This window comes from Procambarus clarkii, chromosome 45 (assembly GCF_040958095.1).
Source record: "Procambarus clarkii isolate CNS0578487 chromosome 45, FALCON_Pclarkii_2.0, whole genome shotgun sequence".
NCBI lineage: Eukaryota > Metazoa > Arthropoda > Malacostraca > Decapoda > Cambaridae > Procambarus > Procambarus clarkii.
In genome coordinates this window covers 8,759,274-9,047,631 of record NC_091194.1, presented here as the reverse complement: position 1 = coordinate 9,047,631, position 288,358 = coordinate 8,759,274, and the positions used below count along the sequence as shown (strand labels likewise).

The following is a 288,358-nucleotide window of genomic DNA, read 5'->3' as shown; positions in this document are numbered from 1 at the left end:
TCCAGAACCTGACGTGTTTTTCAAGTCCAGAACCTGACCAGTTTGTCAAGTCTAAAATATGACCTGGTTATTAAGTCCAGAATTTAACCTGTTTGTCAAGTCCAGAGCCTGACCAGGTCGTCAAGCTCAGAATCTGACCAGGTCGTGAAGTCCAGAATCAGCCCTGGTCGGCAGGACCACACTGGCTGAACAGATACAGACGTCTACTGGATTCTATACCTCCAAAAATGTGACTTAGATTGCTCTGAATGGCTTGAGGGAAGATGGAAATGTTCGAATTTTGTTGATTACCAGGTCAGTGTTGCTAGCTTGACGGCACCGTCTCTAGTTGTCTCAAGCTGAATTTTCGAACCTGTGGCAAAAAGGCAACAGATACGTTAATAAATAGTTTTAGATGACTACGTTACATGTCTAGTCCACAGTACCAAATTTTAGACGTCAAAGTTTACTTTATTCAAATAAAGCTTTCATGGATTTTAATTGTGAGAAATCAAGCTCGTCGGAAGGGCTTATCTTAAAAAGTTTTCTTTTGTTGCCATAGTGCTTGTGTGTGTGTGTGTGTGTGTGTGTGTGTGTGTGTGTGTGTGTGTGTGTGTGTGTGTGTGTGTGTGTGTGTGTGTGTTCATGTTCGAAGATGACAGCAGCATGAAACTCTGATTACTAAAATTTTTGTTGCAAGATAAGATTATTTATCAGGTTTTATCGATCTTTAATTGATAAGGAGAGACTGACTCATAAGAAACGTACTTGTAATATCACATTTGATGAAAATAATGGATTTGTATAACGTAATAAATGAGGTCCTTGTACTGGTCACAACAGGACATGATGAGGTCCTTGTGATGAGGACAGGGCATGACATGAGGCCATGATGAGGCCACGGCTTGACAGGACTTGACAGGACATGATGAGGCCACGGCTTCTTGGGTGTGTGCTGGCTGGGATTTAGGAAATCTCTCTCTCTCTCTCTCTCTCTCTCTCTCTCTCTCTCTCTCTCTCTCTCTCTCTCTCTCTCTCTCTCTCTCTCTCTCTCTCTCTCTCTCTCTCTCTCTCTCTCTAACGTGGTTCTTGTATAACAAAAATGTTGATAAACAATGTGATAACATTGATAGCAATAATACTACAGCTGATTCCGATGAAAGATGGAGTTTGTTTCCTACATGGAACGATTATTATAATTTTAATTAGTATATCTTTGTTAATGAAGTTAATAATAAATAATGAGGAAGTACAATGGGATTGAACCTGCGTTTCTGGACTCCACTGACACATACACTATCGATTGAATCATGATGGGTTAAATTATCTTAACCAGGGGTCTTGTTAGCTACGTTGTGCACAATACAGATATCAATAATGCTAAGTATTAATATGATAACAGTTTTGAGACCTAGGGTGAAGACAATATCAATGACTATCATATTAAAAAAATCATTACCAGACTGTCGCATCGGTCAATATTTTGAAAGGTGACTGAGGTGTATTCTCGCTCGCTAGGCTATATTCCCCCATGCTGACTAGGCTGTACGTTCTCTCTATGGCTGGGATGTAATCTATTATGGCTTCAGAGACCAGGCTTTGTTAACTGTTTATAACCGCGATCAGTTTAACAGACGCCACAAATTGCACACTGTATCAACAGGAAGTGAGGGATCGAGGAGAGGGTTAAATTGTTTTATCTTGAAGCAAAGGCAATTGTGTTGGCAAGATGTCTTCAACAGGGGGAATGCACATTGTGTAATTTCTTTCCAGACGTCCGACTGCATTATCTTATCTACCAGTCTTATAATTGCATTACCTTATCTACTAGTCTTATAATTTACACATAGCCTTTCATATGTTTTATTTATGACATATTCCGCTAAATTAATTCAATGTGTAACATGCGCATACTGATATGATTTTTTTGATTGGAGGGATGGTTGAGCTTTAGCTCGTTAACTCCGACGTTTAGCCTTTTAATGAGCTGATGTACACGATTTCTAGCCTATTGGGCTCTATCATTAAATATGAAGCTGTGCCTCGAGTCTGCCTCTACCACTCCTTATATATGCTGGTTAGCATTGTAAATGTGTGGCCACGTTTGTGGTAGAAAATAATAAAAAAAAATAAAAAAAATAAAAAAAAACTCCTTAGTTTGTTCCACTTTTTTTTATTATTATTTTCTACCACAGACGTGGCCACACATTTACAATGCTAACCAGCATATATACATTTTCTGTAGTACTGTATAACCACATTTGAAAAAAGTGAAAAAATATGCTGTACTTAGTGGCTTCCAATATTGTGAGTCCCCCGCATATAGCGGTCATGTATAGATTCACGTATACAGCATACATAACTGCAGAAAGCAAGGAAGGGAAGATAAGATAAGTGTCCAGGAATTAAGAATAAAAACAAACAAAAAACATATTATCCGGAAATGCTTGCAAGAGAGTCTTGACTTTTTGGAGATGGTGGGGGGGGGGGGGAAGGGAGAGAGGATGTGGTCAGGAGAGGAGGGGGAGAAGGAATGGGAGCCTGGGAAGAGGGGAAAGGAGGAGGAGGAGAAGGAGGGAGTTGCGATTGTGGAGTAGAACGATTGTGGCAACCCGTTGATGAAGACGGATGGAATATTGCATCATATGTTGACTTGTGTCTGGATGTGTGTGTTGGGAAGGGAAAGAAACACACGCAGTCACAGCCCCCCCCCCCTCACACACACACACACACACACACACACACACGAGGCGGGACCAAAGAGCCAGAGCTCAACCCCCGCAAGCACAATTAGGTGAGTACACACACACACACACACACACACACACACACACACACACACACACACACACACACACACACACACACACACACACACACACGCACTAAACAGAACAGGAAATATTCAAGAGGAGAGTGAAAATGTAACCATTACCAAAAAAGGGGGGACTAATGAGCCAATCCATAATAAGAGAGGGAAAATATGATTCACTCTTCAACCTGTGAACTACTACATGTGATTGTAGCCAGGCATTCAGTGAGAAAATGTTTTGGAGCAATGCAATGTAATTGAACTTGCTTTCCAGGTTACCTAGACGCCAATGATTCCATGTGCATCCTTCAATCTGTTTGGTTTGTCAGGGACATGAACTGATCATCACTAAGATGCATCCTTCAACAATTATGTAAGTTCCAAGTACCAATCTTTTTCTGCTAGGTGTACATAGGCATCGGGTGTAGGGAAACGTACCCAAACCTCACTTCTGTTTCGTGAATCGAACCTAGGGCTGATCGGTTGTGAACCGACTGCACTGACTTTTGACCCCAGGGGTCGGAATTCAGCCAATATGGGGAAATTATAAAATATAGCGTTCAAGAGAATGCATGTTTTCTATGTTACAAAGTTGACACGTGGTGCATTCATCCTTAGAATTATGGAAAACTGCCAGATACGTCTCTATCTCGGATGTATCCTGGCTATTAAAACATCGCATGGCCTGGTTCTTGTTTCATTAGCTCTATACATAGATATCTCGTGATTTTCATCATCTTTTTAAGGCTATAGCTTTCAGGCCTTTGGAAATTTCTTAGGTCAGAAAAATTACAACCAGAGATTTGTTTCCGGTTTTTATCCCTACTAATATTACACATGATTTTCTACTACTTGTCTCCTACAGGCTGTATTTGCAAACATGTCAACAGTATTATTATTTTAGGCAACATCATGCTTTGGTATCCATAGAATTTAATCTCACATATATATATATATATATATATATATATATATATATATATATATATATATATATATATATATATATATATATATATATATATATATATATGTGACTGAAAACTCACACCCCAGATGTTCGCATATAGTCCTGGGGACCATTCAGGCTTGTTCGCATATATATATATATATATATATATATATATATATATATATATATATATATATATATATATATATATATATATATATATATATATATATATATATATATCCCTGCATATTAAAAACTATATTAATACACATAATTTTCAATGCTATACACTTGCTCATTTCAGCCATAATTATAAGTTGTTTTACGAATGATATATCTGATTTTAGGAACGTTTCGGGTTATGCGGATTTGGGAGGAGGTGGGCGAGGTGGCAGCAATGAGGAAGTGTGAGTGTGGTGGGTGGGTGAGGTGTGGGCGGTGGGGAAGTCTTAGTTATTTCGGAGCCCGGAGATTCTAACCTATTTGCCGTACAGCTAAACTGCCAGGCGAGAGCTGGCACATGTGTCGTAGCGGAGGCTTTCCCGAGGCATATATGGCTCTTATAGCATCATATATGTTACTTTGAGGCCAGCTTCCCCAAGGCATACATGGCTCTTTATAGCATTATATGATCGTATATGTTACTTTGGTGCTAGATTCACCAAGGCATACATATCGTTTATAGCATTATATAATCATTTAATGGCTCTTATATCATTATATATGTTACTTTGATGCCAGCTTCCCCAAGGTATATATATATATATATATATATATATATATATATATATATATATATATATATATATATATATATATATATATATATATATATATATATATATATCTTGAAGCATCACATATGTTATTTTTTTCCGTTACCGATTTTGAGTAACTGATTTTTTTTTATTTTTTTTTTTTTTGTATGACATTTAAGTAACTGAGCTTGATGTGTGTGTGTGTGTGTGTGTGTGTGTGTGTGTGTGTGTGTGTGTGTGTGTGTGTGTGTGTGTGTGTGTGTGTGTGTGTGTGTGTGTCTGCAGTATTCGGTCTTTGGTGCTTGATTAAAATAAATATATAAATGGGAACACTAACTTCAAATTTGTGAATTTTACCAGCCTAGCACAAGCCAAAACTAACAACATATTTACGGTTTTGACAGAAAACGAGCTTTGTCGAAACGATTTGACCATATAGTTATAATACCACAAAAGTAGCGCCTGCCTATGTGATAACTCCATCAGACCCAACCAAAACCAAACTCCCATAATTTGCGTTCTTTTATTACCCATGGCTGTTGTTAATACTGTTTCTCCAATTCGTTTTCTATTCACTTATCAGATATACTGATGCAATTACAGACTGATATGTTCGTGTAAGCAGTTAGGCGAGACGGGATCACAAGAGCAAGTCGTTCCCGGAAGATTTTGCAAGTGAATTGCATTTAAATAAATAAAGTTAAACGGTGAGAATTGAGCAGGGTTGAAGTGGGTAAGGAGAGGTGGGTTGGCAGAGGTGAGGGAGTTGAACAGGAAAGCGGTGGAAGGGAGATAAAGTGGAAAGATTGGAGGGGTTGAAGCTGAAAGGGAAGAGGGGAATTAGTTGAATTGTGCATGGGGGTTGAAATGGAAAGAGGGAAATATTTAAGTAGGGGGAAGGGGGGGGGTTGAAGTAGAGGGTAAAAAAGAGCTTGGTATGTGGAGACGGAAATAGGTTGAAGAGAAGAGTGAATAAAGGATGAAGCAAGGAGAGAAAATTAGAGTTGATGGAAGGAGGTAGTGGGAAATTCACCTGTGTAATACTCGTCTTTCGTAAGTCTATTTATCCAGAATACATTCGTCCTCCTTTTGAATATTTGCACCATTGATTTCAACATGGAATATGTTGTTAGCAGACTGTGTTTCAGCTCCTAAGCCCCATCCACAGGCTCGAACAACACCCCCCCCCCCTTCCTCACGCACTCTACACCACGCCCAATCCGCTCTCATCCCCACTACACCCCGCCCAAAGGGGGCCCCCTCACCTATCCCATCACCACTCCAACTAGCCTCACCCAAGACCCATCCCCCCCTCTCCACCTACTGAGACCGCCCACGCTTGCTCGTACCTTGTACCTTATTCTTCTTTGTATAATTCCTCCTTCCCTCTATCCCTCTGTCTCATCCCTCTCCTTCTATCCCTTCCTTCCCCTTCCCCTGTCTCATCCCTCTATCCTATCCCTCCCTCTCTGTCTCATCCCTTCGTCTCATCCTTCTCTCACTCTATGCCATCCCTCCCTCTCTCCCTCCTTATTCTCCCTCCCCCCTACGAGGGGGGCCTCGTAGCCTGGTGGATAGCGCCCAGGACTCGTAATTCTGTGGCGCGGGTTCGATTCCCGCACGAGGCAGAAACAAATGGGCAAAGTTTCTTTCACCCTGAATGCCCCTGTTACCTAGCAGTAAATAGGTACCTGGGAGTTAGTCAGCTGTCACGGGCTGCTTCCTGGGGGTGGAGGCCTGGTCGAGGACCGGGCCGCGGGGACACTAAAGCCCCGAAATCATCTCAAGATAACCTCAAGATAACCCTTTCCACTACCGCCCACAAGATAGGTATGGGGTGCATAATAAATGAACTAAACTAACTATTCGGCTGCCTCTCAGCTTCACCTCACTGGTTCCTAGCGCCTCAGTGGTATTACCTTTGTGGTCTGAAGATAGACATAAATACATCAAAATTATTAATGATGGTAACTGAGTCCATTTCATGTGAATTTTTGACCTCTTCTTGACCTCTGTATGCATATAGAGCCAAAGAATGCTCTTGTTCTATAGCTGCATATTTTGAATGCAGTGTAACACCTCTATTGGTTTAACAACACTGTGCATAGGATATATGTGTCTAAAATGTACCTATTTGGAATGTGTGTGAAATAGGCCAATTTGCTAGTCCACTCCTGAAATATACCTACTTGTAAATCACCTGTTTGAAAGGCATCTGTCTAGACTCTAGAACGTATCTCTCTCTCTCTCTCTCTGGAATACATCTGTACTTAATGAATCTGTAATGTATATGTATATGCATGAAATGCACCTGTCTATAATGCTTTTGTTGATAATGCGCATACCTGATATTTACAAGTAATTGGAATAAATATAATTCAAATGAATGTCTGAAATGCATTTGTGTGGAATGCATTTCCCAGGAGTACTCGTCTGAAATAGAGGCCTATCTGTCTGGAATGAATTTGAAATCTGAAAATCCACCGATGAGTCTGAAATTCACAGGTCTGAAACTTCTATTTCTGGAATGATGCAGATGTGCAACGAACCAATAATGAATGTTAGTCTGGAATGTTGGTAACCTGTCTCTTGACATTTACTGTGTTTAAGGTGGCGGAGGCGTGACCTTGTTGCCCACTGACTGAAGGATGCCAGTGGTGAACTGAGAGAGAGAGAGAGAGAGAGAGAGAGAGAGAGAGAGAGAGAGAGAGAGAGAGAGAGAGAGAGAGGGGGGGGGGGGGGGGGAATGATAACAGAGGAAACAATAATAATAAAGAGCCATATCAAAGTTTATCGGACCGCAGGAATAACAGAGTGTGGGAAGACGGCCGCAAACCTAGCAGACGTTGGAGCGGGAGGAGAGGGGGTGGGGACAAGAAGCAGAGGTTCACCATTCACACACACATTAACATCAATTACGTGATCACCCCCAATTAGTAAGTAGCTCGTCGGCCTCACCACACCCATTAAGGAACTGGGGGAAAATTGGATAATGCCTCGTAATGAGGCTACAAAACTGGGTAGAATGGCAAGATCGAGGGAGAGCCCATTAAACGACTCTTTTCGAATTTTAAGGTATTTGAATCTTATTATTAAGGTATTAAGGTATCCTTTCGAAATTTCGAAAAACAATAAATTAAATATGTTTACAAAACTCATAGACTCGTTGATTGTTAAAAGAAAACTCTGTGATTGTTTAGTTTGATATTTACAGCCTGTGCTTGCGAAGTATAAAAGGGGGTTTCTTTTTTTCTAGTGTTTCCTGTAGTGACGAAAACCTGTCATAAAAAAGGTCACAAAAGCTGTTAACTGTGGGCATAGTTGCGACTTGCTTTTATTTATGCATAGAGTAAATAATAATAATAAAAGGGAACAATAATAGTAATAATAACATAAATTTAATAATATACCGATATTAACATGCCTAATACCCGACACAATGAATTATTATTCATTAATTATTGTTATTATACAATATACCGAGAGATGTGTATACTCTGAGAGATTACTATTTATACTGCCCTATATTCAGGGAAAAAGTATATTTGCTGCTTAGTCTGTAAGCTCATGTGATAACCTTAATATCCCTCTGGTGGGTGATAGGTTTTAATTAAACCCATTACTGATCTCATGCCGTTTTTATCTTATGCTGTCTAGTTTAGTGTTGGGTTTAATACATATCAACATCTGGAGCGTAATCAAGACACCCACAAGTGCCTTGCTGTGACCAACCAGCAAGTATACTTAACTTCTGGGACAAAGTCCAAGACTAAAGTAAACTATATACACCGAGAAGCAGGGTACACCTCTCGGTGTATATATCGCCTTGTTTTGCTGTCTGTAGCAATGTGGGTTGTGCATCTTGTGCTCGTTATACAAACTGCTAATATTATATAAATTCTAAACCAACGTAATTAAAGGCACAAATATATATATATATATATATAAGACAAAATAGCGACGTCAAGTCTTGGATCTCAAGGGACTTAAGTGTCCGGCTTTCGTTATTATTATTATTATTATTATTATTTGGGTTATTAGCAGTTGTGGTAGTTTTAATAGTAGTAAAAATTGTCATTATTGATTTATTTATTAAATAAAAATCGTAGCATTGATTCATTACAATTCTGTTAAATCCCGACATGTTTTTTGTTTGAATTTTTCCTTTAAATATGAGAAGAAAGTTGTAAAAGCAGGTGAAGTGTAGAGTGGAGCGACGGGACCCCGTGAGTAGCCACACCGGACAAGCAAGTGTGGCAACATCCGGAAGGTGACATAATATCCGGACACGATAAACTACTCCCGGCCGTATTAGAACGGCATGCTCGATTTTACTGCAGAATAATGGCTCTTTGAGCGTTCCTTTTATCCATTGGTGATGATGTCAGCGATAGATAATATGTTGTGAGAATAATAATTAGGACTCGTGGTCTAAGATGTTACATAAATTCTAAGACATGTAGTGAGATGCAACTTTAATATATCCGGCTTAGTATCCTATATCCTGATTCTCTTCCCCCCCCCCCCCAAGAGTCAGAGGAGAAGAGGCAGGTCTGTGTGTTCTATTAAAGGTTATAAGGTGTATATATATATTCCCCCCCCCCTTATCGTTCATCACTACAGCTGCCTATATTATACCCCACACTCAGGGTCACTACAGCTGCCTCCCCCATACCTCACACTCAGGGTCACTACAGCTGCCTCCCCCATACCTCACACTCAGGGTCACTACAGCTGCCTCCCCCATACCTCACACTCAGGGTCACTACAGCTGCCTCCCCCATACCTCACACTCAGGGTCACTACAGCTGCCTCCCCCATACCCCACACTCAGGGTCACTACAGCTGCCTCCCCCATACCTCACACTCAGGGTCACTACAGCTGCCTCCCCCATACCTCACACTCAGGGTCACTACAGCTGCCTCCCCCATACCTCACACTCAGGTTCACTACAGCTGCCTCTCTCATACCCCACACTCAGGTTCACTACAGCTGCCTCCCCCATACTCCACACTTAGCTCCACTACAGCTGCCTCCCCCATACTCCACACTCAGGGTCACTACAGCTGCCTCCCCCATACCTCACACTCAGGTTCACTACAGCTGCCTCTCTCATACCCCACACTCAGGTTCACTACAGCTGCCTCCCCCATACTCCACACTTAGCTCCACTACAGCTGCCTCCCCCATACTCCACACTCAGGGTCACTACAGCTGCCTCCCCCATACCTCACACTCAGGTTCACTACAGCTGCCTCTCTCATACCCCACACTCAGGTTCACTACAGCTGCCTCCCCCATACTCCACACTTAGCTCCACTACAGCTGCCTCCCCCATACCCCACACTCAGGTTCACTACAGCTGCCTCTCTCATACCCCACACTCAGGTTCACTACAGCTGCCTCTCTCATACCCCACACTCAGGTTCACTACAGCTGCCTCCCCCACACCCCACACTTAGGTTCACTACAGCTGCCTCCCCCATACCCCACACTCAGGTTCACTACAGCTGCCTCCCCCACACCCCACACTTAGGTTCACTACAGCTCCCTCCCCCATACCCCACACTTAGGTTCACTACAGCTGCCTCCCCCACACCCCACACTCAGGTTCACTACAGCTGCCTCCCCCATACCCCACACTTAGGTTCACTACAGCTGCCTCCCCCATACCTCACACTCAGGTTCACTACAGCTGCCTCCCCCACACCCCACACTTAGGTTCATTACAACTGCCTTCCTTGAGAATTACCGTACTTGTCTCATATGAAGCATATACTTATGCTTCATCATTCATGTATGGAAAGTTATCTTCAAGTGGTGAAAATAACTTTCCGTTTTTGTAGTGAAAAACATGGGTTTGTACAATACAGTATACACCTTGTTAATGGCTAAACCGTGGCGCCACAAGGGGTTGTCGAGAGATACTGTAATTGTTGTGATATCTCGATACAGTATCGAGAGATACTGTAATTATGACGTTCTAATCAAGGTTTTATTCAAAATTCTGTAACTTTATAAACAATAGCCTAATGGCCTCTTAATTAATGGTTAATGTTACAATTTTTGTTTTTAATTGTAAGTGTAATGATGTAGGATTGAAGGCATGACTGGTATTGTGACATTCAAGTGAATATATCAAGTCCTGTTCTTGTTAGTAACTTCCTCGGGGTCATGTTTTCTTGAGGAGCAAGAGAAAGTGCCAAGCCATTACGACTACATAACACTTGGAAGGGGCGAGGTCGTACTAAGAAGGTTAGGTTAGGTCGGGGTTTTCTATTCAGCTTTTCAGGTAAACTCAAATATTCACAATAAATTAGTATATCATATATGTACTTATTCATAAACAAAATATTGACTATAAGCAAGAACGGGTTGGAGGATTTGGATCAGGATATATTATTTAAAATATTACGCTATGCACTAACATATATATATATATATATATATATATATATATATATATATATATATATATATATATATATATATATAAATATATATATGTTATAATTTATAAGTATAAAAATAATAATTTGGCCATGTTATTCAGTGCCATTGAGGCAGTACGATATTCATCGTAATAGAACATACATCAAATATTTATATTGCAAGTCCGCAGTATGTTGTAATTCTATTATAGTGAGAGGAAATGGGATGTTTGTAATTAGAGAAAATATGCGTAACGTCATTGCTTTCCCCTCTGCCACTAGGATGCTCCCAGCTGGTCCCGACATGTTGTATTGGAATTTGTTCAAATTGGTATGGTTTGGTGTTGGGTTTAAGGCCAATTATCCTCTGGAGGGTTATTAATGGTCACCAGAATAGCCACTGACCAACGTGCAGGTATAGTGTAGTTCTGAATATGGCGAAGGATTTAAGCGAACTCTCAGTATACGTAAACTAAAAAAGGTGTATAGAGGTTAAGTAAACTTAGAGGTGTGTGTGTCGTTACGGAAGATATAATTGGGCTAATAATGTTGTTACGTAAGTGCTCAGGAAAGCAAAGGTTAAATAAATGAAGTATTTCAGACGTACGAGAAGGCTAGGAGCCTAGCATCTGGGGCAGCATTACACAACCAGAGTAAGACTAGGAGCTAGAAATAGTAGCATTTAAAGCCTAGTGAGAGATTAGCGGCGCTTGTGGTTGAGGTATTTCAGACGTTGGGTACGTGTAATGTCTAGACCTGGGACTAGGAAGTGGGTGTTTCTGGGATATGAGCTTATCCTAGAGCTAGGAAGTGGGTGTTTCTGGGATATGAGCTTATCCTAGAGCTAGGAAGTGGGTGTTTCTGGGATATGAGCTTATCCTAGAGCTAGGAAGTGGGTGTTTCTGGGATATGAGCTTATCCTAGAGCTAGGAAGTGGGTGTTTCTGGGATATGAGCTTATCCTAGAGCTAGGAAGTGGGTGTTTTTGTGATAGGAAAAGGTTACCAATGGGAGGATAACAAGGACGCAGGCACAGAGCCTGGGAGGGGGTCAAAGGTCAGCCAATAATTACTATTGATGAAGACGACTCCACTGTAACCTCTTGTTGACCCTCCCTCTCTCCCTCCCTGGCACCATACCTCCCTCCCTTACACCCTTCTTCCCTCCCTCCCTCCTTACCTTACACCCTCCTTCCATACCTCACATCCTCCCTCCCTCCCTTAACGCGCCGCTCTCATAGGTATTTCAGTGGATGACGTCATATGAAGAATTGGCAACAGATATTTCTTGATGAGCTGTTATATGTGTTGACTTTATATAGACTTTATACTTTAGATTTTAGACTTTATATAGAGGGGGGACTTAAGGAAGGTGGGAGGGACGGAAGGTGGATGGATGGGAGTTTGAGAAAGAGTAGATATAGTAAGAAAATGAGTGAAGAGGGAAGGTGGATGTGAGAAAGAGTGGAAGTGGGTGGTAGGGAGACTTAGAGAGAGAGTGGGTGGAATAATAGGTGAGTTGGTGTTATATTAGGTGTGAGAGGATTTACGAGGGGAGACGAGGTAATAACTAATATTATATTTAATGTTTCCCATTGTCAGCGACCTCAAGCCCCATGAGGCTTATCGAGGTTCTCCTAGGATACAGGTAGCGAACCTATGGTATGCGTGCACAGAGTGGCATGTCAGCAGATTTTGTGGGCGCAATGGTACGCGGAATGAAGTGCCGCCCCTTGATTCTTTAAACCCAACCTCTCTCTCTCTCTCTCTCTCTCTCTCTCTCTCTCTCTCTCTCTCTCTCTCTCTCTCTCTCTCTCTCTCTCTCTCTCTCTCTCTCTCTCTCTCTCTCACACACACACACACACACAGGATCTCTCTCACTTTGCAGGATGACTGGTCTGGGGTACGGGACGGACGTTCGCTGGTCTGGGTCGGTCTTGTTGGTTCTCTTAAGAAGGGGTCGGGTCTAATGGTTACCTTACCCCCCCCCCCCTCCTGGCACCTAATCGGTTAAAGGTGGTTACTTGTGACCATATATTTCTTCACTTGAAAACGATGAACCCAGAGTCTGCCAGTGCAGGCTGTTTATCACGTGCCTCTGTATGACTAACCATCCTGTGTGATGGAGATTTTTAGCATCAGCATCGACTTTTTGACACGCTGTACTCCCCTTCATATAGTCTAGGATAGCTGCACAAATGCAGATGTACTTAATGTGATAATCAAAAAAAGTCAATTCAGGGGAAAGAGAGAGTGAAGGGAGCAGGGGTGGGGGGGAGAGGGGGATGTTGGGTAGAAAGGTGGACAGAGGGGAGATTGGGAGAGACAGGAGATAAGAAGAGGAGAGTGGTGAAAAGGGGGGAAAGGGAAGTGAGTTGGAGAAGGAAGGAGAGGGGGAGATGGGAGAGGGAAAGAGAGATGGGGGGAAGGCGCAGACTGCTAGCTTATTCACTAATAATATAAATAATTCAGTAATAATATAACCATTATTATTACTGCCAAATGAAGCAGCGAGCGATTTTTACACCAAATTACAGGGATTTGACAAAACACTTGATGGGATATGTTTGATAACATAAAAAAAGGTTTTGAAATTTTATTTAAATATTTTAGCGTGATGTCGACAACAGCATTTTTAAATATTTCCCCAGACCTAAAAAAAATACATATGGTAGATCTTGAAATTCATGAGACAACAGACATTAATAACCTTCAAATGCAATTTTCAAGCATAATACCTTGAGGTTACCTTTAGGTGATTTCGGGGCTTAGCGACCCCGCGGCCCGGTCGTCGACCAATTGATTCAACTGCTGATCAGTTTTCTTTAAAATGCACTAAATTCAGGTCACGGGTCAAACTGCAAAATTCATAAGTGTGCAGACAGTGTAACATTAGACAAACTGAATTTGGAAATGTTGCAGTAGATTGATTTTGATAATTTTAAGATGTAATTGATTGATATAAAAAGTAGCTCAATTTGCAGGCAATAATTTGTCGACTTAGCTAAACTAGAAAATATAGAAATAGATCGGTTAATGATATGATTATAAACAGAAAATTGTGGAAATGAGGTTTTTATACTCTGGAATTCCTGAAACTCTTGATTATCTGAAAAATCTGGTAATAGCATTATTAACAGTATTTTCATCGACATATTCATGCGAGTCATTGTTTTCAGTGATGAACTTTGTCAAGTTAGATTATAAGAGATGAAACTGGTGGTGGTGGCAGCAGACCTCACACACGCACCAACCAAACACAAGCCTCATATAATGTGTCACACAGTCGGAGTCACAGCGAAAGTTTCCCTCACTGTAAAATTACTTTGTTTCCATCTCCTTTATCTTTTGATGAGATGAACCTAAGTTTATAATTTCACGCTCACATTTTTTTTCCTTATAAGATAAAATACTATTTATAAATTATGTAATTTTCAATTTGTCCTTTAAAAATATTAATATCATTATATTTTTGTCTTTCTAAAAGACTTTCATATATTTTAATCTCTGTCTGTTATACTTTTGTTAACAGTAAAATAATAAATATACAAGTGAATAGTCAATAGGACTTCCTTTTACTTAAAAAAAAAAATCAACTTTTCTCAAAAGTTCACACTCTAGCCTACTATATGTTCCGCGTTGGTCGGCTATTCCTAAGACACAATTGAAATCATCAGCGGGACCAGAGAGACGTCAGCACTGTTAACGTTCACATCAGAGATGTAATCATGTCTTTAAACAATGCAATAAAATAACTTTGTGGAGCAAAAGATGTGTCAGGAAGTGCAGAAGAGACCCAGTGAAGAGCGGAGGCGCCATAGGCATGAACACTATCAGAGACCCAGGGCTCTAACCAAATATAAAACTGGGCAAGTCCTCTAAGGATTACGGGTTCACCATAGCCCGTGCTACATGGACATTTCGTTCTGAGTAGCTAAATCTAAAACAAAACATCTCTCAGGAAGTGCTGGACCAACCTTGATTATAATGAATATGGGGGGCCTGTGGGTCGCTTTAAGGAACAGCCTATTAGATCAACTTATTATAAGACAATCGAGGTACCAGGCCGGCCTCGGGGAGTAGAAGACAGAGATTAAGGGAGAGATAGAGAGGCAGTGAGAGAGGAGAGCTGTGAGAGGATACAAGAGAGTGAGGCTCTTGGTACGAATGATGAGGTCGGCCGGTAAACACACCTCGAGCTGTTGAAGAAAGTCGGTTAAGAGAGACAGCTTAGCTATGTCGGTTAAGTAGACCGGCTGAAATGCTTACAAATACAGATGGGTTTTGCTGAGGGAGGGGGGGGGGGAGGAATAATGAAGTAGGTCGGGTTATTACCTGAGGGGAACAGTCGGGGCTGACGATGTGCGGTCGGTGAGGGGAGAGGGGCATTATGTCGGGTTCGGAGGGAGACAGGTCGGGTTTGAGAGTGGCAGGTTGGGTTTCTGAAAGTCAGATTGGGTTGGGGGTATGGGATCAAATTGGGTTTTGAGGAAGTTAGCACTACTAAAGAGGGGGGGAGGAGGAGGAACTTTTCCCAGCGAACTATTTTTACGCGCTGGCTAAAATCAAGCGGCGCGAACTATACTTCCTGTCAAATTTCCTGGCAAGTGCCCCTAGGGCAGGAGGGGGCAGGTAGACGAGGGGGGGCTGGGGGGCAGGGCGCGTGGCACCAGTGCCCGTTTGGGGCAAAGTAAGGCGATCTTGGCGCGGTGTTGGCATGGTGCAAGCTAAGTTAGGAGCCCCAGGCAGGCTGGGCCTTTAGTCTCCTCCCGGCACTCCCAAGGCAGGCCCCGCGGTCCTAGGTACGCTCCTGCCCCGTCTCTTGAGTGTGTGTGTGTGTGTGCCCTTAGTGCTGCTGCGTCCGCTGCTGCTGCTCCTGCTGCTGCTCCTGCTGCCCCGTCTCTTGTGTGTGTGTGTACCTACAACCCTTAGTGCTGCTACTCGCTATAGTGGTGGTTTCTCTCCTTAGGTGCTGTTCCTCGCGTTCCTAGTGCTACTTCCTGTTACTTAGTACTGTCCCCCCGTTACTTAATGTTCCTCCCCGTTACTTAGTACTTCTCCTCGTTACCTAGTAATGCTTCCATTATTTAGTGCTTTCCGTTACCTGGTGGTGCTCCTGTTACTTAGTGAAGGTAACCGGCTGAGTGTCATCACACAATCACCGTCTCTACCTCGCCAGCAATTAGGATTTAATATCATTTTTAAGTGCTTCGGAAGCTACCAACAGTAGTTGGGCCTGACACCGCTGGCCCGCACGCCCGCCCGCACGCGCTTCCCTTCCCCCCAGGGAACTTGCACCTGCGAGGGGGGGGGAGGTCATGTCAGCTGACCTTCTTTAACACCATTCAGGAAGCGTCGTTGCCTGAAGGTCTTGTGCGTGTCGCGTCTAACAGCGGTGACCGTCCTCAAGTGTGACCCCACGACCTCCTATAGAGGTCAGGACTCCTACATTGACCTAGGTTCACAAGAGGAAGGGGGGGGGGTGAGATAAGGTCAATGGAGGGGGCGGAGAGAGAGGGGGGGGGAAGATACAGGGCGATGGATATAGACTTTTGGAGAGGACACACAGACAGTGTGTAGGTCCTGTAGTGTGAGTCAGTCTCCCGATGACACCCGATATTCCTTTAACCACCACCCCCCTCTGCCCCCAACAGGCCCCCCCCCCCACTAACCCCCCCCCCATCCACAAACCCCCACCCCATCCCACCTTCGGTGTGCAGTGTCCGGAGCATCACCTGCGCCACCTCCTCCTCCACCTCCTCTGTCAGAGATGAGCCGCTGAGACCTGACGGAGACAAATACAATATGTCAGATCTGAGTATTTATGGAGTGTGACCCGCCCGGTACACGGTGTGGACGCTACGAGCACCAGCCTCCACATTCTGGTGGTTTAGTGCAATTAAAGCACATTAGTATGGACGGTACCACAGATAAAATTGTGCTCTTGGGGCATTTAGGGTGAATTTGTGTTTTTTGTTTATGGATCATATACTCATCGTGTAGGCTGTGGTACAATGGTTACAGAGGAATAATGGCTCAGGAACTGAACCCCAATGTGATATTAGTTTAGATAAGCTAGTTATATCATAGATGAACTAGTTAGAGAGTTAACACATACAGTCACACAGTGGACTCGGGCACTACCAAGTTTGGGCACAGAACCAGTTGGAACGCTCTTCTCTTTGGCAGAATATAACTATTTTTTTTTTTGGGGGGGGGGAGGGGGACATCCTTCGGAATATTATTATATGACACATTTTGTCCATCCACGGAGAACATTTTCAAGATCTCCTGTATAGAAACCCTCGTCCATATATTGGAATAAGGTAAGAGTCCCAGAAAGAATGGAATCGTCCTGGAAATATTAAGAAAGTGTGCTGGAAAGAATGAGCCAAACGTCTTTGAAGCGAAAGGAAATAAAATGTCCTGGAACACACAACAGGCCTCCTGGAAAAAGAAAGCAAGTGTTTCCCCAAAAAAAACAGAAACCAAGCGCCCAGAAAGTGAAAGCATACGTCCTGGAAAAAAGAAACCAATCGTCCAGACACGGAATCACATCACTTTAATACCCCTTCTAGAACATGTAACCACAATCACAGCCACTCTCAATATTCACTACCCACAACCTCCACAATAACAACTCCACCCCTACAACACCCCCACACACAACCACATTCACGACACAACCCCCCAATCCCCCCCCCCACACACACACAACTACCACAATAACCACAACCACCAAAACCCTCCCCCACAACCATCTTCCCACAACCGGTACATATAACCAATACCACAACTGTTAAGAAGAGAGGATAAAGGAATTAAATCTAACAACCCCTAGAGGAAAGAAGAAAAAGAGGCTATGATCACAACATACAAGATATTGCGGGCCAATATACAAGATGGACAAGGCCAGTCTCCTTAAATTGAAAGTATGACAAGAGGACACAAGTCGAAGCCGGAAATCTGAAAAAATGTCAAAGGAATGTAAGGAAATTCACCCTCAACGGGTGGTCAACAAGTGGGATGCACTGAAGGAAGAAGTAGTGGAAGCCACCTCTATCTAAAACATTAAAGCCGGAACCAACGAAGAATTCCAACGTCAGAATATTTAAATTATAACACAGGAGGTACAATAAGGCCGGTATGCGAGGCTTCTACACCTCATTTTCCAAGCACAACCACAACTACCACACCACAACCACCACACCACAACCACCACTCTATATTATGACGAGTGACAACCAAATATGATGAGGATGAACAGGAGAACGCTTGATAAACCGTAATTGAGACAAAAACGAGTGATCAGAAGGGTAGTTAAAGATAGCCAGGGTGGGCGCTGGCTTGCGCACGCGCAGTGAGTGCTGAGGTGCGCAGGCGCAGTGGGCGTGCGGGCGTACAGACCGGGGTCCAAAATAGAGTCTAGGAAGGGTGAAGCCAGCTTGCTTCCTCTGTGTAGGCCAGCCAGGAATAAACTGGGTCTTGTGTTACACACCCACACTTATGCCCACGCCCACACTTATACCCCACGCCCACACTTATACCCCACGCCCACACTTATACCTCACGGCCACACTTATACCCACGCCTACACTTATAGCCTCGCGCATATTTATGCTTACATCCACTCCCACACAACTGCAAAAATTATGAGGATAAGTAAGACAGAGGAGGATAGTATGAGGCTACAAGATGACCTGGATAAACTAAATGAATGGTCCAATAAATGGCTACTAAAGCTCAACCCGAGTAAATGTAAGGTAATGAAATTAGGCAGTGGAAACAGGAGGCCAGACACAGGATATAGATTGGGAGTTGAAGTCCTTCATGTAACGGACAGAGAGAAGGATCTAGGAGTTGACATCACATCAAACCTGTTTCCTGAATCCCACATAAACAGAATAACATTTGCGGCGTATGCAAGGTTGGCTGACATCAGAACTTCCTTCAGGAAGATGTGTAAGGAATCATTCAGAATCTTGTATACCACATATGTAAGACCAATCCTGGAGTATGCGGCCCCAGCATGGATCCCGTAACTTGTCAAGCACAAGACGAGGCTGGAAAAAGTTCAGCGGTATGCCACTAGGCTAGTTCCAAAACTAAGAGGCATGAGTTACGAGGAAAGGCTGCGTGAAATGCACCTCACGTCGCTGGAAGACAGGAGAGCTCACGGAGACATGATCACTACCTACAAAATTCTCAGAGGAATTGACAAGGTAGATAAGAATAAACTGTTTAACACGGGTGGTACACGAACAAGGGGGTACAGGTGGAAACTGTGTACTCAAATGAGCCACAGGGACGTTAAAAAGAACCTTTTCAGTGTCAGAGTAGTTAACAGATGGAATGAAGTGATGTGGTGGAGGCTGACTCCATACACAGTTTCAAATGTAGATATGATAGAGCCCAGTAGGCTCAGGAACCTGTACACCAGTTGATTGACAGTTGAGAGGCGGGACCAAGGAGCCAGAGCTCAACCCCCGCAAGCACAACTAGTTGACTACACAAACACCAACGCCCAAAACTCAAGCAAAACTAAACTCCACATCAATCACAACGCTGTATTACGTCCTTATATTGTTCTAATTCAAAATATTCCGAATTGTGTTTTTTCCTTGTACAGCGTTGATTATTTAATAGCAAGACTAATTATCAAAGAAATGGATTTAGTTTCAAATAAATAACAAACATACAGAATGTGCTTCTTGTACTGTATATGAAATAAGTAAAATGAGATGGGACTGACATACAGGATTCAGTGAGTACATGTGTCAAAAGTCATATACATGAGGCGATTGTTCAGTTACCTGGTTTTATAAATTAATAACAAAATTCGCTTCAGGCTTTGACAATGGTGGCAGCGGTGGGGTTGTACCGTGCCGTCCTGACCAGGGCTTATATGGTTAACCTGGAGGCCATTAATGATGACTTTAATTGCTTGTATGACGCAAGAAAACTCAATAGTTAAGTTTATATTGCTGTGCTGGTCCAGACTCCTTTGTTCATGTAGACATTTTTGTTCTTGTTCACCTAACAATGAATAGATGGAAGCTTTTATTACAGTGTTGTGAGTTAACATAGTGATGCTTACCTTACCCTGAGGTGCTTCCGGGGCTTAGCGTCCCCGCGGCCCGGTCGTCGACCAGGCCTCCTGGTTGCTGGACTAATCACCCAGGCTGTTGGACGCGGCTGCTCGCAACCTTACAGTGACTATATGTATTGTGTGATGATTGTAGTGAGGCTGGCAAGGAGTCTAGGCTGGGTAGGGGGAAGGAGGGAGTTAGAATTCAACAAGACACAGATACACCGCCTACCCCTTCCCACAGTGATTAGGCTTCCCCCCCTCCTCCCCCTCCCCCACCCTCTCCTGCAGGCGTGCCTGTTCCCCAACACCTACAAGACCCAGATCCTTAGATCCTGCTGTTCGAAGGATCAGATACCCAAGGGGGGGATTACGAGTCATATCGTACACAACACTGTTCTCTGCTGGATTTTAAACCCTACCCAACCTTACGCAATCCAACTTATCCCAACCGAACCTAACACAGTTTAACACCGCTAATAAATACTGATCTAGCAATATGAGCGGTTTTAACACACAGAAAATAAGTTGTCGAATCGTCTTGTGTAGGATTTGACCAATTCCTCCAGAAAGAGACAAAGTAATAACGACAATTATAATCATTAATTAGATAACCGGGAAGACAGGGAGATGAGCATGTGGAGAGACAGAAGAGAGGCTATAATGCTGTAGATAGTTTGGCACTCTTTCTGGCCCTGTGTGTCACCCTATTCCCCCCTGCCCTCCCTACCCTCACCACCCTCACATCACCCCCAATTCCCCCCACCTCCGACCCTCATTTTATGAGGGTATTTCCGTGATGTGCCTCACCAGCGGGAACCTCACTTCCTCATCCTGAGCAGTTCCACCACAGTAAACAGCCTCATTACAAACAAAAGCACTACCTACCCCACACAAAGCATACTGCAAAAAAGAGGAAGATCAAGGCATGTACACAAACATCGTGTATGTTCATAAACAAACATGCAGAGACACACACATCAGGGAACACAAACATGCAGGCATCAAAACATTCATCTACACATATCCATATATGTTGATATACTGGTGAGGGACCTCACAAACACTCACCAGCCGCCCCGGCGCTGGAGAGCAAGCTTAGCTTACCTTCCAAACACACAAACACCACGCCAGCAAGATGTACACACACACACACACACACACACACAACGCTTGGTCTCACAGCTCGCACAATTCACGCCTGGTCTCATAACTCATATTACATGCTACTTGGACTGGTCGGTACAGTGACGGCTTTGTTGTCCTACAGGGTCGGCGTTCGATCCCCGATGGTCCAAGTGATTGGGCACCTCTCCTTCACTCCGTCCTCATACTCCTTGTCCCTCATACTCCTTGCCTCCTCATACTCCTCGTCCCTCATACTTCTTTCCAAGTGCTATTTAGTCATATTCCAGAGCTCAGTCTGCCTCATAACCCTTCCCTTTGAAGAGCAGTTCCTTACCTGTACAATACTTGATGCTGTTGCTATTTGTATTTACAAATGAAGCACAAATTATAACCCCGTGGTAATAATTCCCATTTTAAGAGGATATAAGTAGAGGAAATATTGCTCATGACTTCACCCTGTTTGTGTGACGGGGTGGAGGGAGTGTGGGGGTGACAGGGAAGGTGTGGGGGTGACAGGTAAGGTGTGGGGTGACAGGGAAGGTGTGGGGTGACAGGGAAGGTGTGGGGGTGACAGGTAAGGTGTGGGGGTGACAGGTAAGGTGTGGGGGTGACAGGTAAGGTGTGGGGGTGACAGGTAAGGTGGGGGGTGACAGGGAAGGTGTGTGGGGGTGACAGGTAAGGTGTGGGGGTGACAGGTAAGGTGTGGGGGTGACAGGTAAGGTGTGGGGGTGACAGGTAAGGTGTGGGGGTGACAGGTAAGGTGTGGGGGTGACAGGGAAGGAGTGAGGGGGTGATAAAAAGCGTAAGGTGTAGTGTTGGAGGCGGTGTGTGTGGGGGGGGAGGGGTGGGGGGGGAGTGCCAACTAGTGCCGTGCCCTGAATGCCTGGCTGGCACCCAGGCTATACAAGGCACTCCTAACCCTATCATCTGGCACGACTGCTCCATCCCTTTCCTCTTACTCTGGCTTTTCCACCCCCTTCCCCCTCCCCCCATCTCTCTCTCTCTCTCTCTCTCTCTCTCTCTCTCTCTCTCTCTCTCTCTCTCTCTCTCTCTCTCTCTCTCTCTCTCTCTCTCTCTCTCTTTCTCTCTCTCTCTTTCTCTCTCTCTCATCTTCCAGCTGCAAAATTACACACTTCTTTCGCATAAGACTAAAATGCAATTTGAACTGCTCGATATAGCAACGATCTCGCTTCTTGCAGGGCCGCGGTTCAATCCCCAATGGCCCAAGTGTTTGAGCACCGTTTCTTCACTCCTCATACCCTATCTCCGTCCCCTCATATCCTTCCTAACTACCCACAATAGCTCAGCATCCCCCCCCCCCCACCCCCCTTAATAATTACCCAACCTCGAACTCTCCCTCTGTGTGGAAACCGCAATTTTTTTTTTTTTAAATTTTGCCCCGAGGGGCGAGTTTATTGGCAAAAATCTACCCGTTTACATCAAATTCTGAACCTCTTCTTGCTGGCATTCACAATAATGATTAAAAAATTCCAGTGACCGACGCTACAAACGCCAGGTTGTTGAATCTTTTAGATTCAACTATTTAGAATAAAAATTCCAAAGTAGCACGGGCTATGGTGAGCCCGTAGTGGACTTAACTGGCACGGAACTCCAGGTGAACTGTCAATATTAATATATAGCGGCCACGTCAGGAGGAAATTCCGATCTCTTGCCCTCCTAGCAGTGTCCGCGCCCTCTGGCGCCTCAGATGCCAGCGTCTTTATCATTGCAGATTCCCGCGTCTGTCAGGCGGCGCTAGGTATAGCCAGGAGGCGCTAGGTATAGCCAGGTTGCGTAAGGTATAGCCAGGTGGCGCTAGGTATAGCCAGGTTGCGCTAGGTATAGCCAGGTTGCGCTAGGTATAGCCAGGTGGCGCTAGGTATAGCCAGGTTGCGCTAGGTATAGCCAGGTGGCGCTAGGTATAGCCAGGTGGCGCTAAGTATAGCCAGGTGGCGCTAGGTATAGCCAGGTGGCGCTAGGTATAGCCAGGTTGCGCTAGGTATAACCAGGTTGCGCTAGGTATAGCCAGGTTGCGCTAGATATCAGCAGGTTGCGCTAGGTATTACGCTAAGTGAAGGTCACGACCTGCTAACGACCCATGACCCACTTGAACCCATATACCGTTCCAACCCTGGGGTCCGAACCCCCTGAGAAGCGACCCCTGTGTGTGTGCGTGTATGTGGGAGCCAATAGCCCGTCCAACCACGATGCCAACGACGGTTAAAAATACACATAGTACCAGGTATCTCTCCCCCCTCTCCCACCAGACCCCCTTTGGCGCTGTTCTTCACCCCTTTGCTTCTCCTGGGAAGGATTACGTCATAGGGGGGAGGAGGGAGGGGTGGGGGGAAGCCTTGGAGGTTGTGGAGGGGGTTTGGAGGTGCTCAGTCGAGTACCACCTTCGACGCGGCTCACACCTCCTTGAGGGTGAGGGGGGACTAGTGTGTGTGTGGGGGGGGGGGAGCGTGAGGGGGAACTAGTGTGTTCTCTAGTGATTGCGTTACTAGGTGTGTGCGTTGACGCGCGTGCACACACGCCGATAATCACCTTGTTGAACCTTTGGGCAGATTTGTTGGTGAAACGTGACTTGTGTGTGATTTGTGGCAGCGTGGTTTGGTTCGGGTTTTTGAAACTTGGATCAGGTGTTCGAGACTCTGGTTTGAAAATTTTCGAACGAACACGTCTCTTTTTGTGTTCCTACACTGAACTTATGAACTTAACGACTGGACAACACTGCATTATCAAATAAAACCCCTGAAGTTAAAGTGGTTTTTATCGGGGTTTTTGTTTTGGTGTCTTTTTATCACTCAAGTGTTCAGTGACTCAGCTCCGCAGGGCGTGTTAGGTGAATATAGTTTTGAGTGAAGCGGTTGTAAGATCTCTCTCTCGTGTGTGTGTGTGTGTGTGTGTGTGTGTGTGTGTGTGTGTGTGTGTGTGTGTGTGTGTGTGTGTGTGTGTGTGTGTGTGTGTGTGTGTTCGTTCTACTAACGTGCCCCGGGTTTCACTTCCTGAATTCCCTCAAGTGCCTCGAGACCCCCAAGCTTCCCCTCAGGTGCCTCGAGACCCACCTGCTTCCCCTCAGGTGCCTCGAGACCCACCTGCTTCCCCTCAAGTGCCTCGAGACTCACCTGCTTCCCCTCAAGTGTCTCGAGACCCACCTGCTTCCCCTCAAGTGTCTCGAGACCCCACCTGCTTCCCCTCAAGTGCCTCGAGACTCACCTGCTTCCCCTCAAGTGTCTCGAGACCCACCTGCTTCCCCTCAAGTGCCTCGAGACTCACCTGCTTCCCCTCAAGTGTCTCGAGACCCCACCTGCTTCCCCTCAAGTGCCTCGAGACCCACCTGCTTCCCCTCAAGTGCCTCGAGACCCACCAGCTTCCCCTCAAGTGTCTCGAGACCCACCTGCTTCCCCTCAAGTGTCTCGAGACTAAACTCCTTACAGGGATGTGTCTAACTGTCCCAGGGGGTGGTAACTCCTTACAGGGATGTGTCTGACTGTCTCAGGGGTGGTAACTCCTTACAGGGATGTGTCTGACTGTCTCAGGGGGTGGTAACTCCTTACAGGGATGTGTCTGACTGTCCCAGGGGTGGTAACTCCTTACAGGGATGTGTCTGACTGTCCCAGGGGTGGTAACTCCTTACAGGGATGTGTCTGACTGTCTCAGGGGTGGTAACTCCTTACAGGGATGTGTCTGACTGTCTCAGGGGTGGTAACTCCTTACAGGGATGTGTCTGACTGTCTCAGGGGTGGTAACTCCTTACAGGGATGTGTCTGACTGTCCCAGGGGCGGTAACTCCTTACAGGGATGTGTCTGACTGTCCTAGGGGTGGTAACTCCTTACAGGGATGCGTCTGACTGTTTCAGAGGTGGTAACTCCTTACAGGGATGTGTCTGACTGTCCTAGGGGTGGTAACTCCTTATAGGGATGTGTCTGACTGTCCCAGGGGTGGTAACTCCTTACAGGGATGTGTCTGACTGTCCTAGGGGGTGGTAACTCCTTATAGGGATGTGTCTGACTGTCTCAGGGGTGGTAACTCCTTACAGGGATGTGTCTGACTGTCTCAGGGGCGGTAACTCCTTACAGGGATGTGTCTGACTGTCTCAGGGGGTGGTAACTCCTTACAGGGATGTGTCTGACTGTCTCAGGGGTGGTAACTCCTTTAAAGGATGTTCCCTGTTGCCCCAGATAATGCCTCCATAAAAAGTGTGCCTCCTGACGATCCCCAAAGGTGGTAAGACCTTAAAAGGGCACCCCCCCCCCACCCCCTGATAACCCCTGGAGACTGGAACACAAACATCTCATCTTTCTGACCTCATTTGCTCGCTCCTCCTCGAGCGTTTGGGAAAAATATATCTCGCGTCCCTTATTTGGCGGGATGACAACAAGCGCCACCTCGGACTACTCATAGGTTCGCCTCGCAAGAGAGTTGGTCTGGGTTCGAGTCCTAGCCTGAGAGTATTGACTGGGTCCTTAGTTGGTCGTCCAATCCTTAATTGGTCGTCTCCCTGTTTCCCCGGCTGTAATTGGAGTACCTGGTTGTTAACTGATTGGTGGGTGGTGTTGCTAGGAAAATTGGTTGGGTTAAGCTTCACATGAACTCTGGGAAGGGAAAGCTCCCAGCCTGCTGTTAGAAGCCAGAATTCATCTGCTCCTGTACCCACCTGTAAAAAACATTGTCTTATCCTAGCTGTTGGTATCGGCCATCAGCACTGTGGATCTTCCTAGCTGTTGGTGCCCGCTATCACTGTAGTGCTGACCTGGTGACAACGCTCACACCCTTGGGAAACACGGCCCAGCGAGGCTAGGTGTCCCCGTGGCGGTGCCCGATTGAACAATATACAGAACAAAAATGCATGGAAAAAAACACATAAGCGCTGTTGTTATCAACGAACACTCCAATTACTTGCACTAGACGGTAGAGTGCTCCTAGTCTCGCTTCTTGCAGGTCTGCGTTCAATCCCCGACCGTCTAAGTGGTTGTGCCGCATTCCTTCCTCCCGTCCTATCGTAAATCTATATCCTATCCAGATGCTTTATAGCCGTAATGGCTTAGCGCTTTCTTCATCCCCCATCATCTTCCCACCCCCCTTCACCTACCTCCATCTATCCCTACCCTCCACCTGTCCTTACATCCTCCAAGTCCCTCCTTCCCTACCGACCCCTTCCCTCTTATCCGGTTGCAGTTGAGAGCTGAAAGACTGTAGTGAGGAGGGGAAGTGTTACGTGTGTGTGTGCAGTGTATGTATTCTAGAGGGAGGAGGGGTGGGGGGTGTAGCGTGTGTGTGTGTAGAGTATGTGTTTGACAGAGACGGGGGTGGGGGGAGAGGGCGGGAGCACTCTTGTGCATATATACAGATGATAGAGGCAGTGAAAGAGCGGGTTGATCGTGTATGTTTGTATATGGTGGCGTAATGGTCATGTAACTATGATGTGGCATAAACAAGATTAGCAAGCAGAGTCCTCAGAGGTCTCTTACTGGTTTACTGTTAACCTCTGTTGACTGTTGTCCAATGACAGGTCGTAGACGCGTGTGGACTTGGAGGTGTGTACTCACCTATTTGTGCTTGCGGGGGTTGAGCTTTGGCTCTTTGGTCCCGCGTGTGTGCGTGTGTGTGCGTGTGCGTGTGCGTGTGTGTGTGTGTGTGTGTGTGTGTGTGCGTGTGCTCGTGTGTGTGCACCTGTATATGTACACTTACACCTACACTCCGTTAAAGTTACACCAATACCGTGTAAATTTGCACCCACGTTAATGTTAGGTTATATCTGATTATGCGTATACGATTAGGTATACGGCCATAATAAGCCTACTGAGAACCCATTAATGGGGGGGGGATGATAAACATGCTTCTATGGTGGTGTGTTCACTCACAAAATGGGTGACGCTGCCCAATAAATTCCCCCTATGGAGCAAAATGTAAAAAAAAAAATATATGAAATGTCAATAGGCTTTGGATCATTTAAAACACTGATGTTTCGTGAGTTGAAGAGTGTTGGAGGCAGTGTTGGTGAGAGCACTTACGTAAGTATTGTGGGCCATGACAGACGAGGGTGATTATGCCAGCGAGCACTCTACCTCTCATGCGACGCCCTCATGCCCTCAGGCACGCACGCCGGCAAGCGCCCCCCCCCCCCCCCCCCACACACACACACGCCCACACACACAAAGGCATGGCTCGGTAAGCACACGCAAATCAAAATGAATGGAAATCACTACCTCTTTACACCCATTCACACACGCTAAAACGGGGAAAGAAGAAACCCCAATACCACAGAAAATGGAAGAAAATAAACGGCCAAGCTAAAACTGCCTGTGAAGTACCGTAGTTTTTTAAAAGCAGTGAACCCACACTGTGACGTAATTCTCTCCCATTGGTCAGCTTCCAGCCAGATAGATTTTCCCGGGCCCACTCTCCTCTGTAAACAAACCAAGGGATGTGCGCAAGCGCGGACCTCTCCTATGACCACTTCATAAACCCCTTCTATGTGTTTATGTTAGGCTATTGTTCCTTTCTCGTGGAGTGTTCGCAGTAAAATGTTCCCCGGGAGACATTTTTAACTGTTATACAATGTAATACTATGTTTTGAGGTACGGCAATGGCAGGGAAGTAAGACCTAGGCTAGCCTGAGGGGGGGAAGAACAGTTGCGTGTAATTTTGAACATACAATCGGCATTGGTCGTGACCTCCTAACCCTCAGCACCTGTGACCTCCACACACACACACCTGTGTTTGTGCGCGCCCACACACACACTAGCAGAAAGTAGGTACCTGCGATTGGTTAGGAAGACGGGGTACAAGAGCTTAATAGCTCGACTCTGCAGACACTAATAGTAACTACAAATACACACACAATAAACTTGTGTAGGATCCCATACAGAATTTCGTGTTGTAGTAGCTGTCATTGTTGTCGAGGATGATCGTCTCGCCCCGGGGCCTGGTTGGGCTGCCGTTATGTACTTCCCTGCATGTACTTATAACAGTAGCTCTCTAGACCCGCCCTTCCAACCGCTGGTTGAAAGCCACTCTCATTTGTCGTCGTACTTCCCTTGGAAGTTAAATATTGAACTCGCATTACCGATCTCTGTCAATGCAACATTTGAACTTTCTTTTACTAGGGTGAGATGCATTGTTATGGCATATAACTTGGTCAAGGGATATCTATACACCCTTGAGGTGTGTCTCACCCTTGAGGTGTATCCCGCTGCTCCAAGTATACACTTGAGAGATTACTCTAGTCCTGGATTATGATCAGGGATTAATAAGTACATTAGCTGGCTGTTGATCAGTAAGATGTTATGTGGTGGCTTTAATAACTTCCTAGAAGTTTAGTAGGCCATAAGGTCAACACCGAGCTAAAAACTACTCTGAATTGACAGACATCGCTGTAGCAATTGTTTATAGTGTAAACAAATCAGGGCTTCTATTCCACTACGTTCCAAGACCTTTATACTTTGTTGGACAAAAATAATTAAACGTTGGTCACCGTTTCAACAATAGGTAGTTTAATTGTTATTGACTAATTTTCCCTGTTAGGTTAGGTTATATTAATTTGGTAAAATAAATTATTTATAAAAGGTCAGATATCGCGCCTATGAACCTAATAAATAATAATACTCGCACCCTGCCGCCTTCGTACAACCAATCATAACAACTGACCATATGTGACCTCATATGTAACGATGAGGCCTCATACTTGTTTTTTTGACTTCTGTTTAAGTAGTTGAACTGACATTTATCTCTGGAACTTAAACACACTAACTCTTGTGTTTCTTTTTTTCAGCGTTCTCAGTTCTTTTTGTTGGTTGGGAAACTCCTAAAAAGCCGCCAAAATGGACGCCATCAAGAAGAAGATGCAGGCGATGAAGCTGGAGAAGGATAACGCCATGGACCGGGCGGATACCTTGGAACAGCAGAACAAGGAGGCCAACATCAGGGCTGAGAAGGTAACATCCTCTCCTGCCTCATCCCTCCTCCTGACACCTGGGAACAGTCACCTCATGTCTCAACCCTCCTCCTGACACCTGGGAACAGTCACCTCCTTTCTCAACCCTCCTCCTGACACCTGGGAACAGTCACCTCCTTTCTCAATCCTCCTGACACCTGGGAACAGTCACCTCCTTTCTCAATCCTCCTCCTGACACCTGAGAACAATCACCTCCTTTCTCAATCCTCCTCCTGACACCTGGAAACATCCCTTCCTGTCTCATCCCTCCTCCTGACACCTGAGAACAGTCACCTCCTTTCTCGACCCTCCTCCTGACACCTGGGAACAGTCACCTCCTTTCTCAATCCTCCTCCTGACACCCGGGAACATCCCTTCCTGTCTCAACCCTCCTCCTGACACGCAGGAACATCCCCTTCTGGGATAGGTTTTTATAATTAGTAAATCAGTAGAGAAGGCTATTTAGATACACAAGTTGATTATGTTGACAGTTGGATAGGCTAGTATCAGGACTGGGGTCATAGTATCCTCTACAGGTTAAGGGAGAGTGCTTCCTTTAGCGATTCTGTCAGACCCAAGTATTTGTGACCTTATTAGTACGATAATTCTTAATCACCAGGAATATTATACTAATCATCCAAGGTCCAAGAAGAGAAAGATTAGTTAGCAAAAATTAAATTGTATTGTAAATGCCTAAATTTTAAATGTCAAACGATATTAAATTTACATATCTCAAATATAAATTACAGATGTAGCCTTAAATTACACAAAGTTAGATATAACTAAAATAAAACCAATAAGAAATTTTTGTTTAATATAACTAGAGTTTATAACTGATAATGCAATAAATTTAGACAAAAATAGGCGTACTGCATTTTTTTGTATTCACATGTCTTATAGACAACCCATCTTCCAAAAATTATTAAACTTGTAGCTACTGTTGATGGAATGTACAAAATATAGACAGTGTTCAGAAAAGCCGTGAACCTAACCTGCCTTAGACCTAAATGAGGAATCCCAGTCCTATTTACTATGTACATGTACAATATTAACCCAAGAAAAAGTTAAAATGGGTTGTTGTCTATTTTCTTGGACCGTCTACAAAATTAATTGAACAAAACTTGGATTTTTTTTTTGTGGAACTGTACATATTTTGTATTTCCATACAAAGTAACTGTAGGCTTATTATTTTTTGGGATGACAAGTGGGTTTTATCGTATTCTTAGGATATTTATGTCTACTGTAACCCGGTAGAGTTATAGTGTTAGAAATGCTTAAGAAACTGATACGAGACAAGAATATTTTCTTATGTCAAGTAGCAGGTAGAACTGTCTTGAAGTAAAATATAAACAGTAATTTAGTTTTGTTTAGCAAAAAATCACGTCATTTTATGTTAATGTATTGTTAATTAGTGATAACCTGGAAGTGTTTTGATAGTTCAAAATCCTTCCTTGTCTGTTAAGTTACTCTTAGAGTATATCAGCAATAGATTAAACTAGTGTTTTCAATAAATTATTATATTTTTGTCAATAAATTAGTCAACTGTTGTCAGTAGATTAGTCTACTGTTGTCAATACATTAGTCTAATGTAAATAAATTAGTTTACTATTGTCAATAGATATGTCTACTCTTTTATTTCCTTTCAGTTAGATATCTTGTCATTTGGGTGTCAATATTTTATTTACTGCTTACAAACTCATATAAATTTTAATCAATGTACATATTATACATGTATATGTTATCTTGAGATGATTTCGGGGCTTTAGTGTCCCCGCGGCCCAGTCCTCGACCAGGCCTCCAATCAAAAATATCAATATCAATACAAATTTTTTTTAAAGTATCGACACCCGAAGACACAGTCATGGCTCCCATTGGCAAGATTGCAACTAAGATTGATGAGCAGGAGAGGCCGGCCATACACTGGTCGCCTTTGCTGTACGCGTTAACCATGTTGCAGATATTGCCCATAAGCTCATAGTTCAGTCCAAGTCCCCATATCACTTGATAACGGCAGCGTCTGATGGATATATAGGTGTTCATACTAATATAATGTGCCTGGTGGATATATAATCCAAATGGATGTAATTCATAGACCTTATATATTAACGTGGAAGAAGCATAATGAGTAGTCATTTCCAATTTTGAATTAAATATACAGTAATTTATCAAAGAGAACGCCAAGCTACTTATGATATATGTAGATATATCATATAGCTTCATGTAAAATGCTGGTACATTATCTGCCGTGGACGCTGTCGGCTAGTGATGTGAGGACCTTGTCCTCTGCAGACCAGGTGAGAAATGTTAGTTTTATCCCTATGCCTTCCTCCCACCTTTGTCTTGTTTGTTCATTGCTATCACAAATAATTGCATTATCACAAACGTTATTTCGTAAAAATTATTACACTTATCAAGGATATAGACTTTAAAGATGAAAGGTGGGATAATTAACTTGTGTGTGTCCGTTAATGAGAATTTTCTTAACTAGTCTATAGCCTAGTCCCCATACTACATGTCAACATTGTGTTTAAACTTTTTCTCCTGTCTATCTAACAGTCCTTGTCATAGTAACTCACTTGGGTTATGCATGCTCTCGACAGATCTAAACATTTATTTATCCTGTTTCAAACGAAAATAACTCACTTATATTTGTTTTTGTTTCAAAGGAACTTCTACAAGCCTTTTTGATATCAACCTTTGCCTCCACGACTCCTAATTTTGACATGCTGCTTTCTCGAGTTGGCTAATTGTCTTTCCTACGAGTTAGCTAATACTGTATATTTGCTTTTCTACATTGATAATTAAGAAAGATGTATAGTATTTTATTTGTAAATATACAAGCTCGAGAAGAAAAGCATTTAAAATATTCCTAAACTATTCTGCCGTGGCGTTTAACCTCACCGCCAGTTGTCTCCCTCTGGATCGAGCCACGGGGCTGAGAGTGACGGTGGGCTTGGTCAGGGCTGTCTTCCTCAGGAGCTCTCAGGGACTCCGTTCAGCCCTGGTTGACCCTAGAGCTACCTACAACTTACCTATCCCCTCGCCTTGCCGGTAGCAATGGGCAGGTGTACCTACTAATGCACAAGTAGTTACACTACACCCTCGCTGCTCTCCTATGCCCTGTGCAAAGCCTAATTTCAAGGTTTCCTCACAATAACCTATATCCTCCCTACTTCCATGACCACCCTGCTTGTCTCCTAATACCGCTGTAGGCTGAGGACGAGGTGAATAAACTGCAGAAGAAGATGCAGCAGCTTGAGAATGACTTGGACCAAGTTCAAGAGTCTCTGCTTACCGCTAATAACCAACTGGAGGATAAGGACAAGGCCCTCTCTAACGTAAGTGCTTCCCCTGGGCACCCTCATATGCCCACTAACATTAACAGTTTCTCCTAGGCTGAGGACGAGGTGAACAAGCTGCAGAAGAAGCTGCAGCAGTTGGAGAACGATTTTGATCAGGTTCAGGAGGCGCTGCTCTTGGCTAATAACAACGCCGTCGAGAAGGACAAGGCCCTGTCCAATGTAAGTAGGTAGGCATGGGGCCACAGCCCATACACTCATTCCCTTGATGTTTCTCCTAGACCGAGGAGGAGATTCGTACCACGCACAAGAAGATGCAGCAGGTGGAGAATGAACTCGACCAGGTTCAGGAGCAGCTCTCTTTGGCTAATACTAAGCTTGAGGAGAAAGAAAAGGCTTTGCAGAATGTAAGTAGGGACGCTGTCCGCTGCTGCCGCCGCTGCTGGAATTCAACGCTTATTCACGCTCTTTTTTTTTCTTTTCTTTTCTTTTTTGTGTGCCAATTACGTAGGCCGAGGAGGAGGTTCACAACCTTCAGAAGAGGATGCAACAACTTGAGAACGACCTTGACCAGGTGCAGGAATCGCTACTGAAGGCTAACACCCAGCTCGAGGAGAAGGACAAGGCTCTATCTAACGTAAGTGGGGCGTGGCCATGGCTGGGGCCCGACCTCACCCCTCTCTCAGCTTGCCCGTCCACGAGCTACTAATGACAGCCACGCTAGGCTGTGCATGACCTCCACAAACAGCCCACTTAGCCTCCATCATGCACTCATGTGCCGAAAGAGGATTCTATCCTTCCCTAAAAGCCTTAGTGCCCAAAACCTATATAAATAAAGCACTTTCCGCACATGCGCGATGCGGTGCGCCTTCTTCCGTGACTGTCCTTTTCGAGGTGAACCACAGCCACATCGCTACCACCATTACCGGCGCGTGACCACCTCTCCTGGTACCATAAGAAGCACGAGACCCCAGGCCTTCTCATCTGTTAGGTTCTACTAACTATAACCCTTAACCTCAAGGACTACATTAGACCACCTTACTCGAGCATCAAACACCCAACAATCACTCGAAGGTTTTGAGTCAGTCTTTTTTTAACCTATTATGTATACATTTAGGCCTCAAGACATTTTGATCCCCCCTTATATCACCCATCTCAACAGCCTATCATGGCATCATTTTATCCCATGTACCACCGTATATATACTGCCTCAATTTTTGACTCGCAGCAGACAATGCCTCGGCGCCAGATCATTTTTATAGTAATTTTGTATTTTTTTCTACCCCAGAAAGCAATCATTTTTTTTGTCCCTCATCTGCCCGAAAGTTATTAGACCTGACCGTCCACACCACCGATTGTACTGAAGAATCGACTCGCTTCCCTTTTATGTCAGGGAAGTAGACTATCGCATGGAAACTTTCCTCCATACTTCATGATGAGGCTTCCCCTCGACCCTCTGTCACGTGGAGAATTGATTATATATATATATATATATATATATATATATATATATATATATATATATATATATATATATATATATATATATATATATATATATATATATAATATAATTATTTTTGTACAATTCTCTACATTTTTAGTTTGTTATAATACGTGACCCTTTATTACTTTAGTTCTTAACAAATTAGCACATTTTGAACACTTTAGTTCCTAGTAAATCTAGTTGGCCTGCATACATAGTTCATAGTAATTAAGCCTAGCTGGCCTGTGCACTTAGTTCCTAGCAAATCTAGTTGATCCCTTACAATAGTTTCAACACAAATTTCATTAGTAAACACGATTTAGCAGTTAGGTATCTCAAAGTCCTTTTCAACGTTAATTTTCTTTATTTAGTGTGTCCTATCCTTTTCGTTTTTTCCATTTAGCTTGTTTAATTTGTCTTCGTAGACTAGAGCATTACTAAAACGTAACGATGACGCGTCTTGGTATCGCTAGAAACTTATGAAATATTTGTATTTATCGCCAAGACGTTGAAATTTGGGTGGCAAACTCACTCCAACTAACTCCGCCGCCGCCGCCTGGGTTCTCCCTCCCGCGAACGTTACCAGCGATCATTCCAGTCTGCGAACACTTTATTGTAATTGGCTGCTTGTCGTCCATTGGATTCGCCGCCGCGTTCGCCACGACCCCACAACAGGTGAATGGTTTCCACTGTGGTTGTTTCATATAATATCAATATAATATCACCGCCTAATTCAAATAAACATGTCTACTGACGGAAGTGATTAAATAAATCTTATTCTAAACACATCATGTTAATTTTCATCATTTTTATCTAATCCGTTTACTGTTTTAGTTGCGAGTTCCATAATCACCTTACAGAGCCAGTATCACCGCGATCACTAATACCATCACCACCGTAGTCGCCCTCAACACCACCACCATCACCAGCATCACAAGACCACCAGCATCACCAGACCACCAGCATCACCAGACCACCAGCATCACCAGACCACCAGCATCACCAGACCACCAGCATTACCAGACCACCACCATCACCAGACCACCACCATCACCAGACCACCAGCATTACCAGACCACCAGCATCACCTGACCACCAACATCACCAGCATCACAAGACCACCAGCATCACCAGACCACCACCATCACCAGACCACCATCATCACCAGATCACCACCATCACCAGACCACCACCATCACCAGACCACCACCATCACCAGACCACCACCATCACCTAAACATTACCAGCATCATCACAACATTCCCAGATTACCACCAGCATTACTGATATCACCAGCAAAACACCATAACACCAACATCACCATAACTATCTCCAAGTTATGGTGACACTATTTTCCCCCTCTACATGTATATTCACAAAAGCTTTCTTTATCTTTCAGCCACTAATGGTGCATACAGCATAACAACTTATTTATGTGCATTATTTCTATGATTTTATTACCATTTCTCTTTATTTATATTTATTTTAGACTTATGCTTCATTAAACAATTGCATGGCAACTTCCCTAGGCCTTATACCTTATTAATTTGCCAACATAAATTTATTTATTTTTTCGCTTCGAGTTGATTAATCCAAATGACACAAGGGCATTAGCAACACCTAAGCTATGCAAATATCAAACAAATTCTTGCAGCAATGTACTACTGAAAGAATGTACCTCACTCTTAATTAACTGGTCAACAATCATTGAACCTCCCAGCCAGCACAATCAAGGAGCTGATAGCCTACCGATCTGGACCAGCGGACGAGGAAGGCGCCTACTGGGTGAGTGTTGCTTCTGTTTGAGTCTGTTGTGGTCCTGACTTGGCGTAGTTCACGATCTGGGTTAATTAATCTGGGCGGTGACATGCCTTGGTCACGTTCACGACCAGAGTTGATCTAGTTGAACAAGCCTTGTCACGGGTCACAACAGAATCTATTGTACTCTGGCTAAAAGTGGGTATGTAATAGAAAAAAATGGACAAAAATAGGTGAAAGCAACTAAAAAGCTACAGGGAAATAAATATATAATTTAGAGGAAGGATAAAATAGGGGAAATTATACTTACAACCTGAATGGAATGGTTTACTATGAAAAGAAAAATGCGTCGTAGATAAGGAAATATTTATTAACAGATGCTAAATCAATGAAGAATTAATTTACAAGGGGAATAGAATGAATTTCGATTCAGTTATTAGGTGAAGATGTTTTTTAATTTTGTTTAAAATATCGGAATAAGGTAAAATTATTTACATTTAAGGGGAGAGGGGAAGGATACGCGAAAAACATCATTTACAGGACCAGTAAAAGTAATATGAAAAAGACCCATTATAGAATATAGTTGTAGTACATTTTATAAAACATAATTTTCATCGCCGTACATGCTGTAAAAAACTACAGTATGAAGTAAGAAATATGACGACATTTCAATTCCTCTACAAACACGTACAAAATTCAGTTATAAAATAAACACCAAAATAGCAATAACTTCCCGTTGTTATAATTTAAAATAATGTTTCTGGTATTCAAAAGTATAATTTTGATCCATTTTTGGGGGTTATAGATTTATAAAATATTATCCGGTTCTAGCTAAAAATTGTCTCCAAGCTTTATCAAGGCAACCCTAACTGAGGACTCCTAGCATCAGGTATCGTGCTATTAGCAACGTAAGTGTTCTTAAAAGCTGTTTTGAAAACACTAAGAATTTCAAGATTTCGAAACAAATTTCGTTTTAAAGACGAGAGAGCGTCTAAGAATAGCATGGTAGGTATGAGAGCCACAGGCGTGGCTAGGAGCCATAAATGGAACACGGAGCAGGCTGGCACCAACCCCCTCAGTAGCCTCTCGACAAGCCTCCCGGCGCCACCTCATGCTTCCACATGGACTCCCGTTTATCCCTAGCCTGGCAAGCCAGCCTCGCCTCCTCCAACCATTAAAAAAAAAGTGATCTAGACGTGGCGAGTGTTAAAGAGATCAGAGACGAGAGTTTGAACTTGGCGCGGCTGGAGGAGGGTTGGCAGGCTGCCACCAGTTGGCGCTGGTGTCGCTCCCGAGTGTAAACAGTGGTGGAAACATGGACTCCAGTTCTCGTAGTGACAACCTTAGCTCGAACTGCTCTCATTCCTCCCCGTTAGACAGTGCTAATAACAATACGATGCAGAATGGGACTGCTAGCCCCTCAGGGCGACTCAGAGGATGCGGAAGATTTGGAAAGTGTCGATGTTGGTGGGGTGAACAGGACCTCAGTGAGTGGTGCGATCCCCGTCGGTAGTGTTGGTAATATTACTGTCACATCAGCTGACACGGACAACAATGCGAACTCGGGTGTTACCGTCCAGAATGACGCCGACGTGGACAAAGAACTCGAAGAACTTGCCAAACTCAGATGCCAAAGTGTAGCCACGGAGGTGGTAGCGGCGAGATACAAGCGCCGATGCTCAGACTACCCAGGGTTCGCCTTCGGGTCTTCCATTTTCAGCTCCAATACCATGATGAAGTTTAGCATTATCAAGAATGAACTGCACAACATCATGAATGTGCAGTTGAAAAGGGTTAGTATGGCACGCGTTCGTAGGGGCGTTACCTCGACACTAACCATAAGGTGCCACACTAACTATCATTTTGCTTTCGGAATATTTCCCGATGTGGTGTTGGGATTGTGGCACGCAGCATCCAAGGAGCTGATCTCAGGTCCCAGCCTTATCCCTGCTGGTGATGACGATGGTGGCGATTCTTATAAAAGGGTGTGAGGTTGGCATATGGCAATGCTGAAGCTTCGGTGGCCAGGATCCGTAGAGTTGCCTGCGTCGTCGCCGACCCCTCTACCTAACCCCCTTGACTCCGTGACTCACTAGTTATATATATTTCTGAATACGCATCCTGACAGCCACGAAGCTTCCACCGTCACCAACTCACGCACAACTATGCAAGCGTTCCAACTAAACCTACGTAGGATACATGTACATACAATTACATACCAAAGCAAAACTACACACGTGTGCACTCAAGCTCGTATGTATGTATGTATGTGTATGTATATATTTATATAAATATATATATATATATATAATATATATATATATATATATATATATATATATATATATATATATATATATATGTGCATGCATGCCAAAGAGTTGAAGCTCAACCTCCATTCACTCAGGAACGCACATGAACGCATTCGTATGTTAACATAAACACAGTGATCCCAAACTTTTTCTCTTACCACCAATTCTATGCCCCCCCCCCCCAACCCCATACCATCCACCCGCACAACCCCTTCCTCCATCAGCCCGTTCTCGCGAGCGTTCCCAACGTCAAGAAACTGCGGTACTAATGTGCCCTCACTTTAGTGCCTGTGTGTGTGTGGGGGACTAAAGTCTCCACACAGAAACCCACACCACCCCCCTCCCCCCAACACACCACCCCCTCCCCCCAACACACCACCCCCCTCCCCCCAACACACCACCCCCCTCCCCCCAACACACCACCCCCCTCCCCCCAACACACCACCCCCCTCCCCCCAACACACCACCCCCCTCCCCCCAACACACCACCCCCCTCCCCCCAACACACCACCCCCCTCCCCCCAACACACCACCCCCCTCCCCCCCAACACACCACCCCCCTCCCCCCCAACACACATCTCCCCTCCCCCCAACACACATCATCCCCCCACCTCCTCACCCCCACAAACACCCACCTCCCCACAAACACACTCTTCCCCACACACACTCTTCCCCCATAAACACTCTTCCCCCATAAACACTCTTCCCCCATACACACTCTTCCCCCATACACACTCTTCCCCCATACACACTCTTCCCCCATACACACTCTTCCCCCACACACACTCTTCCCCCATACACACTCTTCCCCCACACACACTCTTCCCCCACACACACTCTTCCTCCACACACACTCTTCCCCCACACACACTCTTCCCCCACACACACTCTTCCCCCACACACACTTCCCCCACACACACACTCTTCCCCACACACACACTCTTCCCCCACACACACACTCTTCCCCCACACACACACTCTTCCCCCACACACACACTCTTCCCCCACACACACTCTTCCCCCACACACACTCTTCCCCCACACACACTCTTCCCCCACACTCACTCTTCCCCCACACTCACTCTTCCCCCACACTCACTCTTCCCCCACACTCACTCTTCCCCCACACTCACTCTTCCCCCCCCACACACTCTTCCCCCCCACACACTCTTCCCCCCCACACACTCTTCCCCCCCACACACACTTCCCCCCCACACACACTTCCCCACCCCCACACACTTCCCCACCCCCACACACTTCCCCACCCCCACACACTTCCCCCCACATTCTCCCCCACTCACACTCTTCCCCCACTCACACTCTTCCCCCACACACACTCTTCCCCCACACACTTCCCCCCACACACTTCCCCTCACACATTTCCCCCCCACATTCTCCCCCCCACATTCCCCCCCCCCCCCACATTCTCCCCCCCCCCCACATTCTCCCCCCCACATTCTCCCACACACACTTCCCCCCACATTGTCCCCCACACACTTCCCCCACACACACTCTTCCCCCCACACACTTCCCCCCACACACTCTTCCCCCCACACACTCTTCCCCCCACACACTCTTCCCCCCACACACTCTTCCCCCACACACTCTTCCCCCTACACACTCTTTCCTCCACACACTCTTCCCTCCACACACACTTCCTCCCACATTCTCCCCCACACACACTCTTCCCCCCACACATTCTCCCCCACACACACTCTTTCCCCCACACATTCTCCCCCACACACATTCTCCCCCACACACACTCTTCCCCCCACACACTCTTCCCTCCACACACTCTTCCCCCACACACTTCCCCCCACATTGTCCCCCACACACTTCCCCCCACACACTCTTCCCCCCACATTCTCCCCCCACACACTCTTCCCCCCACACACTCTTCCCCCCACACTCTTCCCCCCACACTCTTCCCCCCCCACACTTCCCCCCCCCCCACACTTCCCCCCCCCCCACACTTCCCCCCACACTCTTCCCCCCCACACTCTTCCCCCCCACACTCTTCCCCCCCACACTCTTCCCCCCACACTCTTCCCCCCCACACTCTTCCCCCCCACACTCTTCCCCCCCACACTCTTCCCCCCCACACTCTTCCCCCCCCACACTCTTCCCCCCCACACTCTTCCCCCCCACACTCTTCCCCCCACACTCTTCCCCCCCCCATACTCTTCCCCCCCACACTCTTCCCCCCCACACACTCTTCCCCCACACACTCTTCCCCCCACACTCTTCCCCCACACACACACTTCCCCCACACACACTCTTTCCCCACACACACTCTTTCCCCACACACTTCCCCCCACACACTCTTCCCCCCCACATTCTCCCCCCCACATTCTCCCCCCACACACTCTTCCCCCCCCCACTTTTCCCCCCCCACACACACTCTTCCCTCACACACTTCCCCCCCCCCCCCACACACACTCTTCCCCCCCCACACACACTCTTCCCCCCCCCACACACACACTCTTCCCCCCCCCACACACACTCTTCCCCCCCCACACACACACTTCCCCCCACACACACACACTTCCCCCCACATTCTCCCCCACACACACTTCCCCCCACATTCTCCCCCACACACACTTCCCCCCACATTCTCCCCCACACACACTTCCCCCCACACACACTTCCCTCCATACACTCTTCCCTCCACACGCTCTTCCCTCTACGCACACTCACCCCCACACACTCCACACACACACACACTTCCCCTCCACACTCTCCCCCCCACACACACTCTTCCCCCACACACACACTCTCCCCCCACACACACTCTCCCCCCCCCACACACACTCTCCCCCCCCCACACACACTCTCCCCCCCCCACACACACTCTCCCCCCCCACACACTCTTCCCCCCCACACACACTCTTCCCCCCCACACACACTCTTCCCCCCCCCACACACACTCTTCCCCCCCACACACACACTCTTCCCCCCCACACACACTCTTCCCCCCCCACACACACTCTTCCCCCCCCCACACACACACTCTTCCCCCCCCACACACACTCTTCCCCCCCCCCACACACACTCTTCCCCCCCCCACACACACTCTCCCCCCCACACACACACACTTCCCCCCACACACACACACTTCCCCCCACACACACACACTTCCCCCCACACACACACATCTTCCCCCCACACACACATCTTCCCCCCACACACACACTTCCCCCCACACACACACTTCCCCCCACACACACTTCCCCCCACACACACACTTCCCCCCACACACACACTTCCCCCCACACACACACTTCCCCCCACACACACACTTCCCCCCACACACACTCTTTCCCCCCCCACACACACACACACTCTTTCCCCCCCCCACACACACACACTCTTTCCCCCCCCCACACACACACTCTTTCCCCCCACACACACTTCCCCCCCCCCACACACACTCTTCCCCCCCACACACACTCTTCCCCCCCACACACACTCTTCCCCCCCCACACACACTCTTCCCCCCCACACACACTCTTCCCCCCCACACACACTCTTCCCCCCCCACACACACTCTTCCCCCCCACACACACTCTTCCCCCCACACACACTCTTCCCCCCCACACACACTCTTCCCCCCCACACACACTCTTCCCCCCCACACACACTCTTCCCCCCCACACACACACTTCCCCCACACACACACTCTTCCCCCACACACACACTTCCCCCACACACACACTCTTCCCCCCACACACTCCCCCAACCACACACACATTCCCCCAACACTCTCACCCACATAAACACCCTCCACACGCTCTTCCCTCTACGCACACTCACCCCCACACACTCCACACACACACACACTTCCCCTCCACACTCTCCCCCCCCACACACACTCTTCCCCCACACACACACTCTCCCCCCCCACACACACTCTCCCCCCCCCACACACACTCTCCCCCCCCACACACACTCTCCCCTCCCCACACACACTCTCCCCCCCCCACACACACTCTCCCCCCCCCACACACACTCTTCCCCCCCCCACACACTCTTCCCCCCACACACACTCTTCCCCCCCACACACACTCTTCCCCCCCACACACACTCTTCCCCCCCACACACACTCTTCCCCCCCCACACACACTCTTCCCCCCCCCCCCACACACACACACTCTTCCCCCCCCCACACACACTCTTCCCCCCCCACACACACACTTCCCCCCACACACACACTTCCCCCCACACACACACTTCCCCCCACACAAAACTCCCCTTTACACAAACACCACCCCTCCCACTCCCCCCCCACACACCCCCAAAGACCCCACCAACCCCACAGACCCCACCAACCCCACAGACCCCAACACCCCCACACAAACCCTCCCCCCACCCACACAAACCCTCCCCCCACACAAACCCAACCCCCCCCCCCCCTGCATACATCCTCGCCACACATTAGGGGAGACATGATCACTACCTATAAAATTGTCAGAGGAATTGACAGGGAAGATAAAGTGTTTAGAACGGGTGGTACGCGAACAAGGGGACGCAGGTGAAAACTTTGTACCCAAATGAGCCACAGGGACCTTAGAAAGAACTTGTTCAGTGTCAGAGTAGTTAACAGGTGGAATACATTAGGCAGTTATGTGGTGGAGGCTGACTCCATACACCGTTTCAAATGTAGATAGGATAGACCCCAGTAGGCTTAGGAATCTGTACACCAGTTGATTGACAGTTGGAAGGCGGGACCAAAGAGCCAAAGCTCAACCCCCGCAAGCACAACTAGGGCAGTACACACAGCCCTCCCAACCACCGCCTTCTTCAAAACCAAACCACTTATTTCATACCATACTCAAGGTTCACTTAACATTAATAGTGCTCAAGGGCAGTCTGATATATCAAATTGTAATGGCTTGTATAAAGTTTATTATAAATGTATTTATACTTATAAATAAATCAAACTGATTATGTTATTAGAAATTACGTTAATATTTACTCCTGCTGTTGCAGTTTGCATTCAAAACCTTGTGATGACCTTATAGGGTCGAATGAGTTTAGATAATTTTTAGCAGATACACCAGGTTGTTTTAAGTACAGATTTAGGTGACTAAATGGTACGGTAGCACATTGGTCTACGTCCTCGACTCTTAGTCGAGGGGATCTGGCTTCCTCCTCCCCCCACCCCCACCCGGGCAAGGCAGAAACGGTTGGGCACGTTTCCTTTCACCTAATGCCTCTATTCACATGGTAATATAGGTAGTGATGAGTTCGGCAACTGTTGTGGGTTGCATCCTGGGAGGAAGGTCACAATGTTGGCCTCGATAAACCAGAGTATACTGGCCGCCTGTCCGGGGACAAAAAGAATTAATTCCTTAAAAAGATCATCACTAAACACGTCCAAAAGTATTATCCTAGGAAGCACTAGATCCGATCCTAGGTGGCCAGGTTGTGTGTAGTTAGCGGAAGGCAAGATAGAAGCAAATACAGGCTCATCGACAGTAAGATATGAGTCACCGCTTTGGCATCTGGACACACTCCCTGCTCGCCTGCCTCAGTCCTGGCAGCTTCTTACTCAAAGTTTGTGAGAGATGGCACACCATGGCGTGAAATGGTATAATATTTGGATATTTAGAAGCGTGTGGGCAAGGGAAGAGGGTGGTTTAGCAAGTGGGTGGTTGCCGGCGCGAGGGATGTCATCTTGGAGTGTGTGTGAAGATATTGTGTCAAGGTTCCCCCCCTCTCCACCCCCCTCGCTCCCCCACTACACCCGCCACAACCTGGGAACACAGCCGGGCTTATATGTCACATTTATACATAACCTCCATGCGGGAGTTGTATTTCTGTGTGTAATGGATGGTTAGGCTCGCGTCTTGACACCAAATGACGGGAATAATTAACTTCTCGAGATAAAATACTAGTTGGCATGTTCAAAGTACCTGCCGTCTTACGGCGCATGCGCAGTTGACACATCTCTCTCGAATACTACTTAACATTCGGTATTGTATAGTACTAGTTAATCCCTTTACTGTCTGCCGATTAAATGCTTTAAAGTTGTTAACTAACTTCGTGTGTAGGAGACAGTAAAGATAATGAGGATAGAGCAGCACCCGTACTATACTTCAACTGGGTATGGACGCCGGACCTGTGACGTCACTGACGTGTACGAAACCAAATTCCCCACTAAATAATTCAGAAAATATTGATACCCTCCTGCCAGCTCCTTGCCCCCCTCATGCCTCTGGCAATATATATTATTTTTTTACCTACATGGCAATTAATGAGGGAAAGTTGTTAAGCGTTTAGTAATTTGGTAATTAAGATTATTATAATATTGCCCGGGTTCTTGAGTCCTTTAGACACACCCTTATATGGTAGACGTCCCAGCCAAGACTTTCTCTAGAAGGATGTTGGTGAAGGATTTTTCACCTGATTCTTTATTAAGCAAATATAATTACTCATTGTAATTGTAGTTGTGAAAAGTTGTGACTGAATTTGTCCCTACCCGCCGGGAATGCCGTTCAGTTGCTAAGCTAAGTTTTAGCCAGGAATATATTAAAGCGAAGGCGTTTTACTTGCCCGATTTCTGAAACGTAAAAATTATGCTTTATTTATTTTATTCTTCACTTAATTATATTGATGCTATCAAGCAGATTTCTCCTTAATATATATATAAAAATCCCGGAAGTTACTCTTTCTTTTATATGGTAAGGTTTTTGTAATTGGCGCCTCCTATAGCCTTACGCCGGCTTTTTCATTATTCACCCACGTATTATGTTTATTAATACTCTCTCAAAAGGTGGGCCGGAAAATGAGTGATGGATATTTAGAGGTAGAGGGTGTGTGTTGGAGGTGAAGAAGACAGATGGCACGGCATAACATTGGTAGTAAAGGTCGCCAAAATGACACAGGTGGGCTCTATCTGACAGGCAGCGCGGAGGGATTCCAACTTTTACTCATCAGTTGAGGTCAAACATACCGTTGTATGGGATTTATTCCTCCCCCCACATGCACCATACATTCGCAACAGAGAAAGCCATATTACCCCAGTTTTGGGCTGTGAAAGAAGAAAGGGCTGGCGTTAAATTGGAAATAGAGGGAGGGTGTTGTTTACAAGGGTGTGGAGGGACTAGTTGGGTGGGCGGAGTTAGGAGGGGGTTGCGCGGCAGGTAGAGAGGAGGAGGAGTGTGTGTGGCGGCGAGGCAGTGTGATTGCCGAGTTAGGCCAAGTGACAGGCGTTTTGTGTGAGTTCTGTGAAGATGACAACCATTGGCAAAGGAGCAGATCTGATGGAGGTCCTTAAAAAGAAAATGCGCCAGGCCAAGGAAGATACCGAGCGCCTTAAAGATGAAAACGAGGAAATATCCCGAAAACTGCAAATTGAGGTTCAGAGGAGGGAAGCCGTGAGTGTCAAACCCTCCACACAACTCATTTTTATTTGTATTAATTGATGGAAACTGTTGGCGTCGGTTATTTTACCTTGCTCTGGAGGAGTTAGCGTCAGTGTTTTAATATTAGGACACACCAGTTGGTTGAGGAGAAGTTTGTGGTTGTAGAGGGTGTGTGAGAGAGCGTGGGTCGGCGAGGCCAGGAGGGAGTGGGTGTGTTCCACCGTTCAATATTACCACCACCACCACCACAGTCGCCGGATCACTTGTCTCCACCCGACCTCCCTCCCTCAATATTTGAACGACACAAATATATAACATGTTTGTCGAGGCCTAGAATTTTCAATGACCCGTGCTGCCTATTTTTCTAGCGGGTTATAATTTTAAGCATTACAAGGGAGAGGGGGGACGTATCCGGCTTGAATCTTTGTAAGGCTGGCTTGGATGTGAATTTTCACTGCAAACGTCAAAATCAGCTGATATATGGGTCCGGGAACCAATAATGGAGAAGTTTGTGAGAAGTTGGTATCGTGGGAGGAGGGGGAGGGGGGGGGGTGGTGGTTGCCAGGTGTGTAATGGCGTTTATTATTGATGCAGGTGTTCCTAGGCGCCCTAACGAGAATTTCTTTGTCCAGCACGTTATCTACAGCGATAACTGCAGTCTGACCCTTCCCCACCCTAGCGTGCTGAGGGCGAGGGAGGACTCGGTGTGTTCAGGGCGGGATGGCAGTGCCGCCACTGCCGTTTTGTCAGTGGCGGCAAAAGGCTCCCTAAATGGAGCAGTTTACCCCTATGGTATATATCCCATCGGTTACAGCCCCGCTCCTGTGCCAGCCAGGACCAGGACTTGCCTGACACGGGCTCGTCATAGCCTGTGATACTTGGCACTTTTTGTTCTGAGTAGCCGAATCTAAAACAACCCAATGGGTATGCCGTTGTTAACGCTTCGTAAACAGAAAACTGAAGCCCCACCTCGTGGAGGTAACGAGGACCCTCTCGGTAAGTGTTGGGCCCTCATACATGTATGGTGGGCCCCACACAGCCAGGCTCTATTACAGTACAAAGATGACTGGAATGATTGCTTACAGCAGTTGCTGACACTTCAATGATAACTAATTTTCGCAGTGTATGCCGGGTGTAATTAAAGGATTGAACCCATTACCATCTTTAGTTCGAGAATTGGTCATGGGTGTTGGTCACAAACGCTGTAACGTTGGACGAGTGCCAAGTAGCCGAGACGAGGGGTAATATGATGTGGCGTTTGATTAAGTTTGTAAACAGGATGGACTGGAGCTTGTCATCTAATGTTGGATTTTTACTTTACTAGTTATAATAGAGTATTGTTGGTACAGTATTACAATATTTATATTGTGATATTCAGTTGCGATAACCCAGAGAACAGGTGCAGTAGGCCTTATTAAATGTATGCACCCCTGTTATCACAAAACTTATGGAAAACACCCGTGCTGGCAATGAACACTAGTTGCTTAACTGTTACCCTCGGGGCATAAACCGGATGCATGTATATTCAGCTTAAGAATCCATGAGAGCAAAATGCGGTCAGTATATCAAAATTACTCTTACCGTTTCCCATCCCTCGTGTGCCCCCTTGGTGCAAGTCATGGACGACCGCGCGAGTTGACGGGGGAGTTGAGGCAGTCATTATTTGTATTGTAGGTCTTGTGTGAGGACCTCGCGCTGGGTGGTGGTGATGGCCGCGACTCCCGCGAGACAGGGGTCAGGTTGGCCACAGGCTGCTTGCTGCCCCCTGACGCCTACCACATTAATACATCATGTGTAGCTGGTATTACCTGGGTCGGCCCGTTATCACACGGGTTAAGCCGCTACACTCCATATCCTCCACATCCCCCAACCTGGCTTAATCCTCGACCCTTGATAAAGTGTTCAGTGCCTAGTTTATAGTTCTCTAGCAATGTACCAATGATCTCATAACTAATGAAACTATGCTTTAAAGCCATTTCATACAGAATGAAAAATGCGTTCATATGCCAGTTGCATGTAAATAATCACGTTTTATGAACCTTTTGCGTAAATTACCGTTTCTAAAGTTTCCATGTCTGGAAAAAAACAATAACGGTATCATGCAAAAGAAGTGAGCATGTTAGGCGAAGGAGGCGCCAAGCAGGTTAAGAACGCACCTGGCAACAACCAGGTGTCAAACCGTTGTGTAGCGAGGTCATGGTGGGGGGGATGTGGGGGTGGAGGCGAATTTAATAATAATTTATTCACAAGAAGGTACATTGGGTTGGTGAGATTACATGATTGGTATTTTTACATTCTTGCAGAGCCACTAACGTGCATAATTTGAGGCGCAGGATGGATGTTGAGTTAGATGTAGGGGTGACTGGTGTAGGGGATTTAGAATAGAATGGTGGTAGTGGAATTGGAGTTTGTGAGGTGACGACTTGCAGGCAGAAGTGGAAAAGCTGGAGGCAATGGCGGAGAAGAGGTGTAGTGGTGGCCGGGGATGCGAGGTTGGTGCAAGGAGGGAGTGCTGTGGGGATGTTGGTAAGAGGGAGGGGGGGGGGGTGGTGATGGTATGGGAGTGGTGCGGGCAAGGTTACCCTGGCGTTGGTACAGCACCTTCACCTCACCGCGGGCACCGCAGGCGACCTTGTCTTCGTCATTTTCCTTTGCTGAATCGCTGCCATATTTGCGGGTGTTCAGCAGTTTGTTAGCATATATTTCAGATCAGTACCTAAATGTCGAACTTGAGGAATTTATGCAGTCGTGGTTTCTAGTTTGCTAAGTAACACTCGATTCTAAGTGTTCGTGAAAGTAAGTTTATCATATGGGTGTTGTAGAGGGCAGTAAGGATGAGACAGGTGGTCAGGGGAAAGTAGCAAGCGTGTATGACAGGTGGTCAGGGGAAAGTAGCAAGCGTGTATGACAGGTGGTCAGGGGGGAAAGGAGGCAGGCGTATGACAGACGGTGAGGAAAAAAAGGGACAGGCGTATATGGCAGGTGGTGAGGGTGAAAGGGAGAGTGTAGTGGCGCTTCACTGGCCGTTTGCTGGTGTAAGGAGGGGGGGGGTGGAAGTGGGTGACAGGGGTTCTGGGACGATTGACGGGGAGGGCGGATCTCTGCCATTATTGACTTGCTAGGGTCTTCCGTCTTCCTTTTCCTACCTTGGTCTGATAAATACTAAAAAAGTAACTTTGGCTTATTATTGGCCGCTGCTGATCCATGGTTTTCATTGGTAGGAAACGAAGGACTATTAGTATCTTGGCAGTTATCTTGTTACAGACTCCTATTAAATCACGTCCTAGTTCCGTTGGTTAGGAAAGGTGGGTAAGGCATAAGGCAGTGGGTAGGATGGAGGAGGGTGAAGCAGGTGCGTGAGAGGGTGGATAAGAAGGAAAATGGGGCGTGTTGTGAGGAAGAAGAGTGGTGGTAGTTGGGTGTCGGCCTCGCCTTGCCTTGACGTCACAATGGCCCTGTTGTTCTCCCTCTTCTGTCTTCTTATGGCATATTATAAGATACCTTGTATGGTGTAGGACACGACTGGACCCCACCAGCGCCTCCTCCACCGGTGCCACTTCCGTCACCCCCTTTCCCCCACCAGTACTACCTCGTCTGTAGTAACATCTGACCTCGTTAACGTGCTGGTGAAACTGTTTTCCTAAGCATATTTGATCCTGGGTGTTAGATACCCAGACACGTAGCCTAGAGAACGAATCATCCTGTAAATAATATGTAAGCACGCTATCTTGCTTCAAAAGATATTTACGGTTTCTATAACATTGCCATAGAACTTCGTTAATGAAAACTAAATTATGTTACGTAGGACGCTGTAAAATGTTGATTAAATAGGAAAACACTTTTTTTATGGTTGTAACACCTGTTCACTCAAGCCACAACGGTAATGATTTTTGTCACCCAAACATAGCTTCGAAATCTAGATTATACATCATAAAATTGTTATGAGTAGGGTAAATAATGTACTGTACTGTAATTTTGTGGAAACTTATAAATTTACAAACGTTTATGAATAATGTATTTGAATTTATAATTGTCTAATATAAAACTCGAGGCAGTCACTCGTGAGGGTAGTGGAGTGCTGAACATGTACAAGTTTGATGTTGACACATGAATAGTAGAGGAGAGAGTGCAGGAGACAGTGGGCTGGAGGGAAAGGGGGGAGGGGTCAGAGGTCAACCATGTCAGGCACGAGGTCACGGCACCTCCACCGACTCCTGTCTTCCTCCTAGCGAGATGTGACCCCGTTTCCGTATAGCCCCGACCCCGTAGCCTCCTCATTTTCCTGCCGCAACAGTTAGGCTTCATGCTCATTGCTCTTGATTATTACCCATTATTTACTATCAATGCCACTACCGCAACCACCGTATCATTAATTTTGACGCCATTATTGCAATCATTGTTAGGGACTATAGTTTCTTGACTTCTGCGTCGCCTCTCGCATATGTCTCTTGAAGGTCAGAATTGCCCGATATGTATTTTGCTTATACAAATAAAAGATGCTAAGCATTTTGCCTAGCTCGTATATTTTGTGTAAATATAACTTTAAACAATCATTAACATTATGGCTTATGTTATTCAGTTTTATTTGTTATTTTAGATTGTGATTTTGGGAGTGGAGAATTAGTTTTCTAAATTTTAGTGAAGTATATCGAGCTATTAGTGTAGATTTTGATGCTATGGTGATGGACGCAAATTAGATATGCCTCTTAAACTTAAAATAATTATTGTGGCCGTCCTTGTAACCATTCTGAAAACTTAAATAATCTTTCATTGTGAAATCATTCTCATCGGTTCGTTCATTGTGCAACCATACCTAACAGTACGTTCATTGTTATGTGATCTATTGTACGCTCAACACTTTTTGTAGCATTGAATGGATCGCCCGTAGCGTGATAGGTTGTACTCTGCGTTCTGTGCCAGTGGGTGTTCGTGAATCTCAACCTAATACTATTTTTTTTTACTTCCAAATTACGCTGGGGGGATGAGGGGGGGGGGTGGTGGGGTCACATATTCGGGTGAATTAACCCCCGTAGTGTACTTTTTGCTGAAGGTTTAGATTACAGTGCTTCCCTGCCTTTCCTGTTATCACTCAGTGCCCTTTGTTGTCTTCCCTCACTCTATCTATCTCTGCATTTTTCACGTAGGTGTAGCAACGAGGAGAGCACGTGAGGGAGACGGGTAAGGAGGGGGGGGGGGGTATTTAACATCAGGTGTAGCGTGGGAAATTGTAACCCGTTCGTGGGAGACTTGCTACCACTGGCTGGTCGTCCTGAGTTTTTCTCCTACCCACCCCATTGCCCCCTTTTCTTCCCCATTGCCCCCTTTTCTTCCCCATTGCCCCTTCCCCATTGCCTCTTCCCTCATTTCCCCTTTTCTTCCCTCATTTCCCCTTTTCTTCCCTCATTTCCCCTTTTCTTCCCTAGTTTCCCTTTTTCTTCCCCTTTTCTTCCCCCATTTCCCCTCTTCTTCCCCCCCCATTTCCCCTCTTCTTCCCCCCCCCATTTCCCCTCTTCTTCCCCCCCCATTTCCCCTCTTCTTCCCCCCCCCATTTCCCCTCTTCTTCCCCCCCCCCCCATTTCCCCTCTTCTTCCCCCCCCCATTTCCCCTCTTCTTCCCCCCCATTTCCCCTCTTCTTCCCCCCATTTCCCCTCTTCTTCCCCCCATTTCCCCTCTTCTTCCCCCCCATTTCCCCTCTTCTTCCCCCCCATTTCCCCTCTTCCCCCCCCATTTCCCCTCTTCTTCCCCCCCCATTTCCCCTTTTCTTTCCCATTCCGAACACCCGTCGGAACCGCGCTTGTTTTGGTTGTGATGGTGTGTAAGGGAGATCGGTTGGGGCTTTTTCAGAAAAGATTTTACCTCGGCTTAATTAGTGGATTATTCTAATACAATGTTTAACTATCCTGTGTTCTTAATTCGGTATTTTGCCATAATGAATTTATCGTGAACAGTTTGGTAAAGCTTTTTCTACTTGAATGATGAAACAATGGTTGTACTTGTAACCTTTCTTACCACCTTCCATTATTTTACTAACACATTGTTTTCCAACACCTTGCGGAATTTGTTTACCTAGTTCATGGTCCGGGATCTGTAAACAGAAGGCCTCTGCTAGACCTGTTTACATATGACGGCTGTCCTCATCAACAAAAGCTAAATATACCTTAATCCAGCCGCCAAGGCCTCTATTCATGAATGAAGAATGGTTTACACACTACTCGCACCTGATGACGTGCGTACTCTTTTAGTGTAGTGGTTAACTGACGAGCTCTGCTCGAACCGCAACTTTGTAAATGCTTCACCCACGTACTGAAATATAAATAATCGCCAACAGAACTTAACTGTGTATAGAACTTTTAATATATAATTATACAAGTGTGAATCTATTTTTAACACACTACGATAAAACTGATGAATACCTCTGGATATTCATAAGATGAGGGACGGCACGTAGCTTTAACGAGCCTGGCCTGAGGACGGGTTGCTGTGTGAATATCAACTCCAAATGCTTCACGTACATACTACAGATACATTTAACTGCCAACATAATCTAGTCACCTAACTTACGCCTAAATATGCAAAATAACATAATACAGAATATAATAATTCGAGAATTCCCATTTTTGAATAAACATGTTAAAATTAATTAATGCGTCTTTGGGGTCGGCCGCTGGTTGATATGAACATACCACAGGAAGAGTTGTATAATCAGCAGTTATGTACGATGTATATTTGGCAACAGTTGCCCGTGTACTTGATATAAAATGTTGTGCGACTCTCAGGCTTGACTAGCAAAAGTTTTTGTGTAGCGAGTTTTTATGAGTGGTGTGTGTGTGTGTGTGTGTGTGTGTGTGTGTGTGTGTGTGTGTGTGTGTGTGTGTGTGTGTGTGTGTGTGTGTGTGTGTGTGTGTGTGTGTGTGTGTGAGGGTTATTGTGGTTTGAGTGTGGGGGGAGGGGGGGCAGTCTATTCAGCCAGTGTTAGATGATCTGTGTATAGTATTACAGTATGTCGTGCTTCATCCTCGGGCATTGACATTAACAAAAATAATAGGTCTGAAATACAGTAGTTACATAATTTGTCCGTATAAAAGTAAAGGTCATCATCAAATACACAAGATTATTTTGTTTTACAACTTTTACAACGGCCCACGTTTTAAGGTCTGATTTTCAATTGGTTTCTGAAAATGAGGTAATAAATCGGGGCGCAATAGTGTTCATATAATGAATAATTGTTATATGGTATTCCCCGTACATGATACTTCACACCCCGAGAACGCCCTTACTGAGCCCCTATTATCATATTTTTTATTTTTATCCACAATTCATTCCCTCTATCCCATGATCACTTGATTAATCACTACCTTTCTCTTTCTTGCTGCTTTGCTCCTCAAGGAAACTACATTCGCCCCTTGACTTAACTTTTTTACCTTGAAACTTCTACATGCACTCATGCCATGTAGAGGTATCATGAGCAACGAAACCCACACGCTCTACCTGCCTCGCGTACTAATTCAGATAGCCTACGTAATTAGCCAAGGTGGGCGATGTTTACACATGCTAATTAAGATTTTTCAATATACAGTACTGTATAATCAACTAAGATGGTTGAAAAATTCATTTGTTTCTTTTGGAGATGTTAACACTTAAGTTAGTGTTCGAATTTGTTAGTACATAGATTTGTGTAATTACCCAATTGCAATTGTTTAAATGTGTGTGTGTGTGTGTGTGTGTGTGTGTGTGTAATAGAAGTGAACATAACATTGCACACGGAATTTGACGAGCAAATCAAGTTTGGCGAGCTTCAACGACTTTGTTGCCAAGTAGGTGTATTAATCCGGTATTTAAGGCCAAGGCTGACCACTGATGGGATCATGGAAGCCTTTTTGCCCTCCACATTGGGCTCCTATGTTTGTAGGTATGTACTTCAGCCGCCGCCCTTCCCTTATATGCGAGCCCCGCCCTGCCATCCCCCATCCCTCGGTAGCAGAGTGGAGGGGACGAGAGAGCTCGTCACGTGATAGTGTTCCGCTTCCAGACGTGGCGGAAGTGCTGAACATTGCCCGCCCGTCGCGTCATGCTCGCACTCTGACGTCACCGAAATTGTCTCTAAAGGAGTAATGGCCACTCCAGACAGACAGACAGACAGGCACGGAGACGGAGAAGCCGGCGCCGCGTCGGACTCCCAACACGTGGGCAGGCAGACAGGCACGGCTAAGCAGATTAACAAGTAGCTAGATAATTATGCAATATATATAGTTTGTAGATGTATATTAGTGTGTATAGGAGGGTACCACCTCCGATTGTTTGTAGGGACCCTCAGCTTCGAAGTGAATATGTAGCACCCAGGGGAGCCACCCCACATGAGCTTGCACTTATTGTCTACCACCCCCTTATATATTGTCAATTGTTTTTTTTTTAATTAGATAAATTGTCACATAAAAGTCCGAAGAAGCAAATCTCCCTCCCCGTGGCCATTGATAAGCGCGCAGGCACGAGTGGCAGTGGTGCAGTACACCAATCCTGGGGGCTGCATGCAGCTGTTAAAAACTCCACACGACAGTCGTCAGTTTTCCATATAATATATATATAAATTGTATTACCATGATCTCTAGCATGTCGTAGTTACTGGCGAGAGCGTAGTGATTTTTGTGAAGTCAGTAGGCCTAAGGATGGTGGTTATCTATTTTCCTCTCAGATTTTCAAATATTTTTTACAGACCTAAGGTATTCTGTAACCTCTTTATTCTTGAATACAGATTTTGGGTGCATTTGTACACAGGCGAGCCTTGTGAACATGTGGGCGTGGGTAAATGTTCGTGTCTATTGGCCGTGTTTCCTGAAGTAGGCGTGGTAGCCACACACACATTTGCAGGTGTAGCCGAGAGTAGAGTGCGGATGTAGGCGTGTGGGAGGGAGGGAGGGAGGGAATGGGAAGAGTCATTAAGCTATAGTAACATCCCTCCCATTTATATATTCCCCCCCCCCCCCCTTCCCCTCCTCGCACAAACTGTGGTGTCATGCTAGGCTAGCGTTGTTCTCTTGGGAGTGGCGTCAACACCGACCAACATACTGTATATGTATAATGTTTATTTTATATATGAAGCGTGTTTTCATGAGCATTTTCGCATAAATGAATGATGGTTGTCCTCTCACTTTGTATTTTAATATATAATAGTTGTACGTAGTTAAGTGTAGTTAGTGGTCATTGTAGAGAGTGAAGGTATTTAGAAAAACTTCACAGTTCATATGCAAACAATTATTTGACGGCATACGTCATATTTAGGCTAATTATCTAAATATACCGTATGCGTTAAACACTTATTTTCTACATTGGTACATAATGAAATTGGAAGTCTTGCATTTCTAATGCAGTCTTAAAATCTCTTTTTAACAACTAATGTTATCCTCTCATAAAGTGGCTTGATGAACGCGGAACGGGTTTGGATTATTAACTTTAATTTAACGTTTCGTGGTATCCAATTAACCCGATTAAGGGTGGAGAGTTGTGGTGGCGGTGACACAGGGCTTGGCATGGATGAGTGGGAGGGCTACAAATTAGGTTGAGCTCTGACTGACGGCTTTGACACACTTTCACTGACATGCAAGCAACGGTAATTTGTGTATTTTGGGGGGGGGTGTGGAGGGGCTGGCTGCCTGTTGTCTTGGTATGGATTATCTATTTATGAATTCTTCGGTGTACCACTTTATATTTTATAGCGAGAACGAATAAAGTGGTGATGTGATTTTCCTGGAATAGAGGGGCATGAACTCTAGATAATGTAGCTAGTTTATCGTATTAGTAAAAGGAATTAATAAGGAACTTGGGTGATTAGTCAAAACTGTTGTAAAGGGGCTGGGTATGAATAATACAGCGATACAACCGTTTGATATTCTTGCGGGAACTGGGTATGTTTAGGAAAACTTTATATAATACAATTTTAAATGACTGTAAAGGCAGTAGTGAGTTTAGGTTGGAGGTGTATTGGGAGCGAATGTGTAGGCTACCGATAAGATAAGACGGATAAGATAAACTATCAGCCAAGCCTATGAGTCGTTCATGAGATTCGAAATGGAGTGTCGATGTCGTGCTCTTATTAGGTACACGGATGAAACATTGATATTCTGCAGGCAGGCACCTTTCATGATACACGAATGAAGCATGGAGATTTTGTTCACGCACATAACGTTCATCCGTGTCGTACTTTGTCGTTAGCTTTAATTTACGAGCACCATGATATCATCAGCTGCCACTTGCCTTGCTCATTTCTAAGGAAAAAGCTATAGTAATCTTAAATTTCCGTCGGTATTGCCCGGACATGTATATCGGTTGGATATTAAGATTATATCATAATAAGATTAACATTCTTTTCGCGGAGGGATGGGTAACAGTGTAGATCAGCATGGAGAGATTGTAGCCCCTCTAGTTGAGAGCATTAGTCACAATTTGCAGTTGTATTTTTCAAAACCACCATGCCTGCCATGTTTTGTTTTCCTTGTAGAGCGAGGGTGGGGGATGAGAATGAGTGGTTTCACAGAATGTTTTGCAATGTTTGTTTGCTGTCTAAAGCCCTGGTATCCAAGCTGAGAGATGAGTTCACTGTGGTTGGGAAAAAGAGTGCGCTGTTTAGATTCGCAGGCACCATCTGAGGAGGAGGAAAGGTCGCACAAACCAGGCCCTTGTGCCTCCAGGCTGGAGGGTTGACGGCATAGCGCGGTTGCAGATTCAGAGTCTTTTTGGTTGGCTGTGGGGGAGAGGGCGTAGTGAATGTCTCCGTGCACACACCACCCCACTTGTGCTCATATACACCACTCTTGCCCCAATATGCGCGCTGGTACAGCTTTCGCCACCACCTTGCCATGCTACTTGCATGGGGTTACTGTTATTAGACTACCTTGTGCATCTTGTCTGCACCTACCTGTTCAGGGCTGCTCTTGTTAGTCGTCTTATTATATACTCATATCGAATGCTAAACAAGTTTTCACTTAAATGCTATATACAACAATGTTTTGAAGGGAAGTGATTTGGTGAGGAATGTATTTTTTGCTCGGATTTTGTTTGGTAGAGTAGAGAAGGGGATGTGTGAAGAATTGGATAGTTTGTAAATACCATGATATCATCCCGGTATTAGTTAACGAAGTGAAAAGATGGTCAAGCATGTTGAAACTGTATTGGGTTCACAAGTGTTGACGTAAGGCCAGACTGGCAGCAGCACAGACTCGCCTCTGTGGTGCTGCTGCTCTCCTCACACTCAAGCTTGCTCTCTCTCCCCTCCTCCCTTGCTCTCTCTCCCCTCCTCCCTTGCTCTCTCTCCCCTCCTCCCTTGCTCTCTCTCCCCTCCTCCCTTGCTCTCTCTCCCCTCCTCCCTTGCTCTCTCTCCCCTCCTCCCTTGCTCTCTCTCCCCTCCCTCCATTGACTTCTGATAGGCGAGGTGATTTAACCATCTCTAAATTATGAATTTTACAGAACGTCGGAGGTTTCGTTCTGTAAAATTCTGTAAAACGGGATGAGTAAAGTTATATATCTTCTGAGATTCCTGACACTATCTTTAAGCGAACTATCTATTAAACAAAATTTCCTGGAAGAAGGTTTATATTTAAGTATGATGCATTGTAAAGATCGTATTTGTACGAAAGAGGGGGTTTATGATGATTCATATTACATATGAACGTTAAGATTAAACATACAGTAAAAGGAAGCCAAGGCTTTAATAATTTGTCGACATTCACTAATAATATGGTTACAATAAGGCTTGTAGTTTTTTGTGTGTAATAGACCACAGAAACACGGTTAAAAGCATGATGCTACCATGAACAATGAAATTACATTGATTGTAAACAAAGACAGTTATTGTTAGCGACTTGAATAACCCAATAACTGTTATGCGTTTAGTAGGTGACCCGGAAGCAGGTAGATTGAATAAAATTGTGGATTTTTATTCCACCTCTGCGAGAAGACGAGATATTTAACGCTTGGTACACAAGACCGTTATGGACCTAATCCACTTGTATGAAGGCTTTGAACTATTAGTAAAGTCAATATAACATCAGTTGATTAATATTAAATAACTTTTCAAGTCCCAAACATTCTAATGGAGATATCGAATAACAAGAAGGCGAACTTTGAAGTGATGCGTAGAGATCAACACTTAAATTGTAATTGGGACCAAACTGGTGAATTGGCACCATCTGGATAAAATAATTTTGATAAATTTGTAGTTTGCGATAGAATAGGACAATATTAAAGGTTCATAGTATAATTGCTTTTCTCAATTAAATAAGCCCTCCATATGGTAGCAGCCGCCCCTGCAACAAAAATGCAAACTTTCGAAATAGACAATATTGCAGGAAATGTACAACAAAAATAAGAGGCCAAGCTATATGTCAAACTGCAGGTAAGGGCAAATAGGAATAAATAGCTCTTGTAAAGTGCAAGTAGGCTAACCCGTGAACTAGGCTTGTGCAAACAATGTTAAGGGTTAGAGAGAATGCAGGGACAATATTGAAGTTGGTAAACGACAATTGGATATTACCCACATTAAATACAGGCATATAGAGGTCTCTCAGTATATTAGAAGAAACAATGAAAATTTTAAATGCTATAGGTAAGTTGCCTTGCAAAGTTAATACTTAATGTTAAAGAAATCGACTTTAATATCTGAAACTTGCGAATGTCACGCTAATATTCAAGAGAACACACAAAATGTTCATTAGTCATCCTGGTAAACATTGGTATTAAGAAAAAATATTATTAAACTTTGAGGGCCACAACTTCATGCGGGGAACTAACACAAGAATACTGAAGTAAAAATGCCCTACCTCGGGCCTACGAATCTTACTATAAATATTTAGTTACTTATAGAAAATTAATACTCGTTGCCCCACAGCTGTAATATACCTGAATTTCTCGATAAGCAATTGCCAAGCTGCAAGCCTGGCACTCACGTCTACAGCACCCTCCACAGACTTGTCCCTGTCGCAGAACATACCACTAATATACAGTATAGTTTTGAAGCGCTTTAGTCAAGTAGATTGTAAGTAAGGTGTCCAGCAGCTACACTTGACACCGGCGAAGGAACTTTAGTGTTCCGTCGACGTTTGTATTAAGAACAATCCTATACGAAGTAGCACTTGGAATATCACATTTAGTCCTAAGCTATTAGTTGGCTCGCGAAATGTGACATACCTGGGTCCAATGCTAAGATATGCTTAAAGCCTTGAAAGTTCCCATGCCTACCTACCTAGTTAGACTACTTGTAATAGTTGCAGTTTTGTACACGCCTAGGCTCTGCTCATGCGGCATAATTCGTAATACTATTGAAAATATACAGTATAATACATCACTAAAACGTACTAAATAAATAAACAAATTAGAAATACTCATTAAATTACAGTTTTCTAGTTACTGCGGCAGCGCTGGTGGAACCTGAAAGGAACGTGTATATAGTGGTTTATAAGGTGAAAAAATGTGGCATCAAATTATGTAAAAAAAAAAAAAAATCCATTCTTAGTTATGTTAGATAATGAATGTGCATAAAAATAACAAAATCTACAGTACTTACAACATGGTAATTATCGCTACTGTAAAAATTCCTAATGCAATTCATACAGTAAACAAAACTATATTGGTAGAATAAATTTTTTTGTTAAAAAGACTTTTATTATTGAAGATGCAGCATCGCCCCAGATTCAGATCTAAACTTAATCCCTTCCGTCATCATTAAAATGTCAATCTTTGGCAGAGGCTGTCACATAGGCCTATAACAGTACCTGCTTCGCAACCTTCAGACTGTGCCAACACTTCCAATGGTCACCTTAGCCTCAAACTTTGTAACACTGTATTTAGATCTAGTTGTTTATACCTTGCTTCCTTTTAAGGACAGTTTAACATGCAGCTTATTTATACAATTTAAAATACAATGCCCATTTTGATAATTTGAGTTTATAAAACAAGTTATACAGTCACTTTGTAAATACTATTTTGTGAGGGTAATGATTATCTTAATTGTAAATTTAATGCAAATGATGATTGTAATATACTAGATGAACACGGGTGTAAATGATAAGTGCTAGGTGTGTTTGTGGAGGGCTTGTTTGCGCGTCTTGTGTGTGTGAGGGACACCACAACTTCGGTTGAAGGGGAGGAGAGGGGAGGGGGGAGGCACTACCACTTACCTGTGAGTCATGTGGGTCCGTGGGGGAGGGGGGGGGGTGTAAATGGGACACGGGGACGGGTGGGACTCCTAATATGCCTTGTGCTTAGGTCATTGGCCAGGCATTAACAACAGTCGCACGAGACAGCTTGGAGCAGGAGTTTTTGTCCTTGTTAAGCAGTGGGAGTTTGACGTTGACTTGGAGAGGAGGGTGGGATGCGAGAGGGAAGAGATTGTTGTGGTTGGCTCATTCTTTCCCTAAGCTTCCCCCCTCCACTATGCTTTCCATACATAATCATTTCCTTTGTTTTGCCTGAACATGTGACAGGAAACTGGACCAATGTATCTGTGGTAGTTTTTCACTCGTTTCAGTCGTTGATAACTGGAGGATCACCTGGGAGCATGGCGCTAGCTCAGGTGTCACCAGGGGCTTGCCTGATGCCACACTGTCATGTGTCTGCTTCATCCCCCCCCCCCCACCCTTCTGATCTCCACTTCCTTCCTACATCCCCCTCCCCCCTCCACCACTACCTTCTACTTCCTCCCTCCTACCAACCAGTTCGTACGCCCTTAATTTCGTACCCTCGCATTCATCCAACTTCCCTTCATCCTACCCATCCAAAATCCTTCTCTCTCTTTTTGTTTTTATCCATCCAATCCTCTCTGCCTTTCTTTCCATCCATCCAACCTCCTCCCCTTTGGATAATTTTTGCATTCATTTGCATATTTAAGTGACATCATCACTGTTGAAGTTTATTACTGCTCTGCTCTTGAGATTGTTGTATAAATCTAACCAAAGGGAGACTAATGTACCACTCGACGTGTGCTGCAATAGTTTTCGCCTAGAAATTATGACTAAAGGGTGGTTATGATGACTTAAATGATTTAGATACAAAAAGCAGGGTGGACTGTTGCCTCGAATTAATAAATTCTTCTTAGTCTCCATAACTAAGTTTGGTGTCTGTATATACGATTCAGAGGAGAGGTTGGGCTACTGGGGTTGAGTCAGCTCAAGAGTTAGTGTTGTGGACCTTGCCGACCAAGCAATTGGCTGGATATACAACTTGGTGTGTGCACACGAACGTTGCTGGGCCGGCTAGCCACGCCCGCCCCTCTTTATCTTAAGCTAAGTTTTAACAATGCTATAATTTTGCGAGGGGTCGAGTGCAACTTGCGAGCGTCGTTCTGCACACGCGTTGGCTAGCTATTTAAATGTTTAGGCTACCTCCTCCCCGTTCCACCTCCACTCCACTTCCCTTGCCCTGTAGTTGTTAATATATGTAATATTGAATGGCGGGGAGGGGGGAGCTGTATAATTATTCTACTCGCCTATCAAGCCGTTTTTGTAGTCATCAATCTGCCGGTTTCTGGCTAGGATGTATTATTCCCCCCTTTCCATTCTTCCTGGTTCTCTCCTTACTTCGTCTTCTACAATGGTACTGTTTGCCGTTGACTGAATCTGTTGGTAAAGTTTGGAATGGTGGTTGGCGAGCTGTTGGTTATGATGGAATTTCCACACAAGCACGCTCACGCAAGGGTCGCCGCCCTTGAGGTTATCCAGAGCACAACACCGTTTTAATCCTCTCTCCCTGTCGAGTTGGTGGTGATAGACGCGAGTCGGGCCAGCGTCCGTCTGTCTCCACTTTTACAACATTCGATCTAAGAATGTTATTAGGCTCGCATCAACTCTGAACATTGCTACCCAGTTATTTCACGGGGAAATCTCGCACTAATATAATTAACTTTCCCAACCACAAAAAACTTCGTGAGAACAATATTAATTTCAGTGTCAGAAGAGCTGCAAGCATAGTGTGACACTTGAGAACATCGTTATCCACCAATTTTACTGGACGAGAAACTAACCAAAGATGAATTTGTTGAAAGTGACTTTGTTCTGTCTGGCAACACAGTTATCATCCATAGTTTTCGTAATTTCTTGACCAGGTAGCCACAAGATAGGTATTGTATTGAAATCAGAGCTGAAAGAAATATCCCTAATATGCCGAATGTGGACTATTTTCTAAACAAAAGGGTGTTAACAACAGTAGGCTGACTAGGGAGCGCTTGTAGCAGAATCTAGTGGTGGGCGGGAGGGATGTTTGTGGTGGATGGCTGGGGGGAGTGATGACCTCGCCCCCACACCGCTGCATGCCATCTGCCACACTACTTGCACAGCGACAGAAGCTGCCACAACTAAAGTCCTTCCAGCTATATATATGACTGGAGAGTTCACATAGAATTAAAGTTAGGTTGTAAATTTACTAATGAACAAAGGACATGTTTAAGAATATCGCCAGTATTATTCTAGTTAGAATTAGCCTAGTTCGTTAAGTGTCACTTCTGAATAGTATATAAATTTGATTTGTGCATTGGTGAATGTTAAAGTTGATATAAGTGGTTATTGCTCCTGGGGATGTCACAGGGGAGAAGGGCTGCTGAAGGCATAAAATCTAAATCTTCTCATTCGACCTAAACTGACAAACTTGCAGACGTATAGTGGGCGTGTGGTGGTGTCTTAACACCATCACTGAGCCCGAAGCCTGGCACTGAACAGCTTAGGACATGGAAATTCTTGTATCTATACCCTCTATAACATGAACCTGTTATCTTTCACTTCAATTCAGTCTTTTAAAACCGCCACCTGGCGGAGCACAAACTATTTAAAAAAATGGTTTGAATATGATAATTGTATTATCCAGTAACTGGTTCATGTAGACAGACCTCGCCCGTAACTGTAGCCCTAACTGTGGTCTTGTGGGGTTGGGTGGCGAGTGCAGGGGCAGGCTGGCTGACTGGCATGACCAGTTGGACTGACCTTACGTCTGGCCCTGTTGCTTCGCCAAGCACCGCAAGACACCTTTGTTCATTCTCCGCAACTAAAATTCTAGTCTTTTATTAGACTAGTTTTGTAGGTGATGTGGAGACGAACCATGCTTGTAATGGTAGTCTAGCTTAAATTTGTGGTTTTATTGGTTTAATTTTGCCTCCAGAGGGCAACCTTATTGGATAGCATCACTAAAGTATTGTGATGTGTTGGGAGGGAGAGGATGTTGATGTTATTCTTAGGACAGGTATGCTGGTGCGATATCAGGCCGCAACTGCATGACGTAAGCCTTAAGAAAACCTGAATGCTATCTGAGCAAAAGTTATAGTCCTATATGCAGGTAAAGTGCTGTTATATGGATCTGATTTGTGTAAAGTGTTGGGTTTACCAGCGTGGTGTGGAGCAGCCATCCTGTGATAGTTTATCCCACACATCCAGTTAGGGCACATCCGTCGAGGCGCGTTACCTCTCCTAACCGTTAATCCTACTCTGCTCCTGCCAGCTCCGCCACACTCCATAACATTCAACGCTTCATCTTTTAAAAGCGGTTATTATTATTTTTGCGTTCTCTTTGAAGCAGGAGTTTTCAGTTCAATGGAGAGGTGTGGGTGTGCTTGCGTCAGCGGAAGTACATAATCTGGTAATGGAATTTTGATAGGTGTAGTGAACATCCTGACTGAACCGTCCCGCCCATCGGGGTAAATGATAGTTGTAAATGGAGGTGGTGTGAGAGGGGGTTGTGTCGGGCATCGGGTGGCCCAGACTTGGGTACTGTACAATAACGTTGCTAAAGATATAAAGACTAAACCACGCCAGAAGTGTTTGCGAGCCCCCCCATTGAGGTACCTTCTTTGCATTTACCCTAACTACAATCTTCCGCTACAGTCCATTTCCACAACCCTATTCTACCGCCCCCTCGTCTCACAAAGTGTAGAAAAAAAGCAATAGCAAAGATAATATAGTACCCGGAGAAAATATACTTGGTAACTGATTGGGGGGGAAACTTGTCCGACAAACTTAGTCCTATGCCAGTATCCCAAAAATAAAATAATGCTGGATAAGACTTTTCCTACTAGTAAAATAATGGTTACCCACTCTTTCCCCACTCCCTCATTCCCCTTTCCCCACTCCCTCATTCCCCTTTCCCCACTCCCTCATTCCCCTTTCCCCACTCCCTCATTCCCCTTTCCCCACTCCCTCATTCCCCTTTCCCCACTCCCTCATTCCCCTTTCCCCACTCCCTCATTCCCCTTTCCCCACTCCCTCATTCCCCTTTCCCCACTCCCTCATTCCCCTTTCCCCACTCCCTCATTCACCTTTCCCCTCTCCCTCATTCCCCTCTCCCCTCATTGTTTATGCTCGGATGTGTACCTGTTACTGGAGGGAATCTGCTACATTCTTTGTAGTTGCACATAGCGTGTGCAGAAGGTTTTGATAAACTGTGTGGGGGCTGGAAGGACTTGTATTGGAAGCGTGTGTAGACGTAAGGAATGGTTGTAAGGGGCCTTGTACTGGAGAAATCAAGCTGGAAGGTTGTATAGTTTGTACCATACTCCTACAAAGGTGTAGTGTAGTGTAAAAGTGTAGTAAGTAATCTTTTTACGAAGGCACATTAGCTATAAACCATTTTTGTCCATGCGTATAGCCAGAGTACAAAAACAGAAGCTTCCAGTGGAACCCTGATAATCTGCCAGCCTCGCTTGTCCTTTTAAAACCTGGTCACTACTGTACTAATTTTAAATTAAATAACCTTTTGTCTCTGCCGTGTATAACCTGTGAGATTGGTACTTTATTATTTGTCTTTGATGGTGCAAGTGATTGCCCCTCCTCCTCTACTGCAGTCAAATTAGATAGGTTAATTAACGAAGTCGACACTTTTAGACCAGGGATGGCTTGCGGAATAAACAAAGACTGCTTGCTACCTTTTAAGATCAACCAATGGAGTCTTTTATGATTCACAGGCCTAAAGGCGTCTCCGGACCTGCCAATGAGAACTGTCCCTGGTCGTTCTAACACCAGTGGAATGCACCCAACCGCGTAATATTGTTTTTTGAACAGGTGTTTTAGTTGTGTAATGTTCTCTAAAAGCTGGTAAATATAGGATACGTATTCGTAGTGTAATTAAAAAGCATGTCCAGCTATAAGGATGTTGGGTTTAGATGACAGGTGGCAGTTAAATTTGGCCATTCCCCTTCAATTTATACTCTCCTGAATTTCCCTAGTAACTTGTACTCTCTCACTCGGCTGCTGTCTAGACATATTTCCAAATTCGGTTATCATGCTTAACATTACTTGCAGAGTTGATACAGTAAAATGCTCTTTATACTCGGGTCGTTAAAATATAAAAAAATTAGCCTAGCAGGAATTTTCATGTTAACACAGCAATGGTGATGGCAGGATATAGTATATGAAGATCCCATGTTAGCACAGCAGTGTTGAGAGGCGCGTGCGAGTAGCCAATGGTGGCAGGTGATATGACCAGAGACAATAGTGTTGTTGCAGTGTTCTTGTGTCCCTCAAATGTAATCGGTATATCGCTGTAACTTCTAGTGTCGTTGCCAAGCAATGAGTTAAACGGCTTGTTTGAAGTTCATTATTGGCCCTACTTATTAATTCCTTCTCTTTTTATTTGCAGTGGGTTCTTTTTATTTCCGTGTGGTCTACCAGTATATTTATGTATCTGCCATTAATTTTGCCAAGTTATTTATACATTTTAAGTTTTGTCATGAGTATTTACAATTAGTCTCGTGTGTGCTGCTAGAGTTAGCAGCAAAACTTCTAGCGATAATCACTTGCCAGACAAGGCCACTTTCCCCCCCCCCCTCTCAACTCCACCTCTTCCCCCTCCACGCATGTGAAAAAATAGTTTTCCTCTTGAAAGTGCAGGCTAAATACCTCGGTATTATCTAAACTAATTGGTGTAGATAAGTCTATCAAAATGATCTTGGGTATTTTGCTGCTTTCTCTATGTAACATTTATTTGCCTTATTTGGTTAAATGTGAAAGCTTTTTTGTATTGCTACTGTATATATATCATGCCTCTTTTGTTTTTTTAAGTTAATTAAATCGTGCCATCAGTAATATCACTCAAAACAGTTTAATTTGTCACTACTAATTAGTGTGCAAGGCCTTAAAAGGATAAATTTTCGTATTGGAGTGAATGGTCGCAAGCATTATCACAAAGGCACCATAGATGTGATTTTTGGTGAAAGTGTTTTCAGTGTGTTCAAGTTGACTATCTGTGCTGAAGTGTGTGTGTGTGTGTGTGTGTGTGTGTAAGAGAGTAAAGACGAGTAGAGGTGTTGAAGGCGGTACTCTGATTGTTCGCTATTTTCTTCTTGCAGGCTGAGGGTGAGGTGGCTGCTCTTAACCGCCGCATCCAGCTGCTGGAGGAAGACCTGGAGCGCTCTGAGGAGCGCCTCAACACTGCCACCACCAAATTGGCGGAGGCTTCACAGGCCGCCGACGAGTCAGAGCGGTCAGTATCTCCTGACGAACAGGACCAGCGCGCCCAGCACCTTCTCTCCCGCATCGCTGACATCGGGGCCGAAGTAGAGCGTCTCTTCGCCGCCCTGCAGGCCGAGCAGGCGGCGCAGGAGACGCTCTGACCCGCCCAGTCTGCCACCCGCCATGTCCCCGCCCACAATTCCTGCTGCTACCTTCCCTTTCCTTGGTCAGTGGGCGGCGTGTGGTGGAGGGGGCGTGGGTCGGCGGTGCTGGGGGAGAGGTGGGGCCAACTCATCCCCAGCCCATACTGCACACTTTACATAGGACAAAACCGCCTCATACCGTATTTGGCATAAGGACGAAAAAAAAAATACAAAATAAAATAGAAAAAAAAGGAATATATAGAGCAAGGGAGAGAATGAGAGCATTAGAAAAGCGAAAAGAGCAGAGTTCGAAGGCCAAAATTGGCGGGATGGTGTGGTAAGCTTGGTCGCGGTGTGTGTGCCAGGCTGCCCGGGACCTTGTGGTTGGTTATCTTGTCCCCCTACAGGGTTGACGAGGCCACGTCAGGTAAGTCTCCAACACACACTACACCCGGGCAACAACCAACCACCACTATCTCACACTCACTCATATGCTAGTAGGTATACATTTACTTATTGCTACCTATCATTAGTAATATTTTCTAGTTTGGTGCAGAGGTCTAGTTTCTAGTTGGGGCAGGTTTGGCAACTACTTACTCAACAGTGTGGGGTACTTAGTAGTTTTAAAGTAACTTGCCCTCATATAATTTCAAGTTTACATTGGATCTTAGAAGTATTTGTAAATTGTATTACTTAAGATGCACGTAATGGAGGTATGTTGGTATGTTGTGCAGGCATATACAATGACCACAGTTATTGAGGTCGCTTGAAAGTTTTATCGGTTACTTCCAAAATGTGTTCCCATCAGGTTTATGAGAAGTGTGTGTGTGTATAATATATACATGCAACATCACAAAAACACTTGATCCAAGTATGCGGAAAAACTACGTATGAAAAAGAAAATGCTAAACGCGTTTTCGGCTCAGTTCGCCTTCATCAGAGCAAAATAGAATTAAGAAAAAGTGGTAGGCAGACCTTATACCCACCAGGGCAAGTGACCTGACCACCAAGATAGGGGAAAGAAACTTACGGATAATCATATTATATATATGATTATCCGTAGGTTTCATTCCCCTATCTTGGTGGTCATCACAGTTAGTCTGCTGATGTTATGGTCAGGTGACCTGACCACCTTCTTGAGATCTTGAGGTAATCTTGAGATGATTTCGGGGATTTTTAGTGTCCCCGCGGTCCGGTCCTCGACCAGGCCTCCAGCCCCAGGAAGCAGCCCGTGACAGCTGACTAACATTCAGGTACCTATTTACTGCTAGGTAACAGGGGCATAGGGTGAAAGAAACTCTGCCCATTGTTTCTCGCCGGCGCCTGGGATCGAACCCAGGACCACAGGATCACAAGTCCAGCGTGCTGTCCGCTCGGCCGACCGGCTCCTAATAGTACACCTAGTACACCCATTGAACTCGCCTAGTTGTGCTTGCGGAGGTTGAGCTCTGGCTCTTTAGTCCTGCCTCTGAACCATCAATCAACATATGTACAGATTCCCTATCCTATTGGGCTCTATCGCATCTACACTTGAAACTGTGTATGGCGTCTGCCTCCTCCACATTGCTTTCTAATTCATTCAATTTATACACTAAACAAATTTTTTTATAATATCTTTATGGCTCGTTTCGGCACTCAATTTCCACCTGTGCCCTCTTGTGTCTTTGTCTACCCTATCAATTCCTTTGAGAATTTTGTACGTGGTGATCATATCCCTCCTAACTCTCCCATCTTCCAGCGACGTGAGGTTAAATTCATGCAGTCTTTCCTCATAGCTCATGCCCCTCAGTTCGGGCACTAGTCTGGTGGCAAACCTCCAAGCCATCTCCAATTTTGTTTTATGCTTCACGATATATGGCCCCCATACTAGAGCTGCATGCTGCAGGATTGGTCTGACATGTGGTATACAAGGTTCTAAATGATTCCTTGCACAAGTTTCTAAAGGCCGTTCTTATGATGACTAACATGGCAAATGCTGCTGATGTTATCATCTTGAGGACTTTTGGGGACAGGTCTGGCATACATATATATATGTCTGTGTGTCATATATACACATACATATATGTATATATAAATGTGTATATATAATTATATATGTGTATATAAATGTGTGTGTAATATTATATATATATATATATATATATATATATATATATATATATATATATATATATATATATATATATATATATATATATATATGTATATATGTATAATAATTATACATTATATTAATTTAAAATAATGTGCGTGTGTAATTTATTCATATACTGTGTATAATTTATACTATACATATGTGTGGTTTAATGCATGCAGTATACACACTTTGTATTCAATACACAGTACACTGCAAACTTATACTTCATACTGTGTGTCCAAGGTATTAGTCGTGTCTATTAAATCGGACGAATCTATGAAAACCCTACATAATTAAAAGTTTTTACCTAATGTTGATACAAAACATTTATAAATAAATGGGGAAAGGTTACCAATAGTTTCCCCGGGTCTCCCATCCATTCGTCTGTAAAACTATTTATCCATCCATCTACCTATTCCTCCATCATTCTCTGTCCAATCATTCTATCCCCCCTATACATCTGCCTCTTATAATTATAATTCTTGTTGTGTGTGGGGGTGATTGCCAGTGAAATTAGCTAGTGGTGTAACACTAAAAAAAAAGTTACCCCTTTCTCTGATAACGATCTATGACTTTAGAAACCTTTGAAGCTGTGGAAAAATCGTCTGCTTTTATGCAAGTTATTAACAGCAGGAAATGTTAATTTTTCCTAGATCAGTAAATAATGATGCATATTATAAGAAAAAAATGCGTTGAAAATATTTTGGCTGTATAACTTACGGGCATTGTCGGAAATCGGCATTGGGAGGGGGTCTGAATGTGACCCTGGCACTCTTTCTCGTTGAATTCTGGCGACCCCAACCAGCCTATGTTCATCCCATACCCCAGACCAGTCCCTCTGCTATTTTGGATGAAGCTAGCCCCCCCAATCGTGTGAACTCCATCTTTGAACAATCAAAACATTCTGTTGTCTGCCTCTGTCTTTCTCTCTCTTGTCTGTCTCTCTCTGTCTGTCAAATAATAAGTACAGTACTCCTTCCATACTGTCACGTTTTGTCCTTGGCCGTCCGTCCTCTTCTCACGTCGTTGTGTACAGATCCAGTTTTTATTTGTTCACACGAACCGCAATGTAGGACCAAATCTGTGAAATATCTGTATATCTTTCTCTGATTTCATTATATCGCCATCCTTTGATACGAGATGTCACAACAGAGGTGCGCTCTTGTGTATCATTCATTATTAAGGTTAGGGTTCTGAAAAGATACGAAATAATTTATCAATTTTTACATTTATAACGCATTAAACGCGACAAACATCAATTTTTTTTTTAAATTCTTCCGATTTCATACATTGCTAATTCTGGGCCACTCTGTATAACGTGAATAATATACACAGTGTCGTGCGGGCTCTGTGTATGTAATGTATAAAGCGTTTGTGCTGCTCTTACGCACTTTAATGTTTACATTTGTAACTTATAAAACTAAATGTATAGTACTAAATTTACACGTATATTATATATGGTATGCATTAATATTAATCAGATTTGTTTTGTTGTAGTAGGATAATCAGAACGTTTATCCTCTTACATCTTCTGCCACTCTGTTTAATGCCTCGCCTAAACCACCACCAACTTTTATCCCACGAAATCACCATTCGTACAGCACTTTATTCGTATCCTCCCATCATCAGAGCCCGCAAGTGCCTGGAAAACCGAGCGAACATGGAAGATGATCGTGTGGGCATCTTGGAGACCCAGCTAGCACAGGCAAAACATATTGCCGAGGAGGCAGATAAGAAATACGAAGAGGTACGACATTCTTAATGCCTGTGTTTAGTTAGGCCTAACGGGAGGATCTTCGGTCATCCCCTGCCAGACAAGGCACCCGAGTTAGCAGGAACGAGAGAGCAAGTATAAAATGCTAAAATGTAGTAAAAGAAACTGGGGGAAATTGCAACCTCTTTCCTTCTACTACGGTCACTGCTGCAGGTCTGGTCGGGGAGGAATTAAGTCTCGTCTTCAACTGTCTGATAGTTACTGGAGGAGAGTTGCAGCCATAGCAGCAGCAGCAGCAGCAGAAGCAGCAACACAACCACCCCCACTACTGCTGTCAGTGTAGTGGATGCTAACCTGGCGGCTTGTTCCTCCCTCACAGTATGCGCAAGGTGTTGGAGAACCGTTCCCTGTCCGACGAGGAGCGCATGGACGCCCTCGAGAACCAGCTCAAAGAGGCCCGCTTCTTGGCTGAGGAAGCAGACAGGAAATACGACGAGGTGATTGCCGCATGATGGCAGAACCGGTGTCTGTTTTGTGTACCCCCTCTTCACTGTCTCCTCTAACAGTCGCGTGACGTGTTGCGGGTATCGCCAGTAGTTATTACTAACTCAGTGTTGTCTGACCACCCCCTTCTCGTCTTGTTTCAGGAGCCCTGCCCCGTGCCACCTATAATGTGTATCCTCTTGTCTCTTTAACTCCATTATATGGTAGAATAATTTACCACCGCATAATTAGGCCTACTAACAGTCAGAACTACTTTCAATTATAATGACATGTGGCGTGCGTGATTTTTTATTCTTTGAGTGACGCATGATTAACCAGTGTTGATATTGCGGAAATTGATGTAACAGTAATTTTCAAGCTTTAAGTCTTTTCTGAACATTTACAAAAGTAACTGAAATCTTGCTCTCAAAACTAATCTTCATATTTTAAGTTTAAAATTTCCTTTGTACAGCTTTAAGTTCATCAGTATATGCAAAACATAAATCATATTTTCTACCATTTACAAATTTTTTGATGCCGACGACGTGTTTCATCGTGCGGAGATTTGAGCTGCCTAACTCTGGCTTCCGTTTCTTACCTTGCGGCGAGTTTTTCCCCCACTTTCCTCTTGACTGATGGCGCCTCCTGCCCACCTCCACAGGTTGCCCGTAAGCTGGCCATGGTTGAGGCCGACCTTGAGCGTGCCGAGGAGCGTGCAGAGACTGGTGAATCGTAAGTGTCAGGTTTATGGGCGGTACAGCACGGGACACTGTTTTTGTTGTTGTTTTTATCCCCCCTCTCCAGAGGCCACGAACCTCGCTCAACATTGTGTGCGCGCGTGTGTAGAACTCTAATTTTGCATGCAATATTTTGGGTGACATTCCTCAACGTTCCCATGTGCTTTAGCATCAGCATTAATCATTAAAGTACTCCGAATAAGCTTCACAATTGTGAATAGTTTTTCATTAATCATTCCTCCCTGTAAGGCCTTGACAAATCAAGCACTTTGACAGTCTGAGAAATGTGTACCTTAATTGTAGTGATTATCTAGCACCTACCTGGGCCTGGGGCCGCAGCTGCCAGCAGCCTAACACAGTTCATCTGGAGAGTTGTCAAGAGCCGCAACTAGGCGGCCGTTACCACCTGTCACTTGGTAGAGCGCGGCAGACGCCGGCCAGCAGATGCCAACGCCGGTATTAACAAATGTAGCCAAGCTTGGGTTAGTCTAGTAGTGTGTGTGAGAGGCATGTTGCTGGCTTAGGTCTGCTGCGCTCCCTTACTCACCACTCATTTTAGTCTTCTCTTCACAGGGACTGGGATCTCTTGTCGCATAGTTATTATGGTTTTATTTTTTTTTTGTATACCTCTTTACAAGCTTTACTATAATTTTACGTGGCTTGGTGTGTTTAAAATTCTAAACTTTTCTGTAAATTAAGGGATTTTTGCATGGAATATGTTTGGTTAGTCCACATTTTTGTATCACTTTGCACGGCCTCGTATGCTGACAGAGCTTGTGTTTACTGGGAGTATAATTAAACACTGGCGCTAGATAAGATTTTGGCTAGATAAGTGATGGAAGGATGACTTAAGAGTTTAATCTACTGCAAGTAACCAGTGGTGTTGAACACTCCCAGTGTACACAGGGCCGGCACCACCATGTAACTCTGGTTAGCGTGAAGCTCACTGCATGACACACAAGTAATAGTAGTGCTTTTGTTTGGTTATTGCCTTGTTGGTGCTGCGTGACCCCGGTTGACTCCTAGCTGGCCCGCAAGTGCGTCATGTTGGAGAACGACCTGGAGAGGGCCGAGGAAAGAGCAGAAGCTGCCGAGGGGTGAGTACTGGGGTGTCGTCGGCTTACTACTGGGTAGTAACCGTGACAACCCAAATAACACTAGAAACTGCAGAGGATGAATTACAATAACGTGGCTGAAGATATGATGGCCGAACTACACACCAGAACACGAAGAAACGACGTCGTTTCGGTCAGTCCTGGACCATTACATAAAACTTGATAATGGTCCAGGACGGACCGAAACGTCGTTCCTTCATCTTCTGGTGTGTTTGGTCACATACTAGAAACTGGTATGCATTAAGTTACTTTTTGATAGTCAATAAATAGCTGCGGCTTCGTATGGGCTAATAGGCCTTCTACAGTTTCCTTAATATTTGTTCTTTGAAACAATATTTTAAGATTTAATAATTAATGTATCATTTGTATTCAGTAATACCTTTGTTCAAATCTGAATATACTTACTAAATTATTGCACACGGTAAAGAAAGGAAGGTAGTCATTTTGTTATTTAAAGATTTCATATATACATATACCGTAGATGGTGTTGGCATTAGTCTAATTACCTTCCCTGTGACTTGCAGTAAGATCGTCGAGCTTGAGGAGGAACTGCGTGTCGTTGGCAACAACTTGAAGTCTCTTGAGGTGTCCGAAGAGAAGGTAAGACCAAGTTTCCAGTATCTAGCCATTTTGGGTAAACTTCTGGGACATTGTACATTACACACATTTCAAACTTATTTTAATAACTGTTAAAGTCCTCCACCAGTATACTGTATTCAAAGGCTCTTTAGGTCTTCTGCGGTAATATATTTGTTTTACAAGATTACAGGAGAAAATTGTTACCAAACACCATTCTTCACGCACTCTACAAAACATGATTTATATCGCAGTCCGGCATAATGTACATTCCATCCATTCTCGGCCTTTAGCCTTTCACATCATAATTATAATTCAGTATAAAATTGACTTGGAATTTACAAATATGAAGCAGTAATTTGATTAGTGAATGATGGCGACTGCTGATGTATGGACGTAAGCTGATGTAAGCTTGTATTCATTCTACTGAAGCCGGGGGGGGGGGATATTTTCTCAATTGGAGAGAATATGGTGGTGGGATGGGGAAGTGGAGAGGAATGCGTGGTCGGGTGGATGAGAGATTGGGAGGGGAAGAGGGGGGGGGGCGGTGTGGAAGAAAACAAGGGACCCCCGAGCGGGCAGATGATAACCTGACCTTCCCCAACAGGCCAACCAGCGTGAAGAGGCTTACAAGGAGCAGATCAAGACCCTTGCCAACAAGCTGAAGGCGGTAATGATGGCAGCCTCATTTTGGACGATATATATATTTTTATTTGTTTGATGACTTGGCTTTACAGAGTGTTGACAAGTATCCTGTTCCCTCAATTGCTGACGGTTGTCGTACTAATAATATACAGTATACAAGTGTATGTGTTTTAATTTACTAACAGTTTGTAGGATTTTTTATTTAAAATAAGTTTTTAAACAAAGTTGGTGTTGTCGTGTGAAACTAGTAATTAATCGGTAATAATCTAAAGTTTTGATTTGGACAAAATCTTGGTGCCTCACACTGCACGCAGTACATAGATACTGTTGTGTGCATGTTTTTGTTGTACCTCACATCTGTTGTGTGTAGCAGTGTCATGCTTTTAATATTTATTGGTACTAACCTGAACGTGTTTTTGTATGAATGCAACAGTCTGCGCAGAAAGAAGACAAGATGGAGTCACAGCTGAGAAGTTTGACACAAAGCTTAAGAGAGGTAATAATGTGATGACTTTGTATTGGTGGCTAGTATTGCCAGAGGGTGTTGGATCATCTGCTGTTTTTTCTTCTTTTGTGCTGTTGTTTGAATGTGGGCCTTTTTAGTCAGTGCATTGATAAATCTTTCGTTCCGGAGCTTCCTCGTGTATTCCACTGCAGTTAAGTAATATGGCTTGCATGTCGGTACAGCTAGCAGAGTACATACTGTAAGTGTAGGGATGTCAGCCTTGCAATGGTATCTTAGTTTTATATCTTCTTGTGCGTGCAATATGGTGCTGTGTCTGGGGAAACTCTAGGGGTTAGGCAGATATCCAGCGATGGCAGTGGCAGCATCTGCAAGAGGTACTTTGTATCATGGCTGGAGCTTGTCCCCTAAATGTTCTTTTAACTCTTCTTGTTACCGTTGTTGTTTTAGGCTGCACAGAGGGAGGATAACTTTGAGGAGCAGATCAAGGAGCTGAGTCACCGTATGAGAGAGGTATATGATCCCCCTCCTACTTTCCTGCATCAAATGTATAGGCTGCTTCTCCCACTAATTTTTCTTTGCCTTGATAAACAAGATCATTTGCCATCCACATATGCTTCATTAGTAACGCCACTGTACTTAGCATAAATTGTTTCCAACACAAATTAGTTTATTTGCTTTAGACTAAATATACATCAAAGCAAATTAAATTTCACAAATTCACAAGCTGATACTCAGTGCTTAATTCTTTCTGCCACTGCTTCTTCCTCACCCACTTCTCTTTCTTGCCTGTAGTGTCTGTAAGAGTATGAATGGAGAACGTTGGGATCATTATGGAAGGGGCTGTACACACTACTGAATTAATTTTGATCTTCACTATAATTCTTGCTGGTGAAGAAAGTCTTGGCTTTTGTCAACTATGACTACTGCACATTTTCTGCTTCTCTTTATTCTTTTGGTGGTGGGAAGATGCTGTAAATGGCGTGCTGGCCCATAGTGAGTATATATCCTTGGCATGGTGGTGGGGAGGGTCATCCACCCCACCTACTGTTATCTTGCAAACCAAGCGGTATGTCTGCACACATCGGTAAGTTGTCTCCTTCATTTGTATGAATGTAAATTTTGCATGTTATTTTCTTTGAGCTGCATGTTCATTACACTGAAATAGTCATTTTTATACTGAGGAAATTATTCATGAGCATATCTGTTAAATTCTGGCTGGTTGTCATGGTGTATTAACATGTGATGACCGAACACCCCCCAGGCCGAGGCTCGTGCTGAGTTCGCAGAGAGGTCTGTGCAGAAGCTCCAGAAGGAGGTCGACAGGCTTGAAGGTATGTGCTCACATATACTGACATGTAAACATGTGTACACTTCACACACGGCATGCACACCAATGTCCAGTGTGCCTGTTCACATGTTCTTGCCACACGAGTGTGCACACGTGTGCTCACTACAACACAGCACACACACATTGTATACATACTGTGCCCTCGTCTGTCACTCCTACACTCGTCCACTGTCACTTTTGTAATTGACCTGATTGGCTGTTACAATTGAGATTTTGACTCTAATGCATATTCATGTATAATCCCATAACCTCAAACTGTCCATTGTAATAATTAGTGATCTTGTCCTAAAAATTATATCCCAGTATGATTTTGTGAAAGTCCTGAGCATATCATGTTCTTAAGTCAGTTTACCCCTTGCACGGCTCAAGTTGTTTTTGTAACATGCCCGTCATGGCCCACATTAGTAATTATCCTTTACCTTCATATCGGCGTTCAAGTTCATAATCTATTAAGTTTTCAACTTTTAAATTATCAAAGCTCAAATATCGAAGAACTTTAATAACAAAATTCTACTTTAACACTCCTGTGGTACTTTTTAATGTTATCGAGTCAAAAGTTCTCTTTGGAATTATTTACGTTAAAAAATTAAACCAATTTGGTGAAAAAAAAATCAATCCTGGCAAAGCCCTACAATTCAACATACACAAAGAATCACCATTGACAACATCCATGATCGACTACGGCACTGCTATCATGCCTACACTCACAAAAAAAAGTATAGCGTATTATCGTATAGCGTATTATGTCTTTTTCAATCAAATTACCCAAATGGCACGTCTTTGAAAAGAGATTTCACATCTGTCATTGGCTTCTTTTTAGAATTGGTATTTCATCTATTGGCTGTTTAATTTTCTTGCGCATCATCGCCAATGCAATAATCCACGCAACTTCTGCAACAGAGGTTAAAGCTTATATTTTATTTTGCTTCTGTTATTTCAAATAGCAAGCAACTTTGGACTGTTGCCTGTCAATAGCAGTGTCAGTGGCCGGGCCGCCGTGCTAACATGTTGTTTACTTTTATTTTCCTTTCCCCTCATGGTTGCTGCACATTACAGTCCTTAAGTTACTAATATAAGTTACAGTCCTTGTAATCCCCTTTTTGTTCCTCTGTGTTTAATTGTAAGTTTATTTTTTCCTTGTTCATGGTCTTCAAAATGATTATTATTTTCCTCTTTAAATCTTGTAATATTACAATCTATTTTATTTATTTTGGAATGATGGATAATCTTATTGTTATCTTTCAAAAACCAATTTTGCATTGCTTAGTTTTATAAGCTATCTGCCCAAATTGAAGGAGAATCTTTGTGTTGAGGTGTTAGCTAGCCTTGCTGAAGCTTAGACTACTCTAGGTTAGATGAATTTAACTCCTGGCGCTGACCGTGCCTAGTAGTAGCCAGTGAACTGAGCCTTCCTGGAAGACAACGTCCAAACCACCCGACGGCTTGTTTACCCCTCCCAAGTCCACCTCATGGCTACAAGCAAGTCTTGGGGTGTCTCTTTACCCACTCATCACACCAGCCCATGCCTAACATGCATGTCCACCCACATGATAGTTGTAGATGGGTGGGTGAGCATGTGATGCAAGGGCACTGTGTGACTCCCAGGTGACTGAGCAGACCAGGTTGAACTCCGACAGCGGCAGGACGACCTAACAAAACCTGCCCCCTTTCTCCATTTTTTTTTCCTTGATTGCCTTTATCATTTTTTCTTGTGTGCAAGCACATTTTAGTCCTATGGTGGCCGGTGTATCGATAATACACCAGCCATAGTTGCATTAAATTGTAGTGCCGATAGCAACCTCACCTACCACACGCACCCACCCACCCACCTCCCAGCTGTCACCCTTTCAAGCACACTGACTCCTTCCATCCACCTGATAACAGCCACTGTCCTAGTCCTGCTTAGTTATTTTGTCTGATAAGTGTCACTGCACCTCAGATGTGTAGCCAACACCTACTTAAACAAAAGCCTGTAATATTATGGTGTTTGATCCTCTGTTATGTGCTCATCATATATCTACAAATTTTTGCTCAAACCAGTATCATAGTTCCTTGGCACATAACAATGGGTCTGTTGCATCTTTTAATGATCCATTTATTTAAAAAATAAATTCACTAAAAGACACTGCCTGGTGGATAGACAGAAGACAGTAGCATCCAGGACCTGCTTTAAGGTTAAGTTTGGCACGGGCTCTGAAAGTGTCTGAAGCCTTAAAGCTTGTATAGGAGGGCTGATACTATCTTGTGTAGACCAGCTGTTCCTCTGCATGCCCCCCCACAGGTATTTGTCCCCTCTTATGCTAGATATGGAACATGATCGAGCTCCTGCTTGCTCCTCAGCTCACACATGGACATGCAACGGATACCAAGAGAAGTCTGAACCATTACTCGGACTGTTCGATATATGGACCCAGTTCGACTTTGTAATACTTTCAGGTGGAATAAGTTACTGATATCCTTCTGAATACAGTTACACTCCGACTTCACTTCACATGACCATACCTAATACCAAGAAAAATCCAACCTACATGTTAAATTTCATCTTTAAACTTAATTTGTAAAGTCCTTGAATTTATTATAAAAAGTATGAATTGGTAGTTGTGGTTTTTCCTTGGTAAGTGGTATAAGAATGAGGGTGGTGAATCGTCGTGTTGCCTTACTTGTATCCTCATATCCTACCCATTTCCCAGCCCCTATCGTCACACACCCAACAACAGACGGGAGCCCCAAAAATGGGTTACCTTACTCCCATCTCTTCCCACTTTGATTGGACCTGACTTGACCTTTCTCGTGAGCATATTGACCCTACATCTGACCTAATTGCTTAATTCTGTGGTGGCAAGCTTCGGCTAACGTGAGTTAAATTCCTTTAAATAATAACAAAAGTAGTTAGATACCTTAGTATATTCAGTGTTCATTTTATTTATCATAAATCTTAATTGAAAGTGCTGTTCAAATTGATTTGATTGCTGGCAAACTACTTTGTGATTACTGTTGCCTATCAACTTTAGTACACATTAACCGAAGCTGTGCATTATTTTGCCCCACTTGAATCCACCACTGATGACCAGGCCTGAGTGAGACCAGGCATAGTGTCTGCAACACTAATTAGTTACAACTTTGTTAAGCATGGTGTTCTTTTTTGTGTGCTTTATGGTTTTATATTATATTTTTGTTTACTTTGTTATTTTTAGTTACTTAACTGTAGCCATTTGTAGTTTTTATTTTATAACTGCATGTGTGTGTGTTTTCTTTGTTTTGTTTGCAGACGATCTAGTTGCCGAGAAAGATAAGAGTAGGATGCTCCAGGCTGACATGGAGGCCACTCTACAGGACATCCAGAATATGTAAACATTACCAGAGGACCCGCTGGAGGAAGCAGAAAGTCACAGGTTGGCATTCGAACCGTCGCAAGTGCTCTCGCTCCCCAATCACTTTCTTTTCTCATGCTACAATTCTTTGAAAGTGAACGACTATCTTATCTCAACCTTGTAGTAAAGCTATATTCTCTTACTTTCCTCATTAAATGGGGCTTTAGGCACTGGGCTTGCTCTTTCGCTTTTTTTTCCTTCGGTAAGCTTAAAGTTGTAGTGCTTAAAAAAAATGTAAAAGATTTGGGTTTTTTCTTTAGCTCGGTTATGAAGTAAAATCTCTTGAGCAGCAAACTTTGTACAGTCTTCTCCATTAGCAGTTGCCTGTTGTGGCAGATTTTTTTTACCACCTAATTTGCATTATTTCATGACTTGTTTAGATTGGGGTCGTTGCATAATGCATTTGCAATTAAATTAGGGGGAATATAACTTGCGGGAGCGTAGGCTTCGACTGTGATAATCTTGCTTCCTCCGGTTCAGACTAGACGAGTTGTAGGATGGTCCTAACGTATACCGGCATTTAGAAATTATTCTGCCTTTGGGCACAGGTTTTAGCATGTTGTATAATGATGCACTCTATGAAATATCTTTGCATAATGGGGTCGTAAATGAAGTCGAGAACTTTCATAATATATCAAATGTCTTTCAGAGAGTGTTGAATTATAGTTTCACAGGTCAGTCAGTGTGATCACTAATAATCGATCTTTGCTAACATTTTACGTGTGCGATTCTCAACTGTTAGATGTGTGTGCTTAGTTCAACTGGCAAAAAGCCTGGTTGTTGAGAATCGCCGTGGCGCTTTACCATTAATACCATCCTCTTTTTTCCGTACTAACCAATATCTCTCCCACTCTTCTCCCTTTCAGACGAACTTGTCATTCAGAAGGAGAGGTACAAGTCCATTACCGACGAACTGGATCAGACGTTCACCGAAATGTCTGGCTATTGAGCTGTCCACCCTGATGAATCTACTAAACTACTACTACTAGTCCATAACAACTTCTCTGCTCTTACCCGCCACCGCAACCACCATGACCACTACCACCATGATCGTTGCTCTGCTACCTGTCATCTATTTGTTACCCCCCCCTACTACTGCTAGTCACTAGTCGGTGAGGGCGTGGTTGCCTTACTTGTGCTATTTCCCTAACTATATATATACTGTGTATATATGTATATAAATATATATATATAATGTATATATATATAGTCCACCCCCACACCTCCAATTCTACTTCTGCTGGAGGTCCTTAAGAAACCATGGTGCAGCCAGACCGACACCATGAATACCAATGTAGGTAAAGAAAACATGCCTTCTTCCTACTTGGGTGTTCTTGCTGCTGGCTCTGGCTAACTGCCTGCATCAGTAGAAGTGGCAGAAGCGGTGCAAAGTGGCTAAGCCTCACCACTGCCCAAGCCTCGCTGCCCCTTCAGTTCCATGGGGGCCTGGCTGCCTCCTGTAATAATACTGCCAACTACCGGTCTTCTCTTTTAATAACTTAATAGTAGCGCATTGTTGTAACAGCTCACCCCGATTTTGTAATGCTGTTCAAAAAGTAGGCTTTCACCTATGTGGATATAACATGTACAATTTTATACTTACAAATTCTTTTTATTTGATTCGATGCTCTTGTAAATAGGAGAAAGTGAGCAGGTGTTAATTATTATTGGGAGTGTGAACATGTGGGTGGAAGACGACCCACTAGCCAGCAACTAGCTACTACTAGGGCGCCGCTCACGGTCATGGATTCGATAGTAGTAGTTTGTGTTAACACGCGGCGGCGGCGCTCAACTTCCCTTGTCTCCTCAGTCGCCTTCAGCTTCTGGGAACTAACTCTTTCTTTTGGCCGTGTTAATTGACCTGTGTTTGTTAATCTCTACTTTGCAGACGAACTGGTTAACGAAAAGGAGAAGTACAAGTCCATTACCGACGAGCTGGACCAGACTTTCAGCGAACTGTCTGGCTACTAAACACTCTCTGCTCCAAACTGTTCTGCCATCTCTCTTCCTATGCCCTCAGCTGGCCTGTAACCTATTTTTTCATAAGCTTATGTAATTCAGTTATAAGAACTCTTTTTACTTTTCCTTCTTTTTATGTGTTGCATTTGACCTCCAATTAAGTCAGTATCATCACTAAATCATTCGATAACGTTGGTTAAGTCTGCCATTGAGGTAATTTAAATGTTATTAAACTTAAATTTATTCAGGAACCTTGATTTTGAAGATAATTCAAAAAGCTAGGTTTCATGTACACTTATGGCTTAATAACATACAGAAATAAATATTTATTATCAAATGGATTTGTTTTGTTGTTTACGCTCTAATCCCGATACGACCATGAGTAACGACCACTCAGAGCGAGTGGCCCTAAGATGATCCTAGGACCACTGCCGCCACAACCAGCCAGTGGAATACCTGTAAAATCTCTCACCCATCTGTTACAGATGAACTTGTTAATGAGAAAGAAAAATATAAGAACATTGCGGATGAGATGGACCAGGCGTTCTCAGAATTGTCAGGATTCTAAGTGTGGCAAACTGGTGGGCGCCAACACGGTGCTTGGACGGGCGTACGTGTCCGCGGTCGTGTGGGCGGGGTGGTGCACTCCGTCCCCGCCCGCGGCACGCTCACGCCTCTGCGGACTGACTTGACTGACGGCCGAGACGCGCCCCACATCACCACCACTACCAACACTGCCTGGCCCGCCACGCTATCGTCCTGCCGTGTATAAGGCCGAGCCCCCCAGAGGAACAGAGCCTCAATATTGCCCACGCCACACCTTAGGGGATACTGGGTTGTACTGAAGCTCTGACCCCTCCCCCTCCCCTCCCCCCCAAACAAGCTTCAATGATGCCCACAACCAGTGTGGTAGTGAGCGTAATCGAAGCTTGGTTAATGGGTTCAGCCCACGTGTCTCTTGCTCTACCGTATGTAAGGGTGCAAAGGTTCACCTTCTTTACTCGAATTGCAATCAGTCTTTATGCATCATGCATTTATTCTATATGGATTATCAATAATATATGTTAATAATATTATTCAACTTTTAAATCTGGATCTTATACTTACAGAATGATTGTACACTGTTTGTTTAACGTGTAATAAATTTTGTAAACAAAACATTGTTTTTGTTACTTTTTTCCCATATTTTGAAGGACAATTTTTTTTAGTACTAATTTTTTTAGTATGGCAATCAACACTATAATCTAAAGTTTGTTTTTCTTCAATTAGACTAATTTATTAGTAAATATTTTACCTAGTATAAGTAATTTTTTTATGCATTTTGGATTTATTAAATTATTTAAAGTAAATTAGATGTTTAATAACATTGTTAAAAAGCCCCTCTTGTAGCGGATTGTACACCATACAAGAATGTGTAAAACTCCTCAAAATTTTGTAGGAACTATTTGACAAATTTATAATAAATTTTACATGCTTTACAATAAATCTAAAGTTGAATTTTCTGTAACATATGCTTATGTAGATAGAGCCCTAACATTTAAAAAAAATATATATGTACATAACAAACTACAATAGCCTTGAATGTTTTGATCAGACTAATAAAATAATGGAATCGTAGATTAGCAGTCACAATGATGAAATTGCAAAGCAAATAATTTATCAAATGCTATCAGTTCGGTTTAATAGCAGGGTTAGCTAAACAAATTACATTTATTTCACCCGACTGCTTAACAATGATTGAAACGAATTTACACCTTACTATACTGTACAGTAATACTGGTAGCCAGTAAAGTGTTTTGTAGATAAATAATGCACCTTGCATAGACTTTATGTAGATGAAAGTAATTTTACACAAAAAATTATTTGCACTATTAATTTAAAAGTTTGACTCCTTTATCATATGACTTAAAACTTTTTCTAATCAATTTATCATTTTTTTTTTATTGAAGCCAATTGCCTTCTTCAATCGACGATGGGTTCTGTCTATTCTAGTATGCCCTCGAATCCCTTCCATGTGCTCTAGTCATACTGGCTTGGCGGCTTTCTCATAATTTCCTTGTTCGACTTCAATTAACAGGGTCATAAGAATTGAGGCAAGAATATTAGAGGGATAGCATCTCAAAATTGCTGAATTACTAAAAATAGTAGAGGACTGAAGACTTAGAGGTAAAATAATTATCAGAAGGAAGCACAGCCAGTATGACTAATACTTGTAAAAGATATGTTGATGGAGCTGGAATGTGAAGGAACTGCTCAACCACTTTGAACATTGGAGATTGAAACCCGCCCCTGCAAGAGGCAAAGGTGTTGCTATTCGAAATTAGCCGGATGATTGTACTGATGTGCGAGAGAAGGCTTAGAAGTGAATATCAGCAAAAATAAACTAGAGAACTAGAATCAATTGCAGCACTAGGTATAGCCCTAGAAAATAGAATATCTCAAGGAACCATTAGCTATATATAAAAATGGATCGATATAAAAATATCAGTCAGGTTGATATATTACTAGAACGTCGATGTAAAAGCATCTGAGGGTAAAACAAATCCACGAGGGTTCGAACCTACGTCCGAGAGGATCCCAGACGCTGCCTTAATCGACTTGATGTGTTCATTTGATGCATCACGCTATTATGATTTATGTGTGATCTGAGGGTAGACCTACCACTAGCATGATTTTTTTTTGGCCCAAGATCTGTCCAAGTAGACACTGTAACTGCTATAAGCACCAGCCTCCCATAAGACGCTATCCATAGTACTCATCGATGCTAACTTGCATATGAATAGACAACAATAAGCTCAAAAGTATAGTCTTCACTTTTTATGACAGCTTGTAATAGGCTTCAGAGGGGGAAATGGTTGTTAGGCTAAGGGTTGTAGGCAAGTATTGCCCACAAAGATAGGTATGGGTTCAACAAACTTTTCAATATCGCTAAAATGGGTAAAAAATTAAAAAGTAACCGTTACATACTATAAGTGTGATCAGCCTCAAGTGGTTGGGTGTGTGCGCCTAGGTTCATTCCAATTATTGTTTGTCAAAATTACTTTAATTGGATGTTTGTCTAGGACTTGTCCTAAGCTTGTCCAGGACGTTCCTTCAACTCGATCTGGATCCACGTGCTCCACGCCCGTCCAAGACCTATGACCTATCGAGTCCCATTCTGATTCCGTCCATGACAGGTCTAGAGTCCGTCAAGGGCCAATTAATCCGTCCCGTACAATATTGAGTCTGTCCCAAGACAGGTTTTGACCACCAGCCCGGAGCCCACCCAAGGCAGGTTTTGAACCCCTGTCTCCTGTACATACCACACCAACCTATAACAATTCATCTATATTGCTATCATTCAACACAACCGTTACCACGTCCCAGAGAGAAGCGCTGCATCTTGTACCCAGGAGTTAGGCAACTGTAGTGGGACGCATTATGATGAAGGTCAGTAGACAGATGACTTTAGGGGAATGTCGATGAGCTTAACAGGCTTAATGTGCCACTCGGTGAAGTCAAGTAATTAGCAAAAAAAAGGCAAGTCGGGGGAGACTTTGTAGCATCATCAAATTTGCAGGATATTCATAAAAGCGCTAAATATCACTAGGGACGCCAATACGAGAACACAAGCGCATAAGGTGAGCGAAATCAAAGGTATCTGATCCACCAAGGATTCTATCGAGAGACAAGTGACTGAGGGACGGTCGGGAAGCAAGACACGTGTATGTCCTGTAAATCAGGATCTTCAACAAGGATATGCACGACCGCAAGAGGGAGAAAAAGGAGCAGGACGGCGCTCCATTAAGTGCCTGCGAGTTAATAGGTAGTTTATCTTGAGGTTATATTGAGATGATTTCGGGGCTTTAGTGTCCCCGCGGCCCGGTCCTTGACCAGGCCTCCACCCCCAGGAAGCAGCCCGTGACAGCTCACTAACACCCAGGTACCTATTTTACTGCTAGGTAACAGGGGCATAGGGTGAAAGAAACTCTGCCCATTGTTTCTAGCCGGCGCCCGGGATCGATCCCGGGACCACAGAATCACAAGCCCAGTGTGCTGTCCGCTTGGCCGACCGGCCGTATATAGCCTATACATAACCTCGCCAAAACAGTTACCCACCGCTGGAGTAGGAGGAAGACCAAGGGGACAGGCTTTCTTAGGAGCACGCAGTTAACCAGTAAACAAGGAAGTCAGACCATCCGGTATTTAGCCTGACAACGGGATGTAGTCAAATCGTATCAAAGACCCTTCAACAAAGCTCGGTTTTTATTCGTTAAAACTCCATATATCATTGGAAGGTTGGTGTAGGTTAGGCTCGAGTTTAACAGTTGGCGAACCGTCTGGTGTCCGTGACGACACTAGCCTTGTTCTAGTTTTAACCTCCATAAAACAGGGTGGTTTAGCCTAACCTCAGAGCGTGAGAACCTGGGCTACCAGCCTAACCTTCCGGAACCCAATAATCATTGCTCATAATGCGTTAATATTGTGTTCATAAGTTCCCCAAACCTCTGCAATTTTTACGTCTGGGTTGACTGTGTAAAAATATAAGATTCGTAGGTATACGCTCACCTCAGGTGCTTCGGGACGACACTCACCTCAGGTGCTCCGGGACGACACTCACCTCAGGTGCTCCGGGACGACGCTCACCTCAGGTGCTCCGGGACGACACTCACCTCAGGTGCTCCGGGACGACACTTACCTCAGGTGCTCCGGGACGACACTCACCTCAGGTGCTCCGGGACGACACTCACCTCAGGTGCTCCGGGACGACACTCACCTCAGGTGCTCCGGGACGACACTCACCTCAGGTGCTCCGGGACGACACTCACCTCAGGTGCTCCGGGACGACACTCACCTCAGGTGCTCCGGGACGACGCTCACCTCAGGTGCTCCGGGACGACAGCTCACCTCAGGTGCTCCGGGACGACACTCACCTCAGGTGCTACGGGACGACACTCACCTCAGGTGCTCCGGGACGACACTCACCTCAGGTGCTCCGGGACGACACTGCGCCTGGCGGTCACCCCTGCGCATGCGCTCTCACTTTACATATAACATTATATTTCCATCAAATTGAGGAACAAAGGCATGTTTTAGACTGACAAAAATACAATGGTTTAATTTAACGTAATCATCAAAAGGCAGTAAGTCAGGAAGGCTATTTATTCACGGCACTTCCAGTAGAAATTGTCATAAAATTATATATTTATAAAATGGGCGAGGAACTTTTTACTTTTTTTTTAAATTATACTAGTAATTATGAAGCAATTTAAACAATTATTAGTAGAGTGTACGATCTACATTTAATTCAAATAGCAATGTTAAATGATTTATTGGCGATATTCAAAAGCATTTTGATATCGTTACATCGACCAACCAAATTATTTTAAGAAATTAACAAAATATATGTATACTTATGACAGGTTCATTTTTGTAAATTACTGAAACAAAAAAAAATCTACTTTACCAGTGATTTGATTAAACTATATAAGAGGGACGCATACATCCGTTCATATACTACAATACTGATTTTGTATAACTATTTCGTAGGTTTATAATTATTTAGAATGTTCAGTCAGTTTCGAAGCCTACTTCCATCACTTTTCTTATGATTATAACAGCATGTCTATCTAAACGTTGGAGGCGGGGCGCTTGGGGTTGGGGGTGGGGGGGGGGGGTAGAGAAAGTTTGTTTAAATAATACTCACGGTTCCGCAATTGTAAGCCAAAGATACATTTAAATGGACTTTGGGACAGACCCCAAGTCCAGTATTAACTGCTGTATCTGCCATATCAATATAGTCGATGCCAATTTGATTAGGCACTCAGTAATGCTTCTTTAATCAAAAGAAGGCACTAATAAGCTGGTTAGACTATTTATCACCATGTGTGTCATGGGACATTTCAAAAGGTACTAAATATCACACACCACCTCAAGGAGCCTGAATTATTCCACCTATACCAGGAGCGTTTCCCTTCTTTAACCTATTCATCTCTGGTCTTCTACCATCAACTCTGCTTATTTTAAAACAATGATTTTGCAACCATAAAATATTTAATCCCCTGATTGGTAACAATGTACACCTGTCAATATAGTCTTACTTACATACTTCACCATTTACTTCCTCCCAAACTACTCAGCCTCTACCTTTTTTCATCCCTAAGCATTTTATTACAATCTTTTTACAATTATTCTATGCAGAGAATAGGTAAGGTAGGTATCAGGGTAAAATGCTAAGCCATTACTGAGAGATGTCAAAGATAATTATGAAGATACAATTACAAACTGCTATGGCTATATAAATAGCACTTGGAAGATTTATGGATTCAGGATAGGATGATGGAAAGGAATGGTTTTCAACCACTTGGATGGTCAGGGAGTTAAACGCTGACCTGCAAGAAACGAGACAGTCACTCTACAATATCTGAAACAAATAACTACATCCACAGTTGGAACAAGTTAAGTGAGAATGGGGAAGAGCCCAAAACTGCCAGTACTGTAGTTTTACAGCATTATACGAGTGCTGGGAAGGGACACCACGTGCGTAACTCGCATCCTGTAACTACACTTAGGTAATTATACTTAGTAATTACACACATGAAAGTCAAGATGACGATTCAGTCCATCTTGGCCCCTTATCAAGTCATGACTTGATAAGGGTCCAGTATGGACCAAAATATTGTTACTTTCACTTCACTTACTGTGTGGGTTAGGTTATTTAATTATTATACTCCATCAGTCTTCTCAGTCTCGTATTACTTGGCACTTCTTTCTGCAACACTATTGCTTTTACATCACTTTTCTTCCCAATCTCTAAATAAAATACCACCACAAGCCTCCATCACAGGCATATTCTAATAAAATGTTTCAGTGTATTGAACATAAGAAAAAGTGTCAAAAATTTGAATTTTTTCATATCCCTAAAATTAATTAAACTGAAAATTAACTGCATTAAAGATTGAAACATGTTTAAGTACTGTACATGAAAATACATTATCTATAAATGAATTAATAAAGTACTGTATCTAAAAACACTATTAGATTATGGATTATCAGGAAGCATCCACTTTCAGGACCAAATTTGTCATTCATTATTTATTGACTAAAACTCGAGCAAATGTATATATAATTACAAAATGTGTACACATTCTCATGAATTCGTTAGCCCATTTCTATAGCCAAGAGTGCATCATTTTATAAATCCAAGTGGTATGGTAAAAGAAAACAGGTTTCCCAAGCAATATCAAAAGCTCAATGAATCTCAAAACTTTCCTCCATGGTTCTCAACTCAGAAGAGTTAAAAACTTATTTACACTCAGCAAGGAAGTAATTATTGAAAGACCAAATCTGGAAGGCTATTAACTCCTTGTGATACAGAACAGTAAAGGTATCCTAGATAATATTCAAGATACTAACACAAGAGAAAAAGGAAATGCCAGTAATGTCATAAGCATCAGATTAACCAAATATTTTATCAAAAGCAGTGAAGAAATGGAAGCATATATTACTAGATTGTTAGTTTTTAAGATGCTGTACAAACTTACTCCACAATTAAGTTGCGGATGAAGAGGAACTTACAAAGAAGATATTTTGCTGCCTTTACTTCAGCCAGGTAATATTTTAACAAGCTACACAGTAGCAGAAGCCTCATCAAAAGAAGGCACCAAGCCAGGAAGACTATGGAGCACTGTCTATGTCATGGGATATTCACACGGTCATGAATATCGAGAAACCTTATCAAGCATTAACTGTTGTGTGCTAAATTCCAAGCACAAATTAAAACCAAGGAATTTCTATTCATTTTTTATTTTGTTTTCCAAGATTCACGTTCCATAAAAAACAATAGAAAATTTCTTATAAAATAAAATTTATCTTATCACTGTGAAATGCATGCCTTAGAAAAACAAAGATTTCCTTGGTAACATCACATGTACACAAGTGATTTCATGTACCTATTCATATCATCATCTTCATGTTACATGAACAGGTATATGAAATACTTAAAAGACAGGCATAATCCCAGATGCCTAAAGCAAACTTTTTAACATCTAGAAACTAAATATAATATCTGGTACACATAGAGGCAAACTGACTATCATGTATTGTAACACTTGAGAAATACAAACGATAACAAAACGCTGGTATGACATGAAAACGTTACATAATAATCTCTTTCAAAGATACCAAGTACAAACATTAAATAAAATAAAGAAATTATATTCTGGTAATTCTTTCATTAACCCTTAAACCAGCCAGGCTTAACTGTCCATTCTCTCATAAGCACAGAAAAGTTCAATTTTGTGTTATTATACTGTACTGTTAATTAACATTCAGGAAGCACAAATATATTTTTGTTAGTGAATGTCTCATGGTTTAGCGGTGAAGCTGTAAAGTTGGCCATTTTTTAGTAGCTGCAGGCTAGGGGCCGATAGCTGTGTTTATGGGCAACGAGTGATGGGGGCGAGGTGTAATTTGACAATTTCTCATTCCATTTTATTTTCCTATTTCTCCCTTTATTTATTCACATTTCCACAGTCAAATGAGACATTGGGGTGTCACTAGTGTTTTTAATATTGAATATAATGTGAAACATGCATCTGTAAAGATTATATTATATAATATATAAATATATGACAGTGACAGACCACAGAGGAAGAATTGAAACAGGAATTTCATATATATATATGTGTGTGTGTGTGTATATGTATATGTGTGTGTGTGCCAAGTAGATATAATGGCATCATGCATATTATTAGCTGGCATACTTGTGCTGGCTCTTGCTTGCCCAATACTTATACTCACCATACCAGATCAGAACCAGACCTAGATTTTGTAGTACTAAATATGTTGCAAATGGCAACACAGGAGACTGAGTTTGCAGGATGCCACACATTCATGTCAAAGATTGTCACCCCCACACAATTTTTCAATCTGGCTTTCCTTACTGAAGCAGAAGATTATTTCATCTGATATATTATTATTCAAGGTTCCATGAATGATTAAAATTCCACAATCATTGAGCATTGATCACTGTCCTAGATATATACACACACAGTATATAAGCCAGATGTCAAATAACATGCGACTTCACAAATGCAAGAAACACCACAAAACATAAATAAGAAATGAGTAAACCCCTTTCTTCCCTCTAGGGAATGTCTTAAGAGACCAAATATATGGACAAGACACAGCTAAGCAGAGGACAGACCAATAAGCAAATAGTTGGCAACTTGCCTGAAGACATGACCTTGAGAAGAAATGCATATAAGAAAAAATAAATAAAACAAAAACAAAAGACTAAAATAACTGTGGTGGAGAAAAATGTATTTAATTTTGCTCAAATACTCTTGAAAATTGTTACAGATCAGCCAATACCTTGAGAGCAACTGAGTGGCTTAAGGGTTACATATACAACCTACCATACATATGACTACAATTAAAAAGTTTTGCATTTCAGAATGAAATTATGAAAATTAAAATATACAATCATGGCTGGGAAAGATTCTTCAACATCCATGTGTGTAAATAACAAGCTTCCAGTTTAGCTAGGGTTCCTGCCCCTTACATACCACTCACAAACCAATTCTTTAGATAAACCTAACACTAGTAGTCTTGTCACCTTTCAAGATGCATATACAGTACAATACTTACAACCTGCATGACTTGCTCACTAAATCTAATATTTATATATACAGCATATATGTACACAACACTTGAAATGGGCACGACCTCTAAAACCACCAATAATAAGTTTTTGGCAGTTCTACTGGGAGTTTGAACATTTTCTCAAGTCTAAAATTACAGGCAGAGGCATAGGAAACAAACTTTATTGTTAAATAACTCTCATAATTCTGAATGTGGTTACGAAAGTTTTCACCACATGTGCACTACTGAGAATTATGCATGTGACACTAAATTTTTACTGTAAAATTTCAGGAGGGATTTATTGTAATTTTGTGTTTTCTCAACCGCCAATGTTTTTAATATCAAAGGAAAAAAGAAACATTCCAAATCCACGATATTTGGGTACAACAGTTCTTTAAGGAAACAAAACAATACAAAATATTCTCCTTTGTCAACTGCCAAGTCTGTAAAGAAGAGGAATACACTTTAAATTTTGTATGATTGATAATTTTGTCATAACTGGTTTATTACTTGAGCTTACTTTCAGTATATATATATATATATATATAGCACTAATCAACTTATACACAAAACATATACAATAATAATGGAATATATACAAATAAGGACCATTTTAAAATTAAGCCAAAATCTTTAAGATTAGGCTGCAAATAGCTACCAATCCTCATTAAAAAATGCATAAAGAGATTAGTGCTGATATATTGTTGGCAGTCCCCTTCCTCTCCCTCCAGTCTTGAGGATCCACACACTTCACAAGCACCAACCCTGACCAAAACTTTAAAACATCTGATATGAGATCTTGGTGCAGCTGCAATGGCACCAATTGATCCAGTAGTTAACAGTAGTTAATACTAGCAGGTCCCCAAGTGATTTTCCACGCCACACTATTACATAGCTTTACGGTGATACTCTGGTGGGGCCACACCATAGTCTTGGATACTGTAGTATGTCTCCATATTCTTTACTGTAAATCTGAAAATGGAAATGTCACAATGAAAACAAATTATCAACTTTAAACTGAATTCATTTTGAGCAGGCAATTACCACTCGGAATGCAGTTACTGTCATATATTGATTCGGAGGGTAATCGTCACAGGTTGATTTAAATTATTATTGTCTAGATTTTACACGTATGATGCTGAAATGGATATAATAAATTCTATATGGATGTAATGGAATTTAGCTTTATACGCGAACAAATCCTGCTATCATTTTGTGGTTACCTTATTAAGTGAATCCGGTTATTGTCACTGTATAAAATTCCGTCATAATGTGTATACTAATGATATCGAAAATGTTTTCTCAATTCTATATGGTTGTTATGAAGTATCCTAGGTCAACCAATCATTGAACTTGATAATAAAGGAACCACAGAAGGCCTATTGGCCCATATGAGGCAGCTCATATTTATATCGATATAAATAAGAGCTGCCTCGTATAGGCACAAAACAAAGCAAGTCCTATTAATATACTGTATATTGATCTAAATAGAAACTACCTCATATGGTCTAAAATGCTTATTTTAGGTATACCAGTATGTACTGTATATCCTTCTAAAAATGAGTTGGCTTGAATGGGCCTATATTGATGCAGCTCGTATATACTGTAGATTTATATAAGAGCATCTTCATATGGGCATATTTATATGCATTTATATCACTCCAATTATACATACGAATCGATTGTCTAGGCCTCCAAGGCCAATACAGTACAGTATATTGAGAATATGTGGCTCAGGGCCGCATGTTTCTCGACTTCTGAATTTTTTTTCACTTCGTCTCTTAGACACCTCTAGGTACCCTAAGTCGTTCTCTGGAATTCATGTCTCATGATGCCATGAGGCAGGCACAATGGGCCCCCACATGATACATCCCTGTGTGTGTACTCGCCTAGATTTGCTTGTGTGTGGGGGGGGGGGTTAAGCTTTGGCTCTTTGGTCCTGCTTCTCAACTGTCAATCAACCAGCGTACAGATTCCTGAGCCTATCTGGCTCTATCATATCTACATTTGAAACTGTGTACAGTACTGAACCTGCCTCCACATCACTTCCTAATGAATTCCATTTGTTAACTACTGTGACACTGAAAAAAATTCTTTTCTAATGTCTGTGTGTGTGTGTATGTATACTGTGAATGAATTATATATATATATTTATAGTTTTTGTGAATTGTACACCCATAGATCAAGTTATTCAATATTCATACCGACAGATGCTTCCACAGATACCATCATGCAACGGTTTCACAGCTCGTCCCATCCAATAAAAATGTACACTTTTTTTTTTTTTACATTTTGCATACCAATAAATCAAACTTTTGGAACTTTCTGCAAAGTTCCCCCCCCCCTAAAAAAATATCTTTTTATGCATAGGTGGATAATGATCCATACAGTATTTCAATAGCCATTCATTGAGGGTTAAGAAAAGTGCTTTATGGTTATGCCTAGAAGAAAGAGAGGCTTTATGAGGTCAACACAAGACAATCAAATGATAAAGGTAAACTTAAAACCTTAACAAATTCTTTATATTTGGGTGAAAACAAAACAATCCTGACAATTTATTAATAGATTAATAAAAACATACAACATACTGTACAGTACCTTAAGAAGTCCTGTAAGTGGAAATTTAGAAGAGCAACACTCTTCTCATCCAGCTGCGTATAGGCTAACATTTGTCCCAATCGCACTGTACAGGAATACAACACTTCAACTTTAAAATAAACAATAGTAAAACATGAAATACATCTGTAAAATACACAAGCACTCTTATTATGAACCAAATAAGACATAATAATGAATCTGATATGAAAATAAACGTCTAAACATTTGTACTGTATTGCCCGCGAACAGCTTATGATGGTTCTTCTGTTACAACCTGGCCCGAGTCTAGCCTGATCAATGAGGTTGGTTGTCCTCAAAGCTCACAGGGGCCACAGAGCCATTACAGCCAGGCTGATCTAGTACACAGGCAGCTTTATGCAGAATCCCAGTCCACACTCCTAATCTACACCTCACCACATGTAGTGGGGGACTCACAAAATAAACTATAACTACACCATGCAGGAGAAAACGTTTAGGAGTAATATGATTGGAATAAAATTATCTCCCACATTACCCACTAGGAGGTGACATGAGATGCTGAGTTCAATTCTATCGCATTCCTCCGAAAGACTCTCATAGATACATCATGCTACTGTAATTTAATTTTACACCATACACTTTTAAGCTACTGGCTGTAGCATAAACAGCCTACTGAGATGGAGAGTCATAGTGGGTAGTCACCCATTCATACTTCACAAGACCTTGGATGAAACCAACTCTACCCAACAGGGCAACTGAAGGAAACATTACTGATATTTCTTAATGTCAACTCCATCTGGAATTCTAAATTCAGACTCCACATACAGTTTAGCATCACACTGACATGTCATTAATAACAGTGGACTAATTGATGGAAATACGGCCTCAGCCCCCCAAAACTAGGTACAGGTATCCATTACAGCTGACATAAAAAAGCAAGGAGGCATAGGTGTGAAGCTAGCCTACTAGTTAACTGAGAAGAGCCCTTACCTAACATGTTCTCAACTGCATAGGGAAAATCAGCAACTCTCTTGGACGCCTCTTCATGTGCACAGTCCAACTAATCCAACTAAACAACTGAGGGGGCAAACAACTGGAAACAGTGAACCATCTACCAAAGGCCTACTGAACCAAGCAGCACCAAAGAAGATCAAGAGCTAACTTTGTATACTCTCAAACCAGAAAAGCCACCACTGGTCACCAACTAGTTGAGATACAGGTCAAAAAGAAACAAAAGATGCATAATGATCCTTAACTGCTTTTAGCCATGAGTTCAAGTCCTGGGTAGGGATGGTTGACTGGACACCAATCCTTAACTGTTTGCCCCTGTTCACCCAGCAGTAATTGTGACCTGGTTATAAACCGATTGGCAGGTCATGTTCCAGAAAACTGAAAAGGGTAAGTCTTGACATGATAGATGGGAAGGAAGAGTTCTAAACATGATAACAGGAGACTTATGTTTAAAAACTGCTTACTTTTTTTGTGTATAGAGATTATGCTTTATTTATCCTAAGATTTCAAGGGTTAACTCCTGCCTTACTGCATATCCTGCATTAATGATGAATCCATTTGATGTAAACTATACATAAAACATACATGGTTTCTTACCAAATAATCTAATGAGATGAATAAAACCATAAATATCACTGGCTTGTTTGTCCTTGTGTTGCTGTAAGATCTCCGCATACTGTGGTCTTTCAAATTTGTAGAGCAGCTGTGTGCCGAGCATCACATTAAAATATTCTCTCAAGCCAGCAACCACCTCTTGAACTGCACTCTCTCTAAGGGAAAACAAATCCAATTACAGTAAGACTATTCAGTCTCATGCCTATTTAGCACCTAACTTCAATCAATCAATTAGCTGTACAGACTACAAGAAAGAGAGAGAACTACATAGTCCTTTCTTGCTCATTACAGCAATGGGGTTGTAAGAGGACTATTAGTACAGTTTGATTTTTTTCTGATCCATTATCCTAAATCAGCACACAGACAAGTACATCTGGTGAGATTTTGTGTAAAACTTTAGATTATGGTTAAAATAGAAAATGGCATTATATGTAGAAATGAATATATATTGAATTATTATAGCCAGCTGCTTTCTAAACCATTATCCATAATCAGCACATAAAAGGTACATCTGGTAAAATTGACAAAATTAATATTGATAAAAAATCACATCACTAACGAAGTAATTTACTTACCAGGAATTCTTAATAGTAAATATTGTTCTTTATTTTATACAAAACCTAACCAATACACATGTACACGAATTAAGAATAACGGATCAAAAATACAATTCTAATAATTCCCCTCATAAACCCATTGCTGTAATTGGTGTCAGTTTCCTATTTCTGGGAAGAAACTTGCTAGGCTAATTGAGGTCTTCCTAGACCAACAGCTAACCCCAAGGATGCCACCCACTAACGTTGCCAAATGTGCAGGTATTTACTTGCTGTCAGATGAACAGAGGCACCAGGAGAAAAGAAACACACAGGTGTCTCATCCTGCCTGGGAATTAAATCACAAGTTTGCCAGTTGAGAGTCAACTGCACTACACATCTTATGTGTCTATAAAATGCCAAGTGGTCTTGCGATTGCAGTAGTTGGCTCACACCTCTCAAGTCACAGGCTCGATTCCCAAGCAGGATGAGACATTAGTGCAGAGTTTCTTACACCTGATGCCTCTGTTCACCTAGCTGTAATAAGTACCCAGGAGGTAGGCAAACAGATATACAGTAGTATCCTTAAATGCCAAAATTATTACATCTCCCATTCAATACTCTGATTTTAAACATATCAATTAATTTTGTTTAATTTTATATATGCTGTAGAGTACAGTATTTACTTTTGCAAGTTACAGTTTGCTACTAACTTGCTATCCAGCAATACATAATTTCTTAGGGTAGGTGCATGGGACCCTTTTAACCACATATCATAAATATCATCAAATTAGTTTACCATCTTACTTGTTTGGGGTGTTATTTTTGTTACTCGTTTTGGCTCGAATATAGTCAGCAAGGATAGTGTCGACAGTCACTCGAGCTGGGACAATAGCTAGCTTGCGCTGACGGTTAATGAGGTCCCAGTCATCCACCAGTGCTGGCTTCAGTTCATCTGGGAGTTTGACACGCACTTCAACTGATGTCATAAACTGGTCCTCCTGATGTGAATCAAGAGATTATGATGATTAATAACTTTAAATTATGCAATGCATAAACTGAATGTCTGGTTATCGAGTTTCAAACTCAAATCCAAAATAAACACTATTGTTTATTATTTTATTACAGTGTATTACTAAATACTCCAAAGCACTCCAAAGATATCTCTAAGCTACTGCACTTGTGTAAATATTAAACTAATGATAGTGATGCCTTACACTTCTATAAACCAAGACACTATTATAGGGGAAAATTTTCCTAGCCTATTTCAATTAGTTTTGTGCTTAGATGAACAAAGTAGAGACACTGTCCCACTCAAGACCGAACATGTCTCGAGTGTCTCAAGAGAATAATTCACAAAGGTGAATTATTCGGATGTACAGTACGATGCTGACGTAACCTCCCTTCTTCGCAAAATAATAATGTCTGAAAATACATCACAATACAGGTTTACTAAATACTGTAAACTAAAGGAATCAGAATAATGCAGTTACACAGTACACCATGGATTAATGTTGTACAGTACAGTATAAGAGTACTCACCAAGGGATCAAGGTGTTCCTCCACATATATTCTTGAAATCATGTCTTGGCGAATATGGCAGTTTTAATAGAGGGACGAGGGGGAAGTTGAGGCTTGAGGCCAAGATGCCGAGACCCAAGGGTAATGTGGAGAAGCATCTAGTCTTCAAGCAAAGCTCTTTTGGCAGCCCTATCAAAAATCTATCAAGTGCCAAACTGTTTCAAACCTAAACTTTTCATTCTTGAAAACTGCATATAAACTGTACAGGTTCATCATATTCTGAGTACTAAAGTAAATATTTTTCTCCATGAACTTTAAAATTACTTTAAGTTCTGTTGATGTGTACAGGGTCTAGTAGTGCAGTTAGCTTCAACCTGGATTCATAATGGGATCTTGGGTTTGAATCCCAGGTGGGAGAGAATTTTTTTTTGTTAAGATTCTATTTTTTTTCTCCTTTGTTTATTATCTGATTTTATATGCTACACTATTCTGAGAGCATAACACTAAATGAGCAATTGGTGATAGTTTATATTTTTTAATCTTATTTAAAAACTTGAAGTTTTCAATATTCAATTTTAAAATTATTCGTTATTTTCTTGTTTTTCAAGTTACGTTGTGATCATTTAGACAAAGTTGCAGCATTTGCCTAGTAGATTATGCACAAAAAATTGGAAAGTGTTTGTGCAAGTTTGAAAAACATTAGTTATGTCAAATCGTTTATGTATATTTTGTGCGATGTAAGGGTTAATAAGGTAAGTAAACCTGGCCTGGAAAGTGTCAGGCAACCAGAGATTCACCGAAACAAGTTTCGTTGAATTGAGGTTCCACTTATACACCTAGACTTCATGTCCCCAACTATGGGAATTATTATTATGTTGGTAGTTGCTCCTTGCTGCTGAGTGGTATGTAAAGATATTATATTGTGTTTTTGGGGGGTAAGGTATTCACTGCTAATTGGGCATCAATGGAGCTTACTGCTCTTGGCCTGATTTTGTGCTGTAACCCATATAACTTTGAGGTCTGGGCATGTACAGCCTGCCAATCTGTTCCTCCTCTCGCTCTTATCTCATGACATGTCTCTGATAGTGTACACTTCTCCATATTCATCTACAGTCCTTAGCTATAGCTTTACTGGGTGGACAAGTCCCACTTTGTGCCTCCTCTTTCAACCAGCCTCTTCTCATTTACTGCACCATAACTTTGACAATATTGACTATAGCTTCCAAATTTTGACACATTAGTAAGTCAAAGCACAATAATATTGACACTACCCTATGTTAATGATCATTACTTTCAATTGGTTGCTCAAATTCAAACATTTCAGATTAGACCAAAACCACTTAACTTTAAGGCTTGTCAAACTGCAAGGACTAGTTAATCCTAACTAGACCACAGCACTAGACTTCTTGTGTTGTGTCAGTGATTAAAACATTCATTGCTTCTTGTCGACTACTACAATTGTCCGATCTCTACACTACGACAAAACCAATATTTAACGATGATACGAGGACGACATTCCATAATAGTCCAAGGATTTGCATCACCATGCAATCTTGCATTGAAACGAAAGTTGAGTGTTTAATTGTTTTAAAGAATCTCAGAATATTTACTGTATAAGATATGATTGTAAGTTCTGAGTTTGGCCTTGAGATGGTGGCAGTGATGGTAGGTGAGAGGTAGTGGTGGTAGGTGGGATGTGGTGGTAGGTGGGATGTGGTGGTAGGTGGGATGTGGTGGTAGGTGGGATGTGGTGGTAGGTGGGATGTGGTGGTAGGTGGGATGTGGTGGTAGGTGGGATGTGGTGGTAGGTGGGATGTGGTGGTAGGTGGGATGTGGTGGTAGGTGGGATGTGGTGGTAGGTGGGATGTGGTGGTAGGTGGGATGTGGTGGTAGGTGGGATGTGGTGGTAGGTGGGATGTGGTGGTAGGTGGGATGTGGTGGTAGGTGGGATGTGGTGGTAGGTGGGATGTGGTGGTAGGTGGGATGTGGTGGTAGGTGGGATGTGGTGGTAGGTGGGATGTGGTGGTAGGTGGGATGTGGTGGTGGTGGCAGCAGCTGGAGGTGGTGGAGGCAGCAGTGGTGGTAGGTAGTGGTGGTGGTGGCACACGGTGGTGATGGTAGGTGGTGTGGTAGTGATGGTAGGTGGTGTGGCAGTGATGGTAGGTGGTGTGGTAGTGGTGACAGTCACGGTAGGTGGAAAAGGGCCATGGTGGTGAGGAATTGTCATATCAGTAGTAGAATCTGCACACACACACACACACACACACACACATTTTTTATATTATATTATATATATATATATTATATATATATATATGTATATTATATATATATATATTATATATATATATATATTATATATATATATTATATATATATATATATATATATATATATATATATATATATATATATATATATATATATATATATATATATATAATGTGAATGCATATACTGTACTGTATATTAATACTGTTAGGAAAACCATTTTGTAAAGAAATATTTAAAAACAAAAAGTGTTCTGCTCATTAGGCAAATTGGGCCTTTCTTACTATGCCAAGTAGTGTTGTCTTGCTATCAGGTATGACTATTTTTATTAAAACACACACACAAACAGAATTTGTATGTATGAGCATCTTCACGACATCGCTCTCACACTTTCCCCTTAACCATGTAGCATTCTCAAGATATCACACAGACACTTCTCCCATTACCATGTAGCATTTGGCCTTAACCATATAGCATTTGCAAGACAGCATGCACACACTTACACCATCAACTATGCACCAGCATTATCCAGAACACAGTACCTAATAAAAGAACATATCAAGACATCTACTAAAGGATATTCTATATAGTGAATTTCGTCTCAACTGGTGGAACAATTATTGAAATAAAGCCGTGGCCATGATGATAATGTATTAAGGAGCAACAACTTTACACATGTAATTAATCCTTCAAATAAGCATGTTCATTTGCCTAAAAATTGTGTAAAAAGTATCACACCTACAATATTTGTTTATATTATTTATCATAAATATTTCATAATGTTACCCCCAAGTTTCAAGACACTTAACTTAATATTAGACACCCAAAACACACACATATGAAAGATAGGAAGCAGCAACGTTTCAATGTTCCAGACCTCTTATCGAGTCAGGCAGAGACAGAACAAAATGTCATGTCCTTTCAATTTCCCTTTTGTGGGTTGGGTGTCTAATTTTCAGCCCCTTTATTGTCACTTATTACCTGATTACTTGAAAGTGTTCACTGCTGAACATTCAAAAGTAACACTTACAACAGGATAACCCACTCAATCTGAAGAAAGCCACCATCATAGCATGACAATGAAAAAGACAGAGGATGCATGAGCAATGATTTAATAAGGGCAGACTGAGAGTTGAGCAAGGTGAACCGGAGTAGTCTGGATGAAGCCTACTCCGAGTCGGTGTCTCTGAGGCCTCAAGGGAAAATTCTAGGGTGCATTAAACTAAAAAGGTCATTACTAATTCAGTGTTAAGATATTAATTTTAACATTAGTCTTACATACTTTGTGCAGGTGATGCTTTGACAAGCTCTCCGCAAGAGTAAAATTTCTGAATTTCATGAATATATGTAAACACCTAACATATACGTTGAATATAAAACAACAAAATCAATTAAAGGTTGTCAATTAAAAAATGTAAGATACTTGCGTCATCTACAGTCCGTGTTACCACATTCTCTGGGCCTTGTGTTGATCCATTCTGCCAATGATTGAAATAAAACAACTCAAATTGTAGTCATCTGTCAATGACTTTTATATTCTAGCCATTTCTAGGCAAGTACTACAGTAGCTCATAAGTGTCCTTCAAATATTCATCTTTTCTCCAAGCAGCCATTATGTGGACTTTTTAATTTCAGATATTCTGTATTTATCATCTTTCAAAATTCTAATAAAAGTAGTTATATAATATACAGTACAGATATAAAAATGTAAAATATAATTAAACTAACAAAGTTTATATGAAAGTTTGCAAGAGGTATTGCTCTTGTAATTGATATATATTTTAACTTAACCTTGACAAATACAAACTTTTGTCATTATCATCATTATTTACAAGCTGAATTATGTCCAGTGTGGTCATCGACACCAATGCCCCTTGTATAATAACAGCCAAGTAAACACCAAAGACAGAAGTAAGCCTGCAAGACTATCACACACAAAACAGGCAAAACCAGCTCTTGATTTCAATAACAGATGCTCATGTCACACGTGACTGTCAGAAACCCAACCCCAATTCCACAGCTGGTTTAAACATTCCGTACCGTAGTAAGGAGGAGCGTGTTACTGTCCTCTTTATGAGTCTCATGTTTTAATTGGGAGAATACTCAAGTTACTGTACTGGACATATGCAAGACATTTTGTTATCGGTCGACTCTGTAAATTATATGGTCACTTTTAAATTACTGTATATACAAGCACCTTGCTTAAATGTTACTAAAAAATTTCAACAATTATTTCAATATTTTTCATGAAGCTATTGCAATGTGATGATTAAGAAGGAATATGTTGTTACTTTTATGTTCTGTATATAATTAACAGCTATAAAATCTATAAATTTCCATCTAGAAAAACTATAATACTACCATTGACACAAAACCAAAGTATTCTTAGTTAAATGTTCTGTACAAGTTTTAGAAGAGTTCAAATGCCCAAGTATAATACAGCAGTTTGACAGGTCAGGTGTCAGCTGAATATTAAAAACAGTAACTAATGAATACAAAAATATTTTTTTACTGCACAACTTTTATGCAATACACTGAAAGTATTTAGCTGTATTTTAAGGCATATTTTAAGTTAAATTTAACCTTTACTAGTCCAAGACTGAACACAATAGTTTCAATAGCTGATTGGAGCAGCAAAATATTGCCAAAGGACTATACAAATTTGAGAAGTTTAAGAGTAATGAAGCAGAATGATGGATACCAACTTCCAACTTGAATGGTAAACAGAACTCATTTTTCCAAGTAATAATACAAAGCAAAGTGCACATAATCATTTATGATCACCAACGTGAAAGTGACATTGCAAGACCCGTGCATATTATTGATATTTTGTCTCCATGCTCACCCATTACTGTTAAGTGCTCCTAAATGCAGTCAATTTTGTATTGTGCTAAACTTGCAGTGGAAGGAAGGGTGCTTTTGTGAAATATTTTGTACCAAAACAGTGCATTGCCCTTGTGCTCTACTGTAACAACTGCTACTGTATACCCAAGTCATGTGAATGAATACAAATTAACAATATTGGACACGGAAATTCTGTGTCCTCTTCGGGTTGGTGGGTACGTATGAGTGTGTGCACTTACCTCAACCATGATAAACATTCCATGAAAGGAACTCTGCATTTTTTTTTTACAAATACTGTATATAATCTAGAAATTGGTGCTTTATTTTTTGTTTTTCAATTGGCCCATTTCATTAACTATACTTGTTACATTTTAACCTAAATGCAAATAAATAGAATCCATTTCATTTTTGTATCTACATAAATGTCACTGGGTAAAAACTATGTATTACCAATGAAATTCAGAAACTCTCAACAACTGCAGAGAAACACACTTGTATTCCAGTACTGTGATCATTTCCAAGAGTTCAAGATAAATAAATATATATATATATATACTGTATATATATATATATATACCTGTATATATATACATATATACATACACAGTATATACTGCTATAACCTATAGAACTGAAAGAGTAAAAATCCTACACATTTTATTCAGTGTCAAATAGTTAATTGACATGCATTGAGACCTCAACAGTGTCAAATTTATAGGCCATGCAGTTTAAAGTCCGAAAACTGGATACAAATTGGTCATAACAACCAATAGAAAGGTAGCCTTAGATGCTAACACGTGAAAAAGTGATCCACAATATTTACCAATATCTTTGTTTTACATAATAGATAATTATATATATAAAAAGATATAAATGTTCAAAATACTAAAAGGATTCTATTTATGTGTATGAACAACAATACAATAATGTATTTATAGTACAGTATATATTTATCCACATAAGTATGTGTATTACACTATATATTAAATAATCATGTACAGTTTTTGAAATACTATGCAATTTCATTTTAAGACTATAACCAGGTGTTAACAGTCAATTAACTAATAACCTTCTTAATAGTGACTGCAACTTGAAACTAAAGATCCGGTGGTTTTTACTCACAGTATCAACGGTGTTATCCAATTTAGAACGCTTTTTCTTATTATCCAGTTCTTCACCTTTCACCGAGGCTGGCGTGGTTGGGGTGGAAGCTGCCGAGCGCTTTCCTGGACCGCCACTTGAACGGTCAGTACTGGGTGTGGAAGAGCGCGAGTCATCACCCCCGCCACTGGTGTTTCCACAGCCACCGCCTGGGCCACTGCTTCCCCCACCAGGCCCACCCTCTTTACCCAGTTCCTTAGGAAGTTTCTTTTTTTCCTTCTTAGACTTCTTATTTTTTCTGCATAACAAATAGATAGAAGGGAAACTGGTTAAAACCACATATAACCGAATGCTTCAACACTGTATGGCTCTTGCCCAGCAAAATACTACACGTCATTAAGTGCAGCAGGTCACTGCAATTTATAACAGCATCTAAAGTTCCAAGTTCTGGATGAGCATGTTCTGCTTAACTTATATTTAAACATATATTTAGCAGGACTAAAACAAGGTTTGAGTTTCTATTTCAAATCAAGAAATGCGTTGCTTTAGTGCCACACAGTGCCTATATGAACACAAGAATGATAAGAGTGTTCTCATGAGCTAAATAAGTAGCAGCATATAAGTCAATAAAACTGACATAAGATTCATTACTAAAATGAAGTATCATGTGCAAAAGCGGTACACTTCTGAGAAAAAGTGCACTTACAGGGATGCTTCGTGGGCTTTCTGCAGATCCTTCTGTCGACTCATGTTTGCATCATTGAGCTTCAGAACACGACTCTCTGGAACCCACTCATCCCAGCTGAAACCATAAGTCATTTTGAATTTGTCCATATTATATGAATAATGATGGTAAACTTAAATAACAAACATAAATTAATATTCTAAGTAGAAATAACTTGGTTTATTAGGAGGAGACCACGTCGGAGAAGCCCTAGCATTACAGAGCAACTTACTGCTGCAAACCTTTTTAAATTAAATGAGTCAGTGCTTCAGCAAAGTCACCAGCTTCAGTACTGTACTGCAAAATAAATAAATAAACACACACAACTGGACAGTAAAAAAATAGCCTAGAATTAAACCCTTAAATTACTTTAAAGACAAAATTGATTTACAAACACCCAGGCAAAAACCTATAACCGGCACGTATTTTCTATAAAGGTCCACATACAAACCTTGAATAGCTGAAGCTACAAACGTATCTAAAAATGAGAAAACAAAATAAATTAATATTTTAGTTATTAAATGTAAAAAATATTACACTGAAGTTCATACTGAATCATAAAAGAAAACTTTAGAGAACAATGCAAATACAGTACCTGATTAGGCAACCATTCTGTCAAGAATTAACAGACATAATGACAAGGTAACAGTTCTAAAGGAGTAAGAACATTTAGTTGATAAAATTTATGTTCACATGGAAAATAAGTGTAAACGTCTTTTCAAAAGATGCAAATACCAGTACAATACTCTGTGACAACTCTTGCAACCCCTCATGGACAGGATCTTGCAAACGCAATGACCAGAGTGAATACCCTTTCCCTCCCCAAATATACATTGAGTAAGAAATTTGATACTCACCGAACAGTGTGTTGTTCATCAATTAAGACCTTGGCACATCTAGGTGTTGGAGATGATTTAGGCATGTGCAGAGGAGTAACTTGAATTGATGAAACTAGAGTTACAAGTACAGGTGTCAGACTCACTCGAGAATGGTGCGGAAGAGGGAGAAACGTGTGCATTTAACATCCCTTGTAAAGTAGCCTTCAATTGTCACTCGTTTCATATTCTCTCTTTGCAATATTCACAAAGACATTACACATGTCTTACAGGCTCTAGTGTAGAGCAGTATAATCACCTCTTCACTGCATTAAATTTCTAATTCTGAAATGAGCAATTTCTGGGATATTCCCATTTTTTGTCTCGGCAAAAAATTGAAAGCTATTTTTCTTCATCCTTCATAATATCACTGGTAGTTGTCCAATTCATTTTACAGTTAGCCACAATCACACTCCCTGTGATGACATTTTCTATTTTAACAATACTGTACTCCCTTATTTTGTCATTAATGGGCACACTTTTCTTCTTGAAAAATCACAAAGCTTTGCTCAACATACGATTAAGTGACATAGAAGTGATATTCCATATCTTTGCCAATAATTCCAGATATGCAACGGAAATTGGGTATTTATCCTTCATTTGAAGTCACACTGAAGACAATGACGCAGTGATTGTCGCAACAAATTAGTAGCGCAATTAATTAGTGACGCAACAAATTGGCTGCGTCACTAACTCCACCCCCCACTGCTGGGGAAATTATTTTATTCTACAGTAAATACAGGATTGAAGAGCAACATTAGCAAAGTCCATAATGATACAAAATAGGTCAGAAAATCAATTCAGAAGACTCAATACATGTATTACTAAAGGATGACTCAATATGCCCTTAAAATGAAAGAATGGCGGATGCAGTGTAATGCTGACAAATATAAGGCTCTAAGCCTTTGAAATGATAGTTGGCGGAGGTCTCCGGACAAGGTTGAAATTGCCAAATCTGAATGAAAAAAATCTGTTGAGAGACAGACATCTGTTGTTCTTCAGCTTTATCTTACCATTGTTAGGCCCCATTTAGATTATGCAGTTCAGCTTTAGGCATCATATTATAGAATAAACAAATACCATATTTAAAAAATGCAGAGAAGGCTAACAAATTTAATCCCAAGAATTAGAAACTAACCATACAAAGTAATTAAGAACCCTAATTGACATTTTCAAGAAAGATGAAAAGTATAGGAGGAAACGACAAGTATATAAATGGATGAAGGAGGAATTGTAAATAAGGTGCTAAATAATTAACACAAAATAGAAATTGAAAAGATGGAAACAAACTAGAAAAGTTTAGAGTCAGAAAAGACACGAATAATTATAAGTTTGGAGGTAGGATTATTCATACATAGCACATTATAATGTATATTATTATACATTATTCGTACATGATTACCGGGTAATATAAAACGCGTGGGATCGGTGTAGTTTCAAGTGTAGGTTAGATGCACAGTATATAAGAGTGAGTTTGGTCGAGTATAAACAAGAGCGTCCTTACATGAGCCAAAAGGCCTTTTGGAGTTTCCTCTGTTGTTATGAGAGAAAAACTGTCCTGTGGCACAGTGGTTAACTCCAACAGGTCACATCCAAAAGGTCCTGGGTTTAATCCCCATAGCAGGACATTAGCATTTAAGTAAAGTTTCCTTTCATGCATATGCCTCTGTTCACCTAACAAGAAATAGGGACATCCTGGGAAATGCCTGTAGTTGGCCTAAGGAGAACTTGACAGGCCCAAGTCCAGGCTTTCTCTCCCCCTGATTATGTGAAACCAAGTTCTTATTGGCTCAAGTTTCTATTCGTTGGATGGAGCAATTTTACAAAAAGGAAAGTACAAATTGTTTGAATTACGTTTACGTAATTTTAAACAAAAAAAGCCTTGAGTAAACATATGAATATAAGCAAGTACAAAATATTCAGTAAGGAAAATAACTGATGAAAAATATTAAAGTACCGGTAATTCTAAATTATTTTGTCTTTCATTTGTATGTATATAAATCTTAACCTAGTGAAAAAATGTATCTTCCATTAGAGCATAAACAATGAAAACAATTTCCAGTGCTTTGCCATCTCTTTAAAGTTAATCAAATGTCATTATCCATGTGAGCATAATTTGTTAAATAATCATTTTAGAAACCACAAAATTGTTACCTTGTCCTTGTGCCAATGTCCTCTTTACAAATTGGTCTACTAATACTGAACATACAGTGCTTCCAGAGTACAGTATTCATAGAGCTTTCTATTTTATTCAATATAAACTTCAGGGTACAAATTTATTTATATTTAACAAGTTAAAATATTAATTTACTTTGTCTACATTTGTATAAAATATTGGAGCTTGAGTTACTCAATATTTATACGTAAAAGGTATCCCAGAATTTTTCACCCAATTATGTATTTAAAAATTACCCTTTTTATTTGAAATCCAAGTGTTATTCTTGTTGCACCTTGAGGTTTAGACATATAAGAACACAGTGCAAGAACTGTATGCAAGAACACTGTGAAAGCAGTGTAAAAGAACACTGCAGGATTATTGTGTAAGGACACTATAAAAATACGGTGAATACATTTATGTATGAATGCTATAAACATTGCGTAAGAATATTATAAACCTTTATTCAGCAAATGGATATTCATACTGTGTATACATACACAGTGTAAGCTAGAGTAGATCACTACACCTTCAAAACATCCCAGCAAAGTAAGAGAGAATAACACAAATTATGTAATTACCTAAGTTTACCTACAAGATGAGAGCTATGCTTGTGGTGTCCCATCTTCCCAGCGCTCTTTATCATATAATGCTTTGAAACTACTGACAGTTTGATCTCCTTCACCTTCTCACCTAACTTGTGCAAGAGGAAATGTGCATGATGCCTCTAACAATGCCAAATGATCCTCAAAGTTGGAGAAAACTGAAGCAAATACAATAGGATACAAAAAAATTCTGGGATAATGATTTGAAGAAAATCTTTAAAAGGATTTCTGACCTTTTTTTTTAATTTCTATATTTAATGTGTTGTACTTTATTTTACTTATATATATTTTTTCATTGTACAATGCAACACTGTACTGCACACATTGTACAGCATTCGTGAACTATGTAACTGATCACTGAAATGTTAAGTCAATAAGCCACTTCTAAAATTAATGTCTGTTCTAATATTAGAAAGTTTACACAATATCTATTGTATAAAAGCCATTACTGCATATAGTATCCTATACTGTACACAATAAACAAAGAGCCACAATAAATTTAGGAAACTAGGATGGTGGTGAAAGCCAAAGTGATAGAAAGTAGAGTTACATTTTAAGAATCACACAGAAAATCTTTAAGATAATTGGGCTTGTGCCAAACTCATGAACCCAGCTTTTTTGGCATGTACCATAACACTTCCTCATGACTTTTTAAGTGACTTGGGTTTGGTCCACTATGAGAAGCAAGTGATATGACCAATTTCCTTGTGGATTTTTGTATATTGAATCACACACTGTGACACTGTACACAGTACAACAAATACTGTATAAATTTACAAAGAATTTTACCTTGCTATATGAATTAATAGACATTATTAACCTAAAGAAGGAATTTACGCACTTTTTGTTCCAGCCAGCGTAATGTATGAAGTATTTGACCTGTTTATCTTTGGCTTGGACTTTGAGACACTTGGCTTCATAGATGAGAGGTCCATGGAAACACAACACTTTCTCAGCTGCAACAAGAAAATAAAGTTACCTCCTGTTAAGTGAAACTTTAAGGAAATTTTGTAGGCTAGGTACTTTCAAACACTAATATTAATGAGTTTGGCATTACAATTTTCTCTATAAGAACTAAGGAGCTAGCATCTGCAGCCACCTACCATCAAGTGAAAGAATATAAATACTCAACTACTCGGTACTATACTGTACTGTATCCTAAATATCTTTAACTCAGGTTGGTTTTGCTGTGAGGCACATGACATCCCAGTTAAAGGGGGCCTCAAACTTTTAATCAGTTACACACTCGAACTGGTTCAATGGTGTAATAGGGTTAGTGTTTATAAACTCAAATTCATACATTTTTAACAGTGCCTACTTATTGTGAAAAGAACATTTAAACATTGACTTTTTAATTGATAATCACTAACCAAGATGCCCAGATGCATCTCTCATTAAGATTGCGGATACCTGGTTCGATTCCCAAATGGGACGGAAATGGTTCGGCCTGTTTCCTTTCACCTAATGCCTTTGTTCACCTAAGAGTAAATAGGTGCCTGGGAATTAGGTAGCTGTTGTGGGGTTACAGTCTAGGTTGGATCAGTAGTTCGATCTTGGGGGGGGGGGAGGGTTGGACCTTGATGCAACTCTAAAGTATATATAAATATATACTGTATGTACACAAAGGTTTAACGTCCCAAACAATTATATTTCAAAACAAATTATATTTCAGCATTAAACTGCATCTGGCACTCATTCTTCCATTTTAAAAGTTGTTCTGTAGTGATTCCAAGTTTAAAATTTGTTCCTGTTATATTTTAGTGTTGGGAGGACATTTTTTATAATGCTGCTATACAATCCTGCCTACATCATACAAGCCATATATGACTGATTCCCCACTCTTGTCCAATTTCTGCATGTCCTTGTCTTTCCCAGCCCACTTTTGTCCAGTCTCAGAGTCCTAGCTGTCCATTTGTCCAAGCCGCAGGTATTATTACCTTAGCAACAAGCCCTGTTCCTTCCAGGCCAGACCCCCTTAACACCGTTTTCACTCCACTACACACCTCGACGAACACCGACAATGCCTACTAAACTCCGACAGGAGCGGAGCCGACCATTACCGACCCAGATAGTGATTAAAAAAAAAACTAATACCACAAAACGGCATCATCCCCCATCAGTTTGAAACTAGGAATGGCGCCATCACTTGTCGACTCACACTCGCTGAATTTGGTCTTGAGCGGCGCCTTCTCGACGGGGGCCGTGACGGGAGGAGTCTCCGGCATGGTGCAGTGCTTGTCTTGTCTTACTTTCCTTAGTTTGGGTGAGATATAGGAGGCGGTGTTGGCGTCCCCCCGACCTGCAGCAGCTCCTCAACTCTCTGCTCCTGGAGTGTTCGTCTAGGGTATCTGGCTTCACAGATCCTGTTCGCATAGTGGACGTTCGTGTTATAGATCCTCATCAATTCGCCATACCACGTGTATGAAAGGCATACGTAAATCTGTGTATCTATGTATTTACGTATATAGGTTACCTTAGCATTTTAAAAGCACCGACTCACCTTCTGTGGTTGATTGTTCAATAAACCCTTGAAATATATGTTTAACACATCTCTAACCCTGTCCATGGAGGACAGAAGAAAATGTATATATGCTGGTTATCATTGTAAATGTGTGGCCACGTCTGTGGTAGAAAATAATAATAATAAAAAACTATTAATTTTTATTATATACGAATGATAAATGTCACTTGTGATTATAGCTGAGACTTGTAAAATCACTTCAGTTACGTTCCGCTGTTGTGTGCTCCATAACTAAGTTATTTAACACTGTCCATATGCAGGAAACGCAATGAGTGATCAAGTGGATTTGCCAGAATGTATGTTTTTTTACCTTTACCTGAATTTACCTAAGGACCACCAATACTAGTGGCCTCGACGAGGACAGGAGGCCAGCGGCTCGTCAAAAGTCCCCATCTGCCCTGATGGCCTTTTCCAGTTGTATTTTAAAAGCCAATGTAACAATATACATTAAATGTTGTAGTTAGTTCATCAAGACTGTAATTTGCTTAGCTAAATGAATGTTGGAATAAATGCAAATATATGGCCTCAGTTCCTGAGCCCACATATGTGCCTCTGTAACCCTTTCCACTACCGCCAGATTCATGATTGATAAAGTTTAAGCCACCCAAGAGGTGGCACGGGCATGAATAGCCCGTAACACTCCCGCCAGCAGGATTAATGCCCTAAATAGGCCTAGGCCAACGATTGACAACTCCCAGGATGCAACCCTCAAGTTGCCTAACTCTAGGGTACCTGTTTGTAAGTTTACAGCAAAACGCCATGGTCAGGTTAATTATAATTCTTATAGAATACATTCCTTCTCCTATAGAGGAGAAAAGTGAGCAGAGGGGATATGTTCACAACATTCAAAATGATCAAAGGAATGAATAAGGACTATTTAACATTTAATTAAAGTAACATCATATACGATGCAGATTTCCCTGTTAATTAAAAATTAAATACAAATAAGCCAAACATCAGATTTATTAGAAAATAGATATAGGCAGATTTTCTTTCAAGAAATTTATAGTTACAGTATAAATTATGAGCTTATTTTTGTGTACTAGAGGAATTTGAATGTTAATAAAGTTAGAAAAACGAAGTAAGGTGAAAAATGGTCTGCTGGCATCCATATTGATGACGTCACTCAGTAAATAAACAGACGCCGTCAGCTGGGTGGCCGCTCCGGGGATTTCTGTAAAGTTTATTAATATTATTATTATTATTATTATTATTCTCTGTCAGATGATGCCAATATTGATTTGTGTATGAGTGTATTGATTTGAAGTATGAGGCTTCACAAACCGTCAAGTAATAGATGTGAATTGGAGTACTTTGTTAAATTTAATATACAGTATTGGAAGAAAGCAGCCACTCTTCTATTTCTCATCCTACAGTACATGTCAAACTATTTGCAGTTATTGTGAGCATTAATTGCTAAGATTGTAGTCACTAAAAACTGTCGTGTTTATACTGTTGCAAATATTGCAGTCTTCAAATGTTTTAGAATTGTCAATCATTTTCTAAAACTCACTATTCAAAAATTTGATCTTTTCTGATTTAAGTTTTACTCCATTAAGCCTAAGTTCTGTATTAATCTTCCTATATTTTTTACATTACGTCTGAAACATTCTGAGTATTAGTGGCTTTCCCTACTGTACTGTACTTATCTTACCTATGTACTAAATCAGAAATATTACGTGTATTTTCTCATTGATACATCACGCTAATAATTTCTTTGTGCATTACCTATGTATCCACTGTTTTGTATCATGTATATCGACTTCTGTAAATAAAATATTATTATTATTATTATTATTATAAAGTTTCATGAAGGGACATTTACTCAGGATGAGTGATGTCGCCCAATAAACCAGCACTTTGAGGCAAAAATTTTAAATGGGTAGTAGTATTTATAGTATTTTCATTTGTAACAATCCCCTGGTACTATTAATATACAATCATTACTATTATTTTTAAATGCTTTGTTTATAACTGACTGTACTTTCATTAAATTTCGACTCGCTGCAAGTTAAAATTTAGAGGGCTATAGGTTGATTTGGTTACTGTTAATTGTTAAGATTTGCTTCAAATATTGTCTTAGTGGTTTTACAAAAATGCAACAAAGTTATTATTAAATTAAAGTCAATGTACTTGTATGGATTTATTGTATGTACCATATTTGTATGTATGTACCAAATTTTTACCAAACTGCATGTATAATTTTCTTAGAAAAAAATACTATATGACAAAATTATCACTCAATTCCTAGGAACTATCAGCAAAGAACTGTAGTCAGTTCAATGCAATGCTAGTTTTGTGCATACCAACGTAATGCAAATTCAATTTAGAATTAACACGTTATGTGTTATACAGTACCAGGAAATAATCTAAATAAACACTCGGTAAACTAACTTTACCCCTATTACAACAAAATACAAGTCCACTATGGGCTCACCATACCCCCATGCTACTTGGAACTTTTTGTTCCGAGTGGCTTAATCTAAAACAACGTATTATAACAGCTGTTGTTATTATTATTAAATTCCATTAATATAAGCATTATACCAATATCTTTTTTTTATATAAATGGTTTACCAGGAGTTGGCTGTATACTGTATCTGAGCGTGCAGGTTTGTCCAGGCTCTCTCCCCTATGGCATCCCTTCCAGCACCTCGTAAGAAGCTCCATGTACGCGAAGAATTTGCTAGCCCATTGCCTGTTCCAGTGGGATCGCCTGCTGGTGTGGCAGTCAATTCTTCTACATGGCATTACTACACAGCGTGCTATGAGGATGGCATTGTTACTGTCCCTGATCCAGAGCATGCTGCCTCTCTCTGGCACAATGTATGTATGTTAGAAAATTAACATTATTTCTACTTGTACTGTAAATAAATTTGCATGTTGGGAGTGCAGACTAATTTTCAATTATCATGGTACAGAAATGTAATCCAAAAAGTGTGCAAAACACAAGAAATATCCAAGATGTTATGATCAGTGTTGCTTTACACTCTGTGTTCTGGGATAATGCCTGCTGAAAATACCTTGGACCTCATTCTTCAGTTAGTTAAAAGCAAACTATGTCCGGCACTTTTTAAATATTTTAAAAGCTTGTTGTGTTGATTTAGGGGCGACGACTATCGTGGGATCAAAAGCATACTTTGCATTGTGAGACTTATACTTTATATTAATCTTTGCAAATTGAGGGTACAGTACAGTACCAGTATTATCATTATAAACCTAAACAACTTGTTAATTACTTTGACTGTACAGTACTTCATAAAGCTATGCATGTTAGTGGCTTTGCAGGAATATACCACTCAATCAGCAGTGTATGTGCTTTCATGACCCAATGTCCCTTATTGTAAATAAATAAATAACTAGTTTTCAAACTTGTTATATGGTTATCACTACTTAAATTTTGCATTTATCACTTTTTATAGTAAACTAAAGAAAACACAAATAGGCAAGCTACCTATTTCATATATAAACTAAGGCAATTTTATCCACTAGTTTCATAATTTTTTTGTTATAGAATTACTGGAAATTCATCTCCTACTAATGGGGTGCTGTTAATAAGAAGTTATTATACCCCCACCTCATTATTAATATTATATAATTTGCTATATAATTTGTGTTATAAATATAGTTTTTGTTGCCTGTACAGTATGTGATTATTTTTTTTTCAGGGATACTTTGGGCATGGCAGATATGTTTATAGCGATGATGACAATACATTCCTACCAAAAAAACGATGGAAGCTAATTGAGGCAGATGGTTTAAGGGGTGAATCATGGTTTAAGGGGCAGCACAGAGCCAATAGCAATGCCAATAAGATAGTTTCTGAAGAGGTGGAAGTAGAGTCACTGTCATGCAGTGATCAGAAAAACTCGTCTCAAAGTGAAGCCCCTGAAATCATAAGTTCTGATAGTAGTGACAGTGTAATTGAAATTGTAGATCCAGAGATTAAGAAATGCTCTAGGACAGTTTTGACTCTTAACACTGAACGAGAAAGAACATTTAATGACTCGGATCCCATGGCTCCTGATGGATATCTCCAGCTGTTACCAGAAGAAGCTCTGTTTCTCGCTTATGCTCTCGGCTGTCTAATTGTTTCCAAAAAGGAGACAGGGATGAAAAATAAGAATGGCAAGCGAAGTTCATCTCCACATACTTATGTTTCTGAGATGACAATTGATAGTTTATGGAGTACTTTCACGGATGATGATCCCAAGTTTCCAATAAAATATGCTGTATATCATCACTACAGGACTAAAGGATGGGTGGTGAAGTCTGGTCTCAAGTTTGGTGCCGACTGGGGTGAGTGATGACAACCTTGTTTTTATAACACTGCTGCAACACATCCTTGTTTTGTAAATACTCTAACTCATCTCTGTTTTTAAAAGATAGACATAATTTATCCTTGTTTTGAAAATTGTTACTTCTTGTTTTGAACCACTGCTGTAACTTGTCTTTAATGCTTGTTTTACAACACTGCTGAAAACATCAAATTTTTTTGTAATGGCTACAACACAGATTTGTTTTTCAACAATTATATAAACCATTTATATTTTTAACATTGGTATCAATCATTATTTGTTTAACATTGTCAAAACTAGTTTTGCAATTGCTGTAACTCATATATATTTTATAACGGCTGTCATGGGTAAGTGCCAAACTAAATTTTTGTTAGATTTGTTAAGTTTGTCCATGCATGCCTTAAATTTAAAATGCTGTGTTATTCTCTTGATGAGGCACCACGGTGATGAAGTTAATGGAACTACTGAGAGAGCTAGCCCAAAAATAAAGCTGAATAATAAAATGTCCCTCTTAGTAATTCCTAGGTAGCTTCCTGTTTCTGCATTGTGTTTCCCATCTTCCCCATGTCAACAAGGTTTGCTTGGGTTTGAGAGTAGTGTGGCTGCCTTGTCCTTGTCCCAAGTGGCTTCTGTCTGGTCACAGTCAGGAAAATTGAAACATAGGCTGCTGCCTGTGACCACTGTAGTACGGTATTGTACAGATAACTGGCTAGCTATCTACTGGACTTCTGTCTTGTGTTAGGGGCTTACACTTATTACATTTCATTAGGATGTTTGTTAATCATCTTGAGTGTCCCCTGTCTATTCAGATGCTTTGGCTTTGTTTTCAGAATTACCTTTCCTTGTACTGTTAGTGAAGATGTTAACAGGTAAGTTTAACTTCTTTTCTGAGGGTTTTGGATTCCGCTTCTGTTGTCAGCTGTTCTGGATAGTGCTTTGGGACTTGATTGTTGAAGAAACGCCATTTGAGTGGGAGATAAATTAGCTAGCTTTGTGTGTGGTGATCATTTCTGGCTCATGCATGGGTTGGAACTTGTGCAATTATCAAGGTTTGTGCTAGAGAGTTGTGTCAAGTAGGCATTTACATTATTTCTTTCTGTGGCTACTGACACTCTCACTCGTTTTCAGGTGAAGGGTTCCCATGTATGTCAGACATGCACACGTATGCGCCGGCGAGTTATGCCTGAAATCTTGGTCTGTCCTTACCATCCATTTTTTGTATTTCAGGCAAGTTAGGCCTCAATGGATTCCTCATCCAGTTCAGAGTCAGATTGCTTTTACAACTTTCCAGGAGCTTTTTTTTTTATACTGTACTCTGATTGTTATTCCTATTACCTCCATCATTATAGGAAAAATGCATCATTATTCACCCATGGATGTGTAACACAATACTGTACTTACTATTAAAATACCTGTACTTTAGTTTTATTGGTATTGTCTTATATCCTAGTTTGTGATTTTAATATTTTATTATACAGTACTGTATTGTATATTCAGTGCCAATGACCTCACCATGACAATGACAAATGATATCTTTCTTAATTCTTCTGGGCTCTCCCCCATTCTCCTGTACTGTACTGTACTTATCATTGACCATGGGGAAGTGAGGTCTAGCTCTTGATGTCCCGCCTACTAGCCTCATTTTACCTGTTGCATTATAACTTAACAATTCCGACGATCAAAATCTTGGTCGAATGTGTCCTTATAGTTGTGGATGGAGGTGACTTCCACAACTACTTCTCTTAGTGCATTTCACTTGTTGCCCAGCTTTACAGGGTATGAGTATTTCTTTACATTTCTTTTGGCTTATTTATTTTTTTGGCTTTAACTTTCTTCTTGTCCTGCTTTCTCTAAACTTAGAGGCTATCCTTGTCCATCCTATCTATTCACCTTTAATATCTTGTATGTTGTGAACATGCAACTCCTGTTTTGTCGGTCCTCCAGGGTTGAAGTCTATTTCCTTCAACCTATCCTCATAGCTTAACCATCTTAACTTTAATCTGCAATTTTTCCAGTTTCCACCAGAGAAAACATAGCACGTTTTGGGTTTGGGAACCCTGGGTAGGCGTGGGTACTGCAGCCATAGTAGGTAGGTTTGGTCAAGTTAGCAAACAAGCAGCTTTGAAATTTCACTTGGCAGTCACTTCCGACACCAAATGAGGATTTGGTAGGCCTCTGTCTTAATCCCTAATTAAATGACTTTGCTAATTTAAATCCTACATCATGGTATACATAAGAAAAAAGTTTACAAGACTAATGTAAACTGCACTTGGAATCTTGAGTACAGGAGGGTAATTGCACATAGCAATTGGAGCAGTGTAATGGTTAACACCCTCGCTTCTCATATTCGGGTCGTCAACACTACTTGTATCGGAGCCTATGTCACTGAAGTCCGAGAAAGATTTATCGCAAGTACTATCACTGAATAAACTTGCGTCCGAAGACACACAAGGTGGTGGCGACTCTAGCGGTGTTGACCCATGGCGGCGAGGCGCGTGTACTGTACACACGACATCATCCACCTCGGTCTCTCCTTCACTTGTATCGGACCTCTGTGTAAGGTTTTTCTCTGGATCATACTGTAGTCTTAAGTTATCATCCATAGCACCATCATACAAAATGTTGTGAATTTCCTCCTCGGAGAGTCGTTTTCCATGACTGTGGGTGACTGTGGAGCGGGAGCTCGTAGACGATGCGTCAGACATGGTTGCTTCTTTGAAACCGAGGCTCCCCACAGCAGTGGGGCATGCTGGGATTTTTTTCAAGATGGCGGACGATTACTAGGCCCCCCCCCCCCCAGGCATCCATTTTGTACCTGCGTCACCGCTTGAATGTTTGAATGTCACCGCTCACCAGGTTTGAATGGAACGCTAAAAATATAAGATCCTGGAGGCGCGTTACGCACCCCGTCGAGCGCCTGCAGGCGCGTTGTGCAGCTCAATGGGTAATAGATCTGTATGCCTCTGATACCTGCTCCTTGCTGAACTACGATTTTCGCCAGTGCTTTTCATGTTGACTGAAAGCCACAATTTTAATGTACAGTATATGTATTTTGTCTGATACTGAATTTAACATTTTGTAAACACACTACAGTACTGTATTCACAAACTCTAACACTTTAGAAGTTCTGTATTTAAATTTTGTATTACAATTACAATTTGTATTACAATGGCTTGAAGGTAAATGCCATTTTATTAGATGCTTCTAGCACTTAAGATTTTAGAGCTTGTCATTATAAGGTCCAAAGTAATCTTTAAGAGTAGTTCAGCATTCTTGATTACAAATAATATATTTGCAGTTCTGTACCCAGTGGGCCCTCCATTCTACCATTCTCAGTACACCATCATGATCCAGTGTGTATGGGCAGACACTCTTGACAAGGACGAGACTTTGTCATGGCGGGAACTGTCATGGATAAATATTTCTGCAACCGAGCGCATGAATAACCAGGTTAATAAGGTAAGCTGTCATAGCTGTTTTGGAGCCATGTTAAACACCACAGTATCTGACATCCTTTGAGTTGCCATAGCCCTGACCTCCCTTGTGTCACAGTGTCCTTGACCTTCCTTGGGCAAGTCATTCAGATGGATTCTCTGAGCTAAAAATACTTAGAAATCTAAGTATTTTCTTTGTTTATTTTAACTATTTTCTCTGGTTCAAATTCATAAACTTCTTATTTTGCAGACCCCGTTAATATCTATGGTTCTTCGACCAAGAAGTCTAAGTGGTGAGAAAATGAAAAGGATCGAATGTCTGAAGGAGCTTGTTATCAAAGAAGTATTGCTGTCAAGATGGAATCCCAATGATAATGAACTACAAGCTAATAAGTCAAGATAGTAGAATCTTGACTTATTAGCTTTTATATTTTGACGACTTGGCTCAAACAACTGTCACTTGCAATTTTATTTCTTTTCTTGGCTCATACATTTTCATATTGACATTTTTTCCATAAAATGGAAACAGTATTCATGTTTTAGCCTTATAGATGCTAATATTTTTTATTGCATTGACCTTTAATTATTATTATATACAATGTAACATTTTTATCTCTGAATAAAATAATACAATTTAAAACGTGTATTCTTACTACTGTATCTAAATAACTTATGCACACTTGGCCACTGTTGAGTGCTCAAAATATGAGGTTTCTTTAGTAAAGGGCCCATAGCTTATAAACCCTGGTCAGTCTTGTCAAAAGACTGACCAATCTTAATCTAATAATCATTAGATTGTAGTAGCCTAATGTAAGATTATTTTTTGCACTGACAGTAACTGTAACCAAAATAACCTAGACCTGACAAGAATACTGCTTTTGTACATTTACATTGAGTATGTGTCCAACCAATCCCATAGTTCACGAGTTCATAAATGGCTTTCCACACCATTAACAATTCAATATCTAATGTATTTTGATGGTTTAATTTTCTAGGCATGAAGGAAATTGCTCTTTCATGGCATTGTTTAAAGACCTATGCCATTTAGATTAATTGTCTTTTGGGGTTTTTATTAATAGGTACCAGTACTGTAGTTTGGTTCAAGTGTATTTACATTAACCCTTGCATTGTGCAAGGGTTACAGAGGCATTATCTATATGTGCACAGAAATATGGTACAGTATTTAAAACAAGGTTTTGTCTTCTAATATTGTTAAAAACGATGCCATGAACAGAGTAAGTGCTAAAAAAAAGATATCTTTTTTTTTTTTTTAAGATGTCAGATGTTTACTGGAAACCTTAATTACCAGTCATTAACACCATGTATCAAAAGGAGTTTTAAATGTTGTAAAGTACCTAAAACATCTTGATGTTATGCACACCACCAGTCGAACATCATACGATGTTATGCACAGGGCAAGGGTTATAAACTGAGTGAAATACTTCATGTACTGAAGCTTTGCACATAATCACATTGGCATAAGTATAAATATTACTTGCTTTGCTGTCATTATTGAACATATTGCTGGTGAACACAGTTTTAACACTATTGTGCACCGCAGACTTTGACATCATGGGGCTAAATGTTTATGAAACAAATGAAGTCAATCTTGACTAATTCTGCAGTCACTGAGAACAGAAATAATGTTTAAAAAATGTATTAGCTCTAGTCTTAAAGCTGTTGCTGTATAATGGGAGTGGTTTGATAACACTCCCATTATAATGGGAATTGGGATAACCCAATTCCATTTGGTTATTGTGAGACAAGTAAAGGTTTAGATCCATAACTAAGTTGTCCTAAATGAAGATGAAAGAAATTGCATTAGTGAGGAGAGCTGGTAAAGAGAAATTAGCAGGAAATCAAGAATCAACAATTGGAGCAGTGATGAAAAAATACATCTCGCTTCACCACTTTAGTGCTAAAATTAGCAGCCTGAACAAAGGAAGGAGACACCTTCCTCCACTTCAGTGGACCCATTGCAAGAGTTGGCCACTTCAGAAGTGGAGGGGGTGTTAAATCTCCCTCTCCCCCAATAACCTTACTTCAGACAACCCCACTCATTTTTCCCACTCCTGTACTTACATCTCTTTCATGCCTTCAAAACTTTATGGTGTTACTTGGAAGTTGAACGTACACTATAATATTCTTATATTTTTCTTGTGTCTAACATGATAATATAAGAAAATTGGTGCAGTGAATGGTGATCATAGTAACAGCAATATTGGCCACAAAAAGTGGTACTGTAGCAAAAAGACATTTGAACAGTAGTTGTAGTAATTATCAAAAGAAAGCACTAAGCCAGTGTAGCTATATAGCACTCTTATGTCACAATATTCAAACGTTCTTGGATGTGACTTGGTGCGAATACGGTATCATAACGACATAAGTTGTCCTATGTCAAAGGGGTCAGATTCAGCCATGATTTTATTGAGACATGGCATATAAAAAGACAAAAGCTGCAAAATTTATTGTGCTCTTGTAAATCAGGCCATTCAACTAGTTGTATGATTAAGTGAAACAATGCAATTAGTACATGTGAGGTTGATGTGTATTCAAGCCAAAAAAAAATCCCAATTCCTATTATGGAGATTGAAGGAAAACCATTGGGATAGATCACAACTGATGGTACAGTAGTCGATACTGTGGTAGTGTCAGCAAGAACATTTGGTATTCCTTTTCCTGTATTAAATTTCCATACAAAATTTGCATGACAGTGTAAGCCAGAGGGAAAGTGGAGAAACTAACCCTTTTTTTCTTTTTCAATCCTGACATGAATATCATACAGTACCAGGGTTTGTAGTTTAGTGTTCTCAGCAAATAACCTCGGAACAAGATCATAATTTTTTCTGTTAACTATTTTTCCTTTATACTCTCATCATTATAAATCCCAAGACCAACAGTTCCATTAAGAGTATTATAACTGCTATGGTTTGGTTAGGTGTTTGGCCGAGCAACCTCTGAAGAGTTACTCGGGCAATGACACTAGCTGACTGACCAACCAGCAAGAATACTTCAGTCTTGAACATAGTCCAGGACTAAAGTAAACTACATATATACACATATACATATAAACTCTGTATATATACTGAGAAGCAGGGTGTATATATCCTCTCTTCTATATGGGATATACAGTATAGACCTCTCGATATATTTATTTATTATGACTTATGCTTGAAGGTAAAACATTAACAGTTTAAAGGTAGATTTGTTTACAGGTAAAAAAATACATTTTGAAAATTTATTAAATATGTTTTCTTTACGAATTTGCTAATACAATTTTTAAATATTTTCATGGACCTATATGTATCAGTCTTTTTATATAGTTTATGCAAAGTTATGGGAGAAAGAAAGACAAACTTGAAATGTATATAGTTTCAGTAATTACAAAGTTTCTACTTTGTGAAGCAATAAAGTCAGTTTCAATGCAATCGTGTGCACATGTGTAATGAAGACCAATATGAAAACAACTTCTATGGGTGGAAAATTGGCAGCTTTCAAAAGTACTTTCTAAAAATTGCAAAACATAACATGCTTAAATTATATTCAGAATTTTAAAGAACTTTCTCCTAGTTGGTAACAAACAGGTCATAACCCAGTGCCATATTTTTTCACCAAAGCATTTTCAATTAATATAGTGGCCCAATACAGTATACTGTATATTTATTAAAAATCTGTCTATCCCAGAGAAAATTTAAAAGTCTCAGCCGAGTGATAGTTAGGTACTGTACTTCCACAACCCTTCCTAGTATGAGCATCCTGTTCTATTGGCTAGTGTGATAACCTTATATTTTTCAGGCTAGTTTGAATCTCCAATATTGTGGATTGCATCTATTTATTATATACTGTACATACATACATCATACATACAGTGTATATCAAATGTAAAACCAACACAACAGGATGTCATACTCAAAAGCATACAAATTTTTGTATTTTCAGTTTCATGTTTTTCATATGGCCATATATTTTTAGTTTCATATTTTTTCATATGGCCCTGTATTTTCAGACGTCTCTCCCAACCCCAATTTTTTCTTTAAATAATCAAACATTTATTTGCCAAGAAATTCTAAAAAATATATTTAACAGCCATTAGAAGTAACCTTCCTCCAAAACTGTCAACAGCAGTCAATAAAAGCAGCAGCTGTAAGCTGTCATATTTCTGGTAGGCACAGCAAATACAGTACAGTAATTAGAAAGAATGTATTGGTAATAATAAACACTACTAATATAATGTGAAACATAAACATTTGCCAAATTATATGTATAACATGAGAAACAGGAGGACCAGACAAAAGATAAATTTCAAATTTATTCAAGACAAATTTTTTGGAGCATATAATCCTCATCAGTGCTGAAACAGAGAACAATTTCTTGACAAATTCAGCTCAAAATCACAAATGGAAAGTTCAGAATTTAAAAATAAGAATGAGCCACCCTGTCACTTACAGTAATTTCACTATTCAGGCTTCCAATTCTCATTGACTAGATCTCAACATCTTGGATTCTATCAAGAAAATGAGACTACGTGAGTTGAATAACTCAAAGAGTCCTCACAACTCAACTGTTCATCCACTAAATTTCATCTTTGCGAGCTATGTTGTTAGGTCTTCATATTTTATTTTGCAGGTTGTATATAATTTATTTTAATAATTTTTAGCTAAATTTGTTGAGTAATTATAGACTTTGTTTCAGCAATAATGATTATTGATTATATACTCCAAAACATTTGTCTTGAATAAAGTAGAGTATTTTTTTCATATACAGTAAGTTTAACCCTTGGACTGTGGCTGTAGAATGATCATTGCCCATGTGCAAAAAAAAAAAAAAATTAAAAATAAATTGTTCATTATAGAATTATTAATTTGTATGCAAAATGTAAGAAAAAAAAAAAGAAAATAGATGAATATTTACCTTTTTACTTGAAGGCACTTTGAAAGGTTGCATGTGGTTCTGTGGTCTGGCGTTTATCAACACATGATGCCCAACTTTGCCGAAAACAAGGTTTTTTAAGACACGACTCCTGTGTTCTCCTGGGATGTTTCCCCGATTGTTTATCACTTGTTTTCCTATATTTACAAGAGTATGTGATGTGAATATCTTGATAATTCACATAACACATGATAATGTTTCATTTGACAATTGGTTTACCTGGTATACTCCACTACAACCACATAGAGTAGTTGTAACACCTCCAGACTCTTACCCCTCCTACCTATAACACCTACTCAACACCCGTCAGTTAACCCCTTGACCCATAGTGTACTTACCAGACTCTGCTGAACAGATGTTCATCAATGGAGAAAAAAAAGAAGTGTTATGCAGGATACGAACATATGCAGTATACAATGGTGCTGGGCTTTGGATGATTACATGTGGCCTAACTGGCACCATATGGGCAGGAGTATAGATTGAAAGAAAGGCTTAAGCCACCAATGTGCCACCACATATGACAACAGGCTAATAATACACGTACTGCATAATAATGGTTCAACTGATGATTGGTTTGACAACTGATGGTGTCTAGTACACCTCATTACAACCGTACAGAGTTGTGAAAACCACATTAACATCATTGGTATATATTATGCAATTATGAAGAAATTTAATACCACTTTACCACTGCAGTTCCCGTGGCACAGTTGGAAAGCACTCGATCGGCGCTTCAGGAGTTCTTTGGCCTAGGTTCGTATCCTGGCCGGGGAAGATTGACTGGGCGGCAATCCTTAACAGTAGCCTCTGTTCACCCAACAGTGAATGGGTACCTGGTTGCTAAACGATTTGGCGGGTCGTATTCCAGGAAAAATTAGATTCAGGACCTGCCCGAATGACGATGATGCAGTCGTCATTATATTATATATATTTATAAATTAACGAATTTAATCTGTTCCTCCATTCTGGCATCAAGCTCGTAATGTGCAGTGCTTGTCTTGTGAAACAACAACTGTCGTCGAAGGCGTCCGAGAACCAGCGGGAATGCTAGGAAGCACCATGTAGTTTGCTCGTTAATCGAGCAATCGAGCGAAAGCTCGAAATGCTTGTAGATAGAGCCGCTTGTCACTCGAGGTTCCACTGTATATTATATATACAGTATACACACATTTTATTAATATATATATATATATATATATATATATATATATATATATATATATATATATATATATATATATATATATATATATATATATATATATATATATATATATAAAATACAATGACGATGACTGCATTCACATAGTAACATTCATTAAAGAATAGCAATATCTTTTTCATGGGTCAAGGTAAACTCCATTACATCCACTGAGAGCTATTATATCCTTATTTACATCATACATGTAAAAACCAGACAATAATTGTTTAAATCGTCATATGACAATAACCACATTATCCCATGAATCAACACATGATGATAACCACTGTTTAAGGGTTAAATTTTCTGACAGGTAAATCTCTCTTCGAAAAAATAAAAAAATTGAATATACTGTAATGTATAAAGGATGTTTGTGTGTATGTGTGTGTGTGTGCACATTAGTTATTTATTAACCAAAAAATTACATGTATTTATGTATGTATGTATGTATGTATGTATGTATGTATGTATGTAACCGCCTTGCTGCTTTGGGAGGCAACATCGTTTCAACCCCATCCACCAGATATGCATACCCTGAGGAGCCACATGGTGATAGTGGGAACAGGATTTTATATACACAGTACACACAAAGTACACACACACACACACACACACACACACACACACACACTATACTGCCAATACCTGCAATGTTCATATTTTTAAATGTGTACCAGGTAGTGTGAAATGGCTAGTCATAAAAAAAAAATCATTCTAACAGTGTTGTTACTATGGCAAAATGGGTAAAAAATATTAACTAGTAACAAACTTCCAAAAGTCAACTTTCTTTTTATACAGAAGTTGAAAATTATAGGAAAAGCAGTCAAACTGTATTATTCGGCCTCAGCCTGGACACCACAAGAGTTTCAGTAATCTCCATTACATTCACACATAAGTGCAAATTATCATTAATCAGCACTCAACTTGCAAGGAATAATGCGCACTTAATGCAAAAAGTTTTAAAATCCGGTGGGTCATATGCCTGACAACAAAACTCAAGTTTCTAATGCTCATTATATACAGTACTTATAAACCCATTATGTGACTAGCAGATCAAATTAAGAGATATATATGTCACTCTTTAAATCAATACTAGTGTTAAGTGCTCTATGACACCCAGCCTTTCATCATCTCATCAGAAGCAGAGCAATAATACTTAAGAAAATACTCCAGTGAATATACTGATAGGACCTCGGCACCAAATATATGACAATTTATACTTTCTGAACCAAGCAAATATGTCTCGCAACAAAGGCCAAACTACAGAGGTCTTGCCAGAAACAAACAATTCCGCTTATCTGACTCCTATGATTCTCATATTCAGTGCTAAAACCTGAAGCACCAACACCTCTTGCAAGTACTGTACAGTAGTAGTCTCATGTTTTGAATCCTTAACTTTACCGCATAATATATGTCCACTTAGTAGATTTAAGATAATGAAGGGGTAGAGGTCAAATTTTTCACCAGGTTAAGAGCAGCAACAGTACTGTCGAGGAATTAGTATATACAGTACTCCTCACAAGTAGAAAATATAATCCAAATGTAACCTCTTATATTCTACAGATGTTAGTGCTTATCATATGAGGCTAGCCACCACATAATTCCTGCACTTTAATTTTGCCAATACTGTAAATCAAATTACTATAATCTAAACAAAATGCAACTTGCATTAATGTCTTCACTCTCAAACAGTGAATGCAATGTTCTATTGCAGTTTCATCTTACGGTAGGTAGTTCCTTTAACTTCAACAGAGTCCATAGGAAGTGTTCCCCCCACCCTCCCCCCCTCCCTCTGACTTATGGCTACAGTGGGCCCTGAGGAGTTGAACATGCATCAAAAACTTGCCTGGACATCCCTACCAAACCAATTCCTACACACTGTTTCCCTTCTCGTGCCAGAAGCATAAATTGTTGCTTAGTCAAACCACGGACTTGCTTCAGGTAGATCCAGGTATTCCCTGACAGTTTGTTCTTTGGTAGATCATCCATGTTTATTTAGAGTTAATATTTATGATTAATTTATCATATAATATACTTTAGAGGAAAATTCACATTTCGTCCTTAAATTCAAGATTAATAAATACACACGACTATCTGCACCCGAAAAAATAGGAATACTGTACGTGTTGGACAGTCTTAAGAAACGTTAATTTATTATTTGTACAAATTTATTAATAAAAGTATTTTAATTTACCCAGATTCTATAAGTGAATACCCGTTATTAATTTTCATGTTTAAGGTGTATGGTATGAATTCTATTACCAGTTTTAAAATTCAGAGAGTTAACATCAAAAGTACGCATGTCAGTCTCCACCGAGAAATACTGACTGCACACATTCTCCAGCTGAGGCAGCAACCGACGCAGATCTCCAGAAACATCACCAGTACACCAAGCAACACTTGCATGAAAAGAACCATCCTGCAAGGAATAATATCATATTATAACAACAAAATTAGAAAAGCTTATTTTCATTTATAAAATTTATTCTAATACATACTGTACTGTATAACTATTATATACTGTATAAGCATTAATTTTTTCTTCCTTATTTCTTAACAATCAAATCAAAAACTTTATTAAAAAATAGTTGTATATTTATAATTGGGAAGTTTACATTAAAATTAAAGTACATTAATTACATAAGAGTGTCACAATAACAGCATAGCACGTAGACATTATCCGAATCAAAATTGGAAACTATTCTTAAAAACTTGTACAAATGAATACAATAATGGCTGAACTAAACAGGTGTATATCATTTAAAACCAATTTACATTTTTAGCATAAAGTGAGCGACATTTAACTTACAGTTTGAAAGGTGACATATTGGATAAAGCAAAGTGTGGTTTACCATTTGGGCAGGAAGAAAGATATTGGCAAATTTATATCACAAATTTAAGATGATGAGAAGTATAGCAGAACCAATGTAAACTAATCATATCTTGAAGTTATTGATATTTGAACTCTACAGCATTCTATAGTAATAGATTCTGAGGCTATCCCAAATCAAAATCACTCCAAACATCTCATAAAATACTTATCTGCATAGGACTCAAAATGCCTGTCAGTAAGCCATCTCTATGTGAGATGGCTTACCAACAGGCATTTTGAGCACTATTAGAGGCAACTACAATGGTAGTGTGCCCTGCTACAGCATTAATAACATCAACATTACATTACATGCTGTTATGTCTACCCACATACATGCTAAGTGTCTCATACTCCTTCAGATTAGGAAGATGGTAATTTTTCATGCTAAAAATTTTAAATGTCAGAAAAACAATCACATTACAGAATGTATACTGTACAGTCTATTTTATATAATATACAGTATTATATTATATAAAATTTATTATATATATATATTATATTACATTTAACAAACAATGCTTTTAACTGATCATTTTATATATATATATATATATATGTCGTACCTAGTAGCCAGAATGCACTTCTCAGCCTACTATGCAAGGCCCGATTTGCCTAATAAGTCAAGTTTTCCTGAATTAATATATTTTCTCTAATTTTTTTCTTATGAAATGATAAAGCTACCCATTTCATCATGTATGAGGTAAATTTTTTTTTATTGGAGTTAAAATTAACGTAGATATATGACCGAACCTAACCAACCCTACCTAACCTAACCTATTTTTATAGGTTAGGTTAGGTAGCCGAAAAAGTTAGGTTAAGTTAGGTAGCCAAAAAAACATTAATTCATGAAAACTTGGCTTATTACGCAAATCGGGCCTTGTATAGTAGACTGAGAAGTGCGTTCTGGCTACTAGGTACGACATATATATATATATATAAAATGATCAGTTAAAAGCATTGTTTGGTAAAAAAAAAAAAAAGTATAACTGTCGATTTTTTACATTTTCTTTTGGGATTGGGATTCTAACAAGAGGAGGTACAGTATGTAGAAGCATAAAAAATAATATGCTAACCCTTATTTAGATGCATGCAAAGGAGCCCTATACTTCCATAACATTTCATTGCATAAGCATAGTAAAAAACTTTAAAAGACTGTTCACAATAATTCAAATCTCAATTTCTTCTTTTAAAGTTTATTCCCCTCTGCACCTTACTGACTCTGGAGGGAGGAAAAGTTTTAATACTGTAAATATTCTGATAACAAATAATTTGTTACATTTTTACTCACCTTAAAGAAAGGTGGCAGTCTGTATTCTGCCAGACACTTGTCCACCTCGGAGACTATATCTTCCAATTCATTACGTCCGTGGCACACTCGCAGCCCTAAGAACGTTCGGGTCCGCTCATCATTAACATACACATTTAAGCCGTGTAACCACAAAGAAAATCTGAAAATATGAAACAATCATTTAAGAGGTTTGGAAAGTTTTCACACAAAATTGTCGGGAAATTGCTCTCACGATCCTCAGAATGATGTTGAGTTAGGAAATTTTACTTTTGTAATGGCCTACAGCAGGGTTTTTCAAACTTTTTTCTCCTGACCCAGTTCGATTATATAAAATGTTATGACCCTAGTAATGATGCGTCATATAAAACAAGGTATCAGGGTAACCTAATTTAGAGCTTTTGACTAATTAGTCAAGACATACAGAATTAATTTAAGGAAATTCTTAATAATTTTTCAAATACACAATAAATAAATAAATTTAAATTTTATGTGTTGAGTGTGACTGGTGAACTTTCCTGTTACAGTATGTCTTATTTTGACCCAGTCTGGGGCTAGATTCATCAAGCATTTATGCAACCACTTATGAAACTTTTATGTTGCTCAAACAATCATGTTAGCTTTTTACATTTAATTAACAGTTTAAAGACGACAAAGCTCTACAAAGTTGTATATAAAACTCAATAAACATTAGAAAACTCAATTACTGAGTTTTATAATGTTTATAAAACTCATAAATTAGGTAGTGAAGTTTCGAAGACTGTAATTAATTAAATGTAAACAATACCAGCATGAAGGAGGAAAGATGTACTGGTTCGGAGGAAAGATGTACTGGTTCAAAGTTATTGCGTAAATGCTTGATGAATCCTGGCCTTGGGTTCACATGGTAAGAGCGCTACAGGTATATTGGTTGCGTTAAGTCAGATTCTGTTTTTGGTTTTAACCTTATCAGAGTGGAAAATCCAACTTCACAATTGGTAACTGTTCATACAAAGAAGCAACAAAAAAAACACTCATCTTAAGATTAGATATACATATGGAACACTAATCCAAAATGCTGATAAAGTTAATGATTGTTACATGTGATATGGAACAGCTTATTTTGCATTCGTTCAGATGTTAGTTTCAACTCGATGATAAATTTAGGCGACTCAAAAACAAATGTACATTTTACCCAGTGCTTTTCATTCTCACTTCAACTTTCTCTTCCAGAAAATGATGATGAAAACTGTCAAAGTAGAGAGGGGTAACTGTATGTTCCTTGCATCTTGCTCAAACTTTCTTCGGTGATGCTGTTTTCTTCAATGTGTTGCAACAGAGTTAAGAACATTTAATAGTTCGGGTGGTCAACTTGGCGAGGCTTAATACAGTAGCGAGGATTTTTGTAATGCTTTGATTTCTTCAGTGTCAGAATAAAAAAAAATTCTTGTAGTTTTAAATTAAGTTCATTTAGACATGACAAAATATGACGACCTCATTATCCATTTACCATTACAAAACAAATTGCCAAATCAATTTAAAAACAAAATAATTATTATTCATTCTTAATGGATGGCCTTTTAAAACGACTGCCTTGTAAGAGCCAGAGACCTTCAGTGTGGAGCAATAAAAAGAATGATCAACACCATTTCCAAACATAACCTTTCAAATAACCAAATGAGCTTCCTTTACTGTTATTAGCCGCTTTAATCATGATGTTCAGAATCACATTAAAACTATCAGGGATACATTTGGAAGCCAAAAAGCTTCAATATTTTTCTCACAATTCAACTATTTCCCCAATAACGTTCTCCAATAATATTCACACTTTTAATTCCTTTGCATTGACATCAGTCAAAACTATTTTCCAACTACACACTGGTTTAGCACACTGTGTATAGTATATACTGTGTGTATGTGTATGTACAGTAAGTTTAAAAAAAAATTCACCTTAACACATATCTGTAAAAACAGTAATATTAGGGTCACAAAGTAAGTCAGTAATGTACCCAATATTTTATATTTTTTACCTTGCTACCTAGTGATAGATAAGCATCTAGCAACCCAGTAATGGGTTACAACCCGTACTTTGAAGAACCTTGGCCTACAGTATGCCAAACAAAAAATAAAATTCCAGGTGATGAATACTGTTTATCTAAATCTTATTATTAAAGTGAAAAGGATAGCACTTACTTGGAAACTTGGCTTAATCTTGCTCTGAAATCTTCTGTTAATGGCTGAATCCAGTGAAGATGAAGTATTAGTGTTCGTGTTAAAGAAATGTGAAGATCAGATGAGGGATTAAGTATCACATTTTGCTCTTGACATGTGGCAACCAATGAAGCCATAAAGGATGCAAAACTTGGCCCATATATTCCTAGATGCACTGCAAACACAAATAAAGATTTACCTTCAACATTAATCATTATTATAATCATCAGGAAAAAAAATACGAAAATAGTATGACTATAGAGCACTTGGAAAAGATAAGATGACAGTGAAGCAATAGTGTCCAATTACATGGACCATCAATGAATGAACTTCGACACTGCAAGAACCGAGGCCATTGATCTACTGACCAATCTAAGTGGCTTTAATTTTTTGCATCTCAAAGAAGCTGGAGAGAATAAACAGCTGCACTGATGACTATGATGAGTGCCAGTAATAAATCATGTGCCCTGCATATATTGATTGACAAGTACATATATGCTGATACAAACTTATGAATACTGTTCTCTAACATTTCAAAGCAAAAAAAATATCAGTTGTATTGTACATGTATCAATGTAGTCATAACAGCTTGATGCTTTCTCCGTGTAATTTTCTTTCTGTACAATATGAGTACATCATAAGAAAAGTATGACATTAAAGACAATAATATTGTATCTAACTTAAGAGAAAACAAAATTACACTATTGTTAAGTTTACAGGCATGGAACCCCAACGTCCTTAAACACAGAACCTGAGAGGGGGAACCCCTAATGCTCCTGAGTATGTAACCCCACCTCCAATGCTCCTGAGTATGTAACCCCACCACCCAATGCTCCCAAGCATGTAACCCCCACGCAATGTTCCTGAGCATGTAACCCCCACCCAATGCTCCCGAGCATGTAACCCCAATGCTCCTGAGCACATAACATCTAAGCAAATAACACATTATTTCTGAGCATTAAGCATTATGTTCCTAAACAATGCACGTGTTCATTAAGCAGAATGTATACTTTCCTGGGCATGGAGCATGTATTCCTTAAGCAGGGAGTATAGTTTCCTGAGTATGGAGCATGTTTTCTTTAAACAGGGTGTATAGTTGCAATAGTATAGAGCATATGTTTCTAAAGTTTCCGTGTACATATACTGTATATAAAATTACACTGTACGTACAGGGGACATATAATATTGATGCCCAGTTACCCCGTTCATGGGCAAATGATCTAACTCTTCCCTGATGTTCTCTTGGGTCATCTATGTGAGCTTCTCTCGCCAATAACAGTTCACTTGGAAGAGGTATATTTCTGAAAAAGAAAATTAATTTATTTTTAAAACTGCCATACTAAAAGAGAATTTAATCTGAAACCTTTAGCTCCCAAAGGATATATATATATATATTTTTTTTAGGGGGGGAGCATATTTTTGCATTTTACTCTGTAATTTTTAGCTGTGCAACATGAATATCCACTAAGTATATCAATCACCTAAATGCAACATTCTACTATTTATTTTAGCAACCATAAATGCACAAAAGATCAGACTATGTGAAAAACACAAGGTTCAATATGGCAAATAGAGAAGACAGCCTCCTCTACAAAACAAAATATACATATAAAGTAATTTATACATAATTCTTAAAATTTCAAACAAGTTTATTTGGTTAAAATCATTTTATATAGTATTATGCATACTAAAAAAAAATTCTTGTGATGTACTACTGAAATCTTTGTACCTTTCACATTCATTAATAAAACTACTTAGCCTCTGCATTCTCTATTTACATAACTTGCATTCTTACATAGTTTTTTTATAGAGCAACAGAGCTCCAGCTCCTGGGCTCCCTCCTTCAAGCTGTCAAAGGCAATACCTACCGACTCGAGCTTCACCATTACCTGTGTACTTGGTGTGAGGTAGTGTCCATGGTGGAATCAGTTGGCCGCTGCTGATTTTCCTCGCCCATGATGGTCTCCGAGGACACCGCTGGACTATGGTGTCCTGAACGGGAGGAGCAGACACCCGGGGTGTCCACCACCATCTCCTCCTCATCGTCCGCCCTACGTCTCTTACTCTTGCGTTCATGAGGGCTGCTGAACTCCTGCTTCCTCTTCTTCTCGTCCTCGCTGGTGTAGCCGGAGTCTCCGTCGCTATCAGAGCTGTAACTCTGCAGAAGAGACAAAGCTCCCCTCCCTGTCGCCATTTCTATCAGGTAAACAAAGTCTTGGGTAGTTCGTATACGCTCAGCACACATAACATCCGGATTCTTCTCTAGAACTTCTTTTTATTGTAGTTATAATGTCACATTTAGTTATAATGTCATCTTTAGCTAAAATGTCATATTTAGCTACAATACCACATTTAGTTATAATGTCACATTTAGCTACAATGCCATCTTTAGTTATAATGCCACATTTACTTATAATGTCACATTTAGTTATGTCCCACTTGCTTATAATGTCACATTTAGTAAAAATGTCATACTTACTTATAATGTCACATTAAGTTATAATGTCACATCTTAGTTTAAAGTGGGGTCCCAGTAGTACAGTCGGGTTCGTTCTCGGTGCATAATCGAAATTCGAGAATTCAGAGTTCGAATCATGGGCAGGATAGAAATGGTTGGGCTCATTTTCTTTCACCTAATACCTCTGTTCACCTAGGTAGTAAATAGGTACTCAGGCGTTAGTCAGCTTGTTGTGGAGTTGTATCGTGGGCGGAGTCGGTAATTCGACCCTGTGGGAGTTGGGGGGGGGGGCCTCAATATAAGCCTAATGTGTATGAATACACTCAGGCTTCCTGTCCCCCGACACAATACATTATTATGTCACATTTACTTATAATGTTACATGGACTTATACTGTCAATATAATTATAATGTCACATTTAGTTATAATGTCATATTTAACTACAATGTCACATGTTGGGTTGAGCTAGGTTAAGCTGGGTTAGGTTGGGTTGAGCTAGGTTAAGTTAGGTAAGGTTGGGTTGAGCTAGGTTAAGTTAGGTAAGGTTGGATTGAGCTAGGTTAAGTTAGGTTAGGTTGGGTTGAGCTAGGTTAAATTAGGTAAGGTTGGGTTGAGCTAGGTTAAGTTAGGTTATGTTGGGTTGAGCTAGGTTAAGTTAGGTAAGGTTGGGTTGAGCTAGGTTAAGTTGGGTTAGGTTGGGTTGAGCTAGGTTAAGTTAGGTTAGGTTGGGTTGAGCTAGGTTAAGTTGGGTTAGGTTGGGTTGAGCTAGGTTAAGTTAGGTAAGGTTGGGTTGAGCTAGGTTAAGTTAGGTTGGGTTGAGCTAGGTTAAGTTGGGTTAGGTTGGGTTGAGCTAGGTTAAGTTGGGTTAGGTTGGGTTCAGCTAGGTTAAGTTAGGTAAGGTTGGGTTGAACTAGGTTAAGTTAGGTTAGGTTGGGTTGAGCTAGGTTAAGTTAGGTAAGGTTGGGTTGAGCTAGGTTAAGTTAGGTTGAATTGAGCTAGGTTAAGTTGGGTTAGGTTGGGTTGAGCTAGGTTAAGTTGGGTTAGGTTGGGTTCAGCTAGGTTAAGTTAGGTAAGGTTGGGTTGAACTAGGTTAAGTTAGGTTAGGTTGGGTTGAGCTAGGTTAAGTTAGGTTAGGTTGGGTTGAGCTAGGTTAAGTTGGGTTAGGTTGGGTTGAGCTAGGTTAAGTTTGATAAGGTTGGGTTGAGCTAGGTTAAGTTGGGTTAGGTAGGTTCCAAGATCCGTTGGCGAATCGTTTTGTGTATGATGTGACTTGTAGCCAATATATATTTTATCTAAAAGATAAAAGCAGAATTATTTGCTGGGAATACTTGTGTAATATATCAATAGAGTTTGATAATAATGTTGTTGTTTTGCTTCCTAGAGAACGGAGGGGAGGTGAGGCATAAAAGGGGGTTCAATATTCCCCCAAAGTTATATCATCGACGTCATTGATGCACTTGAACCAATTCTCTTTTTTCCTATCGTACCATAACCTAAATTATCTTAAACTAGCATATTCTAATCTATTATAAACTGACTTAACCCTAGAGGAAATATGAGATGTTTTTTGTGTTTTATATATCTAGTGCACGAAATGTGACGTCATTGTGACGTATTGGGCTTGCATTTTGGGATCTTTTTCGACGGAGGTGATACAGCATCTCTTGGCAAAATGCCGCTCCTCCTGCTCTCGGGTTTCCCTTCGAGTGGCAAGACCACACGAGCTCACGAAATAAAGAGTTACTTGGAAAATGAGAAGACCAAGACTGTCGTTATAGTGAGCGAAGGTGATTTGCTCGAAAAGGTGAATATCATAGTGGGTAATAGGTTCCTTCAGATCATGTATTAGTTTATTTATTTTCACTACAGACTAGGTATTACAACAGCCCGTCATCCTAAGGTTCCCCAACGTCAAGAAACTGTCGTACTAAAGTGCGCTTATCTTAACCTACCAGAGAACCCAAAACAGAAAACGGGACAATATGTCAATTTCGTTAATAGTTACAATTTTCTAGTACTGTACGACAATTTTTGGTCTTGAGTAGAGTACATCCATCAACTTTTGTATCTTACCTTGTATGTATGTACCTTACCTGAATAAAAATTTATTTATTTATTTATTATTTATTACATGTCAAAATGCCACGTTCTATTAGGAGGACGTGTTATAATAATTTTTAATAATAATTTGCATTGTGTCAGGGAACAAGAAATCATGTTATATTTACAGTACATGTTAATCTTATACCGAGGTCCCCCCCAAGGTATAATTACTGGCCCCGCCCAAGATGCAACCCCACAACAAGCTGACTAACTCCTTGATACCTATTTACTGCTAGGTGGATAGGGGCATGAGGTGAAAGGAAATGTGCCCAACCATTTCTGTGCTGCCTGGGCAACACGAACTCTGCGACTGATGACCTCAACTAATATAGCACTACATTATATCAGTATGGATAGCTTCAGGGAGCCTCTGGGGCTCACCCAGAAACTAGCATTTCATTACATTCAATGCTGGTTTTATAGCTTGTATGACCATTTTTTTAATATCAAAGATATGTTTTGTATAAAAATAAATTGCTCTATTTTCTGTGTCTGTAATGTGCAAAAATTAAAAGTCTAGATAGACCTGCTGGTTGAGTAAAGTCCTGAGTAAACATGTTCACATGTTCAGTAATCCATTATAGGAAAAGAATGAGATCTTTAGTGATTCAACACGAGAGAAGGACATCCGCTGTGCTCTCAAGGCTGACGTCCTGCGGTTGTTGAACAAAGAGGATGTGATAATTTTGGATGCTGCGAATTACATCAAAGGCTACAGGTAGACCAATGTGCATACTGTATTGTTCTTTAGATTTGTAACAAGAGTAAATGATTGAAAATAGAATGTTACACTGTAGTGTCCGTGTCTGCGGGGTTAATGACATTTGGAGGGGGGATACAAAGTCATTACTATACTTGCAGTTGTTGTCATTAATGTCACTCTTTGGCAGCTGTTATAATTCTTTGCTGAAATGTTATTAAAAACTCAAGTAAACCAGTGTTTTCTTTAGGCATATATTTTATTGTACTATAGATATAAAAATACTGCTGAATATGGTTAAATGAGTCAATGCCATATTTAACTTTTTCAGGTATGAGCTTTATTGTGCATCAAAGCAAATTAAAACCACACAGTGCTTGGTTCATTGCTTGGCACCTATTGAACAGGCATGGACATGGAACCTTGCAAGACCAGAAGCAGAGCAATATACACGAGAGGCATTTGACGGACTGGTAATGAGATATGAGGCACCAAACAGTAGTAACAGGTGAGGCTTCCAGTGTATTTGGCATACAAATATTCAAAGCATACTGCAAGTCTAATGTCATTTTCAGTGATGCTTTATAATGTATAATTTATTCAGCTGATGAATTGTAAATTTATTTTAATGTGGTCAGGTTAAAAGTTTGGAACGTGAATGACGTATATAACTGTAAGAAGCTATAAATATAGTACTGTACATTTGTGAAGCACAATTGATATGCATAACACCAGAATAAGTTATAAAAACCAACATGAGTAATGTGTATAACACCAGAAGACATTATAAATGCGTGGATCACGAGTGATATGTTTTACATTGGAAGAAGTTATAAATATATGAACATGCACGATATAATACATATAACCCTGGAAGAAGTCGTGTAGTTTTGATGTTACATAGTACTGCATTAGCACTTCAATCTCTCTTACTGTATACATTTCATGATATCATGCAGAATATGTAAATATGATCATTCATAAGAATGTTTCCCTTAGCTTAATATATAAATCTAGTATTCGTGAACAATAATTTCAGACCTACATATATTTTATTGTTCAGAGAATTATGCATTAATATTTGTTATCATCACTTCTCATTTTACATTGCCAGTTTTAAAATTTAAATCCTCAATAATAAAGTAAGATGTGAAATATGCTCTTAATGACAAATTTGACAGAATTTAAGATGGATTGTAAGTGTAAGTGGAGATTGAACAACGCGACACACATTTATATTGCTGCAGTACACCGGCAGAATAAGCTGGAAAAATGAGAAATGTCTGTAGTTCAACATTTCATTTATTGCCACATTTTGCAGACACAAAATCCTTGCATAGTTTGTCAAGGTTCGTCTAGCTAATTGTGAGGCTGTGTTTACATTCATCTGTCAAACTACTGGCCAGACTGTACACATTATCCACACAGAGCCATGTTATTATATACTCATAACTAGGTATGCTATACTATTTTTAAACTTCATTTTGTAAATTCCATATTCATTACTGTATAATATTACTACCTAAAAAAAGTGAACTTGATTACTTGTAACTAAAATTTTCTGCCATATAATCTTGTGCAACCAAAAAATGTTTGAGAGGAAGTCAGCTAGCCCAAAATGCTGCTTACTATTGTGTTCTAAAAATACTACATAATTTTGTTCCTATTTTGCTTATTGAGAAATTAAATATATCAGAAGGTAGAAACACTTAAATGAGATCACCTAGTAGTACTAAAATATATATTGGTTTGTGTTTTTCCCTAACACCAAGTAAACAACAAATGCATTTAGTATACTGTACAATATCTACAAGTACAGTATACCTTTGATACCTTCCGATTTACAGTATGAGGGGAATAATCACAAGGAAAAATCTTATCTCCCTGTACCACATATTCAATACTTTAGGCATTCAAAATTAATTTGTGTTCTTTCTTCTGTACAAATAATCAAATCAAATCATTCAACAGATGGGATTCTCCTATGTTCACCGTTTTGCCAGAAGACTCCCCTCCATGTGAATCCATTTATAATGCTTTATACTTGTGCAAACCACCTCCACCTAACCAGTCTACACAGACTCAGCCGCTATCATCCACAAACTTTCTCTTTGAGCTTGATCGTACGACACAGGTAAAGTACCACTTTTGCAAATGTGCAGTTGTTTCATTCTTGCTTGTATGTGAACCTTTAAATAGACATGCAATGCTATATTGTACCATTTTGCATTTAGTAAATGCGAGAATTTATTTTGAAGCATTTATATAAAGTAGCTAGTGAGAAGTTGCCACCTTCCCGGTGCAGAGTTGTGATCACTCCCAACCTTTAAAAAAAAGTACTAATACTAGCTTATAATTTAGGTGTTATATCGTAATTATGCCATTTCTGGATGAGCCATGCAGAGCTGTATTATGGTATGGCACATTGGGCAGTTGCCCAGGGGCCCAATTTTAGGGGACCCTGCTGCCATATTGTTCACAAGAAACTTCTCAGTAGAGTGGATAATTATTCAATCTCTCGCTGAAAAGGCCTGAGATTTAAATCCCTTTTCAAATTATATTCATTGTATATATAATTTGTGCATAGCTACCTGACAGTAATCCAATACTTCAATGGATGGGCAGAGCCCTACCATCTGGGTAGGGGCCCCCTGTGCATTGATTTATCCAGGGCCTACAACACTGTTAAAACAGCCCTGGAACCATGTACTGTAGTTTTTAATCACAAATTATGATATTTATCATCACAAAGTTCAACCCGCCATCATAAAATGTTAACATAGTTCAGTATTTAATTATGTACATAAAGAATATATACTATTGTTCATATTGGACACATTGTCAATCGACTTATCTGTAGAAGGCTTGGTAGTTAGCTTTCATTACTGTACTTGTATTTATAATGTTTGATAAGTCAGAATACTGTACATGTTTATAGTACAATGTAAACATTAATGCATAATTTAACACTATGAAAATCTTGAATATGTTTGTTATTGAACTTAACAACAGTTTATTCAGATTTGTACATCCATACAGCACATTTAGAAGTTTATCTGTAATGTTTTAATGAACCTAATATCTTAATTTTGATCTGTGCTGTACTTGGAGTGATTTTGATTGAGAAGTGCACCAGACTCTATTAATGTAGAATGCTAAGGTGTGCAAATTTCTATAACTTCATGATATGTTTAGTTTAAATTTGACTGATGTTTTGCTCTCTGATTTCTGTACATATGCTCCTCTGATTTCTAATCCTTTGAATATCCTTAAAACTTTTTTTAACTGTAAATTAAGACAGCTCTCTAGTCTCTGTCTTCCTGACCATTTTATAATTTATTGGATTTTGAAGCATTTTTGATGTAAGTATATTTTTCGTTCAACAGGAAGTGGCAGGGTGTGTTATGTCAGCCCAAAAGACACTAGTTCCTGGAGACACCATCAAGGTTCCTGGAGTTGGAGAATCGGTGTGTTTTGGGCGTAAGGTACAGTACATCACTAATACTGCCCCACATGTAGTATAAAGTATGCACTTTACAATTTGAAAACATTGATAATAGTAGTTAAAACATGCTATACTGTACTTTCATTATTTTTTTTTATTCTGAAATAATGAAGCTTTACACTAGCAAAATTGTTTCACCATCTGGAGTATTTTTTATTTAAATTGATACCGAGAAATTCAGAATGATGATATGCCGAGATTGGGCAACCACAAATGTTAAATGGATAATAATAATAATTTATTATCTGACCTTGATAACAATAAGTGTCACCCTTTTTCAGGTATGCTCATTAATTTTTGTTAAAAAAGAAATCCAGTATTCACCAAAGTTGAAAGATTTGTAGTATTTTTAACCAATGCACAGTATTTTCTTATTTTAATATATACTATACATCTTTGGTTAATGGGATGTAGAGGAATGACTGTCAATGATATATAATAATTTTATTTACAAGAAGGCACACTGGGTTTGAGAGATTACACAAGATTGGTATTTTACATTCTTGCTAAGCCACTAATTCACATAGCATTTTGGGTAGTACACCACAATAAATAGTTTTTTTAATTTCTAATTTTAACAGCATGAATTGAATAACCCATATATAAATTCTTAGCATACCAAGAACTATAGACAATCCATAAATTTATTAAGGGTATTGTTGTACAGTTACGCTTCATTCTCAACAGACAATCAGGCATCTTAGAATCAATTCCCCGGGGGAACAACAATAGTTGGGCACGTTTCCTTTTACCTAATGCCCCTGGTCACTTTGCAGTAAATAGGTACCCGGGAGTTAAGCAAGTCTTGGGAAGGTCAGTACAACATTAAGGGACTTCAATAAAAGCCTAAAGTACTGTGTTGACCAATCCACACACTAGAAAATGAAGGGACGACAACGATTCGGTCCGTCCTGGACCATTCTCAAGTCGATTGAGTCACAATCGACTTGAGAACGGTCCAGGATGGACCGAAACATCATCGTCCCTTCATTTTCTAGTGTGTATATTGGTCAACATACTTCAGCCACGTTATTGTGACTCATCGCCTGCCTAAAGTACTGTACTGTATATCAACCCAGGCTTCCTGTCCCTGACAAAATGAATTATTATATTTATTATACAGTACAGGTAGGTACTCGTTTATCTGATGCTGTATACAGTACTGTGAATGACATGTAATTCATCAAAATGTGGCAAATGAGGGCATTATTGTATATCTTATCAAATATATATCAACTTTAATAATGTGTGTGTAAATGCGCATAATGTTGTAATCATTTGTAGGACCCACCCATCCAATCTTCCCAAAATATTCAAATCATGCAGAAAAATAAAGCTGAATCAATCATTACTTGGAAAATATTTGGTTTGGATTTTTGAGGTTGCACTGTACTGTTCACGTTTAAAATTCCATTGACTGTAAAGGCTCCCTTTAAACAGATGTACTCAACCTCCGATGCAATTTAAAATGCAGTGCTTGTTACCTCTATAAAATTGTAAACTTAACCTTTATTGCAGTTAATGTATGTTTGACCTTTTTTTTTTTTTTTATTTTTAGGTAACACTGGCAGAAATAACACGAGCCCGACGGCAGTTCATCTCCTACACAAAGACGCATCCTGTTGAGGACACCAGCAAGCTAATGGCCTTGTTTGTTCGATACCTCAACAGTACTTTAGGCTGATATTCATAACACGGAATAAGAAAAAAAAATTAAACGCTATTTAATCGTACAGTATTAATAAATTGGTTCTTGGATAAATATTTTTATGTATTTACTTTCCAATAAATTGTACCATGAACAGACTTAATTCTTCCAGCTAAATGTCCTAATTGCAAGTCTTGCTTTCCCAAGACCCTTAACAGAATCCATGGTAAATTAGATTCTGATAACCAAAAACCAAGATTCACTTTGATTAACTAAGTTTAAGAAATTTGATTAACCTTGTGGACACCATCCAGATATATCTAGGAACTTTTTAATCTTGCATAATCCTATATAGTACAGTACAATAATACATCATTTGCTTGGCATCATCTTTTGGTAATTTCATACTTGCCCAAGGCCTAAATCCCAGTATAAAAAAAAACATTAACTGTGATGTTCAACTTAAGGAATAAAATAAATCTTTGTGTAAAATTGTCTACATACAATAGTTCAGCAAACTTTGAGATTATTCCCTATGTCTTTTAAAGCTACTTCTTTCAGTAAAGATATATTTACATGTGATTAATCAAAATGCATAACTAAAGTTTACCTAAATTATTACTATATACAGGTACTGAAATTTTAAAAAATGTAAATACATGTAATGGAATATTAGCAAATGTATTACAATTTTAAAACTAATAATGTGTACTTCAACCACAATATTAGGGCTTTCTAACAAGATATCTGCCTATCATCTTGGTATAATTAATAAATAACAGAAAATGCATTTTATGCAAGGGGTTCAGAAGAACTGTTCAAGCTGAAGTCCATGTTTTTCAGTCCTGCTTACTCATCCTTTAGGAAACTGTTCTTTCTGCATTCTCACAATTGTTAAAATATAAAGATGAGAAAAGACAAATGTAAAAGCAATAGAATTTTTTTTACAAAAAGTCTCAAAAATGAATAAAGAGTTATGTTGAATGTATAGGAACCCACACAGAGGAAAGGTCATCACTGAGGTCAAATGTGTTAGGGAGTGTACATGGAAATCAATTTTTCTTAAAGGCCTGCACACACTCTTGAATTCCTGTTAGTTCAGCTTCCTGTAACTCTTCAATTATTCTGTCACGCACCTCTTCTCTCTGTGGATAAAAATTTATATATGTATTCTTTATAATAATACAGTAGCCCAAGCCAAAATAAGGTATTTGTTTCTGATTAAGCAACCATGCGTTTAATCTGAGCTAACAGTTGAAAATTCTTTTATATCAATTTGAAAGTCTCCCAGAATTTGCCCATCCTAATGTAATCACTGACCTTCGAGGAAAATTAACCCAATGGAGTCTGACCACATTCACGTGTGAGTGGTTAATGACAACAAAGGTGAATATCTCGGCTCAAGCATCTAGGTGTGAACATAGATACTAGAGCTTCCTTCCTGTGGCAGTGTTTATATAAACCAAACTTTATCATAATTTGGTGCACTTGGTTTGTCTGGCTCTTGCCACTCCCCTTCCTGACAGGGGGGCTACCATGTCAATTTATCAGTTACATAGAAAAGAATGAGACAATCCAAGTCAACATATTAGACCAGGAGGATCTTATAATTTGCCATTATGTAATCACTCCAACAATTAGGCATTATATAAAAAAAAGGAAACCAAAAAGCAGACATTGTATACAGAAATTTGACACATGTGACCATGGAATAATAGCCCACAGAATGAAAGCTAATAGAATAATGGATGAAGTTAACAGATGAATGAAAGAGTGGCAGTAAACCAGACAAAATCCATACAATTTTAGAGAGATTTACAAATAAGAACATGAAGGCAAAAACTGTGGCAATTTTTATTAAAAACTTACTTCTTGTTTACTCCAATCACCTGTACTCTCCACCAAGTACTTCGTGGAGAAGGGAAGATAGGCTAGTGCATCTGTAATTGTAGCAAAGCTGCAGCTATTTTCTTTTACCAGTATGTCCTCCAGGAAGTGGAATGGATAAAAAGGACTCAATACTTTTTCCCATTTTGTTGTTAGAGCCTGAAATATGAAGAAAATGGTGTGCATTAAATGATAGGTTAATGAAGAGTTCAAATGATGGAATAATGAAGAGCACAAAATGAACATTCTTGTCATGATTTGAGTAGCTGTATACAGAATTAAATCATAGAAATGTGAGGTATCCGAGAAAATATTGGAGCTGTATGATGGGATTAATGCCATTGTATGACTTCCAGGTCTTTTGTAGTTATACACAGTATATTGTGTTATATAAATTCCATTACAAAATAAAATGGAGTAGAAGGGAGTCATTAAGAAAATGGAGTGCTTAAACAACCTACTTTGGCTAAAATTGCCAGAAACATAATGAATGTAACAAAGAATAAATACCGGGACACAAACTCTTATAAAGACTTTCCAGGAGGATAAAAGGATGCATTCTATAGTACAGAACTGTAAAGGCAATACCAAGCCTGCTCCTCACCTTAGCATTATATACACCTTTAAAGAAGAAGATAACCGACTGGTTGACACACTCTGCAAAGCCTAAGCATTCCCTTCGTATCGCCTCCTCTGGCCACCTAGCTTTTGTATCCCGCAAACGCTGCATCGCTGCCCACATTCTATAAAATTAAAACTCTTAGTTACTTAATGAATCAAGTTATTAATTTCTTTTTATTGTTTGTTGAAATACTGTAGATTCAAAACTAAAAACATTACTGCACTTCTTTAGCACTGTCACATATAATTTATCCTACAGTTTTTATAAGTAACACTTTCAAAATGTAACTAAATTTTGTTTTATTACATAAAAATTACTAAGAGAGCTACAGTAGTCTCTAGAGAATGAGTACAAGAAATACCTGTAGATAGTCGAAGATGCCTAATTTACCATTCAAATCACAGTTCATCTGTAACGCCTTAGTATCAAAACTGATCATATTCTTTAAACCCAACAATTCATTCATTCTTGCTTTGGTCATTACAAAGCATATGCAATATTCTCCACCTTTACACCTTCCAAGCCTGAATTCTATGCACAAGCTTTGTAAAATCTCTGTGAAGTCATTCACTGCTACATACCACTCTTAATTCATTATCGGGAATATGCAATTCTTACTCCTCACATTTTTTTCACTCCTGCTTTTATAATATGTTCTTCATTATCACCTCTTTTCAGTTTTGTTTCACAAATGCAGCAATTCAAACCTTGCATCCATAAAACTTACACCACCTCCAGTTTCTCATATTCTTCATTTATTCCTCTAATATTCAATGCATTTTATACAAGAGTATCTACCCTTGTCATCTGGGGTTTAATGAAATTTCAGCATTACAGTTCTGTATTTCCTAAGTAAGATGTTCAAAAAGCCTATAAAGATGTATGGAGGGTCTTGATAGTACAATTGGGTTTGTTCTTGACTCTCAATTGGGAATCCCAAACAGAACAGAAATGGTTGGACATGGTTCCTTTTACCTAATGACTCTGTCCACCTAGCAGTAAATAGGTACCTGGGAGTCAAGACAACTGTTGTGGGGTTGCACCCTCGAGAAAGTCAGCAGTTCGACCCTTGAGTACCTCGATATAAGCTTAAAGTATATACATGTATATACACAGGCTTTCTGTCGCCAAGAAATTGAATTTTATCAACATATGTAGAGGCTACTGCAGAAAGTATTTCCATTCTGAACTGTGAAACACCTGTATTATCAAACATAAACTTACAAATTAACCATCCATATTCTGCAACCAAATAGTATGTATCTGGGCAAGTCATCAGTCAAAATACCTGGATAATAACTGTCCCAAACGGTGGGTTGTCATAAGGTCACCCTTGGTCACCACAGCAAAAGTCAAGGTGGCTGGAGGGAAGAACACCATGGGAAGCTCTAGGACATCAACATACATATTCAACTGAAATGAAATATGTACTTAATTTTTGGGTTACAAAGCATTACATCATATACTCATTAAATAACATGACTTCTTTCAAATTCTACAAAAGAATGCAGTAAACCTTATAATGTATATGGAAAAATAACATTTACAAAATAATGTTAAATTTAATCAGAATTGACTACCTGTATTACAAAATACCAGAACACACTATTCAACTTACCTTGACATAGTAGTCCAAAATATGGTGTACAACCATTGGATGGCACTTGAAATCTATCAAAGCCTTGAGGAAAATTCGTTCCATCCTAAGTGTGAGGAACCACAGGCCAACAACAGAAGCTTCAGGTGCAAAGTGTCCAGGCCACGAATGTTCATCTGCCACAGAAGAGAAACAAGACAATTTAATCTAGATATTCACATCATTATGACTTGGATAAAAAATATTGTAAATTTATCCAGGTTCAAGTTCAAATAAGAAGTTCACTGCCTGTAACTAATAATGTCAGTTTGAAACGATGCAGAATGTAACCTACTCTAACATAATCATGGCCAATGGAACTGAGTGAGCTTGCTGAAAATGCATCAAGTGGAAGAGTTTCATAAAAAACAGAGAGATTGTTACAGTACCTTGTGTCCTGAAGGTTTCCTCGTAAGCCATCAGTGCCCAGGAGCACACCATATTGGTCACAGCCTCCACAACCTTGATCCAGGTGACCAAAGGAGCCATGCACAATATTCTGGTAACTACCTTCAGGAGTGTTTCCGAGAGAAACTCAGGGGAGAAGAATGATACTCCTTCTAATAGTGCCATCACCTGACAAGTAGAAGTTAAATGAATTAATGCTTATCAAGTCATCTTTTAATTAATGTGTTGATTAATCATATAATTAACACAAGAACCACACATGGATTTATGAAAAAAGTAAATCTGAGTGGTGGTGATGCAATGATCACTGCAAATAAGACTGAATTTCAGTAAGATAGTTACAAAATAGTTAGTTAGTCTGTGACTAACACAGACTGAAAAGAGGTGGCAAGATCATCAATATACACTGCTACAAATTAATAAAATGTCTTATAGAAAAATGTGAATAGAAGAAAATTACCTTATCAAAGTGTGATTTTCCATCCCACTTGAACATTAACTCTGTTACAAAGAGATTGACAACAGGAACAGAAGGTCCACAACTGCATACTAGAGAGATGGCCACGTCCAGCAACTTTTCCCGGCGCTCAAAACTTGGGTTACCAAAACCTTCTATCACCTCTGTTGAAATGGTTAACATACAGAAGCTATTGACTTTCATCTGAATAAACGAGCAAAGTACAGTAACACTAACATGTGAACAAGACACTTTCGGTACCAATGTTAAATAACTTTTCAAGGCATTAGAGTAATAGTAATGTGCAATAAAGAATTTTTTAAATATTTGTACCTATGAGAATGTGTGAAGTACTGTACTTGGTGTTATTTTATCAGCATACTAAAAAACCTTCTTTTGCGCCCATAGGTAATAGGCCTAGAGCATAGGCAATATGCAGAGGTCATTTTATCTGTGTTAAACTTCTCTATAGTTTCCCCCACCCTGCCAGGTCCATTTTTTGTATTTCTCCAATGCTTTTGGTAGCCCTACAACCACTCTAGTGTAGTATCTCTTTGCACTATAATGAACAATTTTGCATAAAAACCTTTAATCATTGTTACAGAAATCTCTTGCTTAGGTATGAGATCCTGCCTATTCCTTTACCACCTATTCAACAACATATCTTTATACTCAAGTATAAGAAAATAACAACTATAATACGTGCTCAGATGCCTGTGTTGGGAGCAGACACCCCTTCCCCCCTCTCCACCCTCAAGTACCCGAGACAACTGTCTGGGGCCAACTCCACTTGCCGGTCGACCAGCTGAACCGCTAGTTAAAGACTGCCGGCAATAGTTACATGCACATCAGCGCCACCTACACTAGGCCTGGTCGCCTATATAAGCAGCTCACCACCAGCCAGACCTCGGAATACTCTTCCTGCTAGAAGCTGCAAGATCTACTCTCGCTCCCCTGGGTGTCGATAGACTCGAACAGTTCTTGTATAAAGTAAATGTTTGCACTTTTATTCTGATATTAACGTAACTGTCACATGTTTATATTTCTTTTTGCATTTTGTTTTGTGTTCTTGCCAAGTATCACAGGGGAATTGTTTTATTTGTTGTTAAAGTCATTTTGTTATATTAAATATTTAAGTTTTACATTGTTTTGGAATTTATCCTGCAGCTCTCACACAGTAAAGAGGTCAAAAGCAGTCATATTTACTTTATTTTACTGTTATTTATTTTATGTGACTGGCATTTCACCTGCCAGAATAGCCACTGCTCTATTCTTTCACTTTTACGTCACATCATTAAAACTTTAGTATTTGTCAGTAGAAATATAAAATATTTTGTTGCAATATATTATGTTAAAGTAACATTTACCTACACAGGAGACAACAGAGCATAAGTCCTCCATACAATCACCAACCTGATCACTGATTACTTTTAATTGGAGCTGCAGAGATGCAGCCCCAATTGAAAATTCAAATCTCAAGAAATGTATTTATTATGCAATATTTGCTTCTCTCGTAGTATACAACAGAGCAAAACTTTATAAACATTTCAATACCAAAAATTTAAATTTAAAACAATTACGTTGACAAAAATTTGGATGTTTATAAGATTTTCATTCACCACTCAGCTGTCAGGTAGACAGAGGTAAACCCCCCATGCTGTCAAATAGACAGTGGTAAACCCCATACTGTCAAATAGACAGTGGTAAATCCCCGATACTGTCTTTCTACCATGTTGCTTCCCCAGTGCACCAACACACATTCCTCCTCCCACACTTTCTGCTCTTCTGTTCAATGGCAATACATTTCTTCTTCCTTTTTCCTCCTTTCAGCACCACAATTACTGCTGTGACATCTTCCATATTACAAATGCATTTACATAAGAAACAACGTGATATTTAGCACTAAAATTCTTCGGCATACACTGCATTCATATGAAAACTAGTACTAATAGCACATGGACACCTCTCATCCAATTCCTAGGCACAGCTTTGTGACTTTAATTAACAAATTCTTGTATATTTAAATGTAATGCATAAAAGAACCATTGATGGACTAGAATGTGCAGATTTTGCAGGAATTTGCTTTAGCATAGTCTAATTGTATTTCATTCTGAACTCATAGTTACATGATTGAAATTCATAACATTTTGGGGCCAAGAAAAATACTACTATTTGAAGGGAAACTTAAGGTTAAAATCATAAACACTATGACAAACTTACCCATTCTAAGTGCAAATTCCAGCCAGTTTGAAAGGCCCACATAAACATGTGGTTCATGGGGTCGGAAGAGTGGAATAATAATGGGGCTGCTTGAATGTGAAGCTGGGTTGTTGGGCCATTGCCACAAGCGACTGTCCTCCATTCCACCTAAAAGTTCTGAAAATCTGAAATAATTTTTTGCCTGTGTAATACAATAGACTGTAATACAATAGAGTGTTTATTCAATACAAACTTTCTCAATTTTAAAATTTTAATAAAAAATTCATTTGTCCAGAAATTCAACCTTGCTTGTAAAACAGCAAATGAGAATGTCATTTCAATGACAACAATCAGTGGAAACATATGAGGTTTGGCTTCGCCAACTAATCTATTTGGTCCAGATGTTCCACTATTCTGTGCCCGACTGTTTCCTTCAGTACCATGCAGAGAATAGCTCTCAAGAACACTGTCCTATTATTTAGCACCTCTTGTCATTTCTTGAAAATTGGTTATCATGTATTACATTTTCTATATTGTTGGAAGGCTTCCTGAATAAGTGTTATTTCCCTTGTCAGTGGCTTATACATTACTCTAACCATTCCCTTCAGTAATAAAGAAGTTCTATTAGGGGGAGGCTTCTCTACTTTCTCCTGACACCACATTCCAATGTTTTCTCACTCTTGATATTTCTATTTCCATGAGAATGTAGTGCAATCATTCATTTAAAATAATAACCCATCATTTTGAAAACACAAGGAAACATTGTGAATATTTCAGTCCTAAACCGAGACCGTCTTCAGTAGTAAGCGAGAATGAGAAACCTCTAGCTACTTTTATGGTGTAAAGTCAGATGTCCTGGAAAGAGGGGTTAGCATTAGGTAATGTTACATAATTGCTCACCGAATCCCCTTTCATGTTTGGCATGACTTCCAATTAAATTTGTAATATTTATTATTAATTTTTTTTTATAATTTTTATTAAATTTTCTCATCACTGATAGTTCACTCGACCTTTTTTATATTGATTACCCAGCCACTGACCAACTTCTTCCAGATATGGCTGCGCAGTAGTGAGAATTGATCTTTTGGCCTTGGCTGCTACATTACTTCTGAACCATTTCTATACTTCCCTGCAAATTACAAAGCAACACAGCATACTCATTTCTACTCCTCTGCTCATTTAGCAAATCATGGATTGTTTGTCTCTTGTCTACATCTTTCATGCATGGCATGAACCTAGCTAGTGCTCCTCTGGGTGTAGTCCATCACCTTATTGTCAACTGTCCTTCTAGTTTATCATTTAATGTGACAGTGCTGAGGATACATGATACTATATAGTGTCTTTGATATGATTGATGGGTGGGTATTCTTTTTAGTGTGTTTAACCTTCCCTTAGACAATACTGCTCACTTAGTATTTCCTCCAGCTGATGTACTCAAACTCCCTGAAAATAGGAAATGAGGTAACACTGAGATAAGATTTATTTATAAGAAGTTAGCAGACTGGGCGGCAAAAGGATGCTCAGGACCACAAGTAGTTTATAAGCACTAATTTGAAGTTCGAATGAAGAGTTGATATCTGGTAATTTTTACAAACCTTCGATACTGGGTGACAAATATGACTTTCTCCTTTTTCTCTTCTACTGTAGTCGTATAGTAGTTAGTGTCGGGTTGAGGGATGGCCGTGTTTCGTTGATAAGGGTTAACCTAAATAAAAAATATCTTTTAATTACAGTACTTAACAGTGATTATTTCCTGTAAACTAAAAATAATTATACATGCAGGTATTCAATTAGCACAACAATCCAAAATATAAACTGGCATTATTTTTTTTCAACAACAGACCAGTCTTAAGTTTATATATTAAAATGTACAGCAATTCAACATATTTTAATCCTCCAAATAATAAGGAACTAATAGTGAATGCAATAAAACATATTACCTATTATGTTTGTCTCCATTCATATCAGAAATGGATGTACAGTAGTCACATACAAGGCATCGAGTTTCCACTCCTATACATTGAAAGCCTTCAACATTGACACCACCTACCTTTTACCCTACCAGATGTGACCCAAGCTGAGGGGTGACAACCCCCCTCTCCCCCCACCAGGTCCCTCCAGTTACCTTGCATTGATTCCGGGTGTCAACCATCTAACATGAATTACAATTTGTCTAAATCTTTCAATTTTGTTTTATATCAAATTAAACTAAGCACAAAATTTATATACATCTCCATAGTACAGTAGTGTATTTTTTTTATTTATACAGTATATACAATTGTTATTACATTCTTGTACAGCCTTTCACAGCATGCACAGCGTTTCAGGCAGGTCCTTAATCCTATGTTCCCCGGAATATGACCCGCCAAATCGTTTAACAAGATACCCATTTTACTGTTGGATAAACAGAGGCTACAGTTAAGGATTGACGCCCAGTAAATCCTCCCTAGCCAGGATACGAACCCAGGACAAAGCGCTCGCGAAACACCAGGCGAGTGTCTTACCACCACACCACAGGGACTGCTACTGTATATCTAATACAGTACTAACCTGACCACCACACTACCTAACACTAACCTGGCTACCATAATACCTAACATTAGCCTGGCCACCTCAGTACAATATATCACAAATTGATTAATTTTTCCACATAAATTAAAATATCTAATTTAATAACCATTACAGCCCAACAACTACCTACTGTACATTAAATCAAACCATACCTACTTTTGCTGCTTGGCTAAACGCTGGCCAAACGCTGTTAGAGTTTTGAAAAGTAACACTCTCCGAAGTTTCTTGCAGCCGGAGTCTAGCCGCCGAGAGAGCAGCTCTGATATTCTGGGGGGTGCTTGGGACAACCCTCTTGTAAGCCAGCTCCCCAACCACTAGATCTGGACGGAACAGGCGGTAAATTCTGCAAGAGATAATGCGACACATTTTTATATAACAATTAATATTTTATATTAACACTTTCGCGCTTTAGATTAGAGATAACTCGTCGCTGTTTTTTCTTACGATTCCGCATAACTGCCTAGTTTTCTCGTCCATCGAAAAAATATTTCTATAAATTCCATTTTTTAACCGAAATGGATGGGGATACTTTTGTTTTGTAGAGAATTTATTTGCGAATTTTCTGGTACAAGAATGAATATTATATCACAAACTTCTATGAGTAAAAAAAAAAATACACAAAGTATGTTTGGGGGTGTGGCGAGCGTGTGGCAGTGGGTTCCCTTTAGCCGTTGATATATCCAACACGTGGGAAATATTTGTATGTGTTATGTATATGTCTGTGTAGGGAATTTTACTGCGATCACTGTCATACAAATTATAAAATGTTTCAACAAGTATAAACATGACAAACATCAAACGAACGAAAACAATGCGTTCGTTTCTGCCGCGAACGCATACTGAGCAACGTGGTTCTATATTTGGCGCTTCTCTTACACATGCTTTGTACAAATGTTATACAGTTCATCTTATAGAAAATTTTATTGCGAACACATTGGTATAAAAAAGAAATACGTACATAGAAAAGTAGGGTCAGGAAACGTATAAACTTTCCAAGCATGATTTCCCCCCTGTGTTTTCGCCAGTGCGCTCGCGGCTAACTACTCTCCACTTCACACACTCTTGCGGGTGGGCAATTACCTATATTAAACATTCATATACATATGTCCGTGTAGAGAATTTTATTGTGATTCCAATGATACCAAAATTAGCGATGTAGGACAACTGTAGGCTTCGCAACCATTAAGAGAGTGGAAACATTTTGTTGCTGTTTGGCGCTCTCGGCGAGTGATCTGCATAGTTTTTTATTTGGTGTTGATACTCCTTATGCTTGGGCGGCATTTTATAGGTATGCTCTTATAGACAATTTCATTGCGAACACAGTGATACCAAATTTAAATACGTGCGCCTTCAATTATTGTCAGGACAGTCAAAAGAGTGTACACTTTTTCAGTCTTACCGCATAGGCGCGCGAAGTGCCGAAAGCATCTGGGGTATTGTTTTTTTTTGAGCGCCGAGAGCGCGAAAGTGTTAATATATAATATTTTAATATTATATTATTTTAGCAACCAGTCTAGTTGATCAACTGACTCATCATCTATAATGATATTAACAAGGTATCTGATGTCAACTTCTTACCATGCTTCTTCCAAGTCTCAAGGGGAAAACCACAATCTATTCTTCAATTATTTTGTCCATTATGTTCTGCATTAAGACCACAGCAAACATAAAACCATAGTACAGTACATGTGTATGTTTTTTCTATATGCAAATTTAGCTAATATCAACTGAAAACATAATATTTATCTGGAAACCCAACAAATCCAGAAGAAAAACTGAATTTAAATGAGTAATGAAATTGAAAAGAGTCAAATCAAAAGTAAATTGTGAAGTAGTCAAGAGAGGAGACACATCATAAAATCATTTACCTGCGGGCCACTGTCTCTAGTGGCCGTGGCAGGGATATGAAGCTGGCCATTATTACAAGATATCCCAAAATATACAGAAAGTGCTCACCTCAGCAGTTGGGAGACATTCACAAAAAATCCAGGCTTTGTTTTAAGGCTCATTAAGAGCTGTGTGCGGTGGCGATTAACATCTTCACGCAGGGTTATGTAATACAGCACCTTGCAAGCCAAGCCACACTGAAATAATATACCTTATTATGGTAACTCGCCAAATGAAACAATTTTCATGCTACACGAATACAATAAAGCCTTCGGGTTTATAATTATTATATCAATATACTGTACCATCATTATATCAATAAATCAAATATCTACAGTAACATTAATTACCATACTGAGCATTTATATCTATGGCACCATGTTCATAAGCATAACATACCAGGTTCAGGTGGGAGACCAAGTTAAAAACTGCAGTGTAACATAAGTGGACGTAAGGGTTGTGGGGAGTGATGATGCCAAACTCCAGGAGTGCCCCAAGCCATGACAGGATAGCATGCTGCCATGCAGGGCTCACAGGCTGGTGATGGATACCATAATCACAGCATATGGTCTTCATAACACTATTGCAGGACATAATAATTATACTGATCTATCTATCGACTAGTTTCTTTGCAAGCAATTTTAATACCATTTCATGAAACCAAGAAGCCTCTTATTTAAAAGTTTACAATGAATATAATACAGTAACTACAATGACAAGAACTACTTAATGTTTACAATTTCAGCTGAAATTATTGCCTACAAACAAAAGTGGTCACCAACATTTGAATGTACCTATTAATACTTTTACTTTTACGGTCAGTTACATTACGGACCAGTCCGAAATACTATGCATGGGAGTGGCTTTGCAATAATGTAATACTCAAAAACAAATATATATTCTCTCACAACCCAATGTACTTTCTTGTATCTAAATAAATAAATAAATTTGGTGTTAGAATATTCATGATTTTTTTATGTAATTGTAAATATAAATTGCAGAATCTGGATCCATGTGACATTACATTAACAGAATGTAGTTCCAAGATTGGCAAAATAAGTTGAACACACATTAGTGCTTTTCCACTGGAGGCTCCAGTGCCACATAAAAATAAAGAAGGCTTTCAGGTGATTATAAAGAATATAAATTACAGAGATACTGTAAATGAGGGAGAACTGCTCCAGCCAAATGCCAACCATCATTTCACCTAAGAAAATTCAAGCTATAAATTTGTACAGTACTGTATTTAAGAATTTTTTGTAAATTCCCCGAATTCCCCATTGTGAGCCGAGAACAAACCTGACTGTACTACCAGGAGCCTTAAATGTACAATGCTACACAACTAAAGTGCACAAAAGTGGTTGAGGAAAATTGTGCATGTACTGCAAACTTCCAGTCACCATCAAATAAAGCCTTGTGGCCACCAGACTTTATCATACATTATACTGTATATACAGTTCAGTACATAAACTATTCCATTTAGTGAAATAACAATATGCTCTACCTCAATCACTCTATCCACGTTTTTCCTGAAAGTTTACATGAAATTGTTATTACAAGCTTGATTACTTACAATTTCAGCTGTCGAGGAGATAGCCAGTGGAATGATTCTGTACGGAAAGTCATGACCCTCTGGCAGCAGTGAGTAAAGTAATTTTCTACGCTTAAAAACATCTGTAAAGAAAATTATATTCATGGGAAATGTCATTATATAAGATAATGTATGTCCATATTCATTCATTTTATCTGCTTAACTAATACTTAACTAATTACCTCTTCACTAATACTCCCTTTTTCTTGTATTTTTCTCCTTCAATTTGCATTCACAGAACCCACTTTCTCACTACAGTATCAGCTGCTTTTGCCACTTCCTCATTCCATCAAGTGTGTCCTCTTATTTATCCATCAGTTGTGTATACTACATACCCACTTGGCATTCCTAACCAAACATTTTTTGTACATATTCAACATAATATCTGGTCAAACATAATTCATCTCAATTAAAGTGTTGCTCCAAAATCACTATTAAACCTTCGCCAAGGAATATTTAGAATGAAGCAAGTTAAGGACATCATCCTAACCAGAAAATACAGTAAAATCCTGAATAATTATAAACAGGCAAAAACAGTATATTGCAATACTGTACTGAATTTTCTATAGGCCTAATACTAATATAGTAATTTATATGCATGTAGGCATAATGCTCAGTAATACAGGCCTAACACAAATTCTATACAGCTGAAAGGTTAATCATTAAAACATGCTTTTACTCATACCATAGCCATTTGTGAAAACAACATTATTAGCCAGAGTCACAATCTGCTTAGCGCTTAAGCCATTCACTGATGCTTTTTGAAGCTCTGCAACATGACGCTTCATCTCCTCATTATTAATGTCCCGTGGTCGGCTGCTTGCATCTGAAAAATATAGTACAGTATAGTATCCCGATTCAATCATAGTAACTGCTAGCTTTACTTTAAAACTAGAGGTAATACTTTATTAATATGAGTGAACAAGAATTAACAAAAAAAAAAGTGTTACCACAGAGGCATTATTTGTAAGTTAGTTCTGGGGTTGCCCATCAGCTAATGAGTAGTGTCTATATCATCTATTCCTGTTGTTTGAAAATCTACAATGGGCATATCCTTAGTCCAAAGTTTGTTTCATGGAATGTATGTTAAAAAAAAAAAAAAAAAAACTTGGACAGTGAACAATACACATTTCATTCAGCAATCACTAAGTTAATATAAAACCATTGTTGGGGATAGGAAGTCTGTGTATATACATATTTAAGTATGTATATACATATATATAAGTATGTACAGTATATACAAGTATATTAAGTACATAAGTATATATGTATATATAAGTATGTATATATAAGTATGTATATATAAGTCCCCCCCCCTCACCCAAGATCAAACTACTGACCTTCCCCAGGATGTAACCCCACAACAGTTGCCTAGCACCCGGGTACCTATTTACTGCTATGTGAACAATTATATTAGGTGAAAGGAAATGTGCCAATCACTTATGTCCCACCTGGAAATCAAACCCAGGATTCCCAACTGTTAGACGAGAACGAAACCAAATGTACCGTGAGATCAGTTCAAGACCACCATCTGTAAAATGGATCCTGAACCAGTGGTCTACATTCTCAGCTTACACCCGAGGAACTCGGCTCAATTCTTGGGCAGGACAGAAACCGTTAGGCACATTTCCATTCACCTGATGCCTCTATTCACCAAGCAGTAAACTTGTACCCAGGATTTGGTCAACTGTTGTGATGCATTTTGGGGAAGGTCAGTTGTTGGTGTATGGAGGAAGGGGGGGGGGGGGGTCTCAATAACCTGATTTACCTGAGGGACACTAACCCTAGTCGCCTCGATGTGGACAGGAAGCCTGCGGCTTATCAAAGGTCCCCCATTTGCCTTTATCTTTTCCAGGTAGATTTTAAAACTTAACACAGTCTTGGTATTTACAGCTTTGGTAGGTAGGCGGTTCTATGGGGTTTATAACCCTGTGGGTGAAATAGCCTCTCCTATTCTCAGTCCCACATTGTGGCTTGTTGAATTTAAAACAAACCGTTGCTCCTTGTTCATGTTACATCTGACCTGAAGAAATTGCCCGGATCAACATCCTCTAACTTGTTCAGTATTTTAAAAGATACATCGAGATGCACCCTGTCATGTCTGATATGTGGTGTTGTTAGCCCTGTGAGCCTTCAAGCGCTCCTTATACAAGAGATGACCTAGCTCTGGAATGACTTTTCTTGCCTGGTGTTGCACTTTCTCCAGAGCAATTGTAGTAACCTTGTTGTGCTTGTGTGGGTTGAGCTTTGGCTCTTTGGTCCTGCCTCTCAACTGTCAATCAACTGGTAGAAACTGTGTCCTTCTGAAGACGAGGTCTCCATGCTTGGATACAGTTATCCAAATGTTTACATTAAATGTAATGCACCAGAGATTTACAGTTCAATAAGCCTATGTACAGGCCACAAAAGTACCAAGAATTTTATTTGAACAAAATTGTTTTTATATTCAGAAATAATAATCGTGACAATTCACCCATTTTCCAATTCGCTCCAAACCTTGGCTGAACCACTTCACATATGGGAAGTTTCAGATACACTGCATATATACCTGAGAATGCTCTACTCTCATGTTTTAAATGTTCTTTATATAAATTATTAAGCATCATTATCGTTATGAAATATAACCCTCATGTAAATAGCCTAAAACCAGGCCAAGAGCGAGTAGGCTGGACGGGGCGACTCCTCCTAACAGGAGCCCCCCTCACCCAAGACTACTTCAACCCGGATTTAAAGCCACAAAATGATTATATAAATCCATAACAATCGAAGTACAGGTATAAAGTTTTATGAGAGAGGTCATTGTGCAATTAGGTGGAGGCCCCGCCACCACAACACTGCCTCTTCCTGGCCGAGATTGACGGAGACAGGCACAAGCCGCCACTTACTCTTGACCAGGAAGCTTATGGCTTCCTCCAAGTCGTTGGACATGACGATAAGGGCGAGCACTAGCAGGCTATGGCGGGGAATATGAGAGCGGGTGCGGGGACGCCTCCCACTGCCATGTTTTTGAAGACGGGCGGCTTGAGGCGTCAGATGGTTCTTAATAACAATAATAATAATAATAATAATAATTTATTTAGGAAAAGTACATACATTGTTGCAGAGTTACAGTACAAACATTCTGTTAGATTTAAAGATAGAGGTAGTACATATAATACCTAAAGCCACTAGTACGCATAGCGTTTCGGGCAAGGAATCACAAGGAATCTTTATATCACTATCACTCCAACCTCTCCTAACATTGACTAACTTGTCCAGTCCTCAGCTGCCTTCATGGCTCTTGTGTACTGCCACTGTTAAAAACATTTATATATATAGATTTAAAAATATTTTATTCATAATTATTATAATACAATATATATATATATTATCTTCTCCTACCACCCCCATTCTTTTGTATGTACACATATATATTTACTTTATTTGAACTTTGTTACAAAAAAGGAGTTACATATGGGTTACAAAGATGGTTGTCATAGGTTGTCGAGTTCCTCCAGCTCCTCAGATGGCGGGCAGGAACTCTGGAAGGAATTATATACATATATTTTACTCAATTTTTAGTCTTAATTTATAGGCGAAATGTTAGGGTACGAAATGACGACATTTTGAGGGGGAAACTTAATAAGATTTTGATTCCATTACGCACAGAAACTTTCCGTTTTTATGGACACGGAAGACTATAAGACAATAAGACTTGGTACATTTTTTATTATTAACAAGCTTAGGTATACACAGTAATGTGCTGCTACCCAATTCTATATGAAAGATTACAGTGTAGATAAAAAAATATCTATAAGTTCATCGAATATTCCCATCTCACAGGATTGTTAGCCATATATGGAATCAGGGGGAGAAAATACCTGCCTTAATACAAAAAATAAATCAACTCTGACTAAACAACAACTTCACGATTTTCACAAGAGCTAAGCACTGAATCATAGGAACATTATTTTTTAATTACTCTTACCAGGTTCTACAAGACTCCTCTCAAACAATGTCGTTTTTTTAACAAGCTTATGTGTATACGCTTATGTATAATATGATGCTACCCTATTGTGTATGAAGGACTACACAGTGTAGATAAAAGAAATAATGACATAAGTACATCACGCATATTTTTACCATTTCGAAATTAGTACGCTTCGTAAATATCATTGTTCAGTATTAAAACCACAATATAATGATATTAACAAATTAAAATCTTCTACTGAATAGGCATATAGTTATTAAATGAAGTTGAATGATGTGATGGACATAGTCCGGGCTTCATAACAACGACGCCCAATTCAATTTCTTTCTTTATTATGCACCCCATACCCATCCCGTGGGCGGTGGTGTAAAGGATTACAGAGGCACATAATCGGTTCAGGAACTGAACCCTCTAGTTCGTTTAGCTAAGCAAATAACAATTTTGACGCTAGTTACAAAATTATCAATGTTGTATACACATCTACACACGTGTACATATATATATATACGTATAAATATATACATACACATACACAACGACGTCCGCCAGCGTTAACTTTGCACATCTGAAGGCCCACAAACATGGTCGAACGCACAAAACACTTGACTGTGGCTAGTTTTTGGGTAGACTCCTATTACATTTACTGTGCTAGTTATAATTGTATACAATAATATGTATTGAGGTTATTTTATTGTTTTGGAAGACAAGAACAGCAACGAACACAAGCCAGCGCATAAGTATATAGGAAAAGGTTCATGTAAACGAAATTATTAGTGAGCGAACTGGTTTTTGTGTGTGTACCGGAACGGTTATGTACGAATCAACAAGTCTGCGTTCTTACCACCGTCGTGGCACTGACGCCATGAGTCAGTCAGTGTCTGTCTGTCTGTCTGTCTCTGTGTGTGTGTCTATGTATATATATATATATACAAATAAAGTGATATACAATTAGGTGAGTACACGGTTGAGAGGCGGGACCAAAGAGCCAAAGCTCAACCCCCGCAAGCACAACTAGGTGAGTACGATACTCGGTGATGTTGCCAGTTAGTGTTTTTCTAAATGTTATCATTTGTTTACATTCCTGTTATTATCTTCACAGGAGCATTGTTATCAACATGTTAATGTTGCCGCCTTAATTGTTCCAAGGGCCTTGCAACATACTCTCGCTTTCATGATATATATATATATATATATATATATATATATATATATATAGAGAGAGAGAGAGAGAGAGAGAGAGAGAGAGAGAGAGAGAGAGAGAGAGAGAGAGAGAGAGAGAGAGAGAGAGAGAGAGAGAGAGAGAGAGAGAGAGAGAGAGAGAGAGAGAGAGAGAAAGAGAAATTAACTACTCTTGAAATTATGGGCTATTCATGCCCGTGCCACCTTTTGGGTGGGTTAATCTTTATCAATCAATCATGCATCTCCACACCCACCAGTGGGCAATGGTTGCAACTTCACAGTCATAGGCATGCACTACCTACAGTAAGCAAACTTTGGATATTAAACTAAGATTACTGGTATTGCATAACTTTGAATTAAATATATATTGACTGAAATCGTATCATCCTTCAAGTTCAAAGTTCATGTCCACAAATAAAAGATTAGAGCTGGTCAAGTGAACTTGTACCATGAACGTGTGTTTTCCCCAGTGTAATATAAGCTCAGCATTTTTTCAATCATAATCATTCCTTTGGAGCAGGTGATAACAGAGATAGTGTGATGCAGTGACAGGTCCCGCGAATAAGTGTATATAGCCTTGTATACAACATTAGTTCAGTCATACCTAAACTAGCCATCACATGAACATGTCTAGAACCTGTACTTAATGTTGTTCTTCATCTATTTAATGTTATTCATCATCTACTTGCTCTTATAAGGTTAGTTACAAGAGCAAAATTTTGAAGTAATGTGGAATAAAGTCGCTTCTGGGGGTCCCTCTGGGACTATAAAGGGGCCCTTGACAAACAACACTAAAACAATCGATAGATATTATGACTGGTAAATAAAATACCATTTACGATATCAGTAATTTTTTCTTGAAGCTGAGAGAACTATTGCGATAACATGAAGGCGGTGTCACTATCACCAGCGAAGATAAATGCAAGGCAAATTTATGAAGATAAAGGAATACTGTGGTATTGTTCAGCGATGGTTAAGCTCTCTGCTCTCGTCTCAGGTAACACAACACTTCACTACATTTTTCAACAACCAACTATTGTAACGAAGACTATAAAATAAACATGAAAAAAACACTAAACTCTTAATCAAGTCTTGTCACCCAAATGTGTACACGTAAACATACGTTACAGAATATTTTATTATCACTATAAACTTACTTGAACTTGAACCTGAGTTGGATTTGCTCATTTCATGTTTCAGTGCGGTATTTGTTATGGCGGGTTGCCATCCATTTTCTGTTATTCCTTGTTTTAAAATCACAGGTGTCATAAGTGGCTCGGTCATCACCACCGTTCTCCATTTTCACTCCATTCTCGTTGTCGCCTCCGACGTCACAATTTCCTCTAGCTTCCCCGCCCACAGTTGTGACACGGCTGAGGGCAGGTCGTTATATCCTTTGTGACGAGACCTGGCGTACCGTCTGTATAGTTTGTGTTGTTGTTTTAGATTCAGCTACTAGGAACATAAAGTTGCAAGTAGCACGGGCTATGGTGAGCCCGTAGTGGGCTTACCCGGCACAGGAGCGGGGCTGTAACTGTTGTAGTTTGAGCTATTTCTTCCACCTGTACTTGCAAGGCAGCCAACCCCTCCCTCAAGCGTTGACTCAGCCTGTTGTTTGTTGTTGGTGGTGATAGTGGGGCCCTGACGGCTGAGTGGACAGCGCTCGGGGTTCGTAGTTCTACGGGTCGGGTTCGATCCCCGACGGAAGGCGAAAAAAATGGGCAGAGTTTCTTTCACCTTGATGCCCCTGTTACCTAGTAGTAAATAGATACCTAGGAATTAGACAGCTGCTACGGGCTGCTTCCTGGGGATGTGTGTGTGTGAAAATTAGGATTAAGGACTTGCCCGAAACGCTATGCGTGCTAGTGGCTGTGCAAGAATGTAAGAACTCTTGTATATATAAATACATAAAATGCTGATACTGTCATCATATTATGGGAGGGGTCGCCATTACTGAAGCCTGCCTCAGAGTGTGTTTATTGGGGCACTTGCCTCCTTGTGCTGGTCGTTTGACACAGTTTTGGTGCCAAGTGGTTATCTCTTCTTTATAACATCTGACGCACTTAGATGGAAGAACAGTTCCAGTCAGTTCCCCTATTGCTATTTTTTTCCCCTGCTTTCGTTGATCTTGACTCTTGTATTCAAGTCCTTCAGTGCACGAGTTCGGTCCACACTTGGGCGAGTTCCAACAGCATTAATGTATAATGATTAACTGTAAATACATAGCTATTGAAATGGGTTCTCTGTGACGAGCTGACAGTATATTTATGTGTGCAGGATAGATGTAATTGTTAATGTAATAATATCCGTTAAGGTCTGATAAAGACCTTTTGTGCCCTCTGTAATCCTTTTTTCTTAGCACTACAGCTCACATGATGAGTATGGGGTGCACAATAAACTAGCCGCTTCTGGCGGCAACAATCAAGTGCTTAGCAATATGGCCATAGCCTCAGCATTCATGACGCGCCCCAGGGATCTGGTTGCCACACTCTGAACCTGTTGACCGAAGGATAGTATAAACTGGTAAATAATGAGCGTCGAAGTACAGTTCCCTGTGATACATACAAATTAACAACAATGAATTCCCATGACTTCAATGATAATTTAACTCTATACCATGTAATTTTGTCGGTGGTTCTACTAACTCTACTTGTATGGATCAGTTCCTAACATAAATCGACGTCCCTCTGATGTTATTTGTAGAGAAAATGTGAAACCATGTATATCTATAAGGTTTCAGTAAACCTTACTTCCTATCCTCATTCTCCAGGAGGGCCACAATCATTTCCTATCATACCAGCATATACAAAACAAACACAATAACGTGATAACTCTGTGATTAAATCTTTGCAGCAATGTGTGGAATTGAACACATATTTCAATCACCTATCCCACCATCTTTAACGACCCCAGATGTCTTAGCTGTCCATCATCATTCACGGTACTGTTGCTTCACAGTGTCACTTAACATATACTATTACGCGACGGTGCTCGTGAGTTGTGCCAGTTGTTGTTAGCACAACTGCGAATGGAAATGTCAAGCTGAATTAAACCAATTAATGGAGCTGTTACAATGACACTAGCCTCGTGCAGACATGCACTTTCATTAATAAATTGGAGCTGTTCTGTAGATCTACACAACCTAATTTAATTATTGCATTAGAGAACTATATTTATTGTTAGTGTCCCTCAGGCTACATCTGTTCATGAACGGAATTATTAATGCAGTGAAACGGGGCCACTGTTGTTGATTTGTGGAACAAATTACCGAGTAACATATAATAACAGTCGTGGGAACACTTCATTGTTATCAAGCGTAGGTTATACATGTATACGAACGAGTTAAGTTGAAATAAACAGGCGTAGCCTCGTATGGGCCAATAGGCTGTCTGCAGCTTCCTGTATTCCCATGTTAAGGGGAAAAAAGGATGAATGAGTAGGTTGACCAAACCACACACTAGAAAGTGAAGGGACGACGACGTTTCGGTCCGTCCTGGACCATTCTCAAGTCGATTGCCTGCATATGAATGAGTAGGCTTTATCAGTCACATGTCTGAGAGATGTGCTACAACGCGCAGCAGGTCTTTCTCGACAGTTACTAGGCGTTTGTACTCACGTACACTGGGGAGGACAGGGTCCAGGTGAAAAAATTCATCAATGTTTGTTTCACACCTTGTATGTATGTACTTTACCTGAATAAATATTTGAATTTTGAATTTGATTTTTTTTAACATGCACATTATTGAGTGCAGTCCCATGTATGGTTGCACCGGCCCCCCTGAAACCACTGTACAGTCCCAATATAATGTTGCACATTACCTGCACCATTGCGCATTCCTTAGGTATCATTTCACATTCGCTTGATATCATTGCATTCCCCGTGTCCCTCTGCACAGTTCCCGTGAACCGTTGCACAGTCCCCCGTGAACCGTTGCACAGTCCCCCGTGAACCGCTGCACAGTCCCCGTGAACCGTTGCACAGTCCCCCGTGAACCGCTGCACTATCCCAGTATACTGGACCTTGTCGCTACCCAAGGCAGGGAATTAGCATGCTGTTGCAAGAAACCTTGAGATTAGTACAGGAAGGTGATACCCCTTATATGGAGCGTGGCGGTTTATACATTCCTTGCAATAATTTGGTCCATCTTCATTATGGCCTCATGTGACTGCCTCATCATTGGCATGCTGCTCACCTTCACAACATCTGACTCATCACTGTCGACATGCTGTGCACCTCATAAGTGACTGCTCATGGTCGACATGCTGTGCACTTCATAAGTGACTGCTCATGGTCGACATGCTGTGCACCTCACAAGTGACTGCTCATGGTCGACATGCTGTGCACCTCACATCTGACTGATCATGATCGACATGCTGTGCACCTCACATCTGACTGATCATGATTGACATGCTGTGCACCTCACATCTGACTGATCATGATTGACATGCTGTGCACCTCACATCTGACTGATCATGGTTGACATGCTGTACACTTAATTCCTAACAGCATTACCTCTTAGTCATGTCATATTTCCCATTTTAAGAAATAGTATGAAGTCATGATGGTCATTTTCAGTAGTGTGAAGTCATAATCGACATCTCCAAGATATAATGTGCATTAAGGCTACACAGGGGTACCACCTCTGGTGTAATTGTAGGGACCCATAGCCTTGGAGAAGGAAGTAAAAAGTATTCAGAGAAAAACTCACCATTTGACTCTAAATACGTATGAGTATTCGCTTTTCCTTCCACCCCTTTTGTAATATTTATGTTGTACCCTTTATTATACAAGGATACACAATTACATAGCTGATTGGTTACAAAATGTGGACATTAAAAGGAAATAATGGGAAGTTTATTTCCAAGAGGCTGTAGATTTCTTTAAACTCCTCCGACGTCGGGCAGGAATCGAGGATCCAGAGGGCATTCCCCCTCTGGATCGCTACATTGAGGCGCTCGATGAGAAAGCTCTCCGTGAATTTAGGTATTTTCGTAATTAAAAAAAAAATCACCTGACCTTTTTTAAATAATTTTATTAAATATTTCCCATTTATTTAATTTCACTTTAAGTTTCTTTGATACGCATGTTTCCTTACATTTTGAATTGACAAAACAATTATTTGCTTTTAAACAGTAATGGTTGTTGCTACTGAGTCTTTTAAATTTGTTTATAAACAAACCCGGTCATAGAAAATGGGTTCGTCAACGACAGGCGATGGTTCTGCCATCTGTTGACGGCTGCATAGTCTCCCCGGCTTGGCGCCTTCTTTTGATAATTACTTACTCGTATTTTTCTAAAATTACTTTAGGTTAATAATAATAATTATTATTATTTTAAATAACCACAATAATACAATTTCCTCCCACCCTTCCATCATATAAATAATTCTTTTTCTTTGCTACCCTTTTCTATATATGAAAGATTACACACTGTAGACGAAAAAAAAAACTAGCTATAAGTTCATCTAATAGTCCCATCTCACCGGATAGTCATACATGGAATCAGGGGAGAAAATACCTGCCTCAATACAAAAATCAAATAAATTCTGACTAAACAACAACTTAATGATTACATACGTTTGTAAATAAGATATATTAGAACTAGTTTTGTTATACCAGAATTCGCCGTGATATAGTATATCATTAATATATAATTACGTATGTAAAGAATGATTTAAAAAGACTTATACAAAGTTTGCAATCGGTTATAACTGCGTTTATCTATGAAGCAGAAATTTTCCTTTTAGATCAGCAGTACTGAATTGTTATACATATTGACAGCTATATGGAGACGCCTATATATCCTTGACGGATCTAAAAATTATAAAATAGCCTATATATATATATATATATATATATATATATATATATATATATATATATATATATATATATATATATATATATATGCGAACAAGCCTGAATGGTCCCCAGGACTATATGCGTCTGAAAACTCGTGAGTTTTCAGACACACACACACACACATATATATATATATATATATATATATATATATATATATATATATATATATATGTGTGTAATATAGCTTTAATACCCATGTATAGCTTCAAAGACGAAACAAAATATTCTATCACGTGACAAAAAGCAGTTCACACGCTAATAATAATAATAATAATAATAATAATAATAATAATAATAAAGAGTACATGTAATCTGGGTACAGCGACGGATAACATCTCGAGGTACAATAGTGTGGATGGTGAAGTGGATGATGCAATCTTAGACGCCTCGCGGGGATATTCCGCTCCCTAGAACATCTTATTCCGTATATATGCGTCTCTTCTCACAGTGCATCGCCCTCCTCGTATGTTCTCTGTAATCCATTCGTTATTGCCGGGAGGTGGATGTATAGTTTGTTTCAGGTCAAACCTGAAGTCACATATAAATAGGACCACAATGAAGCCAAAGCCAGGCATCAATCCCAATAGAAGAATTGAGTTTTCGGTATAAGATCTTCTCTGTTGGCATTTACAAGCAAATGTATATTGCACATAGCACAATAGTGAACCGTGTAAGGTCATATGATAACGATAAAGTGTGTGAGGCAGGTGAGTGGAAAGTTATATAGTAGTTTAAACAGGACGGGTGGTAGCGGTGGGCAGCTGTGGAGAGTGTTGGGGCTTTATAACCAGCCGTGGAGTGGGTCGACTACCAGTGCTCGCTCGACCTCCGCGGTGTCGTGTCGTTCGCTCCTCACACTATATAACCTCACTATGACTATCCACCTACACTGACACGTCCAGTGGCCTAACCCACGTATAGTGATTGTTCGATCTGTGGTTGTTTTGATTGGCGACGATTGGGGCAGTGAGTGTTCGTGTGTCTTCTTGAGGATTTGAATTGGACTTACTGAGGGAGAATTAGATGTCTCCCCTGAAGCCCTGGGTCATCGCAGTGATAGAAGGAACTGAAGACGTCTTTCCCACGGTAAGTCAGGTCATAGTTCATGGTCAGAGTTACTAGTCCATGGTCGGATCACACCGGCTCATGGTTTAAATTTTCAAGTGCACGTATTCCATATTCCCAGACACAGCAATGGTTATTTATCAGTTTAAAATTGTGTTTAGTGAGTATAAACCGGTGAAGGTCTGACAATGTCAAGTTAGGTCATACCTGTGGGTGGGTTACCGTGATAAACAAACCTTAAACGGGTTTGTTTACAAATCATCCCTCCTGTGTTGTCTTGTCAATATTTGGAGAGTTGTGGATCCCGCAGACTTGAACATGACCTGGAACGAGGCTGCCAGAGTCAGGTCACTGCTCCAGTTGAAGGAAAACTAACTTTTTCTCGATAGAGAGCTCTCCTAAGGAAGCAATTATGGTGGGTGCACTTGAAGACCTACCTAGAATTCCAGATAAGTGTTCCAGGCTGTACTCGAAATATTTAAAAACAAACTATTCGACCAGTTATGTGATTTTTCAAAATAGCAGCCATGGGCACAGGTCATTTTCAGTCGCCAAACTGTTCTTGTACACACTTTCAAATAGTACAGCCTGCGTTATACATTAAAAGTGTATGTAGGATATTGTACAGCTTGCCTCTACGGTCCAGAAACGGTTACAAGATACTCCATATAGTGTGTACGAAATGAACTCTGTCAGGTTGGATCACACCGGGTCATGTCAGGTTAGATCACACCGGGTCATGTCAGGTTAGATCACACCGGGTCATGTCAGGTTGGATCACACCGGGTCATGTCAGGTTGGATCACACCGGGTCATGTCAGGTTGGATCACACCGGGTCATGTCAGGTTAGATCACACCGGGTCATGTCAGGTTGGATCACACCGGGTCATGTCAGGTTGGATCACACCGGGTCATGTCAGGTTGGATCACACCGGGTCATGTCAGGTTGGATCACACCGGGTCATGTCAGGTTGGATCACACCGGGTCATGTCAGGTTGGATCACACCGGGTCATGTCAGGTTGGATCACACCGGGTCATGTCAGGTTGGATCACACCGGGTCATGTCAGGTTGGATCACACCGGGTCATGTCAGGTTGGATCACACCGGGTCATGTCAGGTTGGATCACACCGGGTCATGTCCGGTTGGATCACACCGGGTCAGGTCAGGTCACGATTATCGAGAATGAATAACAGGTTATCGGCGTCCGTCTTGACAGCTGTGGTGCATGTTAGGTAAACACATGTTGAAGTGTCTTGTTTATTGTCTGATTACATGATAAGTAATTGTCATTTCTAACTTTATTTTGTATCGAGTTGTTTGGCAGAGCTGTATCTTGTGTATTACAGGATAGTGTATTGTATACTATTGTATTTGTGTTTTTGTTGCTTGTGGGTACAGTCAATCTTGGATATGGTGGTGTTTCATGCACCACCCCGTATGGATATCCCATTCGGTATGCGGTATCCCGCATGGATGTCATTCATGTGGTCACCTGTGGTGATTCATGCACTAGGATACCGTCGTGGTATCCTGTGGTAGTGGTGTTTCATGCACCAGGATAGCGTCGTGGTATCCCGTAGTAGTGGTGTTTCATGTGGTCTACGGAGCTCATGCTAGAAATTTTGAATAGCGAATTTGTAATTTTGTGTTAATTAAATAGCTAGATATTGTGACTACTTTTCTATGCCGATTTTGCTGTTTTCGAGGATTATATTGTTATTGTATTTGATTATAATCCCTGGATGTTTGTACCGTGTTCAGGACTGTGTACCGTGTGTCTCTCTCAATACGTCCATGAATATGTATAAAAAATCTTCAATTTGTCCAAAAGTATGCACTATTGGATATGTTTAGTGTACTGTTTTGGGGAGACGGAGTGGGGGTGGGGTGGGGGGAGTTGAATAGGCTGGGAGCGCGTGGATACACTTGTACCCAAAATCATTGTAATTATCTAAGTGTGCCACTGTGAGCAAACGTGGTGGTGTTATTCGTGTATGTGGGGCATATTATACTGGTCGCTGTAGATGTTCTGTAGCTCATGTTAGAGCTAAGTGAAGTGCCTTATCACGATCTTGCTTTGGATTGATTTAATTTGAATAATAATAGGTTTATAATTTTGTTTTGTAGACTTCCAATATTAAATACTAAATATGAAGTTGAAGAGTAATTGATTATAAATTATTTATTGGAAGTTAGGTTTTATTTATATTAAAGTTTATTCATAAAATATGGTAGTCATTGTATGATTCCATTAAGATAAGTTTGTTTACACAGTGTTGAATATGTATATAAGTTTTCATTCAAGCGAGCTAATCCTTTAAGCGTGTTTGTCTATGCTGTCGTAGTGACCATGAGAAGATTACACTCATTTACCACATATAAATTCGAAAAAGTCTGTATAATTGCAGGCTTAAATGATGCGTCTTTAGGATCTGGAAGCCTCAGCGGAGCTAGTTCTTGTAAGCGATTAATACTATCAGTTGCGGGAACCAACCGCTCGTTACCGGTTTGTTACGTGTGTAGATTAGGCCTCCAGGCCCGCCAGACAGCAGGCCAGACAAGTGGCTAGACGTCTGAATTCATTGACCGTTTAATTATGTATCCATATATTGGTAGGCCTTCGAGAGCCAACTACCCTTGTTAACAGGTTTATAGCTTTCCCTCAGCCATTGTTTAACTTTCTCTACCAAACTGAATGCACCAGACTTAAATAATTAATTAACCTTAAGCCTTACTCAGTGGTGAAAAATATTCTTGAAAACCTTGTGATATTGGGCCTTTGCGTACATATGTTTCATAAATTTATGCGTAATATATGTGTATCGTGTTTGGATAGTATATATCATATGTGTGTGTGAGTATCTATACTCACACACACTGTGTCTATATCGTATATGTCTATATCGTGTGTTTGGGTAGGCTGCAGTGGATGAGTATCGTGCGCTTGCTTGGGGTGCAGCTCAATCTGCAAGGAGATTGTGTGAAATAGCAGCCACTGCTGCGAGACAAAGAGATGATATGATTGACGATCTTAGGGCCTTGGGTGGCGTACCAGAAGAACTAAAGTCGCGATAAGTTATCACAGACAGCAATCGCTGGTAGGACGACACGTTTGGTGGTGAGATGACCAGGCTTTCCTTGACACCGTCTGCGTGGGTTACCTACCTTGTTACTTCCGGGGATCAGTATGCAAAATTCAATATTGACTGTACGAAAGTGCGAGAACGGGTTGCAGTATCCCCGCAGCCTGGTCTATTAATCAGGTCTTCTGGTTGGTAGTCTGGTCAGTTAGGCTGTTAGATGTCGCTGCTCGCAATCTGAAATATGAATCACAGTCCGGTTGATGAGGCTTACCTTGGGGGCAGTAGGTGCCATGCCTGCCTAAATACCCAGTCAACGTCTCCTATGGGTAAGCCATCTTGGGTCCACTGTGTGGGTAGGTTGGTAAAACCTAATTTATAATGATAGTGAAGGCAATAGTAGTAATAGTACTGGCAATAGAGTAAGCCTACAGTAGTAGCGGCACTAGCAATAGTAATGGCTTTACCAGTAGTGATAATGGTTCCTTATTGCTCTAATAGTTGTAATAGTAACAATGATAATTATAAAAACTAGTGTCGCTATTAATCATATTTCGGTTAAAAATAATTAATTTAGAACCTGATAAAAGATCTCGTACAATTATACTACGCATGAATTTAGATATAAATAAAATGACAGGATGAACATATCTAAGATACACTAAAATCAACTTGCGTATCCACCTAGTAATAAAGATAAAAACATATAATTATAAAATTTGAAGTAATACAGCTTTCCATTTGGAAATACACGATCGAAAACATCGGGCTCGAAATCGTTGTGAAATACTTTAGGCTAATAAGTTTGACACGTGTGAGAGCTTATGATTTTTCTTGTCCAGACAGTCAGGGGGAAGGAACCGCTTGTTACCGGTTGGTTACGTGGGTAGATTAGGCCTCCAGGCCCGCCAGACAACCGCTCAGACAAGCGACTAGTCTGAATTCATTGACCCTTAAATTATCATTAGGTATCCACATATTGGTAGGCCTTCAGGAGCCAACTACCCTTGTTAGGAAGTTTATAAATTTCCCTCAATCATTGCTTATCTTTATAAGCCTTACTGCACTATTTTCCATGGAACATGACATGTCAATCGATTTACAACCAGGTCTCCCAACTACTGCTGGATGGATAGTTAATCTAGACTAACACTCTTACCAGGGCTCGAACCCATCCGAAATAGCTCCCCAGGCATAGAGGAAGCTAGATAGGGAGGAGGACTGAAAGGGATTAGAAGATACAGTAAGAGAAAGGGAGGAGGGTTGTGAACTCTGCACAATTTCACATGTCATTTGTGAGTGATGAATGGTATAGCGTCATGTCAGAGGTTGCTGCATGTTCGTAATGATGATGACCAGACCACACACTAGAAGGTGAAGGGACGACGACGTTTCGGTCCGTCCTGGACCATTCTCAAGTCGATTGTGTCACGATCGACTTGAGAATGGTCCAGGACGGACCGAAACGTCGTCGTCCCTTCACCTTCTAATGTGTGGTCTGGTCAACATTAGCCACGTTGTGACTCATCGCCTGCATCGTAATGGTGAGTCACTGAGCTGTGGGTACGTGGACCGTGTGACGTGTAGGACGTTGTGGTCCTTGGTCGTGTGACGTGTAGGACGTTGTGGTCCTTGGTCGTGTGACGTGTAGGAGGTTGTGGTCCTTGGTCGTGTGACGTGTAGGACGTTGTGGTCCTTGGTCGTGTGACGTGTAGGACGTTGTGGTCCTTGGTCGTGTGACGTGTAGGACGTTGTGGTCCTTGGTCGTGTGACGTGTAGGACGTTGTGGTCCTTGGTCGTGTGACGTGTAGGACGTTGTGGTCCTTGGTCGTGTGACGTGTAGGACGTTGTGGTCCTTGGTCGTGTATCATACCTTGGGCGTTTTTGAACTGACATAAATTTATCATTGTGGTTTATTTTGCCTTAGTTGAGATCAGTGTTATGTTTTGTGCTGATCATTAGGCAAAACGACCAGTCGAGACCAAGACAGAATACTGCGAAGGCCTCTATGTGACCCAGTCGTCTGAAAACCTGACAGTAAAGGGAACAACAGAAGACCTATTGGCCCCTACGAGGCAGGTCCTATTGGCCTATACGAGGCAGCACTTATCGACAGCTTGAAATGTACTGGGAGAAAAGTATACGTCTATTAATACTACAAGCGGTTCTTAGTAAAAGCAGTTTGTGAATCTTCTATTAGTATATGTTTTTAAAGATGTAAACGAATGACTTTTGTGATTTAAAAACTCGAGCAGTTTTCCTACAATTGACCTTAATTAAAGATTCAAGCAATTTTCCTACAATTGAGGTGTGGCCCAGTCGTCTTGCAACAAACGTTCCCTGTTCAGAGGAACCATCTCCGGTCATTTGTGAACAAAGACTCTGGAAATAACCAGTGTTGTCAGCTCGGGGTAAGGTCCACGGCACTTGTCAGGTGTTCTCGTTTTTAGTTGAGTCTCAGCTATTTTGGGGAACGCGCGGAATTCTTGGGGCACAGCTGGTAGCTCCAGCGGTAACTCCGCCCCTTCCAATAAAGGGCTTTAAAGTTTAACACTTCTCTAACCCTATCCATGGAGGACAGAAGAAAATGTATATATGCTGGTTAGCATTGTAAATGTGTGGCCACGTCTGTGGTAGAAAATAATAACAAAAAAATAAATAAATAAAGGGCTTGAAATCTTTCATGAGGCTAGTTTCACTAGTACTGTTACTACTGCCATCACCTCAATTAACTTTGTTTACGTCCCTTCCTCCATCTTCCTTTGTACCTCATTCGTTCATCTATCGCCAATATCTACAATTATCTCCCAACGCTGCCTATACTACCGCCTTCGCTCAATCACCCACACAACGCTACTCATATCATACCTAGATTAAGCTGGATAAAGGGGTACCTGAAGGATAAAAAACATAATCACAGAGACGAGGCTGATGGTAACTGATGGTAGTTAACAAAGTCGGCTCGGACAACCTTAAAGTGAGATAAAATAGGACGAGAGGACACAGGTGGAAGCTGGAAACACAAAAGAGTCGAAGAAATGTAAGGAAATACTTATTTGCTGTACGGGTGGTTAACAAGTGAAATGTACTGGAAGAAGTTATGGAAGCCACCTTCATCCACAACTTTACTTCCAGATTCGACAAAGTTTGTCAGTATAGTTAAATTATAACTCTAACAGGTACAATAATTCTATTAGGTGGGGCATGAAGAGCTAGACCTCACTTTCTCGTAGACACTGATAGGTAAGTGGCACCAGCCAACCCTGACCCTACTACCACCACCAACCCCCACCCAACGTTACCTACACTACTACCACCACCACCAACCCCCACCCAACGTTACCCCACACTACCACCATCACCACCACCCAACCACCTGCCTGCAGTCATTGCTGCAACATGTAATCAAGCCAAGCCTCGGCACTCGCCACACCACTTTTGTCGTGTCCTGATATATGTTGGTCTGTGTATACCTCTAATAATCAGCAGCGAGAAAAACACGTCTAGATAATAATATTATTATTAGTAAAGGGCTTATTACAGACGTTTTACAGCAAGAACCTGCTCTGACTGTGCCTGGGTGCAGCCTGGTTAGGTTAGGTAAGGTAAGGTATCAAACTGTTGTTGACCAGACCACACACTAGAAGGTGAAGGGACGACGACGTATCGGTCCGTCCTGGACTATTCTCAAGTCGATTGTGAACTCACAATCGACTTGAGAATGGTCCAGGACGGACCGAAACGTCGTCGTCCCTTCACCTTCTAGTGTGTGGTCTGGTCAACATACTTCAGCCACGTTATTGTGACTCATCGTCTGCATATCAAACTGTTTAACATTGCACAGCAGCATAGGCTTTTGTATGAACTTCGTGCATCTCGTTATCGTTCTAGATTTGCCGATGTTACAATCTTTTAGGGCCTGGATGGATCGAAAGTCATATTAAAGCTGTCTATTTTCATATAGTCGGCCCTGTAAACACTGTAAAATTGTAAATACACGTACATTTATAGGTGTTTATATTATAGTAATTCTATGTATCGAGGCTGAGAGATCCAAATACCGAGTAAAACTGTTACTTCCAGTTCACACGAGTGAGTTTGCAACGAGCTTGTCACATATCCTAGATGGATTGAATCAAATCTTGTGACCAGACAGAGGAGCTCTAGAAAGCTTTACCAACTGAGCGCTTTTTTCGGGTCCAAAATTACAATCGATGCAGAAAGCGTCGAAGGTTACAGGTCGATAGCCTATTGCAGGATCGACTTTCTTAGTTTCGTATGGTTAATAAACAATTAAACAAGAAGCCAGAGTTTAAGTCGATATGTCCGCCCATCCTCCTCCTGTTTTGGTTGTACTTATACTAACGATGAGAACCATAGTATATATACCGACGTACAACGAAATTATAAATTATAAATCTGAACTATTGAGCTGGACAAACCGGAAAACTATTTTATACATGTGTTGCTTTGACAAACTAACCTAACCTCCCTAGGCCTAATACACGATATCCGAGGCCTAATATAGGACATATGTGTGCTACACTAGGCCTAGGAATATTTGTTTTAACTTGTGTTATTTTAAAAGAATTCCTTACTAGTCAGTATACTACTATCTAAAAGCTAAGTACGTACGAATTCATGACCATTGACGATCATCACAATAGGTTACTATCTAAACAGGAGGATGGGCTGTGAATTGTATGAGAGAACGGATCCAAGAGCTGGAGCTCAACAAGAACACAAACACGCCACACACACATGCGCCAGGAGTTTCGGTGACGTGTGGAGTCTTTTATTTTGTTGGCGCTGTTTCTTTTTGGCAACCTTCCGCTGTCAATGGTTGCTGGGTCGCGCGGACCCTCCATATTACATAGTTATCTGTCCTGAGCTATATTGGGGGATTTAGCAAGATTGGGAGATATGTTAGGATGGGATAAGCGAGAGTGGGCTGGGTTTTGATAGGCCAGAAATATTTGAATTGGTGTAAATTCGTATTGGATAACCTAACCTAACCTGAGAATTAGGAAAGATCCGGGTAAATATTTGGTAACGGTTGTGGATTTGTGGAACCAATTACCGGGTAACTTAATAGTGTTAGGATCCCTTCATTGTTTCAAGCGTAGGTTAGACATGTATATGAATGAGGTTTTGTGGATATAAATAGGAGCTGCCACTTATGGGTAAAATGGGCCTCCTACAGTTTCCTTGATTCTTCTATTCTTATAGAATAGGCATACTTGAATCTCTTGAGTTGGAGTGGAATAGACTTGTAGGCTAATCTACTCTGATATGCTTGTAGACGATTGTTTATGAGGACTTTTATTAGAACTTTGATTAGGTTGTAACAGTTAAAGATGGACCAGGCTGGGTTAGGATGAGTTGGACTTAGATGATAGAATAGGTTAGGACAGAATACACTGCGTTCCGAGAAACCAGGGAAGGCTAGGCTACAATGAGCTAGATTTAGTGCGCGCGTTGGGTGCGGTTGTCACAGTACATCATGGGCATTCTCTAAGGCATTTCACCTCGCACAACAGCCTACAACTTGACCGTATGATCCAAGAGGCAGGTAATATTGGATCAGCTGGTATGTGGAGCAGCTGATGCGTCGTTGTATGCGAGCAATATAGCGACACCAGGCAAACAATATCAAGCGCACATTTGCACACCGAGGAAGCCAAACACGGCTTGTTTACGTCGGGTGCGTGGGAAGAATTGACCCGAGAAAAACAACCCGAGGGGGGAGGTATGTGTTGCCCCCTGCTGGTGCAAGTCGGCTATAAAAATATATTTATTTTTTAATGACAAGTGGAACATCGAGCTATCTAATATTTACAACGTGTTTCTTAATTTAAATGACAAAATACATTTTCTGGCGAGTTTTCGAGGGTGAGAACTCGAGCAGCAAGCGAGCACTGTTGGAACGTGTAGCCTTGTTTTCCCCACTCATGATTTATACGGCTTCCGCAATCACTGTGAATTATTAATTTCAAAAACAATGTTGCATTCTTGATAAAAAAAAGGCATTATTTACATTAGGAGTATATTGATTCGACTCGTTTTTACGCAATAGTTGGTATAAATTGGATGAGATTAGATTCAAGAAAGACCTGGGTAAATACTGGTGTGGGAATGTGGAATTTGATTCATGTAACAAATTACCGGGTAACAATGCACGTGGGTGTCTAGACGTGGGATCACGTCCGTTAGACATGTATATGGATGAGTGTGAATATAATAAAAGGTGCCTTGTACGACTGGATCTGCAGAAGGCTAATAGGCCTTCTGCAGATGTCTATATGCTTATGGCCTCACTATAGTCATGTATACCTTACTATGACTTTACCACTTGAGTGGTTCCCTGAATCAGTCCATGCGACCCGTTTTATTCTGGTCAACCAGGCTATGAACGCCGCTGCTCGCAGTCTGATATCGTATTTGACTTTCCTACTTCCCACAGTTTATCATTATTACATTCTTGTCAGGGTTTACCATTTCCCTCTCGTACTACCTCTTCCTGCAGCACTTCTCTGGTTGTTGCTAGGGCACTAGTGAGGGAGGGAGGGAGGGAGGGAGGAAATTGACAAATGGGCGCAGCGTTAGTTGTATGGAGTTGCTTGCATGATAGATCGTCCACACCTTATCCGGGCTCGTCAGGGATGTTGGGAAGTGATTCTCTTCCCAATATCCCAATCAGGGATATTGGGAAGAGAATTTATTTTCTTATTGGTATTTATTTATAAATGGAGACCCTTGGTAACCGAGGATGACGATGGCGGCAAATTTTTGTCATGAATACATTGGTTCGAAGCTGGGCGCATTACATCATAGATTACTACATTCTCAACCATTTTGTATTTTATTATTAGGCGGTTTGCCTTCTGTGGCAGAGGGGCTTTTACATCCTATCTTCCTATCTTGAGATGATTTCGGGGCTTTTTAGTGTCCCCGCGGCCCGGTCCTCGACCAGGCCTCCACCCCCAGGAAGCAGCCCGTGACAGCTGACTAACACCCAGGTACCTATTTTACTGCTAGGTAACAGGGGCATAGGGTGAAAGAAACTCTGCCCATTGCTTCTCGCCGGCGTCTGGGATCGAACCCACAGGATCACAAGTCCAGCGTGCTGTCCGCTCGGCCGACCGGTTCCCTCCTTATCGGTGGTGTTCTCTGTTGTTTCGTCTTGGTCTTGGTGTTTGTGTTTTGGCGACGGGTTCAGTGGCCGCGTGCGCCCTCTGGTCGTGCTCAAGCTGGAAACATGCCTCGGAAGTTTATAAGCACATGTGTGTTGTGGTAGGCGCTGTACCTGCGTGGCGGTGCTGTTAGTGGTGCTTGTTCAAGTGGCAGATGTTCTGGATGCTGTATGTTGCTGTTGCTGAGACGCAAGAGGTGTGTGTGCTGACAATGTCATAATACCGTGCCTGGAGATATTATGACCAAACCACACACCAGAAAATGGAGGAGCGGCGACGTTTCTGTCCGTTCTGGACCATTATCAAGTAGTGTAGTAGAAGAGAGGAAGGGATACCAAATAAATAAGGCAAGAAAATGAGATTAGAAGTGAGGATCAGGTAAAAGTAAAAAAAAAAGTAAGAATAAGAAAAGGGACAAAGGTGAAGTTGGATCAAGTTTAAGAAGGTTTGAACATTTAATTATGTACTGGGAAAAGGAAGAGTCGACAGCAAAATATCTTATTCTTACCTTTCTCTCTTACCTGTTCCTCACCTCTCTTCTCACTCTTACCTTATTTATTTGCTTGTTCATTCCTCTCCTTTCTACACGACTTGATAATGGTCCAGGACGGACTGAAACGTCGTCGTTTCACCATTTTCTGGTGTGTCGTTTGGTCATCATATTTTCAGCCATGTTATTATGACTCATTGTCAGCACACACCTCTTATATTCCTTTGGTTAGGTTAGGAAAGGTTGGTTAGGTTAGGAAAGGTTGGTTAGGTTAGGAAAGGTTGGTTAGGTTAGGAAAGGTTGGTTAGGTTAGGAAAGGTTGGGTTGGTTACATTATTACTCGTGTTCAGAGATTACGTCATTAGCGGTGCCGTAAAGGAGTAGATAGTTGGTTTTAGACCCTAAAACCGGCGGGGAGTTAGGTTACGTTCAAGCAATTTAATACTTAATTTTCGTAACGTTGTGACGGCTGGAGAGGACTGACTGGGTCGTCACCCAGGCTGGCGAGCCCCCTGGTCGCCTCGGCATTCCTGGGTTGACTCACTCCACAAAAACCTGATCCGGGAACACCGTGATTTTCCAGGAATGTCTGGCGAAACGAGCTTCATGGGGCGTGACCCGGGGGTGTGTGGAGACAATACCGGGTCACAACAGGTCACAGGACATTAATTGGTCACAGGTCAAGAAGGTCAATAAAGGACAAGCCTTCATAGATCACAGGAGCACTCCCAGCGCTTTCTCTGGAGACCTTGATTGTTTACTACACACACACTGGATGCTTTTGACCATCTTGCTACTGCAAACACCGCCTTCCCCGAGTTGCAAGGGACGTAAACAGCTCGGAGCGTGGGGCTGGCCACACGAAACAATGGATATCATTTCGTTAAGTTTAGATTCATGTAAGGGCTGAGGAGAGGGGCGGGTGGGTGGGCCAGTCCGTATAATGGGACTACTTGGGTAAAATTGCTTGTAATGCTTGCAGAAAATCGGCAAAACGATAAATGATCGAAATAAAGGCAATGGGGTGCAAGAGGACGACCTCCGTCTGTCTCTCGGGAGTGCGCCTGGATGTCACGGCCGTCTTCCCGTCACCATTAGATCATCGCTATCCACCTACACTATTTTCTCCCCACCGCTCGTTACTCGCCCACGCCCTCCATTCGCTTTCATTTAATTAATGGGTTAAAACATGTTCTAATTATCGTTGAAGCCCTTTGGCGGGAGTAACCAGGTTTTGGTTGGAAGTAAATTTAGCGATATTTGAAGACGGTTGTATGTTAGCGAATTTTAGTATAATTTAGATGATATTTAATTTATCTGTGATTAAATTAGCATGGTTGGGTCATTAAGGCGGTGGGTTGGTAGTTGTTAATTTGGTGGCGGTTTAAAGTAACAGGAAGTGACATAATTTGGCGGGAACATGTTAGTCTGGTACGATTAATTTAGGCGAGGTTGGCGGCATAACTTTGGCGTCTTCAAAAAACTGAGCGCGAATACCCTGGAAACACAAACCGAAACTGTCTCTACTTTCCGTTTGTTACAACTTGTAATAAAGGTGTTACATCTTTGCTTAACGTATTTGACGTATTAGAACGTTGTTGCAACTTGCTATATTGGTTGTTATAACTAGTTAGGTGTTAAAACTTGTTCGAACGTTGTACCAACGTCGTAGTTTCGGTGTGTGTTTGGCGGGTATAATCTAGTAAGTGGGTTTGTTTTGGCCTTAAACTGAGCCTCTCCATCCCTGTCCTAAACGCTCGTTCAACCCGTGGCAAAAGGACGGGAGCTCTTCTTCCAAGGCACGGGCTTGCCTTCAGCTTTGAAGCCTAATCAATCCACGCACGCACACACGCGCGTACACACGCGCGTGCTATCTCATGGTGGATACTAAAGCAGGCAGCCGGACCATTGTATAGACTTTGCTCAAGAGAACCAACAGACCACCAGAAAAGGCGAATATGGCGCCAATATTGAACACAATGGCGTATAACTAAGAGCTATCTCAATTAGAGGCAGAACCCAAGGACGCTCACGGAACACCTAAACAACTTGGTCTGCAAACACTGACTTGGATTCCACAAATAACCGCAATAAACGAGCTTAAGTACTGTGGGATAAAATGATGGAAATCAAACTAGAAAGAGAGATGGGTGGACAAGCTTCTCTGATCACACATATAGAAGGGTCAAACGGAAATTGAGAAATTAGATAAATAAATACTAGAACAAGTGTCGTGTGCTGGGGGGGAGGGGGGTCGTGTGTACACGTGTCTTGACTTTTGCGTATATGCACGTGTGTAAAGGAGAGGATGGCGGGAGAGGTGGGGGAGGGTGGATGGGGCAGGGATGGGAGGGGGCTGGGACGAGTCCGGTGGGCTGACTGTGGCTGACGTAATGCTTGGTGTTGATTGCTTGCTGTGGTCCACGGCCCCCTCGTGCTCTTGTACGCAACGTACCCCGCTCTCGCGCACTCTCTTTTCTCTCTCTCTGTATCTCTCTCTTTGTATCTCTCGCTCTCTCTCTCTCTCGCTCTCTCGCTCTCTCTCTCTCTCTCTCTCTGGCTCTCTCTCTCTCTGTCTCTCTCTCTCTCTCTGGCTCTCTCTCTCTCTGGCTCTTTCTCTCTCTGGCTCTCAAAATAATCGTGACCTGACTAGTCGTGGACTATCCCCACCCACCTTGACCACGCTTGATAGTGCTTGTGACAGTGGAACTCTGTTTACAGTGTGTGTATGCATGGATAATTTGCATCATCAATACAGCAGATCATATAACATCACTCGAGCATATAATCGTATCACCAGGTGGAGTAGAGAGGCCATAGGGTCTCTTCAAAAGCCTTCGGAAGAGTTCAAGTGACTCATGAACTTCCTGGAAACTGTGAGACATTATACACGTGAGGATTGGCTAATGTCCTCAGGGGTTACTAATTATCCGAGTGGTGCAAACTCTATCGGTAGTGGGGTAGGACTCCTCCCTGGAGGGCACAGAAAGTGCAGTTCAGTAGGAAAACGGGAAACGGAAAATGGCGGGAAAACGTCATCCTCGTTTCCCGCCATCCTCTCCTGGGGCGTCTCCCAAAACGTTCCCCGCCGCGTAGGGAGAACTTCTGCAGGGAAATGTAAGAGATGACAATTTCACTTTATTTATGAATTGCAACAGTTTATCATATACGTCAAATGCAGAGTAACGGTCACTGTGAACTTGAGGTGTCTTGTGTCACGTACCAGGGCTTTACCTGCCCCGGCCTCCAGTGTTTTTCCCGCGTTGCCCCTTCTATCCCTGTCCCTACCAATTCCTTCTACCATCCCGTCCCTCCCTCCGAAATTTTCCCCCATACGCCTCCATTTTTTCTTCTACCCCCCCCCCCTTTCCCATCCCGCTTCCTACCCCCCACCCTTCCCCCTCCAGCTCCCTACTCCTCTCCCTCCCCCCCTTCCTACACCTCCCCCCTCTCCCTTCCTACTCCTCCCCCATCCCTTCTATCCCCCCGCCTCGCCCAACATACCACAGGTGCTCTGTAACACGGGCCAACTGCCGCTGTTTTACAATCTCCCGCCCCCCACCCCACCCCCCCTCCCCACCCCCACTCTGTGTGCACTCCCACATGGCCTTGCACGTGTCTGCTGGGACACGTGCACACTAGTGTACACTATATACACTTCCGGTGCACATATACGTGCATGTACGCTAATCGTGTACACTATATAGCTGTTCAATCGCGTGTGAACATCGTTAGAAGAGTACAGCGGCTTGTGGCGTTGCGGTAACCCGTATCCGGCTTGTGGCGTTGCGGTAACCCGTATCCGGCTTGTGGCGTTGCGGTAACCCGTATCCGGCTTGTGGCGTTGCGGTAACCCGTATCCGGCTTGTGGCGTTGCGGTAACCCGTATCCGGCTTGTGGCGTTGCGGTAACCCGTATCCGGCTTGTGGCGTTGCGATAACCCGTATCCGGCTTGTGGCGTTGCGGTAACCCGTATCCGGCTTGTGGCGTTGCGGTAACCCGTATCCGGCTTGTGGCGTTGCGGTAACCCGTATCCGGCTTGTGGCGTTGCGGTAACCCGTATCCGGCTTGTGGCGTTGCGGTAACCCGTATCCGGCTTGTGGCGTTGCGGTAACCCGTATCCGGCTTGTGGCGTCCCGGTAACCCGTATCCGGCTTGTGGCGTCCCGGTAACCCGTATCCGGCTTGTGGCGTCCCGGTAACCCGTATCCGGCTTGTGGCGTCCCGGTAACCCGTATCCGGCTTGTGGCGTTGCGGTAACCCGTATCCGGCTTGTGGCGTCCCGGTAACCCGTATCCGGCTTGTGGCGTCCCCGGTAACCCGTATCCGGCTTGTGGCGTCCCCGGTAACCCGTATCCGGCTTGTGGCGTCCCCGGTAACCCGTATCCGGCTTGTGGGGTTGCGGTAACCCGTATCCGGCTTGTGGCGTCCCGGTAACCCGTATCCGGCTTGTGGCGTCCCCGGTAACCCGTATCCGGCTTGTGGGGTTGCGGTAACCCGTATCCGGCTTGTGGCGTCCCGGTAACCCGTATCCGGCTTGTGGCGTCGCGGTAACCCGTATCCGGCTTGTGGCGTCCCGGTAACCCGTATCCGGCTTGTGGCGTCGCCGGTAACCCGTATCCGGCTTGTGGCGTCCCCGGTAACCCGTATCCGGCTTGTGGCGTTCCCGGTAACCCGTATCCGGCTCGTGGCGTCCCCGGTAATCCGTATCCGGCTCGTGGCGTCCCGGTAACTCGTATTCAATTCCCGGGTGGGACATGAATTGTTGAGCACGTTTTCCTTCAGCTGATGTCTCTGTTCACCTAGCAGTAAATAGGTACCCGGGAGTTGGGCCAACTGTTGCAGGGTTGCATCGTGGGGCAGCTAGGCCTAGGGTGGGGGGGGGGGGGGTTCCAAACCCCTGACAAAAGGCATTGACTTTTGGGCTACTGTAGGAACTTAGGCTAGGATAGGTTAAGTTAGGTTAATGTTAAGGTAGGATAGGTTAGGTTAAGTTAGGTTAAAGTTGGGGTAGGTTAGGTTAAGTTAGGTTAAAGTTAAGGTAGGTTAGGTTAGGTTCATAAGAATAAAGGGAGGTTAATTTCTAAGACGTGTTAGATTGGTCACAAAGTATACCGCAGTTCGCTCTTGTAACATTGGGTTTGAAACTATGCTAGAAAATAACAGCGAGGGTGAACAGGTTAGCCAGTATGACTCTGCAGGGCTTGGAGCAAAGACACCCAACTACTTGGACCATCGGGGGGATTGAACTCCGACCCTGCACGAGGCGGACTTCCTCACTGTACCCACCATTCCATGTCGACCTTTCACCTTTCTTCTACACACACGACCCAATTTCCCAACTAATGTTTATCTAAATATTTTCAGACTTTAAGCTTTTTTTTCAATTTATATCCGTCATTTAGGATTTGATCCTGAATTGATATTTAAATTTATTGTTATTCAGGTGTAAGGTAAAATATTCTTGCGGGTACAATGGTGGTGCTGGGGCTGGGGAGGCGAGAGATGCCTGCTTACATAAGAATTAATGAAACTGCAGGACGTCTGTTGGGACAATACAAGTCAGTTCCTATTTATATCCAGCCAGACGCATTAATATGTATGCCTAACTTAGGCTTGGAACAACCCAGTGTTCTCAGGTCTATTATTTTACTCGGTAATGTTACTGTTCTATTCATCAGTCTATATATTTCCAAACTAGTATTTACCCAGGTCTTTCCTGAAGCTAAACTTATCCAGTTTATATATATACATTGTTTTGTGTTGATATATTTAATAACTTGTTAATATCCCCTCCTTCCCCAATCAAACCCAACTCTTCATCTTTCTGGAAAATGCAAATTATGCTTTTTCCATTTCTTTATATGGAAGGTTTCTATTTCCTGGGATTAACTATGTCATGTTGACCAGACCACACACTAGAAACTGAAGGGACGACGACGTTTCGGTCCGTCCTGGACCATTCTCAAGTCGATTGAGAATGTCATCCTATTCTGAACTCAAGCGAATATGTCCAAAATCTATGGTGACCAAAATTTAACTGCATAATCTAAAAGGTGCCAAACACGAGCCAAATGAAGGTAAAGCATAACATATGATCCTAGCATATTGCCTTTGAAGAGTCTAGGAACGCAAGTTCGAACCCATTGTACAGCCTTGGTATTCTCTCGTAGATTCATCACGTTATTGTGGTTTCATTTTGCATTCAGGTGCCGAACCCTCCGTCGCAGGCCCCACCTGACGGCTCCAGCAGCATGGTGATCACAGCCAGACGTCAATGGGAATTCTTCAGATGCGACCTGACTAAATTTATCAGTTAAGTCAGTTTGTTTAAGACTTCATCAATCAAGACGGTTTGATTAAGTTGGCACATGGAGAAACAAAGTGGCAATAGCCAAGCCTAGTTTTACTTGTTATCTGTGGGTGGCTTCAACAGTTTTTTCTAATCTCGCAGCCTAGTGAGGAACCAGGCCTATCTGGTGATAAGGTGATCGGCAAGATTGTTGTTGCATGTAGCGGCACGCAAGTCCTCCATGCACACACCATCACGTCAGCAAGCCGCACAGCCCGCCTGAGCAACCAAACTCACACATACATTTCACATTTCTACAACTTGTCCTCTTCCTTGACCTGTCTATCATCTTCACTCCAAAATGAAAACTGAACTATAGTTTTTGGAGTAGACTGGAGGATGCAACCACTGTCTCCTCTCAGGGTACTCGCCTTGAGTACAATAATAACCTGAAGGCTATTGGATTGACGTCTTTTAAGCAAGGCGTGGCAGGGAACATGTCTAAAGGCAGCTAAGACTACACCCAAGTGCCGGATTAACCTCGTTGTAATGGGAATGTGGGCCAGCGCAAGCAACAGTCTTCTTGATCGTTATCAGTAGGCAAACCTGGCTCCAAGCCCAGCTAGAACTACTAGCGGAACACACACAAGGTAAACACCAGGCAAACCCAACACAATATGGAACCTTTCCATCATGTTTCAAGAGACGCTGCAGTTCTGAGTTTATCTAACTTAAAAAACAAATTAAAGACGGTAAAAGAACAAATAACAAATCCAAAAAAATGACAAATCCCTCCAAAAAACAAATGACAAATCCCTCCAAAAAACAAATGACAAATCCCTCCAAAAAACAAATGACAAATCCCGCCAGAAAAAAACAAAAACAAATCCACCCCCCCCCCCAAAAAAAATAACAAATCCAACCCAAAAAACAAATAACAATCCCTCCAAAAACAAACAACAAATGGCAAACGACAGATCAAATGAGTATCCAACATAAGGTCGAGAGCTGTCCTCGTCATGGACACACAGATATGGCGGGAGTCGTCGGACACATGCCACATGGCAGACCTCGTGCTTCCTCTTGCATACAAGTCTCTTCACTAGTGGAGCCACAAGATTAATTATGTATGTCTCTGTGTGTATCGGTATGAATACATGTAACCGTGTGGGGAAGGGGGTGGTATAATATTCTCTTGTCGACAAGATGTGCTTTGGTTGCTCATGCTGTCAAAAAGCCTGACTGGAATTAGTGTCGTGTCTCAAATAGGCACGGTTGCATTACAAATAGGTATGGCTGCATTACAAATAGGCACAGCTGCATTACAAATAGGTACGGCTGCATTACAAATAGGTATGGCTGCATTACAAATAGGTATGGCTGCATTACAAATAGGTATGACTGCATTACAAATAGGCACAGATGCATTACAAATAGGTACGGCTGCATTACAAATAGGTATGGCTGCATTACAAATAGGCACAGATGCATTACAAATAGGTACGGCTGCATTACAAATAGGTACGGCTGCATTACAAATAGGTACGGCTGCATTACAAATAGGTATGGCTGCATTACAAATAGGCATGGGTGCATTACAATGGGGCACGGCTGAATTACAGAATTATATAATATCACCCATCACTCTTGACATGCATTCCGCTGGCGAAGGAAGTCGTTCTGTTGGGGGGGGGGGTATATTTGAATAGGGTTATTGCTTGTTAAGGATAAAGTGGGGTGGGGGTGAGTTGGGCAGCTTAGTTCTTGCCTAAAGTTACATGGTAGGGGCAGGGAGAGCATGGAGTAGAGGGTCGTGTGATGGGAGAAGGGGGAATGTTGTTTGGGGAAAGAAGATTGCTAGAAGGATGGGCTGGGCCTCCTCTCTGGAGTTGTTGACCTGCTAGTGGAGGGTTTCCCACTCCCCTCTGGAGTTACTAAGTTAGGGACTGCGGTGTCCCCCGTTCCCTTGGCCCCCTCCTCCTTCCACCTCTTCCTTGTCAATACTGCTTTGACTTTATCTTCCCTCGTTATGTCCTGCTGCAGAAACACATTTTTGTATGCTTTTATAGTTATAAGTTTGCTCTTTCCTGTTAAGATGCCCTTATTTTTGTTTGGCCTCGTGAGCACTATATCTGTCAATTTCTTTCTCCTCTCTGTTGCTTTCCACTCCCTTCCATCCGTATACTAATCAAGAACTTTGTCATAGCAACTAGGTCCTTCCTCCTCCCACTCCTGATTGTCTCCCTGTTCCTTAACCTCTGTCACTGCCATACCTCTGTTCCTTTACACCGTCTGGCTATAGTGAATTTTGCTGCTTCCTGTGAAGTTGCTTCTTTCATAGCTGCTAATTGCGATGCTGACATAGCTTACGGGTTCCTTTGAAGCATTTCTTCAAATGAGTAGTATCCTTGGAAGAGGCCGTCCAACTCAAGACCTGCCACTATGCGTGCTAGTGACTTTACAAGAATGTAAAATCAACACTATGTACTCTCATAAACCCAATGTACCTCCTTGTATATAAATAAATAAATAAATTGTTTGATTTCTTGTTTCGTGTGGATGTCTCGTACTGGGTGTTCCTTGAGGCGTTGTATGTCCTTTGTCACTCTCAGTTCTTTCTCTCTCTGAGGACGTTGTATTGTTTCCTTCATTTGTTTCCACTCTACAGAAATCTCTATATATTCAGTTCATCTCTATAACTGTTTTTTCCATCCCCCTTCCCTGTGTGTTGTTGTCTCTCGGTCAGGCTTCTTCCCTGTTCTAGTCTAATGTGTTAGAAGTATGGGAAACTGAGAGAGAGAGAGAGAGAGAGAGAGAGAGAGAGAGAGAGAGAGAGAGAGAGAGAGAGAGAGAGAGAGAGAGAGAGAGAGAGAGAGAGAGAGAGAGAGAGAGAGATAGTGAAAGTGTGTGTACTCATCTAGTTGTGCTTGAGGGGGATGACCTCGCAAGCGCAACTAGGTGAGTACGTGTGTGTGTGTGTGTGTGAGGACGGGCGCGTGTGTGTGTAAACAAGTGAGTCAATCTGAAGTGAGAGAGAAGGGGGGCCAGGGGAGGGGGAGGGCTGGTGCCAGTAAGGCAGAGTACACTCTGGATGCCAAGTTGTGGGGCGGCGCCGGGCTGGTGCAGATACCCGGGCCGGGCCAGGCCGGGCCGGGCTGGGCCAGGCTGAGCTGGGCCGGGCCGGGTGGGCGAGGCAAGGCCACGTCGAATAAATTTAGATGAGGAGACAGAGAAGGCCTAAGAGATCACCAGAATGTAAATAGAAATAATAAACATAGAAAATGTGACCCTCGGAATAATGTTGTCAGCCCATGTTTTGATAGTGTCCCGAGACGCAGAAAGCAGACACAGAAGAGCGCGAAAGAAACAGAGCACAGAATAGAAGAAGATCATGTTTACACACACACACACACACACACACACACACACACACACACACACACACACACACACACACACACACACACACACACACACACACAGTTAATAAAGTGTTCACTGGAATGAGAAGAGCGAGAGAGGCGCAGTATGAGAACAACATAGCCCCCGAATCCAAGGACCAACCTAAAACTACTTGCCACATAAACTGTTTGGAAACTTAGATCAAATAGGGAGTCGGAAGATCGAGAGTCACTTCGTTTGACATTTGACAGGTAAGACTCTGCTCAAAAAGTTGGCACTGGACCTTGCCAACAGGCAGGCGAGCACCTACCCAGGGGCGGAATACCAATCCCCCTTCCCCCTCCCACACTGGGGGGGGGGGGGCAACCAGGTTACATTACCGTGTGATGCTCTCCAGTACCAGGGGGGGGGAAGGGGGGTGGTGGGGGTCACGAGGTACTGTCCAGTTGGGAGGGGACATACAGGGGGAAGGTGGGGGGGGGGGTCATTGTTGTGGTGTTGTACCTGTGCTGTTACCAGTAGTCTTCTCAAAGTTGTTCGACTTCCCCTAACCAGGTCTGGGATCATCGACATTCGAACGACGTTCAACGTTCGAACAAGTTTTAACACCTCCTAACCAGTTATAACAACCAATATATTATGTTGTAACAACGTTCTAATACATCCTAAACACCTTAAGCCAAGATGTAGCAACTTTATTACAAGTTGTAACAAGCGGAAAATAGACAGTTACGGTTTGTGTTTCCAGGGGCATAGGCTTGTCTCGTGATAAGTTGATCTAGAAGGCTGTTGCTTGACGCCGCGTGCAGGCCCCACATGTCCATTGCAACACTGTTAATTCGGCACTTGCTGACGGAACTTTGTTTCTTGAACACCTCTTTTGTTCAGACAATATTTCATATATTTGATGTGAGGAGGCTCAAGGTCCGCGGAGCTCCAGAAATGTTCATACGGTGTTCTCTGACCACGCCTATGACAGCTCCCAGCAGGGGGCGTTGAAGCTAATGTTACCTAGATGAGAGAGAGAGAGAGAGAGAGAGAGAGAGAGAGAGAGAGAGAGAGAGAGAATGCGTGAGTGAGTAAGAGAATTAATTATCAAAAGAAGGCGTCAAGTCTTGAAGAAATATTCGTTTCATTTTGACTACACAGGTTCAAGCCCCTCCCAACCTTAAATTTTTTAAATTTTGCCCCGAGGGGCGAGTTTATTAGGTAGCGCCACTCATCTTGTGAGTGGACATACCGCCATGTACAACACTCCCCAATAGGAAGAAAACCCTCTGGGTTGTTCATCCTCCCAACCTCTTCAGTAAAAATGACACTGGTTCACTCCTCGGCCCGACTCTAGTATCATCCCACAGGCGCTCACCCCCCCCCCCTCTCCCCCCATTACTTCCTCAGGTAGGTTTATTTCGTGAACCGGTTGGAAATTTCCTGCAAGCCAGCTTGGGAACCGGTTAGACCTCCGCAACAAATTCTAACGATGACAACCAGGAAGAAACTTCCGTTTTTGTTTGTGAGGAAACCAAACAGCAAGGGTAGAGGATCCAGGAGGTAGATGATCTGTGGGTAGATGATCCAGGAGGTAGATGATCCAGGAGGTTGGTGGTCTGTGGATAGATAATCCAGGAGGTTGGTGGTCTGTGGGTAGATGATCCAGGAGGTTGGTGGTCTGTGGGTAGATGATCAAGGAGGTTGGTGGTCTGTGGGTAGATGATCCAGGAGGTTGGTGGTCTGTGGGTAGATGATCCAGGAGGTTGGTGGTCTGTGGGTAGATGATCCAGGAGGTTGGTGGTCTGTGGGTAGATGATCCAGGAGGTTGGTGGTCTGTGGGTAGATGATCCAGGAGGTTGGTGGTCTGTGGGTAGATGATCCAGGAGGTTGGTGGTCTGTGGGTAGATGATCCAGGAGGTTGGTGGTCTGTGGGTAGATGATCCAGGAGGTTGGTGGTCTGTGGGTAGATGATCCAGGAGGTAGATGGTCTGTGGGTAGATAATCCAGGAGGTTGGTTGTCTGTGGGTAGATGATCCAGGAGGTAGACAATTTGATTGTGAACTTTAGTGAATGCTCCTAAACTTGCAATAAATGTACCCAGAACCTGGACGATATAAGGAAAGATGTAGCGGTTTCGTAAGTGGTTGCGTATAAAATGATTGATGAATCGTGGTCCAGTTAAGCTTGACCGCACCAGAGTGTGACATTTGAGATTGATGAGCGAACAACACGTGTCAACTTTGAGTGGTGGCGGGATCTTGTCAAGTTGTCCACTGATGTCTAGCAAGTCGACGACCGCTTCGTTTGACTTCCACAAGTGCTTGTTTAAACTCTCACTAATGGTTCGTTTGACTTCCACAAGTGCTTGTTTAAAATCTCATTAATGGCTCGCTTGACTTCCACGAATGTCTGCTGCTCCTGGTTCACCAAGCAACACAAACACACACACACACGCACGAGAGAGATATACATACATACATACATACATACATACATACATACATACATACATACATACATACATACATTATAAATCATTTAGTTAACAAATGGAATGCATTAGGCAGTGATGTGGTGGAGGCTGACTCCATACACAGTTTCAAATGTAGATATGATAGAGCCCAATAGGCTCAGGAATCTGTACACCAGGTGACTGACACTTGAGAGGCGGGACCAAAGAGCCGAAGCTCAACCCCAGCAAGCACAACTAGGCAATTACACACACTGTTACACATCATCTTCCTCTGAAAATGACTTATTTTGACAGCAATGAGACGTAGACATAAATTAAAGTCAACTTTCATCTTGATGTTTCATTAGATTTTTTAGATTTTCAGGTAGATTTTTTGGGGTTTAAACCTACCTGCAATATTAAAATATCGCCTGGCATAGTGGCTGCACATACTGCCCTTGAGCGACTACTCTTCAAGCATACCTAGTTGGTACTAATAATACTACCAAGGTTTATAGTTTTAGTACTGGTATTACTGCTCCTGACCTCGGCACTTCTGGATTGACTGTGGTCAGAGGCTATGGTCAGATTTATGAACGTGCACCAAAGGTCAGATGAATATGGTAATGACCTGCTGGTTGTTGCTGCGTCAGAGGCACTGAGTCAGTCAGTCAGCTGGTATAGTTGGGGTCAAGAGTGGCTACACAAGAGTAGACTGTCCGCCTTGTGCTGGTAAGACAAGTCAGCGATATTGCAAGATAGAAAATGGTGTTTTCCCACTGTTCGGTTGAGAAAATTGACGTTTTTCCCACTGTTCGGTTGAGAAAATTGACGTTTTCCCACTGTTCGGTTGAGAAAATTGACGTTTTCCCACTGTTCGGTTGAGAAAATTGACGTTTTCCCACTGTTCGGTTGAGAAAATTGACGTTTTCCCACTGTTCGGTTGAGAAAATTGACGTTTTCCCACTGTTCGGTTGAGAAAATTGACGTTTTCCCACTGTTCGTCTGAAAAAATTGACGTTTTCCCACTGTTCGGTTGAGAAAATTAATATTTCCCCCTCGTCGTTTGAGAAATATGTCTCGGTAATCTGAATATGGCCCAGGATACAGTCAAGAATGAATAAATTCAATCGTGTTCACTAAGAGTTTCGAAGCCTTGCGAGGCTGTCTATAACAATGATAACCTTGGCGTTTTGCGAATTTTCGAATCTTGTAAACCGTTTAACACAGCTGCCGTGATTGAGAAAAGATGTACAGGTTTCGTAAGTGGACACACTGAATCCTGGCTGTAACTCCTTTTGGCATAACTCATGCCTTGGTACCCTGAATGGATGCAAGTCGCAGCGTACACAAGACCGTTCGCCATTGGATGTTAAAAAACCTAGCCTAGCCTAGCCTAACCTAGCCTAGCCTAACCTAGCCTAGCCTAGCCTAACCTAGCCTAGCCTAGCCTAACCTAGCCTAGCCTAGCCTAACCTAGCTTAACCTAACCTGCCGCTTTGTTCCGATAATCATACAAAGTCAAGGTTGAGGCTAAATCTTGAATCATGCGTGTCAGCACATCTAGAGAGCTCGAATGATTAAACACCGTCCATCTACAAGCGTGACTAAACACAGGAGCAAGGGAGGGGAAACACGTGCAGAAGCATCAGAACTCGCGTATATTCACACACTAAATCATTCATTTATGGACACGTGTTACTAATACACACGTGAGGAGCCTCACAAGCGCTTACCAGTCACTTTTACTCCCCGAATCACGTGAGTAAATAAACATATTCGTGGTAGCCATTTTGAATCCCTGTGTATATACTTGTATATTGTTGTGTATTATACCGCTTAGACGATGGTGTATGCGCTCAGTTGTTGTTAATATACGCGCTTTATTGAACAAAATTTAGTGTTTACAAAAAGCAGAGTGTTCCAATGATGTGTGTGTGTGTGTGTTCCGGTACTTGAAGTTTGTTTGTAGCGTAGAGTGGTTGTGATGGTGCTAAGGTGGAGGAGGAGGAGGAGGGCAGTGCCCTTAGTTTGTACCCAAAGGGCTGAGGTCTGGTCATAAGGGGGGACAAAATCCTTGCTGGTAAACAAATCCACAAGGGCCGTGACGAGGATTCGAACCTGCGTCCGGGTGCATCCCAGACACTGCCTTAATCGACTTTGTTCATTTGATGCATCACGTTAGTGTGATCTGTGTGTGTGTCGTTGCTGGTAATTATGATGAGGATACCATTAATGATGACGGTAATGATTACCAGTAATGATGTAAACATTGTCGAGATAATACCATTTTCTTTTGATATACCAGCCTGTGGTTTCATTGCACATGTGGCTGGGTTTAACAGTCTTAAATTTTTTCAATTTTGCCCCGAGGGGCGAGTTTATTGGGCAGCGCCACTCATGAGTGGACATACCGCCATAGCAGCATGTACAACACTCCCCAATAGGAAGAAAACCCTTCACTTATCCCCCCCCCTTCTACCCCCCTAACGAGCTCTCTCTCCCCCCCTCTTCTACCCCCCTCCAACTCTATCCCCCCCTTCCAACTCTCTATCCCCCCCCCCTCCAGCTCTCTATCCCCCCCCTCCAACTCTCACAGTTATCACTCTCCCCTCCTCTCCTTGTCTGATTCAGGCAAGTGTTCGCCACACGTGTCGACATCTGTGTCGAGGTGGGGAACAGTTGTTGTCGTTTCTTAATGTATGGTTTTTATGTGCCTGGCTAGTTCCTGGTGGTGGTGGGGGGGGGGGGGTTACCTGGGGCACCCGGAGAGGGGGTAAGGGTTGGGGGGGGGGGTAGTTTAAAGGGGGTAGGTGGAAGAAAGGAGAAGCGCCAAGCCATTACGGTTATATAGCACTTGGAAGGGGAGTCAGGATAAGGATTTGGGATGGGACGGAGGGGGGGGGGGAGGGGGAATAGAGCCCAACCACCTGGACGGTTGGGGATTGAACGCGGACCTGCATGAAACGAGACGTCGCTCTACCGTCCAGCCCAAGTGGTTGGACAGGGGGTAGGTGGAGGCTATGACGGGATGGGGGGGGGGTGTTGATAGGAAGGGGTGTTGATATGATGGGGGGGGAGTGTTGGTCTGGTTATTGGTGGGGGTGAGTCTGGCATGGGCAGAGATGGGGAGGGGGGGAGTGGGTAGGGGGGATAGCTGTCCGGTTTCTTCCAGTTATCTTGTTTACCAACATTCTTGTTCCCCCACAACAGGTTTAGAATGTAAAAAAAAAGTAAATTCGTATAGGAGGCGCACGCGCACACATTCATTATGTGTGTGTGTGCGTCACAAGGTGTCACCGTGAATGTTAAAGGAATTTGCACAGACCCTCAGTGTACCTCTGACTGATCTTTAATTGTACACAATTATTGCGAAGGGAGACTTGCCCAACTGCTGGAAGATGGCAGATGTACCAATATACAAAAGATGGTCTGAACAAAATGGGTACCGACCAAAGAACCACAAAGTTGCTAGGATAAGAAGAACAAGACTGACAAACCACTGTGCCACTGTCAGACTGGCATTCTGTGCCACTGACAGTGGCACAGAATGAAGGGTAGCAACTTCTGCATCAGAAAATATGTAACAAATTAAACACCAAATATCCCAAATTGGCCATAGTCCGGATGTCCTCGTGTTGCTATATAGGGAGCGTGACCCCCATGTAGACCACTCAAACATACACCCAGACACTGGGAACAGGAGACCAACCACGGTCAAATGGCAGACTGAAAGCTACAGGTTAATCCCTAATATGGGGCTCATAAACAGGTATAATTAAAAGAAAATCATTGTGACAGGACAACTAGATGCAACCAAGATCCTGAATCGCCCCCAGACGCGCTATTGGGATGACGCACGACGATCGAGTATTCGATCCCGTCGCCCTGCTTCTAAAAAAAGACCCTCGTAGATATATTTCGTTGCTGTGTTGTTGCTATTCCGTTGCTTTATCATACATGTACCATTGTGTACATGTATGATAAAGCTTGCAGATGCAGGGAACATCGGGGAGCGCAGGTTGAGATGCGGAACCAGGGAGCTAAAGCCTCTTAAATCGATAATTTATGAAGAGTCCTTCCGTCCCCCACACTGCCAGCGTCTATCATGGCAGTCAGGAAATGTAAATAATCATCACCTGATCCCAGATGTAAACATTGGGGCCAAGGACACGTGTATCCCAGTAAGGCCTCGCTCTCCCCCCCCCACTTGTCTCCTCGCCTCGCCCCCTTTCCTGTGTCTTCTCGTGTAAGGTGTCCTCATAATAGAGATGCTGGGTTGTGAGGGAGTAAGGATGGGGAAGGGGTAATATGGCTGGGATTTAAGGTGATGGAGGCGTGCTGTAGATGGTGATGGAATGGGGTCATGGAACACTAGAAACTACTCGTGTGTGGGGGTGAGGATAGGGAGGGAAGGAGGGCAGGTGTGAGGGGGGGGAGGGAGGGCAGGTGTGGCACTCAAACTACAGAGGTCATTAACCTTGGGAAGGGTGGGAGGGGAGAGGGAAGGGTGAGACACGTGGAAGAGTTAAGAGGGAGCAGGTAAACAATACATTACTTCCCTTAATGTACCCAAGGGGTGCGAGGGGCGATTCAGAGGGGAGGGGCATCCTGGAGGTGCTTTGGAGGGAGGGAGGGAGGGGGGGGGGCAGGTGTAAGGGAAAAGGAGTCTGGGAGGTGAAGCAGGCGGGGGGGGGGGGATGAATATTTTTGTTAATTATCAGGGGAAAGCGCCAAGTCATTACGACTATATAGCACTGGGAAGGGGGTCAGAATAAGGATTTGGGATGGGACGGTGGGGGGGGGGGGAGAGAGAATGGCACCCAACCACTTGTGGACGGTCGGGAATTGAACGCCGACCTGCATGACGCGAGACCATCGCTCTACCGTCAACCCCAAGTGGTTGGGCAGCGGGGAAGGGGGAGCCATCTCACAACTTCAAGATTGAAGCATTACCTCTGAACTCTAAAATTGGATAAACACCATTTTCTTCATATACAGTTTAGCGTACTAAGGTCAGCATGCCGCAGGTCCTATAGTTGAGAGGCCTATAGAAAGAGCCAAAGCTCAACCCCACAAGGCAACCCGTTATCGCACTTGCTTACAGTCAAATATTGACTTATTTAATAAGTGCATATGTGACATACTAATTGATTGTGAATATTTTAGTTTACCTTGAAAAGCTGGTTGGTGCACAACTAGCTGAGTGCGCGCGCACACTCACACGTACGTGAATACATACGTAATATATACACGTATATACACGTTCAATACGTGTATATACAAGTCACGTTCAATACCGTGACTGCTAACCACGTGTTCAGTATATAGACTTTTTCAGGCATCTGATAGCGCCCAAAAAGTTGACCAGCAGGTCATGGGATGATGCAATATAACTCAGATGCTTTTCAAAATTGAAATCTCTCTGCCTAGAGAGAGTGTTCGAGCTGTGTACAAAACGAGTCCAGTGTGTAGTTGCTTTTAATTCACATTTCCCAAGATTAAGCACGAGGTTGTATATACCAATATATTTCACACATTTCTATTATATTTTTCCATAACATCTTTAGTGGGTGTCGATAGAACCAGATATGATCGGCACAAGAATGTAGCCTTAGTACGGCCTACGAGACTGCCAGTGCAGCGAAATAAAGTTACGTCTAAAAAGCTTATTTGACACCGTTTTTGGGGGTCAAATAAGGAACTTTGTTGTGGATTCCCTACAACCTTATTTGAATTTGGTTCGAATAAAGTAGTGGAATTTCCAGAGTGCATTATTCTGTTGAATGTTGACTTTTGAGATTTGTATGTAAATCACTTCTATAATTCAATATTTAGCAACCCATTGTCCTGTTTAGTTAGTACTTTTTGTAACTATGTGGACCATCGTAAAGACATAGACGTAATGGACAAATTAGATAATAGAATTTGGTACTTAAACTTAAATATACCTAGGCCTAAAATAGCTATATATATATATATATAATATATAATATATATATATATATATATATATATATATATATATATATATATATATATATATATATATATATATATATATAGTACTATGCAAACAAGCCTGAATGGTCCCCAGGACTATATGCGACTGAAAACTCACACCCCAGAAGTGACTCGAACCCATACTGCCAGGAGCAACGCAACTGGTATCTACAGGACGCCTTAATCCGCTTGACCATCACGACCGGACATAAGGAAGTGATAGCCGAAGCTATTTGAACCACTTCCCCGCCGGCACTCGGATGGTAATATTATAGTACTATATTAGGCTTCAGAAAGCGTGTATTAGGCCTGGAAAGGTTAGGTTCGGTTTTCTTTGCATTACAAAAAAAACTTTTCCGGTTTGTCTAAATTTAGTAGCACCGATTTCTACTTTTCTAATTTCCTTTTATGTATATATATATATATATATATATATATATATATATATATATATATATATATATATATATATATATATATATATATATATACGATGGTTCATCGTTACTATAAGTACTAAACATGAGGATGGGGCTGTATTTAGATATTTCTTAAAGGTCTGTGTTTTATTTGTCCCCCTACAAACATTGGGGGTGTTTTAACTATGTTTTTTTTTTTGACTAGAGAGGGAAATCCTTTCCTGTGTTTGCTTCTGCGTGCCAGAGATTCATTCTCTTGTTTATTGTTGGCGGCTGTTATCAGCTCTGGTGTTTTTAAGGGTGCCAAACACAGCGGGAGGGGCGAGGGGGGGGGGGAGGGGGAGGGGGAGGGTAGGGGTGGGTGATGGGGGTTGGTATGGGGGGGGGGGAGGGGGATGCATTAGGCTCAATGACCTACTTAAGCTGCAGCTGTCCCGTTCCTTGTGTGCACACACACACACACATACGCACGCACGCAAACACAAGCAAGCACGTGTGTATTAACATGCACTCACCCACGCAAACACACGTAAACACACATACGTAAACACACACACACACACACACACACACACACACACACAAGGCGGGTTGAGGCAGGGCCAAAGAGCCAGAGCTCAATCCCTGCAAGCACAACTAGGTAAGTACACACACACACACACTCAACCATTGTACTACAAACAAACGCCCAGACCCCCAAACAAATTAACTACTACTACACCATAGATTACAAACGTTACAGCAGTGGCCTTATAACCCCCCCCCCCCCACCATGCTAACACCACGAGGCCCCAGAGAGAAATACGAAAAAAAGTCCAAAAACGTTTCCATTTCCAAAAACACTGGAAATTTTTGGCCATAGAGGGGCAGCAATAATGTGGACCGACGACGAAATTGAAATAAGTTTGAGGTAAAATACACATAAAGGTATGAGGTAGCTCAAGCTATTCTCACCCTCGTTCAGTACATCGTGTTAATACATACATATACACACACATCACAAACAATAAACATATTACCAAACATTCTGAGAGATAAACATCTACATTTCCTAATGTACCGGCGACGAAGCTTCCAAGTCCTCGACGACTTTGATCACTGGAAAATTGGCTGGATAATTAATAATCCCCATAGTGTGGGGCATCAGGGAGGGAAGAATTTATGGCCCACTAGGGATTGGTTGTTCTTACAGCAGCTTACAACAAGAGCTTCGAAACTTTATTCCTTTATCTAGAGTGACTTCTGGGATTACTTCTCCCCAAACCCGGCTCGACTTGTGAGAGCTTGATCCAACAGGCTGTTGCTTGGAGTTGGTCCGGCACTTCTTGCTGGAAATGCATTCTTTCTTGACGTCCACTTTTTTTCCGCCAATATTTTTTTTCAAACTTACTGGTAGGATTTGTAAACTAAGACTGTTATTAACAACCTCGTAGCATTTCGGACCTCATAAACTGTTTTACAAATGTAAACTAAGCCATCTTGGTTGATGAAAGATGCACAGGTTTCGTAAGTAGACACTTGCGAATTATTGCCAGTACAAAAGTGGAAGTGTTCAAGAGGATATTATAAACGTTTCTGCAAAAATTACCGGACCAACCTAATTGAAGTTGATATGTGGAGTTGCAGGCCGCTCCCAGCAACAACGTGTTGGATCAAATAATTACAAGCCAACCCTGGCCCCAGACCGGGCTTGGAGTAGAATAATTCCCAGAGCCCACTCCAGGTAAGGGTCAGAATTCATCAAGGATTTACTAACCCCCTTTACGAAATCTGTACATCTTTCCTAAATTATGGAAAGATATACTATTTCCTTTTCTTATTTATGTATTAAAGAGTCTGAATTGCGAGGCTCTATAGAAGGTTGTCTACAACAATAACAACCTTGGGTTGTGTAGTCTGGAAACTGGTCAGTTGTTGAGTACATGTGTACTATAGTCCCATAAGGTTGTAGGAGTGTCAACCTTATGGGACTATAGTGGTGGTGGTGGTGTTGACTCAGGGATGGCCTTGATGCCTTGTTACTGATCTCTCCGGGTCGCTCCTCCCCCTATATGTGGGGGGGAGGGGGCATGGGGGGGGGGAGGTGGGGGGGGGGAGCGATATAAATAGTGCCACACCAGGGTGCCCAGCTGGTGCCGTCTGTCTTTTGTTTTTAATGGTTTGTTATCCGGATCTGGTTTTTTTTATCCCCCTCTCATCCAATCCTCTTCCCCTTCTCTCTCTCTCTCTCTCTCTCTCTCTCTCTCTCTCTCTCTCTCTCTCTGACAGGTGGTGTCCTCGTGAGGGTGTGTGACAGGTGGTGTCCTCGTGAGGGTGTGTGACAGGAGGTGTCCTCGTGAGGGTGTGTGACAGGTGGTGTCCTCGTGAGGGTGTGTGACAGGTGGTGTCCTCGTGAGGGTGTGTGACAGGTGGTGTCCTCGTGAGGGTGTGACAGGTGGTGTTGTCTCCTCGTGAGGGTGTGACAGGTGGTGTCCTCGTGAGGGTGTGACAGGTGGTGTTGTCTCCTCGTGAGGGTGTGACAGGTGGTGTCCTCGTGAGGGTGTGTGACAGGTGGTGTCCTCGTGAGGGTGTGACAGGTGGTGTTCTCGTGAGGGTGTGACAGGTGGTGTCCTCGTGAGGGTGTGACAGGTGGTGTTCTCGTGAGGGTGTGACAGGTGGTGTGTCCTCGTGAGGGTGTGACAGGTGGTGTCCTCGTGAGGGGTGTGACAGGTGGTGTTGTCTCCTCGTGAGGGTGTGAAAGGTGGTGTCCTCGTGAGGGTGTGACAGGTGGTGTCCTCGTGAGGGTGTGACAGGTGGTGTGTCCTCGTGAGGGTGTGACAGGTGTCCTCGTGAGGGTGTGACAGGTGGTGTTGTCTCCTCGTGAGGGTTTGACAGGTGGTGCCCTCGTGAGGGTGTGACAGGTGGTGCCCTCGTGAGGGTGTGACAGGTGGTGCCCTCGTGAGGGTGTGACAGGTGTCCTCGTGAGGGGTGAGACAGGTCTCCTCGTGTCTTCACTCTAATGCGGTGTAGTCCAGACACATGTTGATGTGCCAGGTGTTTGTACAAGTGGTTTGTGTAGTTAGCGGTGTTTGGAGAGTGACGCTGGTCCTTGTGTGTGTGTGTGTGTGTGGGTTGAGGGTTGGTTGTGTTTTTTACTGTTTGTTCCTGCACGATCGAACTGTTAGCTCTTGGACCCCGACTTTCTAACCGTCGGTTGTCTAATGTACTTTGTTATATGTGTGTGAGCCTACCCAGTAGGCTCAGGAATTTGTACACCAGTTGATTAATAGTTGAGAGGCGGGACCAAAGAGACAAAGCTCAACCCCCCTCAAGCACAAATAGGCGAGTACAAATAGGTGAATAGGTGAGTACACACACACACACCTAGAAATAGACCTACCCGAAATATGAAGACGGCTGATGTAGTCCCAATATACAAAATGGGTGATAGACAAGAGGCACTGAACTACAGGCCCGTGTCCTTAACTTGTATACCATGCAAGGTGATGGAGAAGATCGTGAGAAAAAAACCTAGCAACACATCTGGAGAGAAGGGACTTCGTGACAACCCATCAACATGGGTTCAGGGAGGGTAAATCTTGCCTAGATTAAGCTGGAAAAGGTTCAAAGGTTTGCCATCAGACTAATACCCGAACTGAGGGGTATGAGCTACGAGGAGAGACTACGGGAATTAAATCTCAAGTCACTGGGAGACAAGAGTTAAGGGGGACGTGATCACCACATAAAAGATTCTCAGAGGAATTGATAGGGTAGATAAAAACAGACTATTTAACACCAGGAGCACACGCACTAGGAGACACAGATGAGTGCCCAAATGAGCCATAGAGACATTAATTTTTTTCAGTGTCAGAGTAGTAAACAAATCGAATGCACTAGGAAGCGATGTGGTGGAGGCTGACTCCATACACAGCTTCAAGTGTAGATATGATAGAGCCCAATAGGCTCAGGAACCTGTACACCAGTTGATTGACAGTTGAGAGGCGGGACCAAAGAACCAGAGCTTAACCCCCCCCCACAAGCACAACTAGGTAAGTACACACACACACACACACACACACACACACACTTAAGATGCAGCTCGTAGCAGATTTCTAACTCAGGTATGTACTGGTTGGCGAACAGTGACATCAGGTAAAAAATACAAGACTGCCCATTTGTTTCTGCCTCCACCAAGAGTCGAACTTTGGTATGTGAACAACCCGTTCTCGCACTTGCTTATAGTCAATATTGGCTTATTTAATAAGTGCATATGTGACATACTAATTGACATACCTATACCGTTGATAGGTTAAGTAATAATTGTAAATAAGAAGCAATAAGATGCTTATCTTAACATACTAAGAAGGTTAGGTGAGGTCGGTGTTTTCTATGAAACATTTAAGGTAAACTAAAATATTCACAATCAATTAGTATGTCACATATGCACTTATTAAATAAGCCAATATTTACTATAAGCAAGTGCGAGAACGGGTTGCTGTGAACAGCATATCCTGAACGCTGTCCGCTTGGCCGTAAGGACTCTGTAATTACCTAAGTGTAGTTACAGGATGCGAGCTATGCTCGTGGTGTCCCGTCTTGCCAATAGTCGTTCATATAACGCTTTGAAACTACTAATGGGTTTGGCCTCCACCACCATCACCTCACTTAGCTTGTTCCAACCGTCTACCACACTGCCATGAAAAGTTTCAAATATTTTGTTCTGCGCCTTCATTTTCTTATTTGCTTTAATTGTGGGCTGGACGGTAGAGCGACGGTCTCACTTCATGCAGGTCGGCGTTCAATCCCCGACCGTCCAAGTACTCACCTAATTGTGCTTGCGGGGGTTGAGCTTTGACTCTTTGGTCCCACCTCTCAACTGTCAATCAATTGTTTCTAACTACTAATTTTTTTCCCCCACACCACACGCACACACCCCAGGAAGCAGCCCGTGACAGCTGTCTAACTCCCAGGTACCTATTTACTGCTAGGTAACAGGAGCATCAGGGTGAAAGAAACTCTGCCCATTTGTCTCTGCCGGCGCCGGGAATCGAACCTGGGCCACAGGATTAGAGTCCCGCGCGCTGCCCCCGTGTGACTCCGAGTGTGTGTGTGTGTACTCGTCTATTTTTGCTTGCGGGGGTTGAGCTTTGGCTCTTTGGTCCCGCCTAGAAGCCCGCCTGTGTGTGTGTGTGTGTGTGTGTGTGTGTGTGTGTGTGTGTGTGTGCGTGCGTGCGTGCGTGCGTGCGTGCGTGCGTGCGCGCGCGTGTGTGTGGTGAAAGGAGGAAGCTGAAGGAAGGGTGAAAGGTCTTCCTCTTCCCTTCCTCTCTCTCATCTTCCTTCTCACGCCACCCATTCCCCCCCCCCCTTATGTTCCACCCCTCCCTCCCTCCCGCGCCACCCTCCCTCCCTCCCCCATTTTGCACCCTGCAAGCGGGCGCTAGGTTATGGGTCTTTGTTCCCTGCTCACTTACCCACTTGAATCAATATGGTGGAGGGCGGACCGTGGGTGGGGGAGGGGGTAGTAAATGGGCGTGGGGTTGGGGGGGGGTAGATGAAGGGCGTGGGGTTGGGTGGGGGGGGTAGATGAAGGGCGTGGGGTTGGGTGGGGGGGGGATAGATGAAGGGCGTGGGGTTGGGTGGGGGGGTAGTAAATGGGCGTGGGGTTGGGTGGGGGGGGTAGTAAATGGGCGTGGGGTTGGGTGGGGGGGGGGTAGATGAAGGGCGTGGGGTTGGGTGGGGGGGTAGATGAAGGGCGTGGGGTTGGGTGGGGGGGGGTAGATGAAGGGCGTGGGGTTGGGTGGGGGGGTAGATGAAGGGCGTGGGGTTGGGTGGGGGGGGGTAGATGAAGGGCGTGGGGTTGGGTGGGGGGGTAGATGAAGGGCGTGGGGTTGGGTGGGGGGGGTAGATGAAGGGCGTGGGGATGAGAGATGGGGTTTAATCTAGGAAGGGGTCGTAGGAGGTGGAGTGGTAGGGTAGTCCTTGAGGGCCCGTTGGAATGGTAAACCAGTTTGGGGGTGTGGTTCTCTGGGGTCTGGGTTTAGAGGGGGGAGCGTCCGTAGGAGTTTATTATGTTGGGAAGGGGGAGTCCCTGGAGGTCTGGTTTAAGGGCTACTTTAAGGGTGTGGTCCTTTGTGGGAGGTCTAGTCTGGGGGTAGTCGGTATGGGGCAGGTTTATGGGTGTTCATGGGGGGAGGAGGAGGTTTCCGGTGAGCACTCCGCTTCCAACCCGTTCTTCCTTTGTCCCTTTCTCTGTCTACTTCGTCTTTTATTATACCGAACAGTTTTAATTATTTAATTTTAACTGTTGCGTGGAGACTAACATCAATTATGAACAACAAACTTACTCTTTCTTGTAAACAAACAAGCGTGAGTGCGCAGTACCCTTTTTACAAGTCTGTTTTGCTAAATGTTTGTTTACTTTACGCAGAAACAGCTCCGACATTTGGCAGCAAAACATAACATAATATGGCTGCACGTGGAGTCATACGATATGGACGCCTCGCCATTGGCCGGCTGCCGTGCATTCCTCCATGACGTCAAGCGCGTAGGAGGCGCTGGTTGGTGGCTCGCGAGGGTGTGTTTGGCAACATGTGTTTCTCGCCTACGATTTGGCGCGAAAACACCACGACGAAGATTTGCTTTAGGGTGTAGTTCTTTGTTGTCATAATTGTTGGCCGGTTGCAGTTGTGAATATTGGATAGTTGTAATGGTGATTGTTGGCCGTTTGCAATGGTGATTGTTGGCCGTTTGCAATGGTGATTGTTGGCCGTTTGCAATGGTGATTGTTGGCCGTTTGCAATAGTGATTGTTGGCCGTTTGCAATGGTGATTGTTGGCCGTTTGCAATGGTTAATGTTGGCCGTTTGCAATGGTGATTGTGCGTTGTAACGGTGATTGCTCGTTTTTGTAATGGTGACAGTTGTACATTATTGAATGTCCTGAAACGCTGTGCGTATTAGTAACTTTAGGCATAATATATATTAGCTCTTGAAAACCAATATTCTGTTTGTAACTCATTTTACATACAAATGTACATATAAAAGTACATTTTATATGTACTTTTACCCGAATATAAATTATTATCATGTCTACACAGTTGATAATGTTAGTATTGGTGGTAAGCGACGTAGAGAAAGAGTAGTGATGGTGACGTAGAAAAAGAATAGTGTTGGTGGTATAGGTAACGAGGAGTGCTTGTGGTGGTGGTGGCGGCGGCGGCGACGTGGAGCAGTGGCCGCGATAAGAGAAGTAGTGGTGGTATTGGGTTTGACGTTAGTGGCGTCTGCCTGTGCTGGATGTTGATAATAAGAGTGAGGGTGTGCGTGCTGGCTAGCAGGCAGGGTGGGAACTCTTAACACACTCTCTGGCTCCTACTGGCTCCTGCTGCTGTGCTCTCCTGCCTGCTTGCCTGCCTGCTTGCCTGCCTGCCTGCCTGCCTGCCTGCCTGCCGGCGTACCCACTACCTCCCAGCCTGCGTACCCACCACCACCCACGGCGCCGCGGTAAATTCCCCGCTCAGCCAATGTTTATAATGCTTTGGCAAGAATTGCTTGTTTTTTCCTAACGTGTGTGTGTGGGGGAGGGGGGGGGGGGGGTGGAGTGTTGAAGGAGTTATCCTAGTGCAAGAATGTATATTGACTGATGTCTCTGGCTTTCTTCCTTGCGGTGTATGTTGTACGGTTATTCTCCTCTGGGTTCCCTTTTTGTTTGCTGACTTGTTTGTGTATTATAAAGCTCATTGTCGTCGTTAAATGGTGCGCTTGTAGTTTATTCAGTGGTGTTTGTAGACTCCTGTTTGTGGGACTAAGCTGCCACTCCTGTGTTTGACCAGGGCTCACTTCATGGCCTTGATCCTTCCTGGCAACCGAACAACCGGTGCTGTTCCTTGGCTGGGTGCATCACTGCTCGCACGGTACTGCCTACTGCGGCGGCTGTTGCGGTACTATCCTCTTATTAATTCATATCACCCCAACACGTGTGTGGCGGACAGGTGTGTGTGTGTGTGTGTGTGTGTGTGTGTGTGTGTGTGTGTGTGTGTGTGTGTGTGTGTGTGTGTGTGTGTGTGTGTGTGTGGAGGGGGGAGAGGGAGAAGTTAGGTACAGCTTCACACATGGCGTGACTCATCCTGTACAACTCGCCTAGACCCTTGCGTGAAAATGTGTTTACCGAAGAATTGTATCCACTTCGTAAATAAACAAAATAAATTCAATTTGTAAATCATTATGAGTAAGAAGATTTAAAAAACACAATATTCGAAATAGACTCTGTAATAGAACATTTAACAGCAATAACGGTAATATTTTGGTATCTTGATGTGTTTTAAGCCGCGTAGAAAAACCCTAGTCACGCCACCCACCGCACCCCGCCCACCACTCACACCCGCCGCCCACCACACCCGCCGCCCACCACACCCGCCGCCCACCACACCCGCCGCCCACCACCCGGAATCAGCCGACTTACATAACAGAACAACACGGGATGGACATGGGAAGCTGGCGAACACAAGAACAGCGTTGACAGATCTACAAGACTCGTCTTAAGACTATCTACACATTCTATTTTAGACCATTACTAGAGTACTCGGCACCGGCGTGGAATCCGCATCTCGTGGGACATACAGAGAGGCTTGGAAATTTAGGCACTACGGGCTCGCCATAGCCCGTGTTACTTGGAACTTTTTATTCCAGAACTTTAACAACAAACAACAGCTTGGAAACGTTCAGAGGGATGCAACAGTGCTAGTACTGGAGTTAAGAGAACCTGTTCCCATAGCTTAGTCAAGAGAACTTAACCTAGCAGAGGGGATATGATCACAACCTACAAGATACTGAGGAAAAAAAGACAAGTTGGACATACAGCCAATTTAGATTGAGGAAATGGGACAAGACAGGTGAAAGTTGGAAGTATGAGTGGTTAAGACTTAAAGAAATACTCATACCTGGCACACGGCAGCATGTGGGATGAAGTAGAAAAATGTATGTAGTAGAAGCCACCTCCACCGCTTAAGAGCAGCTGTGACAGCTCGAGCACACTCACGGGATAATATTAGACGGTATTATAGGTTTATCACTCTCGTGACCTCTGTCTGTCATTACGGCCAGTCATACGCTGGCACTCGTTGCTCTAGGCACTCGTTGCTCTAGGCACTCGCTGCTCTAGGCACTCGCTGCTCTAGGCACTCGCTGCTCTAGGCACTCGCTGCTCTAGGCACTCGCTGCTCAAGGCACTCGCTGCACGGCTAGGCACTTGTTAGACCCGAGTGAATACTTGTGTTAGTCATTTGGGCCGTAATTACAATCAACTGGATTTAAACGGAGCCCTCGACCACAGTTCTCTATCCAGTGGAGTCATAGTGTTTTTGTGTGGGATGAGGCAGTTAACCTTCAGATATTTACCTCGTGCATTGTGACGGAGCCTCGCCTGCGTCACCACCTTCTTCATGTGCCACCCATCTTAAATAATCTGTCCTGTCAATTGCCCTGAGGATTTTGTACGTGGCAATCATGTCTCCTTTAAAGTATGTTGACCAGACCACACACTAGAAAGTGAAGGGACGACGACGTTTCGATCCGTCCTGGACCATACTCAAGTCGATTCACTTGAGACCGAAACGTCGGACCGAAACGTCGTCGTCCCTTCACCTTCTAGTGTGTGGTCTGGTCAACATACTTTAGCCACGTTATTGTGACTCATCGCCTGCATGTCTCCTTTAAACCTTTCGTCTTCCAGGGGAAACGAGCTTCAAGTTCACTAGCGTTTCCTCCTAGCTCATACCCCTCTCTTCTGGAACTGATCTTGTGGCATACCTCTAGATTTCCCGAATGAGTAATTTTTTCTAGATTTATGAAGGGGATTTGTATACTTGCCAATATACTTAATATAAGAGGAATTTAGGAAACTTCAGAAGGCCTATTGGCCCATACTGGGTAGCTACTATTTATATCCACCCAAACTCATTCATATATATGTCTGTCCTACGCGTGAAACAATTCCGTGATTCCACATATATTGTTACTCGGTAATTTGTTCCACAAATCAACAACCGTGTTTCCAAACCAGTATTTACCCAGATCTTTTCTGAATCTAAATTTATCCATTTTACAGTCATTGTTTCGTGTTCTGTTTTGTATGGATATATTTTGTTAAATAATGTACGATAGAGGGGGGGGGGGTCATTAACGTCGTGTGTACGTGGTTACCTACCTTGAGGTTACCTTGAGGTGCTTCCGGGGCTTAGCGTCCCCGCGGCCCGGTCGTCGACCAGGCCTCCTGGTTGCTGGACTAATCAACCAGGCTGTTGGACGCGGCTGCTCGCAGCCTGACGTATGAGTCACAGCCTGGTTGATTAGGTATCCTTTGGAGGTGCTTATCCAGTTCTCTCTTGAACACTGTGAGGGGTCGGCCAGTTATGCCAGTGGGGGGGGGGAGGGTTGTTAAGGAGTGTGTGTGACAGCCCGTCCTCCAAACAAAGACCCAAAGTTCATTCCATCCACCCGCCGAACCCCCTGTTTATGAATGAAAAACGGTTTACACACGACTCACAACTGATTTCGTTCGAACACTTCCGGAAAAAGTGCTTCACTGACGAATTTTGTTCGAATCACAAGGCTGTAAACAGCCCGTCCTCCAAACAAAGATCCAAAAGTGATTCCATCCACCCGCCAAACCCCCTGTTTATGAATGAAAAGCGGTTTACACAAGACTCACAACTGATTTCGTTCGAACACTTCCGGAACAAGTGCTTCACTGACGAGTTTTGTTCGAACCACAACGCTATAAATGCATCACCCACGTACTACAAATGCAAATAATCGCCAACAGAACCTAAACACCTAACCTAACCTATGCCTATATATGCACAATATGCTAATATATTATAATACTAATTTATATTTGAGAAAATTCTTGTTTTGAATGAACAGAATGTTAAAATTCATGAATGCGTCTGTGGGGTCGACCGCTGGATGTAATGGACTTGAGTCGAGGACGGGTTGTGAGAGTGCCCAGGATATAACAGGTGTGGCGGCAACAATCAAATCAAAATGTACCCATATTATCACTACGGGGTCACCATAGACCGTGCTACTTGGAACTTTTTGTTCCAGGTAGCGTCGAATCTTAAACAACATTATCGGCTACGAATTGTCATTAGTCAGGTGTTTCCAGGGTACAAGCAGGCGTTCATCGGTGAAACAGATGTAAACACCGGAGTATATGTGACACATTACCAATAGTTTGGTCAGTGTCAGAGTTGTGAATGTACAAGTGGTTAATGAAGACGCCATATATTGTTTCACATGTGAGGCCAAGAGGCGGGACCCAAGAGCTGAAGCTCATTCCCCTCAGCACGGTCAGGAGAGTACAGTGTACATCTCGTTCCTCCAAGACAACTTTGCAGACACGGGAGACATCTCCCGTCCACGAGGCTCACCATAGCCCGTGCTACTTGCCCCGCTCCTGTGCCAGGTAAGTTACGGGCTCACCATAGCCCGTGCTACTTGGAACTTGTTCCGAGTAGCTTAATCTATAACAACAACACAACTTTTCAAGTTATGAAGGATGCCTACAACCCCCCTCCCCCCCCCCCCGGAGGCCTTGGGATAGGTTTTCTATTTTGACTTTCCGCAGAAAACGGAACATGGGGATCAGATTATCGGGGGACTATGTTAAGGATTGATGATCAATTATTACCCTTCACGGCACCGCTCCTGTGCCAGGTAAGTCTACTGCGGGCTCACCATAGCCCGTGCTACTTGGAACTTGTTTCGAGTAGCTGAATCTATAACAACAACAATAATTATTACCTGAATTTACCCGAGGACCTCGCATGGGACAGGAACCCGGCGGCCTGTCAAAGGTCTGCATTACTCCTGCTATCATCAGGACCTGGAGGCCCGATATAAGGTGCCCAAGACGCTGTTCTTCGGTGATAATAGTTAACTTTCCGGACTATTTAACAAAAACTATTTCTAGGATATACAATAATACAATTTTGTATACACACTTGTTAAGCCTCGGGATGGCAACCCGTCCTTATCTTGAGGTTATCTTGAGATGATTTCGGGGCTTTATAGTGTCCCCGCGGCCCGGTCCTCGACCAGGCCTCCACCCCCAGGAAGCAGCCCGTGACAGCTGACTAACACCCAGGTACCTATTTTACTGCTAGGTAACAGGGGCATAGGGTGAAAGAAACTCTGCCCATTGTTTCTCGCCGGCGCCTGGGATCGAACCCAGGACCACAGGATCACAAGTACCGCGTGCTGTCCGCTCGGCCGACCGGCTCCCGGTCGGCCGAGCGGGAGCCGGTCGACTCAACCACAACCAATGTAATGGACTCAACCACAACGACTCAACCACAACCAATGTAATGGACTCCTCGACTCAAGTCCATTACATCCAGCGGTCAACCCCACAGACGCATTCATAAATTTTAACATGCTGTTCATTCAAAACGGGAATTTTCTCAAGTATAAATTAATATTATAATATATTAGCATATTGTGCATATATAGGCATAGGATAGGTTAGGTGTCTAGGTTCTGTTGGCGATTATTTGTATTTGTAGTACGTGGGTGAAGCATTTATAGCGTTGTGGTTCGAACAAAATTCGTCAGTGAAGCACTTGTTCCGGATATGTTCGCACATCAGCAGTTGTGAGTCGTGTGTAAACCGCTTTTCATTCATAAACAGGGGGTTTGGCGGGTGCATGGAATCACTTTTGGATCTTTGTTTGGAGGACGGGCTGGGGATGGTTAGGTTAGGTGTTTCGTTTCTGTTGGCAATCACTCAGTCCGTGTCCAGGCTTTGTCCATTCCATGCTGCGGCCGACCCCCAAGATCCGCTCAACAAATATAACATGTTGGTTATTAAAAAAAGGAATTTTCTTACATATAAATTAATATTATATATTAGCATATTGTGCATATTTAGGACTAGGTTAAGAAGGTGTTTAGGTTCTGTTGGCGATTATTTGTATTTAAAGTCCGTGGGAGTGAGGCATTTACAGAGCTGCGGTTCGAACAGAGGGCGTGAGTGAATCACTGTTCAAGAAATGCTCGAACGTTATCAGTTGAAACGTGTGTAAAGTCTTTTTAATTCATTAAGAAAACGTTTTACACTCGACTCACAATTCAGACTGTCCTCATCAACAAAGGCCAAATGCGCATTAATCCAGCCGACAATCCTTGTTTATGAAACACTGTTTGCACACGACTCACAACTAAAATAAAATATAATGTTTATTCAGGTAAAAAGTACATACATAAAACTAAACTAAAATATAATGTTTACTGAGGTAAAAGTATATACATAAAACTAAACTAAAATATAATGTTTACTGAGGTAAAAGTATATACATAAAAGGTTACAAATAGAATGTTGGATTTCTAGCTAGAGCTGGTACATGCTATGCCTAAAGCCACTAATACGCGCAGCGTTTCGGGCAACTGATGACATTCGAACATTTTTCGAATAGTGCTCCGCTGGCGTCCTCTGTTCAAACCACAACACTGTAAACAAAATACTTCACCCACGTACTTCAAATATAAATAATCGCCAACAGAACGTAAACACCTAACCCAATTTAGTCCTAAATATGCACACCATGCTAATATATAAATATAATATTAATTTATATTTGAAAAAAAATCCTATTGTGAATGACCAATATGTTAAAATTGATGAGAGCGTCTCTGGGGTCGGCCGCTGGATGGACTGGACACAGACCGAGGACGGGTTGCACAAAGTACTCACCTCAACTAGGTGAGTATACAGAGCTGCTGCAGTAGTCTACAGTGACACAAGACACACAGCCCCGCTCCTGTGCCAGGTAAGTCCACTACGGGCTCACCATAGCCCGTGCTACTTGGAACTTGTTCCGAGTAGCTGAATCTATATCAACAACAACAGTCCACAGTGGCCTATTGAACACCCAACCACAAAAGGTGAAGTGTTATTTTTGCATAGTTATCTAGCTCACATAAATTCTTATCTGCCCTTAATGGAGAGGGATATTAATTAGTTCCACGTGTAGTGCTCAACCACACAGGTGCTGGAAAGCCATCTTTAATGTTGAAGGAAATAGTTCTCTCTCCCCTTCCATCTCCATCAGTTTACGCTACTCTCCCCTTCCATCTCCATCAGTTTACGCTACTCTCCCCTTCCATCTCCATCAGTTTACGCTACTCTCCCCTTCCATCTCCATCAGTTTACGCTACTCTCCCCTTCCATCTCCATCAGTTTACGCTACTCTCCTCTCCCACGCACGAGGGTAAAGGCGTCACGTGTTTTCAATTAACGTTACAGGAGTAGGAAAATGGAATGGAAAAACAGAGAGAAGGTTGTTGATGGGAACTGCATTCATAATTTCGCCAGTAAACATTGTAGAAAAATATGTCCCGGATTCATTGCCTTAAGCAATCTGCGTCTGGAAAGGCGGGGTCCAAGAGCTAAAGCTAGGTCCCTGCAGGTGTAAATGGGTGACTGCGCGCACACACACACACACACACACACACACACACACACACACACACACACACACACACACACACACACACACACACACACACACACAACTAGGAGAGTACAAGAACCAGGAATTCTCAGGATGATCAGGATAGCTGTGATCCTTTGTCAGCAGGACGTTGTTGCGTCCTCAGGCCGTTGTACTGGTACGCAGAGAGGACGCACGCACCCATGTCAGCGGAAATACCTCCTATACGCATCCTCCTTGGCCGTATATACTTGCGTAAGGGGAGAGAGAGAGAGAGAGAGAGAGAGAGGGAGAGGGGGGGTTATGTGGAGCCCTCACCACTCTACTAATTCCTTTTCTCTACCTCTTTTCCGCATTTACTCCCTCATATCGTTCTCCTGCTGTTTTGAATGAATGCGGGTGGTAAATATTCTGTCCACGCTCTCCAGGTCGGCAACGTCTCCAGTCTTGAGTGTAGGAATGTGCTCCAGTGTCCAGATGTGCGTCTACACAAGGGGTCCCTGAAATTAAAATAAGTTTATTGAGGTAAAATACACACAAAGGGATGAGGTAGCTCAAGCTATTCTCACCCCGTTCAGTACATCGTGTTAATACATACATATACACACATCACAATAAACATATTACCGAACATTCTGAGTGATCAACATGTACATTTCTTCCTTTACACAAGTAGTATGGTATCAGACGTACACACAAATGCTTTTATGACTTATGACTTGGGTATATTGTATAGACAATTTGCAATAGACATTCGGACAATTCAACAAAAGGTTACAGTCTTGGTGTAAAATTCTTGTATCTCTCCAGAATATCATCAACCTTTCCGTTGTGACACATCCAGGCTATTTGTTCAGGAACAGTCCTTATCTCGGTGTTTCTATTTACATTAATCAACGGAAAAGCAAGAACATAATGGGTGAGGGTGTGGGACCTTAACATAATGGGTGAGGGTGTGAGCCCTTAACATAATGGGTGAGGGTGTGGGACCTTAACATAATGGGTGAGGGTGTGAGCCCTTAACATAATGGGTGAGGGTGTGAGACCTATAATGGGTGAGGGTGTGGGACCTTAACATACCACATAGTTTATAACATAATGGGTGAGGGTGTGGGACCTTAACATAATGGGTGAGGGTGTGAGCCCTTAACATAATGGGTGAGGGTGTGGGACCTTAACATAATGGGTGAGGGTGTGAGCCCTTAACATAATGGGTGATGGGTGAGGGTGTGAGACCTTAACATAATGGGTGAGGGTGTGAGCCCTTAACATAATGGGTGAGGGTGTGAGACCTTAACATAATGGGTAAGGGTGTGAGCCCTTAACATACCACATAGTTTACACTTAGTGTCATTACCATTAACCCCTACTCCATATTCCCAGTAATATGTGTACCCAAGCCTGAGCCGCATGTACACAGTCACTCCAAGCATTTCTCCTTTTACCATAAGTGAAGTGGGTGTTTTGACTCGCATGTAGTGTTGCATGGTTTGGCTTCCCTCATACATTATACCTCTCCTCGCCACTTCTGCCTGTACCTGCATATTTCCCTGAGAAGCATCAGTCTCTGGCAATTACAAGGGTATAGCCTCATATGGTACAATCGTCCCACGACTCCTAGCATATTAAATTCATAAAGATTTACCAACAATCATCGCAGGCCTCTACAAAGACACAATCAGGGGTATCTCGTCACACTTACACAAAAAAGAAGCGGAAATAGCTTCGCTGCACAAAGGCAAGAAAACAGTTGGTGAAAAGTACCACAACGCGTCATAAAAACCTTTGGAAAGGTGCTGGGAGCCGCTAGGGGCCAGATTCACCAAGCAGTTACGCAAGTACTTACGAACGTGTACATCTTTTCTCAATCTTTGGCGGCTTTGTTTACAATTATTAAACAGTTAATGAGCTCCGAATCACCAGGAGGCTGTTTATAACAATAACAACAGTTGATTTGGCAAGTTTTCATGCTTGTAAACTGTTTAATAATTGTAAACAAAGCCGCCAAAGATTGAGAAAAGATGTACACGTTCGTAAGTACTTGCGCAACTGCTTCGTGAATCTGGTCCCAGGTCTACACCTCCCCGGGGGCGTCCTGGGTGTAGGGTACACCACCCTCCGCAACCCATTTTGTAGGTCGTAGTCACCAACGTTATAAATGCAACCTACTTTGTAAAGCAACGGCTCACACATACCTCACGTTTTCCCATGCCTCGGACTCGATAGGTTAGGTGGGTTGCTTGGGTTTCTACGTTTAGAGGTTGGTTAGAAGGCTGGATTTTATACGTAGTGGCGATTGAAGAGCCTTCAGTGCACAGTTACCGGATCAGTGTCATATGGTTCCGTGTGCACTGCCACATAAGACTACCCATGTACCCACCCAGACTACCCATGTATCCAACCAGACTACCCATGTACCCACCCAGACTACCCATGTATCCAACCAGACTACCCATGTACCCACCCAGACTACCCATGTACCCAGACTACCCATGTACCCACCAGACTACCCATGTACCCAGGCTACCCAGCACACACTACATGTGTAGTAATGTGCCCCCATCACCGCGGTGTGAGGACACGCGCAGCACCCGAGGTCAGGTGACAGAAGGGTTCGATCCCCCCCCTTCCCCAGTCGTGCGCCAATAATTATTGCGATGGGGCATTCGGTTAATAATAACTCGTACCCTTAAGAGTAATTAGCAACACTTTTAAATCAGGAACACCCGTTAGGAAAACCGTTAGGTTAGGTTTCGAACCAAACTGCTTCAGTTAAAGCTGACGAAGTGTCTGGTGGAGGTGGGGGGGGGGGGGGGGTTCTGGAGAACATCCATTGCTAGAATACATCCAGTAAAATATCTAAATTATTTGATCTTAAAACTGTCATTTTGACTTAAATTACACAAAAGCACCAACATTTAATTTGATCAACAACAATGATTGATTTGGCAAGAACATCGTATGCAAATACAGTGTTACAAGATACAATAGCGCCGTGACTTTGAATGAGCTGCCTCAGCAAGTCATCAGGAGCTAGATGGTAATCCAGCAGTTAACATCCCAGCTTACTGAACTTGGTCAGCTGTCTGCGAGACATCGACTAGCTTGCCTCCCTGAAGGGCCGGTGGCTTGATAGCTCAACCATCATGTCGGTGGCTAAACAAGGAGTCAGCACCAGGGTGCAGGAACGCCAGAGACATACGAAGTCACAATCGACTTGAGAATGAACCAGGACGGACCGAAACGTCGTCGTCGTCCCTTCACCTTCTAGTGTGTGGGGTCTGGTCAACATACGAACATAGTCGTTGTCTGATACACATTTTTTGTATTTATTTTACATATACACATAAAATATTTACATAAATTCTTGCGTTACATTGCCATAGTTATCGATGAATGCTTGGGAGAAGCCACACTACCCCGAATAATGATGGTAATTATGTATAATTAATTATGATAATTATGTAATTATCTAAGTGGGTACGTAAATGCTTGATGAATCGTTGCTTGGAGGTTTCGTAGAATGTACTAAACAACTCCCTCTGAAAACTGGGACTAGAGAAATGCAAGTGCAAAATTATCCAAAGACCTTCCTAAAGCTTTCAACACCTAAATTAAGAGGAGAAAATGTAACCAGATCTCTTAATAGGTTCACGTGGTACGAGATGGACACTTCCCCCAGAGGTGACCTGGTCAACCAAACAGCTGTTCCTACGAGTTGCAGCCACCAACAGTTTGTTGAGACCATCACCCAGGAGGTCATGTCAGAGACCGGGCCTCGGGGGTCACCACAAGGTGTGACACACACACACACACACACACACACACACACACACACACACACACACACACACACACACACACACACACACATACACACACACACACACACACACACCCCTCCGAAGGTTGATGAGGCCTCAACCCTCCAGAGGTTGATGAGGCCTCAACCCTCCAGAGGTTGATGGGCCTCAACCCTCCAGAGGTTGATGGGCCTCAACCCTCCAGAGGTTGATGAGGCCTCAACCCTCCAGAGGTTGATGGGCCTCAACCCTCCAGAGGTTGATGAGGCCTCAACCCTCCAGAGGTTGATGAGGCCTCAACCCTCCAGAGGTTGATGGGCCTCAACCCTCCAGAGGTTGATGAGGCCTCAACCCTCCAGAGGTTGATGAGGCCTCAACCCTCCAGAGGTTGATGGGCCTCAACCCTCCAGAGGTTGATGAGGCCTCAACCCTCCAGAGGTTGATGGGCCTCAACCCTCCAGAGGTTGATGAGGCCTCAACCCTCCAGAGGTTGATGGGCCTCAACCCTCCAGAGGTTGATGAGGCCTCAACCCTCCAGAGGTTGATGAGGCCTCAACCCTCCAGAGGTTGATGAGGCCTCAACCCTCCAGAGGTTGATGGGGGGCCTCAACCCTCCAGAGGTTGATGGGGCCTCAACCCCAACACCACAACACATAACTTACATACTGCAAATGACAGCATAATAGGGCTGGTGCTATCTATACCTGTAATCTAAGGGACGTGTTTACAGCCTGTTATCTTATCGAAAGTTCCGTGTTTTGATTGGTTTTATGTATAGTGCCGGTGTGTGTTAGGAGCGTGATTGTTTGATTGTTAGTGGTGGGGGGAATTGGTAGGTGATTGTTAATTGATGGGGGGGGGGGGGTTGTGGGACATCTCTGACATCTCTCTCTCTCTCTCAACTCGTCCGCAGACATGCACTTCCTGACCTCTCTCTCTCTCTCTCTCTCTCTCTCTCTCTCTCTCTCTCTCTCTCTCTCTCTCTCTCTCTCTCTCTCTCTCTCTCTCTCTCTCTCTCTCTCTCTCTCTCTCTCTCTGGCCACTCGTCCGCAGACATGCACTTCCTGACCTCTCTCTCTGGCCATATTTGCACTTTCAGCGTCAACACTTGTTCTATTTTCTCTAATTGGCAAAAGGTTGTCCACCTTGACGTGTGTGTGTGTGTGTGTGTGTGTGTGTGTGTGTGTGTGTGTGTGTGTGTGTGTGTGTGTGTACTCGCCTAGTTGTTCTTGCGGGGGTTGTGTGTGTGTGTGTGTGTATTAAATATATAAATATATATGTATGTGTTTGTTGACACATTTTCTCTGGCAAGGTTGTGAGGCTGGGCCTGAGGTCTGCCAGTTTTTGTCGTGTGCTTCTTGTTGTTGTTGTTCTTACTGTCTAGATTCCTTCCACCAGCTGCCGACGGGTGTCAGAGTACACTGGGGACGGCTGACACCTCTCCGCCAGCCAAGGGAGTACAAGGCAGAAAAAGGGAAACCGATGAAAGTGTAGCTGCGGAACCAAACGCAGGATACACACGAACACATCAACATCAGCAACGTGTGCAAAACTCGAGATCCCAGACAAGTTTTCAGGGCATTTATAATACCCCGGGTTATCTTGAGGTTATCTTGAGATGATTTCAGGGATTTTTAGTGTCCCCGCGGCCCGGTCCTCGACCAGGCCTCCACCCCCAGAAAGCAGCCCGTGACAGCTGACTAACACCCAGGTACCTATTTGCTGCTAGATAACAGGGACATAGGGTGAAAGAAACTCTGCCCATTGTTTCTCGCCGGCGCCTGGGATCAAACCCAGGACCACAGGATCACAAGTCCAGCGTGCTGTCCGCTCGGCCGACCGGCTCCGGGTAGTGTGTTTTATGTTTTAAGTTTACCTAATAGCCTTTCACCTGTAATCAGGGGTCTCGTGGCGCAGTGGTATACGTCCTAGGCTCGCAATCCAGAGGCTTCAATAGGCCAGAGTGCTGCCTTCCTGTCCCCAACAACGGGAACTTTGTGATCTATGATGAGGGGTGTATAATATATGGGATATCTATGATGATAATGCTCCTGATTCTTCATTTTGGTGATGATCAAAGCAAGAGTATTATCATTACTAGTCGGCTGCGTTATCTGTGTGGTAGAGCGCTCAGACAACGTGTAAGGAACCTCTCTGACCTGTCACTAGTTATTTCCAGTCATGCGCCCTGGTACCCAGGCGACTCTGGCGACAATAGTGATAGTGGGTAACGTCACTCATCCTGTGAGTATACATACTATTACCTCCAGCATTTGTACTTCAGTGGGATGCTTGCCGCTCCGTCCAGTTCTTGTCTGTTTATTAGTAGCAGGTATGGGACAGTTTGTGTAGGTGTGTGTGGGGTTGGAGACTGGGTGTGTGTAGGTGTGTGTGTGGTTGGAGACTGGGTGTGTGTAGGAGTGTGTGTGTGGTTGGAGACTGGGTTTGTGTAGGTGTGTGTGTGGTTGGAGACTGGGTTTGTGTAGGTGTGTGTGTGGTTGGAGACTGGGTTTGTGTAGGTGTGTGTGTGGTTGGAGACTGGGTGTGTGTAGGAGTGTGTGTGGGGTTGGAGACTGGGTGTGTGTAGGAGTGTGTGTGTGTGGTTGGAGACTGGGTTTGTGTAGGTGTGTGTGGTTGGAGACTGGGTTTATATAGGAGTAGACGATGGGAAAGATTATATTTGTGTGAAAAATGTTTGCAATGTCTTTCCTTCTCTCTAATTCCTCCCTTATTGCTCCCCTCACTTTCTCCCCCACTCTCCCTCCCTCTCCCTCGCCGTGTTGTTAGGGTGACTTGCTGATGGTGTGGTTTGCGTCACATGTCGCTCCTCTCCCGTTATCTGCTGATATCGCCTGTCATTCTCTCTTATCATATAGATCAGCTGATTGCTCTTCTCTTTCCCGCGCTCTCAGGCAGGGTATTTACCAATTCTCTGTCTCTCTCTCTGTCTCTCTCTCTCTCTCTCTCTCTCTCTCTCTCTCTCTCTCTCTCTCTCTCTCTCTCTCTCTCTCTCTCTCTCTCTCTCTCTCTCTCTCTCTCTCTCTCTCTCTCAATATACATTTCACAACAAATCCTCCTGTTATGACCACATAGACAATAAGAATAGCCAACATAGAGGGACTATGTGGCCACATTAGCACAACATCGAGAACAAGGATGAAAAGATACCCAACCATTACCTAGGCATACACGCCATATATTAGGCCTATAGGTATTCAAGGTAGGCCTATATGAATTCAAGTTAGGCCTAGGTTAGGTTACTATGTTTTCCCGTCAAACCTTAATATTGAATCCTAATGTTTACCAATATGATAAATTGTTTGATTTTAAAATCATTCATATTTTGTACGTACAACTCACAACCTTTATTGTGGGTTGTATGTTGTGTACGACGGGGGGGGGGGAGGGAGAGACAGAGAGGAAGGGACAGAGGGAGACAGAGAGAGAGGAAGGGACAGAGGGAGAGAGAGAGAGGAAGGGACAGAGGGAGAGAGAGAGAGAGAGGAAGGGACAGAGGGAGAGAGAGAGAGAGAGGAAGGGAGAGAGGGAGAGAGGGAGAGAGAGAGAGAGGAAGGGACAGAGGGAGAGAGAGAGAGAGAGAGAGAGGAAGGGACAGAGGGAGAGAGAGAGAGAGAGAGGAAGGGACAGAGGGAGAGAGAGAGAGAGAGAGGAAGGGACAGAGGGAGAGAGAGAGAGAGAGGAAGGGACAGAGGGAGAGAGAGAGAGAGAGAGAGGAAGGGACAGAGGGAGAGAGAGAGAGAGAGAGGAAGGGAGAGAGAGAGAGAGGAAGGGACAGAGGGAGAGAGAGAGAGAGAGAGAGAGGAAGGGACAGAGGGAGAGAGAGAGAGAGAGAGGAAGGGACAAAGGGAGAGAGAGAGAGAGAGAGAGAGGAAGGGACAGAGAGAGGAAGGGACAGAGGGAGACAGAGAGAGGAAGGGACAGAGAGAGAGAGAGGAAGGGACAGAGGGAGACAGAGAGAGAGAGAGGAAGGGACAGAGGGAGACAGAGAGAGAGGGAGACAGAGAGAGAGGAAGGGACAGAGGGAGATAGACAAGAATGGAGAGAAGAGACAAAAATTTGTGGCAAGTGGAATTGTTTATTTTCCCAGGAAGCACAGGAAGCCTACATGAACACTGACAAGTGTGGTGATGTCAGTTAAATGGTGACTGAATTGTCTGTTTAGGTGGATAGTTGGATGAGGGGGAAGGGAGGGGGACACTATAGAAGAGGTATAAACTGGGAAGAGTGAGGTGTGTGCCAACAGGGGAGGGGGGGGGGGAGAGTGCCAAATGTGTGCATCCGTGGCACTAGGAAACTGGTGAGTTGTCATGTTGGGGTGTGTGTCAGAGGCAGTGTGGGGGGAGGGGGGAGGGATGGGAGGGGAGGGGGGGAGGGAATGTCTGGGAAAGGGGTTGAGGTGTTAGGTAGGGAAAGATTTGGGTGGTTGTTGTTTAAGATTCGCTACCCGGAACAAAAAGTTCCAAGTTCAAATTGACGGGCATGACATATTACGGGGTGTTGAACATGGCGCTATAGTGGTATGTTCACCCACACCTTCAGTCATGTACCTCACTAAACTTTTGGTTGATTTTTGTTTAATATGCCTCCAGGATGCAATTAAAAAAATAACCTTTAAACAATATTGCTCGGTTACACACACAAGTCACAATAGCGTGATGCATCAAATGAACAAATGAACATGTCGTAGCTCAGTCGATAAAGGCAGCGTCTGGGATGATCTCAGACGTAGGTTCGAATCCTCGTCACGGCCCTTGTGGATTTGTTCATTTAATATTGCTCGGGTTCTACCTTGTTGCATATATAATCGTATCTGTGTGACCTGGAGCACGAGGGCATTTTAGGGGGTGAGATTAAAGAGGATGGAGAAACACAGGCGAAGGGAAAAGTTTGGAAAAGGGAAATATAGCGTGACTTATGACGACTGACGTGCTGTCCGCCTCGCTGACACGCACCACCAAGGCAGCGCCACTGCATTAAGGATGGTCTGAGAGGCGAGACGTAATCCTGTTGAAGACGTCAATACAGTACTGCTAAGTGAAAATCCCCTGCATGAGGAGCACTCACGGCTCAGAGACGAGTGGTGGCGTGTAGCTTCGCCCAGTCAACCAGAAATCCTTCAGTTATTATAACCCGATAATTGGTTTGTTGTTCATGGAGTCAAATTTTAGTGTGATAATGCATTAAGTAGAGTACTCTAGGGATCTGTCCCAAGATATCTGTTGTGTTCCACGTTATAAACAAGATTCAACAACAACGTTACCAACGTTCCTAGTAACGATGACATTTGGGAGTAAATTTATTTAGACAAGGACTAAAAACCACTGCAGGATGACTTGAATACATTTTTACCATTAACTTAAAAAAAAAAAAATCAAAGAGAACATGGAACTTAAAACTAAATAAGCTTAGTTTTGGAAAATAATTGGGTAAAAAAAAGGGCTTGAAAGTAGTGTAGGGGATTTATGAAAGGCGTGGAGTCGCAGGAGTGTTTCAAGCGAAGGTTAGACAAGTGGGTTAGGTTTAGACAGGAGCCGCTTCTCATGGAATAATAGGCCTGCAATTTCCTAGCTTAATCAGTTCTTATCAACAGGTGTGTAATCGTTACATATATGTACATAATCAGTAACAGGTGAGTCAATTTCTAAACGATTTACATACCTGTAGTTGACCAATATGATTAAAGATTTTAGTAATTAAGCAAACTTGTAATTGATCAGAGATTTAGAGGTTTGTAAAAGGTAGGAAGTCTGGGCCTATTTGTTTGTAAACAATTGACCACGTGTTTTCCAGCCACGTGGTGAAGACGGTGTTTGAGACCCACGTGTTGAAGACCCACACCACATGTACACGACCAACACAGTGTTGAAGGACAACGTACATGACTCAAACTACTTCATAATGTACCCTCACGACCCAACACAGTGTTGCCATCCTATGTAAACTCTTGTCAATTCTGTTGTGAATTTACACGACCCTTCCAGTGTTACCAACGCTCCCACACAAACCCTAAGAGTTACCAACGCTCCCACACAAACCCTAACTAGTGTTACCAACGCGCACACACACTATTAACGCAGCGTTGCCAGCTTAGCGTACTAACCCACCATTGTTTGACTTTGTTACAGAGTCGAGCGAGGCTGTGTGAGAGGCCCACCCCCCCTCTCCCCCCCACCCTGCCCCCCCTCAAGGCTGTAACCATGGCAACAGCGTTCTCATCTTGAAACCATGAACAACACGCCTACCCTTGTAACCATGGTAATACCTGAAGCATGTAGTTTGGCAGTTCACCGTCTTGGTTTGACACGCTAACTTTACTGCTCGTTAATGTTGTCTGCTGTGTTGAGCATTTTCTTTCAGCTTTATTATAAATATTTTTTTGGTCGATGGTTTTGTTCGCGTTAACCTCCAGGTAGAGGTTATATCTTGAGGTTATCTTGAGATGATTTCGGGGCTTAGCGTCCCCGCGGCCCGGTCCTCGACCAGGCCTCCTTTTTGTTACATCCCAGGAAGCAGCCCGTAGGAGCTGTCTAACTCCCAGGTACCTATTTACTGTTAGGTGAACATGGGGCATATTGGTATTTTTACATTCTTGTCAAGCCACTTATGTCTTGTGTGGTAATCTTCCTCTGAGCCTGAGTAGAAAGCCTTGGTTAAGTCTAGGCCCAACCTATGCTCTTACTAATTACGTCTGAATTTAGCCGTTTACCCGTATGGTCGAAAATGGACGTAAATTGAAAATGAAAAAAAAAAAATAAATAAATTTTGGATTTTTTTTGTCCAAAACAGTAAGTTATGGGACCTCTGGTAGGTTAGGAGGGCAGGAAATTCTAAAGTTTCAAAACGTCATGGAAAACTTTCAATTGAAAGTGACCTGGCTTAACCTAACAGACTAAGCCGTAGTACCCAAACAGAAAACGGTACAGTACCACACTTTCGTGAGCCGATTTCATTTCAAATTACGTCCAATTTTGGCCATAACGCGCATACGAGCGAAAAGCGACGTTATTTTTAAGAGGACGGGTTGGGCATATAAGTATCCCATTTCTTATCCTTCTCTCCGTCTTTAAATAGGCAGGGTGCTTGAAAATAAGAAAAGTAAACTAGTCAAATTGATAAGTAAACTAGTCAAATTGATTTACAGTTTAGTGGCCCCATTTCCCATGCTGTGAGCATCATGATGGACTCTGGAACTGATTCCCTTAAATACATTTTAGTTAGTCTTGGTAAACAGGGTACCCAAGTTTAGTGTGCATGTCAACAAAAAGGGGTACCACCTCTGGTGCAAGTGTAGGGACCCATAGCCTCGGAGAAGAAAATAATGAGTACTCAGAGAAGACCTTGTGGATCCTCACTGAACACTTTGATATTTTCTTCTCCTACCACCCCTATTCTTTTGTATATATGCAAAATAATTTTGATGTATGTTATTATTTGGGTGACGTGGTTGCTTGTGTCCTCCCCACAGGGTCACCTTGGGCTGGCGTGCGACGGCGACGGGGTCGACCATATGTTGGAGGACCACCCCACTTACCTGGAGAGCTTCTGGAGGCTCCACCAGGAGCTCCTCTCTGGCGATGGGCCCCTGCCTCACTCCCTCCGGCGCTACGTGGCCATCATGGTAGGTCTCGTGACCTGTAGGGGGCGCCTCCTCATGCTCCCCTACAGCTATTGCCGCTTCCTCTTGGTAGAAAGTCTTAAAAAATTGTCCTGCGTGTTCCGCTTCTCCCTTCCTCCCCCCCTCTCTCTCTCTCTCTCTCTCTCTCTCTCTCTCTCTCTCTCTCTCTCTCTCTCTCTCTCTCTCTCTCTCTCTCTCTCTCTCTCTCTCTCTCTCTCTCTCTCTCTCTCTCTCTCTCTCTCACATTTATATTACCAATACCCGCCAGCTTGGGTATTCTTGTCAGATCACAAACTTGTCGTCAACCTACGGGTGCCAGCGAAGGCATCTCCACCCCCCCCTCGCCTCCCCTAACCCTATCCTCCCGTAGCCCCCTCGTCACCCATCCCCCCCCCCCTTCACTCTATCCCCCTCTTCACTTTCTTCCACCACGTCCATACCTGTCGCGCTTCTATGTCAACCCGTTCTCGCACTTGCTTATATAGTCAATATTTGGCTTATTAATAAGTGCATATGTGACATACTAATTTATTGTGAATATTTTGTCTATGTTCCTATTGACCTCCAAATTTATTTCCCACCTTCCCGCCCACACTTAGATATCCCCGCCCACAGTGCCACACGTCACCGCCCACAGTGCCACATGCCTCGCTTGCCTCCAGCACGTCTTGGCACTGTTACCACCATGTGGGTGATTAACCCCCCCCCCCACGATGCTCCTTCACTCGCCCTATCTCACTAAGTTCTACCTTCTCTTTGCCCCTCACTACCTCACCCCTCTTCTCTCACCTCGCCTACTTCTTCTCTCACAACATTCTCTACAGCTTCACCAACTCATATTTTTCTAAGTGTGGAGAGTGAGGTAGCGCCCCAAGTTCTGTTACGGGCTCACCATAGGCCGTGTTACTTGGAGCTTCTTGTTCCAGGTAGCGAATCTTAAACAAGAAGCCCCAAATTCCTAGTTCAGTTTGCTTCAGTGTTCCCTTAAAGGGATGAAATTGGTCTGGTAGAGTGACTGAAAATGGGGTCTGATAATGTGGTAAACTCATCTGAAATTGAAATAAGTTTATTGAGGTAAAATACACACAAAGGGATGAGGTAACTCAAGCTATTCTCACCCCGTTCAGTACATCGTGTTAATACATACATTGACACACATCACAAACAATAAACATATTACCAAACATTCTGAGAGATAAACATATACATTTCCTAGCTCATCTGAGGGTTATCTAGCGGTTATCTTGCGATGATTTCGGGGCTTTTAGTGGCCGAGGACCCCGCGGCCCGGTCCTCGACCAGGCCTCCACCCCCAGGAAGCAGCCCGTGACAGCTGACTAACACCCAGGTACCTAATTTACTGCTAGGTAACAGGGGCATAGGGTGAAAGAAACTCTGCCCATTGTTTCTCGCCGGCGCCTGGGATCGAACCCAGGACCACAGGATCACAAGTCCTGCGTGCTGTCTGCTCGGCCGACCGGCTCCCCTGTGGTGTGGTAATTTGGTGTGGTGTGGTAATTTGGTTGAAAACTGTATCGAGGGGACCAATTTTCTTCTGGTAGTTTGGTTGAGAAATTGATTTGGTATTATTGTAGAGTTTCTGAAATTGGTGCGGTGGTGGGGGTAAATAGGTGTGTACATTAATCTGGGGCTGTGGTAGGCGCTGTTTGAGATATTCTGGAAGTGTGATTGTATGGTCGAAATTGCTTTTAGGTTTGAATATTTATAGAAATTTCCCGGATGGTATGATGAGATTGGTTTAATAAAAAAAAGCAAAAAAAGTCGTAGTGATGATCACCACATACAAAATAGTCGGGCGAGCAGACAGAGCAGACAAGGGCAGACTAGCCCAGGTGGTACGCGAACAAAGGGGGGGGGGGGGCACAGGTGGAAACTACATATACCTGAGTCAGTCAGACACACTGGTGGAGGCCAATTACATGGCTATAACTCAAGTCTAATAAGGCTCTAGATCACTGTCGAGGAAGGGTTGAGAGGCGGGATTCAAGAGCTGTAGCTCACCCGCAAACACAGCTAAATGTGTACCTAGTTTAAGAGTGAGTGAGTGGGAGTCTGGCACATAGTTGGCTACAGGCTCATCATTGTATGATTGCTACCTAATGTTACCTGATGAATAAAGGCTATTCCTACTAATGCACATAACAGGCTCGTGGAAATAAATGGGCCTCTAGGAGCAGGCTTCAACTGAGCCAAGGAAGGATTACAGCTCTTGCTTGCAGTTTCAGCAGGTTCCTTACATGATAGTTCCATATGTGATAGTTTCAAAGTACATTCTGATGAAATAAATGAGCTTCTAGGGGCAGGCTTCAGATGAGCTGAGGTAGGATAACAGCTCTTGCTTGCAGTTTCATTAGGCACATCATTTTAAAACACTTGAAAAACCATTAGTCTTGGTTTAAAAAAAAAAAAAAAAAAAAAGTGCGCGCGCAGGAGTATACACTCTCGTTCAGTTAGTTCCATTATTATTGAATCTGACATATTTATTTATCATAGAGCAAACTACTTTTGTAACAAGTTATAATCCATTTTACAAATTCCAAGTCTTGATTGGCTCACATGATCACTGAGCATGCGGGAGATGCCCTAGTTTCCTCAGCCAATCACAGATTGTCTACCAAATTCAAGGGTCGTGATTGGATGGCATGATTTCTGGCATCGGGAAGCATGAGGATAGTGCCATCCGTCCCCTAACCAGTAACTATATTCTTGTGAAGAATTTTGTTATTGTGATTGGTTAACATGATCTGTGACGTCATTGACACCTCGGAAGATACATTTCTCGCTGAACCAATCATAATTTTCTTTGAACATTACGCGATGACGTCAGTACATTCACGGAAGATTGTCAAACACGATCCAATCAGAATAATAGTGACAACATGGAGATACGATAACTTACCCCACTCAGCCAATCATTATCAACATTGACAAAACTGGGAATTGTGGTTGGGTGTGGTAGCGAATGGTAGTGGCGCGATGTGTGGTTGGTGGTGGCGCCAAGGAGACGCCAGCCAGGCGCGGGAAGAGGTGAGAGGTTCAGTACCCGGGCTGCCACCAGCGGCGTCAGTAGTGGGTCAAGGGTGTCTGTCTGTCTGTCCAGGGTGGTCGTCGATGGTGCCACTCGCACTCACCACACACACGCCTATTGCCGTATTCTACACTCTTAAGAGCATTTATAATAAATAATTATTGGAAATGTTAATAGAGGAGGTATTCAGGGATACAGGCTCGGGAGATTTATTTAAAATAATTCAGCATCTACCGCATTTTTATGCGGTAGAACGCATTCAGCATTTTTATCAGCATCTACCTGATATTTATATCAGGTAGATGCTGATATAAATATATACGATAATCATACAACTTAAACTACTATATCACTAAAAGTTATACAGGTATTTAGAATGTTAATAAAATACTAAAATTTGTAATATAATTTCATAGCATAATTTTTAAATATTGCTTCTATAAACATCTTAAGCACAGATTTGTTCACTTATTCAACGACGTTAATTTTCGTAAATTAAAAAATATGTACAAATTTAAAGTCTTTTGTTCATTAAGTAATTACAAACTTTTGGTTCAGTAATGTGTGACGTAGTACATTTTTGTACGTATGTATTTTAGATTCAGCTACCTGGAACAAAATGTTGCAAGTAGCACGGGCTATGGTGAGCCCGTAGTGCACTTTTGTGTACGTATGTGTACTTATCAGTGTGAATGCTTTCATTCTTGGTTATTGAGATTACATACCTTTAAAATGTTCATTGTGTCTGAGTGCACTGTTGACTAAACTAAAGAGAGGATCCTGATGGACATCACTGACATTACGGGCTATTCATGCCCGTGCCACCTCTTGGGTGGCTTAATCTTCATCAGTCAATCAATCACTGACACACGGGAGACATCTCCTGTCACGTAGGGTGCAGTCGCACCTCCACAGATCTCCAGTATCAGCTATTGATACTGGTAATGGCTCAAAAGGGCCACCACTTACGGGCTATTCATGCCCGTGCCACCTTTTAGGTGGCTTAATCTTCATCAATCAATCAATCAATCACTGACAAACAACGGGACCCCTGCCGACATTAATCACGAAATACAGTTCACAATATACAAGAGTAACAATAAAAATGCCTACTTAATCACGAAGAGCTCTTTTGACACCAAGCAAAAGGCCTTGAAAGAGACGTCTAGAGTTTGACATACTTCAAGGATACATATGTCAGTTGCTTAACTTAGAAACTGTACTTGTGGTCGATCTCGAACCCATTTATGATGTGACGACTTATACAGAATTTTGTAACTAGCTCATCAAGATTGTAACTTGCTTAGCTAAATGAATTGTGGGGTTCAGTCCCTGAGCCCATTATGTGTCTGTAACCCTTTCCACTACCACCCACAAGATGGGTATAGGGTACATAATAAATGAACTAAACTAAACTTCGGGGATTGTCAGCTCCAATGATCTCTGTATATAGGCACGACAACAAATCTCTTCCCAAAGCATCTAACAATACACAAACAACATGGCTTTTAAAAATCACGGGTTCTACACACAACCTGACCATTCCCAATATTATCCTGGTCAATCCATACAATGACAGTTACCTGGTTCATACCTGGTTGATGGGGTTCTGGGAGTTCTTCTACTCCCCAAACTATTGAAAAATTGAAACAGTTGAAAATTAGACATAGATGAAGCACTATCAAACACATCCAACTACCACCAACTATAAAATCTTCAAATTATAAAATGAACTTTAAAAAGAGTTCATATTTCTACTTCCCTCTCAAGTGAAAAACATAATAAATCCTGGAGAAGACCTGATCTATCCCTTTGTCATATTCATTTTATGTATATATATGATATACACTGAAAGTGGAGACGGGGAGAAGGGTGGTGTCCCTCTGACGGACCACCTGGAGGAGGTAACTGGGAGGCGAGGAGAGAGCATGGAGGAGGTCGTCCCAGACGTGCAGGTATGTGCGGTATTTATGTAAAGGCTTGCGGAGCGTGGATAGCCTAGCCCGCGAGATGGCGTCAGCCGGATGGCAAACTCTAATGAAGCGAGTGTTGGATGCTTCTCCACAAATCTATTATTTCCCTCAACACAATTTTAATTGTTTTTTTCTCTTCTCTGAGATAAGTAGTAACAGTGTCTGTCATTCAATGATGATCTTGATTGACGTTTGGTTGTCAGAAGACATGAAGCCGAGTGGATGGAGGGAGGGGGTGTTGGGAGGACAGGGGAGGTGCGTCACTTAAGTGTAGCAAGTTAATATACACTACAAAGAGATGAGTGTACCAGAGTACTTGGAAGAACCGAGTGACCGTAGCGAACCTTGCAACTGCACAGAGAACTCTTAAAATGTTGTGCGGGGCAAGAGAGCTTGAAAAATAAATCTAGTGGAAGCAGTCAACTTCTCCTTGGAAAACATCAGTAAATGACTTCAAAGTCGCTTTCTAACTATAAAGATTGGCAAAGAACACCCATCACCACTACGTTTTTTTTTTTAGAAACCTTGTCATAGGCATTTTAGGAAACCAAAGTTTTATATTTTAGTTAGGTTTAACAATGGTAATTGATGGCTTGCTGACTTTGCACTATTTCTATTCCGTTCTTATATAAATATGAACAATATGATGAAATATTGGTGAACTTGGGTAAAAAGTATTTATAGCAAAAGTAAACCTAGAGGGCATTGTATTTTTGACTGTTGGTTTCTGTTTCTCTGTGCCGGGCGGGACATAAATAATAATAATAATAATAATAATATAAAGTATATATTATATATACATATAGAAGAGAAACGTGCCACTTGCACTTATAAACGCTCATATAAAAAATATATACCTTTGATGCATGATACAGCGGAGAATTCATATGTAAGAAATATACATTACATAAAACCGCCAATACGAAGAGCGTTTATAAGTGCAAGTGGCACGTTTCTCTTCTATATGTATATATAATATATATATAATATTACACACACACACACAAGGGTTTCTATCCCCGACAAAAGAATAATCGAAATGTTACATAAATTATGTGTGATAGATGTTGAAAGAAGAATTGACTCATTTTCATTATGCGTGAGATAACGTTAGGTGTGGGAGAACCAGTTTTGATTACGATAGGGACACTTGTTGCACATGCACTCGCCGCGCTGCAGGATAGTTGCAGGTAAACAAGCAAGCAGCCTTGTAGACAGGTGTGACTGTATAAAAATGCCTTGGACATGCTCTTATTAATTATTTGAATCCTGGTGATCATTTCCACCAACGCCATCCGTCTCCACGCTCACTCTAGAGGAGGATAAGTCATTCACAAGACGGTTCACCAACCCGGTTCAGCACCAACCCAACCGAGCCTAGTTTAATCCCACCCATCCTAGCCTAAGGATATATATACGGTTTTAACAAACAGAAAACGAGCTTCATCCGACCGTCTTGTGGACAATTTGACGACAGACTTACAGGATCAGCCATTGGCCTCTTTTTGAGATTTCCAGGTTTGGTACTTTTCCAAACCGCCCAAGAGTCGAACTTTTGATCTCCCGCTTGTGAGATAAGGATATATTCCAGCGTGAGAGTTGGTGAGGTACCAGGTGGGAGTCGGCAAGCTTAGAGAGGTCACAGAATGTGTTCCAGCCACTGCAGGTATTTTTAGAACAGTTGGAGCAAAGAATAGCACATCAACCCTCACACCAGCTCGGGCGGGGTCGGCTGGGGACGAAGGGGAAGGGAATTTATGCAAATTAAGTGCTGTTAATTGTCTGGGAGGAGGGGGGGGGGGTTTGCAAGGAGAGAGAATACTGACTGAAGCTGCCATGCGAGGAGGGGGGGGGGGTTGAGTGGGAAGAGAGTTGCAGAGTGTATATGGGTTGCATGAGTATATATATGTTAACGGGCTATTCATGCCCGTGCCACCTTTTGGGAGGCTTAATCTTTATCAATCAAAATATATATATAATATACGCATAGCGATATGATCACTACGTACAAAATAGTAACGGGAATCGATAAAATTGATAGAGAAAGAATTCCCGAGACCTGTTTCTTTAGCAGTGACAAAGAGAATACTTAAACTATTATCTAATGCAAATCTTACTAACCTAACAAATTCACAAAGACCTGAAAGTTGTAGTATTAAACATTATAATAGATACCGTGAGGAGACATTCACATATGGGACTAATAGAGAAAGAACTCGGCAATGTGATGTTATAGTGGCCGGAATACGCCTGGGATATAGACGTATCTGGCAGCTTTCTCAAAACCCAAATGTCGAATACACAATGTGTCAACTTTGTGAAAGTGAGAACATGCACTCTCTTGAACATTATATTGTAGAATGTCCCATATTGACTGACTTTTGCCTTCCTGGGCTGAGGTATGCTGAACTCTGTAACTGCTATATGAATACTGGAACACTTGATATATTGATGATAGTATGATAGAGCCCAGTAGGCTTAGGAATCTGCACACCAGTTGATTGACAGTTGAGAGGCGGAACCAAAGAGACAAAGCTCAACCCCCGCAAGCACAAATACGTGAGTACACAAAAATGTCTGTCTGTCGAAGGTTGGAGGTCTGACGCATCATCCAACTTTACACTGTGATTACTGAGGAATAGGTGGCCAACGTGGCCTAATAGGGGTTCTCCCCCCCCCCCACATTGTCCCCATGAAAAGGTGCGTTTAATGGGGTATATCATAAATTCTATATCGGGTATCATTAAAACAATTTCTGCTCGTTATAGTCTCGCAGTAGTTAGGCGGAAAGAGGTTGATGACGTCACACTTTGGGGGCCAATCACTAGCCATGTTGTTAACGAAATTGTTGCACAAGAATATAGGTTCTCATTTATTTTTTTTATTTCTAATATTTTTTCCTTTTTTTTGGGGGGGGGGAGATGATGCCCTGTCTACCCGGGCACCGCCAGGTACCCCATTTAATAATAAATATAATACATTAAAAGAGTAACCATGAAAAAAGATTTTTGTTGTATAAACTAAAAATACAACCATAATTCTATTTTCGTCATGGACGGGAGGGAGGAAATATATAGGGAAAATGAGAGAGAGAGAGAGAGGGAGAGAGAGAGAGGAAGAGAGAGAGAGGAAGAGAGGGAGAGAGAGAGGGGAAGAGAGAGAGAGGAAGAGAGAGAGAGGAAGAGAGAGAGAGGAAGAGAGAGAGAGGAAGAGAGAGAGGAAGAGAGAGAGAGAGAGGAAGAGAGAGAGAGGAAGAGAGAGAGAGAGGAAGAGAGAGAGGGGAAGAGAGAGAGAGGAAGAGAGGAGGAGGAGGAGGAATGAAGGGAAGGGGAGTAAGGTTGGAATGAATGTCCAGATGGAGAGACATTCTTCTGGGTCCAGTTTAAAGGTGCTATGCAGGCAACTGCATGGTGGAGGCCTCTGGTCCACCTCACCATTCACTAATACATTCTCTCTCTTTCTCTTTCTCTCTTTTACCCAATCTTCCTCACATTTTCTTAACCATGCCTCTGCTCTTCCAATACTATTGGAGAAGTGCAACAGTTGAACATTTTGTAAACCTGGCAACACTTGAAACATCAACATCATGCCTCTGTAGAATATTAGCACCGGCAATACCAATATTACTAAAAGTAATACAAACAGCAATTAAAATAATGATAGTACTAGTAATAAGAGGAATGTTAGGAGTGGGGAAGCCTGTCAGAGTAGACGGTTTTTTTTTTTTATTAATACATTAGGTACATCAGCATTTGTGCATCTACCCTAGACTATATGAAGGGGAGTACAGTGTGTCAAAAAGCTAGCTACGTGATGCTAAAAAAATCCCCATCACACAGGATGGTTAGTCATACAGAAGCACGTGATCAGTAGTCTGCACTGACAGACTCTGGGTGCATTATGAGGATATCATGAACATAAGAGTAAATAAGTTGAGGTGTGGGTGCTCATGTCTGCCCCGCGCGTGGGTACGGTACTGTGGACGTACCTGCGTGTACTCTTCGAACTCTGCTATTTACATTACCATGGCGTGAGTTTCAGCGCTCAGGTTCTTGTTCGTTAACAGACCCTAACTGGTCTACCGTTACTCAAATGACCGTTGTATTAGTTACCGTTGACCTTGTGAATGGTGTTGGTCTTGTGTTAGTTGGTGCAATCCACGTACCCTCACGCTGGAGCAGTTTATTTCTATATATCTTTGGGTACATTTGTGTGTTCAGGTTGGGAGTGTCGACCTTATCAATATCATGTTTGTCATTATCATGTCTCTTATGTATCATTACTTCTAGCATTGTTGCTGTACATAACTGGTACATGACGTTCTGCTTTAATAACTGAATTGTTATTATAATCATAATAACAATTCTATATATTATTATATAGAATTGTTGTTATATAACAATTCACGTTGTCTGGGACAGGAAACATATATATTAGGCTTATTCACGTCCCCCTATGTCAACTACTAACCTTCCCAGGCTACGTCCCACAACAGTTACTTAAGACGTGGGAACCTATTTCACGGCTAGGTGAACAAAGGCAGCAGGAGAAAGACATGACCAACTATTTCTGTAACCCCTAATAATTGAACCAAAGTCCCTCGATTGTGAGCCGAGGGCGTAGACCACTGTGCTACGGGACATGAAGAGATCAATGTTTGGTACTAGTGATGTCCTTGAGGGTCAGCATCCTGTTATCAGTGGCACGCCTCTTCAGTGCCATCTCTGGGAGAGGTGACTCACCGGAGGCCATGCGTGCCCTCTGGTCCAGAACATCCAATTACCAATGCCAATTTTGCCTTTTTCTATCAATTTGTACATGCTTGTATCCCCCCCCCCCCATGTATACAAATATGAACATAAGGTTTAAGGAAACTGTATAAGGCATGTTGGCTCATACAAGGCCCTTACAACCACCTAAACTCGTTAATATATATATATATGTATACATGTATAAACTACGCTTTAAACAATATCAAACCCATGTGTATTAGTAATGTGTTCCTTAACCATAAATGTGTGTGAACGCATGTCTGACACAAGTACAGACTGCCGTTGTGTGGCTAAAAGTATTTATATGCTCTCGATAGATAAATTGTGTTTATGCCCTCGATAGATAACGAATTTCCCCAATTTGACATACTGGCCAAAACACCGGTGTGTTCAGTATGTGTTTGTTATATTATTCCATACTTTGTTTATCATGGAAGGTGGGTCAAGTGCCGTGGCGGGCACTGTGCCAGAGGAGCGGCTCAGGATGTCTGTACAATGACCTAGCCTTGGCACCTCGCTCATGCCAATTTTCTCGTCACTTTACCTCACCACAGTTGTGGCTGGTGTATTATGGCGTTTGGTGTGTGTGTGTGCACATGTCTTGGTGTTGGTGTGTGCATGTGTGTATGTAGGTATGTGCATGTGCGTGCATATTTGCAGATGTGTGTAGGTATACTTACCTATCAGTGATTACGGTGAGTGAGATCTAGCTCTTTATGCCCCGTCTCCTAGCCGAAACGCAAGATTTTTTTTTTGTCTAGCCTTGAGATCAACCTGGTGACCGTCAGGACCTCCAGGTGTGTAGGTGTAAGTTTGGGAGTGTAGGTATATAGGTAAGCATTTAGGGAATTGGGACATGGTATGTATATTTAACTGTGGATGATTTCAAGACATTTCCTACTGCAGGATTCCTGGTGATTCTTCAAATTCAAATTTTTATTTATTCAGGTAAAAGTACATACATAGAGGATGAGTTACAAACATAAAGTTGGATTTACAGATAGAGCTAGTACATAAAATACCTAAAGCCACTAATACCCATAGCGTTTGGCGCATTCTCTGATCGGTGTAGCTGATCTCTGTAGCCTGCATATGTTCAGATAGCCATCACAGCCAGGCTGATCCTGTAACTTGAGCACGAATTTTTTCCCCTCATAAAAGCTTCGACCTTTGTACCAGTTATATTTTGTGTACAGTATTTGCATACTGACATTACTGCGAATTACTGAATAGAAGTACAGTACAATGCTAGCTTTAAGCAGCCAAGTTGCTAACATAATTTGTAAATATAAACTATTGGGACAATGGCTGAAGTATATTAAGATGATTTAAACAAGTTCCTGCTTGAACCTGTTTCCCTCTTTTACAGTCGACATACAGTAATAATTATAATTGTTAGACAATTTGAATTAATTCATTGTGTCGGGGGACAGGGCGCTCGAGTGTGTTTGTACACATTAGGCTTTTATCGAGGAGAAATTTCCTGAGAACAGAAAATACCATGGAAAAGTCAACTGTGAATTATAAGTAAGGACAATCACAAGATATACCATAAAATGGTATATCACTGTCCTCAGTGATATACCATTTCATGCTTTTATTTAGGAGCTCTAATAAGCCTCATAAATAAAATATCATTCCACATTTTGTTGGAAATTACGTGAGGCTCATAGCAAAAAAAAAAAAAAAAAAACTGCCTCTGAATTAACATGTTTGTATGCACTCTAGGCGGCATGTCGACATGACTGCAGCTACCTGGTGGAAGAGCAGAAGACTGCCTTCTTGGAAGCTGGTGGACCAGAGGAGTGGCTCCAAGGCCTGCAGTATGCACCCAAGAAGCTACAGGACCTCCACCACACAAACATCATACTAGCCCACCAACCCTGGCTCTATGATAAGCATCACGTGCTGGTAAGTGGACACTCCTTCACATATCACTTGATTTCACCAACAGTTTTAAGGTCACTACAATCATACAATACTTTTTTTTTTATCAGGAAAGCAAACATATGTTGTTCATCTCCTCAGTATGTAATTCACATTGAACTGCATATATATAGCTGCGTATGTATTTTTATCCAAACCTATACGTATTAGCATTGTTTCTGCATTTTTACCTAGAACATGTACTGTATTTGCCAGCGTATAAGATACGCTTTTAGTATCGTGTGGTTAGTGTTCATAGTATTCAAATGGAAAATTGGCATTGTTAGGAGATCTACATAATTTAAAAGAGTTAAATGAAGTATATTGGTTAATGTAAAATGGCCCAACTTAGTTTTGCTGCCTTGCTTTGACAATCCACTGGCTTCCTGTCCCTGTTGTGACTACTAAATAGATGGTGGCCCTCAGGTAATCATTGCACTGGGAAATTAAGCCACATAGTTGATTTTAATTATAATATTGCCTTCGTTGTAAAGCTTTACATAGACAGGCTCCACCCATCACTATCTTCCTTAGACTCATGACTTGTTAAAGATGGTTGGAATAAAGTACTGTACTATACAAGGTTCTAAATTGCTGTTGAAGTAGTCCAAACACAAGTATACAAGTACTGTATTTACTTCCTTGTCCTTTCTAATCATATAATGTCACCGAATTATTTTAAATAACTTGATGAAGGTACAGTACTGTACATAGTGCATAACTTTGTATGGAATCTGTTAAATTGTGTAAAATTTATAATAAATTAATAATAAAATCATTTCAATTTTTCTCAGAAACTGGTAAAGAGTGGTTGGTCAGTAAGTGAAATAACACACGCAATATGCATAATGGCCCAATTCCATGCACTGTCGTCTTTTGTTCACGGATGTGGCATCGAGACTGCCTCCAGTGATGTTCAAGTACATTCATCTCCCTTTGTACAGGTATGTAATATTTTCTCTCATGTTCAATTATTGTGTAATACATTACAGTATTTTAAAATTCTCATTGTACCAAAGACTGAGGATTCAATGAGTCACTGTAGCAAAGACTGGCAGAGCATAATGGATGGAAGGAAATTAATTTTTTTATTTTCACAGGCTTGTTCATCGGGGTCGCCAAGCAGTCAAGAATTAAGTGAAGGAGGAGTCGACATTCTCCTCGAGCGTATGAGATCTCTCTCGCTCGCTCAGTCAGACTATAACTGTATTTCTGAGGAATTAACAAGAGAAAGGTAAATAAGCAAAATGATATGAACAATATTTGTGGAAGTGCCGATAAACTTTATTCTGATGGATAAGAGTTATGAATAAATGGATATAAATGATTTCCTTGTAAGTATTAATGTGTCCATTACCGCCTAAGTTAGGGCTAGAATAAGGAGGATGATAGGTGAAGGTTATTATTGAGAACTTAAGTAAAGTTCAGCTAGGTAAATATGAAGTGAAATCTGAAAGCTTGTCAATTTTGCTTTTAACTGGATGTGGCATTCTCAAAAATGGAAAAATGTTTTATCTGCTGTGATCAGCTCTGGGCATCTTAGTGAAAGTACTTTACACGATTTGGGAGATTATGCAACCAACACAAAAGTCGTAGGAAGATAAACATCAGTCATTTGGCTTGTGATGACCTTATTTATACAAATTGTGAGCTGTGATCTTTGATAAGGATTAGTTGTGTAAGGATCCTGGTTGTGTTCTCCATTTCCCTGCATTGCCTATTGAGCTACAGATTTTGTTTGCACATCTAGTCAGTTTCCTCTTTGAATGGGATAAATAATTTTGTTGCCTATTTATATTTTGTTGCCACATATTCCATCATCTCTGGCATTTACCCCTAGAGTTCATTTTCACATGGGAATTTCTGCAGAATTCTTACTTGATAAAGTAGAAACCTCCAAGTTTAAATTTTCATTCAGAACTGTATACAGTACCTATACAGTACTGTACTGTACTTTAAGAGTTTCTCAGCAACAAAAACTGTTCAGTACTAAAACTCGCATGCTGTTCTGCTCTCACTTTTTCCGAGTGCTTTCAGAGCATTTGACAAAGTTGTATTTAGTAAATACAGTACTGTACAAAGTACTGTATTTACATAACTGACAACAGAAATGTGTGTCCAGTAATTACTAGTTATCCTGGTTTATTGGTTTCCCAATAAACCATTTCCTTCCTGTCCCATTTTTTTTGGACAGGAAGTCTGTTAGAATTAGCAAGATTCCCTGGCCAACAGGTATAAATAAATGGCTAGGATACAGGGCATAGTGAGCTAGATCTGGCTCTTTTTTTCCATGGGTAAGTGGTAGGTGAACAGGGGTATCAGATTAAAAAAAAAAAGTGCCCAAATGTCTCGCCCAGCCTACGAATTGAACCAGGACCAATCAGTTGTGAGCTGTCTTTAGTTGTTATTATTTGCAGTCTATATTGAGCCACTGTAAAAATAATAGATTCAGTCAAGCTGGCTGTTGCATGGACAGTACCAAGGCTAATATTTCTGATGTGCTGATGAACTACTGTGGTTGTATTAGCACTCACCAAAGATGTTATGTTATATTCAGTCCTACCAAATATGCTGCAGTTACTTTTAACACAATACTCATATTATCTAGACCTTAAACTAAAATACTTAAGCAGTGAGATTCCCCAAAAATATTTTGAAAAGCATCTGGGTCATATTATATCCTCAAACCATCCATATGTCAACATTTCAGATGCCATCAGAGAACTTAGAATCAGGACAGTTGTTTATACTAAGCAAGTTTCACACTATTGACATGTGCATAAGTACAGCCACTGTTGTGACTTATGGGACCTATCACATATTGACCTTAGTAAACTTAGGTATCCATCCTCACACTTTGAAGCTTACTGTCTCCCCTTTTGTTCTCACGCATTCACTTCAAGAAATAATTCCCACCCAAGAGACTCCCTTTTGTGATAAGGGAATCAACCATCCAGTTAACAGAATTATCTCTGTCATTCATTCATTTATGACTGGTCACTGTCTTTGTTACAAATATCAAGACTGTTTCAAGAAAATACACCTTGAGAATTGGTCTCATAGCATGGTGGTTTACATCCTTGGCCCACAGTCAAGGGACCCAAGTTCAATTCCTAGGCAAGACAGAAATATTGGACATTCCTTTCTCCTGATGCTTCTGTTCACTTAACAATAAAATAGGTGATGGGCAACTGTAGTGGGTTGTATCCTGGGAAAAGTCAGTAGTTGGCATAGGGGACCTCGATATGCATTAGTACAAGCTACCTATTCATGACAATAGGAATTATATGTATACAGTAATAGTATGACTGATCCACATGATAGAATATAACAACTAGTCAGCTGGGAAAGTAGGAATAACCTTTGCTGGATACTTGATATTATTAATGAAATTGCTGCCACAAAGGGATAGTTTGCTGACAAGCAATGTAAATGTTATCAAGGTCAGAGCCCTGTTAGACGAGCTGTGTGTATTTATAGTGAGTTTTAACTTGGGGTAGCCACTGAACTACTGCTACAGTATTGTAGTACCAAAAATATTTCATGCAAGGTTTCTCAACCTTAGTTCTGTATATTTGTGCTTCTTCTGTGTGTGTGATTTTATAATTTGTTATACAGTATACATAAAATCTATACAAAATAAGTTTAATTACAGTATTTATACTAAGTTATAAAACTGTCAAATTGTTAGGTGTAGCACGTGGTATATTACTAATTTATTTGTTTTACCAGTAATTTTTTTAATTGCTATACATTTCTTTGGTGCACCTAGAACTGGAACATATTTATAATTAATTAGGAATAAAGATTCCGATCTTAGAACCCTGCAAGAAAATACAGGCGACCCTTGTATAACACTAGTTATGTTTCTAGGAAAAACAGCATGCTGTAAAAAAGTGTTATATAAACTATATAAACTGAACAACATGTGGGCAAAAACAGGGTTAATTCCCAGACATGACAAAACTGTACATTACAGGAATGCCTGAATTAAAAATAGAGTGCATGTATAAGAGTTGGTGAGGGGTGAATGTGTGGATTAGATATTATAATGATTACATGACATTTTACATACATGAACTATAGTGCAGGATGATTCATTTGTAAATGTTTCTTTACTTCTGATGCAAAGTAGGTGCCTGGGAGTTAGGCAACTGTTGTGGGTTGCATCCTGGGGAGGGTCAGTGGCTGGCCTCGGGAGATCTTAATAAGCCTATCAGGCATCTTGGCCCAAACAATAGAAAGCCACGACACCCATTACAATAATAAGTACAGTATAGACATTTACACTTGGTGTAATTTTGAAAGAAATTAATGACGGAAACAAAAAATCACAAACTGTATAGTACTGTGTTTGTAATACTGTACCAAATTTATTTTTTATGGACAATTTTTCTTATCTTTAATTTCATAAAATTTTTATCAGATGTATTTGCATACTGATTAAGAATAATGGATCAAAAAAGATAAAATTAAAACAAATTGGTGATTGTTATATAAGAATAATGTTGTAATTTATATTTTTGGTCACTAAATAAAAACTGACATTGTCTAAATGCACAATTTTTATATAAAGGCATGTTATGCAAGGGTCCATTGTTAATTAGAGAAGCTATTAAAATCATTAAGATTTGATGCTTCATTCTTAGAAATGTGCATCAATTGAAATAATGACAATACTGTATATATACTGTATATACTTTTACAGTTTTGAGAAGCTTAAGAAGCAAACGGCCAATATTTCGACTCCAGAAGTTGAGTGTACAAACGCTGCTCACTCGCGGTACAGTCACTTGTCGCCAGATCCAGACTTCATGTACGTGGATTTCCACAAGAGAGGAGTGAAGTCAGCAGTCCCTACAGTGAAGTCACAGGTAAGGATATTACAGGGTATTTAAAAATGTATTATCATTACTTTGTTTTCCATTCCCTAGAAGGAAACATGAGAGCAATATATATATTAGAACGTATATAGAGAATTTTTATGGCATGCATAGACATAATACACTACCATAATAATTAATTTATAATTCATTGTGTTGGGGGACAGGCAACCAGAGTGTATTCAACATGTTTGGCTTATATGGAGCCCCCCCCTTCCCACCCAAGGTCGATTTACTGACCCTACCCAGGACACAATCCCACAACAAGCTGAGTAACTCCTGGGTACCTAATTACTGCTAGGTGAACAGAGGCATTAGGTGAATGGAAATGTGCCCAACCATTTATGTCTCGCCCAGGATTTGTACCTGGAATTCTCAATAAAATAGTGCATGCATAGACACAGCACGATAAAATACTGCAAGAATGCACATAGTACTATAAAATGCCTAAATTACTGGTATCATTTCTAAAATGCTCGGTATTTACTCCCTGGCTTGGAGATGAGAGAGAGAGAGAGAGAGATAGAGATAAAATATACATCGGTGCAGTGTTACCTCTAATTTGGGACCTCTTCAATACTAATATGTACACTACAATATTGTATATTCATCCTTTCCAGGACTGTTCATGGGAGGAACATGGCTTCTCACTTGTGAGTGAATTATACAATGAAGTTGGAGATCTTCTGGATGACAAGTTCAAAACTGCCTATAATCTGACATACTACACTTGTGGCCACAAGACGCATGTAGATACATTTCTCTTCCGCCGGGGCGTGTGGAATTATCTTCACTGTCTATATGGTATAAGGTAAGTCATTGGGAAATAACCTTTCATTATTCATTACAGGTATCTGATCATAAACAAAACATTCAGGTACAGGTATTCCTGTATGGCCCCATGCCGTAATGATAAGATGCTTGCCTGGTGTTTCACGAATGCTTTGTCCTGAGTACGTATCCTGGCCGGGGAGGATTTACTGGGCGTCAATTCTTAACTGTAGCCTCTGTTTACCCAACAGTAAAATGAGTACCCGATTGTTAAATGATTTGGCGGGGTCATATTCCGGGAACTTAGGATTAAGGACTTGCCTGAAATGCTACGCTTGCTAGTGGCTGTACAAGAATGTAAGAACTCTTGTATATATAAATAAATAAAAAATACAGAAGGTCTATGTCCTATGTCCACAACTGAGGGACCCAGGCTCAATTCTTGGGCAAGGCAGAAACAACTGGACATGTTTCCTTTCACCTGATGCCTCTGTTCACCTAGAAGTTAAATAAGTTCCCAGGGGTTGGGCAACTGTTGAGTTGCATCCTGGGGAAGGTCAGTAGTAGGCCTAGCAGTACATTGATAAGCCTAAGCAAAGGCTTCCTGCCACAAACAGTAATTTGAGTTATATTTCACAAATAACATTTTATTGACCAAACATAGGATGCAAATACATATAGCCAAGTAGAATTGTGGAAGCCATTATTTATTTATTTATTTATATACAAGAAGGTACATTGGATTTGTGAGGGGTACATAGCATGGTGTTTACATTCTTGTAAAGCCACTAGTACACGCAACATTTTGGGCTGGTCCTTAATCTAACAGATAATTTTAAGTAGGTAAATTCTCGCAGAATTTATAAAATGTTAAAAAGTACAATGCAAGAAAAAAATGAGCAAGATTAGTAGGTATATTAAAGCACATTATATTCAAAGCATTAGCTGCTTTCATTAGTACTATTATGAGGGGAGAAAACCACTTTCACGCTAGTTTGTGTTGGTCGCCATGTCTAGTGGTCGTGGTGTGGACAGGAAACATGTGATGTGTGACTGGGCTTCCTATTCTTCTTTTAATTAGCATTTATATGTGTTAATATAATGTCAATTATAGAATACATTTATCTATGCTCTGTACTATATGTTGATACCAATGTCCCATGGAAATAGTATATTTTAATTACATTATTAAATGTTTAATATTTGTGTTCACTTGTTAGTACAATAAGGTATGACAGCTTGTTAGCACAGTACATACGAACAGCTTGTTAGAACTATATGGTACAAACAGCTAGTTAGCACAACATGGTACGAACGGCTATAACAGAATTAGATGGCTATTATAATGTTTATATACTGTGGCTATCATATATAGTTTCATTATTGTGTGTGTAAATCCAAAATTATCTTAGGCAACTTCTGAGATACTGTAATTTGGTAGCTTTGTATAGATTAATAGGTTTCCTTTCCCCTGACATTGGGAAATCAAATCTTTAAAATTGTAAGAATCTTTGGGAAAAAAGGAAGAAATATTTGATGGTGACAGGTAGATAGTAAGTTTTTTAAATCTGAATTGTGACGGTCATAAATTTCTGCCACTAAAAGGTACTGTAATTTGATGTCTGTGTTTCAGACACGATGATTATGACTACAGCCAAATAAGCCAACTGTTGGAGAGAAATCTCAAGATGTTTCTGAAGACTGTGTCTTGCTTTCCTGAGCAGCTGACGTGTGCAAATCCTGCTGCTACTGTCATGAAGGGCTTCCTACAGAGTGAGAAAGTGAGTGTCTTATTATAATGCTTTGTCATCACATCTGTACTTAAGGATGCATCTCAGGCTTCCAGATGCCCCATTTCTTGGTTATTAGAACTACAGTACAATAAATTCTGTCAATGGACAGCATATAGAGTAGTACCACTTTATATAGATCTCTAAACATGCTAATCGGGTACACCTACACATACACAGTGGCCACCGTTAGTTGAAAGCAACTGATGTTACATAGTAAACAGTATGTAACGTTGGTCACTTTCAACCATCGGTGGCCACTGGGTACAGTCTCTGTTGCTCTCTACACTTGCAAAACCTCTATATTATACTGCAATGCTGACTCACTGGCTTAAAATTTCTTAGGCTTAGAGGAATATAAGATCACAAAGGAAACCTCACCAACCTGGGACCTCACAAAGGAAACTAGTATCCATTACATTTTCTAAACTAGACTTGGCTCGAGTATAAATGCCATGCAAATAAAGGCACAAAATATTATTAGAGCTCAGTAAATTGGATTCCAGTAACCCACATCTTCTAGTAATCCTAATGAATTCACGCTCCAGTTTTTTACTTCTCACAAACTTTTGATTAACCTGAATAAAATAGATTTTTTACTGGTAAAAAAAAAATGGCTAACTTGAATGGGGGGGAGGAGAAAGGGTGGGCAAAATATACTGTAACTTGTATTGCGGAGCATAGACATTATGGACAGTATAGATAGTATGGAACTCATAAGATTCTTGAAGAATGTTGCTCATCACCATATTTTTGTGGCATCCCAAAAATTCAGAATGAAAATATCCCAATTTTACCATCATATAATGCAAAGCTTAAATTTTTACAAATTGGCAAATGAGTAGGTAGTTTACTCGGCCTCTTTCTTAGCTATTTCACTTGGCCACTTTTCTTAGGGCAAAGTCTTTTCGACCTCTCGAGAGATGCTATTACTGTATTCCCCATTTCTGCAGGGAAATTTAGACACCATTTCTCGGGTTGTACTTTTATTTGGTTGACACCAGAAAACAATTGATTTAGCCCAGAATTTAAACAGAAAAGTGGTTACTGGAAACCCAAAAGCTAGTCACAGGCAATTTGGCTACACTAGTATTGACAAGCTAGGCTTCCTTTCCCTCCAAGCTAACTACAGTACATAACTACAAGGATCACTAGCATTGATTCCCACCAGATGGCAGCTCTTAATACAACATTTTTGCCCTTTCACATTTCATCCTGGTTCACCTTGGTTGAATGTTGTGTGGATAGGCATAGATCAGCACTGTCAGTTAAGTGACTTGTGTTATCCTTAGAAGCTTTAGTGTTTCATTTGTGCAATGAGGTCATGCTACAATAGTGAACACTTCTCATGTTTGTAGACAGACTTATTGTATGACTGGACTTCCACAGATTAGTGGCCAGTGCTTTTCTATCTGGTCAGTTCATGCTTTTCAGCAGTGGGGCTCTCCTTGTGATGTTGATCTTGAGAGACGAGTCTTGTTGTGAGGGGCCTCAGACGGAGCCTTCTTATCTTACTGTAGGTGAATCAAGGACTTCCTCTGCATGTCCTTGATTCTCAGGACAGTCTCAGTCTTTCTATACTGGCCTGAGCTCTGCTCCTTGGACTCTGATTGGTGGTCTTCCTCTCTTCTTCTTTGCAACACAAATTGCCACACAGTGCATGGACTGGCTTTTGGGTTTGTTTAGCAATTTTGTGTACATACACATTTTTGGGTTGGCTAGTTTTCTTCAGTGTCTCCCTAGTACCAATATGAGCAAATGAAGACTGAAAAGTTTCTCACAATACTACTGTGAAATGTTGACTGTCCTGACTGGAGTACATTCTAACCCGAGATGAGCAGGATCTTGTCTTGGGCAGCAACTGAGCATATAACTCTGAAAAAGGATTTTCATATGCACTCAATTAGTTTTTATGGTGATGAGCTTCCCTTGCCCATCCTTGTCTCTTGTTAAGATACAATTGTTACAATTAGTCTAAATTTCCTGCTTTGAGTACCAGGACATTTTTTTTTTATATAATATAACATTGCTGCAAGGCAATCTTGGTGATTTAGCAATGATAATAGCTTTTTATTTAAAGTTTGTCTGCATGAGGGCTTGCTTGTGCTATTGCCATATTTCTGTTCCATTTCAATATTGATGATGATAAAAATAACAGCTATGTGAAGTAGCAAGGAATGATCTTTGTTCATAACATTTCAGATTCATATAATGATTCTGGTTTTGGAGGCCCGTCTTCAGGCTGAATTACTTCATGGTCTTCGAGCTCTTGGTCACTACCTAATGTGAGAAGGCCATTCTTGACTTGCACCGGCACAATTCTCTCAATTGTTCCTCATTCTTCATTATGAAGTATTAACATGTGATTTAGTGACATACCGGTACAGAACTGTATATACTTGAAAATATTAAACATATTGAAAGTGGAGTCAATGAATCTAATCAAGGTGAAAATGACAAGGTGACAAAAATTATGAAATAATTAAAGTAGGAAGTGTAAATGCATACGGATGCCTTATGAAGTGAAAATTTAAATATGTGTTGTCTGTGGAATTGTGCAAACATTGTTGAGACTGTGCAATTGCAGTCATATAAACATAAGGATTTTGAAAATGTAAAGAAAATTGTGATGTGGCAACTTTAACTTCAAATATGATTTATAAAACTTATGAATCTGTCAAATAAAGCAATATAAAGCTTAAAGGTTTAAGCTTAAATTTTTGCTTATAATAAACTTTGTAATACAAAATTTTAAGTGAATTATAAGTTAAGCCCTGTGAAGAGTAAGTGAATCTTAACAAAATTTCTTTCAAAAATAGAAATGGAGGAAGTGTGTTTCTCGGGAGAGAAGAAACTGTGTTGGTTAAGCTTTGCTGACAAATGAATGAGATCTTTTCAGTTTGCTTTTAGACAAAGAATACAGGTACTGTATCTTGTAAGAATTCTTGATTAGGTGCCAGAACTACACCCATGGGAATTTATGTATACAATGTGTATTTCCAAAATCATGATTTCAGGATGAGCATTTTATCTGACATAGTGGTTTTTATTGTGAGCCTCAAGTGGCTGAAGCTGTATATTACATTTCTGTGTCTAAATGCTATGCTTAAGACTGTAAGATGCATGCTTATGAATTTTACAGTTTTCATTGAGAATCTTTAACTGTAGGTTCTTTGATGTAAAGCTATTTAAATATTAATGTTGAATACTTAGCTGAAAGTTGGTCACTTACAAGGTCCCTCGTGAACCTACTGTTATAATCATGTTATATTTGACATTTTTCAGAGAACACATCTACTTTAGGTAGATGTGTTTCAACTCTTTGAAGAAAAGAAACATTTTCCATTAGTACCTAATTTTATTGTAATACATATCTTTCATAAATGTTCAGAGACGAAGGAATCTTGGAGTCTGTCTTGGGTGTCACTAATTCTTGTAATATCTTCAGAGAGCCGTAAGACTGTAGCATCTCTGTATGATGTTATAAACTTCAACACTCATCATCAGTCTGAATTTATGATCAAAGATAATATAAAATCATTGCACATTTTGTAAATAGTTTATTATAAATTTAAGATCTGACAGTATGTGGATAGTGATTATGGTCACTGGTGTGAGAATTTGGCATGAGGCCAGGCGCTGGAAGCTGATGCTTATCTATGCCTAGTTATGTTCTCCAAACCTTAAGGGGGAGAGAACAGGTTGATGAGCTTTGTTTTCAGTTAAACACTTTTTGGGTAATATCAGGCAGCAGTTAAAATTTTAGAACAAATCAAACCAGTCTACAGGATTTGAGGAGAGAAGGGGCAAGTTGCAGGTCAAATTGTTAAAATATCTTGAGCTATGCAAAATACAGTACTTAATCTACATTCGATATTTTATATGTACAGTACTCTGTTGGGTTCTGCTCTGGTATAGTCTACTGAATACACAATTTATCTGTTTTGTTTTTGTATTCAGGTAAAAAGTGAAGTACTCGTGAGGTTTAAGCACATGAAGGAAAGGAAGCTAAAAACCAGGTGGAAGTATTGAGAGCGAGAGGGTACATGTTGGTGAGACAGCATTATTCCTGGTAAAGGTCTCTCTCTCTCTCTTCTAGTACTGTCAGACATGCTGCCTATTGGTGAGTCAAGAGGCAGTGTCATTCCCTAGTGTCAACAGGGAATGAGCTCCAGCTCTTGGGTTTCCACCTCCTAAGTATTTGGGACCCCACCCCCCAGATATTGGTTCTTGGTTGTTTTACTGTATATATCTTGACGATTGAGTTTTCTCTCACACTTGCTCTTGAAAATGTGGATGGATATGCTTGACTGCTTCTTCCAGAATATTCCTATTGCTTACAACCTGAACCATACTAATATTAGCTACATCTGTCACACTCTTTTGTCTTAATAACTTTGCCTGCATCCTCTCCTATTGTCAAATTTTTGGTAAATGTTTGTTCATATATACATGTCCTTCAGTATTTTGTATGCTGTTGTCATGCCTCTGGTCCTTCTCCTTTCTAGGATTGTTATGCTGTTTCCTTAACTAGGATTTATAGCTTTGTTCATTTATTTAAAGCACCAGTCTTGTTGTAAAATGAGTTTTTTCAGCCATCTTGTGCTTCACAAGATCGGGATTCCATATCAGTGCTGCATAGACCAAAACTGGCTTTCTATATGCTGTGTATATTGCCATGAAATTTCTGCTTAAGTTTTAAAAAGATGTATATATGTTTGCTAGTTGTCATACACTGACAGTGTTACCCTACTTAATGCTAATGTTATGCCTGTCTGTACTCCCCGACACCTTACTTCCTCCCGGGAGCTCCATACTAGGGGGTGGCCATAGCAGTCATTTTTCCAGGAGGATCTATCATCGCAAACATTTCACTTTCGCCTTCTCTAACCCATCCTCCACCATTTCTTTCACATATTTGTCTGCCTCTACTAAATACTTTTTTCTTTTTGATTTCCAAGCTCTCATGTTTTGTAATGGCATTCAAGTCACTTTGTTTTTTCCTCAACTTAACTTTTACATTACCACGTGCTTGGTGAGATGTAACTTAAAACAGCCAGTCGTGCGTCAACTTCTGCCGCTGAGTAAGGGGGCTCGTGCAGGTTCTTAACTGTATGCCTATGGGTAAGGAGAATTTTGAGTTTCTGGTGAAAAACTCAAAAGTATGTTTTTGAGTTTTCTCATGAAATATCTACATTGAATATTTCAACTGCATTTTCTTATCTTGGTCTCGAGAAATCTCTTGAGAAATTCGAAGTTCATCGTTTTACACATCTTCCTAATCACTCTCCCCTGAAAGGTATCACTTGAGGTTGGGTTAAGAACTTTTTTTCCCAGCCGGTTATGGTGGTAAGATAGGATAATATCAATTTTGTATAACCTGTTTTCTTGTTTTTGAAGCTTAAGATCAAAATTCTATTTTAAGACAGAAGTTTAACAATATTTCTATTAGTCTAATATTTCTTGCTCAAATAAGACAAAATGTATTGTCATTAGTTATGAAATGTGTTTGCAAGTTGTGCGTTTAAGTGATTCAGCATTTTTTTGTAGCTATTTGTACAGAGTGGTGGAGTTCATTTTTGATCAGTTGAAGCAATCAAGATTCACAGATTTGCAACAGTATTGTATGATGTAGGTAGTGTTAATTTTGTTTATATTTCAGCTAGTTTTGTAGGAAATTGCATGTATGCTTGTTTTGTCAATGAAAGGCTGATGTTATAGAATTAGTGTATTTCAGAGGTACTTTAAGCTATATTTTTATAATACAGTATATCATTGATAATCATCCAATACTGTAGTGGCATATTTCTTCCCAAGAAGTCTTGCAGATTTGTTTTATCTTGAGAATTATTTGTTAACATGCTCTTTGAGGCTCCATTATTAGTTACAGGTATTGCTCACTATTTTATTGCTCATTAAATAGATATACTTTTTTAAGCTTGTTGCTTCTATTTGTGTCGATCGTTAAGTCACTATACTGTATTTATCATTGCTCAAGTTTGTTTAATGATAAGGCTTGTAACTGGTGATTGTTTGAATGTTCGTAGTATATCTTCAGGTTGACCTAGCATCACCTCTCATCTCATCAATCATTTTGCACTTAACATAGGACATCTTAAAAAAATATATAATATATATATACAGTATATATATATATATATACACACACACACTGTACCTGTATATATAAAACAATACTTGTATGATTTGCAACATTTGTAGAGACTGCCTAGGATGTGAATACTCGATATGGTACAGTGCTGTATTTATATTTTTTATTTCTTATTTGGAAAAAAAAGGCTCAAATAGTGAGAGATGACAAGTTTATGAGTGTGTTGAGCTCATCATCGTAGGTCTCTGCTTGAAAAGTGAGCAACTGATTACTCATTTGGCAAGAAGTGAATATGGGAGGCTTTAGGTGGTATGATGTTGGGTGTGAAAGTTTTTTTTTTTTTTTTTTTTAATTTACCTTAGCGTATGTATATTTTAGTGGTATGAAGTGGAAGAGAGAATTTATCATCTCTTAAATTGTGGAAGTTTTTATTTAATACAAGTGAATACTTATTTCTGTTTCTTTAACAAATTTTCACTGCTTAACTTAACTTTTTAAATATTTGAATATTGGTTAATTTTACATTCAACAATGATATATTGATATAATGTATAAAATTTGTAGATAGTTAAATTGGCAAAATATCAACTTATATATAAGGTAATGTGCTTTATGGGACAAGGATTCCAGTGATTGACATGTACCTTTAACAGTTATATGTGATCTTGTGCATAAAATTACTTGTTGATGTTGCTGCTTGACTTCTGCATAAGCTCCATATAGCTTTGATTTCTTTATCTGTGATCTAATTGTGCTGGCAAGTATTAGATCCAACACAAAATAATTTTTTGCAGCAATAAACTAATATATCTATTGCAACCCCAGGAATGCAATTAAAGAATTATTTAATTTCTCACTGTATCTGTGAAAGAGAAATAAGCTGAGTATTACAGTAGCTGCTTAGTATTGTATAGTATTACAGTAGCTGTTACTACGGGCTCACCATAGCCCGTGCTGCTTTGGGACTTTTTGATCTAACAACAACAAAGTAGCTGCTTAGTATTGTATAGTATTACAGTAGCTGCTTAGTATCTTATAGTATTACAGTAGCTGCTTAGTAAAGTATAGTGTTACAATAGCTGCATACTACTGTATAGTATTACAGTAGCTGCTTAGTATCGTATAGTATTACAGTAGCTGCTTAGTAAAGTATAGTGTTACAATAGCTGCATACTACTGTATAGTATTACAGTAGCTGCTTAGTATCGTATAGTATTACAGTAGCTGCTTAGTAAAGTATAGTGTTACAATAGCTGCATACTACTGTATAGTATTACAGTAGCTGCTTAGTATCGTATAGTATTACAGTAGCTGCTTAGTAAAGTATAGTGTTACAATAGCTGCATACTACTGTATAGTATTACAGTAGCTGCTTAGTATCGTATAGTATTACAGTAGCTGCTTAGTAAAGTATAGTGTTACAATAGCTGCATACTACTGTATAGTATTACAGTAGCTGCTTAGTAAAGTATAGTGTTACAATAGCTGCATACTACTGTATAGTATTACAGTAGTTGTGTAGTAAACATTTGTAACCAATTTGTTCATCGTGGTGTAGCAGGGCAAGATTGATGATAGTACAATATGCAAATTTATAATTTATATTCCAATAACTGTGATCATTGATTGTTCAAAAGTATTTATTTTATTCTTGACTCATCTCCATATATTTTGCATTATGGTTAGTTATTATTTGTGAACTCTAAATATTATTTTAAAGAAATTTTTATTGTATAAATTGATATTATATTGTATAAGATTAAAAACAAGTGATAGTTCGAGATATTTTTTGGTAAGTCAGCACAATTGAACGTTGTGTGTGTGCAATTGCGAAGACACTACTTTTTCAAATTACAATGCTTTTAACTGCAAGGAACACTTATTGCTCATGTCAGTATCTCAATATGGACACACATTCCGAGAAATTAAATGGTAACGTACGTGGTTTTAAGACTATAGTATTGGGCATGCACATCACTTTGCCAAGTCAGGGGTTTCATTTCTGTTAAAGGGAAATATTTGAGTGTCTCAATGTAACGTATATTCCTTCATACCATAATTCGGTGGATTTTACAGTGGTCACTTACAGATCTTTCTTATCAAAATATTTTCCTAGGTTATTCAGCAGTGTCATATGCCTATGATTAAACACATTTTGCTTTTTACTAAAAAATGTGCCCACCGTGAGAGTCCCACAGATGCTATTAGAAGGGGACTTTCTTGCCTCTTGGATAGTTTTAATATAGTGATGGAATTGTTATTTCTGTGTTCTGTAATATGACACGGTTTTTTACAGTCAAGTTGATGGCTTAGCACAAAGTTAATACCTTCCTCTAGGCCCAGGTGATGGTTGGCATACTACTGTTAATCCCTCCTAGCCCAGGTGGTGGTTGGCATGCTGTTAATCCCTCCCGGCCCAGGTGGTGGTGGTTGGCATACTACTGTTAATCCCTCTTGGCCCAGGTGGTGGTTAGCATATTGTTAATCCCTCTTGGCCCAGGTGGTGATTAGCATATTGTTAATCCCCCTTGGCCCAGGTTGTGGCTGGCATATTGTTAATCCCTCTTGGCCCAGGTGGTGGTTAGCATATTGTTAATCCCTCTTGGGTATTCACTAATGGTATTTACTCCAATACGCCTGCTTTAATATTTTAATATATATATCTGTGCACATATACAAGAGCAACTCTTACCAGTTTTTTTTTTGGGTATAGTTTTGTGTGTGTGTATGTACAAGGCAGTGGTAATACTTTTTACATTTGACAGCCAGGTAAATGTGCGGTTTACTTCAGCAAAGATTCGAAGTCACTGTTTTGAGTGTCTGGTTTGTGAAGAACAAAGAGGGATTAACAATATGCTAACCACCACCTGGGCCAAGAGGGATTAACAATATGCTAACCACCACCTGGGCCAAGAGGGATTAACAATATGCTAACCACCACCTGGGCTAAGTTTTACAACTTAGAGCAGTGCTTGATATATTTGCTTATGAATATTGCTTTTGGTTGAGCAGCTTCACATAAAGTTATCACAAATCTGTGGGAATAATTATCATTAGTTTGTGTTGAATGGACTGTACAGTACTGGGTTTATGGGAAGGGGAAGGGAAGAGAGATCATTTAATTACAGTTCTCATTTTTCTTTGTTAACTCTTGTACTATGGTAAATTTGTGTACTGTATATTATTTGGAAATTAAGAGAGATGAAACACTTGTATTGGGCTTTTGTATGTTTTAAAAATGATATGGTAGTTCCTTACATTTTGTTTAGATACTGTAATTTCTATTTATGCTATATATATATATAATATTGCCTAAAAATATATTTAGATTGCCAAAGTCTGTAGAGCTTCCCTATTACCTTTGTTTTCAAAGCTGAAATACAACATTTAGGAGGATGTGTACAGGTATTGCATGAGCAACTGGTTAAATTTAACTATATTTTGGTGTAATGTATCTGACATTTTAACTATGCAGCTAATGTTGAAAACACACACTAATACTTGGCAAGGAATGTATGCTGAATAGCTCCATGTACATTGCAGTACTTGCAAGCATTTTTTTTTATACATGGTACAATATTTTAATATATAATATAGGAAATTTTGTACATGGAATGAATTGTTCAATATAAGTAATAATCTGGCACCATGTAATTTAAGGTCACCGTACAAGGAAAATTTGCTTGTGAAAAAGAGTGGGACTTTTTAGGTGTTTTGTAAGCTTTTGGCAATCTATATGCAAAAAATGTAATCAAACAAGACTATGTTAGGATTGATGATCTAACACAAACAAGACTGTGTTAGATGTTGTCGGGATTTGATTCCATACACTCACGGGGTGCTTATAACATCAACAGGCCAGTGTGGGAATAGTACTTGTAAAAAACCATATTTTTATAAAATCAGCCAATTTGGGAAGATTGTGTAATAAGTTGATAGGTGTATCGAGAGGCTAGATGAAGTCGTCATGTCCGAATTTCTTGGAGGATATTATCTTGGCAAATTGTATTACAGATAATTGTTGTGGCTAGCAAGTATTATTAACAGGAAGCCAGGAGAGGGGTTGACATATGAGATATTACATAAAAATTAAAATCAGTCAGTATATGTTCCTGCAGCTGATACATATTGCAGGGCTATTTGAATACAGCAGTAAGTACTTCATGCACTTACTAGGGTAAATCTAATGCCATCTTACATAGTCAAGAAAGTGCCTGCATCATGAAATAATTTGTACTTAAATTGTCCATATTTATATAAATCATTTATTGAAGCCAAAATTTATTTACAGTGTTCAGCTTTTTGAAGAAATTCTAGTATAAAGGTCGGCATAAATAGTCAATACAGTACTTAAAAGTCTCGATTTATTATCTGGTTTTTAATTTACAGAATTAAGCAAAGATTTTGTATACCCAAGAGTAGATACAGAAAAAAATATGTTAAAAGTTTTGTTTGTTATCAATATTTGGTTGTGAAAAGAACTTTTTTTTTCTGTTACTGCAGATTCATTAAAGGCTTCTGGACTGCTTATACTGTGTATATTATATTATATTATATTATATATATATATATATATATATATATATATATATATATATATATATATATATTTGCTCAAGGAAGTACCCTGTACTGTATGTGTATATAGATACTAAACTCTATTGAAAGTTGTAAAGATACCAGTGTTTTGAGAATATAACTGAAATGGTTTACTTAAATCAGCTATGGTTAAAAAACAAATACAGTGGGGTAAGTTATGAATTATGAATAATATGCATTGCACATGCTCGAACGGCTCAAAAAGATTTAGGAGATCAATAAATTACGTTAAAAACATGCATACTGTTATTTGTATAATTGTTATTTATCCTCATGTAGTTACGAGTAATAATGTACAGTATGTTCAAGAGAGGCATACATAAGTATGATATATATTTGTGATCACATAGTTGTATTTTGGCATCATGGGATATTCTAGACTTGAAGTTTTCACTGGTAATTGTTTGCCTGTTTGCAACTAATGTACAGTATATACTTCCTTGTCTCACTTGCTAACACCATTGAAAACATCTTGGAGTGTGTGTGGATTACGTTAGTTGGAAAAACATTTATACTTTCCAGTTATTCTGGCGTCGTGGACACAAGAAGTTTTGTTTCACACACGTTTACACTGTAAATAATTCAGTGAGTCGTATTCTGTACTAAATACGCACGTCTTTTGAGTCTCGATAAATCTTGATAATACGTTCGGCAAATTTGCCTCTTTTGGTCTCTCTCGTCTTGTATTTCTGCTTTTATATCGGCATCCTAAACAATCTATAGGAACTCGAATATTCATTATTGATAATGCTATATAGCTATACTGGTTTAGAACTTTGTGATAATTCAATACCTGTACATCCAACTTTTCTGTATGTGGGGACAAATCATGGCTGCTGTGCAGTTAGTGTGTTGTATTGTGCAATAAATTAAAGTGCGATGCAAACTGGCCTATTTGGTATCTTGATTTTTGATCTTCGTTAAGTTTATGACATCGTATTTGCATGTAGATATTCTGCATTAATAATCATACAATGTGTGCTTCTGTCCAAAACTGGTGATAGTATTGTGAGAGAGTAAAGTGTATATATTGTAAACATAATGTAGATTGCTTGTTTTTAAACAAGATTGTGGTTAGTCAACTATGATCATTGCTAAGATGCAGTTTATTTACTTTTTTTTATTTTTTTTTTATTTTGCAGTTTAGGATCGGTAATACAGTACCGACAGTTTTTTTTATATAAATTGATAGGACTATTAACAGTATTAGTCCTGGATTGTTGTAGCTGGTTCCCAAGAAACCATATATTTTAATATATATTAAACATACATATGTAGAATAATTAATAAAACATTTATATATAAAAGTGTGATGTTTAAGTATCCACTTTAAGAAATACTAATCCAAGATTATAAGATGATCATAGTGCAGGTAAATTTCCATCATTTGCTGCTAGAAATACAGGAAGAATAAAAATCGAATAAATTACCACGACATAGGTGGTGGTGGTGGTAGCACTGTTGTATTTGCAGTATCACCGCACCACCACTGGTGAGAGTGCCATGGTATGTGTGGTGAATACCACAGTACTATCACTACTGTGAGATGGAGTTATTAGGTGATCTTATAGCTACCTCTTGATCTACACCAGTGTTGACAGCCAAAATTCAGTCTATCAACTTTTTCAAATTTGTATTTGCAGTCATCATTGCATTTTAGTTCAATAAGTTTCTCTATGATGTTTTCACTCAGATTTTATATCACAGCCAAAAGGATTCAGCATACATGGCTTGACTTAAAAATAAAATTATGTATATATGAAGATTGGCTATTCAATTCATTTTTCAATGTCAATAAATAATTGCATAATTTTTTAGATCTTTTATCTTAGAGATGTCCAATTACCAGTTAATTGTTACATTAAATATTAACATGGGTATGTTGTTGAAGTGCTTTTGTAAATTGGTTTGAAAAAATACCAAATTTTACAGTAAAAGCTTTCAGAACACATTTACAGTCTGGCAATGTACATAATGAAGTTTCACTTCAGCTTTACCTTAAGTTGAATTGAGTTTTCCAAATACAGTATCCAAATCATAAAGTGGATGTTACATTTGTGGCTATTTATTTTCTCTGCCAAATCTGACTCCTCTCCACTTTCCAAGAAACTAACAATTGTATCAAATACTTAGAAATCTGGCTAGGCAGTTTCCTTTTGAAAGCTATTTATTTATTTATTTATGCATATACAAGAATGTACATAAGGAATGTGAGGATACAAATATGGTAATTACAGTCTTGTAAAGCCACTAGTACGCGCAGCGTTTCGGGCTATCGAACTTGTGTGTAATTACCCAAGTGTAGTTGCAGGATGAGAGCTACGTTCGTGGTGTCACATCTTCCCAGCACTCTTGTCATATAACGCTTTGTAATTACTGACGGTTTTTCTCTCCACCACCTTCTCGCCTAACTTGTTCCAACTGTTTACAAAAGTGAATTTTCTTACATTTCTCTGACAGCTTTGTTTCATTAGTTTAAATCTATGACCTCTTGTTCTTGAAGTTCCAGGTCTCAGAAATTCTTCCCTATCAATTTTATTGATTCCTGTTACTATTTTGTATGTAGTGATCATATCGCCTCTTTCTTCTAGCTTCTAGTTTTTGCATATTTAATGCCTCTAACCTCTTCTCGTAGCTCTTGTCCTTCAGTTCTGGGAGCCACTTAGTGGCATGTCTTTGCACCTTTTCCAGTTTGTTGAGGTGCTTCTTAAAGCTTTGGTCTAACATAAGTCATGAACAATTTCTTCACTATTTCTCCATCCATGTATTTAAAAGCAATTCTGAAGTTAGAAAGTGTACCATAAGCTCCTCACACAATGTTCTGAATATGGTCCTCAGGTGATAGTTTTCTGTCTAGAACCACCCCTAGATCTCTTTCTTTATCAGAATTCTTAAAAGATTTCTCACATAATTTATAGGTTGTGTGAGGTCTATGTTCTCCTATTCCACATTCGATAACAAGGCATTTATTCACATTAAATTTCATTTGCCAAGTGGTGCTCCATATACTTATTTTGTCCAGGTCTTCTTGAAGGGTATGGCAATCATCTACGTTTCTTATCTTCCCTATTATCATAGCATCATCAGCAAACATGTTCATATAATTCTGTATTCCATCTGGTAGATCATTAATTTAGACAATGAACATCACCGGTACAAGAACTGAACTCTGTGGTACCCCACTTGTGACATTTCTCCAGCCTGACACATTGCCTCTGATTATTGCCCTCATATTTCTATCAGAAAATTGTTTGTCCATGATAAAAGCTTACCTGTCACCCCTCCAATATGTTCCAAGTATCCAAAACAACCTCTTATGTGGAACTCTGTCAAAAGCCTTTTTTAGGTCCAGATAGATGCAGTCAGCCCAACTGAATCTTTCCTGTAAAATCTCTGTGGCTCGATCATAGAAACTGAGTAAATTCATTACACAGGATCTTCCAGATCGAAAACTATACTGTCTGATATTACTGTATACTGTATCATTTTTCTCCAAGAATTCTACCCATTTAGTTTTAATTATTTTTTTCCAATATTTTGACTATTACACTTGTCAATGATACTGGTCTATAATTGAGGAGATCTCCCCTGCTGCCACTTTTGTAGATTGGAACTATATTAGCCTTTTTCCACACATCAGTTACAACTCCTGTACACAGGGATGCCTGAAAAATCAGTTGAAATGGAATGCTGAGCTCAGATGCACATTCTCTCAGAACCCATGGTGAAACTCCATTTGGGCCAACTACTTTGTTCTTAGTTAGCTCCTTGAGCATTTTTTCCACTTTGTCTCTTAGACACCTCTATGTGCTTTAAGATGTTCTCTGGAATTCTTATTGTGCCTGGTTCCCTGAAGATCCCATTTTGTACAAACACACTTTGGAACTTTTCGTTTAATGTTTCACACATTTCCTTTTAATTTTCCGTGAATCTGTTTCTCATTTTCAACTTCTGAATATTATCCTTTACCTGCAGTTTGTTGTTTATAAATTATGTTTATGTTTATAAAAGCAGAAGAGACCTGCTTCTGTTTTACATTTGTCCACTATCCCTTTTTCAAAATTTCTTTCTACCTCTCTCCTCACTGCTGTGTAGTTGTTTCTCGCATCTTTGTATTGCTGGTATGTTTGGGGGTTTGGCCTCTTCATATATTAATTCCATTTTTGTCTTTTGGTCTCTGGCCCTCTCGTAATTTCTGTTGAATCCCTCGTGTTTTCTAGTTCTGCATCTCTGCTTTGGTATAAATTTTGTTATGCCTTTATCATATATTTCACAAAACTTAACATTTTGCTATTATGTCAACTTCTCGTGGATTGGCAATCATTATTTTGTTTACCTTTTAGGTGTTCTTTTACCAGCACAGCAACTCCACTGTCTTTCCTAATTTTTCTGTCCCGTCTCTAAACTGAATAGCCCCTTGGGAATATGACCTCATTTAAAATATCAACAAGTTTTGTCTCCATGAGTGTAACAATGTCTGGTGTCTGCAGCTGTATTGCATCACTTAACTCCAGTATCTTTGATCTCACTCCATCTATGTTGGTATATGCAACTTTCAGGAACATGTTCCCCCTCTCCTTATTCTTCACTCCCCCTCTCTCTAGTGATTTTGTTGGTTAGCCTTTTTGTACCATTTTACTGGCCTGCCTACTCCTATCACTTTGTAGAAAAAAAGACTTGATTTCTTCTTGATTCCTGCTTTCATTTAGACTTTTGCCTCGACAAGGTTGTTTCAGCTTTTATCTGTCTTTTTTTGAAAGATCTCGTCTTAATGACCATACTTTCCCTTCCTCATCACTTTGTAATTTTCTAGCATTCCTTAGTACTTCTTCCATCTGTTTGGCACCATTTAGGGTGATCCTTAGAGGTCGATCTTTCCCTTTTACGTATCTGCCTATTCTCCTGTAGTCGCAGACATTTTCTATTACAGTATAAGACCTTTCACGAGGCCAACAATTTTATCTACTACTTTCTCCTCTTCTACAGCCCTTTCTGACCTAGATGTTATCTCCTTTTCTTTACAACCAAAAATTATCAGGGACTTACTTCGATCAACTGTGTTTTGCACCAATTTAGGATTTGATGTCAGTTCCTTTCTGACTTCCATCAAAATATTTGTTTTATCCTGGTTGCTGCAGTGTTTGGCTTCCTTTACTGCTTCTTTTACTGTTTCCTTCTCCTTGCACACTTGTGCAAATCTTTCTTGCACTGTTCTATTTCCTGTGTAACTTCCTCCATCTGTGTTGACAAAAACTGTTTTCTTGTTGAATTTCCTTACCTAACATATTGAAGTCATTTGTTTAAATTTGCTTTAACTTCTTCCAAAGCTGTTTTTAAGAGTTTATTTTCCTATTCCATGGCTTTGCAATTTGTTTTCAATTGATTCTTGTCCTTGCATAAGTCTTTCACTAACCCTTAACCTAATTTTTTTTTTACACGCGCGCGTGCGTGCGTGTGTGTGTGTGTGTGTGTGTGTGTGTGTGTGTGTGTGTGTGTGTGTGTGTGTGTGTGTGTGTGTGTAAAAAGTTTTTATGTGCTGCTCTTCATTACTGTATCACTATAAAACTAATGAAAAAAGTGCATCATAGTCGCATGTGATTTAATTTATTTTACTATTTTAATAACAATGCACTGAATGTGAGTGACAATGCACAATGTGTTTGACAATGCACTGAATCAAAGAATTTACCCTCTCAGCTAAACTATCGCCCCCTTTGAGAATGCCTGATCTATTCCCTATAAATAATCCCTCGTACAGAATAGGCTTGGCAGTACACTGCTGTGTACTTTAGCTAGTTAATTAATTAAAAAAATGACCAAGAAGAAATACTTGTTCGCAGTAAGTGGTCTACGTACCTTTAGTCTATCTTGAGGGTGTTCTTGTGACTAGCACTCATACCTCTGGGTAGACAGTCTGGCCAACCAGATTGATGGTCCCTGCTACATTGTCTGATGTAGGAACCAACTTCAGCCAGTTGATCACACATCCTTAAGAGGTGTTTATCCAGTTTTCTCTTGAAAACATTTAAAAATCTGTTAGTTATGCGTCACAACTTTAGGGAGTGATCTGTAACAACCCATCCCTCACCTAATACATAATTAATGATGCTTACCAATCCATTAAAAATATGAGGTACAGGGTATTAGCAAAGACTAATACTGACATTTTCTTTACCCACTTGATCTATATAGGTCAATGTAATCAATTCAATAAATCACACTAAGAGAGAATTAAATCAAGTACTGTAATAAAAAAGTTGATGAACCAAAGAATAATTCAAACAAATAACCAATTCAAGTTAATAACTTAAAATTCATTATTGTTCGGTGCTTTTTTTTTTTAATTTTCATAACTACTGAATTGGTGAGAAAATAAAATAAATGTCATTAAGAAAATTACAATAAATTAGCATTTGCTGAAAGCCAAAATGAGACAAAAAAAAAAAAAGAATATACAGGTACAGTACTGTAGCTGGAAGAACTCGAGAACTAGACATGTACCTTGCATGTAACCAATGTTGTAACCCATTTTGTGTAATGAAGCTTTAAATAAAATAAAATGATAAAATACACAATTTATAGGGGAGTGGTAGACGACAATATGTGAGTATACATGGGTGCCCCACATGGCTTCCCCAGACGCTACATATCTTTGAGGCCAAGGGTCCCTACAAATGCAAGCAGTGGTGGTACCCCCCCTATACATATATATTGTTTACACCTTGTATGTGTGTATTCACCTAGTTGTGCTTGCGGGGGTTGAGCTCTGCTCTTTCAGCCCGCCTCTTAACTGTCAATCAATCAACTGTTACTAACTACTAACTTTTTTTTTTCTCTTCCCCCCCCCCACACACACACACATCCAGGAAGCAGCCCGTAATGGCTGTCTAACTTCCAGGTACCTACTTATTGCTAGGTAACAGGGGCACCAGGGTGAAAGAAACTCTGCCCATCTGTTTCTGCAGGCGCCAGGAATCAAACCCTGGACCACAGGAATACATATCCAGCGTGCTGTCCACTCAGCCACCAGCGCCCCTTTCTGTATATGTATGTATATGTACATTCATGTATGTCTCATTGTTCTTGTCCATATCTTGTGTGCTCACTGAAACCTTACCTCTTCAGTATGGTGTAGTTGTCAGCTCCTGACCAATTAGTTCTTTGTTAGATTCCTGAGCATTGCAAGACCTCTTGGCATGTTTCTTGGCACCTGTTACCTCTATTCACTTGAAAGTAAATAGGTATCTTAGAATTAATCAACTGTTGTGGATTGAACCCTGAGAAAGGCTTGTCATTAGCCTAGGGGAACGATGAAGAGTCTAAAAGGCTTCCTGTTCCTAACAATTGGAAACAATATCTTTGTTATCTTAAATTTGACTATCTTACTGAGGTATGAATTTGGCATGTACTGTTTAGTGGCACCTTTCACTATACATGCCAAAAAGTTCTGTGGTCAGGGCTTTTGGCATGTATGGTGAGAGGCAGATAATGGCAGGACTATGGAGTAATGCGAGTAATAAGTACATGACAACGTGTTAATTATAACTTCACTGCAGCAGTGACAGGAATTGACAAAAACACATTTGACTATCACAGTTTATTTTGAATTATGTTACATTCCTCCAGACCATGGGGAGGAGAAATACCCTTATGCCATCGTGTACTAAATTTATTGCATTGGGTTATTACAGTGTGATGCAAGAGGAGCTGAAGGCTGCATAAACTTAACGACTGGAGATTCTACTGAGAGATATCACACATGTCATGACTGTTGTTTGTAGAGTTGGAAAATTGCTTAATTTTTGTCAGTAGGTGACATTTTAAACCAATGCAATTGTTACTACATAAGAACTGAATATAGTATATCCAATTCTTTTTCTGGTTGATACAGTATCCATTTTTCCCTTGCCATATATGAAAAGAACCAGCAGTGTCTACATAACCTAGAGTGACTATGGCAGCCATATTTAATAGCCACAATGTATGCAATGTAGAAAATGGAATGATCATCTCAGTTTGGAATGAATATCATTCCACAAAAGCTAGGCATGCATACCCATAAACCTAAGTGTGCAATGACAGAAGGAGGAACTGAGTACGATGTGAAATGCTTTATTATATAAACAAGATGAAGTGAGTTAGCCTAAATTTCATCAGCATTGATCTTATCAATAAACTGGGACGTGCAGAAGTTCAAACAAGTGCATCGCTGATATGGGTATATATGTATATTTTACATGACTAATACTCAGTTGTAGTTTTGGTATGCTTAAACGCAATGTGGATTTCCAACAGCTTTAGGCAGTCAAGTTGCTACAAAGAAGAACATATTGATAACTTCATGTATTTTGATCATTTCCAGCACCAAATGTATAACAATGTCTTGGATTTAGCAGCAGATAATCAAGAGTTCATTCGTGTTTCGCCCAAACCTGTTGTAACCCGTCAGGCACTTATTAGCAGAGTTTACTAAAGGCAACTTCAATGAGTGTTTATACCGATATTTAACGTTAAAAGGTACACCAAGGGCATGCAAGTGAGAAATAGGTGAGAGCTGTATGGAAGATTGAGTATTGGAGATTAGGAGGGCCAAACCTTTTGTTTAACTGTCATAAAGACAGTACAATTTACATACGAACAAGTACAAAATACTATAATAGGTATTAAATTCACCATTTGCATTAAAAATTCCCAAACTAATTGGTTCTTTATAGAAAGCTCATAGTCAAACCCTGATTTATTAATTTTGAGCTCATTTATACAAACTGTTAAAAATATACAAGATGCAAATAATTTCCTTAAATGCTAAAACACTATGCATTTATAAGAATTAAACTGGGCTTCCTCTTCATAATGCCTATCATGTAACAAGACCACACAAGATAAACGTATCAACACAAGGATGATCCTAAAAATATATTTGTATTACCCTAAAAAGGGAAGTTATTAGTGATTACACAATAAAACCTGAACCATTACATAGGAAATAATAATTTAATTCCTAGTTTAGTTACAAAGCTAAAATCTAGATTTTGGAACTTTAAAGTATTATTATTAATTCCAAATGCATTAATTAGTAGACAGTATATTGTAAGATTGCAAATAAATGTATAATGTATATCGATGGATACAGCAGAGCATTCAACTGCAATCTGTCTTACTCTTCAGTGTATTAGGTCTAGTCAGAAGCAGCAACATGGAGTCAAATTAGCAGGCAGGTATTAGGAATGAATTTGTAAAGGGTTAAGATTCGATAATCTAGAACATGCATACAGAAGAAGAAGAAGAAGAAGAAGAAGAAGAAGAAGAATTATAGACAGCGTCAATAATCGGTATATGTGCATGAATGGCCAAAACAAAATGTCAATAAAAGGTACAAAAAAATTAGTTTCACACTAAAAATTACAATCATGTAGAAGTCAGCTTTTTGTATAAAATAAAAGACGACGGGCTGTGAAAACATGGCAACTCGTACTAAGAGCACTGCGCCAGCCTCTACAGAAGTGTTGCATGTGAGGGCATACATCATCACAGATCATCTCCTAAGGCTGATGAGTTAAAAACCTGTTTATGCTGATGAATATTATGATTGTATACAAATGTACAGTATATACGTAGCATGCATGAACATGCACGTGTGTTTGTATATGTACACACTTCATCAATGATTTAATGTATGCAAGTGAAACAATCATGACCACCCTAGGATTCAAACCCATGACCACCAAAACATTAAGAGAAGCTCTTTGCTACACAAATAGTTAAACGATACGCCAACCATTGCTCCATTTACAATATTTGGAGAGTCTATGTGGAAATAGTGGAGAGTTCTAAATTGTTTCACATACATATATAAATATGCATATCAAAATACAAGAAATAATAAGAGGATTCGCACTCAGGATCATGGGGCTCACAGTCATTTGAGCAACTGATTACACCATCAAAATTGGAAACAATTAAAACTCGAACGCCTTGTTTACGATTGACATGTTAATGAAAAGTCATCCAGACCTCATTTTCACATCTTACCAATTTACCCGGACACTCGGGTTTCCATAGATGTGGCTTCACAGTATTCCTGCACTAGTGTCAACATATTATCCCCCTCTCTCTTTTACCACCATATATACTCAAATGTCAATCAACTACAAATTTACATACTGTACAGTGGTACCTCGGTTTATGAATGCCCCTCTTTATGAACTTTTCGGGTTACGAGCTCGATTTCTTCGGAAAATTTTAATTGGGTTACGAACTTTACCTCGGGATACGAATTTGTTGATACGCGTATGGCCGACCCAGCGCATGGTGGCACAGCGATCACGCCTCAGTTTCCCAGTGCCTCCCACCTAGTGACTATCCCGCCTGAATTCTTTGCAAGATTTTAGAGTTTTTTCGGATTTTTGGCTATTTTAACATAAAAGTTGTTATTATACATCTTGCCATGGGTCCTAAGAAAGCCAGTGGTAAGGTTCAAGGCAAGAAAACACAAGTGAGAATGACCATAGAGGAAAAACAAGAGATCATTTGTAAACATGAAAATGGTACACGTGAAGTTGAACTAGCTAGGCAGTACAACAAATCTTCAGGGGAGGAGGAAGAGGCAGTAGAGGATGTCCCTTCCTCATTTATTATGAAAATTTGTGCAGTATAGGAAGAAATGCAAAGTTTTGCTGAAAAGAATCACCCAGATAAAGCTATAGCAGGCTATTGCATTGATCTTATTAATGACAATGTGATGTCTCATTACAGACAAGTGTTGCAAAGAAGGGAAAAACAATCTTCAATGGAAACGATTTCTAGTGAGATAATCAAGCAGTGAGCCAGAAGCAGGGTCTAGTGGTATGCAGGCAAAATGTGCCAGTGTGTGCACCCTAGAGAAGTCCTCACTGCCTCATGGTATAATGGAAGGGGACTCCCCTTCCAAACAGTAACACCTCTACTCCTCCTCCCCCCTTCTCACCGTCTTCCATACGCCAACAGGAGTCGTCAGTAAGGGTAAGTAATAACTTGTATATACTTTTGTAGTGAAGATTTGGGTGAATTAAGCATAAAATCTACTTTGACGATAATATTTTGGGGAGTCAGGAACGGATTAATTCATTTCCCATTATTTCTTATGGGGAAATTCGCTTCGGTTTACGAATTTTCGGGTTACGAACCGTCTCCAGGAACAGATTAAATTCGTAAACTGAGGTACCCCTGTACAAGGAATAATGCGGGGATTCGAACCCGAATCAACAATTTCTCTCCCTACCTATCATACCATCAACCTGGAAAGGTAATCAGACTGCAAAGTCTACAAGGACTGATATAAGTGAGGTAGGTGTTTAAATATGACCATAAAATACACACGACTTGATTGCTCCCAGACATGTACGCATGTGGTTACATTTTAATTATGTCTTTGATTTGTATAATCACCTCATTGTGGACATCAGCTTTTCTGACATGACTGAAGGGATATGATGACATGAGTGAAGGGATATGATGACATTGAGGGGCTAATGTTGACATGAGTGAAGGGATATATTTTGGCATGGGTGATGTGATGTACTGACATCAGGGGGTAATATGTTAACGTGAGGTGATATGATAATATTAAGGGCTAATATGAGGTGATATGATGTCATGAGGGGCTAAGATATTAACATGTGTGAGGCTATATGTTGACACAGGTGAAATACAACAGAGAAATCCACGCAAGTGAAAAGCCTGAGTGCTTGCGGGTATTGTTGGGGACAACTGAGGTTGTGATGAGCTGCACCCAATAATATCCTTGTGGACTACTGGCAACAAATTTGTTTCTCAGATTGATGGCAAGATTAAAATCAAGAGGCACTATGATTTTCATGCCACTAGAGATTGAATCTTATATTTGCCCATATACAAGTACAATACTGTGCATTATTTTGAGACGTAGTTGTTTGTATATATAAATGCATAGAATCAATACATAATGCACTGTACTGTATAATATATATATATATATATATATATATATATATATATATATATATATATATATATATATATATATATATATATATATATATATATATATATATATATATATATATATATATGTCGTACCTAGTAGCCTGAACTCACTTCTATGCCTACTATGCAAGGCACGATTTGCCTAGTAAGCCAAGATTTCATGAATTAATATAGTTTCTTTATTTTTTTCTTATGAAATGATAAAGCTACCCATTTCGTTATGTATGAGGTCAATATTTTTTTATTGGAGTTAAAATTAACGTAGATATATGACCGAACCTAACCAACCCTACCTAACCTAACCTATCTTTATAGGTTAGGTTAGGTTAGGTAGCTGAAAAGGTTAGGTTAGGTTAGGTTAGGTAGGTTAGGTAGTCGAAAAACAATTAATTCATGAAAACTTGGCTTATTAGCCAAATCGGGCCTTGCATAGTAGTCATAGAAGTGCGTTCTGGCTACTAGGTACGACATATATATATACATATATATATATATATATTATATATTGTACCTAGTAAGCCAAGTTGCCCAACAAGCCGAGTTTTCCTGAAATTATACAGTGTATTTAAAACAAATTTTCTAATGAAATGATAAAGTTTTCTATTACAATATATGTATATGATGTGAATTTATTTTTAATTTGAGAAAAAATTAGCAAAGAAATTTGATAAAACCTAATTTAACCCACCTAACCTAACATATCTTAACCTAACCTAACATAACTAAGTCAGTAATTCATATTAATATAAAATCATAATAATAATTTAAATAAACCAATTTGAAAAGAAATATTTGAGAATAACAAAAATTTGTCTGTTAGACAAACTGGGCCTTGCATACTAGGACAAGTAATAAAGTAATGAGGTTCTGGTTATTAGGTACGACACAAACACACACACATACGTTTTATATATATACAGTGGAACCTTGGTCTATGAATGCCCCAGAGCATGAATTTTTCGGTGTATGACGTCAATTTCGTTATAAAATTTGAGCTGGTGTACGTTTGCTAAAGAGTACAACTTGTTTGTTGATACAGTACTTGTATGGGTCAGGTATGTGGGTTCTACTGGATGCGGGGTGAGGCACACTTAGTTTACCAGTGTATCCTGCCTAGTGACGACCGCGCTTAAATTCCTTGTGAAGAATTACAGTACCGGTATACTGTTTTTTCTGCTTTTTTGGCTTCTGAACTGAAAAGTTATTATATATCACATCATGGTTCTCATGGCATGATATGTAATGGGAAGAACTGTAAGGTTTTGCTGAAAAGACTCACCCAAATAAAGCTGTAGCAGGCCATTGCATTAACCTTTTTAATGACAAGGTGATGTCTCACTACAGACAAGTGTTAGAACGTAGGGAAAAAAGGGTCTATAGACAGATTCTTAGTGAGACAAGAAAGCAGTGAGCCATAGTCAGGCTACTAAAGTTCAACCCGAATAAATGTAAGGTAATAAAACTAGGCAGTGGAAATAGGCCAGAAACAGGACACTGAATGGGAGATGAAGTCCTTCATGAAATGAACAAAGAAAGATCTAGGAGTTGATATCACGCCAAACCTGTCTCATGAAGCCCACATAAAAAGAATAACATCGGCGGCGTATGCGAGGCGAACATCAAAACTGCCTTCAGGAACCTGTGTAAGGAATCATTCAGAACCTTGTATACCACATATGTAAGACCAATCCTGGAGTATGCGGCCTCAGCATGAAGCCCGTACCTTGTCAAGCACAAGACTAAGCTGGAAAAAGTTCAGAGGTATGCCTCTAGGCTAGTCCCAGAACTAAGAGGCATGAGTTACGAGGAAAGGCTGTGTGAAATGCACCTAACATCACTGGAAGATAGGAGAGCTTGGGGAAACATGATTATTACCTACAAATTTCTAAGAGGAATCGGCAAAGTTATCTTGAGAGGTTATCGTGAGATGACTTCGGGGCTTAGCGTCCCTGCAGTCCGGTCCTCGACCAAGCCTCCTTTTTGTTACAACCTCCCCAGGAAGCAGGGTAGATAAAGATAAAATTGTTTAACATGGGTGGTACACAAACAAGGGGACACAGGTAGAGACTGAGTACCCAAATGAGCCACAGGAACATTAGAAAGAACCTTTTCAGTGTCAGAGTAGTTAACAGGTGGAATGCATTAGGCAGTGATGTGGTGGAGGCTGACTCCATATACAGTTTCAAATGTAGATATGATAGAGCCCAGTAGGCTCAGGAATCTGTACATCAGTTGATTAACAGGTGAGAGGTGGGACCAAAGAGCCAGAGTTCAACCCCTTCAAGCACAACTAGGTGAGTACACAGGCAATTACGCTCAACCCCTGCAAGCACAACTGAGTATACACACACACACACACACACACACACACACATCCAGGATGTAACTATCTAACTCCCAGGTGCCTATTTGCTGCTTGATGAACAGAGGCATCAGGTGAAAGAAACACTGCCAATTTATGTCTGCCTCATCTGGAAATGGAACCCGAGCCCTTAGCACTATGACCACAGTCAAGGGTGGGTGTGTATGTGTGTGTAATTACCTAAGTGTAGTTACAGGATGAGAGCTATGCTCGTGGTGTCCCGTCTACCCAGCACTCTTTGTCATATAACGCTTTGAAACTACTGACAGTTTTGGCCTCCACCACCTTCTCACTTAACTTGTTCCAACTGTTTACCACTCTGTTTGCGAAAGTGAATTTTCTTATATTTCTTCGGCATCTTTGTTTAGTTAGTTTAAATCTACAACTTCTTGTTCTTGAAGTTCCAGGTCTCAGGAAATCTTCCCTATCGATTTTATCAATTCTTGTTATTATTTTGTACATAGTGATCATATCACCTCTTTTTCTTCGGTCTTCTAGTTTTGGCATATTTAATGCCTCTAACCTCTCCTTGTAGCTCTTGCCCTTCAGTTCTGGAAGCCACTTAGTAGCATGTCTTTGTACCTTTTCCAGTTTGTTGATGTGCTTCTTAAGATATGGGCACCACACAACCGCTGCATATTCTATCTTTGGCCTAACAAAAAGTCGTGAAAAGTCGTGTGTGTGTGTGTGGGGGGGGGGGGATGATCGCTGATTGACAGTTGAGAGGATGACTGAAAGAGCAGAGCTCAACTCCTGCAAGCCCAACTAGGTGAATACAGAGCACTGTCCACTCGGCTGCGAGGACGTGTGTGTGTGTGTGTGTGTGTGTATAATTACGTGACTGTAATTACCTAGGTGTAGTTACAGGATGAGAGCTAGGCTCATGGTGTCCCGTCTTCCCAGTACTCTTTGTCGTATAATGCTTTGAAACTACCCTTACCACGGTTTTGGCCTACATCACCTTCTCACATAGTTTGTTCCACCTATCTACCAGTCTGCAAAAGAAAATTTTCTAATATTTTTTGATACTGTACCTCTGTTTTCTTAGGTTGAATATATGTCCTCTTGTTCGCGAAGTCGCTGGTTTCAGGAATTCCTCTTTGTTAATTTGGTCTATTCCTGTTAGTATTTTGTAAGTGGTGATCATATCACCTCTTTTTTCTTCTATCTTCTAGTTTTGGCATTATTTAACACCTCAAGTCTCTCCTTTTAACTCTTGTTTTCAGCTCTGGAAGCCATTTTGTAGCATGCTGCTGCACCTTTTCCAGTTTATTTTTGTGCTTCTTGAGATTTGGGCACCATAAAACTAATGTATACTGTATTCCAATTTTGGTCTCACAAAAGTCATGAACAGTTTCTTTAGTATTTCACCATCCATATAATTAAAATTAAGCCTGAAGTTGGAAAGTGACGCATACGCTCCTCTCTCAATGTTCTTTGTGTGTTCCTCTGGCAGCAGCTTATTATCCCCAAAAAAAAACCCTAGGTCTCGTTCTTCATTAGAGTTCTGTAATTCCTTTCCACATTGTGTGTACATAATTTGTAAGTTGTGTACTCTATGTTCTCTATTTCCACATTCCATAACATGGCATTTATTCACATTGAATACCATTTGCCACTTGACGCTCTAAGCATTTATTTTATCTAGATCAATTTGAAGGGCATTACTCTGTGTGCGATGAGTATATATACACACATTTATATATGCATGGAGATTAATATATATCATATAATATATCGTGTGTGTGTGTGTGTTGAACTTAGTAACCAGCATTGCCTAACAAGCCAAATTTTCTTAAATAAATTTTTACTAAAATTTCTGATATGAAATGACAGTTTATCATTGTAATGTACATAAGGCTTGTATTTAATACTAGTCAAAACTTAGAAACCTGACCTGTTGACTTACTAAAACATGCTGATTTGTTCTCAGTACCCCAGTACTGGTTAACCTAGGTATAACTAGGTGCAAGTTACAAATTCATGTTATAAATATATGTTATTATTAGGGGGTAAACTATTCTTAAAGGAAATACTATATTGTATTAGAAAATATACAAAAAACCCTGTGGCTGTTATGCTAAGACATCAAATACAGTTAAAAGGAAAAAAGGAAATTTTTGATAAATCATAAAATACTTGTACAAATGAAAAATAAATAAATACTGTATATAATTACATATACTGTGTATGTATATATATATGTGTATATATATGTGTGTATATATATATATATATATATATATATATATATATATATATATATATATATATATATATATATATATATATATATATATATATATATATATGCATACATACATACATACATACATACATACATACATACATACATACATACATACATACATACATACATACATACATACACAGTATACTGTAATATACTGAATTATATAGATGTGCTACCAAAGTTTCTTATATGAAGCTGAAACATAGCTCATCTGTCTGATAGATAACATTTTAAAGACTTTATACCTTTCTGGGTTTGACAAAAGACCATCATCACAGACAGGTCAACAATGGAGGTATATTTCCTTCAGACCACCATGATTTTAACTGAGAGCCAGACAATTACTTGTGCAAATATCACAACTTGTAATTTTCCGAATTAACGGACCAATCTCGCAAAACTGTCCTCAGTGTTTTATCTAAAAATCTTATTCTAACCTTTCCTACTTGTGCAATTTTGGCTTTGCGTGAAGGTGTGGACTTAAGAATAGTTGCCTATGTAGCAAGTGTTGCAGTGACTGGCCTTGTAATATGCACTACATATGGGCATTTGAGGATTGAAGTTATTATATCTTAAACTTCTGGCTGTGGCTTTGATCTATTTTAATCCCTATTAGTCTGATGTGATTAATACTGTATATCGCTAAAGACACAATCCACAATAGCGTGGGTAGTAACATTTCATTAACTTAGACCATCACGGAATCCAACTCTGGCCTCAAAAGTATGAGACGACAGTCTAATACTTTTGGGGTCCAAACTCAAATTCCTGATGATCTGAGCGAATGATCTATACTTTTCGTTATTCTCATATAATATCTTTATCTTTGGTTAAAATATTAATCTTTCCATTCCGTAAGTTTTGCCTCTCTAATGCTTTTTCACATGTTTCTTATTCCATTGCTTAATTATGAGCTTCCTTTCCTCTTCTGTGCTTGCATCTGTCTACCTTTCCTGGTAATCATTTACCTACCCAGGTCATCTATCTTTCTTGGTCATCAGCTGGTCATATCCATCAATCTTCCTAACTTCTACTTTCCACTTAGCTAGTACTCTGGATTATCCTCATTATTAACTCGGTCCTAAAACCCCCTTTTATGATAAGTCCAAGTCATGTCACACCCTGGAACCCCACCCAGTGGAAAAGACACCAGTAAAGTCAGTCCTCCCCACAACAAGGTCAATCCCTACATGTCCCCTCATCAAGGTACCCACTACAGCTTCGAATGAAGTCAGTCTCCCACAGAACTCGTTTTAATGTGCATCCCAAAACCCTCGAACTCAAAAATTCCTCTCTAATCCCTCACTGACAAATCAGCCTCTCAACAGAATCCTGTAATAAGATCAGCCAAATCAGCTACCACAATATTGCTTAATAAGGTCAGTCCCCAGAGTGCCATCAGCAAGGTGGTCCCCACTAGATTCAAGGTAAAGGGTAGGTGAGCGAGAGAGGATGGCTCCAATGGGAGCATTGCTCTGTGATATGTTAGCGAGGTGGGGTGAGAAGGGAATGGAGTCAATTAGGGTCAAACAAGAAAAATGTATAAAATATGTGGTGGTGATGCTTGCGGGGATTGACGAAGCCTTAAGGCCAAACTAAGAAAATAGCACAATTTGTTATTTTTAGCACAATAAGTCAAGAGGAACTTATCCTATCTTGGCACTAACATGTTACAACTCCTGGACTGAGTCATGTCACACTTTTAAATTGCATGATCAGACAAGAGAGTTCATTACCACGTTTTGTTTATCACTTACTGATATATTCAAAATCACACTCACGACTCATAGACATTACATCCAAGGACATCCAGTATATTGCAATTGATCTTATGCAGAGTTTGAAATTTATAAGACCACAGGATAATTGGGCAAGTTTTTTATAGTTAATTATTACGGCTGCAAGAATGGCTAACGTTCAAAACTTGTTTTTTGGAAGGGTTCTGATTGTCTTGAATGTAATGGGTCATAAGCGCATTTGTTGAGCTGGAATGGGACCTACAAACCTTGACTTAGTTATACCCTACACAGATACACACTGCCCATGTAGCACCACAGGACTGACCTGCACTGTCTACACTGCACCAGCTGCCAACACTGCACCAGCTGCCCACACTGCACCAGCTGTTGACACTGAAGAATCAAGTCTGGAACTGTAGACGAGGTGCACATAATTGATGAGGCTAAAGATTTATAGAATGTTAATGTGAATGAGCGAAATAAGTGCTTTGGGCATTATGAATGCAGCTACAGGTGTGCAGAGCAACAGACTCACTAAGGTAGCAGGGTGAGCAGGGTACTTCATGTTGCCAGGCCAGTGCTGTTACACACTAGGGAGCTGTGTAGTATGTATATAGAGCCACTTGCTACAACCTTGAGGCCACCACACACTCCTGCATCATGCACCTCTCCTGCGTTGCACACACACACACACTCACATTTCTGTGATTGAAATTAACTGAAAATTTGTTTTAACTTGTTTTGTGGGTTCATAGGGCCACCGTGGTAACAATACTGTATTAACAATAAAACAATCACTCGTCCTGCATAGTTTGGTTTTTTGCTAGAGCGTGGCAACAATAACACTATGTTCCCCAGCCGCTGTCAAAGCCCGGAGACGTGAGGTGGCACTTCGACGAGGTGATGATCCTGGCTTGGGGGAGCCACCACGTCGCAACACTGAGCGTTTAGGCGAGCCTCGCTTAGGTGACCCGCCAAACCGAGAGGTGGCAATAAGCTTAGGTGATCCAGTCATTCTGGAGGCAGCAATTTTTGGTAGAGCACCCAATTTAGGCGATGTTCCTAGTCTAGTTGTGACTCCTAATCTAGGTGAAACTGCTAGTCTTGGTGAGACCCCTAACCTAGTAGATGCTTTTAAGTTAGATTTATATTTCTGTAAAGGTTCTGCACTGAGGTGCACTCCAGTTTCTAATTTGGAGCCTGTGCATCCTGGTCTCACCTCCTCTACTGTTCGTCTGATAATGGCCAAGTCAGCTTGAGACTGTGGCTGCTGTGTCTGGTATTGGGTGCGAGTGCTAGGGGTTGCCCATCGCTCTTCTGTCTTGGCAGGTGTCACACAGCAGATGGGAAACAACTTGGAGGTTCTGACAGCGCCATTGCGACAAACAGTGAAGGAGTGGCCTAAGGTTTCCAAAGTTGTGGGGTGTGCCAGTAGCGTTTCCCCAGACACTCCATCATCACCAATTATCTTTTTGGTTGGCAGTTTAAGGGCTGCAACGATCTTCTCTTTCTCAACCTTTTTGTTCTTCCCTGGAGGTTCCAGGGCAATACTGACATAGAAGTGCGCCTCCTGACGGGTACGGGACATGGTTGGTGTTCCAGTGTTGACAGGAGTGAGGGGGCAGTCACTGGTGGGGGGCTTGACATTGGTGCTGAACTGGCCTCCGATGTTACCCTGTGGCCAGTACCGCGCTACCACTACCATGCGGCTGTCAGACCCCCTGGCGCAGCCTACACCCACAGCTCTTGTTGACTCCCACACCACCTGTGAAAAGGGCCCTGTGGAGCCCCACACACTCTGGTTAAGGAAAAGTTAGACATTATATACTATATTTTATGCCCATTACCCATTCTCTAATCTACCATTTGTGTTGAAGGAGTTTCTCTTAATTTGCTCTTAATGAATACTAAAGCAGTTATGCATCAATACCATCTCAGTGACACTTGTTTTTCATGTCTTCATTGAGCAGCCAATATCAGAGACTGCACAAGGCTTTTTTAGGAGAAGGTAGAGACTCATCTGAATATTAAACCTTAAAAATATAGTGGGTATATTGGATATAGGCCAGTAGGTAGTTACAAGTATAACAATTATCACTATGCTCCTCATACATATCTTGCTATGTTAACCTACTTTATACTGTAGGGATCATGGCCACAAGGCTAACAATTCAGCAAACAAGACATGGCAGAGGTAAGCATATCAAGACCTCAAATATTTAACCAAGTACAAGATGTTAAATTAGACCATGTCCTCAACGATCGAATGTAACTCTCACAAGGTGCAACAGTTTCAAGCTCAACAAGCCACACTGTAAGGCAAATAACAAATGCTTTTTCACTGATTAGTAATAAACCCATGGAATCTCTTATCCACTGAAGCCATAAATATCAAGACTAATCCAGTTTAAAAACTATTTGAAAAATTTATTAGTTAGAGTGTGGAACCTTCCACAAGCCAATGGCTTCCTGTCTGCCCTGTTGCAGGGCAACTATTGTAGAGCCCCATGGATTGGTATCTAAATGGTGCCACAATCTAGTCCTCAGTTTAGGAAGGAGTTCATTAGTCAGATAATCCCCAAAATATTCTTGAAAAAGAGCAGTGTTATGATTCATTCTACAAAGGTGCACAAAACAACACCCTATGATACATCCATGTATCATGGGATACCTTGATACTTAATACTGTACAACCACGTATTAAGATGGGGTACCCGGCAGTGCCTGGGGTTGACCACAACAGGTTGCTCCATTTAAGAGTTAGGAGTCCCAAGAATGCAAATCTGCCATCAGAACATGTGTTTTTCATATCAATATTTGAATTCTGTACTATTATGAAAAGGTGATGAAACTCTATAGACTCAGCAACCATCATTTTATCCCCACTGACTTCATGGGGTTTCCATGGGAAGCCGATCTCTATAAAGGGGCAATGGGGCCAATTATGACTTACCTATGACAGTCCCCCCTAACAACAACCAGCCATCCAGCAAAGTTTAATGAAGCTAGCTCCAAGTGTCTGGCCTCCAACCTTCGACAAACTGACAAATAGACATTCTACTTGTAGTACAGTACTGTACAATGCAATCTCAATTCAGCAAACCTCATTTCGGTGAATCTCTGGTTGCAACGCACACTTTCCAGCCAGAAATTACTCACCCCTACACTGAACAAGTGTCCGAGGTTTTGGCAAAGTGAGGGGATGTGCAGATTTGCTTAGGAAAGTTGTTCATCATATGATAGGTTGAAATGAAAATTTTACCCAGTGAAATTAACCCACAGAGCATGAGAAATATTAGGGTATGAATGGTAACACACTTAATATGGCTACAATCATGATTTTAAATTTATTATATGAGGTACCTAAGAATTTAAAGCAAAAAGGGTGGTACAATGTAATTTAAATAATTAATCATGTAAAGATTTTATTACAATATCATATATTAATAGCACAAATAATATGCAAATAGGAGCTTGAAATGTAACTGATGTAGTATTTAGAAACTCATCAGTCCATACAAAATAAAATCTTAATGCTATAGTCAATCAGATGAATTACAAACATAAGCTAGTAATATTAATAATAAGTTGAAATGTTCACTTAAGTTTGAAGGAAAATGCTGATACAATAAGTGGGTAAGTGCATGGAGAGATGACTGAAAAGTTAATGTAAGGTACAATATTGCAGATACTGGCACAATTACTTACAGTACTTAAATGATGATCAAAGACAAGATAGTACATGGTTAAGTTCAACTTAGTCAATTAAGTATTCATTTAGGAATGATATCAGTGGAGGTTTCTAGGTTTCCAGTTATGCCAATCAGCAAAAAATGCCCATAGCTGTTGGTTTCTGGTAATTTCATACCTTTTGCCTGTGTACATTTTGTTAGTACTAATTGGTCCATCCCTTATGTAACACTGCTGAAGGACGAATGAATTTTGTTTTAAAGTTTGATAGAGTCCAAAGAGGAGGAAGGGACTGGTGTCACTTGGTTTAGCACTCATTAACACAGATGCTGGTTTTCTGACAGGCAGCTGATCTAACGAGGTTGTACTTAGCACTGGGATAAGCTAGTTATATAAGTATTTGTCTATTATTTTTGGTGAGGATTTCTCCGATCTATCCTGACACCAGGCCTAATAACAATGTTCACTCTTAACTTTGACCTAATCAGATCAAAGGTAACACTAGAACAGTCCTTACCTGCTTATTCTTCTCTGTTATCTTGTGATCTGTTTGGTGCAGCAATATAAAAAACGATATCCACAGGTAACTCTATTATGTCAAAATGACCTCATACACCTCACACAGATTAGATGTAAACAAAAATAAAATATTTTCTTGTATGTGTGTTAGGTTAGGTAAGGATTGGCTTTGTTATACAAAAGAGGGCTAATGGATTCCCACAGTAGTCTGGGACATGAAGTCTATTAAGCTTATCGAGGTCCCTCTGGGCCAACTACTGACCTTCCCCAGGATGCAACCCATAACAGTTGCCTAATTCCCAGGTACCTATTTACTGCTAGGTGAAGAGGCATCAGGTGAAAGAAAACGTGTCAAACTGCTTATGTCCTGTTTGGGGATTGAATCCAGGATACTCAGTTGTGAAGGGTAGGAAACTACAAGGAGAAAGTGCCAGGCCATTGCAGCTATATAGCACTTGGAAGGGATCAATATTTGGGATTGGACGAAGGGTAAGGAATGGCCCAACCACTTGGACGGTCGAGGACTGAACGCCGACTTGCATGAAACAAGACCATCATACTGCCTTCCAGCCTAAGTGGTTGGGCTACTCAGTTGTGAGCGATGACATAGACAACTGTGCTAGGATAGGATAGGTTAGGATGGCATTATATAGGATAGGTTAGGTTTGGTTAAAGTGTAATGAAGAACAATAACTTGCTTCACTAACCTGCTATGACAATCATCTTGTTTTATACTTGTCGTTAGCTGTTTGTTACATTTTCTTCCAAATCTTTTCTCTTCTTTAGAGACCATTTGTTATAGGACAAACTCATGTTGTTGTTGATTTAGTGATGACAACTGGAGAATTGATGTGTTTATTTACACTGCACCTCATATTGATCCCATGGGCAGCAGTGGACCCCATACCCATCTTGTGGGAGGCAGTGGATCCAATACCCATCTTGTGGGTGGGAGTAGACCCCATACCCATCTTGTGGGTGGCAGTAGACCCCATACCCATCTTGTGGGTGGCAGTAGACCCTATACCCATTTGTGGGTGGCAGACGACCCCATACCCATCTTGTGGGTGGCAGTAGACCCCATACCCATTTGTGGGTGGCAGTAGACCCCATACCCATCTTGTGGGTGGCAGTGGACCCCATACCCATCTTGTGGGAGGCAGTGGACCCCATATCCATCTTGTGGGTGGCAGTGGACCCTATACCCATCTTGTGGGTGGGAGTAGACCCCATACCCATCTTGTGGGTGGTAGTGGACCCCATACCCATCTTGTTGGTAGCTCTGGACCCCATACCCATTCTGTGGGCGGTACTGAAAAAGGTTACAGAGGAACACAATGGTCTCAGAAACTGTATCCCAAAATTAATTTAGGTAAGGAAGTAATCTTGATAAGCTAGTGACACAGTTGTTGTTATTAGAGGCAGCGACGGGACTAAGTGCCCTGCCAATCTGAATTTGGAGAAGACAATGAGAGTATAAGATGTTGTTGTTGTTTTGAGTGGTGGTGGTGTTCGATCGTCTGTTGCTGCAGTGACTCTGGCTTCGAGCCGCATCTCCACTTTCCTCTGTTCCCAGCTCTGTATTTTTCTATGACTTTCTGATCCTCTCCTTTGTTTCTCTGTACTCCCTATTAAACCAGGGTAAACTTTGCCGTCTTCATCTACCTCTTTCTTGAGAGGGCTGTACAGTTCCGTTGCGTCTGTACATTTCTGAGTTATAACTTTCACCGTCTCATCTGTCATCTTCCTCCTCCAGTCTCTTCCCCACTGGACCTCACTCAGAAAATCTCTCACCTTACTGTAGTCCCCTCATATGTAGCCTCTCATCTTCCTCAGCACGTTTCTTGGTCTATCCAATTCATTTAGCACCATTATGTTTTCGAGCACGATAATGCAGTGGTCTCTCTAGCTCCTAGTGACATATCATAAGCTATCTGACTCATACCTGACTCATCTCCCTGAATATCTGACTCATTTTGAGTAAACACTAAGATTCAGATTTGTTTCATCACAATCGACTTGATAATGGTCCCGTCTTCAATTTCTAGTGTGTGGTTTGGTCAACATTAAACACTAAGACTTAGTTTTGTTGGTCTATATATATATATATATATATATATATATATATATTATATATATATATATATATTATATATATATATATATATATATATATATATATATATATATATTATATATATATATATTATATATATATATATATATATATATATATATATATATATATATAGGTATATATATATATATATATATATATATATATATATATATATATATATATATATATATATATATATATATATATATATATATATATATATGTGTGTGTGTGTATATCACGAAAATAAACACGTGATTAAGAATGTGACAATGTCAGACCACGGAGGAAAAATGAAACAGGAAATTTCCTTAAGTACTTTCGTATATTAAATACATCTTCAGAAGGACCTTCTGAAGATGTATTTAATATACGAAAGTACTTAAGGAAATTTCCTGTTTCTTTTTTCTTCCGTGGTCTGACATTGTCATATATATATATATATATATATATATATATATATATATATATATATATATATATATATATATATATATATATATATATATATATATATATATATATATATATATGTCGTACCTAGTTGCCAGAACGCACTTCTCAGCCTACTATGCAAGGCCCGATTTGCCCAATAAGCCAAGTTTTCTTAAATTAATGTTTTCTCGACTACCTAACCTACCTAACCTAACCTAACATAACTTTTTCGGCTACCTAACCTAACCTAACCTATAAAGATAGGCTAGGTTAGGTTAGGTAGGGTTGGTTAGGTTCGGTCATATATCTACGTTAATTTTAACTCCAATAAAAAAAAATTTACCTCATACATAATGAAATGGGTAGCTTTATCATTTCATAAGGAAAAATTAAAGAAAATATATTAATTCTGGAAAACTTGGCTTATTAGGCAAATCGGGCCTTGCATAGTAGGCTGAGAGGTGCGTTCTGGCTACTAGGTACGACATATATATATATATATATATATATATATATATATATATATATATATATATATATATATATATATATATATATATATATATATATATATATATATATATATATATATATATACATATACATATATGACAAACAATAAGCATATACCGAACATTCTGAGTGATACACATATACATTTCTTCCTTTACACATGCAGTATGTTAACAGACGTACACACAACCTCGGCCAACTTTTATGACTAGGTACACAGACAATTTGCAATTGACATTCAGACAATTCAACAAAATTACAATCTTGGTGCAAAATTCTTATATTTCTCCAGAATATCATAAATCTTTCCATTGTGACATATCTAGAGGGCTACAACATCAATATAATTTCAAATCACATAACAATGAACATCTGTAACTCGGTTTCTTAAACCATTAACATTCCACGACAACATTTTCAGTCTAGAGTAACCCATTGTTAAACAAATCACCTTATAATTCATATCCAATAAGTTCACTAAATGAACATACCTTGTATAGCATCTCTCACCTCCTCCTAATTTCATCGGTAAACTCAACATTACATTTCTCGAGTGTTTTTTGTTCAGTCCCTTGACGTCCATTATTGGCCTGACTGATTCCTGTGTTTTATTTTTAATTATAGAGTTATTCCTGTCACTACTACTACTACTACCATCACTTACACACACTTCACTTTCCTTCATTTCATCACTCATTGTTACATTATTGTCCTCAACCACTATGTCCTGACTTTCCTTCACTACTGTTTTGTTGCTTTCCCTTAAATTCACCTGAATGTTTAATTTTGCCTCAGTGGACTCAATTCTCTGCCCAAGATTTCGTAGTAAGTCACTAACTTTCCTTATTTCAGCCCACAAGTTCTGGACAATAACAATATGGCCATCATTCTGAGCCCCAATAACCACTTCTCTCACCGTTACACTGTCACTGCCGAAGTCCTGGGTGATGGTGTTGCTTCCTGTTGCTGTAGCCTGACGAATTAAAGGTGACCTGGTTGCCCACGCTTTAGTCCGGTTCACTGGTGCTGTTTGGTGCAGACTTTTCTGCTGTTCTCCCGGTGTCTGACTAAGAGCTCTTGCCTGCTGTGTAACATTCTCCGGCCGGGGAACATCCATACTCGGCCTCCTGCTACACACAGCCCAGCTGGCGTTGTGAACACCACAGTTGCAGCATCGGGGAACTAGTTTATCGCCCAGCTGAAGTTTGTTTCTAAACACATTAGAGAGGCGAGACATTCCGCAGAAACGACATCGTGGATCATGGTAACAGCTCCAAGATTTATGCCCCCATCTGCAGTACTTCAGGCATAATACGGGTTCTTTCACATACTTTGCCATATGGTGCAGTAGTAGCCACATGGTGCAGTTCATCACCGAGCCCGCCCCGGTGACGAACACTGTCCCGGGAACTTCACCTCTCACTAGAGCCATCACCTGATTCCTAGCTTCACCTTTGACAAGGTGACGCTTGGCTCACACAAAATCGTTGGTCGTCGAGGATGAATTCGGGGTCTAAAATCTGAGGGTATTTGTAAATAATCACCTTCGTCAGTTTTTCGTTCTCTGGTGTTTCCATGACAATTCCACGATATCCTCCCTGGGTCAGAAACATAACAGTCTCCACAGAACCTGCCGTTAAGTATGGTCTGTTCACACCTTCCTTCAGCAGTGACTCAAACTTTCTCTCTTCCTAGTTTTTTTTTATTTTTTTTATTTATATTTACAAGAGTTGTTACATTCTTGTACAGCCACTAGCACGCGTAGAGTTTCGGGCAAGTCCTTAATCCTAATTTTCACATATACACCCCCCAGGAAGCAGCCCATACCAGCTGTCTAACTACCAGGTACCTTCTTACTGCTAAGTGAACAGGTGCATCAGGGTAAAAGAAACTCTGCCCATTTGTTCCGCCTCCGCCCGGGGATCGAACCCGGACCCTTAGGCCTACGAACCCCGAGCACTGTCAACCTCAGCCGTCAGGGGCTCGACGGCTGTGTAGAGCGCTGACTGTCCACAGCAGCTTCTGGTGGCAGGTGAGTGTGCATAACATAGCTTAGTTTAGTTCATTTATTATGCACCCCATACCTATCTTGTGGGCGGTAGTGGAAAGGGTTACAGAGACACATAATGGGCTCAGGGACTGAACCCCACAATTCATTTAGCTAAGCAAGTTACAATCTTGATGAGCTAGTTACAAAATTAATGAACTAAACTAACTCCGTTTCTTCCGTTCCCTGATTAACATTTCCTGATAATCCTTCTCCACTGCTGACTGGCTGCTTTCTGAGTGTGTCCATGTCAATGTTGCCAGTTCCTCTGTTGTCCAAGATATTCGGACTTGAAGTTTGAGGTTTGAAGTTTAGGGAGCCGGTCGGCCGAGCAGACAGCACGCTGGACTTGTCATCCTGTGGTCCTGGGTTCGATCCCAGGCGCCGGCGAGAAACAATGGGCAGAGTTTCTTTCACCCTATGCCCCTGTTATCTAGCAGTAAAATAGGTACCTGGGTGTTAGTCAGCTGTCACGGGCTGCTTCCTGGGGGTGGAGGCCTGGTCGAGGACCGGGCCGCGGGGACACTAAAAAGCCCCGAAATCATCTCAAGATAACCTCAAGATCTCAAGATAACTGGGGACACGAGGTGTGGCGGGGACGGCCACGCTACGCTACGTGCCCGTCCGCACGCTACGAGACCACGCACCCGTTGCTCTGTTTCATCACCCCTGTGTGGGGGTCTGTTTATCCAGTCTATTTCTCTGTGATTGAAATCTCTAAGTATTAGACTCCTAGCTCTTATCCCGCTTAGCACCGTGGCTGTTTTTTGTCAATTATATTTAACCAAGTCTCATTATATTTATCATATTCATTACTCATCCCTAAGTTTTGTGTTGTTTAATGGGAGATTGTAAATACCGCTGCCACTCTCTTCGTGTCCCCAAATGTTGTTTTCCCCAGTATGTACTCTTTGTTCATCGGCTTCCTCACTGTAGGATAACAATTGATTGATAAAGATTAAGCCACCCAAGAGGTGGCACGGGCATGAATAGCCCGTAAGTGGTGGCCCTTTTGAGCCATTACGAGTATCAACTCTTGATACTGGAGATCTGTGGAGGTGCAATTGCACCCTGCGTGACGGGAGATGTCTCCCCGTGTAGGGTATCGTGGGGTACTCTCTTTATCAAACGTTGTACCGTTAGGGACGACAATGAAGGCCGAAAAGTGTGCATTCATGAACCAGTTAATATAGTTGGCGTAAGAACGTAAGATTTTTGTGATTTGTAGCATACATCTGGCAGCGGGACTCTTAGATTTTTTTTAAATATAAGAACAATTATATACAAATTAAAAATGAACACAGACAATCTTCAACTATACATAGGAAGGAACTGACACAGAAGCACAGACAATAATCCTGACCGCAACCTCCATACACAATGTACAATACAAGAACACATATGGGAACAAGCCACACAGTCACACCCACTCCACACGTAGCACCCGAAGCACCCACAACACAGGTTGTACAAAATGAAACAACAATCGCGCCACAAAGGTAAACAGTATAAAGAGTTTTAAGAAACCTGAAAATCACATTTAGATCGAGTACAGGGCACATGGAGTGACAAGTACTGGAATAGTGCATACAAGTACAAACAATTACAAAAGATAACACAGCAACACTGGAACAAAGCACTAACACCAAATCCTGTATATTCTCAACACATTATATACCGAACTATTAGGCAAACCAATAGAACCAAACAAAAACGTGACACAAACATTATATACATCATAGGCACAGTACATGACCGGAGCACAACACTGTCACAATACACAATTCAATACTCAGAGGAACAATTTCAAAGTGTACAAGTGTAAACAAAATATTCATGCACCAATCAGGTAACTTCATAAACATCCAATTCACAATCCAGAACTAACCGAAGAGAGACAAACGCCTCGGAGCCATGAACAGTGCACACACACTATTATATACACAATACAATCCCAAGCGCAGATTCAGCATTCACAAGACAACTTTCTAATGAGCGGTAACAATGGTCAAACGGCTCAATTCGGCCACGACCGATACCATGTTGGGGGGAGGGGGGCACGGGCCCCTTCCTCCGGTACAATGTCCTTCCGAAGTCCTAATTTCATTCCATCGCGGACACATCCTCGCTCTTCCGCCACCACACTCCACTGTCCCTTCCGTACCTCCCTTGCAGGAGACCCACCACCATGACGAGGCGTGATGTTAACCTCACGCAATCCAGTCACCACAACAGAATCTTGGGCACTCTGAACTTGCTTCATGCGCCCGTCCTCGCATGTTCCCCCAGTCTTCTCCGTGGCGTAGCGTCCTCCGCCACCGCTGCCACACCGCCCACCACCGTACACTCATCCTTTTCATCATCAGTAGGGCAGGACATCGTGGACCTCAGCCTCTACCACGCACCGACCCTCGTCCTCCTCATCAACTCCATCACTAACCTACCTTCTCACTATCCTCCGCCAACGCTTCTGGTCACCACTCATGGCAACCGGGGCCACCCCACCCGCCGGCCCAACTACCCTAAACGAGCCCACAGAGCCACTCTTGTTTGCATCAGCTGGTAAGACTTCGGAAGCATGAACAGTAACAACACCCTTCGCTCCAACAGGAATGTTAACATCCGCCCTGGCTTCCCCCGGTGCGGGAACTCACCCTTCTCAAACAGCCTGCACCCACCGCCAACCCCAGCTGTAACCCACACCTATAGCAAGTGATTGATTGATTGATGAAGATTAAGCCACCCAAAAGGTGGCACGGGCATGAATAACCCGTAAGTGGAGGCCCCTTTGAGCCATTACCAGTATCAATAGATGATACTGGAGATCTGTGGAGGTGCGACTGCACCCTGCGTGACGGGAGATGTCTCCCGTGTGTAGCAAGTGGCGCGATGACCATTATATAACACAAGGAGTCTAACCCGCTTCACATAAACATGGGACGGCACTTCACGGGATAAAACCACTTTCATCGTCCGTAACCCACTCTTGAAATCTCCCGAGGTGAAATAGTCCGAGCATACCCCCAACACTACCAAACTGCCCAATCACCTCGGGGATTGTTTCATCGGCCATCGGGAAAAGGACATCCGGGACTGAAACAAGAGTCACATGTTGTCTATAATCAAAAACTTGTACTGTGCCATCACCCCTAGTCAGGGTCAGCATTCCTCCCTCAAATTCTCCCAAATAAGTCTCAAATGATGACGGGGCACCAAATGTCACCAACACAATTCCATTGGCCAGCAACTACGCTGCAATCATTTCATCAATCTTCAATCGGAGAACCTCAAACAAAGCCTCTAAAACGACGACGAACTCTGGCTTTGTTGCAGACTTCAACCCTATCGTATTGCTACGGCGAGTTATTGGCGACACCGACCCCATCCTCACACACTCACGGCCTCAGCCCCACGACCACCAACTAATTCAAGTTCAAGTACGTTTATTGAGACAAGAAAGAAATACATCTCAAAGGGATAGAGTAGCTTAGGCTATTTCTACCCCCCCTATCCCCCCCCCCTCCCAACTAATTGCCAGTCACTAGGCTACAGACGGCAACCAGGAGCCACGAACCAGTCAGTCTTATCTCTTAGATTGGCGGCCACTATTAATTGGTTGTTATACTGGTTTGTTTAGGTCATATTTCACAGTAATTTAAGGCATATCCAGTCTCCCGACAATTAACTCAGCTGGCCCATACGCTTATAAATAAAATATCCCGATATTTTATTGTTTATTTTCTACCAGAGGCGTGGCCATACTAACGAGCGTACCGTATATATACATTTTCATGTGTTCTACATGGGCAGTGTTAGAGACCTGCAACAGTACCTTTTGTTCTTCCCCAACCCCAAAATTACAATGTAAACAACTGCACAATAATGCTTAATTATTCACTTATATATGTTTAATTGCTAACTTAAATGCTTACATAATTGCTACGCTAAATGAGTGCTGCCTCACTAACACTGAATAACTAACTTCTTCAGAAAATGCTTACTTGCCTCACTAATTAAATGCTAAGATTCCTAAATAAGAAAAAGAGCAGGACAAATAGGTTTTCATGTTGCCAATATAACAGTTGAACAATCATAGAAAACGAAATACTGTAATTATATGTAAGAGAGAAAAAGTGAATATTTGTAGGAGTAACTAAAATGTTGTGTGAAATGACTCTACCAGCGTGTGCGAGGTCAGCTGAACCGTTCATGTCATACTTGAAGTTACGCCCCGTTTCGTACCACCCCCGGGCAACAGCACACCCTGATGGAGAGGAGAAAGAGATGAGAGATGGCTCAGGAAGAGGGTGAGAGAGAGATAGAGGGACAGGGTGGAGCTCCGACAAGAGACAACTGTTGTTCCAATATTCAAGAATGAGAGGAGATGAGGAAGGGGAGAGATGGCATTGTCTCACCTGTCAGACCCTCCTTGGCAGACGAAGTCATAATGTTCTCGCCTCGTCCGTGTTCGGAACTGTACTCGAGGATGCCAAAGTGCGCCAGTCTGTTGGCCCAGGCTTGGGCGTCGTTGCAAAGCTGTGGGGAAAAACACTTATGGCATTCTTTTAAAAGAATAATTGACCAAGATAAATATTAACAAAAGGTACATCTTTAATCCAAGTCTAAAATATGATCTATATTACAGTATTTGCAATACGGCGACACAGGTTTAAAAGAATGTCAGTCAGCTCTTCTAGCAGTGAGTATTAAAGTCTATAAAATACACATTTTACACTGTAATTCTCGTCGTCGGGGACAGGAAGACTTATACGTAGGCTCGTCGAGGACCTCCTATGTCAATTACTAACCCAAGATGCAGCACACAATAGTTAAGTAACTCTCGAGTACCTAGCAGCAGGACCTCATACTGGTTATGGCAAAAGTGGGAACTGTGAATAGAGACATCCTGACCCTTGCATACCCCACCAAGAAACTAATCACAAACAACCCTCATGCTCATCTTGCTGCTAAATTAAGCACCATAGAACACATTCACAATATACAAGCTGAAAACAACATTGCACAGACCATATACACTGACGGATCACTCAATACAGCTAGAGGGAGGCAGGAATATATAGCTCTTAAAATAGCACTTTCTCTGTAACTAGCTGACATTGTAACTATGAGGTGTGAAGGATAGATGAAACTGTTTATGTAATAATCTAAGATGAGGTCTGATAAAGACCTTTTGTGCCCTCTGTAATGCTTTTGCGCTACCGCTCATAGGATGAGTATGGGGTGCACAATAAACTAGCCGCCTTCGGCGGCAACAATCAAAACCATCAATCAGTGGCGAGTGTTACAACCTTCCATTAACCACAGGATAATCTTTGACGTCATTGGGAAGGTCATTCCACACTTTGGGAACGTGGAGAGCGTGATCAGTGAACACCTCAGACATACTTCCACCTTGATATACTTCCTGTGGCAGTATATCAAGGAGCAGACAAGGGAATGAGCCGATTTACCTGCTACCTTGAACTAGTCTTTATCCAAAATAAAGATAGAGAAAAGTTAAAATATGAGGTGCCACTATGAGCCACTGACCACTGCGTAATCGTGCGGCAGAGACATTTGATAAAGACATTGTGGGAAAAGCAAAGAGCCAACCTAAGTTGTCCCATAGCCATGTGTAGAGGAAAACAACGGTACGAGACTGTGGGATCAAACTGCAGGGGCAGGAAGGAACACTCTTGGAGAATGACAAAGAAGTGTGTGAAGAGTTAAACAAGAAGTTCCAGGAGGGTTACAAACCAGAACCAAGATGGTGTGCACGGAGAGGTGACAACAGACGTGAGAGCAACTGGAGATCCGAAAAAAGGCAACTGTATTTCTAATACTCAAGAAAGTCAACAGATATGAGTAAACAAATCGAAGACGTAGACCACTGTGTTAGAGAAGCTAACTTAGTTAAGCAACCAGGGTGATCCCGGACCCCCCTTTGTGCAACTCAATTACTAAACCTTAACAAATACAGTCAGTATTCCATGGGTCAAAGACCATATTCACAAAAATCAAGGCTTTAATTAGTGCCTAGAGGCTTACACAGCTTACCCGCTGTGCCCCTGACACAGACGACCTCCAAGCCTTCTTACTGTAGGTCACTAGTCCTCAGGATAGATGCCTAATGCTCTATCTAAACTGTATCAGATTGATCATTTTTACCAAGAGACAACAACGGTACTTTCCTGCACCTTGGGAGCTACGTCATCCCTCTAATATTGCCATCCCACACTTCCTACTCGTGAAGGTCATTACCCCAACCCACCAACCCACGCTTACACTCTTAGCAAATAATGCCTTACTCCAGCAAGTGTTAGTGTGTTACTCACTTCTCAGTGTGTTACCCACCACTCAGAGAAACAGAAAGTGTGAGTATATAACCTTTCTCTGAGGTGAGTATTCACAGGGCACCGCTCCTGTGCCAGGTAAGTTACGGGCTCACCATAGCCCGTGCTACTTGGAACTTCTTCCGAGTAGCTGAATCTATAACAACAACGTGAGCATTCACCTCAGAGAAAGATAAGAGTGCGCGCATAACCCACCTCTTCGCAGAGGACCAAGGGTGGTGCTGAGTGCAGGGAGCGGAGTCTGTTGTGCTCACTGAGACACTCCATAACAAACTGGCTCCTCGTCCAGTCCACCTCACCAGTGCCCCGTCCCTGTACGCTGGCGCCCTTCCCCGACCACACCTGCAACACACAAAGACACCTGTAAACATACCATGAATGATTTAGACATGAGGAAAGTCAACTTCGAAGCCCTACCTGGGAATCTGCGATCATTGTGTACTGGTATTTGAGTTTCTTGTGAAAGTAGGAGGGAAAAACTGTTCTGGAAGAAGACCAGGATATGATGACCAGCATACCAGACAAGTCCCAGATTTGAGAGGTCTGAATTATTAGGAAAAACCTCACCTCACTTGGAGAGAATAAAGAGGAAAGACCATATGATTATTTAAGATATTGTAATAGGAAAAGAAACCAGTGAGTTAAAACAGAAGCGGAAAAGAAACGGGAGAAAAGGAAGAAACCCCACCTCCATTTATATCTTTGACCCAAATATCACAGTAACAAGGTTATCGCGAATAACCGAACTCAATTACGGGCTCACCATAGCCCGTGCTACATGGACATTTCGTTCTGAGTAGCTAAATCTTAAACAACAACAACGGAAAAGACTGGGCAGACAAGAACAGATTATATAGCATTTGTTGTATACGTTCAATGGGGACACGGCTGGACACAGTTCCTAAATGCGTCACAGAGGCATTAGAAACGCATTGCGTAATAGTGGCTTTAGGCATTGTATGTACTAGCTCTATCTATATATCAATCCATTAATGTAACATCACTTGTATGTATATACCTTACCTGAATAAACATCTGAATCTGAATCTGAATCAGAAAGATTATTTTCAGCGTTAGGCTAGTGAACAAATGGAATGTAACGTAGATCTTCCTCCAGTATGACACTAACTTTGATGCCACCACTAGACTGTCGTCGTAACTTCACTACCGTGTCAGTTTTACTACTGGAAGGTCAGTATGACGTCGATCCAACGAACATAGTGTCACGCTCGTCTAGTCCAACGTTTTCCCCTCTGTAACGTCGATTCCAGAAGTGGAGGACTACGGCAATATCGTTGTAAACACCAAGCGACCGTTCCAGCGCGAGTTCTGCCTTGTTCTATGAGATCCTCATTGGCTGAGAGCTCTATAGAAGCTACACAACACCTCTAATCTAGATCTCGCCATGTACCTACTTAACACTATCTCCAGGATATCGCCATTCTTGTGCTCTGCAAGTGATCTCCAATGATGCCGCTGGAGCCTGGAAAACCGAGTGGGGCGACACCAGACCAATGTTTGTATTCCAGTCTGGTGGCCGGACTAGCACACTGGGTGATCTATGTCCAGCTCAGCACCTCCAAGTGAAAGTTCTGGCTTTGGCTTAGGCGGTCGGTGGGTCGATGTCTGTCTCTCTTTCTCGCAAGTTATTTGTTCTTTGCCTTTGTTCGCTCTTCGGAGCCTCTTGCTGTCTCGCCATTTGCAGTGATGCCTGCTTAACTCTTTCTTCTTTACTGCCTTCTTCCATACAATAGTTTCTTGAACTTCCAGCCGTGTGGCAGTTTATATTACTACCCTTCCATCACAGCTTATATTACCCTTCCATCACCTCTCCCTCTCTCTCTCTCTTTTCCAACCTCTGGTGTTCTCAGTTCTCTCTTTATTGGTCGTTTCTCTGTCTCGCATTTTTGTTCTTTTTCCTTCCTCTCTCCTTCGCATCCACTTTACTCTCTCGTCTCTTTTTCCTTTTCGTATGGACCAAAAGGCTTTCCGCAGTTGTCTTCTTCTTACTCATACCTCCACCACCTCCTCCCCACCATTCCCCTCCTCTTCTCTTCTTCCCTTAACCACTTTCCCTCTTCTCCATTCCCCTTTCCTCTCCCCTTCCACAGCTCACCATATCTCACTTCTCTTTTAAACAAGTTTTCTCCTCCACACTACATCGTTTTCCCTTCTTATATATTGACCATGAGAGAGAGAGAGAGAGAGAGAGAGAGAGAGAGAGAGAGAGAGAGAGAGAGAGAGAGAGAGAGAGAGAGAGAGAGAGAGAGAGATAATGATGATTACTTTCCAATTAGTCTCGGGGATTTACAGCTTAACTGGAATATCAAGTTTGGAATGCTGGGAATGAAGTGGATCTCTTGGATTTGAGCAACAATGGAAATTTTGGAAATTTCCTGGAATTTAGAGTTTCCCAGAATCGTGGAAATAACATGGCATTGTGGCGGGGGGGGGGGGGGCATATTTTTTCACATTTAAGCATTTCTCGGAATACTGATCGCCACTCCGTCAAAAATAGAACTGTTTTGCCTAACCAGGAACGTACGAACCCAATGCTGATAATGAGTATGCCATCAATGATATATCAGTGACAATGATCTGCCATCAATAATGTGGCAAGTGAAAGTTCCTCACTTTCATTTAATGACCAAACCACCCACCAGATGATGAGACGATTTGTTGCCGCCAAAGGGGGCTAGTTTATTGTGCACCCTATACTCATCCTGTGAGCGGTAGCGCAAAAGCATTACAGAGGGCACAAAAGGTCTTTATCAGACCTCATCTTAGATTATCGTGTTTGACCATCCTATACCATTATCAAGTCGAATGATTATGGTCCATTATCGACTTGATAATGGAATTCTGGCTGGTCGGAATCGCCAGAATTCACGAGGGGAACAGTGAGCCAGAGTTACGTTATAACATTCTGACCGGCTCAAAGGTTTTTGGCACTGCCCACCGGCCTCTGAAAATATCTCTACCTAAATATTTTGAAAACAAAAATGTAATTTTTTGTTCTTATAGTAATATACGCCATTGTTCACTGATCTCGGGGAGATGAGCATACATTTCCTGCTATTCATACTTTGGTCAAAGTAGCATAAAACCGGTGATCTTCCCGCAGTTTTAAAAGATTTCTCAAACCCTCTTTCTCAAAGCGAACGGGTAAATATTATTTTTTTTTCAAATATTTCACAGCTCCTCCCATTGGTGGACCATCATTATCTCTCTCTCTCTCTCTCTCTCTCTCTCTCTCTCTCTCTCTCTCTCTCTCTCTCTCTCTCTCTCTCTCTCGTTATTGTCACAGGTGAAGAACGCCATGGACCAACAATATCACCATACATAACGTTTTATTACACCATCAAATTCAAATTCAAATTCAAATTCAAATTCAAATAAATCTATCCAGTGAGCACCATAGCGATGAGCGTCATTGATTCGTCGCTGAATCGACATTGAATCGGCGTTGAATTGGCGATGCTTTTGGATAATATGGCCACTGAGTATTTTCTTAGTCGGGTGCCAGATGCCAGAGTCAACTCCTGACATAGTAACGTTGGCGATAATTTCTTTTAGTACCGTGGTGGCGGAGTGGAGGCTAGGGTGAGGGGGAGCGTCAAGGGTGACTTAGAGTGAGAGAATGTAAGGGGGGGAGACGTGGAGAGGGTTCACCACTTGCCACCCAGATGGCCTTAGTGTGCGTTAAAGGGGCGGGAGCCATTGATCTGTCGTACTGAGTGCTGCTAAGGCGGTAGTAGTACAGGAGGTGATGGGGGGGGGGGATGGTGATGGTGGGATGGTGGGGAGGCTGGTGGGACAAGTGGTAGATATCACCATGGCAACGAGGAAGCGTGCGG

The 288,358-nt window shown here is 41.2% G+C and overlaps 8 protein-coding genes and 1 long non-coding RNA gene across 60 annotated transcripts in view; 4 read left to right on the top strand and 5 right to left on the bottom strand.

Moving 5' to 3' along the window:
• The first annotated feature begins 15,576 nt into the window (after positions 1-15,576).
• On the top strand, positions 15,577-81,578 carry Tm1 (tropomyosin 1). 40 transcript variants are annotated; one of them, XM_045761688.2, is made up of 11 exons: positions 15,577-15,736; positions 28,929-29,091; positions 32,671-32,796; positions 65,624-65,757; positions 69,636-69,753; positions 71,967-72,037; positions 72,580-72,655; positions 74,190-74,252; positions 75,004-75,073; positions 78,359-78,482; positions 79,328-81,578. In XM_045761688.2, the coding sequence occupies exons 2-10, from the start codon at positions 28,978-28,980 to the stop codon at positions 78,439-78,441; spliced, it is 855 nt and encodes a 284-aa protein (XP_045617644.1). In that variant the 5' UTR covers positions 15,577-15,736; positions 28,929-28,977; the 3' UTR covers positions 78,442-78,482; positions 79,328-81,578. The 40 variants fall into 40 exon arrangements, with proteins under 40 accessions (XP_045617644.1, XP_045617643.1, XP_069157468.1 ...); XM_045761687.2 differs by lacking the exons at positions 32,671-32,796; positions 71,967-72,037 and adding exons at positions 32,901-33,026; positions 70,865-70,935 and having other exon boundaries at positions 79,328-80,404; XM_069301367.1 differs by lacking the exons at positions 71,967-72,037; positions 74,190-74,252 and adding exons at positions 70,865-70,935; positions 73,239-73,301 and having other exon boundaries at positions 79,328-80,059.
• Positions 28,991-29,505, bottom strand: LOC138350457 (uncharacterized). The gene is made up of 2 exons (XR_011222106.1): positions 29,412-29,505; positions 28,991-29,330 (listed from the first exon to the last, which is right to left on the bottom strand). It is a non-coding gene; the product is annotated as an uncharacterized lncRNA (long non-coding RNA).
• Positions 81,579-88,189: 6,611 nt separating the features above from the next.
• LOC123770055 (mortality factor 4-like protein 1) lies at positions 88,190-109,233 on the bottom strand. Of its 6 annotated transcripts, none has more exons than XM_045761700.2 (10): positions 109,035-109,233; positions 107,718-107,832; positions 103,693-103,719; positions 103,224-103,319; positions 102,539-102,815; positions 100,000-100,050; positions 95,588-95,781; positions 94,230-94,402; positions 92,643-92,727; positions 88,190-91,016 (listed from the first exon to the last, which is right to left on the bottom strand). In XM_045761700.2, the coding sequence occupies exons 1-10, from the start codon at positions 109,099-109,101 to the stop codon at positions 90,932-90,934; spliced, it is 1,170 nt and encodes a 389-aa protein (XP_045617656.1). In that variant the 5' UTR covers positions 109,102-109,233; the 3' UTR covers positions 88,190-90,931. The 6 variants fall into 6 exon arrangements, with proteins under 6 accessions (XP_045617656.1, XP_069157458.1, XP_045617665.1 ...); XM_069301357.1 differs by lacking the exon at positions 107,718-107,832 and adding an exon at positions 104,099-104,401 and having other exon boundaries at positions 109,035-109,196; XM_045761709.2 differs by lacking the exon at positions 100,000-100,050 and having other exon boundaries at positions 109,035-109,232.
• Positions 109,234-110,464: 1,231 nt separating this feature from the next.
• On the top strand, positions 110,465-117,769 carry LOC123770057 (uncharacterized). The gene is made up of 5 exons (XM_045761713.2): positions 110,465-110,573; positions 111,978-112,223; positions 113,066-113,696; positions 116,994-117,154; positions 117,380-117,769. The coding sequence occupies exons 2-5, from the start codon at positions 112,032-112,034 to the stop codon at positions 117,530-117,532; spliced, it is 1,137 nt and encodes a 378-aa protein (XP_045617669.1). The 5' UTR covers positions 110,465-110,573; positions 111,978-112,031; the 3' UTR covers positions 117,533-117,769.
• Positions 117,770-120,486: 2,717 nt separating this feature from the next.
• Positions 120,487-131,827, bottom strand: LOC123770058 (U6 snRNA phosphodiesterase 1). Its single transcript, XM_045761714.2, has 5 exons — positions 131,496-131,827; positions 130,777-130,907; positions 129,589-129,781; positions 127,420-127,579; positions 120,487-125,678 (listed from the first exon to the last, which is right to left on the bottom strand). The coding sequence occupies exons 1-5, from the start codon at positions 131,798-131,800 to the stop codon at positions 125,481-125,483; spliced, it is 987 nt and encodes a 328-aa protein (XP_045617670.1). The 5' UTR covers positions 131,801-131,827; the 3' UTR covers positions 120,487-125,480.
• Positions 131,828-133,690: 1,863 nt separating this feature from the next.
• LOC123770061 (protein KTI12 homolog) lies at positions 133,691-140,184 on the top strand. 2 transcript variants are annotated; one of them, XM_069301356.1, is made up of 6 exons: positions 133,691-133,869; positions 134,753-134,886; positions 135,200-135,376; positions 136,840-137,002; positions 138,255-138,335; positions 139,932-140,184. In XM_069301356.1, the coding sequence occupies exons 1-6, from the start codon at positions 133,738-133,740 to the stop codon at positions 140,055-140,057; spliced, it is 813 nt and encodes a 270-aa protein (XP_069157457.1). In that variant the 5' UTR covers positions 133,691-133,737; the 3' UTR covers positions 140,058-140,184. The 2 variants fall into 2 exon arrangements, with proteins under 2 accessions (XP_069157457.1, XP_045617673.1); XM_045761717.2 differs by having other exon boundaries at positions 133,693-133,869; positions 138,255-138,353.
• LOC123770059 (centromere protein I) lies at positions 139,906-159,758 on the bottom strand. 4 transcript variants are annotated; one of them, XM_045761716.2, is made up of 15 exons: positions 156,165-156,307; positions 153,965-154,105; positions 153,262-153,362; positions 152,088-152,225; positions 151,758-151,885; positions 149,958-150,144; positions 148,826-148,935; positions 147,252-147,415; positions 145,035-145,195; positions 144,556-144,742; positions 144,149-144,303; positions 143,819-143,943; positions 142,513-142,651; positions 141,891-142,067; positions 139,906-141,166 (listed from the first exon to the last, which is right to left on the bottom strand). In XM_045761716.2, exons 1-15 carry the CDS (start codon positions 156,205-156,207, stop codon positions 141,074-141,076), a joined length of 2,049 nt encoding a protein of 682 aa, XP_045617672.2. In that variant the 5' UTR covers positions 156,208-156,307; the 3' UTR covers positions 139,906-141,073. The 4 variants fall into 4 exon arrangements, with proteins under 4 accessions (XP_045617672.2, XP_045617671.2, XP_069157456.1 ...); XM_045761715.2 differs by lacking the exon at positions 156,165-156,307 and adding an exon at positions 159,586-159,758 and having other exon boundaries at positions 140,588-141,166; XM_069301355.1 differs by lacking the exon at positions 156,165-156,307 and adding an exon at positions 155,063-155,080 and having other exon boundaries at positions 140,934-141,166.
• A 5,233-nt stretch (positions 159,759-164,991) lies between these two features.
• Positions 164,992-251,774, top strand: Sesn (Sestrin). 3 transcript variants are annotated; one of them, XR_011222105.1, is made up of 10 exons: positions 164,992-165,379; positions 220,443-220,595; positions 232,115-232,297; positions 233,107-233,256; positions 233,413-233,546; positions 237,021-237,186; positions 237,816-238,006; positions 239,600-239,747; positions 241,959-248,291; positions 248,332-251,774. XR_011222105.1 is itself a non-coding variant. In XM_045761719.2 (10 exons), the coding sequence occupies exons 2-10, from the start codon at positions 219,203-219,205 to the stop codon at positions 242,043-242,045; spliced, it is 1,242 nt and encodes a 413-aa protein (XP_045617675.1). In that variant the 5' UTR covers positions 164,992-165,379; positions 219,103-219,202; the 3' UTR covers positions 242,046-251,774. The 3 variants fall into 3 exon arrangements, 2 of the variants coding, with proteins under 2 accessions (XP_045617675.1, XP_045617674.1); XM_045761719.2 differs by adding an exon at positions 219,103-219,232 and having other exon boundaries at positions 241,959-251,774; XM_045761718.2 differs by having other exon boundaries at positions 241,959-251,774.
• Positions 251,775-267,216: 15,442 nt separating this feature from the next.
• Positions 267,217-288,358, bottom strand: part of LOC123770179 (uncharacterized) — a 101,990-nt gene continuing 80,848 nt past the window's right edge. For both annotated transcript variants that reach the window (XM_069301353.1, XM_069301352.1), the window contains exons 3-6: positions 284,697-284,843; positions 282,564-282,684; positions 282,329-282,412; positions 267,217-270,604 (exon numbers count right to left, since the gene is read on the bottom strand). In XM_069301353.1, the coding sequence (XP_069157454.1) occupies positions 269,649-270,604; positions 282,329-282,412; positions 282,564-282,684; positions 284,697-284,843 (1,308 nt within the window). In that variant the 3' untranslated portion in view covers positions 267,217-269,648. The remainder of the gene's footprint in view (positions 270,605-282,328; positions 282,413-282,563; positions 282,685-284,696; positions 284,844-288,358) is intronic.

Bases quoted from the DNA above. Each gene is read 5' to 3' on its own strand.
- Tm1 (XM_069301360.1), top strand. From the start codon at position 37,037: ATGGGACTGCTAGCCCCTCAGGGCGACTCAGAGGATGCGGAAGATTTG. The intron at 65,758-69,635 runs GTCAGTATCTCC...TCCCATCATCAG, and splicing joins GCCGCCGACGAGTCAGAGCG to AGCCCGCAAGTGCCTGGAAA. The intron at 72,656-74,189 runs GTAAGACCAAGT...TTGTTGTTTTAG, and splicing joins TTGAGGTGTCCGAAGAGAAG to GCTGCACAGAGGGAGGATAA.
- LOC123770055 (XM_045761700.2), bottom strand. From the start codon at position 109,101: ATGCCGGAGACTCCTCCCGTCACGGCCCCCGTCGAGAAGGCGCCGCTC. The intron at 102,816-103,223 runs GTAAGTGCACTT...TTTGTTATGCAG, and splicing joins AAAGCCCACGAAGCATCCCT to AAAAAATAAGAAGTCTAAGA. The intron at 95,782-99,999 runs GCAAGTATCTTA...GATTCACATCAG, and splicing joins TAACACGGACTGTAGATGAC to GAGGACCAGTTTATGACATC.
- LOC123770057 (XM_045761713.2), top strand. From the start codon at position 112,032: ATGGCATCCCTTCCAGCACCTCGTAAGAAGCTCCATGTACGCGAAGAA. The intron at 113,697-116,993 runs GTGAGTGATGAC...ATATATTTGCAG, and splicing joins CAAGTTTGGTGCCGACTGGG to TTCTGTACCCAGTGGGCCCT. The intron at 117,155-117,379 runs GTAAGCTGTCAT...CTTATTTTGCAG, and splicing joins TGAATAACCAGGTTAATAAG to ACCCCGTTAATATCTATGGT.
- LOC123770058 (XM_045761714.2), bottom strand. From the start codon at position 131,800: ATGGCGACAGGGAGGGGAGCTTTGTCTCTTCTGCAGAGTTACAGCTCT. The intron at 130,908-131,495 runs GTAATGGTGAAG...TTTCTTTTTCAG, and splicing joins ACCTCACACCAAGTACACAG to AAATATACCTCTTCCAAGTG. The intron at 125,679-127,419 runs GTGAGTAAAAAT...TATTCCTTGCAG, and splicing joins GACTGCCACCTTTCTTTAAG to GATGGTTCTTTTCATGCAAG.
- LOC123770061 (XM_045761717.2), top strand. From the start codon at position 133,738: ATGCCGCTCCTCCTGCTCTCGGGTTTCCCTTCGAGTGGCAAGACCACA. The intron at 133,870-134,752 runs GTGAATATCATA...AATCCATTATAG, and splicing joins AAGGTGATTTGCTCGAAAAG to GAAAAGAATGAGATCTTTAG. The intron at 135,377-136,839 runs GTGAGGCTTCCA...ATCATTCAACAG, and splicing joins GCACCAAACAGTAGTAACAG to ATGGGATTCTCCTATGTTCA.
- LOC123770059 (XM_045761715.2), bottom strand. From the start codon at position 159,712: ATGACCGAGCCACTTATGACACCTGTGATTTTAAAACAAGGAATAACA. The intron at 145,196-147,251 runs GTAAGTTTGTCA...CCATTTCAACAG, and splicing joins GGAATTTGCACTTAGAATGG to AGGTGATAGAAGGTTTTGGT. The intron at 144,743-145,034 runs GTAATTTTCTTC...TCTACTTGTCAG, and splicing joins GAAAATCACACTTTGATAAG to GTGATGGCACTATTAGAAGG.
- Sesn (XM_045761718.2), top strand. From the start codon at position 165,317: ATGTCTCCCCTGAAGCCCTGGGTCATCGCAGTGATAGAAGGAACTGAA. The intron at 237,187-237,815 runs GTAAGGATATTA...CATCCTTTCCAG, and splicing joins TCCCTACAGTGAAGTCACAG to GACTGTTCATGGGAGGAACA. The intron at 238,007-239,599 runs GTAAGTCATTGG...TCTGTGTTTCAG, and splicing joins CACTGTCTATATGGTATAAG to ACACGATGATTATGACTACA.